This window comes from Panthera pardus, unplaced genomic scaffold (genome assembly GCF_024362965.1).
Source record: "Panthera pardus isolate Hobbes unplaced genomic scaffold, ASM2436296v1 HiC_scaffold_8, whole genome shotgun sequence".
Lineage (NCBI taxonomy): Eukaryota > Metazoa > Chordata > Mammalia > Carnivora > Felidae > Panthera > Panthera pardus.
This window is the reverse complement of record NW_026527013.1, coordinates 13,790,945-14,014,895: the sequence shown is the minus strand read 5'-3', so window position 1 is coordinate 14,014,895 and position 223,951 is coordinate 13,790,945. Positions and strand designations below refer to the sequence as shown.

Below are 223,951 nucleotides of genomic sequence, written 5' to 3'. Positions count from 1 at the left end.
GAGTAGATGCTGGCCCGAAGGTGAAGTTCGGCTTGTCTGGGGCGGGGTCTGTTCCAAAAAGGGGGAGGGGCGGGGCCGAGATGGGGAGGAGCATGGGGAAACTGGTCCAAGAGCTCTGAGAACTTCCCCTCCCTTTCCAGGGTCACTCACTCCCCAAGACCTCCCTCAAACGTGGGAATTCATCCCCTGCCCCGGCCTGAGACTGCCAACCAGGCTTTGGGTCCTAACTCTCCTCTGACCCTCCCAGAGCCTCCACCCTCAAACCCAAGAACATCCACCTTCAGACTCTAGTCACCGGCCCTCATATCCCCAAACCTGCCTCACCCACATTTCTGGTTTTGACATCCCCAAACCCCTGTCCTCTACTCCAATCCTAACTCCCACTCCCCCAAATCCTTGCCCACAGACCCTTCAAAAGCACACTTACACCCCCAAAGTCCACTCCACCAGACCCAATGCCCTTGGACCCCAAAATTCCAACCCCCCCACAAATACCTAATCTTCAGCCAAGGCTTAAAGCTGTGCATCTGTGTCCCTCCTTTTTCTCTTTGTTCTCCTTCCTTCCTTTCCTCCCCTCCCTTCTTCCATCAACCCCCACTGTAGACTCCATGGAGCCCAGGGCCAGCAAAGCCTTTGTAAAGCTTCCAGAGCCTTCAAGGACAGCCCCCAAAGTGTAGCCTAGAAAGCGTAGAATCTCCACCCCTCCAAACCTCTCTTGTGCAGCCCCCAGCAGGGTCCAGGGGTCCAAATGAAGTTCAGAGCTTTCCCTGCAATCAGCGTGAGGAGAAGGGGGTACACATGCAAACGGCAAGGAGGAAGCAAGGGGCCTGCTTGAGCAGCCTCCTGCAGATAGAACCAGACCTGGATCCACCCACAGCAGAGGATCGGGTGGGTACACGGTAGATACTCAGTCATTTGTGTTAAATGCTCAGGAGTTGACATTGTGCAAGTTGACAGATATCAGGTGCTGAGAGGTCCCGCTGACTTCTCTAGCACACAATAAGCGCTCAGTAAATGTTAAATATGTGCACGCATGACCAGCTCAAGTTCTGGCAAGCTCTGCACACGCACACACCCTTGCCCGCCCGAGGTCCGCCTGCCACTTGAGCCTTTGTTCCAGATGAACCACATGCAGGCATCAAACCCTGCTCAGCAGAGACCTACAGCTCGCACGCCCGCCACACATACGGCTGCAGTCAATGGCATCCATATGCACTCACACTTCGTAAACACCAAGATCCGCCCCACATGTCAGACAGACAGACATACAGCTGAAGATAAGCGAGAAGAGGTTCACTGGGCCCCTGGCACACTACAGATGCATGGTACGATGGACATACCAGGCATTCCAAGATCGTGTGGCACCGGACAGCCAGTGCAACAGCCCCGAGGCAGGATCATGCTTGGAGTGTTTTCTGGCAAGGGAAAATTGAAGGAGACGGAGAGGGGAGGAGAAGGCGGGGTGGGAAGCAATGAGTGGTGCTTTAGGTCACAGAGAACCTTGTGGACCGTATCTTGAATTAGGGACATTATTTAGGAGGCAAGTATTTAGTCCAAGTGATGGGACTCATCCCAGGGAGAGGTGGGAAATGGTCCTAGCTGGGATGTACTTTGCAGATGGAGCCAACAGAGAATACAGCAGATAGAATGTGAGAGTGAGGCAGAGCGAGGCCAGGGACCTCCCCCAGGGTTCTTGACCTGAGTCTGATTGGCTGCTGTACCGGGGATGGGACACAGGCAGGTGGAAAACCTGGCAGGTGGGGGAACTGGAGGGCCCACGAAGGCTACCGCACACCCTCATCCAATAATGCTGACCTGTGGTCTGGCAGAGCTTGGAGGCAGGACACGGCAGACAGCGTCCACAGGTCTGGCCGCCATCTGGCCCACAGCTGGCATTGCTCTCCCAGAGGCGGGGGGCCTCACCACCTGCTCCCCTGCTCCGGACCAGCTGTGGGACTCGCGGCCCCAGGTCAGAGCTCTGAGGCCTCCTTGTAACCCCCAGGTGTTGCAGAGGAGGAACAGGAAGCCTGGAAGCCAGCCTCGTTTTCTTACAGCCTCGGGCTGGGGCCAGCGTCCACCCTGTCTGCCCTTCGCCGCTGAGTGGTCTCAGAAACAAGCTGCTGATGCTCCCAATGCCTCCTTTTGCTTCTCTGTAAACTAGACAGTCAACATCGAATAAATGTCACTAACCTTTGTTGTTACCCTTAGTTCTGCACCTACTTCTTATAAGCCTCAAGGCCTTGGGTGGGACGCTCCAGCACTTTATCCCTCAGTTCTCCCGAGTTTAAAGTGTCCCCGTGGGACAGAGCAAGGCCAGGATGAAGTAAGCAACACACAGCACTCAGGGCAGCTCAGGTAGTAGGCTTCAAGCCCAAGGCAGCTCCCAGCATTTTTCCTCCCCTACTCTGGGTCCCCAAGCCCTGCTTGATTTTTTCCCCCTATTTAACAAACTCTGTATGGTATTTCAGTTTTCCCCTGTTTAAAATTGAGACAAAGGGGCATCTGGGTGGCTCACTCTTGTGTCTGACTCTTGATTTCAGCTCAGGTCATGATCTCACAGTTCATGAGTTCGAGCCCTGTGTCGGGCTCTGTGCTGATAGTGTGGAACCTGCTTGGGATTCTCTCTCTGTCTTTCTCTTTCTGCTCCTCCCTTGCTCATTCTCTCTCTCTCAAACTAAATAAATAAACTCTTTTTAATTTTTCTTAATGTTCATTTATTTTTGAGAGAGAGACAGAGTGTGAGTGGGGGAGGGGCAGAGAGAGAGGGAGACACAGAATCTGAAGCAGGCTCCAGGCTCTGGGCTGTCAGCACAGAGCCCGACGCGGGGCTCGAACTCACAAGCTGTGAGATCATGACCTGAGCCGAAGTCGGACGCTAACCGACTGGGCCACCCAGACGCCCCTAAATAAATAAACTTTCAAAAAATATATTAAGAAAATAAAATTGAGATGTATTTCCCATACCATAAAGTTCACCATTTTATAGTGTGCAACTCAATGGCATTTAGTGCATTCACAATGTCATACAACCATGACATTTGCCTAGTTCCAAAACATTTCCATTGTCCCAAAAAGGAAACCCCATCCCCATGAGCGGTCATTCCCCATCCCCTTCTCCCAGCCCCTGGCAACCACCCACCTTCTTTCTGTCTCTACGAATTTGCCTGTTTGGGACGTTTCATATAAATGGATCATACAATATGTGTCCTTCTAGGTCAGGCTTATTTTACTTAGTATAATGCTTTCAAAGTTCCCCCACTTTGTAGCGCATATCAGTGCTTCATTCCTTTGAATGACTGAGTAATATTCCGTAGTACGGATGGGTTACATCGCATTTATTCATTCATCCATTGATGGACATTTGGGTGGTTCCCTTTTTGTGACTGTGACTAGCGCTACCGTGAACATGTGTATACAGATACCCTGTTTTCACTTCTCTTGGGCACGTCTCTAGGCGTGGAATTGCTGGGCCAGAGGGTAGCTCTATGAGGAACTTTCTGGGGAATTGTCATGTATTTCCATCCTCCCCCTAGAATGCCGACTCCCCAAGGGGCGAAGACTCTCTTCTCTTCCTAGCTATGGTAGTTGGATAACATTGTGAATGCCACTGAATTGTCCACTTTATTTTTTTATGTTTATTTATTTTTGAGAAAGAGAGAGAGAGAGAGAGAGACAGCAGGCAAGGGAGGGGCAGAGAGGGAGTGGGGGGCACAGAGGTTCCGAAGCAGGCTCTGCGCTGACAGCAGCAAGCCCGAGGCGGGGCTCGAACTCACAAACCGTAAGCTCACGACCTGATCTGAAGTCGGACGCTCAACCGACTGAGCCACCCCGGTGCCCCTGAATTGTTCGCTTTAAAATGGTGGGTTTTACATCACCTTTTACCCTTGGTCTCGTGATGACCTTGCAAAACAGGGAAGGTGGGGCCCAGACAGTGGAAGCAGCCTGCCAAGGCTCAGGATCAGGAAATGGGAACCCCGCTCTCCAATCTGAGTCTCAAGCCCTTTCCAGAGCCCCATGCTGACTCCCTGTCTCCTTTCTTTTATTCAGGCATTCAGCGAGTACCTATTGACGGTCTGCTGTGCACCAAAGGCCATGGTGGGCATGGGACACACGCGCCAGACAAAACTAAGAGAGCCCTGGCCCTGGGTGAACAGTCTCGCTGAAAAGGCATTGAACAAACTCTCAGTACACTGGTTGAATGGTGTCCTCCCCAAAAGACATACCTAACCTGGAACCTCAAAATGACCTTCCTTTGGAATAAGAGTCTTGGCAGAAACAATTAAAGTGAGGATCTCATGCTGAGATCATCCTGGAGCAGGGTGGGCCCGAAATTCACTAACTGGTGTCCTCATAAAGAGAGGAAAACTCTTGGGGCGCCTGGGTGGCTCAGTCGGTTAAGCGTCCGACTCTCGATCTTGGCTCAGGTCATGATCTCGCGGTCCGTGAGTTCGAGCCCCACGCCGGGCTCTGTGCTGACAGCTCCGAGCCTGGAGCCTGTTTCGGATTCTGTGTCTCCCTCTCTCTGACCCTCCCCCGTTCATGTTCTGTCTCTCTCTGTCTCAAAAATAAATAAACTTTTTAAAAAATTTAAAAAAAATAAGTAAACATTAAATAAATAAACAAACAAACAAACTCAGTCCTTTTGTCAAAAAAATAAATAAATAAATAAATAAATAAATAAATAAACTAAAAAAAAAAAGGGAGGGGAATCAGGGGTGCCTGGCTGGCTCAGTTGGTGGAGTGTACAACCCTTGATCTCAGAGTTGTAAGTTCAAGCCCCACGTTGGGTATAAAGGTTACTTAAAAATAAAATATTTAAAAAAAAAGAAAAGGGAGATTCAAACAGAGAGAAGCCCATGTGAAGACAGAGACAGAAATTGAGGTGAGGCTGTCACAAGCCAAGGAACACCTGCGGCGACCAGAGCTGGAAAGAGGCAAAGAAGCATTCTCCCCTAGAGCCTTCAGAGTTGGTCTGCCTGCCAACACTTTGATTTCAGACTTCCGGCCTCCAGAACGGTGAGGGAATAAATTTCTATCGCTTTAAGCCACCGGTCTGTGGTCGTCTGTTATGGCAGCCACAAGAAACTCTGCACTCAGGCATGACAGAGGGGAAGGTCAGAGGGGTCTCTGCACATCCTTCCACATTTTTCACGTCCGCTGCAGGTCTTCTCCTCCAGGGAGCCTTCCTGGCCGCCCAGCACTTAGGGTGATGGGATGTTCTGCTATCTTAGTGATGGAACAACAGAGAGGTTTACGTTTGTCAAAACTCATTGAACTGGGTATTTAAGAATGGTTGTGTTATTGGATGGCGATTATGCCTCATTAAAGCTGACTTATTAAAAAACAAACAATTGGGGCGCCTGGGTGGCTCGGTTAAGCGTCCGACTTCAGCCAGGTCACGATCTCGCGGTCCGTGAGTTCGAGCCCCGCGTCAGGCTCTGGGCTGATGGCTCGGAGCCTGGAGCCTGTTTCCGATTCTGTGTCTCCCTCTCTCTCTGCCCCTCCCCCGTTCATGCTCTGTCTCTCTCTGTCCCAAAAATAAATAAAAAACGTTGAAAAAAAAAATTTAAAAAAACAAACAAAACGGGAAACTGGTCAGATGGAGCCAAGGTGGTAGAGGTCAAACCTAGGGCTACCTCTAGGGGGTAACCAACTGGAAGGGGGCACGAGGGGGTCCCCCTGGAGCTGGGGGTGTTCTGTATTTCCGTCACAGGAGAGTGTAAACGTTCATGGAGCTGTACAGTGAAAATGGGCTCACCTTGCCGTTTGTAAACTACACCTCAATTAGAAAGGAAGAGGGGCCCCTGGGTGGCTCAGTCATTTGAGTGTCCAACGCTTGATTCAGGCTCAGGTCATGACCCCAGGGTCATGAGATCGAGCCCCACATCGGGCCCCACGCTCAACATGGAGCCTGCTTAGGATTCTCTCTTTCCCTCTGCCCTACTCTCTCTCTCTCTTTCAAATTAAAAAATAAATAAATGGAAGAAAGACCCTGTGGCTCACGGAGATAAGTAACTCTCCCAAGGCTCAGGATCAGAGCTGTCCTACTTTGGAGCTCAGCACCAACCCCTGGTCTCATCCCTGACCCCCTCCATTCAATCAACACACACTTATAATGCACCTCCTGTGTGCCAGGTACTGGGAATTTAACTGTATGCATACCAGACAAGATCCCTGCCCTCATGCTCCAGGATACTCTGCAATAACATATTCTTTTTTTTTTAATGTTTATTTATTTTTGAGAGAGACAGAGATAGAGTGTGAGTGGAGGAGGGGCAGAGAGAGACAGAGACACAGAATCCGAGGTAGGCTCCAGGCTCTGAGCTGTCAGCACAGAGCCGGGTGCAGGGCTTGAACTCACGAACTACGTGATCATGACCTGAGCTGAAGTCGGACCTTCAACTGACTGAGCCAGCCAGGTGCCCCTATAAATGCATAAGACACACCTGAGACACATGAAAGGATCAACGACCAAGGCCTTTCCAGATGATGGTAACTGTCATAAAGGCAATGGGCTGAGGGTGACCAGGTGAGGTAGACTGCTTTAGCCAGAAGGTTAGGGAGAGCCTCTTGGAGAAGGTGATGTGCCAGCTTTAATAAAAGCCGGGGACAAAATGTTCTAAGATGTTCTGGGACATTCCAGAACATTGTAGAAGGGCCCAGGATGTTTCAGAACATTCCAGGTGGAAGTGATGTGTAGGGCCCAAGCCTGGTGCCAGAAAGAGCCTGAGGGACAAAGATGGGACCACATTGTCTGGGGTGATGTGGGCAAGGCTTGGAGTGAGAGGGAGAGTGTCGACAATGATGTATTGAGAGCAGCCTCCTTGGTGTGTGGGACACAGCTGTGACTGAGGCTGCTAGCGCGTCGCATCTGGCAGGGGGAACATTTATTAAACCAATCATCACACAAGCAAAGAAGCAATAACTTAATTGTCAACATGATAGAGGCTTGATTTGGGGCGTAGTGACTTAGAGGGGCCAGGCTGAGCCAGGAGGTCAGAGACGATACTCAGGCTGAAGAGCTGGCCAGGAGGAGAGCAGAAACTTTTAGGCAGAGGGAACAACGGATGTGGGGACCCTGAGGAGGGAGAGTGCCGCGAGCTGCACGGAGCCTGGCAGGACCAGGTGTGAAGGGATAGTGGGCAGTGTTACGTGACATAGGACTCCTCGAGGCCCCTCGGCTTCCCCAATGGGCTGGCGCTTGGCTCTGGGAAGGAACTTGGGCAGCCCCTAACTGGGGCCTGCCCTGAACTCGCACCACTACCCCTACCCCAAAGGGAAAGACACGAGTCCCCATTCTTTCCTCCAAGTGTTTATAAATGTTGCCAGGGACACCTCCCCCCCTTCCTCCCTTCCTCTGCAGATTACCACTTCTGGGCCCAGAACTCAGGCCGTCACCAGGGAAGCAGGACCACCAGTTGCCATGGCAACACTGCACTCCCCAGACACATGGGTGCTCCTGCCTTTTGCCATGATGCCAGCCAGCCACCCACCCTCCATCAGGTCTGTATCAGTGAGGGAGGAAGGCAGAGGAAGGGGCAGGGGGGCAGCTTCCTAGATGACTCACAGACCTGGGGGGGGGTGGGGACAGACAAGGGAACTGAGGCTTAGAGAGCTATAGAGAGTCAGAGCTCTTCCATGAGGTCACTTCTGCAGGCCTGTACTCCTTGGATGAGCCCCGGACAGAGGCAAAGGGCCCTCTCACTCCTGAGACTCCGAGAAGGGGACAGGGGTGACTTGGAAGAGGGGCCCAAAGGCGTTTGTCCGGCACTTGGCGTGTCTCCCCCAGTGATTCCAGGTGGCCCTGCTGGGGCATTCCTCAAGTCAGCCAGTAGGGATGCTGGGGCCACAGCAGACCCAATCATGCATCTGAACAGAGCCTGGACTGTCGCAGCATGTCCAGTTTGGGGTGGGGGAGGAGACAGATCATGAAGCCATAAGCAAGTCAAGGAAGGAGAAAGACTCAGCAGGTGATGAGCTGGATAGGAGGTCTCAGGGCAGAAGTACTATCAGATTAAAAAAAAAAAATGAATCCAGGGATAGGGCCAGATAATCTAGGGAAGAAGAATTCTAGATAGAGGGCACACCAGTGCAAAGGCCCTGAGGTGCATGTTGTAGCAAGGAGAGAGGAAAGTAGAGGGAGAAGCAGGGAGGAGGTGGCAGGGGCCAGGCCATGCAGGCCTTGTGGGTGGTGGACGAAGCCCTCCAAAGGGTAGGTGTACATAAGTGAACATCGCTTTTCTCTGCACGTGCACACACTCACACACCTCCCATATACACGCGCACGCCCCTGGGACACCTCTCACACACCCACATATCCAGGACACCCTCCCTTCTCAGATTCCACCCAGCCCTCAAAGCCCAAGTCAGCTGCCACCTCTTCTGGGCAACCACCGCTCGCCACATATTTGGAAGGGACTTCTCTCCCCACACCACACAGCACAGAACTCATAGTTTCTACCCACACCACCTGGCATTATTCATCCCACATCTCTGAGGCACCCACTCTGGGCCCAGCCCTAGGCTGGTCACCAGAGCTTCGAGAATTGACACACTAGACACATGGCATCGAAACATACCAAGAACCTCGAGCCCTCGGGGCTCAGACTTGAGAGGGGGGAGGGAGGGCAAAGAGACTGGGACCAGTCACAGCTTTGCAGTTCCAACGCAAACCGGCTTAAGGCAAACACGAAGGGACAGGGTGGACTTCAGGCACATTTGATCCAGGACTTCCCGCGATGGCGTGTGAAGACACAGTCTCTCTCCGTCCCTCTGGGCGGCTCTGTTGCTGTGGTAACAAATGGAGGGCTCCAGACTCACATCCTCCTCCCCGCTCAACAACCCCAGCTGACAGCGTGTGTGTGTGTGTGTGTGTGTGTGTGTGTGTGTGTGTGTGTGTGCGTGTATCTCCCAGTAAATCCCACCCGCGCCTGGGAAGGCTTGGGTCATGCTGCTCAGCTTGCCCGAAGCCACATCATCTTTGATGAAACCAAGCCGGCGCTCTGTTCAGAAGCAAGAAGGGGGCGACGTAGGGTGCCAGGTAGATTCCTACCAAATCCACAAAGGTGTTCCAAGCAGAAGGAGCAGGTCTAGCAAAGGCCCGGAGGTTAGACCGTTGACTGATGTTACTGCAGGGAACCGTGAGGGTAGGACCCATTTTGTCTTCAGACCCAAAGGTAGGAAATGGTGGCTGCCAGGCTGGCGAATATTGGAAGCCTTTGAAAGGTTAAGCAGGGGTAAGGGCGCCTGGCTGGCTCAGTCGGTGGAGCACGTGACTCTTAATCTCAGGGTTGCAAGTTCGAGCCCCGCGATGGGTGTAGAGATTACTTAAAAACAAAAATCTCAAAAAGAAGCAGATAAGGGCGCCCGGGTGGCTCAGTCGGTTGAGTGTCCAACTCTTGATTTCAGCTCAGGTCATGAGCCCAGGGTTGAGGGATCGAGCCCTGTGTCGGGCTCCATGCTGAGCACAGAGCCTGCTTGAGATTCTCTCTCTTCCTCTGCCCCTCTGCCCTACCCCTCTCTAAAATTAAAATAAATAAATAAATAAATAGATAGATAGATAAATAAATAAATGATAAACAGAGGAAATCTGGTGATGTCCGAGGGCAATAACAACTCATGATGAGGGGGTGGTGATCAGCAGGGGAGGGAAAAGGTCTAACCCCATGTATGGAAGGGACTTGACCAGATGAGGCTGCTTCTAGGGTCTGAGAAATAGGGAGACATTCCAACAAAAACAATTAATACCTACTGCATGATGCCAGGTCACACATGAGCCCCTCAGGAGCTGCCTTCATTGAGTTTATGAAATTATGTTGAAGAAGGCCAACATTGAAATAAGTAATCATTCATCAACTATAAATGTGGTGAGCGCAGGTGCAGGAACTGAACACAGGTGTAACAGGGGCTTCTGGAGGAGGAGTCTGAGGAGGCCAGGATGTCTTTTGCGGAGGAGGAGCCCTTTTAGATGAGGACTTGGGCAGAGCAGGGCCATGAGGGAGTTCCTGGCATAGGCACATGCAAATGCAAAGGCCCTGGGGCGGGAAGGAACAAGGTAGGCTCCAGGGATCCAGAGAGAAGCAGTGTGACGGAGCAGAGTGAGCGATGGGGAGAGCCTCCATGGAAGTGATTGGAGACGTGATTGGGGCCAGATGGTGGGTTGCCTCAATGGTACATGTGGCCGTTTGGACTCCTCGTGGCAGCAGGAAACCCCAGAAGCGGGTGATAGCTGGGATCAGATCGCTTTATCCTGGCAGCTCCAAGCTGCTGCATGGAGCTGGAGGGGGGCTGGAGGGGAAGCGGGGAGCCCCAAGGGGAAGCAGGTGCAGTGGTTGGTTGAGAAGTGGTAGCAGCTTAGACCTTGCTGGTTGCCATGGAGATAAAGAAAAGCATGTGGGTTGGAGGGGTGGGGGAGATAGGCTCTGCCGATGGATGGGATAAGGTGGAGGGAGGACAGGGAAGACTCAAGATGCCACCCAGGTGTTTGGAGTCAATGAGACGGGAGGCCGTGGGCAAAGCGGAAAGGACCACTAGGGTCCCCTTTGCACTGGACTGAGCAGTTACGGTAGCCTTTTTTTTTTTTTTAAGTTTATTTATTTATTTTGAGAGAGAAAGTGCAAGCAGGGGAAGGGCTGAGAGAGAGAGAGAGAGAGAGAGAGAGAGAATCTTAAGCAGGATCCGCATTGTCAGCGCAGAACCTGATTGATTCAGGGTTTGAACTCATAAAGCTGTGAGATCATGACCTGAGCTGAAATCAAGAGTCAGAAGCTGAACCGACTGAGTCCCCCAGGAGCCCCTACAGTAGCCACTTAAATAGTGGTGACGGTCACACGACATTGTCGATGAACCTAATGCCACAGAATTGTACACTTAAAAACAGATTAAAATATGTGATATATATAGTTTACCACCACACAAAAATAGGGGGAAAGCCTTAAATGTACACTAACTCTAACTAAATGAGAAATGAAGTCTTCAGTCTCACTGGCCACATCGCAAGGGACCCATAATGTTATGTGGGTGGGGATGTTGCAGACAGAATGTTTCCATCATTGCAGAAAGCTCTACTGGGCAGCACGGGCCTGCTGTTGCTTCTTACCTCTGCCCAGGTGTCATTTCTTGGCAACGTTCCAAGGGGCTGCCTTGAAACCCCACCAGGACCCAGAACAATCCCTTGGGGGCTAAATTGTCTATATGTTGAGTCCTGATGTTCATGGTATTAGGGAGGAAGGTGCCGGCAGGAGCCGCTCAGAATGGATGCTTCAGGAGTTGTATAAAGGGGCTATCTGCAGAGGTGTGGGCAGGGTTGGGTAACCGACAGGGGGTGGCGCAGCAGCCTGGGAGAGCAACAGCGAGGAGCTGTGACCACGCACAGGCTGGAGGTTGGGGGATACAGGGACCGACACCAGAAGAGAAACACTCTGACTTCTCGCTCTTCCCTCCTCCCACCTCCCACCTGTGGTGACTCTAGCAAAAGGCAGAGAGCCCAAGTGGATCGCCACCTCCTGGGACACAAGGTAAGGTGAAGCATGGATGGGCTGATAATCAGCCCCACACCTTGTTCCCTCTAAACCCCCTCCCCCAGCCCACTTGTCACCCATAGATGTCCATCAGCCCTGGGAAACCGCCACCGCATTGACCACCACCACACCCCTCGTCCCAAACTCTCCCCAGCAATCTCTGGTTGCCGGCAATAGAAACGACTCCAGTTGGCTGAAAAGAGGATTTATTGGAAGAATCTCAGGGAGTCAGCAGAATGGACAGGAAGGATGGAGAGCCGTGGCTGTGGCCTCGTGGGGGGAGGCTGCTCTTGTCCTGCAAGCCTCCTGAAATGCAAAGTACGGGGTAAGCGTGCCAAGTACGGGGGCGCCTGGGTGGCTCAGTTAAGGGTCCAACTTCAGCTCAGGTCATGATCTCATGGTTCGTGAGTTTGAGCCTGGTGTCGGGCTCTGTGCTGACAGCTCGGAGCCTGGAGCCCGCTTCGGATTCTGTGTCTCCCTCTCGTTCTGTCACTCTGCCCCTCCCCAGCTCGTGCTCTGTCTCTCTCTCTCTCTCTCTCTCTCTCTCTCAGAAATAAATAACATTAAACAAATTTTTTCATGCCAAGTATGGATCTCTTGGATAGGGAAGGGGATAAGACCCAAGGTCAGTGCCCTGAAGCTGCTCCCAGTGGAGCAGAACTCCGTCCCCAAAAGAAAGGGCAATGGAAACCTGATGGCCACAACATTAACAAACATCCCCCCTCAAGACGCTACCTGTGCATCTCACAGAAGGGACCCTAAAAGGGAGGCAAGAAAGGGTACTGACCCATCCAGGCCAAGCAGGTAGCAAAGGCCACTTTTCTCGGGACATCCCTAGTCAGAAGTGTGATGTGGGCTGGGCAGCAGAGGGGCTGTCCTTCCTTAAGCCACGGGGAGTTGCCAGGGCTGTCCCCATCTCCAAGTGGACCGGGGTCCTGGCCATGCCCAGGCTATTCTCCCAAGGACAGATGGAAAGACAGACAGAAGCAGGCTCAGTCCAAAATATCTTTTATATACATGGTTTATTCCTCCCGACCCCCATGCTGCAACCCCAGTCTCAGCCGCCCTCCCAGCATGGAGCTGCCCGCCACCTCCTCTCTCAGGGGCCTCCTCTCTTGGGACTGGATCTCCGGAGGTGAGGTGGGTAAAAGGAGGGGGCCCTAGCACAAGGTGACTCCCCTGTGCCTTCAGCCCCCACCCTCCAAAAGGAGAGGAAAGAGGAAAGAGGAAGGCAGCACAGAACTGGGGCTCAAATACTCAAGAAGCTACAAGATAGAAGACAAAGTAGCACACTCTGGGGAAGGGGGGGCAGGGAGGAACCAAGGCCAGATCCCACCCCCCTATTGGGGGCGTGGCAATCCCAGGGCCCGGAGGGGCAAGGAGTGGGACTGGGGAAAGAAGAAGCATCGGGGGTAGAGGAGCCCAAGGATGGTCCCACCCTGGCCTGGACTCCTGGGCACAGGGCAAGCGAGGCTCGCGGAGCCCCTGCACTTGGCAATGCATGGGTGGATGGACACCTACAGCTTGGTCAGGTCCAGCTTCAGCTTGTAGGGTGGGGGGCTGTCCCCAAAAGCATGCGACGGGGGAGGGTACAGGGGCCAGTCTGGCTCTACCATGAAGCCCTTGTGCTGCTCCAGGGTCAGGGGCTGCAGGGGGAGGAAGAGGGATGGAGGGAGGGCTAATGAGCTCCCACCCTGCCAAGGCTCCTTCCCACCCCTGATCTCAGGTCACGTCAACTATGGGTTGGCATCGTTCCCCCCATCTCATGAGGAAGTGAAGAAACTTGCCCAGTGTCACACAGCAAGTCAGGAGACCCTGCCTCCAGGGGAGAGTGGGTGGCCCAATTCAGGACCAGGCAGCAGTCCTTCTCCCACCCCTCCACTGGGCCCCGCCCACCTGAAACTTGAGGTGTTGGCCAGGTGCGGTCACCAGGGTGGAGCAGCTCAGCCACAGCATCACCAGCACAGAAAGGAAGAGGCAGCAGGCCAGGATCCAGCGAGGGAGCCCTGAGCGCCTGACCCACCCAGAAGGCACGCTCAGCAGTCCTGGTGGGGGTTTGGGAGACCCTCCCTTCCAGCTCCACTCCCATCCCACCCCCGGGGTCCTGTCACCCACCGGGACATGCAACTGAGGAAGTCGTTGTCCTGCAGCTCATCGGACTCCACCTTGGCCTTACTGCTGGTCTTGACTCGGATCTTGGCCTTCCTCACTTTGTCCAAGGGGCCTACAGGGTCTGAGACAGGTCTGCTCTTAGCAATTCCCAGACCTCCCCCAAGAGATCAAAGCAGCCATGGAGAGGAGAAAGGAAGCCAGGACCTCGGGCAATGGGACATACAGTCCTGGAATAGATCAGAACCCGGGAAAATGGACCATGGAACTCTAGGAGATGGATCATGGAATCCTGGGAAACAGACTACAGAACCCTAAGAGACGGACCAAGCAATTCTAAGAGTTGAGAGACAGAAATCCCATTCCTAGAGGTTCATTTTCCAGGAGGATGCCTTATGGCAGTGGAGCTGCCTGTGGAAGGAGCATGGGTCTAGCCTCAGAACTTACCCACGTGTACCTCCAAGGCCTCAGGGTGGGATCCCCGCCAGGTCACCTCTACTCGCTGCAGACGGGCCCCTTCATGCCCCAAGTTCTCTACCACAGGCTGGGTCTGGGTCAAGAACAAGACAGCACAGAAGAGCCACTTAGAAAGTCACCACGTTAGCCCTGGGAAGCACATCTCTGGCCCATGAAGGCTACGTTGTCCCATGCCCAACTGGCACATCGTTCCACTGGGTGCAGAGAGGACACCCTTCTGTGGGGCTCTGGGCTGTGACATCAAGGATGTGGTTCCCTGCTATTGTGGGCATCTCGATTCATCTTGACCCCATCCTTTTTAGCTCCTGACCAAGCCAATAGAATCACAGGGATTGGCCGAGAGATGGTCACATGACCCAGCCAGGGCCAATCAAAGTAAGTCCCAATTTAGTTAAAACTTCAGAGAGGTTATAATCTAGAGCCTTGGGCATCTACCCAGCTATCAGGAGGGAAGAGCTTGCCTGGAAATGAAGCCACCACAGAAAAAAGCAGAGTCAAGGAGGGGAGTGAGACAGTGAACCCCTGAATCTAGCTGTGTCTGAACCTTGACCCCCTGAGGACTTTGCATCCCATGAGCCAAGAACCAACGCATCCCACCTTCTTACCCTGATCACCCACCCACCACGCTGGTGTGGCCCCTGCCAGACCCCTCACCTGGAACACCACCACCTTCCCATTGTCAGTCTGCAGGTAGTATGTCCAGGTGGAGGAGACGAAGCCCTGGGCCGAGTTGACAAGGTCATTGCAGAGGGTGGAAAACAAGTCCAGGAGCGAAAGGGCCCCACTTGGAGCTTCCAGGACCTTTCTCTGCCAAGGGAAGGCCCAAGGCACAGAAATGTCACCAAGGTAGGGCGTTCACCAACGGGAGGGGAGCTGGGAGCATTCACTATGATTGGAATTTGCTAAGTGGTTTGGGGCAACAGGGCTTCGTACAACGAACACAGGCCTTAGGAGCTGCATTTGGCTTCCTGTTGCCCTCGGAGAAGTGGATTGCCCTCTCTGAACCTTCAAATGGGGATGATTCTCTTCCCTCGTGGGGGTGTTATGAGAGTTCAACTAGACAACGGTACAGCACAAGCACCTAATGTGTAGTAGATGCTATTATTAAATTTGTCACCACCATCCTTCCTATTTTGACAGCATCAGCAGAGAATTCAGAATAGGAAGGAATGATAGTTCAGTGTGCTTTTATGAACAGTGAAGGCCTGGAGGGGGTGGAGGAAAATGGGTGAAGGGAGAAGAGCTTTCTGGGGAATCTCGGTCCATGGGTCTCTGGCTGTGATGAATGATGTCCTGTGCCTTAGTTTCCCCAGATATAGGGTTTCCTAGACTCACTTATGGACATGACAGGTGAGCAATTATTATTTCTCCCTGCAGTGGGGGTGGGGGGGTCGCCCCTCCCTGAAACTCAGTTCTGAGCCCCCGCCCCCATGACAGTGGCCACCTGTTCATCACAAGGAAGGTGCTCAGACCAGCACCTGGCATGTAGTAAGTGCTCAATAAAGTCAGCTCTAACAGCACAGAAGACGAGTGAGGGGAGAGGTGTTCATAAGCCTTGGTGGCACTGGCTTTAAATCCCATCTCGTACAGCCCTAACTGTATGAACTCGGGTAGTTGCTTCGCAGGCACGAAATGGGAGTGGCGCTGTCCCAGGTGCCTCTAGGTAGCCTGAGGAATTTGGGACTGATGCTGATTATGGCTGAGCCTGGACCAGGACAAATGACTGACAAACCGTGGCTGTTTTCTTCCTCCTCGTAAGGTGGTGGGAGGAGAGAGTACTTCCCATATCACAGAGGTGATAGTTGAGGCTTGAGACCAGACTTGACTCCATCGCGGGCACCCGGTAAGCCCAGAATGGACTGCAGAGCCTGGGAGACTCTGGATACGAGTGCATATTTGCAGGGAGGGGGTAGAGAAGAGTGGTGACAATCCCAGGGCCACAGGTGGGAGGGTGCCCACCTTCTGCTCTGGCTCAGGCTCGGGTTCAGGTTCCGGCTCCGGGTTCTGGCTCCAGCAACCCTCGCTGCAGGCCTGCTGCTCGGTCTCCTTCACATAGGCCTCCACACAGGCTGGGGGATGGGTTGGAGTGGGGAGGGGGCAGGAGGGGTGACTAAAGGCTGACCCTTCCCCCGCCACCCCTCCCCACCCTGGCCACCCAGCCAGCCCTCACCTGCTTCACACTCAGTCTGGGTGGCATTGGGCTTGGAGCTCCTGGCCACGAATCGGCAGATGGAGAAGAGGCGGCAGCCACGCTCACAAGCACTGATCAGGACAGCCCTGTCATACTCATATGGGGACTCCGTGGGGTCCTCCTCCTCAAGCTCTGCCTGGGAGAGGGGACACTGGGCTCAGGCCAGGGGGAGGGGCAGGAGGAGGTCTGCACTGGAAGCACACGCTCAGAGCAGGAGATAGAAGATTTGTGGTCCTCTCCCTCCTCCTCCCCCCACCCCAAATCCAGAGAGATTGAGGTGGGGAGAGGAAGGCTAAGAATATTAGTGGGGGTTCTTAGCTCTGAGGAAGAGAGAAGGGGAGGGAGCTTGAGAAGGGGGATGGACCGTGGAGGGCACTGGGTTTGGGCGATGGTTGTAAAATGCATAAGAGGGAGAGAAATGCCTTCCCCCCACCAAGGCTCCAGGGAGGAGGGCAGAGATTGAGGGGGATTCTCAGGCCTCAGGAAGGAGGGAGGAGGCTAAGAGGAGGAGGTTTCGTCGTATTTTCTGGCCTGGGAAAATGGAGATCCAGCTGGGGGGGGGGGGGCGCTGAGGATGTGAATGAGGGCTGGTAGCTCTTGGGGGGGAGAGGAGGGAGGAGGATGTGGAAGTCGCTTAGGTGGAGGAGGAGGAGGAGGAGAAGAGGACCGTCAGGCCTGAGGGAGGTGGGGGATGGGCGCCCCGAGGGTCTTTGCGCAGCGGACTAAGACACCTCAGTCCCCCTCCCAGCCCCTCCTTTGGAGGGACCCCCCCCCCAGCTCCGCATTCATCAGAGGGACTTGCATCTCCAAACCCTCCCTCATCAGAGGGACACCCCCCCCCCCAGCCCTTCCTCCGCGGGAGGAGCAACTCCCAAGCCCCATCGGAGGGACACCCGACCCCTGCGCTCGCCTCAACAGAAGAGACTCCAGCCCTTCCCTCACCAGAGGGACCCATCCCCATTGTGGAAGCCCCATTTCCGACTCCTTCCCCCTCCGAAGAACCCCCGTCTCGTTCCCGACGGTGGGAACCGCATCCCCAACCCCTCCCCCACCAGGGAGGTCTCGGGTCCTCCGGCTGGCGCCGCATGCGTTTCACCTGCGAGAGCTGCGGACCGGGATAGCGGTCGCGGCACCGCAGCTGGCAGCTCTGCGTGTCCCCGAGTTGCGGGGCGAAGGGGTCGCGGGCGGAAGGCGCGGGGGTGGCAGGTGGAGGCTGCAGCAGCAGCAGCAGGAGCGGCATCAGCGCCACCGAAGCCATGGCCGTGCCGGGCGCGAGGGGCTCGGGGGACGCCGGCTCCTGGCAGGCACCGAGGATGCGGCGGCGGCGGCGGCGGCGGCGGCGGGGACCGGGTCGCTGACGTCACCCGAGCGAGGCAGCCTGGGAAGGGGGGGCGGGGGATGCGGAGAACGGGCGGGGGAGCTGCGCTGCGGCACCGTCGGGGAGCGGGTGGGGTGGGGCAGGTGGACCCTCTGTCCCATCTCGGGGGTGCCACGACACCTCCCTCGTATGCAGGCTAGAGAATCTCAGCCAGCGCTTTGGGGCCAAAAGGAAACAAACTGGGTGATGGGCTGGGGCGTCTCTGTTGGCCAGGGGATTCAGCGAGGGCCTCCCCAAGGAGGCAAAGTTTGAGCTGACCAAGCGGGGAGGGCAATCCAGGCAAAAGTAACTGAGAACCCTGAGGCGGGTAGGAGGGTGGTGGTGCCGAAGCCAGAGAGTGGAGGTGGAGGGACGTGAGGATCACAAGACTGGGTCAGTGAAGGCCTCCGGAAGGTCTGTGGCATCCAGTCCTTTGCCATCCAAGTGAGAGGGGTGGTAACTTTGTAACTGGTTTGCCTCCTGTAGGAAGCCTTTCCGGGCCCTTCAGGGTTCCCCCAGCCTCGCCCCCTCCTGGCCCAGCCCTGATCCACAGGCTTGGGGGATCTAGCACTCTCTGCCCCAGACTGGGAGCCTCTCCGCCCGGCGCTGAGTGAGAGGGGGCACAGAGGCGCGTGTAGGTGCGGGGTGTGGGTGCTGCGAAAATTCCTAATTCTTGTGGGAAAACTTGGGGCAAACAGGGACACTGCTGCCTTCCATAACTGCCACGCTCCAAGGTGACAGATTGAAACCCCCTGTATCTCGGTTTAAGAGGTCTCCCTAGCTCCCTCTCAGTCAGGCAGGGTAGTGTGGGCGCCCCTCTACGCTTAGGTCCCCTGCAAAGATGACCCCTCCATCCCTCGCTAGCATGCCCGGTTGCAGGTGCCTGCGGAGGTCGCGCAGCCGTCCACTTGGCTTCCATCGACGCTCCACCCCCACAGACGGGGCGGCAGCCACGCGGGGTCGGTGGGTCAAAGGGCGCCGCAGGTTCCGGCCGAGGAGGAAGGGACCCGGGGGGGGGGGCCTGGCGCACCCCCTCCCCGGGCCGGCCGCGGCGCTTTCATCTCCGCGGCCTCGGCCGGCCCCCACGTGGCTTAATCAGGCGCGGCTGTGCCTGGCGGACCCTGAACATCTGGATCCCGGCGCGGCCCCTCCCCCGCCCCGCCCCTCCTGGGCTACGCCGCGGCGACCCTGCGGCAAGGGCCTCCAGCCCGCGGTTTCCGCGAAAGCGAGGGAACCCCCGGGCTAAACCCCCGCGCGTTGGGCCCTGTGCCTTGGGCAACAGCCATTGGCTAAGACTGATACTGTCCCCCACCTCGCAGGTGGGAAACTTGGGCCCCAGGACCCCTCGGCAGAGCTAGGATTCAAGCCCACACATGTCAATTCCAGAGCCCCGCGCGCTGAAACCTTCCACAGTTACTGTACTTCCATTCATTGCAAACAAAGCCCCTCCCAGGTGTGTTCTTGCAACAACCCTATAAGGAAGTGCCGGTAGCGTTGTCTAATTTACAGATGAGGAAACTGAGGCTCAGGGTGGGAAAAGGAGTGGGCCCAGATACAAGCGAGAGGAGCAAAGAGACGCGGGCCGAGGGTGGGGCATCAGGCAGAAGAGGCGTCACTTAAAGAGCAGCAGGAAAGAAGGACTCCCTGCATCCTTTTGGGGAAGGGGAAACTGAGGCTGGCGTGGTTGGGGAGGCTGGCGTCGGTTGCCGGAGAAGAGCGAGAGGGCTTGGTTGCTGCCCACCCACCCCCCTTTCCGCTCCACGAGGCCGCTGGGGGCGGGAGCGGAAGGAGGACTTGACCCTGGCCCCCCAGGTGAGCCCCCGCGCCCCTCCTGCCATTCCCGGGGGAGCAGGTCCAGGTGAGGGGCGGGAGGGCCGGCGGGCGGCCGGGGTCGGGTTTCAGGAAATCCGCCGACATTCCTTCGGGGCTTAAGAGGGAAAGTTGACTCGGCGCCGCCCCTCGCCCCCCCCCCCCACTTCCTACCCCCCGGGGCGGCCCGGCCGGGGGCGGCAGGCGCGGGGCGCTGCGGCGGGCCTGGGCGTGAATCAGCGGCGGGCCGGGCGTCCGGGAAGCGGCGGCCGAGGTCAGGGCGGGCATCGGACAAGCGCCCTTTGTCCCTTGCCGCCCTCACCACGACCCCGCTGACCCCCACCCCCAAGCTGGGTACAGGCTGAGGAGGAGGCACGGCACCGTGGCGCCGGCGCTTGCTGACAGTGGGGGGAGGAGGAGAAAGGGACCCAGCTGTCCGTCCCCCCGCCCCACCCCCACACACACACCGCAACTTTCTCCTCTTGGAACCCAGACATCCGAGGTTCTCCAGGGTGTCCAGGGGCCCTGACCTGGACCCAGGCAGCACTCCTGAGGCCCCACTTCCAATGCCTATGGGGTCTGAATTTTTAAAGTTCAGCGCACAAAGCTTTGAACCTAGGCATCCCAGCTACCCAGGCGCAAGCTCCAGGGTAGCAATGATAAAGCCCCACCTTCTGCCGTCCCAACCTCATATGTCCAGGTCCGGACCCTCACTGCCCCTGCCTCCTGGGAACACAGGCCTGGAACACAGGCTAATCCCATACTGAGGGCCCCTGAGCACTGGGGTCTCAGCGTGGGAGAAGCATCTCTGCTCTGCTCGCTCCCACTGGCTCTGGGTTCCTCCGGGCCAGTGCTGTTACTGCTGCTTCCTCCCCAGTGTCCCCTCAATGCTCTTCAATTACATGGGGGGCTGGGGCTGGAGGGTCTTCCCCGACCTAATCCTTAGGTACAGAGTATGCAGACTAAGGAGGAGTCCTCCCCCAGCCCACGTGGGGCCCTCTCTCCATCTGCCCCCTCAGTACATTCCCAGACACCTTCAAGGACTTGGGTCAATATTTGCTGGAAGTGCCGTCAATGCTGGTTCCTCTTCCTTCGCAAAAGGCGGTGGATTGGGAAGGAAGGGGTTAAACCTCTGGGAGTGCCAGGGCTGGGGAGTGTGCACCCAGGGGTCAAGTCTCTTTCCTTAAAGTCAAAGGTAATGAAGTAAAAGTTACCCAGAGGGTAGAGGGCATGCTCCAGGGCAGGACTGGGCAAATGATCCCTACCCTTCTATTGGTAAGGACCAGAGAGGGATGGTACCAGTTTGGCTCACACAGCAAGTCAGGGTCCCAGCGTGGGACTCACTGAGACCCCAGGCATCATGATTCACTGGGACTGCGTCTTCCAGCTACTTGGAAGGAATGAAACTTCTCCATCCTTTCATTTTGCAAATATTCATTGAGCTCTTCTCCTGTGGCCCTCACTGGGCCCAGCATGAGGTCCTAATGGCTCTCAGGGCGTTCACAGTCTAAAGAAAATACGTCTCAAGAGAAAGACAATGTTCAAAGAGTTGTGTTACAAAGACAACTTGAAAAGGTGAAGGGGTAGAAGGGTGCCTTGTAAGGGGGGGGGGGATGCCCTCTGAGGTGACACTTGACCTGTGACCTGATGGAAGATAAGGTGCTAAGTGTGTGGGGGGGGGAGCTTTGGGAGGAATCGCATCCCTGTAGATGGGAGAGCAAATCTGTAAAGACCTGTGATAGCAACAAGCCTGATGTGTTTGGGGAAACAGGGCTGCAGGGGCTGGAGCGAAGTGAGGGAGAGGAAGGGGAAAAAGAGAGTGGAGGAGAGGAAGGGAGAGGAGGGGGGATAGGGTGGCTGGGCAGAGAAGACCTGCTTTCCTTCTTTTAAAAGCTCCTGCCTGCCGTGCAGACCAGGGCAGGAGGGTCACCGGGGAAGCCCAGGAGGAGGCCGAGCAGTATCCCAGAGGGAGATGGTGGGGCCTGGACCGGGATGGGGTGGGGAGAAGGGGTCAGAATCTCAGAATGGGGATGTGTTTTGGAATCAGAGCCAACAGGATTTGCTGATGGATTGGACGTGGGGGATGAGCGAAGGAGAGAGTTGTCACGCACGCCTCCAGGTCTCTGGCCTGAGCACCTGGGTGGATGGGGGAGCCTTTTCCCAAAACCCAGGAATGACTGGGGGAGGAGCAGAGATAGGGGGAGGGGATATCAAGATCTCACTGGAGAAGTCTTAAGTCCTCCTGAAGGGAGTCAAACTTTGCAGGGCAAAGATTGTGGGGGAGGGGTCGCGCATATCCTGAAAACAATTCCAGTGACGAACTGCCAATGCCTCTTAACCATCTGGACCACCTGGCAGGTGGAACTCTGGCCCCCTTTTTCAGAGGTGACAAACTGAGGCCTGGGGACCATCTTTGCTACAAAAGAACATACCTCCAGTGCCAATGGCCGTGCCAAGGGCTTAGATTGTGGCACCTTCTGTAGCAATGCATTTTCTCACAGAAGACCTTAGGCTGTCTGAGAGCTACCCATTGTACAGAGGATAAAACTGAGGCCTGATTGCATCAGTGAACGGCAGTGTACTACTCCAGGGCTTTACTCTCTCATCAACCCACCCAGAATCCAGAATGTGCGTGTGCAGAGTCCCCAGGATCCTGTCCTCCAATCCTCTTTTCTGACAGTCTGGGGTCTGAGTTGGGGACCCAAGCAACAGGAGTGGAGGGTAGCTTTTGAGCAAACAAGGTGAGGACTCCTGAGCCACGCTCAGAAGCTTTTACCCCTCTGGATGGTTAGGGACATGGAGAGAGAGGGTTCAGGCCTCTAAGGGAACCCCTCTGGAAGGGAAGTTAGAGCCCTTTCTCTCTCTGGGCACACCGCTGGGGGCAGGGCTGAGACTCAAACCTCCGGGCTGGAGGTGTCCCTGGAACTCTCATCTCAAGCACCCCCTAAACCTCCGGAGAGGCCAGGAGCCCTTCTATCTTGGGCACTGCATCGGGTGCTGACCGACAGGAGGGGAGTGAGGCGCCCGGGCCAGGAGGGGTCCCGAAACCCAAGCAGTGGCCAAAAATAATAACACGGAGAAGGCGCAGAAAAAAAGGAAGACAAACTATGCGTCGCTCCGGGCAGCCGGCGTTACCTGGAGTCGGCGGGCGGCGGCCGCCGGAGCTATTACTCACTGCGTGGCGCACCCCACCCGCGGGCCGCTGAACGGATTTTTCCGTGGGGAGGGGTGTCAGTGAGTCGGAGTGGGCCTCCTTACCACTCTCCTCGTGGGTACCCTTCCCGTCCCGCTTGCGGGACCGGGCCAAATCCCCGTCCCCGCTCCCACCAGGTCCCATTTCTCCCCGTCTGTCCGCGCCGGAGCTCCCTCCTAAGGCCTCTAGAGCCCCCTGAGGAACCTCAGCCCTGTCCTGCGTGAAGGGGACAGCTGAGCCAGGGCAGGGCCGGGGACTCCGTTGGCTTCCAGCTTTTTCTCAGTCTTCCCTCCAGCAAAGCCTGGGACCGAGGCTGCGCGCGGAGGACCGAGGAGAGGCGGGATGAAGTGGGAGGCGGGGGGCACTGGGCCGAGAGCGGTGGGATCCGCGCGCCCAGGGCGTGGGGCTGGGGGGTACGACTCTTAGGCCCCTGGGGAAGAAGGAGGGGTGGAAATGGGAGCAGGCGGGGCTCAGGGACCACTCAGTGGGGGGGGCGGGGCTAAAAACCGGGGTGGGGGCCGAGGCAGGATGGGGGGGAGGAGCGGGCCAGGGCTGGGGGCCGCAGGGGACACTTAAGGGGCAAAGGGCTGAGAGCAGGGTGCAGGGAAGTGGGCAGAGGTATGAAAACGGGGTTGGGGGCGCCAGGTCCCAGATTGGGGGTGGGGAGCCTGGAGCTGGCGGGGTTGGAAAGAGTTCTCAGGCTGGTAGGGGCTGAGCGGGGGCTTCCGGGCCGCGGGACAGGGCGCGCGCGGTGTGCGGCGGGGCGGAGGCCGGACGGGTGGGGCGCGCGGTGCCCGCGGGCGGGCGGGCGGCGGGGAGGCCGGTGCGGGGCCCGCCGCCCCCCCGGGGCCGGGCCGGGCCGGGGGCGGGGCCGGGCGGGGCCAGCGGCGCATTAGCGCCTTGTCAATTCGGCTGCTCAGACTTGCTCCGGCCTCCGCGCCCGCGCCCAGCGACGTGCGGGCTGCTTGGCCCGCGCCCTCCCGCGCCGGCCTCGAGCCCCGCGCCCGGCGCCCCGCGCCGCCGCAGCCGCCGCCCGCCGCCTCCTGCCGCGCGCCCCCGGCAGCGCCGGCCCCATGCCCGCCGGCCGCCCGGGCCCCGCCGCCCAATCCGCGCGGCGGCCGCCGCCGCTGCTGCCCCTACTGCTACTCTGCGTCCTCGGGGCGCCGAGAGCCGGATCAGGAGCCCGTGAGTACCCGGCGTCCTGTTCCCTTCTTCCCGCCTGGGCCGAGAGCGTGCGCCCCGGGGGCAGCTGCGGGGGGAGGGGGGCGCGGGCGCCACCTGGACGGCCCGGGAACAAAGGAAGGCGCCCCCGGCGCGGCCCTCGGGGCGCCCTCACCTGCGGGGCGCACGGCGCCGCAGTCCCCCGGCCAGAGGGTCTGGCTTCCACGCCCTAGGCCTTCTTACCTGGGCCGCCCGGCCGGGGACACCCGGCTCTGCCCTGGGGGTCGGGGGTGCCGCGGCCTGGGACTCGCTGAACTCCAGGACGCGGCGGGTGCACGCAACAGCGCCCGTGGACTCGGAGCCGTGGAGACCAAGGGGCACCGCTCCCAGTCAGGGGCGCACGCGGTAGGCGCGTTGGGTGCTGGCTCCGGGCGCCCCCCCTCCCCGAGTGGAGGGATGAGCCCCGCGAGGAAGGCGGGGCGGCGGGAGGGGGGCCGCTCTGGCCGCCTGGCGCGCGGCCCGGGGTCCCCGGGGACGCGCCTCTCCGCGGGCCGGCGCCGGCGCCGCCGCCCTCCCCTAGCGGGACCCCGCGCTCGGGGGTCCGCGGAGTCCCAGCCACCGGCGGGCTCGGAACCATTCCTGGCCAGGCTGCGCGGGGCTGAGAGTCTCCACCGAGAGAAATCTTTGTGAGCGAGTGGGTGAGAGTGAGAGGGAGCAGGAGCCAGAGAGTCGGGGCACCAGTGGCCCAGCCTTGGTGGTGGGGGGGGGGCAACAGGGAACCCACGGCCCGCAGCCCAAGACCCCCGCCCTGTCAGGAGCTCCTGGCCCCCGGCACTCTCTGTCCCCCCCATCAGAAGCACACCCCCTCCAGGACACCGTCTCTACATCCAGACCCTCTCTGGGACACACCCAGAGACACACAAAGACACACTGGCTTGTGGCCCGTCACCCTCGCCCTCAGATGAGCGCACACTGCAGCCCAGATGCACATTCGCACACCATCGGGGCGCGCACACACACATTCCATCCCTGACACACACACATTCGTGGTCACACACATTCCTCCGGGGGAGGCAACACAGGGGTATACACGCAGGCACAGCCTGCCCTAGACGTTCCCAGTCATTCCATGCGCCCCATCCAGGCGCGCGGGTCGCTGGGCCCCCCCCCCCCCCCCCCCCGCACACACTGCTCCCCAGGCCATCCCACGCTACACAGAGCCATTTGCAAGCTTCCTGTGGTGCTCTTCCAGAAAGGACGGGGTCTGGGCACCCCCTGGGGACACTTGCTGAAAGCCCCGCATGCCCCAGGTGCCTGGGCAGGTGAGGGGCTGACCCAGGCCCTCCGGGGTTCCCTGGCAACCCTGCTCTAGGCCGTGAGCAGTGCCTGTAAGTGCCACTGTTAGCGGCTGGCTTTGTTTCCCAGTCCGCAGAGCAGCAGGCAAAGGTGGTGGTGGTTGGGGGGATTGTTGTGCGTGTGTTTTTTCCTTTAAGAGGGAAGAAATTAAATAAAAGATTCTCACACCTCAGCAATATGTTTCTACTTACGGTGTGTCTTAGCACCTGAGCAGCAGGCGGGTGGGTCGTAAAGTGTCTGCAGGTACCAGCGGGACAGGAGATGGGGACCCCTGTCGGGACCCCGGGATGGAGGCCACCCTCCTGCCTTGCTTGCAGAGAATCTCACACTTTTCCCTTTTAAAACACATGGTGTTCCTTTTTAATAACGGCAGTGGCTCCAGATTGGGAAGGGAGAAGGAAAAAAACTTTTAAAGGCCCCAGCTCTGTGTGAAAGGCAGGGAGGCAGGGAGCAAGGGGAGGGGGGTGGTTGTCCAAAAGCTTAGCTCAGGGATATGCTTTGGGGAGCCTTCTAGGAGGCCCCCCAAACCAGGCAAGGGCCGCTACGACCTTCGTGGGCTGTTCCCAGCTGCTTTGCCTGGCCTGAAATGTGTGCGTCCGGGTCCCAAGTGCCTTGGCCCATTGTTTGGGGAGACCTGAAGGGACCTGGGAGCCAGCTGGGACCTCAGAACTGGGACGGGCTGTAATCCCCATAGTTCCTAGGTGCTGCAGTGTGCTGGGCCCTCTGGACATCATGATCTCATCTCATTAATCTCCCCAACAGGTAGAACGTATTTTCCTCCCATTTTATGGAGGAGGAAACTGAGAACAGGAGAGGGGAAGCCAATTGCTCAGGTGCTCCAGCTGGGATTGGCACCGACGTCCCAGGAGAAGTCCTCATTCTGACCTTTTCTGGTGGAACTTGGTGGGGGGGGGGGGGGACTGGCCTGTCCAGGCCCGCCTGGCCTTGCCCTCTCGCCCTGTCCCCCGCCCAGCCCCAGGAGGGCAGCTGCAGCTGCTGGCAGGCAGGCCACGCCAGCCCAGGCCAGGCGGGTGTGGCAGAGGGGCAGTGCCCCCCAGCCAAGACCCCCCAGAGAGCCCCTTCCTGGCTAAGACGATGCTGGTGGGTGGGGGGCAGGAGGGGCGTGACCTACCCCCAAACGGTTGAGAGTGGGCCTGGGGTCCAGGCAGGCCTGGCCGTGCCTCCCACCCTGGTGGGGGGGCCCAGGCAGGAAGCGGTGGGTGGGCCGGGGCAGAGACGCTGGCACGCCCGAGTTCATGCCGAAGGAATTCCGAATTAGCGGGCGGCTGGCTGCCTGGGACCTCCGGGGCGGCCCCCTGGCCCCCGCCCCCGGCCGCCCCCGCCTCCTCGGCTCTGGCCCGCTCAGCCGGCTTCTTCGCACGGACGCTGAGACCTCCGGCGAGCCCTGGGCCAAGCCCCAAACGCAACTGTGATCCCAGGCTCCAGCAAGAAATGGCCCTCAAGCCAAGTTTGCCCCGGAAAACCGTCAGGGCCAGCGGGGAGAACCACGTCCACCCCACCTCGCCCATCTGAGGCAGTGAGGGCCAGCAAAGGGCAGCCGCTGGCATTCAGGGTGCCTCCCAAGGGGCCAGGATCACCCTGTCCTTGGCTGCCATCTTAGGGAAGCTGGGCTACCCCCACCCCGCTGCCCCCCTGCAGTCCCTTTTTACAGCTGCCTGGGAATCCTTTTAAAATGTAAATCTTCCCCTGTTAGGAACCCTGGAATAACCCCTCCCTGCAGGTCTGGCACTGCTGACCTCCCAGACCTCATTCCCCACCACTCCTGCCCCAGGACCTTTGCACTTGCTGCTCCCACTGCCTGGACACTCTCTCCCAGATGTTTTCTTGGTTACTTCAACTTTATTCAGGTCTCAGCTCAAATGCCTCATCAGATAGGTCTCCTGGGGGTGTGCTTCACTTTCTCCCGTATTTATTCTTAGATATTTATTTGTTCTTTTTCCTGTTGCTCCCTTGGATTCAAGGCCCACAAGGGCAGGAATATTGAGTATCTTGGTCACCATTGTGCCCTCAGCTCCTGGCAAACTGTAGATGTTCCATTCATGCATGCATGCATGAATGAACAAATGAGTGAATGAGTCCTCACAACTGCTCTCGGTGGAGGGGGAGGCCCCTTCCCAAGAGGCTCAAAGAAGTAAAGTGAATGGGCCAAGCTTCCACAGTCAGCTGGGGGCATTTGAACCCAGGTCAGCCTGGCTTAAACATCCCACAGGGTTGTCCTTATGACAATATTTTCACTCCTCTCAAACATGTGGTTTATACCACGATGCCCATTTTCCAGATGGGGAGACTGAGGCTCAGAGAGGGGTATCAGGGTCTCGGACTGCACAGCCTCTCACCCTTACCTGGACCTTGGTTTCTCCTTGGATAAAAACAGACTCGTCTTAGGTTCTAACCCCAGCAGTAGACAGGAGGGAGGACATCAACCATGGTATCCCCGAGACCCTTGTGCCCAGCACCCAGTTCCACACAATCCTGTTTAGGAAGTCACTTTCCATCTGATCTTCACAATGGCCCTAGGGATCATGAGCTTTCTTGCTCCCGTCTTGCAGATTAGGAAAAATGAGTTGAAGGAAAGAACAATGAGAGCCAGTCCCTTTGGATGGGGGTTGGGGGCCTAGAGTTTGCCCCGGCCTCCTTCAGTTTCAGCAGCACAGGGCAACAAATCTGGGTTTTGGTAGCGTGCCCTTCTCTCATTCAATGACTTTGGGCAAGAGATGATGACTCAGAGCCTCAGTTTTTTCACCTGTAAGATTACCGGGATTCTAGTAGGAGTCAGTACACTTTTTTAGAAGTGTCTCCCTCCCCCCAACCCCCAAAGACATACCTACTATGTGTGTGCCTGTAGGGATATCAGTCTTTTATTTCTAATTGCCAAAAATGAAATGAAGAAAAGAAAAGAAGTAAAGAAAAGGCAAGAAAAAGAATGTAATAGTTGTCAGAACTATGTGCGAAGCCAGATTTACTTGAGTCTGAATGGGCGTTTATGCCTGAGTTTTGTGGCCGCTCCCAGAGCCTTGGGCACGTCCGTGAAGACGTGGCTTGAAAGGACCTGACTTGTGGAATCACAACAGTCCTGAGGCTAAATCTTGATTTGCCGCCAACCTTGGGCTGGTCACTTGGCCTAATTGAGCCTCAGTTTCCTTATCTGCGAAATGGGAGACAAAAATAAACAGCTCGTTTGTAGGATTGCCATGAGTCCAGAAGTCCTAGCATGGTGGGGGGCTCAGGGCAACTCCATCTCACGCCTGACGGGCACTCCTCTCTGACCCCAGACACGGCTGTCATCAGCCCCCAGGACCCCACGCTCCTCATCGGCTCCTCCCTGCAGGCCACATGCTCAGTGCACGGGGACCCGTCAGGCGCCACAGCCGAGGGCCTCTACTGGACCCTCAACGGACGCCGCCTAGCCCCCGAGCTCTCCCGTGTGCTCAACGCCTCCACCCTGGCCCTCGCCCTGGCCAACCTCAACGGATCCAGGCAGCAGTCAGGCGACAACCTCGTGTGCCACGCTCGTGACGGCAGCATCCTGGCCGGCTCCTGTCTCTATGTTGGCTGTAAGCGGGCCCCCAGGATATCCACGGGCAACTCCTGGGAGAGGGGCATGCATCACGGGCCCTCTGGCCCAGGACGGAACAGTGGGCATGCTGGTGGAGAGGCAGGGACTTCTGGGCGTGGGCATGAGAGCCTGGAACCCCCGAACCTGTCCCCAGGAGGTTCCAGGCAGACAGCCTGGCCAACGGCCACTCTGGTCACCCTCCTTCTACTCCAGGATGGGGGCCCAGCTGGTGGCTAGGAACCTCACCTATCCAGGGCTGGTCCAGACCCTCAGTCCCCTGCACCCCCTTCCCCAGTGCCCCCAGAGAAACCCTTCAACATCAGCTGCTGGTCCAAGAACATGAAGGACCTGACATGCCGCTGGACGCCGGGAGCCCAAGGGGAAACCTTCCTCCACACCAACTACTCTCTCAAGTACAAGCTGAGGTTGGTGGTGGTGGTGGTGGCCCTTGGGTGACGTGTGTTCCAGCCTGGCTGTGAGGTCTCGGCAAAGCCCACCCTCTCCAAGCCGGGTGTCCCTTCTGCCCTCTGGGGCTGCCATGGGGAGGTCTGGGGGTCTGAAGAGACTCTTCTGTGTCCTCACACCCCCTCCTGCCCCGCAGGTGGTACGGGCAGGACAACACGTGTGAGGAGTACCACACGGTAGGGCCTCATTCCTGCCACATCCCCAAGGACCTGGCTCTCTTTACGCCCTATGAGATCTGGGTAGAGGCCACCAACCGGCTGGGCTCGGCCCGCTCCGATGTGCTCACCCTGGACATCCTGGATGTGGGTGAGCCCCCCCACCCCAGCTCCTAGGCCCACGAGGGAGCCTGCACCTCCTCTCTCGGCTCAGCTCATGGCTGAGGCTCCAGCTCCGACCCTGGCTGGGGCCGGGAGGAACTAGGCATCCACCCATCGGTCCCCAGTCCCCTAAAGCAGCCAGGATACCCCCACTCTGTGGAGAACACCTGGCCTGGCTGCCTCCCCCTCGGCAGCCCAGGTGTGCAGGAGGGGGCCCCGGGGGAGCTGGGAGGGGGCGCCCAGGTCGGGAGGCGCCCCAGGAAGCCTCAGCCTGGAGCTGGGGGGGGGGGTGCGCAGGCGGGAGGCAGGAAACGGATGATCTGCGAGCAGAATTGGGCCTAATCTAATTAGGGTGTTTCTCAGCCCCTAGCAGGCCTGTGCCTTAACCCTTTCAGACCCTCACTAAGGCCTCAGGGGGAGAGGCCAGACCTCTCTGCTGCCCACAGGGCTCCCAGAAGGATCCCCAGAAAGCTAGTAGCCATCCCCCACCCCAGTCGGCTTCCTGCCTTGCTTCCTCAAGTCCTGAAGGTGCAGTGGGCAGGTTCTGAGCCTCAGTCTTCCCTCTGCACCAGGAAGGCTGTCATTTGAAAACTTTTGTAAACAAAGAAGGTCCAGAGGTGCAGGTGGGCAGTGGAGGGGGGGTGGGGTGAGGTCAGGAGGAGCTTCCCAGGGGTCTGGCAGCCTCATGGCCCCCTGGCCTCCTGGGCATAATAATAACAATAGCATCAGCCAGGCAGCGTCTGCTTTTACATAGTTCCCTGAAGATAGGATTATGTTTCTCCTGTCACAGATAATAAGGGTGATAACAGCTAACATTAATTGAGTGCTTCTAGGTGCTGAGTGTTTCCCAAATATTATCTAATGTAATCCACCCGTCCTGAAAGGGTGAAGGGGGTGGGGGGGGAGAGGGCAGAGCCCAGGCAGGTGCCACCAAAGCCCTGTGCGCTGAGATTCGAGCCCACACGGGGCCAGCCCGGTTCTAGGACAGCTGAGTGATGAAGCCCCGCCCGCCCCGCAGTGACCACCGACCCCCCACCCGATGTGCACGTGAGCCGAGTTGGGGGCCTGGAGGACCAGCTGAGCGTACGCTGGGTTTCCCCGCCGGCCCTCAAGGACTTCCTCTTCCAAGCCAAGTACCAAATCCGCTACCGAGTGGAGGACAGCGTGGATTGGAAGGTGCCTGACACCCCCCCCCCCCAACCCCTTGCGCCTCCCCCACCCCAGGCCTCTGACCCTGCCACTGCCGCCAGGTGGTGGACGATGTGAGCAACCAGACCTCCTGCCGCCTGGCCGGCCTGAAGCCAGGCACAGTCTACTTCGTGCAAGTGCGCTGCAATCCCTTTGGCATCTACGGCTCCAAGAAGGCAGGGATCTGGAGCGAGTGGAGCCACCCCACGGCCGCCTCCACCCCTCGCAGCGGTGAGCACCCTAGCAGGGCTGGGTGGTCAGGAGACTTCTCCCAAAGCAGCGAGAGCCTCTGTTGCTTTGTTTCCTCCGAGAGAGCAGAGGTCTCAAGTTGGTGGCTCCTGGGGCCAAATGTGGCCCTTGGATCCATTTTCTTTGACCTGTCATTTGGGGGGGGGGGGGGAGTTTGACCTACTTGCAGACATTTAAAGACAGGAAGTTTTAACACCACTATCTCAGGTTTCCTGGAAAAATTAATTGTCTAGAAAATGTTGGGGTGCCTGGCTGGCTCAGCTGGAAAAGCAGGAGACTCTTGATCTCAGGGTTGTGAGTTCAAGCCCCACGTTGGGTTTAGAGAGTACTTAAAGATAAAATCTTGAAAAAAGAAAATGTAACAGGACACAGCCAGAGTTGCCCCACAGCCCCCATCAGCAGAGGTGGCCCCTTCTTCACTCAGGGCCCTCACTCTCTAGTGGCCCCATCCCCACCAGGCCCATTTGGCCCATCTGTACCCCCTCCCTAATCCCTAAAGGCAAGTGAGTTTGAAACCTCTGCTTCTGAGGCTGATCAGCTACCAACTCTCCCTCTAATGGGCCTTGGTTTCCCCTTCTGATCAAGGTAGGGGAATGGGGACCATCAGGGGCCCGAGTCTGACTTCCCTTGCCATCTGGGGCTTCTCTAAGCCCATGAGCCTCCATTCTCTTTGCGAAATGGTACGGAATATGTTACATGAAATGTCTGCCCTCAGCTTTTCCATCTGGAAAGTGGGGACAATAATCATACCCACCTCAGGCTATTGTTAGGGTTAGATGAGGTAATCCAAGAAAGTGCACTCGCCTGGTGGGCGCCATCTAAGTGTTTGCAAGTGGTACTTACTATGGTTCCCATCTCCTGCGCCCCCACAGTTTCACCCCAAGGGAGCCTCCTCTTCTTAGGTGAGGACACAGAGGCCCTAGGAGGTTCAGCCAGCCCCCAAGGTCACACAGGGATCTGAATTCGGTTTCCTTGAAGTCCAGGTCCATCCTCGTGGGATGATGGGAAAACTGAGGCCCAGAGGGTGTTTCAAAGCAGGGGGCGGGGGGGGGGATGGTGGGGGGCAGAGCCAGGCTTCAGCCAGTTCCCCAGCCCCCATCCTGGGCCCCTCCAGGTTCTGGGGGTGGGCGGGAGTGAACACGGCCGGGAGGGGCCTGCGCCTTGGCCCCTGCTCGTGCCCAGCACCTGCGATTCTTGCACGGGAGCCAGCAGGCGGCTGCGTCCGCTGGAGAGGCTAGGGAGGCCGGGGGAGGCCAGCAGGGGCGGTGGGGGCCGTGGCCGTGCCAGGGCCTGTCAGCGGGTTCCCGGCGTTATTTATGACGTGAGGCCGATGTCCTTATCTGCCGGCCTGCTAGGGGCTGGCTGCGGCCGGCAGCTGGACAGACAGGCCGGCCTCCCACCTGGCCCTCCCAGCCCACTCCCCATCCCACTGGTTCCTTCTCTCAGGCCTGTCCTGGGGACCGTCCCTCCTCCTGGCCCCCTTGGGGTCTCATCTCACTGTCTCCCTCCATCCCTCTGTCACTCTCTTCCCCTGTATCTCTCTGCATTTCTGCCTTTTCTGGTTTCTGTATCCCTACATCCCCACATCACTGTCTCTGCCCACTCCAGTCCTCTCTCGACCTTGCCCTTTTCTGTCCCTCTGCATTTGCTGTCCCCTGTTGCTTTGGCCCTCCCGACATCTCCCTGTCTCTCCTTGTCTCCATCTTTCCATCTCTGCCTCTCTTTCTCCAGCTGTCTCTCTCTCTCTCTCTCTCTCTCTCTTTCTCTGTCCCCTGCTAGGTGTCTGAGTCTCATCTCATCTGGCCCTGGCTTCGCTCCTTCTCCCCCTCCCTTCCACTCACACCTGGCTCAGGCCACGGGAATCAGTTTCCTGGAGGAGACATGAAGGAAGACCTTCTCCTTCCCCTGCCTCCTACCTCCTCGGGGGCTCAGCTGGGCTGCTGTGCTGGGTGGTAGACAGGACCCGGTCCCGGAGAAACCGGGAGGGAGGCGCCCAAGGGCAACACGGTCCCACCAAGGCGCGGAACCTCCCTCTGCTGCCCTCGCGCGCCCTCTGGCGGGCGCGTCATGACGCTGCGGCTCCTCCCCCCACATCAGAGCGCCCGGGCCCGGGCGGCGGGGCGTGCGAGCCGCGGGGCGGCGAGCCGAGCTCGGGGCCGGTGCGGCGCGAGCTCAAGCAGTTCCTGGGCTGGCTCAAGAAGCACGCGTACTGCTCGAACCTGAGCTTCCGCCTCTACGACCAGTGGCGAGCCTGGATGCAGAAGTCACACAAGACCCGCAACCAGGTAGGAAGGAGGGACCCGCGGGCGAGGGATGGAGTGGTGGGAGCTGGGAGGGAATCGGGCTGGGGAGGTAGGTCCGCAGCCCCCAGACACTGCCTCCTTCCTTCCAAGCACAGGACGAGGGGATCCTGCCCTCGGGCAGACGGGGCACGACGAGAGGTAAGGGGGGCCCACCCCAGCTGCCTGGGTGGGTGGGCGGTCGGGCAAGGGAGGGAGACAAGGGCCCCTCCTGGTGGCCACAGGCCCGTGGGCCCCCCACCCTCAGCCTTAGAGTTGCTGAGATGGAATCCCTTCCTCCATGTCTTATTCATCAGCATTTACCTAACACCTAGTGATTACCTAGTCCTGTGGCCTTTAGCCTAGTAAAAGCATCTGACCCCGGGAAAACGTCCAAAGTCGAATGTCATCTTCAAGAATGAACATACTCACCCCAGTTAGCATATATGAGCACCTACTGCATGCTCGCCCTGTGCCAAGTGCTTTACCCACAGGACACCCTTTGGGACGAACAGATAGTGTTACTTCTCAAATGGGGAAACCAAGGCCCTGAAAGGGGCAGTACCCTACTCAAGGTCACCAAGCTGAAAGTGGCAGGGCCCCGACCTGAACTGGGGCCTCCTCAACTGCTCTGTAATTGGCAGAGTACCCTTGGAGGGTACTGGCCCCTCCCAGGCTCCCTGCTTAGCTTGGCTTCCCCTCTGCCTGCAGGTCCTGCCAGATAAGCTCTAGGGACTGGGGCCACCCTCCCTGCTGCGTGGAGACCTGGGGGCTGCACCCAGACTGGGGGCTAACTCTGTACCCTCACCTCAGGGCACCGAGCACCCTCAGCTGGAGCTGGGGTGGGTGTTCTGAGGGTCACAACATCCTTGACCTCCATGTGAGGCCACTCTTGGGTGCAACTCCAGTGGGGGTGTGTGTGAGGATTGGCTAAGCTGCCCAGAACCCCTGCCAGGGCTGGGGGTGAAGAGGGGTCATTATTCCCCCGCCCCCACCTCATCCAGGACCCCTGCAAAGAATCTTTTTAAATAAACAAGCTATTTAGGTGCCCTGATTGTGAAGATGTTTGGGGCTCGATTGGCCCAGGGGCCGTGGGGTTTAGGGGAAGCACGAGGAATCCTAATGACCCACCCTATGGGCTTGGAATCTTTGCCTCCCAGAATTTCAGACTCTGTCTCCAGGATGTGAAATATCTGGTTTTAAACTCACTGGAGGGTGTGATCCAAAACACCAGCCCTACTGTCCAGGAGCAGGGGGGAGTCATACCTGCCATCCCTGGCCTTGTGGGGCCTCCTCCCCAGGGACACCCACTCCAGCACCCCAGGACACAGAGACAGTGGAGCAGCTACAGACGAAGGGTTCTTTATTGTGGGAGGTGCAGCAAACTCAAGGGCAGTCGGCGACCTGGTGGAGCGTGACCCCAGCCAGCTGACAGTCAAGGGGTAGGCTTGGGGACATTTCCCACATCCCTTGGTGTGTCACTGGGGAGCCACCATCACTCGGCAGATTCTGCATCAAACCTAAGGTCCTGAAGAACCTCGCTGATCGCTTCCATGGTTTTAATTACCCTACAAGAGTGGATGGGAACTATAAATAAAACCCAGATGGGGCGAATTAGCTGCCACTGCGAAGCTCCTAGGGGGCCGTGGCAAGCCCCGGGCCCTCCTGCCCGCCGCCAGAGTTCCAGGCAGAACTAGTGGCCGAGAGAACCATTTGGGTGCCTGGGAGAAGGGGTGGTCCTGTGGGTGAGAGTGGGCAGAGAGAAAAAGCCGTCTTGAGCAGGTGCCATCAGAAGGTTGTGCTATGTCACATAGCAGATATTGAGTGGGTGTGCACTCGTGGGTGCTTGCGGGGCCTGGAGGTAGGAATGTGCAGGCCCGTGTCTGGTGGGCAACCGTGTCCAAGCTCTTAAGTCCAGCCATGTGAGCAAGATGGGCATGTATGAGGTGCCCAACTGTGTCCCAGAAATGTGCGAGTCTGGTGTGAAATTGTAGGGCGTGTGCACCGGGACAATGTGTGCTGTATGTCTGGGAACCACCAGGTAAGGACTCCAGTGTGCACACCCTAAGGGTTGTGTGCAGGTCCAAAGGGTCAGCCCAGTATGACTGTGCCAGCCTTGGGGCACACCTGGCTGAGAGTGGGTGCCTGAAGGTGCACGTGCAAATCTAACACCTCCAGCCCACTGGGAGTAAGCGCTCACTTCATCTTCAGCTGGTGCGTCTCCAGGGTGTCTTCCTGCCCAGTCAGCTCTGGCGTCCCCATCAGCTGCAGCAGGGCCACCTGATGTGGGCAACCGGAAGGATGTCACAGCTGGCAGGACCCCCCCGCCCTCCCACACAGATCAGGCAGGGAGACACTGAAGCACCCAGAAAGGCAGCACAGGATGGGGACATGGCAGGATTTCGCAACGGGTGGTGCTTCGCACGCACGGAGTCTGCGAGTCAGTTTCAAGGGCCCCCCCGAGAAGGATCGAGTGGGCAGGCCCTAGATTAGTGGGTGGCGCAATGTGGGTGTGGTCGCGTGAAGGCGTGGCATGGGCATAGCGGCACAGGCTCAGCCAGGAATTGGTGACAGGGGTGGAGTAGGTAGGACCTCATAGTCCCAAGGACGCGTGTGGAAGTGGGCCAAACACCTAGACTGGGATTGGGGTCTCCTAAAGCAGCGTGGCCTGGGAATCCCACTTTAGAGAGCGACGTGGGCGTGGCCTCACGTGGGCTCGGCCTGGGAAGTGCGTCTCGGTCGGGATTGGCTGTAGGGGTAGAGTAGGCGGGGTCTTGGAACCCATGGGAGGAGTAGGGCCAGAACCTAGACGGGGATATATATAGCGTTACCCAAGAGGGTGTCTGCTGTGGAAATTCACGCTCCCCAGTATGCACCGGGTTGAGGACCAGACCTGAGGCTATGGGAATAGCCAAAGGGGTAGGAGCGTAGTGGGGGCGGGCACTGGGCACAGCACTGGGGCTTCGGGGAAGTGGGCGTGTCCTGGGACTACGAGGGGCCAGGGCGGGAGAATCCCAAGTGAAACCTTAGTGGAGGATTGAGGTGGGGCACGGAGAAGTGGGGTCAGGGGCGCCGGGGCTGGGGTTTGGGTGGCCGGATTCTGGCTGTCGCCTATGAGGTGCACAGAGGGCCACGACAGACCAGGCGCGGCGAAGGGGGCAGGGGCCGAGGATGGGGCCTCACCGTTGCCAGGCGCGTCTGCTCCAGCTGTTGCAGGCTTCGCACGTGGCTCGCGAGCAGCGGCTGCCCTCTGGGCCCAGACAGCTCGGCCTCCACCGCCAGCACCTCCCGCGAGGCGGCGGCGAAGGCCTGGGTCACCTCGTGCACCGTGCTCCGGTAGCGGGGGAAGTCGTAGGGCGGGCCGCTTCGCAGGTACTGGAGGTGGCCTCTGCGGCAGGTGGGGGTCCTGAGGCTACGCCCCCAGGCTCTCAGGCCCTGCACCCGCACTGACCACCTGAAAGTCCCCCAGGAAGGGTCCTTGGACCCCAGAGTGTGGAGGACACTCTCTGACTCCCGCAGGGTAAACGGAGATGGGCGCACTCCTGCGCTTGGGGAAGGGAGAGACGCCACGCGGAGTGGCCCATCGGGCAGTGGGGACGCGCCCTGGGTCCCAGCGGGGGAAAGCAAAGATCTGGTCCCCCAGCGAACCCCTCCCCACCTCTGACAACACAGCCGCTCAGGGACCCAGCTCCGCCCGCAGGCACGCCCATCCCCGGAGCTGGCTTGGGGCTGAACTCTGCGACCCCTGCCCACCCCTGCGCCCGCACTTACTCCTCCAGCCGGCGGAAGGCCTGCGCGCGCTCAGCCTGCAACTGGTGGATGCGCTGCACCAGCGCCCGGATCGGGGCATCTTTCTACGGGGCGGGGGGCATGGCTGGGGCATGAGGCCGGCGCCCCCAAGGCTGCACCGCCCACCCCGCGCCTGCTCCTGCTCAGGCCCGGGCTCACCCAGGGCCACTCTGGCTCCTCGCGCTCCGGGACACCGGTGGCCACCGCAGTACCATGCACCGAGGGGACGGCGGAGTCCGCCGAGGCCTTGGCAGTGATCATGACTGCGCAGCCCCGGCCCTGCCCAAGATTAGGGCGCTCCGCTGCACCAGGCGCCCCCTGCAGGCCCGGAGGTATCCGCACCCCAACCTGTGGCCGGCCAAACCGGAAACTTGGAGATCCAGAGGAAGAAGGGAGGAAAGACCAGAGTCTTAGGCCCTGTACCCCCCATCCACCTCGTTTGTCTCCGTCGAGCTCCTGCTTCCTATCGTGTTTGTCCTAGAATGTACAGCTCTGTAAACAAGGCCATCCCTCGGTTTGTTCGTACACATTTATCTCAACGTCTTTCACACTCCCATCCCATTTCCCACTCAAATAAAAAGAGCCCAAGAGGTGATCTTTTGCTATGATTGCTGTGACATGAGGATTTGATCAGAGGTTCCAATACCGGAGAGTCCAAAAGGCTGGAATGCAGCTTTTTAAAAAAAATGCTTGAGGGGCACCTGGGTGGCTCTGTCAGTTAATCACCTGACTTCGGCTCAGGTCAGGATCTCACGGTCCGTGAGTTCAAGCCCTGCGTCGGGCTCTGTGCTGACCGCTCAGAGCCTGGAGCCTGTTTCAGATTCTGTGTCTTCCTCTCTCTCTCTGCCCCTCCCCTGTTCATGCTCTCTCTCTGTCTCAAAAATAAATAAACGTTAAAATTAAAAAAAAAAAAAAGCATATTAAAAAATGCTTGAGAGGGAGAGAATCCCAAGTAGGCTCTGCTCTGTCAGCCCAGAGCCCCATGTGGGGCTTCATCTCACCCATGAGATCTTGAGCAGAAACCAAGAGTCGGATGCTTAACCAACGGACTCACCCAGGAGCCCCCAGCTGTTTAACAAATCTGGCAAACTGGCAGGTACTGTGTGCACTCCTCAGAAAGGAGCTAGCTGAAGGGAGCCTGTGCAAAGGCCCAGAGTCTGGGGTAGGGGTGAGGCCAGCAGGGCTTCGTTTTAAGTGCACGGGAGGCATTGGAGCTTTCTGCTGGGGATACACTACCTTGTTTGAGCTTTGGGAAGCTTCTTTCTCCAGGGATAAGTAGATGTTGGTAGCCTAGCCTAGGAAGCAGGGGCCAGCAGTTAACAGGGTTGAAACCCATGAAACAATAGAGACATTAGCCTTTAGCTGGTACTCCAGATCTGAGTCACTGTCCAGGCCTGGGTTGTCACCTGACACAAAGCCCCAGTCATCTCAAGACAAATAAAAGCATGGCCTTACCGGGGCCAGTCCAGGGCACTCCGAAGCTCACCTGATTCTCAGGAGCATCAGCACAAGGTTTATCAACACCAAGGCCTGCCCCTCCAAGACTGAGGTTAGAGGGCTTAGGTGGGCCCAGGTGCTCCTCATATTCAGCCAACGGAGAACACGTTTTACACTAGGTGCAGTTTTTGTCTACCCACCCACACCTGGACACCTCCAGGGCACAGGCATGAAGTCATCCGAGTGTCTGAGTAGGGCCCAGGCGGACAGGCAGGTTCATGAGGGTATGCGGCAGAGGGCCGAGACTGAAACCCGTGTGCACTGTGGCTGTGAAAAACCCTGTTAGATGTGAAGGGCAGGGACCACCGCACATTTTATAGCTGAGACGATCAAAACCCAAAGGACACGGGACTCTCGAGGGCTGTGCAGAATCAAGTGATGGGAGTCCCTCCGGGAGATGCCCACAGCTCAGCCAGCTCCTCCTTGGACACACCAGCCATGCAGACACCAGTTACTGCTCCAGTCAATGAAAGGGAAACTTTATTGAGGCCCCAGGGCCTTGGGGCTCGGGCAGGAGGCCGTCCTGCAGGCAAAGGAAGAGCCGGTGGAGGGGCCTTATTTGACCTTCTTCTTGGGGCGCAGGTTGTTGGTGTGGCCGCACTTCTTCTTGCGGCAGTTGACTGCACGGGGGTGCAGGCGAGCGTAACACCTGCAGAAGGATGAGGGAGACTGGTGAGGACACACCCCAACCCAAGCCCCCCCCCCCGGGGCCAGCCACCCCCTGCCGCCACCTGCGAGTACTCACTTGCGGCAGATCATCTTGTCGCAGTTGTATTTCTGGGCCAGCTGGCGGAGGGAAGGCTCAATGATGCCACCCCGCAGGCGAAGCACCAAGTGCAGGGTGGACTCTAGGAGGGGAAGGTCGGAGAGAGACAGTGACCAAGCCTGGCCCCAGCACCTCAGGCGCAGGGTAGGGCCCTCCAGAACCTCCTCAAATGAGAATCCCTTGGGTACTCTATACGTAGATGGACATACTGGCCCAGACCACCCCACACAACCTCCATCTCACTTCCCACCAGCCCAGGCTTTGGGCAGTCTGAGACTAACATATACTAACCACAATGTGCATTGGGGTTCTCAACAGACAAGGTAATTTGTGAAGGATGTAAAGATGATCTTTCATTTTGCTGAGACATTAAATCTAGTTGCTACAGAAAGTGACAAGGATTCCTTTACGATAGGGACAAAATTTCTCTTATCACATTTTTATACATGTTTTTAAAGATTTTATTTTTGGGGGGGCGCCTGGGTGGCTCAGTCGGTTAAGCGTCCAACTTTGGCCCAGGTCATGATCTCACGGTTCGTGGGTTCAAGCCCCGCAACGGTCTCTGTGCTGACAGCTCGGAGCCTGAAGCCTGCTTCTGATTCTGTGTCTCCCTCTCTCTCTGCCCCTCCCCTGCTCACGCTCTGTCTCTCAAAAATAAAAAATAAAAAAATAAGAAATAAAAAAAAAGATTTTATTTTTAGGGTGCCTGGGTGGCTCAGTTAAGCAACTGACTTTGACTCAGGTCATGATCTCACAGTTCATGAGTTCAAACCCCATGTTGGGCTCTGTGTGGACAGCTCAGAGCCTGGAACCTGCTTCAGATTCTAGGTCTCCCTCTCTGCCCTTTGCCTGCTCACACGGTCTCTCTCTCCAATATAAACGTTAAAAAAAAAAAAAATGTTATCTTTAAGTAATCTCAACACCCAATGTGGGGTTTGAACTCACAACCCAAAGATCAAGAGTTGCGTGCTCTACTGAGCCAGACTGGTGTCCCTCTTAGCACCTTTTTAAACAAAACAGTCTTTTAAAGAAAAAAAGGTGAGCATGATCAAGAGAAACCACTGCCACACCTGGAAACCTATGTGGCGACCAGGAGATGCTTCCCCCAGTGAAAACATTATTTTATAAAAGACTCCTCTAGCCCCATCTGATCACCTCCCCCCACCCTCCCCGATGCTGCCAATGAGATCATCAAAGCCTCATCCTTGCAAAGCCTCTTCCTTGGTTCTAGGCCTCGCGGGCCTCTGTCCAGCCACTCAACTCCCAGTACCTTTCTGGATATTGTAGTCTGACAGAGTGCGGCCGTCTTCCAGCTGTTTGCCCGCGAAAATCAGACGCTGCTGGTCAGGAGGGATGCCTGGGAAGAGGAAAGCTCAGACTAAGACTCTGGCAAGCACATTGCTGGCAGCTTCCCTTCTCCCCGCAGGCGTGTTCTGGCATAGCCTCCAACCTATCAAAGGGGAAACTGAGGTGGAGAGAACAAGCTGTCCTCTTAAGATCACACAAGGGAAGCACTGGCCAAGGCTGAGGTCTATACAAGCCCAGCACCCATCCTGCACATGACGGTGTCTCCTCCGGGCCGAGAGGGATTGCTGCTGAACAGAACCTCTGGACTCCGCTCAACTCACCCTCCTTGTCTTGGATTTTGGCTTTGACATTCTCAATGGTGTCACTGGGCTCAACCTCGAGGGTGATGGTCTTGCCCGTTAGGGTCTTCACAAAGATCTGCATCTCTGCGACTGCTGGAGGGTGGGGAGGAATAGGATGAAGAGGTTAAGAACTGCAGGTCTGAGCAGCTTGAGCTCAGGGGCTGGCCAGCCCCGTGCCAGTATCAACCACAAGTCCTGGCCCATCCCAGCGCCTGTTTCCTTCCACCTCTCTGAGGCTACAGCCCAAATATCCTATAATCAAGGACTGTGCTTTCCGCACCTTACCCCTGGACCCCTGTGGCAAAGTGTGCTTCATGGAAGCAAAGACAGTGGTTATCCTCCTTGGGCCCAGCAAATGAAATTCTGGCAACTTTGAAGATGGAATGAGAAGTACGCAGCCGGGGCACCATTTGGTCAGGCACATTTTCTTCTAGGGTGGCCGGGAGGTCCCATCCTCCCTCCCTTCCCTACCCCTCTGTAAGCCGCATTTGCTCCACAAGCAGCCCTTCCTGCAACCTGAATGGGAATCCCGTTTTGGCAGCCGCTCCTCCCACACATTTTCCTCGGTGGCAGTTCTCTCCAACTCCAAGCTCAGACATCCGACACCCTGGCTTCCCTCGAAGTTATACCCAAACTCGCCCACACTTCTTGCCTTTGCTCCAACCCATAAACAGTGCCTGCCAGGCACGTGTCAGGTACTTATTTACACATATTTCATCTCCCCCCCCCAAAAAAAAACCTTATAAGGAGGATGCTACCACCCTCTCCTTACAGATATATGAGAGAAGGCAAGTAGTGAATCACCGTGTGGGAGGGGGAAAGGACTTAATATTTTCAAAAGGTTTGGCGCATTGTGGGACACCAAAAAAAAAAAAAAAACCCAAAAAAACAAAACTTGCGCTTAGTACCCCCCTCCCCCTTGCCCAGAAAGTTCATCCGCGCCCCCAGGCCTCCTGGGATAGCTTGGGCCGGAGGGGCGCATAGGCTCCTCTCCCAAAGACCCGTTCGCCACCCGGGGCCCAGTCCCGCCTGGGAACCTCGGCTCCACGCGCCCAACTTAGCCGACCCGGCCGCCCTGCCGAACCTGGCCCGCGTGGACGGGTTCCGGGCTGTCCCTTCCGCCACCGGGACGCCCGCGGCCTCCCACAGCCTCCCGCCCGACCCCGGTCTGGAGCGAACCCGCAACGCCGCTGCCACCAAACCGCTCGGGAACCTCGTTGAAGAGAAAGAGGGCGACGGACCGGAAACCGCCGATTTGCCGCCGAGAGCGCCTGCGCACCGAGCACGCTGCGCGCTTGCGTCACAATCCGCGCCGCGCATCGTACCCCACCCCCGGCCCCGCCCCGCCGCCGTATTGGGTGCTGGCTAACGAAGCCGCAGCCCCCGTGGGCGAGTGTCACCCACCCGCTTCCGGGTGCATTCCCCTGTCCTCCAGGGCACGTGAGGGGACGGCCTCACCTTTCCCGGTTGTCTCTCAGTTGGCTAAAAACTGCACCGTAACGGTCACTCGGGGAATGCTTGTTGACAAGAGTAGAGGAGACAATTTGTGCTAAAGCGAAGGAATTAGGCAGAGGGTCAACGGGTCCGGGACTCAGGGCTCAGGACGGGAAGGTGGTAGGCGGCACAGGGGTGGGACGTGCCCGAACCCTCGGGAGCCACCTATCACCAGGGAGTTAGATATTTGAAAACTTTCTAGCCGCTGTGCCTGGAGGAATTTCAAGGAGGCGCCTATCAGAGCAGTGAGGGAAGGTGAAGCTGATGCCCTCACTCAAAATGGGGTGCCACCCAGGGTCAGTTTGGGGCCAAAGAGAACTTCTGATAGGACCAAGGAGTCGTGGATGGCTAAACAGTGCCAGGAACTGGAAGGGTGAGGGCTGAGAAGTTACGTGTAGGTTTGGCAGGGTTCCTCTTTATTTCCTTGAACACTTACCAGCGCCCCCTATTAACAGGCAAAAGCACACACTCTTGGATCTAGGAAGATGTCTTTAATAACGTAATTTTTAAGTGCTTAAAAGAACTCTACAGGGAACTCTACACAGTGTCTAATGGGGAAAGGGACCCGGCCTGCCTCCCTGAGGAGTCCATCCTGAGACCGATCTGGAGAAGTTACTCAGAGATAAGGGAACCGGCACGTTTGAGTACATAGGTAGTGATAGGAACTTGGGTTATTACGGTTGCTACCACTGGAGACGGCCACCAAGAGCAGCCACGTCTCTACCTCAGTGGTGCCTGGCCGTCCATATACCCCTCCTGTCTCACGTCCTGCACTTATCCCCCTTATGGCATCCTGGGCCCAAGGATGGAAGGAAGCCACAGCTAAGTACACCCTTCCCTTTTTAGTAACAGAGTCTTTTTATTGATAACTTCCCAACAGCATCTGTAAACATCGGGTACAAAAATATTCCATTTAACTCTGTTTTCCAAGGTGGCTCAGCTTGCTCCATGGAGGTCCTGGGAGAGGCCTGCTGGGCCCTGAGGGTTCACACCTCTGGCCAGAGAAACACAGACCTCATCAGGCTTGCAGCTGAATGGCCCGCCTCCATCTTGAGCCTTCTACAACTGTCTCAGAAGCCTCCTTGACATACCAACTGGAGACAGCATTCAATACTTTTGTTGGAGGAAAGGGCAGGGAGACCAGAATTAGTAGGTACAGGGATGGGTTGGGGTGAACTCAGACATGACCGTGCCGATCCACTTTGAGGTGGTCTTGACCAGGGCATCGGGGCAGGGGCCTTCTGGCTCTGGTCTCTGGGAGCCTTTAAATGTTTAGAGCAGACCTCAAGCCTGGCTCTGGAAAACCTCCCTTATGCCCAGCCCATAACTCCAGCTGCGCTGGTCATCCCCTGGCCTGGCAGAGGGGTCTGCAGAAGACAGATGTTCTCAGTGAGGAGGAATTGGGAATGACAGACCCCCCCAGGAACTCCACACCCCTGGAGGGAGTCTTGTCCCCCAGGAGCCCTGGGGGACAGAACAGGGTGGCAAAGCTGTTGATCTCCAGGCAGGGTTACCTACTGCCACCTCAGACACCTGGGGAGAGCTGCCACTTCCCTGAGACCCCTCGGGGCGCCAGGGAGTAGGGTTACTCCCCCGGTGTCTCCTCATCGTCCGTCTGGCTGCGGCCATTGATGGCAGGAGAGCTGCACCGGACATGGGAAAGGTCCTCGAAGCCAGGACTGAGGGAGGGTGAGACAGTGTCAGGGCTGGTGTCACATGAGCCCGTGCTCTGTTCTGAGGTGGCAATGGTGGTCGTGGTGCTGGGTGGTATGGGATCTTCATCCTCGTCCTCCAGGAGGGATGCTTCTGGGATGTCTGGGGGAAGGAGGCCAGGAGTTGGCTTAGTCACTGTGGCGGGCACCGTGATGAGGGATTCACTGGGCCTATGACCCCTAAGAGCTCCCCTGCCACCCCGTGGGGCCTAACTTGGCCCATTTTACAGAGGAGGAAACTGAGGCCCAGGCAGAGGAGAGGTTTCCCTTCAGGGTATAAGGACCCAGGTTCTCGGGAGTCAGGCCAACACAGGCCTGAGCCTAGCTCTGCCCTCTTGACTGTGTTGCCAGGGCCAAGCCTCTCACTACCCTTGCCTCAGCATTCTGCTCTATAAACAAAGCAGGCCTGATGATAGCATTGCCTTGTTTGGGTTTTGTTGTTTTTGAAGTAAGCACTACATTCAACAGGGGGCTTGAATTCAAACCCCAAGATCGAGAGCCGCATGCTCTACTGACTAAGGCAATCAAGTACCCGACAGCACTGCCTTTGTGCCTACGGTTGTCAGCAGCCCTGAGGTAGGGAGATGTTGGCCCGTTTGGCAGAGGGGGTAAACTGAGAGTCAGCATAGGGGGTGCTGCACTTCCTCTGAGAGTCACTGCTCCTTAGGGCTACAGTTTCCCCCTGTATGAAATGGGATACTCACAGCCCCCACTCTCATGGGTGGTTGCAGGTAAGAGCCTAGCTCATAGAGCTACACTACATCCACTTGGGCAAGGACTGTCATTGTTCTTACCCACATTCCCCTGCGTAACCTCCCCCAGGGAGGGGATCCTAGTCCCAGCACCTGCTCTACAGATTGCCAAGACCAGCCAAGCACCCATGCCCCTGCCCCCTGCTCCAAGTCTCTCTAGATCTACAGCCCACCAGGACCTGGGCTCAGTGTCAGCCCCTGAGGTGACCTTCCAGAAGCCAGACCTGGGGTGAGGGTGCTGGCATCCGTGGGTGCAGAGGCCAGACGTGGGGCGCAGGAGCCCTGGGTGACACTTACGGCTGAAGGCCTCCGGGTGCTGCCTGGCCAGCTTCCCTTTCAGCGTCCTGCAGGGGAAGGGAAGGCATACAGGGCTGAACCTGCCAAGCGGACAGGCTGGGCCTGGTGCACGCCAGGAACCCTTGCTGCAGTTGCAGATGGGTGGGGGATGGGAACGCCCCCCAACCCTTTCCTGCTTGTCACTCTGCTCCCGGGCTGGAAGGAGGCCCATGTGCTCAGCCCTGCGGACCTCCCAGCCCTAGGATAGATGGCAGCTGCTCAGCTGTCAAGAGCTTGTGCGTGTCCTCCGTGCTGGGTCTGGCTAGGCCCTCTATCTGCAATGCCTTTCTTAGGTCTAATCCTTCCCTGCCCAGATAACCCTCCAGGAGGCTTCCTCACCCCTTCCTCAGCTGTCGCTCCTCTGGGTGACTTGTCCCATCCTGTCCCCCACCACTAGGATGACAGTGTCCGTGTGGGGGCCAGGAGTGATTATGCGCACCCCAGACACTGAGTACTTGCAGACATTGAACTGACGTTCACAGAGAAACGCCTCCTTCATTTTTAATCAGCTGTTTTGCCTTTCTTCCTACAGTAATGAAGTCACCGGGGCGCCTGGGTGGCTCAGTCGGTTGAGAGCCCAGCTTCGGCTCAGGTCATGATCTCACGGTTCGTGGGTTCGAGCCCCGCATGTGGCTCTGTGCTGACAGCTCAGAGCCTGGAGGCTGCTTCGGATTCTGTGCCTCCCTCTCTCTCTCTGCCCCTCCCCCGCTCATGCTCTGTCTGTCAAAAATAAATAAGCATTAAAAAAAAAAAAGTAATGAAGTCACCTTTACAAAGAATAACAAAGGGGTCTTCGGGGGGTGGAGTCTCATCCTTGACTGTGGTGACCCAGTCCCCACCAGAAGCACCACCGTTGCTGGGTCCCCACCCACGAGGCAACTGGGCAGACACAACTATCCCCTTCCTGGGTGATACAGATATGCACAAAAGAGGCCAACACTTGGGGTTCCTGCTCACCCCCAAAACCACGCCTGGGCAACCAGCCTGATGAGACACCTCAGAAAATATGTGTTTTTATACGGGATTTAATTGGCCTGTCTCATGATCTTCTGTTCCTGAGTCTGCCAGTGGGTGGGGCTGCCCCCAGGACAGAGTAAGTGGTGCTGTCAGCTGGAAATACAGCTGCAGCTCTGGCTAGTTCCAGGCCCAGGCATGTGGCCACAGTGATGCAGGCTCCGGGTGCTGCACTGAGCATTCTACGTGCTTAGGGACCTGAACGTCATTCTTCTCTGTCCTCACAGAAAACAGCTCAGAAAAGACCCACCAAAACTGGCAACGTCAGATGCCTTTCGAGAGAAGACCTGGGCCGGGGGCTGGAGGACCAGAGACTTGCCTTTCACTGTCTGCACTTGCCTGCCTTTTGCATCCTGCATCTGGTACTACGTTGCAGTTATTGACAAATAAACAAAATCTAAATCCAGAAACTTCAAGATTTTTTATCCCAAACTTCAGATCTTCTCAGACGCTAAGTGAGCGATGAAGCCTCAGAGAACAAATTAGCAGAATCTCTGTTTTGCAGAGTGGATGATCCTCATTGAAGAGGGGAGAAACCTGAGGGGGAGGCAGAAGCTGGAGAGGCTGGGGACCCACCTGATCCTGCGGAAGATGCTGTCCAGGTCCCGCTTCATCTCCACCAGGGTCCTTGTGTGGTGCAGGAAGCGCTCGCTCATTTGCTGCAGGCGGGCGCTTGACAGGTTGTTGAAATTCAACAGCATCTCATTGGTCTTCTCAAAGCGGTCCAGCCTGGCAGCAAAGAGAAGGCACCAGCCCTGCAAACCATGCCCTATAAACTGATCGTGCTAGGCCCTTTCCTGCTTCATGATCTTTGCATGCGTTGTTTCCTTGCCATGTAGAACTCTACCTGCTGTTTGAGCCATCTAGCGAACTCCTACTCAACCTTCAAAACCCTACCCAAGTACATCCTTCTCATGTATAAACCCTCCCTCAAGCAGACTCTGACTCCCCTGAGTCCCTAGACCCAGGTTATTCCTCTGGCCCAGCCCTGACACCATGGGGCCATGGTGTGTGTCTGGTTTTGTCTCCCCTCATTCTGGGAGTTCACCAGGCCAGGCCTAAATCTGACCCAGACAAACCCAGTACCCCTGTCACAGGTGGAGAGAAATGGAAGGGTATCAGGTCGCTGCTGTGTCATAAATGGAAGGAAGAGCCTTTGGCTTAAATACACAAAAATAAAGCCACAGGAGGCTGTGCTTCCATCCCAAGATTGTGTAAGCCTCTCTTCCCCACAGAGCAGGCTGGAATCGGTCACAGTGGTCACAGTGCCAAGCCCTTAAGGAGGGCAAAGGTGTTGACAGCCCCTCCGAAAGACCACAGGTCCTCTGCAGAGACAGCCTGGGTTGTGAGAGACTAGATTCCCAACAGGAGATTAGCTCACTGGCTTCCTTAAATCCCCTCCCGCAGCCCCTTCCTATTCCCCCAACAGCCCACCCCGGGCCTTGGGATAGGAGCTGCTACAGCCCCTGCCAAGCCATCCACAGCTGCGAAACCATCCCAAAGCCTTGCTTCCTGTGCCAAGGCCTCGCCTCCAGGCCAGGAAGGAATTTACTTTGGAGCCAGTCGGCAGATTTGCTCATTTCCTTCATTTTATCACCAGTGTGGGCCCAGGGTAAGGGCAGACAGGGCAAGAATGCTGGCCAGCGAGTGGATTCCTTCCCACGCCTGGGGCCCACAGCCCTTGGCTACCACTCACATGTTCTTCTGAGCCAGGATGATAGCATTGACGTCGTCTGTATTCACCATGCTTAGGATGCGGCTGCAGAAGACCCTCGAGGCCGAGTCCGGGGGGTCCATCTCTTCCTCCTCCTCCGCTGCCTAAAACAGGCAAGGCGAAAGAGTCTTCAGTCTGCACTAGGCCGTGGGGTTGCTGGGACAGAAAGGAGGGGCTGGGAACGCGGGCCACGAGTTGGTCATGCCACCTGAGCCTCAGCTTTGTCATCCTGAGAATCCAGGGGTGTTGGGAGGACATATTTGTAAATTGCACCCAAGCACATCAGAATCCCATCACCCACCGACCTCTGTGGCCCCCACTCTCCACGTGCCCAAGGCCACGGCCACCTTCCGCCTGCATAGATTTGCCAGCCTCTTCCTACATCCCCCCAACTTTGCTCATCCCACCATAGGGCTTTTGCACCTGCCGTCCTCACATACACGACTGCCCCCTCAAATCATCACCACCTCCAGTATCTTTTCTCCCGTGATGACTGCCCCTCCTCTCGACTCTGATCGCTTTTATAAGCACTTTGCCTTATTTTATTCATCGACTCATCTCCTCCTGAAATTATCTTAGTAATCATTTGACTTTTTTGTCCGTCGCTACCAAAGCAATGTCAGCTTCAAGAGAGCAAAGGCCTCCAGAGCCCAGCCCAGAAACCGGTTCACAGCAAGGGGTCACCAGAACTTAGCTTGGTGGAGGCAACCAGAGGCTTTCAAACTCCGCTCTGACTCTAGGGTTTTATTAGCAAATTCAAGCCAAGAATTTCAGCCAGGCTACGGGCCCCAGCAACCCAGATGGCTGTGTGGCTAGGTAGATGACCATCATGGCAGGTGGGGGGCCTCCTGGACCCTGCCAGGGCAGGAAGGGCCACAGGTTCGGCACTCACCCTCAGGGGCGAGGGTGTCAGGTAAAACCCAGAATCTTGACATAGCTTGGCTCTGGGGTCCACGTATTTAACTGCTGACAGAAAGGCCCATTTGCAATTGGTTGAGATTCACATGCAGAATCACAAAGGGCTTTCAGAGCCCTTAATCCACTCTCCTCTTTATTGAGCACTTACTGTATGCTAACCAATGCACTAACTTTATACACCGGGAACTGTTACCCTTACTTACATATTAGGAAAACGGAGACTCAGAAACTGAGAAACTGGACCATTGTCACATACTCTGTAAACCCGAGTCACAATTCAGATGCCCAGTCTGCAGGACCCACGAGTGTGAATCTGAACGGATGTTCAGTATCCACCTCTGCCAGGACAGCGGCTTCTTACAGTAACTGACTACTACCAGACTTCTGAATTTTTCCAGGAAAAAAAAAAAAAACCCTCAGAAATGTGTATAATGAGGACACTTGGGCCCAAAGGGCAGAATCGTGTGGCAGGAAGCCCACAGCTAGTGCTTGGCAGGGCACAAGATTTGGACCTGTGTAAAATGGTTCTGCTTCAAGGGGCTCTTTCCAGTCTCTGGCTCCCAGACGTGAGGGTTGATTCAAGGCACGCTCCCCTGCCTCGGGAAAACTTCCCTAACAGCTAGTCTGGCCCACAGAGTAGAAATGACCTAGCACGGGCTCTGGTCTCTGCTCCAAATATTACTTATGAGGGAAATACGCAGAAAAGGAGGCTGTGTGACCTTGGGAGGGTCACCGCACCTCCCTGAGTTTTCTCATCCAGACAATGGGAGTGATAAAGAATCAGGCTCTCACAGCGCTGTCTGTGATAATGATAACGAGCTGGGTTCGAAGCAGGCTGCTTCTCCATGGGGAGTATGAAGTCCTAGGGCGGGGCCAGGGAATCAGCATTGTAGTAAGGGGCTCCCTGGTCCTTCCAAGAACAGGAGCCAACACTTGTACAGCACTTCATTTTATCCCCAATCATCCCTACGAAGCAAACACTATCATCTCCAAGGGCAACTAAGGCTCACAGGGGTTGGCTCAGTTACCCAAGGTCACACGGCAAGGCAGAAGAGCCATGAATTCCACCCAGTATTTAACAGAATTTAATTTGGCGGCCCAAGCTTAGCAAAACCCGCGAGAGAGGCGGGACTCGCCTATCCCCTCACGCCCCGCCCCTGCAAAGCGGGGAAACTGAGGCCCAAAGACTGCAAGGCCCGGTTCCGGGTGACACTGCAGGCTGAACACAAGCAGCCCCGGCTCCGGCGCCCTGGCTCCGGAATCGGCCCGTGGCGCCGCCGGCGCACACATTGCGCGGACGGGGAAACTGAGGCCTGTAGGCAGGGGGAGTGCCCAGATGTGGCCAGCGGCGCGCCCCACCCCGCAACAGCCCGGGGGCCGCGCCCGACCCGGCCCGGCTCCCCAGCGGCCCCGGCATTCCCAGCCCCACCCCGAACTCGGCCCCGGCGTCGGTGGCAGCAGCACCTGCACATCTGGCGGCCTTGCTCGCGCTTCCGGGATGGCGCCCGTGCCGCCACGACGTCACCACGCAACACGCGTGCAACCGCGCGTATAGGCGACGTGCCCGGAGCCGATATGCGTGCTAGGAGTCGCGGCAGGAAGGGGTGGGGCTTAGGCGCTGCTACAGTTAGCAAGTGCGTCACAACGAATAGCCAATCAAGCGGTCCCTCTGACGCCTGCGTAGTTTCCAAGGCCCGAGATGCCCAGCAGCCGGAAGGGGTTGGGGGTGTCTAAAAGGCGTCCTACTTTGTAGATGTTGAGATTGAAGTTGAGCGGCAGGGACTCCCTCAAAGTCATGCGATGCTCAAGTGGCCTGTAGTTGACCCAGACCCAGGCATCCTGCTTCCTAGGTGGGAAATCAGATTCATCCAGTTCAAAAATCCCTGCTCTGCTTTTGGTGACCTTTTTCTGGTCCAGGATCCCGCATTATGTTTAAGTGTATCTCCTTAGTCTTCACTCTGGGACACTTCCTCAGTCTTTCCTAATCATGTATGACCTTAGTATTTTTGAAGAGTGCTGGTTTTCTAGACTACTCATCAATATGGGTTTGTCCAATATTTCCTCATAATTAGACTGAAGTTTCTCACTTTGGGCAGGATTCCCGCAGAAGCGATGTTATAGCCGTCTCGATGCGTCATGTCTGGCGTCACAGGATATTGATGTGTCTCACTACTGGTGATGTTGACTTTGCTTACTTGCTTAAGCAATGTCTGTCAGTTTCTCAACTGTTAAGTTACCATTTTTCTCTTTGCAATAAGTATCTTACGGGGAGATACATAGCGCAAATACCCTAGCGCTTTTTTTTTTTTTTTAATATATTTTCACCCACTAGTTTTTGTACCCATCCATGGCTCTTGCCAGCAACAATTACTATTTCTACTTATTTTCTACTTACTAGTTTAATTATTATTTGGAATTCTATTGTAAACAAGAGCTGTCCATTCTTCACTAGTTATGCACTTATTCAAGTATTTATATATTTATTATTTGGGGGGGGGGGCGGCGCCTGGGTGGCTCAGTTGGTTAGGCATCTGACTCTTGACTTCAGCTCGGGTCATGATCTTGCAGTTGGTGAGTTCAATCCCCGCATAGGGCTCTGCCCTGACAGTGCACAGCCTGTTTGGGATTCTCTCTCTCCTCTCTCTGCCTCTCTTTCTCTTTCAAGGTAAATAACTAAACTTAAAAAAAAAAAAAAAAAAAAAAAAAAAAAAAAAAGATTTTAGGGGCGCCTGGGTTGCTCACTAGGTTGTGTCGGACTTCAGCTCAGGTTATGATCTCAGGGCTCATGAGTTCGAGCCTAGCATCAGGCTCTGTGCTGACAGCTCAGAGCCTGGAGCCTGCTTCAAATTCTGTGTCTTCCTCTCTCTGCCCCTCCCCCTGCTCAGACTCTCTCTAAAATGAATAAATGTTTAAAAAAAAATTTTTTTTAAGATTTTATTTTTAAGTAATCTCCACACCCAACACAGGGCTTGAACTTACAACCCCGAGCTCAAGAGTCACATGCTCCACCAACTGAGCCAGCCAGGCACCCCCATTTATTCATGTATTTATATCACCATGAACTCATGACTATTTATTCTATTCTGTGGGTTACAGTTAATTTCTTTTTTCTTTCTTTTTTTTTTTTTAAGTAGGCACACACCCAATGTGGGACTTGAACTCATGACGCTGAGATCAAGAGTCACATGCTCTACTGACTGAGCCAGCCAGATGCCCCTATAATTAATTTCTATTATTTACTTTGCTGCTCCTTCGTAACTTCTATGTCCTTTTAACGTCTCCATCTTTCTAAAGCTGAGCACTTCCTTACTTTAGTACTACAAAATGTTCCATGCCATTTCTCTAGGGATCCTGGTTCCTTTTCTTGAAGAATCGTATTGAGAAACCAAGATCTGGGTGCTAGGTGTGTGCTCACTGCTATTGGAGTATCATTGCTCAAAGACCCCCTCAGCAATAAGAGTTAGGAGATATATATGCTAACCAATGCATACACATTTATATTTCCTTCTGTATCTGTCTCCTTTTGAATATACTGAAAACCATGAATCGCTAATTACTGAAGCCTTATGTGTATTGTTACACATTATAGATCTAATTTTTCTAGGTCTCAGTTTGTTAACTGTGAGTGATCATAGCATCTGCCTCTTAAGGTTGTTGAAACCTTGGAAGATACATACATGCCTTTGGGTACATAAAAGACTCTCTTAGAGCCCTGAATTTGGACATATCTGAGTTCTAATTCCAGCTCTGTCACATCCTAGCTGAGTGGACTTGGGCAAATGGCTTAACCTTGTAAAATCATACAGATTACTTCCTTACAATAAGGCTGGGCCCACCATAAGCCCTCAGTAAACTGACGGCAAACTTTTTACTCCCACATTCTGCTGCCTTCATTCACTGAAAAGTTAATGAGGATCAGGATTCTTATATATTTAGTTCAGCAGTTTTAAAAATTGTTCAGTAAACCCTCTAGGCACTTCCTCTGGGTGTGGCCCATATTCTGGAGATCCAGAGAGTATTCAATCCCTGCCTAGCCCTGGAGGATGAAAGGAGACAGTATCTGACACAGACAATGCCAATACCAAGGAGAATAATGCAGGGCTATAGAGAGGAGAGACTTAAACTTGGAGGAACCTGAAGAGTGCGGTATGAGGACTCATTCGGGGGCAAGGAAGCAGGTACATCTGGGTGGGGTTTTGAGATAAGATTAGGAGTTTTCTAGGTGTTGACAATCGTTCAGGGCTGAGAGGATCACAGAGTGTCGATTTGATTTCTGTAAGAACTGTGGAGTTCTGTGAGCCAGGCAGCAACCAGTACTGAGAGAAAAGCCTGGGTTGGGGATGCTGAGAACCATGGCTCTGTCTGCAGGCTGCAGCAGAAAAGGCCCAGGCTGGAGAAACCAACCTCTTTAATGGGTACCTTGGGCTCTGTTGGAAGCCAGGAAACCTTTATGAGGGTACTGGAAGGGGTAGAAGCTACAAGTCAAGGTTGAAAGGGACTTGGTTGGCCCCAAATGTTTGGTGCACGGTGGATCAGAGACAAGAAAATATTTAACCCCTGTGTGTGTTCAAGGGAGAGGGTGAAAAGTGATGAGAAAAGTCAATCCAGTGATGGGGACATTGTTGAGGGGACGCCACAGTCTAGGGACTGGAAGCGTCTCTCTGCCACTTTTTTAGTTTTATTTCCTACTTAGTGCTTATCACAGCTGCAATTAGATACTTACTTGCATCATTGTGCAATATCCAGCTCCGGAGGTGGAATAGAAACTCAACAGGGGAAGAGACCTGGCCTCTATTGTTTTTCATCCCTGTGACCTTGAACAAGGTAATTACTGTCTCTGTGCCTCAGTTTCCCCATCTGTAAGATGAAGATAGTCTTACCAAAAAACATGCATCCAATCCTAAGAAAGGCCATAAAGGAAAGAGAAAAGGAGCACAGAGCAGGTGGGTCAGAGAAAAAACACACAGGAAGTCAAATTTAAGTCCAAAAAGGTCTATAATGACATTGAATGTAAACAGGCCAAATGCCCCAGTTACAAGACAAAGACAGGCAGACTAGATCAAAAAGCAAAACCCAATTCTGTGCTGCTTATAAGAGACACATGTACAACATAAGGATACAGAAAGGTGAAAGGTAAAGGTTGCAAAAGGATGGAACATTTAAAAAATGAGCCAATGGAGTGCCTGGGTGGCTCAGTTGGTTAAGTGTCTGACTTCAGGCTCAGGTCATGATCTCAGGGTTCGTGGGTTCGAGCCCTGCATTGGGCTCTGTGTCTCCCTCTCTCTCTCTGCCCCTCCCCTGCTTGTGCTCTGTCTCTCTCTCTCAAAAATAAATAAACATTAAAAAAAAATTTTAATGAGCCAATAAAAAAAAAAAAAAAGAGGGGCTCTGGGTGGCTCAATCAGTTAAGCATCTGACTCTTGATCTCTGCTCAGGTCACAACCTCACAGTTCTTGAGATCAAGCCCTGCATTGGTCTCTGTGCTGACAGCATGGAGACTGTTTGGGTTTCTCTCTCTCTGTCTCTCTCTCTCTTCCTCTCTCTCTGTCCCTACCCTCCCACTTCTCTCTTTCTCAAAATAAATAACCTTTTTTTTTTTTTTTTTTAATTTATTTTTGGGACAGAGAGAGACAGAGCACGAACGGGAGAGGGGCAGAGAGAGAGGGAGACACAGAATCGGAAACAGGCTCCAGGCTCCGAGCCATCAGCCCAGAGCCTGACGCGGGGCTCGAACTCACGGACCGCGAGATCGTGACCTGGCTGAAGTCAGATGCCCAACCGACTGCGCCACCCAGGCGCCCCAAAATAAATAACCTTAAAAAAAAAAAAAAAAAAAAAAAAGAGCTGGAGGCACCCAGGTGCCTTAGTCAGTTAAGAGTCCGACTACTGATGTCAGCCTAGGTCTTGATCTCAGGGTCATGAGTTCAAGCCTCGCTTTGAGCTCCACGCTGGGTGTGAAGCCTACTTTAAACAAACAAACAAAAATGAAAAGTGAACCAAAAGAGAACAAGCACGCCATCTTAATATCAGACAAAGCCCACTCTAAGGCAGGAAGCGTTGAGATAAAGAGGGGCACATCATAACAATAAAAAGTCAAGTTCACCAGGAAACTGACATTGCAACGTGATGCAGTACCTGACACGGCCTCCCAATATCAGGGTATGTATTTGTCTCATAAGGCTGATGTGAGGATTAAATACATGTAAAGTGTTTGCCTTCGCCTGTGCTGTCAGCCATTATTATTGTTATTGTATCAGTTGCTGTTCTCAGTTTATATTTAACTTAGCTGTTTATTCATTAGTCTCATTGTGGTTTTTTTTTTTTTTTTATAACGTTTATTTATTTTTCAGACAGGGAGAGACAGAGCATGAACGGGGGAGGGTCAGAGAGAGAGGGAGACAGAGAATCCGAAACAGGCTCCAGGCTCTGAGCTCTCAGCACAGAGTCCAACGCGGGGCTCGAACTCACGGACCGCGAGATCATGACCTGAGCCGGAGTCGGATGCCTAACCGACTGAGCTACCCAGGCGCTCCCGTGTTTTTTAAAATTTGAGACAGAGTGTGTGCTCACAGGAGAGGGGCAGAGAGAGAGAGAGGGAGAGAGAGAATCCCTAGCAGGCTCCACACTGTTAGCGCAGAGCCTGATGTGGGGCTCGATGTCATGAACTGTGAGATTATGACCTGAGTGGAAATCAAGGGTTGGTTGATTAACTCACTGAGCCACCCAGGCACCCCTCGTTGTTTATTTATTTATTTAAAAAAAATTTTTTTTTAATGTTTATTTTTAAGAGAGAAACAGAAACAGAGTGTGAGCGGGGGAGGGGCAGAGAGGGAGACACAGAATCCAAAGCAGGCTCCAGGCTCTGAGCCGTCAACACAGAGCCGGAGGCAGGGCTCGAACTTGTGAACTGTGAGAGATCATGACCTGAGCTAAAGTCAGATGCTCAACGGATTGAACCACCCAGGTGCCCCACCCCTCATTGTTTATTACAGTTCTTCCAGCCTTTATAACAGAGGTGAAGCTGGATGGGTAAGAGACTCCATTGGGCAGATGAAAACACTGAGGTTCAGAGATGGACAGGGAAAAGTCCAAGTCCCTCAAAACCACCACTGGCCCAGAGTTTATTTGATGTTCTTTCCCAGGAAATTTCTTACATATCCTCACTAGCCTAGCACCTCTGAGGCTGGCTAGCCTGCCTTCCTTCCAACCACAATGATTTTCCTGAATTCCCCTCACCCCCTCTCCTTTTGTGCCAGTCACTGTGTAGGCCCCAGCGCTAAAACAATGGCAAACAGTAGACAATTCCAAGGCTTTGAGAGTTTTCTAATATAGTGGGCAAGGCAGAGGTAAGTCAGATAATGGCACAGACATAAAATCAGTTAGGAGGCAGAGGTTCATCATGCTAAGAGGACAGCCAACCAGGCCTTGCCTTGGGGAGGTCAGGGAAAGCTTCCTGTAGGAGGTGACCTGCAAGGAGCTACAATCTGACCTTAGTTACCTCCAAAAGCCAGTTACCTCCTCCAGTGTTAGCTACCTCCAATAGCCAGTGATTCATTCATTCATTCATTCATTCAATTATTCATTCATCAATTGAACTCCCATAGGTGCTAGGTATTCATGGATGCGGTGGGGACAAAACAGGCAAAATTCTTTCCAGAATGGAGCAAAGCAGGATAAGAGGAGGGAAGCAAAAGATGTAAGATCGTTCCGTAAATGAGTAAACCCCGGGAAGGAAATAAAATAGAGTGAAGGAAGAGTAAGCGCCCCCCCCCCCCCAAAAAAAACCAAGATCCATCGAAATCCATCTAATCGACACTGCCACCTTCTCCCAAAGCCATGGGTACCTTATCACCCTCTAGCAGAGGGTGCAGGGAGGAGAAACTCCTTCCAGCGGACCTGGTTGCTCAGTCGCTCACCTAGCCACTAATTGAATTCCTTCTGTATGCAAAAGGCAACCTTCAGGGGATTACACAGACCACGCGAGGGTGGGGCGGGGATTCTGTGTGCTCTTGGGTGATCGCTCCCCTTCAGGACCTTGGGACCACGTCCGTAACTAGGGCTACAGGGTGGGTTATCCAGCAGTCCCAGAGCTGCCCTGATGGTCAAGACTGAGCTTTTTAAGGCAATACCTTTTAAGGCTGTCCTCCCCAAATCCCCCAAGGTGAGAGTGCGCGGATGGGGATGTTTATCCCCATTTTGCAGATGAGCAAGATGAAGCTCAGACGGGAGTAGATTCCCGCTAGGCAGCCCGGCGCGTATTGGCGAACAGACTTGGGTCTGTAGACCCTCCGCCTGCTACCCCCGCCCCTGCCCCCGCCCCGGTCCTCTTCCCCGTCCTGGTTCTCGCCCCCGCCCCCGCCCCCGTCCGGGGTGGCGCGGCAGTCTCTGCCCCTTTAAGAACGCCCCGCGGAAACAAGCAGGAAGAGGGTGGTGCTTTCTCCCAAGACGGATGTGCGCTGGAGCCAATGGGTGCTGCAGTCGCAGCAGCGGCGACCAATGGGCGTGGTGGGGGCGGGGCCGGGCGCCCGAGCCTGGTTCCCGAGGCGCGGCAGCCGCGGCTGGGGGCGGGGAGGGGGGCGCAGGACCCCAGGCGGGGGTCCCGGAGCCGGAGGCACGTGTCCCGGGGCGCCGGCAGGGTTGCCCCGGCTGGGGGCGCTACCCAGGCCTGGGCTGGTCTGGGTGCTGGGGCGGCGGGGGCTGGGGCCGATGGGCGGGGCCAAAGGCCGCGGGGGGAGGCGAACCGGTTGCGGGGGGAGCGGAGGGTCGGAGTGCTAGAGGGGGCGCGGCCGAGCGGGGGCAACCGGGGGTGGGGACCGAATGGGGCTGAAGGGAGTGGGTGGGGGCGCTGCTGCCAGAGAAGTGCAGGGCCTGGGCCCCCGAGGGGTGCGAGGGGTCGGGGGCCCCACACTGGTGGCGTCAAAGAGGCATGAAGCGTTGGGGCCCTGGGTGGGAGGTTGACGAAGAACCAGGCCTGGGCCGGGGGCGTCTAGAGGGCGTAGAGTGTTATGCGATCCGGAGAGGGGCGTCTGGGGACATCAGGGTGTTTACGGGTCGACTGAGTGGCTGCGGGGGTAGCTGGCCCGGGCTGGGGGCGGTGGTTGGGGGAGGGCGGAGGGCGAGTTATGCGGGCGCAGGGGATTGTGGGGGTAGGGGCTGGGAGGGTCTCAGAATATGGGGCCAAAGACCGGAAGGAGCAGGCAGGTGAGGGTTAGGGAGAGGATGCTGTGGGTTAGAATGATGGCTGGGCTCTACCAGCTCCGAGCTTGGGGCCTGGGGGAAGGGGACAGTTGATGGCCCAAGGAAGAGGCTGTAGAATCCCACGGGGGTCTTGATCACTCTTGTAAAGGAGGCTACTTTGAGAATGGTCTGGAGGCTTGAGAAGAGGAGAAAGGGCTCCCAGGGAAGAGTTTGGGCCAGGGTCTTTGGTGTTGGGGGAGTGGTATTAGGTTCAGGTTATGGAAAGAGAAGGCTTGGGATTTCTAGGTGGCTCCCCATAGGAGAAGGGGCAGCTGAAGGTAGGGAGCCCTGGTGAAGACTCAATTCCCTTTGGGCTCTAAAAATAGACTTCCTGAGACTTCAGTCGCCCTAAAAAAATCCCAGCACCCCCTTTGGGCATTTAATCAGATAAGCCCCAGGTTCAAATTCTGCCCCTGCAGTTGCCTTGCTCTGTGACCTTGGGTAAAATGACTTTGCCCCTCTGGGCCTCAATTTCCTTTGCTGCAAAATATGGGGGAGGGGAATGTTTCCTACTTCTCTGGGTATTTATAAAGACTAAAAGATAATTAGCTGTAATAATAGCTAACATTGTTTGGGACTGATTGATGTCCACGGCTTGGTGGTTCTTTCCTCACTACTATAGATGAGGAAATTGAGGCCTGGAGCCCCTGAGTCACACAGCAAGTGTTGGGCAGCGTGGCGAATGGATGCAGAGGAGAATTTGAGGGGCTGGGTGGTGGGATTCTTACCCCATCCATTCCCCCCACCAGGGCCAATTCCCGTCCCCCCAGCAGCATGGCATCCTGTGCTGAGCCCTCTGCCGCGGGCCCTGAGCCCGCTGCCCCACCGCCTGCTGGGGTCCCACCACTTGAGGACTTCGAGGTGCTGGATGGGGTGGAAGACGCAGAGGGCGAGGAGGAGGAGGAGGAGGAGGAGGAGGAAGATCTGAGTGAGCTGCCACCACTTGAAGACGTGGGGCAGCCTCCACTGGAGGAGGCTGAGCAGCCTGGGGCCCTGGCCCGAGAATTCCTGGCCGCCATGGAGCCTGAGCCCGAGCCCGCCCCAGCCCCTGATGAGTGGCTGGACATCCTGGGTAAGGAGCAGGGGTGGCTTGGGTTGACCCACAGGGCTTGGACAGCTCAGGTTCAGAAGTGACCTTGGCCTAGGCCCTCTTCTCCCCTGAGCCTCATTTTTCCTTCTCTGCTATGAAGTAGGTTTGAAATAAAACACGTAACCACGGTGATTGCCAGCCACAGGCAACTGGTTGAGATACTTCATGTTTAAGAATCCTTTTCATTGTCACATGCACACACGCACACGCACCTGGTGTTATGTCCCTGTTTCCCAGAGCTGCTAACAGAGGCTCAGAGGGGCTGAGTCACCTGCCCGGAGCCACACAGCCAGCACACCAGGCGCTGGCAGCTCCCAACCCCCACTGCTGCTTTTTTTGGCATTTGTCTGGCAAGTGCCTGTCTCCTGAAAATGTGTCCATGGGTCAGATGGATCTGCGGAACGTCCCATTTTGTTCATGCTTCTGTCTGGCTCATAGCACGCATGAGCATTGTAGCTGCTCAGAGAAGTCCTGCAAGAAAGAAACTAGGGGAACCCACCCATATGCCCCACCTCATGCTAACAACTCTGGAAACTAGAAAACCTTTTGCTACTGGGACTGATACCTAGCGTATTCGATAATGTCGGTGTCCGCTAATAAATATGTTAGTAAAACATCATTTTTACACTGTTGACACTAATGTTAAAATAAGAGTGTTAAATAACACGGATACCGATAATACAGAATTGTCACTGATATTATCTTTATTGCCGATAAAAGCATTGTTACTTCTAAAAATAACACCAGGTAATATTTACTGAGCACTGGTTCCGTGCCAGGCCTATTTTATCATATTTTATCCTCACGACAACCCTGTGATGTAATTCCTACCATATCCCCATTTTGCAAATGAGGAAACCGAGGCTCAGAGAAGTGGCGGTGCCTGCCCAAGGTCACACAGCCCCCCTGGCTATATTAGAATTTGGGAAGCTCTTTACTGATATTAAGAGCTGCCCTGCTGTCCTTCTGCACGCAAACCTGATTTTGTCCTTTTATATTTGAGCCAGCCACTTTCTGAGATCAGTATTTGGGCTTCTGTACGAGGAAACTGAGACCTTCAGAGGGTACTTGATTTCCCCAGGGTCTACCCCGGTGAGAGGCAGTGCCTGGTTGTAACCCTTCCAGGACACCCACCATTAGTGCCCAGAAACTTCTAGACACAGGGATCCCTAGGGATCCCCTAGGTCATTGGTTCTGAGACTGGATGTAGGGCATGTACAAGTCAAGGAGCAGCACAGAAATTTGGAACATTCTAGAATATTGCAGAATACCAGTCGATACTTTCTTGCCCTTAACTTTTAGTCTAAGGTACATTTCGAGTTGTGGTATATTCCAGACTGGTGGAATATTATGGAACGCAGATAAATGTCAGAATATGGGTGACTGTAGGTAGTATCAGTATGACAAGGCCCCACAGGTGTAAGCCCTCGATTGCCTGTGGTTGTCTTGGGATGTCAGTGGGTGTCTTTATTGTGGTTTGTAAGGGTGCTCGGCCTCGTGCCTGCTTAGTAGCTGTTGGCTGTGACCATTTGGCCATTCCTGTGATTGCTTGGGGCATGGAGAAAAACATGAGCTCTGGGGCCATCACAGGCACTTTTGCATATAGGCCCTCTGGCTCTGTTTAACTTTTAAATTTAGCGATGTGGTGCTTTGGTAGGAACACACGCCTGGCGTCACAGGCACTCTGCTAACCAAGCAAACTGCTCACTGGGTGTCTCCAGGGGTCCCCCTGACTACCTCATTTCATGGTGAGGTAAATTGAGGCCCAAATGTCAAGAGCTGGATTGGAACCAGGGGAGGAAGATGGGGGTGGCTCCAGAGTCTCTTTACTGGATATCCCCGCCAGCCTGACAATGCTGGGCAGGACAACTTTTCTCAGCCCTTTGCCCTGGACGAGTCTTAATTTTCTTAAGATGATGGTCAGACAGGCCATTATCATCACCCCTCAAGTTAATCCTTTAATGCCCAGTGTCCAGCCAGGGACAGTTCCAGAGGCATGGAATCACCTGCCCAGTAAGTGGCAGAGCAGCTGTTTGAGGCTCAGCTGAGTGCTGGGGGAGGGGTGCTCAGGGAGCAGGCACCCATCTAAGCCGCCTAGTGACAGGTTGCTCGTCCCTGGTCCCCGGCAGGCAATGGGCTGTTAAGGAAGAAGACGCTGGTCCCAGGCCCACCCGGCTCAAGTCGCCCAGCTAAAGGCCAGGTAGTCACTGTGCAGCTGCAGACTTCGCTGGAGAACGGCACTCGGGTGCAGGAAGAGCCAGAGCTGGTGTTCACGCTGGGCGACTGCGATGTCATCCAGGTGGGAAGGGGCGAGGGGACTGGCAGCTGCCCTGGGGTTGAGCAGAGGAGGCCAGGCGGGATGGAGGGGAGGTGGTGGTGGCTGGCAGGGGCTGGGCTTGGGGGCCGGGAGATGGGGGGGCCAGAGCAAACGTGGCGTTGCTGCTCTGCACCTGAGCCTGCCTGACCCCTTGCCCTTACACACCCAGGCCCTGGATCTCAGCGTTCCGCTCATGGATGTGGGGGAGACAGCTATGGTCACTGCTGATTCCAAGTACTGCTATGGCCCCCAGGGCAGGTGAGAACCTGTCACCAGCAGGGTCCCCATGGGGGACCCCTTTGCCTGCCAATTTTATATAAAAGAAACAGACTTAGGGAAGGGAAGTTACTCTCCAAGTCAGGTAGCTCATGGGTGGTAAGTTACTTCCCTTTCGGTGTACTGAGGAGGGGGTGACGGTGGGGCCAGCTCCAAGACTTGAACCCTTTCCCCCCCTGCTCCCTAGCTAAACCGGCATGTCTGAGGTTCATTCATAGTGGCCGCTGGGTCTGAGTGCTGCTCTTGCCCCATCCCCCAGCAGGAGCCCATACATCCCCCCCCACGCGGCCCTGTGCCTGGAAGTGACCCTGAAGACTGCCGTGGATGGACCCGACCTGGAAATGCTCACGGGGCAGGAGCGTGTGGCTCTGGCCAACCGGAAGCGGGAGTGTGGCAATGCCCACTACCAGCGGGCCGACTTCGTGTTGGCTGCCAATTCCTACGACCTCGCCATCAAGGCCATCACCTCTAGCGCCAAAGGTGACTGCCAGGTCAAATCTTGCCATTCCCCTGCAGAGGCATCCACTAGTGTGCCAGAAACTTCCCTCTGCCACAGTGGGCCTCAGACTCTGAGTGTTCTAGAATATTCCAGAGTATGGATAGATGTTCAGCTATTCCTAATCTTTAGGTTAGGGTCCACTCCGGAGTTGCAGCGTATCCCTGATCAGTGGAATGTTACAGACGCAGGTGTATGTAGGAATGTGGGTGGCTGTAGACCGTGTCAATCCATGTGCCCTGTGTTAGGCCTTTGCGTTGCTTAGCCTCCATCTTACAGACTCCTTGATAGCGCCCTAAGGTTGGCGCTGGTCTTGGTGTATGTTAGAAATAGGGAAACTGAGACCAGAGGACTCATGGAACAGATGGCAGGGGCTGGGCTTGGGGGATCAGATGATGGAGGCCCCGCCACTGGGAACTCAGAGCCCCCTTTCCCAGTCTCCTGTGACGGGGATACTCCGAGGCCCTCCCCACCCAGGCTCCTCTGCCATGAGGTACAGAAGGAGTGGGCCTTGGCCTGAGTCACACAGCATACGGGGCGCATTTCCCCGAAGTGGAAGGCGGCCGTCGCTCCGCAGATGGGCAGTGGTGGGGGCCTGGCAGTGTGGTAACCACTGCCGTGGTTGAGCACCATCCTCCCACAGTGGACATGACATTCGAGGAGGAGGAGCAGCTCCTGCAGCTGAAGGTGAAATGTCTGAACAACCTGGCAGCCTCCCAGCTGAAGCTGGACCACTATCGTGCAGCGCTGCGCTCCTGCAGCCTCGTGCTTGAGCACCAGCCCGACAACATCAAGGCGCTCTTCCGCAAGGGCAAGGTGAGCTGTGGGCTGCAGATGGATGGACCGCCAGCCACGGGCAGATGGGCATAGGCCGCAGGTGGGCAGGCTAGTTCCCCCACCCAGAACAGTGGTTCCAGACTCTGAATTTGAGATGGGCATAAGCATCAGCCAACCAAGCTCTCTGGGGTACAAGTGGGGAACCTGAGTCCTAGACAGGTGCTTTGGTATGGCCTGAATCCCAGTAATTCATTGACTGAGGCCAGACTTGAATCCTAGGTCCTATTATCCCTGACACCGCGGGGTAGCCTATTGGTGACTGCTCCTTGCATGTAATCCTCCATGGTTCCCATCTTTGTCGGAATAAAAGCCAAGTCCTCACTGCAGCCCTTGGGGCTCTGAGTCATCTGGTCCCCTGCCATCGCCTTCTGCCTCTCCTCTTCATCCTGCTCAGCTTCCTCGCTGTTCCTGCCCAGGCCAGGTCTACTCCCACCCTAGTGACTTTGCACAGTTTATGCCCTCTGCCTGAGACATGCATACCCCAGATCCCCCCCGCCCCCCCCATGGGCCCCTCTCTGATCCCTTCAGGTCTTTGCTTTGATGTCATCTCCTCAGGAAGCTCTCCCGGCCACACACCCCTGCCCCCCTGCCCTGTCTTCATGTTTTCCATGTTGTCGTCAGCATTGACAGGTGTCATCATGGCTGTTACCTCCCTTGAGAGAAGCTGGAGATTTTGTCTGGCTCACTTGGTGTGAAATCTCTAGCCCTGCAAACAGGGCCAGGTACACAGGGGGTACCCAGTAAGTGCTGTGGAATGTAGGGATGAATTTGGCCTGTGAAGATTTGACCGTAATTGCTTTCGCCCCCATTTTTGTTGATCCTTGCCCTTGTGTATATGTGTGTGTGTGTGTGTGTGTGTGTGTGTCTGTGTGTGTGTCTGTGTCTGTGCGTATGTGTGTGTTGACAGGGAGTTCAGCACCTTTTATCAGTGAATGGAGGAAATTGAGATACAAGCAAATGGTGGATCACCCAGCCTGTTGATGAGAGGCATGAACAGGGCCTTTCTCCACCCAGCATTTTTAAAGCACTTGTGTGTAAAGTTCTGTGTAGAAACTTGGGAAGAAAATGCTGCCCCTATTTTTCAAAGGTTTATAATCCTCTTGGGGGCAGTGGGATTGTCTGCTAATGTGGTCTCATGCATGTTTGTATCTGCTGGTTGTAGTGACAGAAACGTTCTCAAACTGATTCAAGCAAGAGGAGGAATTAATAGCTTGTGGAACTGCCAGGGTGTTTGGCTTCAGGGATGGCTGGATCCAGGCATTAGCAATGTTGTGAGGATGCTGTGCCTGTCTGCTATGGGTTTCCCTCTCAACGTGACCAAGATGCTGCTTCTTACCCCCTCAAAAGACCAAGGCTTCCATCCTCCCCACTTAGCATCTGGTCTCTGAGTGACACCAGCATTGTTCAGGCTGGATCTCATTGGCTGGCTCTGAATCATCCACTGTAGCCAAAGCTTTGGAAACATTCACCTGGCTTCTTGAACCAGCCAGGGTGGCGAGGGAGGAGGTGAGGCCACACCCAGGTCTCCTGCAGAGGCTGAGACTGACATGTAGGGGTGGGAGCAGATTGGGATGACACCGCCTAGTGGGGCGCTCATGTAGTCGGAGGGCTCGGGAGTGAAGGTGGCTGGAACCCTGGGGTGGTTGTTGGTGATAGATTTGGGACTAGTCAGGGTGGCCAGGAGCCTGGCAGGGCTGGGTCTTTTGAAGACGACCACGGTCCGTTGTGGTTCTGGAGTGATGCCATCCATTTCCTCCCACAGGTGCTGGCCCAGCAAGGGGAGTACAGTGAGGCCATCCCCATTCTGAGGGCAGCCCTGAAGCTGGAACCTTCCAACAAGGTGAGCAGACAGGAGATGCCCTTGGGACTTGTCCTGCCAGCCTATCTGGGAAGTCATCCTGGAGTCTTGTTGTTCTTGCTGTGGTTTTCCCTATGGTGTTCCAGCCTGGGGAGTGACAGGGGATCGGTGGCTGAAGAGCCACAGCCAGCTGGCTGAGACCGTCACGACTCCTGCATAGGTGGTCTGGGCTCAGCCCTCCCGCACGGGGATCCCAGAGGCCAAGGGTGCCACTAACCGGGGCCGTGTCAATGTCTTCAGCTTTTCTCCTGGAATCTTCCTCTCTCCTGGCCACCTTGTGCTCTGCCTCCTCCACTGGTTACCTAGGGGGATAGAGATGGGGCCCCTACTTTGCTGATGCCCAGAGAGGGGCAGGTGGGACTTCCATGTCCCAGTGGACCCAGTCCAAAGTGACCAGGGGCCACAGAAAGGCAGAGCATCAGAGATGATGGTCCAGTTAGATGGTCAGGTTGCATGTTCTTAGCCCAATTGACACCCACCTCTTGCAGACGATCCACGCAGAGCTCTCGAAACTGGTGAAGAAGCACGCAGCTCAGCGGAGCACAGAGACCGCCCTGTACCGGAAAATGCTGGGCAACCCCAGCCGGCTGCCTGCCAAGTGTCCTGGCAAGGGTGCCTGGGTGAGCTGGGGCTGGCAGGCACAGGGATGCTCCCAGAGGAGGGGTAGGGGCTAAGGGTGGGGCACACCACGCAGAAGGAGTTTCTTCATTTTGCAAGGATTGATGTCCTTGTCAACCGGGCTGGACCATGCTGGAGACACAGAGAAGCCCCAGCCCTGTGTGGCCAGGGCTGGAGCAGGAGATGGAACACAATTTCGAGGGCTCAGGGCAGGGAATGATAGTGCTTCCAGAGGGGAAGGGGAAGTGTTCCAGAACAGGGGAGATTCGATGCTTGAGTAGGAGTTTGCCAGAAGGCAGGAAAGGCATTGTCCAGCAATGGTTTGCTGGGAGGCCTCTTTCGGCCGTGTTGGTAGGTGAAGACCAGGGTATCTGTCTTGACCACCCTCCGGCCTTCTCTTCCCTCCCCTTTATCCACAGTCCATCCCATGGAAGTGGCTGTTTGGGGCGACTGCCGTTGCCCTGGGGGGCGTGGCTCTCTCTGTGGTCATCGCTGCCAGGAACTGACCACCCAGGTGGCCACCACCCCTTCGCACACCGTGGACCCCACCCCGCGCTCCCTGACTTCCCCAGGCTCCCTGTCAACTGCCCTGTCTGATCTAGCCCCCTCCTCTGGGGCGGGAGCAGTGAGGTTTGGGGGCCATGTGGCCCTAGTGAGCCAGGAGGGACTATGGCCCTATAGGAGGAAATTGAGGCAGGGCCCGGGCTCCATATCCAGCCCGGGGGGAGGGGGCCCTCATTCCTCCAGACCCAATTTCCACTCCCACCCCCACCCCCTTGGGTTTGGTCTCAGCAGAGGCCGGCTTCAGTTTCTCCTTCCCAACAGGCCTGGGGGCAGCCCTTTCCTGACCCAGTCCCTCTCCAAGCACCACCACCCACCCACCCCGCCTGCTGCCCTCTGTCCAGGTTCTCCCTCCTACCCATTCTGTGAAATAAAGCCTCCTACCCCGCACTCTGCTGGCTCCAGTACCTTCTTCTGCTGTCACTTGGGGCGGGGCCAGAGACAGCCTGTGTCACATCCAGGGTCATGCAGGACTAGAGTTGGGGGTGTCTCCTCTCAGACCACAGCAGACCTGCTTTACACAGGGGGAAATGGAGGCCTGGAGAAGTGGGGCAAGGTGTTCAGGGTACCCAGCTGGACTCCGCAGGAGTTCACACCCAGCTGTGCCGGTTACCCCACTGCTGTCCTCTCTGTTGCCCCATCTGAAGATGGGGATCCTGGCAGGATCTAACTGGGTGCTGTGCTGAGACTTCAGTGGCCACAGGGGTCTGGCTGTGCTGCACGCTGACAGCCCCGTGTCTGGGTAGCAGCGCGGCCAGTGCAGAGGCCCTGGAGCAGGGGTGAGCCTGATGTGTTCAGGGTTGAGCAGAGTGTGTGGTCAGCAGAACTGGACCCTGCAGGGCCTCAGGGACTATGGAGAGGGGTTGGGGTTGATTCCAGGAGCTCCTCTTGATTTTGTTTAGTTTTTCTCCCAATCTGAGGCTGTAGGATCATCTCCTTTAAATGCTGTGTACCATCACAGCCAGAACAGGTAGAGCCAGTGTTCAGTCCTCTGTCAATGCAGCACCTGAGACCCTTCTCAAGGCTTCATCCTGCCTCCAGGAAAGGAGATCTCTGGGAATAGATCACCGTTAAGGATCTGTCCTGCACCTGTCCCCTTACAGCCCAGGAGGGAAAGCCATTGGCCACAGCCACTCAGCAGAAGGTAGCAATCAGGCCTTGACCTTGCCTGCACCAGGCCCTTGCTCTATAAGCCTGTGGACACAGATCTGTGGACACCGATCTGTTGGTGGCTTGAACCCTCCTTTCCGCCATTCAGCCCCCTTAGGCTTCTACTTTGTACTCAGACAGGAGGGGGGCTCTGTGAGTGGTGCTGGGGTAAGGGCTGTGGGTTGGCCAGGCTCAGGGGACTGGAGTCCCAGGTAGGACACCCCCCCCCCCTTTCCTCAGACTTGCTGACCTCAGGTTGGGAAGCTGGCCTGAGGGGTGGCCAGTGGGATGGTGGGCTGGCTAGGGTGACTTCCTGGCGGAGGTTGTGAGAGTAACCACTGCCATCATTCCCAAGTGGCGATCACGTCTGTCATGGCACTCGTCCACCGGGTACCCACGGCGGCCTCATGCTGTGTCCATTTTTCACACATTCTGGAGGCAAGTTCTTTGTCAGGTAGTATATTATGAATATTTTCCCCATTCTGTAGCTCACTTTTCATTTTCTTAGAGCAGATATTTTTAATGAAGTCCAATTTATCAGCTTTTTCTACCTTTCTGTGTGCTTTTTGTCAATATTTGCTAAATCTAGTTTGTAGGGATATTTTTAGGCTTTTTTTTTTTTTTTCTGTTTAACGTCTATTTATTTATTTTGAGAGAGAGAGAGAATCCCAAGCAGGCTCTGTCCTGTCAGCACAGAGCCCAACGTGGGGCTTGATCCCACAAACTGTGAGATCATGACCTAAGCTGAAATTAAGAGTTGGATGTTTAACCGACTGAGCCACTCAGACGCTCCTAGGCTTTCTTTTAAATGGTTTATGGCTTCAACTTTTCTATGGAGACTACAGTTCACTTTCAGTGAACATTTGTATATAGTGTAAGGTTGGAGTTAAGGTTCATTTTTTCCCCTATAGCTATCCAGTTGTTCCAGAAACATCTGTGGGGAAGACCTTCTCTTCCCTAGTGAGTTACTGTGGCAGCTTTGTAAAAAAATCAGTTGACCACACACGTGAGTCTTCTGGCCCCTACTCCATGCTGAGGGTCTCTGTGTCCTCTTTGTGGGTCCCACACTGGGTCCCATGCTGTCTTGAAGACTAGTTTTTTAGTAACAGTGGAGTCCGGCTGAGTGTGTCTTCTCCCTTTGCTCCAAGGATTTTTTGGTTGTGCCCATTATTAGCTGAGCAGATCGAGGCTCAGAAAAGAGTCAGCTCCTGTCCAGGGTCCCATCACCCAAGAAACAATAGGCGGGATTAGGCCCAGGTCAGCCTGCCTCCAGAGCCCATGCTCTGACCCCCAGCCAATTCTACACCTCTCTGCAAGTTATAGCCAGAAATGAGAGAGGCTTTGAATGCCATCGCCAGAAGTGTGAAGTTTAGAACGTTCATTCCTTTGGTCATTTTAGCCTCAATTGTGTGAATGGGGTGGGTGGGGTAGGGTGTCCAGGATGAGGGGCATTGAAGTGTCCCTGAAGACTCAGGAGTCCTTTAGCAGGCATAAAGAGTGCTCCCAGGACTGGCATGGCATGTCAAAGGTGTGCCGGCTGGGCAGTACGTGATACATTCAGAGGACAGCTAGGATGGATATTCTTTCATATGAAAACAGGTATCAGTGCCTCCTGTGTACTTGGTCCTAGGCAATGACTCAGCCTTGCCTTGCCCTTGAAGGGTACAGCTCACAGTGGGCTGTGAATTGGAAGTGAGCATGATAGAATGAGCTGTGTGTGTGTGTGTGTGTGTGTGTGTGTGTGTGTATGGGGGGCGGGGGGAGAGGGAGGCACTCACATCTCCTGAGCACTTTGATGAAGCATCCTTTGCATGCCTCCATCTCATGTCATCCCTAAAGGACGAGCTCCTGGGGCGTGGGTGAGGGCTGGCTGGAGTCACCCAGCGTGGTACCATTAGGTCCCTGAATGCCTGTCCTCTGTTTTTCCTCCTGGTGGAACTCACCTCCACTCCTTTCCATGCAGATAGGGCTGGTTCCCCACCAGCCTTCAGGGATGGATCTGCAACCCAGGCCTGACCAATCAGAGCGTTCTAGCACCCTGGCCACAGTGATTGGCTCCACACTGTGACCCACAACGAGCCAATCAAAGCCTTCCCTGAAACTTCTGGACCCAGAGGAAGTAGATACCCTTCTACTCTAGAGGATGCTGAGTTGGGGCTGATGGCCTGGTACTGCTGTGGTTATCTTTGTTTCTATGAAGAGGGTCCTGAGAGTGAAGGCCATCCAGAGAGCAGAGCTGAGAGAGAGACTGAGTCACGGTGATCCTATTCAGCTCCTGGAGCTAGCTGTGCCCCGCCCCAGGTCTATCATTTCTTCACTCTTTTGAGCCAATAATTGTTTTTGCCTGAGTCAGCCTGGATTTTCTGTTGCATGTGGGCATTTAGAGGAGGGAAGTCTTCTGGGCTGTTATCAGTTTTGTTCTATGGCCTGGTGTGTCCTCCTCAGGGAGCCTCCCTGACTGGGCAGAGGACAGAAAGGAGTAATCATAAATGCTTGTGGACAGATGGATGGGTGAAAGGAGGAAAATTACCATGGAGGGGATCGGCTGTGGAGCCATCAGAGTCCCCTAAGCATGAAAGTGTTTTAACTGACTTTGAACATTTTCCAGAAGGTATAGCCAGCACACAGGCCACCTTTGAGGAAGAGTCTGCATGGTCATCACTATAAACTCTTTCCAGGTAATGCTAGGCCGTACCTTCTTCATTGCTCACGGTGAGGATAATACAGCTGATCCATGAAGCAAAATGGTGGTTTGGGGACACTTGGAGACCCACCTGATACAGATCAGTAAAGAAGTAAGTCAGCAGACCTAGGCTGTCCAAGCCCTGCACGTTCCCAAGAAAGGACTGGCCCTCGGTCTGCTCCTGGCAGGTCACATCTACGTCTAAGTTCTTGGGATGTCCTGACCGATAAAAGTGTCTGTTTATTTAAGACCTTGGGCCACACCAGAGAGTCTATGCTAATAATATACTTTAGGGTGGGGCTTTTAGCCAAATGGTATCAACTTGACCTATGGAGGGGCTGGAGACTGAGGTCAAGCACATGGGTGGTCAGCCTTCCTCCCCAGTAGAAACTCTGGATAATGAGGCTCGGGTGAGCTTCCCTGGTTGGCAGTACTGTGTGTGTGTGTGTTGTCGCAAAGGTTGTGACAGGTCTGCACCTGGACGCTTGTGCCTGGTTTCTCCAGGGCTCTGCCTCACGCATTCTCCTCCTTTGAGGACTTTAGACTGTCCTTTCACTGTGATCAACCATAGCCATGAACAGAACAGCTTTTCTGAGTTCTGTGGATCCTTCTAGTCAATCATCAAACCTGAGCGTAGTCTTGGGGATCCCCAACAACAGATGTCTTTACTCCCTGTCCCAAGAAGGACTGTTAGCCTCCCCGATGCACAGATGAGGCCTGAGGGCCTACAAGCTAGACTTGCTGGCTCTGAGATGCCCAGCTGAGGGGGCAGTGAAGCAGGCATTGGACCCTGAGGCTGCATGCTGGCTGCCCCACCACGTAGAGGGGCTCTCTCCAAAGTGAGTGCCCTAATGAGTGCTTGCATCCTGTCTGCTGCAAAGTAGTATGTTTCAGAATCCCTGAGGCTCATTTGCTGACTGAACAACTGAGTTTGTAGGAGGCTGTGGGACAGGTGTGCAGAGATGTGGCTCCTAGGGCTAGGGGCTGCAGAAATTTTAAGGTGTTCCCGAGATTTCTTATTCTATATCATCCCAGGACTAGAAGTGGGACAGATCTCATTCCTGTGATTAAGTTATTGGGCCAACTGACTTTAAGACATGGGGATAATCTGAGTGGGCCTGACTCACTGGTTGCAGACGAGGAAATCAGAGGGATTTGAACCATGAGAGGGGTTCAGCATTCAACACTCAGAATTCTCCCTCTCAATAGAGGGAGGCTTTCTCTTACTGAGATGGAGGAGGCCATGTGGCTAGCACCTGAGAGTGGCCCCCAGCTGACAGAAAGGAAATGGGGACTATAGTCCTACAACCACCAGGAAATGAGTTCTGCCAACAGGCTCAAGAAGCTTGGATATGGATCCTTCTCCAGTTGAGCCTCGGGATGAGGATGTAGTCCAGCCAACACCTCCATTGCAGCTTCATGAGACCTTGAGCAGAGGACCAGTTAAAACATATCACTCCCGGGCACTGTGAGATAATTTCTGACTCCCAGGCACTGTGAGATAATAAATGTTTATTGTTTTAAGCCACTAAGTTTGAAGTATTTTGTTATATAGCAGTATATAACTAATACACATATTAGTAATAGCTATTAGCAATAGCTGACTAATGGTGTTCATCCCAGTGTGGTTTAAAATTTTTTTTTTTTAACGTTTATTTTATTTTTGAGACAGAGGGAGACAGAGCATGAACGGCGGAGGGTCAGAGAGAGAGGGAGACACAGAATCTGAAACAGGCTCCAGGCTCCGAGCGGTCAGCACAGAGTCCGACGCGGGGCTTGAACTCACGGACCGCGAGATCATGACCTGAGCCGAAGTCGGCCGCTTAACCGACTGAGCCCCCCAGGCGCCCCCCAGTGTGGTTTAAAAACACATAAACTGCAAACAACATAAAGATGTGACAGAAAGGGATTATATATATAAACTGTTGTAAACTCATTAATAATGATTTCCAGGGGTGCCTGGGGGGCTCAGTCGGTTAAGCGTATGACTTTTGGCTCAGGCCTTAATCTCGCGGTTCATGAGTTCAAGACCCTGCATCGGGCTCTGGGCTGACAGCTCAGAGCCTGGTGCCTGCTTCAGGTTCTGTGTCTCCCTCTGTCTCTCTGCCCCCCCCACTCCCTTTTTCTCTCTCTCTCAAAACTAAACATTAAAAAAAATAATAATAATTACTTCCATGATGATGCTATTTGTCATTGGTCCAGGGCCCAGCTTTTGTGTAAATGCCATTATTATCCCTGTTTTATGATGTGAGCACACTGAGAAGGGTAAGACATGTCCAAAGCCATATAGGGGATGAGGAGCAGACTAGAGTCACTGTTCCCATCATAGAGCTAGACCTTCTGCAATGAGCTGGCCAGGTGGAGTGCACACCCAGGGGCCATCCCATTGGACCAACCAGCTTCAAATTCCTTGGGTCAAGTAGTTTTGCTTTTTTTTAATAAAAAATTTTTAATGTTTATTTATTTTTGAAAGAGAAAGATCGAGTGTGAGTGGGGAAGGGGCAGAGAGAGAGGGAGACACGGAATCTGAAGCAGGCTCCAGGCTCTGAGCTGTCAGCCCAGAGCCTGATGCTGGGCTCAAACTCGTGAACTGTGAGATCATGACCTGAGCCAAAGTCAGATGCTTAACCAACTGAGCCTCCCAGGCACCCCTGGGTGACGTAGTTCTTAGAGACTTTGGAGGGCGTGCCAATGGCTGATGGTTCCTCCATTATCGTTCCTGGGGTTCCATTGGGAGCCACTGGAGCATTAAGGGTAAAGTGGAGAAATGCTTGGTACTAAGCAGCAGAGCCCATGGTTCTGTGCTCTTAATTCTCTTGACTTCTCCAAGTCTTGGTTTCCTCATCTGGCGGATGAGTCCAAACCACTGCATTCACTCCCAAAGGCAGTCGTGGATGCCAAGCACAGAACCTGGTGTATTTTGAGCACTCAATATTCCTACTGTTGTCTATTTCTCAGATAAATCCACAGAGGCTCAGAAAGGGGTCATGCCTTTTCCACTGTCACACAGGGAGCTGGTCAGCCTTCAAAGCTGGCTCCTCCTGCGTTCTCCATTCAGCAGTCCACCTGTCTCTACCCTCCCCATCCTCTACTCTGACCAACCGCTCCTCACCTGCCTTATTCCTGCCCTTCCGTGATCCCTCTAGGCACTGAGCCCTGCCTACTCCAATATTTACCTGGCCCAGCTCCTGGATAAACAGCTGGGCACAGACAGTGGGCAGAGGGGTCAGTGTGCGTGAGCAAGTGCTGGCATCTTCCCTGTAGGATGGACTGACCCCAGGTGAAGGGTAGAGGATTCCAGAGTTTTAACCCTTAAGCCTTAGGCAGGCTGCGGTTGGAATCTCTGTGGCAGCATGTGAAAACTTTCTGAGCCTGATTCTCATCTACAAAACTGGCTGGTAGTTGTGTTGTGAGAATTAAATGAGATCATTTATTCATTCAACACTCATTTCCTGAGCAGCTACTCCATGCTAGGCCCTGGGCTGAGGGTGTTCAATGAAGAAATATAGAGAAAGGGACCCAGGTTTTAGAGGCAGGGTGAAGGGTAATCAAGAGGGCTCTGGGTCAGAAAGATCTTAAGTTCAAGTTCTAGCCAGCCCACTCATTGGCAGGGCCAATACCCTTGAGTGCTTGCCTCATGCCTCTGAGCCTTAGTTTCTCCATTTGTAAATGGAGATGTTAATGGCAGTTACGGGAAAAGGTTTCAAGGAGTCTAGCATGGCCTTGGGGTCAGCAGTTCATGGTCAGATGATAGTGCCAACTTGGCAGCGGTGGGCAGATCTAAGGAGATCACCTGAGTAGAGATAGACAGAAGGCAGGCCCCTGAACTTCACCTTCCTCTCTCACCTTAAAATCTTCATCCTATGACTACTGTCTGTAATTAGATTGAAGGGAAAAAGAAAACAAATTGAGAACTTTCCATAGGTTAGGATACCCAGGAGCCCAGGAGAAGCTTGCCTGGACAAGCCAGACCTGGTCTCCAGCCTCAGTTTCCCCACCTGTAAAATGAGAGATTGATAAAATTGCAGTTCCTGTGAAAAAACAGTCTGGCAGGTCCTTGAAAGGTTAAACAATTACCATAGAACCTAATAATTTCACTCTTAGGTATAGACTCAAGAGAGGGGAAAATATTTGCCCACACAAAAGCTTGTACATTGAGTGTTCACAGCAGCACTGTTTATAATAGTCAAATGGTGGAAACAACCTAAATGTCCATCAGTGGATGAATGAGTAAACAAAATGTGGCCCATCCACACAATGGAATATTAGTCATAAAAGTGAATGAATTATTGATACATGCTACAACGGGACCAGCCTTGAATATATTAACCTTGAAAACGAAACAGCCAGTTATTTTCCCAATGAAATGGGCTTATTCAGGAATAGCAGAGGAATTGCAACTCAGGACATGCAAGCTAGGGTATCGGCAAAACCAAACAAAAGAGATGAAACATTACCTCCTAGAGAAGAGAGAGGAAGTTGGGAGGGGCTGCCTTGAATGAAAGTCCATTGGAGGAAAGTCGAGGTAGTGAGTTTCTCATTGGGTGAGTTGTGGCAGTGTCTTATTGGCTGGGCTATTGCTGGGTGAGGAGAAAATCATCCTTTGTCCTGCTGGGGTATAGTAAAGTAGACTTCTTCCTGTTGGGGTCTGCAATTAACAATGAGTCAGTAGGGCACAGAGCTCCTTCTTCTGACCTCCTGACTCTATTTTAAATGAGGTTGCCTTCATTCACTTTCACAAAAACATCATGCTGAGTCTTTCACTGAGTGCCAGTCACAGAAGGTCACATATGGTATGATTCCATTGATATGAAATGTTCAGAATAAGTAAAACCATAGACACAGAAAGTAGGTTACTGGTTGCAGGGGCTGGGAAGGGGGGATGGGGAGTGACTAGTGGGTAGGGGTTTCCTTTCTTTTTTTCTTTTATAAAGATTTTATTTTGGGGGGTACCTGGGTGGCTCAGTTGGTTAAGCATCTGACTCAATTCTGGCTCAGGTCATGATCTCATGGTTTGTGGGTTCCAGCCCTGTGTCCTGCTTCGCGCTGGATGTGGAACCTGCTTAGGATTCCCTCTCTCCCCCTCTTTCTGCCCCTCCTCCCCTCAAAAAATTAATTGAAATATTTTATTTATTTTTAAATTTTTTTTTTTTTTTTTTTTTTTTTGAGAGAGAGAGATCACGAGCGGGGAAGGTGCAGAGAGAGAGGGGAACAGAGGACCTGAAGCAGTTTCCGTGATGAGCCGCACACTTCATGGGCTGAGCCAGCCAGGTGCCTGGTGTACCGGTTTTCTTTAGAGATGATGAAAATTTCCCCAGATGAGATAATTGTGGCTGCACAGCATTGTGAATGTATTAAACGCCACACTTTAAATAGCACACTTTAAATGGGTTAATCTTATGATATATAAAATGTTTTTTTATGTTAACTTTTTTTTTTTTTTAAACATTTATTCATTTTTGAGAGTGAGACAGACAAAGCATGAGTCGGGGAGGGGCAGAGAAAGAGGGAGACACAGAATCAAAAGCAGGCTCCAGGCTCCGAGCTCTGAGCTGTTAGCCCAGGGCCCCACGCGGGGCTCGAACTCACGGACTGCGAGATCATGACCTGAGCTGAAGTTGGACGCTCAACCGACTGAGCCACCCAGGCGCCCCTATGTTAACCTTTTTTAATGTTTATTTTTGAGAGAGAGAGAGAGAGAGAGCGTGAGCAGGAGAGGGGCAGAGAGAGAAGCAGACTCCAGGCTCTGAGCTGTCAGCACAGAGACCGGTGCGGAGCTGGAACTTACGAACCTTGAGATCATGACGTGAGCCAAAGTCCAAGGCTTAACCTACTGAGCCATCCAGGTGCCCCCATAAAGTGTTTTCTTAAAATGGGAAAGCTGCATAACCACCATATTTCAGGAACCTTGGGGATGTAGAATTTTATTCTAATAAAAGTCTACTCTTATCATGAGCAAAATTTCCTGCTTCCCCATCACCCCCAATTCCCTAACAGCCCGGGCCAGGGAATCCCATCTACTTACCTTAAGGGAAGCCCCACTAGCCCAACCCAGCGTCCAACGCGCGCTCGGTTTGCATAGTCACGCCCATTCACCGGGCCAATAGCCAGCCCCGCCCCCCACGTGTTTTGCACCGGCCCCGCCCCCTTCACGCACAGGCTACCGCTCTCAACAGAAACCAAAGGCGGTAGGTTTGGTGCGACTTCATAAATAATGCATCACGTCAGCGGCCAGTGAGGCGTGGCTTCGGCCAGCCTGGCTGAGTCAGGGTCATGAATAATGTATATTGAGGCGGGGCCTGGAGGGGTGCGCGTGTCGGGGCGGAGTCCGGGCACGGAAGTGACCCTCTCCGGGGCCTTGAGAGGTGGGGCCATCCACACTTCATGAATATACAGCACCTGGGGCGGTGACTGTGAGCTTCGCCAGGCCCACAGGGGGCGCGACCAGCTGCGTTCATGAATAATGCAGCAGTCGGCCGGCCGTGCAGAAGCTACTGTGGGCCTCGCTAGATCCAGAGGGGGTGTGGCCAGCCGCGTCTCATGAATAATGCAGCGCGTCAGCGGGCGGCGGGGCGTGGCGTGGCCGGCGCTCCGGCGCTGGAACCGGGAAGGGGGGGCGGGGGAGCGATGGTCGCAAGATGGCGGCGCTGAAGGAGGATCGGAGCTACGGGCTGTCCTGCGGGCGGGTGAGCGACGGCAGCAAGGTGTCTGTGTTCCACGTGAAGCTTACCGACAGTGCCCTGAGGGCCTTCGAGAGCTACCGCTCCAGCCAGGTGAGCGGCGTGGAGCCCGGCGCGGCCGTCGGAGAAGTCGAAGCGCAGGCCGGCCTCACGCGCCCCTCGCGGAGGCGTCCTGGCCTGGGGGCGCGGGGTCCGGCGTCCGGGGTGCTGTTCTCGGGTCCCTGGGCCGACAGGTCGCGGGGTGGGCACCTGTCCAGCTTGGGGCGCGGGGAACTGCGTTCCTTTACGGCGCTGGGAGGTGACACTGGCGGGCGGCCCGAGGCGGCCGAGGGACCCGGAGCTCGCGCGTCTGGTCCGGGGGTGGGGGTGGGCGACTAAGTCGGCACCCGGAGGCTCCAGAGCCTTTCCCGGCTCACCCAGCACCTGGGCAGGAACTGAGCTGTTCACCTGGCCGGAGGACAGGGTGGAGGGGAAGCTTGGGGCTTCTCCGTCTGGGTGCCAGGCAGGGTGGATCAGTGGGGCACCGCTGTCGGGGCACCTGTGGAGATCCTGTTCCGTTTGTGTGGGGAAGCTGTGTTTTCATTGGGAGGGCCGGCTTTGACACCAATGGAGCCCTTGGAATTGGGCTCATTGTTGGTTCTTGGGAAGGGGCGTTTGGACAGAAACTGACAGCTTGTTTCCAACTCCCCTACTCCTCGCAGGTGACCCTGCCTTACTGGACATTTTTAGAGAGTGGGAATGTTTTGGGGGGAAGAAGGTGTGTATGTGGGGGGTCGCTGGCATGGTGCCTTTCCCAGGCTGGGAGCCCTTTGTGGGCACCTAGCTGCTGACTCTCAAACTTCTCAGGGACTGATTTGGGCCCATCTGGGGAAGTTAGAGGCGTTTCACTTCTGCCACCTGGCTCAGTGTGCGTGGGTTGGGGGGAGGCTGCAGTGCACCTTCTTTCAGGCCCGATTTGGGGGCACATCTGGGACCCTGATCAGAAACTTGCTTCTTCCCATTTCTGTTTGCGTCATGGCGCCCTCCGTCTGTGTTGGGACAGAAGTTGCAGGTGCCCGGAGTGGCCAGGACCTGAGGAGAAGTGGCTTGGGAGCCCTTTTCCTTGTTGCCTGGAAAGTGGGGACTTTGCAGTCATAAAGTGGCTGGGGAGGGGTCTGGTGTCGGGCTCATGGAGGCCCTGCTCCATGTGTGCATGTGTGTGTGTGTGTGTTTGTGTATACTGGGAATGGGGGGGCCGAGGGCGGGTGAGGAGAGAGACTAACTAGGAAGGAATGTGGCTTTCTTCCTGCCCCAGACTTGTTCAGCACCATTAGCTAAGCCGGGAATTTCTTCCCCTGTTAACGTTCCCACCACTTTCCTGGTGCCCACCCTTCCCGTGCTTCTTCCCACTTTTTTTTTTTTTTTTGGGGGGGGGGGGCAGTTTCCTTCCTGTCCTGGTATCACAGTTTCCCATTCACAGAAGAGGTCTCTTTTTTTTAGAAGAGCGAGTTCTCCCCTTGTCAAAAGGATCCCTCAAGATGAGGCTAAGGTGCCCTTGCAGGTGAGGAGGAGGTGGTGGGGACACTGTGTCCAGCTTAAGTCTCCTTTCCTTGTGGCATTCCAGTCTGGAGTCTTTTCCCTAGGCAGTTCTGACTTGTCCTGCAGGAAGGCGGGCTTTCCTAGAAACAGCTGGGGGAGAGAGCTCATGAGTCATGTAAATAAGGTGAACTTGGTACCTGGTCACTTAAGAGCCCCGCCTTCCCTGCCATGCTGCCCTTGCTTGATCTGGTTGTCCGGAAGGTCTGCCTATGTGTCCACCTCATGCTGTCATACTGCTATTTTTAATTTAGGGTGTTGGTTACATCCCCTAACTAAGCTGGATCTTCCTCATGTGAGGGTGAAGGTAACTACAGACTCCAGCTTATCCCCCTCGAAGCACAGCTGTGTATGACAGTGTTGATCAGCCAGGAGGGGCTCCCTCAAAGAACTTCTCCAAGCCAGTAGGGGCATCTAGGCCAGCTGGGCTAAACTTTGAGGGTGACCCAAATTTGAGTTTTTCTCGGAAGCCGACTGATAATTTAAGTTACTTGGCAATTTCATATTTAATATTACTTGTTGGGCGTTGTAGAGGATTGAGCTAAAATCAGGGCGGCTTGGGTGCTTTTGGGTGGTGGGCATGGGGACAGTGACTTGAAGAACTGGTCTGTGCGACCAGAGAAGTGTAGGGGTTACTAACAAAACCTCTTATGTGCAGTTGTCAATAGTGTCTGGAGTTTTCTATTCTGTAGCACTGTGGTTATTATATGGTTTGTCAATAGCAACTTGTGGAGAGGGTTTTTATTTTTACTTTTAATTGCAAAGAGACTTTTACGGACTCAGATGTGGCAGGGGACCGGAGAGGAAGTTACTGCGAAATTTTCTCTGTGGCCAAAGAGAGCCTGTAATCCTAGCTGTTGGAGGAGCCTGGGTAGAAGTCCCCCATGGTTTCTCTCTCCAGAGGGGTGTGGAGTGTGAGCTGCCTTTGTGTAGACCTAGTGGCCAGTCTGGAATGTAGCAGAAGGTAATATACACAGCTGCCACCGTCTAGACTTAGGCTTCGTGAAGCTTCTTCTTGAATATAAAAACTCGAGTGAGTCCCGAGGCAGCTACGCCTGTAGATCTCCCATTTCACTGTGGGCTACTTCTGGGAGAGAAGAGGGCGGAGGTATAGATCCATCCTTGCAAGATAGCATCATGCACCTGCTTAGAGAAGTGTTCCCTGGCCACTCTGAGGAAGTGACCCTCCTTGGGGCACCTGCCTCAACCACCTGGGTATTTCTGTTGCTGGGTGACCTTCTCTCCTGGTTTATAAGCTCCTTGGTGGAGAGGAGCATATTGTCGTTGAGGAAAAATTGAGGACCCAGGGAGGGGCTCAAGATGCCTGAAGATTGTAGTCTGAGTTTGAATCTTGGTTCTACCTGCTTGAGGCCCTGGGCTAGTGAGTGACCCCTCCCAGTCAAGATTCCTCCCCTTTGGGGCTATGAGGATTCCGGTGCCTGATCCTCTCCCAGCTCTGGATCCTTCTTGTCCTCAGGACTGTGCATATTCCAGTATCTGACCCTTCCCAGCTCTGACTCTTTCTTCTTGCAGGGTTGCAAGGTCCTACTGCCCGACCCTTTTTTGAGCTCTGGATTCTTCTTCTCTTAGCTGGGAGGTTCCTAGTGTCTGGCCATGTCTGAGCTCTAGATCTTTCTCCTCAAGACTGTGAGGGTCCCAGTACCCAACCCCTCCCAGTTCCAGATCCTTCTGTCAGGGCTGTGTGGGTCCCAGTGCCCTGCCCTCTCTCAGCTCTGGCTCCTTCTTCTCTTAAGGCTGTGAGGATTCTGTTGACATGTGTGTGGCCATCAGTGCAGCCCTAACACCCCCAACCTCCCTCCTCCCTGTTCTCAGCACTTGGCACTTGTACCCAGAGCTGGTTCCCACCTGGAGGTTTGAATAGACTTTGTGGGAGGCAGGGAGCCTGGGTTCCTGCATCCACCCAAATCTGATCGAGCAGCTGGTTTGCACAGGGCTACTGCTCAGGTGCTGTATGTTCAGAAGTGACCGAGATGGGCCTCTAGTGTCATGAGCTGACATTCTGGAGGCAGGAGGCATATAATAGTGAACAAGACAGCACAGCAATGGGCACAAAGAACTTGACAGCTGCCAGCAGCAGGAAGGAAATAAAATGGGATGATGTGATGCTGTGGGGTGGTGTAAAAGGGTGCTGATTGACAGAGGTGCTTCGAGGAGATGCCAGGGCTGAGGTCTCTGGGTGAGGGATCCTGTGTAGGGAGGGGTGGGGGTTCCAGGCATGCTGCCTTCAAGCCTTGAGACACAAGAGACTGGGGAGGGTGTTGGGGCATGGAGGACAGCTGCCAAGGCTCTGTCCTGGGGAAGGGTGTGTGGGGAGAGGACATGCAGGAGGCCTGCCGCAAATACTCCATGACTGTTCTAGAGCTGTGCTGGGGGCTGCTCGCCTGCTGCTAAGGGGGCGGCTGTGTGGATGTCAGCTCGGGCACTGGTGGCAGGAGGAGCCTTAATTTAGCCTCTGTTCCCCTCCCACAGCCAGGCCCCAGGAAGTAAGCTTGTCTCCCCTTTCTGGGGGTGCCCACCTAGCCCTAAGCAGGACAGCTTCTTGCCAGCTCTGTCTGCTTTTCAGACCAGCCGTCTTCAGAAATAGCTGGTGCTGCCCCTCTTGGCTATGGGCCAGGCCCCTCTAAGTCCTTTGTCCAGGCTCCTGTCATCTTCTTGACAACCTTGGCTGGAAGGCTAGCCGATTGTTCCCACTATGCCTTTGAGGGCAGTTGGCACCCAGAGGGTCATCGGCCACCTGCCCAAGATCACTCGGATTGTCCTCTGGCCCAGGCTGCCTCTTGAGTTGGGAGGGAGTTTGAGCCACTGGGATGCAACTATGAAAGGGGATCCCACCACGGCCTCCAGTTCTAGTTAAATGCCAGCGCTCTGGACTCCTGCAAGCACGGGTGACATGAATGGCCATGCAAATTCCTGAGGCTGTCACTGTGACTGTACTGTGCCCCCTGCCCTGAGAAAGCCTAAAGATGGTGATAACCAACACCTGTGGCTCACCGGCCACACGCCAGCGCTGGCCCAAGCTGCACACGTTACTTTATCTCACCCCCATCTGTCAGGCCTGTGGCGGGGAGTGGTTCCCACTTGTCAGGTGAGGAAATGGGAAGAGACTCTGGGAGGTCAAGTCACCGGAAGGAATTTCCCAACTGGGATGGGGCTGAGAACCAGCTTGGGATGGCTCCAAGCTCTGCCCCCTCTGAAGGGAGGTGGCCTGGCAGGCCGGGCCAGGTGGATCGGCCGGCCTGTTGGTGTCCAGAGCACCGCTTCCTGTCTCCTGCCCTCTGGCTGTAGGGGTTCAGTTTACTTGTGTATTTCAAAGTACGCTCTTGATAGTTGTGGGTGGGGTGAATCCTTCCTAGAAGGCTCTTGTCTCATAGGCGCTGTGACAGGATGTGTGGATGACCCAGGGTGTGGGGGCAAGGGATAGAAGTTTCTGCGGGTGGCCAGTGAGATTGTGGGGAGGGGCCGGGCCCCGCCTCGGCCACTGTGACCCTTGACTAGGCTTCTGGCTTGCACGCTGTTCCTGCCACCACCACCACGGTGACTGTGGTGATTGTGTGTAAACAGCAGGCTGCTTGGCAGAAACCCACCCTCTGTTGACTCATCGCAAGGCCAGAGTTCATCACCCTTGAAGTAGTTTTGACATCATAGCCAGATTGTGACATCTCTGGAGTGTCTTTGACAATAACACTGCTTCCCCTGTTCCGAGTAACTGGTTCTGGAGCAGACACTGGTTTCAGGAAGTCTCCTTCTCATGTGGCAGCAGCCCTGCCTGATGCAGCCTGGCCAGGCCCAGGCTGCCAATCCATGCCCGTGGGGTTTGGCCTCCTTTGAGTCCTTCATTTTTAGGGCCTTGCTCCCCTTCCCCTGTCTTTATGAGTTTCTCTTGGTTCTGTGACGAGCACAACTTGGAGTTGTCTGAGATCTTACCTCCGGTGATATGTGGCCGCTCCACAGTCAACCAAGTGCCCAAAGGGATGCTTTTGAGAACAGTCCCCCCAAGTGACCTCTGACCTGTAGGTGCAGTGAGTGACAGACAACTATAGTACATAGTTGTTTTGTCACTTTACTTTTTAACAAAAAAGCTGGTGTCCAAATTAACCATCCAGCGAGAGACCTCCTGTCCCCACACCAAGTGGCTGCATTGGAGTCTGATGCTAATTATATTCTCTGGTCTAGGTCCCTCCCTGGCCATTGTGATGCAGCTCTTTCTTGGCTGAGTCACCAGGTCAGGGCATGTTGGTGACTCCCTGCAGCCCTTCTGGAGGGGAGGGGGCCTCTCATGTTTGTCAAGTTCATGGGGTCATGGAACTCCTATTTAAAAGTAACACGTGCTGAGGGATGCCTGGATGGCTCAGTTGGTTGAGCGGCCGACTTCGACGCAGGTCATGAACTCGAGGTTTGTGAGTTCAAGCCCCATACTGAGCTCGCTGCTGTCAGGGCAGAGCCCGCTTTGGATCCTCTGACCCCTTCTCTCTCTCGGCCTCCCTTTCTCCCCTGCTCACACATGTGCCCTCTCTTTGTCTCTCTTTCAAAAATAAATACAACATAAAAAAAAAAAGTAACACAAGTTGAAAAGTTCACTATAAAAGGAGCATAGCTCAGCATAGAAAGCTTGCAAAATAGCTGAACGGAGCGACTTCCTGTTCCCATGGGCCAAGGCCATCTCTGTTGTTGACACCTTGGTGCCTTCCTCTGTCTTGTGTCTGGGCACCTCATCATCATAGTGATGTCCTCTTAAGATATTAGATCTTGTTTCTTCCCGACACTATATTAGCTGTGTTATTCAACGTGGCTGTAGGCTTTACTTTTTAGTGACTGCGTCTCCCTTGCTGTGTGCCCCCTAACGGATCAGTATTCCTCGGGTACCGTGTTTGGGGCACCACACCGACCCTGGGGATTCCTGTGTGCTGGGAGCCCTGTCTGCTGTCCCCTGCTGAGGGCTGTGCAGAAGCGCTGAAGTGCAGTGAGGGGCACCCCCGGTGCGCCTGCAGGGCAGAGTGGAGCCCGAGGCTGCGTGTGGCCGAGTGGTACAACTTCTGCATGTTGAAATCGAGGCTCGGGAGAGATGTGGTCTGGGCTGTGGGAGTGGATGGTCAGGGACGGCAGGGCTAGAGGCGAGAGGCCGGGGATGGAATGGGGGTTCTAAGGGCCTGAGCTGGGGTGGCACAGGGGAATGGGCAACAGGACAGTGTTTCTGGGCCGGAGGAAGGATAAGGGTGGCTGATCCGAGGGCTGCTGCAGGTCTGTGGTGGGTGCCTATCATTGTCATTAACGTCGAGGGCTCAGGTGGTAGATGTATATATGCTGCCCTGTTGGTGTTGGCTGCAGAGTCTACATCTTTCTGGGTTGCTTTTAAAGAGAGAACGAGGAGCTATTGTGCTTTGTTTGTTTTTTTAATGTTTATTTATTAGAGAGAGAGAGAGAGAGAGAGAGAGAGAGAATGAGCAGGGGAGGGTCAGAGAGAGAGGGAGACAGAGGATTCAAAGTGGAGTCTGCACTGACAGCAGAGAGCCCAATGCAGGGCTTGAACTCACCAACTGTGAGATTGTGACCTGAGCTGAAGTTGGATGGTTAACCGATTGAGCCACGCAGGTGCCCCCGGGTTGCCGCTTTTGTACCCAGATGTGGATGTCACGTGATTTTTTTTAAATGTCCTGAGTGTGATTGGAAGGTGTGGAAGGTGTTTTGAACTGATGTGGCAGCTCTGGAAGCCAGCAGCCTTTTTTTTTTTTGGTTTTGGTTTTTTTTTTTTGGTCCCAGTTCTTGGATTATGTTCTTTGCTCAGGGGTAGCTGCATGCCAGGTTTCCCTTATTGTGCTGGTGTTGACCAGTTTCTGGAGAGTGGGTGCTCTGGATACTGGGGGAGCCAAGGCTGGATGGAGGACAGGTGATGCTGTCTAAAGCATAGAGAAAGTTGGCTCAGGGGCCTTGTGCCCACTTATCACTTCCCAGCATTCTCAAATGTGCTGTGGAACAGGTAGCCTTGGATTACCCCGTCTTTGTGGAGTTAATGAACTGCCTCTGACTGGGGGCTGTGGTTAATCTACTGCGCCTTTGGGTTGTTTCGAGTGTTCTCACTGTTCCTCAGACGGGGAAAATGAGGCTCGACTCGGGGACACCTTCCTTGAATGTGTGCCCTTCCAGCTAACTCTGCTCCTACCTCGGGCTGTCAGTGGGTGTCAGCGCCTCACTGTTTGCCTTGCTGTCCCCGTGTCCATCTTAGACACGTAGGGAAGGTGTCTTAATAAGAAGGTGCCTCCCTCCAAGGATGCTGAGGAGCGGGAGTTGGGGTCAGGTGGACTGGCTCTAGCTAGTTCCTGTTAACAGCCTGGGAATCCAGGCTTCCTCTTGAGCCTCAGTTTCCCTGGGTTGAAGCGTCACCTGAGATAGTAGTGAGCAGCTGGGTCAGATGGTCCTGTCATTGCATTGTGTCCAGTCCATTCCTCCCCCCTGTGTATATGCATGTGTCAGTGTACCACAAATGACCTGAGAATGTGAGGCCTTTAAGAATTTAAAACATCCACTCGTTTGTCTCTATCGTTAAGGGTTTCTTTTTTAAATAAGGAAATGACTTTCCCCAGATTTTTTAGCAGTTTTCCTGCCACGGAGCCGACCCCACTGTGTTGAGGGAGCTGGGCCCCTCTGCGTGTCCCTCTTCTCCATCCCGCCTTGGGCAGCCTCAGCAGGTGGGGATGGCGGAGCGGGCAGTGGGCAGGGGCCGCACAGCAGAGGAGAGGCATGAGGTGCTGGCTGAGCTTCTGGGGAGACTTCCGACCAGGCCCAAGGGTGCCTGCTGAGCCCACCAGGCTGGCGGCCTCTGCCAACGGAGTATGAGGAGCCGGGCCCAGAGCTCTGGGCGCGGTGGCCCCATCTTCGCCTTCAGGTTGCATGCCGGCTCATGGCTGTTGGGGAGTGACGTGAGGGCAGTCTCAAGGGGCCAAGCCCCCTCTCCCCAGGAGAATGCTGTTCCCCAGGGATGGGAGGTACGGGCCCTGTTTCCTCCATCATCCAGTCTGGGCAAGTGGAGCCCCAGTGTGTAAAGGCCGAATAACAAGGGGCTTCCCCTTACTTTTCCCTGTGCCCCTTGACCTCTTTCTGATGGGGGGACCGGCCCACCACAACCCTCACTTGGACAGGTGCATGTGGCTTTGATGTTCTTTTTATCAGACTGACTTGGGATCTGCGGGTGGGCCGAGGCAGGCCAGGTGCCATTCTGGGCTCGGGGGCTTCGTGGTGGGCAGGCTAGCCAGGCATGCCCCAAGGCCCTCACATCTCTATGGGGGACGCCCACTGAGAGCATGGTGGTGGTGCCCATGGGCGATGACTACTGGGAGGGAGAAACACGGCGGGCTGTGGGCAGGAGGTGCCGTGGGAGTGGAGCAGTTGGAACCATACGGGAAGAGGCTGAGATTGCTGAAGTCTGCGTGAGATCCAAGAGGTTGGCCACAGGAGGGAGGCTGGGGTGACGGGGCAGCCGGAGGGTGTGGGGGTAAGGGATGCCCCGGCAGGAAGTTGGGGTTAATTTCATCATCTAGCCGACTAAGCAGTTGTGACTGCAGTGGCCTGTGTGGGTGTAGACGAGCTCCAGCCCCTGTCTAGGGTCAGTGTGGGGGGACTGACTCCACGCTGATTTCACGCCACTCCGTAGACAAGCGTTTTCTCTGGGGGATTCCATCCTGTGACAGGCCATGGTCAAGGGAGGCCTTGGGAGTGCTCCAACCAATCAGCGAGAGTCTTTATCTGGGACCTCTTGGAGCCTTTTAAAAAGAAATTGTGGTGAGGGGTACCTGGGTGGTTCAGTCAGTTGAGCATCTGATCTTGGCTCAGGTCATCATCTCGTGATTCGTGAGTTCAAGCCCCACATCGGGCTCACTGCTGTCAGTGCAGAGCCAGCTTGGGATCTTCTGTCCCCTTCTCTCTGCCCCTCCCCTGCTTGTGCTGTCTCAAAAATAAGTAAACGTTTTTTAAAAGTTGTGGTGAGATCTCAGCACGTAACATAAAATTACCATCTTAACCATTTTTTCCCCTTTTTAACCATTTTTTGAGTGTACAGATTAGTGATATCAAGTGTGTGTGCAGCCATCATCACCATCCAGCTCCAGAACTTTTCCATCTTCCCCAATTGAAACTCTGTTCCCATTAAAAACTAATTCCCCTCCCTTAGCCCCTGGCACCCACCATTCTAGTTTCTGTCTCTATGGATTTGATAACTTTTGTGATCTCATGTAAGTGAGATCATATGGCATTTGTCCTTTTAGATTTTTTTTAAAGTTTGTTTGTTTATGTAAGTAAGTAATCTTTGCACCCAACATGGGGCTTGAACTCATGACCCCAAGATCAAGAGTTGCATGCTCTTGCAACTGAGCCACCTGGACGCCCTGGTATTTGTCCTTTTATGACTCATTTCTTTCATGGTGTTCAAGGTTCATTCATGTTGTAGCCTGTGCCAGTTTCCTTCCCTTTTAAGGCTGAATAATATTCCATCGTATGGATATACCACATTTTGTTTATCCAGTTGTCTGTTGATGGATACTGGGTTGTTTATACCTCTAGGCTGCTGTGAATAGTGCTGCTGTGAACATTGGTGCACAAACATCTGTTTGAGACTCTGCTCCCCCCCCCCCCTTTTTCCTCCCAGTTTTATTGAGATATAATTGACATCTGGCGCTGTATACGATTAAGGTGTACAGAATAGTAACATGACTGACCCATATCGTGAGATGATGACCACAGCAAATTGAGTTCACATTTCTCATCTCATATGGATACAAAAAAAAAAAAAAAGAGTTGTTTCTTATGATAAGAAATCTTAAGATCTACTCTCCTAGCAACTTCTCTGTATATCATAACAGCACTGTTAGCTGTCGTCCCCATGTCATAGATTACATCTCTAGTGCTTATTTATTTTATAACTGGAAGTTTGCACCTTTTGACCCCCCCACTTCCTCCAGTTTTTCTCCCCCCACTCCCTGCCTCTGGTGACCCCAAGTCTGATCTCTTTTTGTGGGTTTGTCTTTTTTCTTTTCTTTTTTAGGATCCCACATATAAATGAGATCTTCCAGTATTTGTCTTTCTCTGATTTATTTCACTTGAGTTCCTGTTTTTAGTTCTTCTGAGTATATATCCAGAAGTTGAGTTGCTGGATCATATGGTAATTCTATGTTTAACTTTTTGAAAAACCGCCAAGCTGTTTTCCACAGCGACTGCACTATTTCACATCCCCGCTAGCAGTGTATAAGAGTTCCAATTTCTTCAGCCAACAATCCTCACCAACACTTGCTATTTTCTGGATTGTGTGTGTGTGTGTGTGTTTGTTTGTTTTGATAGCAGCTATACTGATGGGTCTCCAACGAGAGTTTGGGTCTATGGGGCTTCTGACACCTGCCGGACCACTGATGGGCTCAGGAGTCCCCTTATCGCAGGTGACAGAGAACCTGACCCCAGGGAATTGGGTCATGTTGGCTCTCACACTTGAGGTGGGCTTGGGCTAGCTTCGGGTCCTGCCTGAGGATCTCGATCAGGGTCACCTGGGTATAGATGGCAACGAGGCCAAGGAAACTGTCACCACCTCCCAGCCCTCCCAGTGGCACGACTTCTGTGTTCGTGTCCCCAAACCAAACAGAGGCCCTGAGGGACATTGGCAAGGTTGGGCTCCACCCTGTGGCACCTGAGGCTGCTGGGCCCTTCCCTGGCCATGAGCTCAGATGGGGCAGAATCTCTCCTTTGGTGAATTTAGTTCTTTCAGTTCCACATTGAATCAAAAAGTGACTTGTGGAAAATGGGCTTTCTTCCAGGTAGGAAATGGCCTGGAGGCCCCTCGGGTTGGGTGTTCCCTGCCCTCTGGGGGGTGGTGGACAGGTAGGGGACTATGCTGCTGCCTTTGCTCCTGCCTTTGGCTTGGCCTCAGGGCTGGGGCCTGTGCCAGTAGTGCTTAAGGAGGAGCGCTGTTTTCTCTGACCCTGTGGGCAGATGCAGTCCACTTGCCTCAGGGCTTCCAACTGTGGAGGCGGGACTCCCTGCCCCTGTCCTGCTGGCGCCTCCCCTTCTGCTTATGGGATGTGCACATGGGCCTAGGGCCCCACACTTGCTTTCAGGCCCCACAGTTAAGCATAGGCTGATCAGAGGTGGGGCGAGGGGCCGGGCTGAGACAGCCACCCTTCATGCTGCTCTTCCTTGTGGGGGGTGGTACCGCTGGGACCCAGAGAGCTTAGACTAGCCTCGCCTCCTGCCATTGGCCTGAGGATAAGTGGGTTGGAAGGTTCCCCCCCCCCCCCCACTTTTTTTCCTGGACAGTGACTTTTTGGAGGAAAATCAGCTTCCTGATATGGACCTTGTGGTTCTCCCCGCATCTGGAGGGGATGATTTAAGGGACCTAGAGCAACACTTACAGCAAGGAGAATGCCCACTGAATGAAGTCAGGACAGCTCAGTGTGCAGTAGCTGGGGGTGGGGCATTAGCTTAGCATGGCCTTCCCCTTGACAGTGGGCACCTCCTGCCTATAACCTCCCCGCTACATTGTTCTCCAGGTCCTGAAAGGGATCGCATGCCTTGTTCCCATCCTGGCTGCTCTGTTTTCTGTACCATTAGTGGTAGAGCTTTCCCTATACCATTAGTGACAGTGGGCCTCTTGTCCTCAAGGAAGCTGAGGTCTGCTGTGCCCAGTGTTGCTGTTGTAGCTGCTAGCTTCCAAAACCAAGGCCTCTGGCATATTTGCTGCCATATGAGGTGAACAGAATTGGATAAGGATGCCAACGAAGTAGACTGTTACGGCATTTTTTTAAAAGTTTATTTGAGAGAGAGAAAGAGAGAGGGCACATGTGTGCAAGTGGGGAGGGGCAAAGAGAGAGGGACAGAGAGAAAATTCCAAGCAGGCGCCACGCCGTCAGCACAGAGCCCGACACAGGGCTCGCTCTCACGAACTGTGAGATCATGACTTGAGTGAGCCGCAATCAAGAGTTGGACGCTTAACCAACTGAGCCTCCTAGGGGCCCCTATGGCATGTTCTTCTTTCAGTACTATCCTTAGAGTCTGAAAGAAGTTAGTAAGCCATGACCCAAGGGGCAAATGCAACCTGCCAGCTGTGTTTCTAAAGTTTTTTTTGGAACAGAGCATCATTTAAGGCTGCTTTTGCCGTATGATAGCAGTTGAGTCTTTGTGATGGAGATTGTCTAGTTCTCAAAACCTAAGAGATTGATTCTCTGGCCCTTTGCAGACAAAGCTTGAGAGCTGCTGGTCTGAAGTGTTGGCATTGGCGTGTGACGTGAGGACTACGTGTGCTCGTAGAATGTGCTGACCGGGCTCGCACCTTGGACCCCTGTGTTGTGGCATTCCGCCCCTGTGGGCTGTGGCTTCCTGTCACGTCTCAGGGCTGGACTGAGATCTTGGAGTGTCCTTTTGGTCTGGCCCCTTCATTTCACTGAAGGGACACCTGGACGATGGTGACTGACCTGAGGATACACGGTCAGCATAGATTAAATTGAACCTCAAACCTGAGGGTGTCTGCCCTAGGACTGTCTGCACCCTCCCTCCCACCCCAGTTTCATGCAGACTTGGAATGCTTCCCATTCCACGTGCAAATCCCTGGGTTGCCCAGGAGCTTTTCTCGGGCACAGCTCCAGACTGGCACAGCCTCTGGTGGGCCTGTCCTTTTTACTTGTGACCTGCTGGTGAACTCTGGAAACACGATTCATGCGCAGCCTGGGCAGGAAGGGCCAAGCACGGGTGTTCCTGGCAGAGGTGGGAGGGCGGGCATCTGCCTCCCGTTGGAGTCTGGCTGTGGCTGCAGCATCCCTCTCCCCTCCCTCTGTGTCCTCAGCCTTAGGTCCCTGGGGATACAGTGGGACTAGTGTCATCTTCCAGGGGAGGATTGTACTCAGGGGTTGGTTGTTCATTGGGGTGTCTTTCGAACGTGTGCTTCGTGGCATGAGGAACAACTAGATGACAGGAGACAGTGAGCAGCAGTCATCTCCTGTCCTCTAGGAGTGAGCTTTCCACAGGCGGGGGGGGGGGGGGGGTGCTCAGTGAATCTTCCAGAGCTTTCTCAGCTCAGAATGAGTATCATCTATAGATGGATTCTGAATTAGGTGCCAGCAGCCCTAACGACCTGGAGAAGGGGGGTGCCCAGGTGGCTCAGTCGGTTGAGCATCCGACTCCGGCTCAGGTCAGGATCTCATGGTTTGTGAGTTCGAGCCCCATGCCAGGCTCTGTACTGACAGCTCGGAGTCTGGAGCCTGCTTCGGATTCTGTGTCTCCCTCTCTCTCTGCCCCTCCCCCATTCATGCTCTGTCTCTCTCTCTCTCTCTCTCTCTCAAAAATAAACATTAAAAAAAAACAAAACGACTTGGAGAAGGGCAGTCAGGCCTCTCTGCCAAGGGCCTGAGGTATCTGGGTTCTTGGCTTCTATCAGTAGAAATGGCATGATCTTGCTCTTATCTTTCAGTGTCGTCTCTCCTTTTTCAGAATCGGTGGGACTGTTGAACTGCTGCAGGGCTGGGCAGAGGTGCTGTGCGGTGGGGAGACCCGAGGGCAGGATCGTGTGGGGAACATCCCAGTGTGGAGAGACTGCAGGGAGATATGTGAGGCAGAGGCAGGTCACAGCTAGAAGAGTGTGTTCCTTCCTCCCCTGGTCACACTATTTTTGGTGTTGGACGCTCACAGATGTCTGCTTGTTCCAGCGAGATGTGCTCAGCTCTCAGTGCATCTGGCAAGTGGGATGAGGACAGCCAGCACTGGTCGCCTGTGTTCAGCGTGTCTCCAGCTTGCTCTGGCGTCGGGACGAGGCCTGGCTGGCTCCCTTACCTGTGCACAGGGTCCTGCTGGTGGGGAGCCTTGTGCACAGAGCCACATGACCCAGTGATCTGTGCCAGTTCCTCCTGACAGGAAGTGGAGCTGTGTTAAGGATTCTTAGACGGGTTTTGGCCTAGAGTGTAGGATTGATGCTATGTGGCCCCCGGTCCTTCCTGCCTTTGGCTCTGCTGGCTAGTATCTCTGTGGGTCCTGTCTCTGAGCAGATGAGGTTAAGACCTTCTCCTTCCCCCCACCGCCCCTGCTCCCCCACCACCATGAACCTGGGCTGTGAGAATGTGGCCAGTGAATGGGTTTCACTGGTGCCCAAGTATGCAGGGCAAGGCTCCCAGGCTGTCAGCAGAAGTTGGGCTGATGCTGGACCGCTTTCTCCTCAGGGATGGAGGGCAACTCACCGGGGTCTGTGCCCCACCCGGAACAGTGGCTCTAATCGCGCTTTGTTCTGGGATCTTCACGTGGCTCCTGTGACCTGCCTCTCCTCTTTCTTGTCTTGGTCTCTTGTGTAAATTCATTGAGTCCAGATGCTTTCGGGTGACAGGAATTGATTGCCAAGTGTGGGATCTGCTAGGCACAGCTCAGCTTCGGTGAGTGGCTGGTCTGAATAGATGTGGTACCACCTCTGTGTTCTCTTCTTGGGGCTCTTGGTGCTATTCCTGGGGCTCAGCTATTTAAGAGCAAGCACACCACGTGTTGCAGGTGTGGGCGTCCCTCTGCTGTTGTGAAGCTCAGGGCGGACGAGCTTGGGGGTGTTGCAGGGAGGTCACTGGAGGATGCGGGATGCAAGGCCCAGGCCTGGGGCGGTGGAACAGGATACCTCATATTGGCCCAATTGGGGCTGAATCAGGCTGCAGACCCAGGATGTTGCCCCTGCCTGGCGTTCATGTGCGTGCCCCGTGGGCCTGGATACAGGTTCTGGCTATCTGAGCTGCTGTCCCTTGAACAGCCGATGGCCAGGGTGGGGGACAGCTTGTATTGCTTCCAAACCTTCACTGATATTGATATGGTTGGGTGGCTGCCAAGTTCAGAGCAGGACACGGGGCTGGGAGGAGCAGGGGAGAAGGGGCTGGCTGTCCATGCCATAGCCCCAGCCATCCAGGAGAATAATTAAGGCCTGAGGTGTCTTGGAAAGTCAGGAGTTTGCCACTCCATTGGAACTCTGGGTGGAGGGTCTCCTGGGTTACAGGCATCATAGACTCCTGGCCAACCGACTCCTTGGCTGCTCAAGGCTACAGGGTCTGTGTGAGTCCCCAGGACCTATTGACAAGTTGGTGGCAGGACTCAGTGGTGACTGTGGAAGGCTTCCCACAGTGGATGGTTTCTGGAGTCAGTAGCGTTTCTCAGAAGAACCCCGCAGGGTGTGTTAGAGAGGGGAGTGGGGACACAGCTCACACGCACTCAAGGCTGGGCCTTAGCCAGGATGCAGCCTGGAAAGCTTTGTTTGTTTAAAGTTGGGGCTAGTGTTTCTCGTTACTTTTTAACCTATCGATTCACCCTGTGGGTGGTGCTGAGCTCACCTTAAGCTTGACAGGTGGCGTCAGGAGGCCCAGAATCCGAGCTCTGCAAGTTGGCCAGTTCTGGGGAGATGAGCATTGCTGTTCTGAAAGCCAGGTTCCAGGCTTGAGGGTTCTGGAGCCTCTAGCTGCTTCCCCTTTCCCTGCCCCAGCCACAGATGAGCACAGCAGAAATCAGATGTGCATAGCAGTTTTACATCGGAGTCCAGGAGGAATCCTGAAGTCTATGGAAAATTTAGGGGAAATTTAGAAAAGTGAGCCTCATGTCATCATTTCCACTCAGGATGTATGCTGAGATTTTGGTAACCCAAAGAGTCAGAAGATTGTGTTTAAAAAAACAGAACACGAGTGGCAACAGTCAGCCCATACAGGCAGGTTGTTTAACAGAGCAGCCAGCCTCCTGTCCTGTGCCCACTTATGGGGCCAGCCTTCCTCAGCCCCTGTGCCAGCCTGCCCTGTCTGCACAGCGGATGAGCACCCATCATGCAGGGCCTGAAATAAAGCAGTCTGTGCATACCTTCCATGAGCTGTGGCCACCTGGCAAGTGCTCCCCAGACTCTCCAGGCCAGGTGAAGCCTGGGCAGTGGGGAGTGAGTGAGTGGGATGTCTACATGTGGGGTCCCAGTCAGACCTAGGCATCTGATGGCCCAGAATGTGTGTCCTTAACTTTGGCGAGACTGCAGCCAGGTCCCAGGTATAACAGCAAGGTAAGCAAATAGTCCTCCAGTGCTTGACCCTGTGCTGGGCATTGATGGTTCCAAGTGAAGAGGGATAGTCCCATGGGCTTTAATCCTACCTATCAGCCAGGAGAGGTCCCTGGAGAAGGGATATTTGGCAGGACCTGAAGGAAAAGTGGCATTCCTGGGCCCCAGGCGGGTGGTGGGGAAGAGCCTATACCCTGGGGAGTCATGGGAGGATGTGCTGAGGGAGCGGCCTGGACCTCTTCCTTGAGCATCACGGTCAGGGTGACGGGTCAGAGAGGATGGGGAGGGTGGCCAGGGCATGCTGCACCACAGGGCACCACACACTTCTGGGCTTCAGGGCACAGTGCCCTGTGCCCACACCTGGAATGCTTTACCTCCATGTCTTCCCGACCCTACACCCTGCCCCTTCCTTTGTCATCTCGGGTCAGAGGGTCCCCGCTCCGTGTGCCCTCCAGCACTCAGCATGTCCCTAGAGGTCTGCCTGCTTCTGTCCCAGCCGTAGCTGGGCTGCTGTAGCACACAGGAGCATAGTGAACCGTTATCAGATGAACGTGTGGTGGGACCATGTCAAGAGGGACGCGGGTCCTGTGCGGTCTCCTGGTCTAACTCTAGCCTTGTGCAGTCTGCTCTGTTGCTCCAAGGGCGGGTGTCTTGCACCGGGTCTGGATACTGGCAGCTCGGCTCCCGTGGTAGATCCCTAGCCTGGTGGCTGTAACTCCTTGGCGGGGCGGGGGAGGGGCTCTCCATGCTTATATATCTGATTTATTCGCTGTTCTCTGGCTCTGCGACTCCTTTTCCATAAAGAAAGCCCTTCCATGTCCTTCTTGCTTGCGTAGCCCCGGATCTTAGCCCAGGATAGTGGTGTTCCCTCACAGAGCGCACCATAAAGGCACCTCTGAAGCTGCCTGGAGCATCAGCATGGGCCCACAGCTGGACAGTCTGGTTGGACACAGTCTGGAATGGCTGGCTCATAGCACCTTCCCTGTGGTAGGCCTAGGCCTGTCGTGCTACCTTTTCCCTTTTTTATCAAATAAAACCAGGTATAAAGTGGCACTTTATTAAGTAGGTGATAGGAGTAGGGGCTAGGGAGTCCTACAGTGTGGCCTGACTCTGCCCAGGAGCTGGTGGCCAGTGGCAAGTTCTTGGCCTCGTGTGGTCACGGGGCAGTCAGTGCCTTCCCCTGCAGGGTGCTCCCCGCCCCTGCAGCCTGCTTGTGATGGGGGTGCCGTGGACAGCAGCCTCAGGGCCATTTGCTTGGGGCCCTGGCCTATCTGTTACCAGTGACCAGACTCATGCCCGGGCATTGGCAAACCTTGCCAGGCTGCCGAGTGCTTTCCCCAGGCAGGGGCTTTTGGATTCTGCATTTGTGGGCCTAAAACTTCTTCCCTAAGTTGGTTCAGAAGCAGAAAGATGAAGGTCATCCGTTTTCCTCACAGAACACTGACCGTGCTGCATGCCCCATGTCCTGGCACTCTGATTTAACAAGTGGCAAATGTCATCACTAAGGTTTGTCTTCCTTCAAAGATGGGGTTTTTGGGAGCTCCTATGTTTAGGCTACTGGAAGGTCCTCGGTGGGGACAATTTAACCTTTCAACTCTAAACATTTGCTCCTAATTTGGCTGGTCACAGATTTTCTGTGGTGGCGGGGGTGGTGGTCCTTGCTTGCAGGATTGACTAAAGCCAGCTCAGTCTGGCTTCTGGCTGCCTGTCTATGGCACTGTCATTGCAGCACACCTCAAGGTGGGTGCCTGCTGCTTGCTGGTCATTCTGCCTGGGTCAAAGGCTGTAGTCAGAGCACCTCTCCCTCCTCAGGGGCCTGTGCCCCTCGCCCCACTCACCTGCGATCCCTCCATCTCCTCATGCCCGTGGCCCATATAGAAAGTGCTCTGTCAGCATAGATAGCTCTGTGGTCATGGCTCCCGGAAGCCTCTCTCTACCCACAGCCACGGGGCCTGTGCTCTGTTCTTGTGGCCCGTCACCCCCGGGTGGCTGTGCCTGTTCCCAGGGTCCCCTGCTGTCCCAGAGCCCTCATTCAGCTCCGGCTGGACTGAGAGTATGCGCTCTTAGTGGAGAATATTGAGCCACAGCGATAGGGGCCACTCCTGGGGCCTTCTTATCCCACAGAGCTCTGGGACATTTGGTGACCTAACACAGGGCTCCTTCTGCCAGTTATGAACCCCTTGTCTCGGCCAGCTGGGCAGCAGTGCGACTCGGTGCCACTGGGGGATGCTTACAGTGGCAGTGAGTGATTGCTGATCATGTGTCTCCCATGCCCAAACCACCCACACAGGGCACCTGGAACTCTGTTGTCCAGACCCCGGTGTGCTCTCCTCCTTGACTGCCAAGGGCCTTCCTTTGGAAGTCTTCTCTCCAGTATCAGGGCCCTCACTGCCTCCCCACTCTCTTACCCATCGAGAGGTACATTCCCAGAGCCCAGGACTCTCCCCAGGACAGAGTGTGTGTGGGAGGGCCGCACGCACCAGGCCTTTGCTGTGAGCCCGTGGATTCGATTGGACCTTCCTTTTCTGGATCAGTGGCTTCCGACTTTATTTTGCTTTTACATGCTGTGACCGCTCTTGGGCACCAGCCAGACCTGCAGGATTGTGCTCGTCATGCACATCCTGTTGAGGCTCGTGGGTCCCACCCCGTGACTCCTGTCCATCCTCGTCTGAACAAGTGGCCCCTGGCGTGAGCCACTGGCCCAGCCTGACCATACAAACCCAGGGGAGGGCCCAGCTCTGAGCTGCTGCCCCGCGGGTTGTGCTTATTCCATCCCCCACCCCCGGCCCCACCATGCCTTTCCCACTTCCTCTTACACACCAGATTATCTGATTCTTCCTAATTTTGTGGTGGTGCTGGGCAAAAATGATTATCTCACTCTCATTTTTGTCTTCCTGATGGTGTCTCGTGTTTTAGCTACTTGCAACTATCTTTTCGGTCTATGCTGTGTTCATTGCCGTTTCCCATTGGCTGGTCTTTTAACTGGGATTTCTCCAGTGTGGCTTGATCCTGGTTTTCTCTCTGGGTGCCAGCTGAGTGCTGTCTGCCAGTCCAGAGGGTGAGGATGGCGTCGTCACATGTTTGTTCCTTCTCCCAGGTGGGACCCACCGTGCTCCTCGTGGAACAAGATCATCTCTCCTGCTGTGACTTTTGGCCTCCGTTGGCGGCTGGAAGTTGTCCTGGCGGGTCCCCATAAGTGATGCTTACTCCAAGGTTCTGCTCTGGTGAATTAAATGTGTGAAGTTGGCACCCAGCCAGCCATTTGTCATTTTCTTGAGCATGACCATGGACCCAGCTGGCTGGTGCCTTTGAAGCACTCAGACTGTGTTCTCAGGCTATCTTCCAGGGTCTTGTGTTTACTTCAGCTTGTCTCAGTGACACATTAGTGAAAAAGCTAAAGCAACATCTGTGAATTGGAAAATACTAACAAATTCTGGATGGCCCCGATGATTCCCAAAGTCCGTTCATACACATGTCACATTCAGACTCACAGCTGGTGACTCTTGGAAGCAGGGATAGCCAGTGAGGGCCACTGTGTGCGGGGCCACATGAAGTGCTTCCTGTCCCTGGGGCAGAGCAAAGGGCTCGTCAAGAGGTAAGGGCACCTGTGCCATGCTGACCTCTGCAGGGACAAGGGTACACTGTCAGCACTGACACACAACTGCTTCCTTGAAGGAAGCCCATGGTTCCTCCTCTGTCCCTCTGTCCCTTCCTCCTGCAAGGGCACTTCCCATTTCTGCCTTTGTCAGGGGAGGTAGTCAAAGGAGGAAGGTACCAACAGGTCCTGCTTGGAGAACACCAGATTCGGTGTGCAGGATTTCAAAGTCATGACTGGAGGGTTGGTGGGGCAGCTGTTAAAGGAATACACGACAGACATCCACACGGTGAGTTCTCAGCATCATCTCAGGGGTTCACTCAAATGTTTAACATGCACCAGAGTCATTGTGGTATACCTACCACATACATGACAGATGTGGGAACGTGAGCATGGCCAGTAGTCCTGTTTTACTTAAATGACCACTTATTAATTGCTTGTTGTTACTTTGCTGAATATTGTTTGAAGTTGTTGATGCAGTTTTGGGAAAGGTTCTGTGTTTTTTTAAATTTGTTTTTATTTATTTATTTAAAAAATTTTTAATGTTTATTTTTGAGAGACAGGGGCAGAGCACGAGGTGGGGGACAGAGAGAGAGGGAGACACAGAATCTAAAGCAGGCTCCAGGCTCTGAGTTGTTAGTACAGAGCCCAATGTGGGGCTCAAACTCACCAACAGTGAGATCATGACCTGAGCCGAAGTTGGATGCTTAACCAACTGAGCCACCCAGGCGCCCCATGGTTTTATTTATTTATTTATTTATTTATTTATTTATTTATTTATTTATTTAAAAGGGGTGGTTTTAAAAAAAAATTTTATTTATTTATTTTTTTAACGTTTATTTATTTTTGAGACAGAGAGAGACAGAGCATGAACGGGGGAGGATCAGAGAGAGGGAGACACAGAATCTGAAACAGGCTCCAGGCTCTGAGCAGTCAGCACAGAGCCCGACGCGGGGCTCGAACTCACGGACCGCGAGATCATGACCTGAGCCGAAGTCGGCCGCTTAACCGACTGAGCCACCCAGGTGCCCCTATTTATTTACTTTTAACGTTTATATTTTTGAGTCAGCAAGTGGAGACGGGGCAGAGAGGGAGACACAGAATCCGAAGCAGGCTCCAGGCTCTAAGCTGTCGGCACAGAACCCGACATGGGGCTCCAACCCACCCACAAGCAGTGAGATTGTGACCTGAGCCAAAGTCAGACACTTAACCCACTGAGCCCCCAGGTGCCACTGTTTTTGTTTGTTTTTGTTTTTGTTTTGTTATTTTTGAGAGAGAGAGAGAGAGAGACAGAGCATGAGTGGAAGAGGAGCAGAGAGAGAGGAGACACAGAATCTGCAGCAGGCTCCAAGCTGTCAGCGTAGAGCCTGATGGTGGGACTTGAACCCACGAGACACGAGATCATGACCGGAGCTGCAGTCAGGTGCTCAACTGACTGAGCCACCCAGACACCCCGGGTTCTGTGGTTCTGATGGCTGTCTGTGTTTGGGGGGAAGGGGCCCTCCCTCTGTCAGGGTCGGTCCCATTGGCCGTCCGTGGTAGCGCCTCCTGGTGCACCCAGAGCATCTGGGTGTCCCTTTGCTCAGCCCTCGTCTCCTCTGACCTGGCAGGAGAACCGATGCAGTGAGGTCACGTGGCCGTTGTTGTGTCTGCATTGCCTCTCAAGGCTGAGGGGGTAAACTTGCCAGGTTCTGACTGCAGCCCATGAAAGTCAAGAATGGGGTCATTCTCATTTCACAGATGAGAAAACTGATTAGCGCAGGCATGATGTCCATCACCACCTGAGGTTACCTGGCCGGTGAAGGGTGGTCTCCCTGACCCTAGTGGCCTTGCCCCCTTCCTTTTGTCAGGGTGGTTTTTTGTTTCTTGGCCTTTTTTTTTTTTTTTTTTTTTTCCCTTCCCCAAAGAATGTTGCAATGCTTTAAACTTGGAAGTGGGAGCTGGAGGCCATGTGTGTGGCAGAGCTGGTTTGTGCTGTTTGATACCTTGTGTCAGCAGCCTCGTGAGTCAGATCACCAGCCCTGTGAGACCAAGCCAGAGAGGTTAAGTACCTTACTCAGGTCACACAGCTTTTAAATGGCAGATCCTGAAGCAGAAGTGAATCTTCTGATCTCAGCTTCTGGGCACTGAGACAGTTTCGCTTTGAATTCCCAGTAGCTGCCGGTGGCCTAGTGATCATTCCTGCTCATGAGCCCTTGGTTCCCTGTCCCTGCTAGGACTGGTTGATCGATGTGGACGCGGGGCAGGTGCGCTGCTCAGATCTCGATCTCCTGTAAGGAAAGGATATGACGCCTTCAGGCACTGCCTCAGCTTTCAAGGGAGGTCGGGCCCTCTCCCTCCAGCCCTGGGTTGGGTTTGAGCGGCCAGGGGTGGTGTGGAAGAGGGAGCTCAGGACCCGGGGGGGCGGGGGGGGGTGGTGGCTAGTGCCTTTTACTTTGTCAGTTCCTGCCTCATCCGTGAGTTCCATCTTGAGTTCTTTGTCACCCAGGCCCCTGGCTGTGTGACATTTGCTCACCAGTACGGTGGGCAGCATGGTGCTGGCCTCAGGCCCTGAGGGGGCTGTTAAAGGGCCTCCGGAGTTAACCAGACCTCTTGTCCGGGTGAGTTGCGGGTCCCTAGCCTAGAAGTCCGGAAAGGGTTTGGGCCGCGCAGTCTCACCGCTGATAACACGCGTCTTGACCAGCAAGACGGTTCCGTTTTCCTTTCCTAAGTAGACCTTCTGGCCCTTCTCCAGTGGAGGCGGTGGCTCTGGAGTCCTGCCAGGTTCTGCTTTCGTGATGGCGCACATCATGAGCTGCTCCCAAAATTTAATTTCAGGCCTGAAATGAAACGATTACCGTGACCTTATTTTGACGAGTAGGAAGGCTTGATCTTTCCTTGTAGCTGTTTCTTGTCACGGATGTGACGTTTGCTCCCTCGGAACACTTGATATTACACCGCAGTGAGAGGCCACTCTGCTCCTCCAGCCACTGGGGCTTGCCTTGCTGTTCCTCCTACCCAAACTACCTTTCTAGTAAGTTGTTTCTTGCGTCTGACTTGCTCTTGTTTCTTTTTGAGTCCAGGAGATGCTCTGGTGTGGCTTGTAGCCAGGTCTGGGCTGGGCTGGCCTGACCCTGTGAACAACTGTGTGGTCACAGTGGCACTTTCCTGGGCACCCCTTGGGGTGTGTGCTGCTGGTTCCTGAGCTCGGTGGTTGCTCAACCTCCGTTGTGCACGGAGATCGCAAAATGCTCTGGGAGGCTCCCTTTGGCCAGCATCGTCTCGGAGTCCACGCGTGAGCCCCTCCTGCAGGCTGAGAAGGTTTCTGGATAAGGCAGGGACCCACTGTGCCCCCAGGGGCTTACACGTAGCTCCCCTCGCCTCAGACACGCCACATGTCACACGCTCACGACGATGAGCTGTCTTGGCTCGTTGATGTCACGTGTTTGGCTTGGGTGGTACCTGTAAGTGTCTGCGTGGGAACCCGGTGGGTCTGAGTTGAGTCCCTCTTCCCTTGTTCTGGGGCACCTCTGTGGCTGTCCTGCCTGCCCTCCCCATCGGGTCACCCAGGTAGGTTAGAGATGGAAAAATAGAATAGCCACGTTGATGTCATTCCATCCTCCTGAGTGGGGCATCTTGCTCCCATTTAATGATCTCTGTTTTCCACCCAAGATGAAGGCCCCATGCTGTGTGTTTAGGGGTGCCCAGCCCTCTCTGGCCAGCAGTCTCTGTCTTGGGAGGGACAAAGTGTCATTATGCTGCCTGGAGCCCAGGGCAGGCTCTGTGGAGCCGTGGTACAGAGAGGGTCTTCTCTGGAAGGTGCATGGCAGAGCTTCCCAGCACGGCCTGGTAGGCAGCTCTGGTGACAGTGGCCCCTTCTGGTCATTCCGGTCTCTCAGCCACTTCTCCCTGTCTCCTGCCTTTTCCCTTTTTAATTTCTCGGAGAAATCCCTGGGCTTGTAGAAATGCTTTGCCTTGATTGGTGTAAGCCCTCACTTTCCTTCTCGGTTATCCTAGTGGTCTGGTCTTGATGCAGTATATGAAGGCAGCCGTGCTTGCCTCTGCTTGTCCCTGTTGGTGTTAGAAACCACACTGGATCAGGGGCAGCAGCGCGGTGAGGTCACCGCATGGCCCGGCCTGCTCTGGGAGGTGCTCAGAGCCACACTTTTCATTTTGGGGGCCAGAAGGGGGTCTTAGCAAGAGGAATCATGAGGTTGGGGGTGGGGCACATACTTGTCCCAGCCTTTCCTGGGTTCCTCTCAGCCTAGCCAGTTGGTCTTCACGGTCCTGTTTTCCAGAAGAGGAGACCAAGGCTCAAGGAAGCTTGCTCATTTGTCCAAGGCCACGAGGATAGGAGAGCAGGGGACTGGGTGTGTGGCCTGACCGCTCCACTCAGAGCCCTGCTCTCTGCTCCAAGCTGCCTTCCCCAGCTTCGGCTTCTGCCTGTTGTCACCTCCCTCCTTTGGTCATTGAAGGGTCTGGGGACACCTTGGGCAGAGAGGGCACGGAGGCACCTGTGTGCTTTAGGCCCAAATGGCCATGCAAAGTAGCACCTCATTTGGTCAAAATGCTCGGGGTTGGCAATCAGAAGCTGTCATGCTCCTTGCTGAATGATTGCTGAGTTTATAAGTAGGTCACTGAGTTTACAAGATACCTGGGCTCCCTCTGGTCAGGACTTGGTGGGACCCAGGGGTGAAGAGAATGATGTGCTTTCACACTGCAGAGTACCTGAGTTTGGGCAGGGCCTCTCACGGCCTGGTGTGCTAATGGAGGTTGAGCTGAGGGCAGTGCGTAGGTGCTCCCTGCCAAGGGCTGCAGGCAGGACAGGAGGGACAGCCACTCCAGGGAGCAGAGTTTGTGCCAACCTAGAAACCTGTGGGAGGTGGCCACATGCTGGGGAAAGGTGCCAGGAGTAAGAAGGGGAGGTTCAAGAAAGGCCAGGTAGGGGGTAGGCAGGAGCTCCCAACAGGGCCTGGGGTTGGGGGGGAGGCATTCACGTCTAGGTGTCCTCTCACTCCTGTGACGTCTTGTGCCCAGGTGCACCTGTGTTCATGATATAATTAATGGCATTTTTAGTAACTTGAACCAAATGCTCTTGAACTTGTCCATGTGTTCCCTGCTGCATGGAGCCCCCCAGCCCCCAGCCCTGTGGCACCAGGAAACACTGGGGGTGTCATTCCCCCATTAGCACTGGTGTAGAGGTTGGGGCACTGATGTTCCTTGCCTGAGCTGGCACTTTACATGGCTTATCTGGTGAGTGCTCACTGACTGACTTTCTGTGGCGAGGAGTATGGTTTAGAAACAGCAGATTAGTGAAGCTGATATATGTATATATATGTATATATATATAATTTTTTTTTTTTCTAAACTCCAGTTGACTTCATAAGTACCTTCCCAGTGAAGCCATCCATGGCTGAACCTCAGTTGGGGCAGGTCCTGTTAAGTCAGCGAATCACGGACAGGGGCCTTAGCCTTTTCTGGACATGGATCCCTTTCAGACAACTAAAATACGTAGAATCATCAAGGCAGCGTTCTACGTGGAGAGTGAGTAAAGCGTTCAAAAGAAATGTGTGACCTAGTAACAAATTTATTGTTAACGTGTTAATGATGAGCTACAGCAGATTCGGTTGCTGTTACGTATCTTGAATTTAGACATCAGAGTTGATGCTGTGCGTGTTGCTGCCCAGTTGACCCTTGACCAGTGTGGGGGTTGGGGCGCAGACACAGCTGACAACCCGTGTATAACTTTTGACTCCCCCAAAACTTAAATAATGCTTTACCGATAACACAGTCAATTAACATATAGCTTGTATGCTGTACATATTATGGACTGTATTCTCACAATAAAGCAAGCTAGAGAGCTAGAGAAAAAAGTATTAGGAAGAAAATCATGAGGAGAAAATATATTTAAAGTACTGTATCAAAAAAAACCTGTGTATAAGGGGACTCCTATAGTTTAAGTCAATGTTGTTCAAGATCAGCTGCAGAGTTTGGTGCTTGTGTTTGTAACTGAAAGAAACGCCAAGGTCCAGGTGGTGGAAATAGATGCGTTTTTGTCTTCCCGCTCAAATTCAAGAACACCCGTGTCCTGTCGACTTCCTCTGTTGCAGTGCTCTCTCTTACGAGCTCTCCCGGTGGGGGCCTCTGTATGAGGAAGCTTCCAGGTCTCCGTCTTGGAACCAGGGCTCCTCACAGAGATAGGTGATGCCTCTGCTGTGCCTGGAGCAAGCCATGTGGAGCCCAGAGCTTCTCGCTGGTGCCAGGACTTTAGAGAGGACTCCGAGGAGGGCAGAGATGGGTCAGGAGCCAACACCAAGGGCTCCAGGGCCAGCCTGGGACAATCTGAGCATCAAGATGATTAATGACTACGATGCGTTTGAGACCACTGCAGATGGCAGTCCATGAATCTGTATTAGGGGAGAAACAGAATCACTAGAGAGTGAGACGGACAGAGACTTTTTTTTTTTTTTTTAACATTTATTTATTTTTGAGAGACAGAGACAGAGTGCGAGTGGGAAGGGGCAGAGAGAGATTGAGACACAGAATCTGAAGCAGGCTCCAGGCTCTGAGCTGTCAGCACGGAGCCCGACGTGGGGCTCAAACTCATGGACCGCGAGATCATGACTTGAGCTGAAGTGAGATGCTTAACCGACTGAGCCACCCAGATGCCCCAAGAGAGACTTATTTTTAAGGAACCAGCTCACGAGATCATGGGGACTGGTAGGTCTAAAATTTGCAGGGCAGACCTGGGAGGCTGGAGACCCAGGGAAGCTGGAGACCCAGGGAAGCTAATGATGTATGTTGAGTCCAAAGGCAAAATTCCTTCTTTCTCCAAGAGGCCTCGTTTTTTTGGGCTCTTAAGGCCTTCAACTGATTAGATGAGGCCCACCCACACCATAGAGGGTAATTTATTCAAAGTCTACTGATTTAAATGTTTTTCTCATCTAAAAGAAGCCTTTGCTGCAATATCTAGACTGGTATTTGACCAAACAACTGGCCTTGTCAAGTTGACACATAAGTTTAACCATTACACTGCTGATGGTAAGCATGTAAATAAATGAATAAGGAGAAGAGAGGGCTCCTGCTTACCATGGGCTGCTGAGGCCAATGAGACAGGAACTTGGTTTTATGGCCACAACTGTGAAGCTGTATGTGGCAGGGTTGGACCTGGACTGTCTGTGGGGAGAAGGTGTCTGCTGTGAGCTGCACGGGGAGAAGGTAGACTGAGCAGGGCTGCCCTGCCTGGGTGATCAGTGTTCACAGCCATGAGGGCAGACAGACTTCATATGCTGAAGGTGGGGTGCCTTGGAGGGCCACTGTCACCTCGAGGCCTGGGGATGGAGCACACAATGAGTTTTATTCTGGGTTGCATCAGGCAGACTTGAAGTGTGGCACACTCTAGTAAGGAAAAGGGGTGGTGTCCTGTATTACCCCAAAATGCCAGTGCCTAAACGTCAAAGAACTGCTGAGAAACTTCCAGATTAAAGCTGGCTTTCGAGGGGCGCCTGGGTGCCTCAGTCGGTTAAGCGTCTGACTCTTGGTTTCGGCTCAGGTCATGATCTCACAGTTCGTGGGTGTGAGCCCCCCATCGGGCTCTGTGCTGGCAGTGCAGAGCCTGCTTGGGATGCTCTCTCTCTCCCTCTCTCTCTGCCCCTCCCCCACTTGGACGGTCTCTGTCACTCTCAAAATAAATAAATAAACTTAAAAAAATTAAAAAAAAAAAAAGCTGACTTTCGAGATGGGGTGGCTCAGCGTGGTATGCCAGTCTCCTTGCCAGAGGGAGAGTAAGTGAGGGCACCACTGAGCCAGGTGGCAATGCGGAAGGTGGACCGTGGTGGGAGATGTCCTGTTAATAACGAGCATGACGAGGCTGGCAGCTGCCATGTGGTTATGGAAGAGAATACCTCTACTTTTAAGAAGCGTGCCAAGTGTTTAGGGGTGAAACGTGGTGATGTGTGAAGCTTGCTCTCAGGTGATTCAAGAAAGCCAGTGTGTGTACCTAAATTGGTATGTGATGGTGTGCCGGGCGGGGTGGGCAGGGAGAAAACCCACGTACTTGTGTGGGCAGGTTGGGAAGCAACAGCAGGTCAGTGCGGGGTTTAAATGTACTTGGGTGTTCTTTGCACTGTTGCAGCTTTTCTGTGAGTTTGGGATTATTTCCAGATCGTGTCTAGGAGAGAGAGCTGAGCGGTGGCGCTTATTCCCTGCTTTTGGAAGCGGCATGTCTCTCCTGCCCCGCAGCCTAGCTGGGGCTGCCCCGAGCCTCTGTCAGCCTGGTGCCAGGCTGTTGGCCCTGGAGATCAGCCATGATGGGACGTACTCTCCCCCTAGGACTCACCTTCTGGCCGGGAGAGACCGCTCTAGCACGTTGGTCAGAGAGATGCCCTCAGCTGGTGGCAGGGGTCAGAGTGAGTGTGCCTGGCGGGAAGTCCGAGGAGCTCTCCATTGAGGAGTCAGTGGGGTGGATCCCAGGAGCAATGCCCTAGACAGTGGCATGGGGTTCACAGCATCATAAGTGCTGGGTTTGAGAACCATAAAGGGGGCAGTGTGGTCCTTTGGGGCTGCAGGGCCAGAATTCATGGATGCTTGTGTAAGATCGGAGGCCCCCTCCCGAGCTGGAGGAGCTGGCTGGGAAGAGGCACAGGCCTGGGTGTCAGCAGGTGAGAAGGTCCACTTAGGAGGGAGCATGGCAGGGGTGAGCATTCATCGATGCAGCAGGGAGGTGGCCAGCCTGGAGTCCACCCGGGCTTGCCCTGCTCTCCCCAGACCTCGCCATGGCAGTGAGATTGTCTGATTTTACATACTTTAAGAAATACTCTTGGGGCACCTAAGTGGCTTAGTCGGTTAAGTGTCTGACTTCACCTCAGGTCATGATTTCATGGTTCATGGGTTTGAGCCCCGCATCGGGCTCTGTGCTGACAACTCAGAGCCTGGAGCCTGCTTCAGATTCTGTGTCTCCCTCTTTCTCTCTGTCCCTCCCCTGCTCATGCTCTGTTTCTCTCTGTCTCTCAAAAATGAATAAACATTAAAAAAAATTTTTTTTTAAATACTTTTGGGGTGCTTGGGGTGGCTCAGTCAGTTAAGCGTCCGACTTCGGCTTAGGTCATGATCTCACGGTCCGTGGGTTCAAGCCCCACGTTGGGCTCTGTGCTGACAGCTCAGAGCCTGGAGCCTGCTTTGGATTCTGTGTCTCCCTCTCTTTCTGCACCCCCCCCCCAAAAAAAAAACCCAAATAAATAAACATTTAAAAATTTTTTTTAAATGAGAGAGAACCAAGAAAGGTTCTTGTGAGTTTAAAAAAAATAAAAAAGGAAAGAAAGAAAGAAAGAAAGGAAGAAAGAAAGAAAGAAAGAAAGAAAGAAAGAAAGAAAGAAAGAAGAAACGGAAAAGAAAGAAAAGCAAAACAAGCTTCAGCTTCTTCTAAGCTCCTAGGATTGTGCTGCAGCTCTTGGAAGGGACTCCTCGCGCACACCTACACTGCTCTTACCTGGGTCTGCAGTTCATCAGCAGAACTTGAGCTGCCTCCTGGTTTCTGGGACGCATCAGCTCTTGGCAAATACATGACGCTCATCTTGTCACTCTGAGCTGAGATCAGTCGCTTTTGTTTTTAGGCAGGTGACAAAACGTTCTGTAAAAAGGCCTATGACAGTTTCAGACTTTGGGCCGAACACGAATGTGTTTTCAGAGCAAGACTCTTCCCCAGCAGGCGGGTTAAGGAAAGCAGACCTGCAGAAATGGGGAGCATTCCGCATAGCTCCAGCTGAGGATGCTGGTCAGCCGGTTTGGGAGGGAAGCAGGCACGTCCAGAGTAGCATGACCCTGCTGATGTGGAAGAAAGGCGACCAGGAGAAAAGACACATCCCACATAGTAGAGGGCCTGCTCCCTCCTTATTTGAGGGAGTCCTGGGTTCGAGTGCTGTGTGCTTTGCTGCTTACTGAGCAGGTGACCTCGAGCGAGTTGCTTGGCTTCCCTGAGCCTCAGTTTCCTCATCTGCCTGAAGTTGGCCCTGGAAAGGCGTGACCGTGTACACAGGAGGTCCCCGCGGTCAAGCTTCGGAGGGTAGGTGGGCACTAGACACCTGGCAGAGCACATGCTGCCCTCTGGCTTTACCCCACGAGAGATGGACGGGCACCGCTGCCCCATCTGCTTTGCAGGATGAGCCCGGTTTGGCACCATTTTTCATGGGCAGTGGGCTCTAAGGGATGGTCATCTCTCTAGGGAGTACTCAGTTGGTGGATCTTGGGGGATGCTTATGCATGACTTAACCCAGCAACAGGGCTGATCCTTTTGTGTCATGGGAGCCAGGTGGCAGCTGACGTGCAGAGAGAAGCAGGGTGGGACAGACTTCACTCACTGCTCATCTGCCAGGTGCCCTCAGGTGGAGGGTAGCTGAGGATGCCTGCTCCTTCAGCCAGACTGTCAGTGCTTAGAGAGGGCCATACTTAGCATCAGGTGGGAGTAGCAGGCAGAGGGCCTTTCTTGGAATAGGTCTGAAGCCAGTGGCTGAGAGTATAGCCGGATGGGTAGATGGGCTCTGTCCCCCTGGGCTCCACAGCTCCTGGGCATCCAGAGTCTGAAAGTGCAGATTATTCCAGGAAGGTCCATTCTGTTTATCTAGGTGATAGAGGATCTTGTTGTCCCAAAGACTAACAATTGGGCCCGTTGGAAGCCAAGCCAGGATCTGAAGGGACTGATCTGTTCTTGGCTCTAATAGTGATGAAACCTGAGTGCCTGGCAACCACAGGGGACCTCATTGAGGAGACTTGGTGACGCTCTGTGGGTGCAGGACACAGGGTGTCGTTTGGTCCTGGAGCCTCCCTGCGGGACCTAGCCTAGCACGACCTTGGCCAGGTCAGATTCTGCTTCTCCAGAGTTAGAAATACATGGATTTCATGCAGCATGCTTTGCGTCAGACCTAGTGAGGGTGAGAGCTTTCCTGAGATGTGCAGCTAGTAACTAAGGGCCTGTATCTGAGCTAGTTGGCTGCTGTGAGCCTGACTCCGGAACCCCAAGCCTGGTTCCCTGCATGGTACCTGCACACTCCTCCAGAAGAAGGAAGACATGGGCTCAAGGCAGCCGGGTCGGCCTTCTGCAGCTTCACTGCCCAGTGTAACCACCTCACACGCGTTGATCACATCCACTCTGCTCTCCTCCTGTCTGCACCTTAGAGAGTAGCCCTGGCCGAGCCCTGGGCCCGGTGCCCTCCCTCTGATGTCAGCAAGAGCGTGTTGCCAATGACTGAGGGACTCAGAACTGCCGTGTGGGTGGGCCCTGAGCCCCAGACAATTTTGACACCTCTTTGAGATGTTGGAATGTTCTGGCTCAAAATATTAGAGCTTCTAGAATGAGAGAGGGTGACTGAGCTCTCTGGAGAGGTTGGCTCGTCCACACGTTTCCCCTAAAGCCTTCAGGCTGTCTCTTGAGCTCTTGGAAGGGGTTTCCCAGGTGAACTTCTCCCTGTGGTCCCAGGTCAAGTGTCTGAACCAGGCTTATGGCAGAGGCAGCCTCCTTGGCCCAGTTGCATACAGGCTGGCTCTGCTCAGAGGCAGCCCCTGTTCCCAGTGCCCCAGGTGGCAGATGGCAGGGTCGGCCTTCTCTGTGTTCCTGAGCAGTTAGGATTTACTCTGGTATCCTGATAAAGGGGGCAGAGGGTGCTGAGCACGGCCTGGAGCTGACACTGAGGCTGGTTGGAGGCCGGCGTCACCCGGAGGCTTACTGGGGATGGAGGGGGTGGAGGGGCTGTGGATTCAGAACGCGTGCCCAGGTGACGAGGCTGGATCCACACTGAGCGCTGAGGCTGGGTAAGGTCCCTGACCTGGTAGCTCCCAGCTGCAGGTCATGTGTGTGTGACAGGGATGTAGGAGGGTGATCTTTCAGTGGGCACTGGCCAGAGGCCGTGGGGTACCATTGCACCCCAAAGGGAAGAGAGGTCTGAGTCTGCAGCCAGGGCTTTAATCTGTCTGTGATTTGGGCCTGCGTCTCCAGAGGCAAGTTGGTGGCACTTCGCGGGGGGCAGTGATGAGACGGGAGACAAGCAAGCCGAGCCCACCGTGAGATGTGGAGCACTGGGCAGCCCGAATCCCAGGCTGTGCCCCAGAGGACCCCGTGACCTAGGTCAGGCCCTCAGCTTCCTCCACTGTCACTTGATCCTCTCTCAGCTGTGTGGGGAGTGGAGCTGTCATGCTCCCCACTCCTGCCCACCGGCTCTGGGCGGAGTGAAGTTCGACACGGAGTTCAGTGCCTGGTATGATGAGTGTTAGTCGAGTTAGAAAAACAGAAGAAGCCCACTCGGCACTCAGGCTCCTCATGAGGCTGTGGCGGAAGAGCCTTGGTGCAAAGTGCTCTGTGTGCTTTCTTGCTCGTTTATCTGCGTTTCCTGTGTTCCTGGGCTGAGGCGCGCGCGCGCGCGCGAGAGAGAGAGAGAGAGAGAGAGAGAGAGAGAAGAGGCCAAGGACGTACCTCCCCGAGGTTGGCTCCTGCCCAGACAGAGGAGTCTCAGGTCCCAGGAGCGATGAGATTGGAGGTTCGCCCCTTGGCCACCGTGGGGACAGAGGGGTCGGGTCTGGTGTGTGGGCCTGGCCCCTGCACAGGCTGTGCTCAGCACTGTGGGCTGTGTGTCCTGGGGGCGTGCAGCAAGGATCGAGGCAGGGCGGCTTCTTTTTCTCGTTGAGGAAAGGCAGACGGGAAAGATGAAATAATAAGGAGACAGAGGTGTTGAAAAGAGGGCCAGGCCCAGGCCCAGGCGCGGGTTGCCCAGCTCAGAGAACCCCAGCCCCACCTGTGACCTCCAGCAGCCGTGTCTTCTCTCTCTGCTTCATTTTCCTCAGTTGTAACAGTGGGAACCTTGATGTCTGGATAGTTGAAGAAGGGGCTTCATGATGGCTGCCAGCCGAGATATCACAAGTTGTTGTGTTCGATTTGGCTGCAGTTTCTGTGCAGAGCCTGTGCCCAGCGAGCCCATGCAGTACACGCTCTGGTCAGGGTTCAGATGCTGCCCACCCTCATCTGAGCGGAGCATGCGCCCGACCATGCCCCATGGGTCCTTCTGCACTTCCTGTGTCCTGAGGTACCCTATGTGCTGATTCACTTAGTGTCCCGTCTGTAGGGCCACCGCTTTGGGCACCTAAGGGTGGTTGTGTTGGCCGATACACGAGGGGACACAGGGAACCCCGCGGGGGAATGATCTTGGTCCCGTGTGGCCCAGGCCCAACTTGGTTGTACCAGTATGGAGGCCTCGAAGTAGTGAGAGCTGTACTTCAGGGCAAAGGGCGGATGTGGTGGGAGGACGGTACCTGGCCCAACCCGCCAGGGTCATAAGGCCGAAACCAGATGGTGTCCAAGTGGTCAGCATCCAGGGAGCATCCAGGGTCGTGATCCAGGGAGTGTGCAGACACGAGCATCTGAGAGAAACACTTTAGCGGGGACTGAGCCGAGGGGGCTGGACCTGGCAGTTCCCTAGAGCTTCTTTTTTGGGAAAGGAAGGTTGGTAAGAATGGCGATTTAGATTTTCATAAAACAGGACTATTTCAGAAAAGCCAAGGGGTAGTTATAACCCCAAAGAACAAGTCCCATAAAAGAAAAAATTGGTAAGTGCCCCTTCATCAGAATTAAGAACTTCTCTTTGAAGGACACTGGTAAGAGAATAAAAAGGCCATGGACTGGGAGAGATTTTGCAAAACTCGCGTGATAAAACTCTTGTATCCAGACATATAAAGAGCTCTCAAAATGCAATACTAAGAAAACGACCCAGTTTTTAAAAATGCATTGCAGCTTTGTACCGCTTCACCACGAAGATGAAAGAATGGCAAATTAGTCCATGAAACATGCTCCACGTCATTAGTCAATAAGGAAATGCGAACGGAAACCACGATGAGCTGCCACTTCCTAAAACAGCCGAGGATGCCAAATACTGGTGTGGGTAGGGAGCCCCTGGACTCCCCTCATTGCTGGTGGGAATGTGGCCACCCTGGGAGACAATTTGGCAATTTCTCATAAGGTTAAACAGACACTTGCCGTAGGACCCCCAGTTGTGCTCCTGGGTGAAACAAAAACTCATGTCCGTACAAAATCCCATATGTGAATGTTTATAGCAGCTTTATGCATTAGTCCTTCAAATAGGAGATGAGCCTTGTGTCCTTCAGTCAGCAAATGGATGAACACACTGGCATAATACAGTAGGTTAACAACGGTAAAAAGGAATGGACTTTGGAGACAGCAGCATGGGTGAATCTCAGAGGCATTCTGCGAAGTGTGTGTGGTCAGCTGGATAAGGGTCTGATCAGCGTCCAAGACTCAACCCCTAGAGCTTGTGAATGTGATTTTAGATGGAAAAAAGGATTTTGCAGATGGGATTAAGGTAGGGATCTTTAGGTGGGGAGATCATCCTGAATCATCTGGGTGGGCTCTAAACGTAATCACGAGTAACCCTGTAAGCAAGAGGCAGAAAGAGATTTGACACAGAGGAAAAGGCAGTGTGACCACAGAGGCAGAGATTGGGGTGATGTGGCCACAAGCTGAGGAATGCCTAGAGACCCAAGAAGCTGGAAGAAGCGAGAAAGGCTCACTGCCTAGAGCCTCTGGACAGAGTGTGGCCCTGCACACCCCTGGATTTCAGCCTGTGGAATACTGATTTCAGACTTCTGGGCTCCAGGACACAGAGGGAATACATTTTTCTTGTTTTCAGCCACCAAGTTTGTGGTCATTTGTTATAGTGGTCACAGGAAACTCATACAGCATGATTCCATATACATAACCTGGAAAAGGAGAAAACAGATTGGCGATCGCCAGGGACCGGGCATGGTGGGGAGTTGGAGTATGGATGGGCACATGGGAATCTCCGTGGAAAGAAGGTGGCCCTTCTGGTCTGCCTTTATTTGCTGACCCAAGAAGATCAAACAAAACACACGGGAGTGGGGGGGTGGGGGGGGTGGGGGTGGGGGTTGTCCAGGTCACAGTTTCAGGTGATTTGCATCTTTTTTTCTAATCCTCGAACCTTCTGTGCACGTCCATGAATTTAGGTAGAAATATTTGCTGTGCTGGCTACTGTGTGGGTCCTGATTTACACCTGGCTCTTGGCTGCTTGGAATCTCTTCTTGCTTTTACGTGTCCCTCCACGCAGTGATGAATGTGCCTCCATTCTCCCTGTTTGTACTTCATGGAAATGGCCCCTCACGGCCACAGACACTGTCTAAACTTTCCACAGCCTCGGCATCCTGCTCAGAATCTGCCGGGAAGTTGCAGGGAGGATTCCTTGAAAAGAGTTTCCCAATTGTTTGTGCTTTACTGGAAAGAGGCAGGGGAAGGGGGGAGGGGGGGCAGGTGGGAACGGTTGCCAGGAGGTCTGCAGCCAGGCCTTTTCTCAGGACTTAACTGCCCCCTTTCTTGGTCACATACTGCTCAGGAGAGGATTGATTGATCACAGCCCCAAAGAAATGCTGGTGCACTTCACTTGTGTTTGCAGAGTCCTACAGACAGAGTCTTTAGGGAAGAACAGATGCCTTCTTTTTGGTCATTTTCCACAGGTGGCTCTGCGTTACGAGGGTCAGGCCGTGTAGATTACAGGGAGCGTGTTTCCCCAGGAAGAGTTGGCACTCCGGAACTGGGAGGGGCGGCGTTGGGTGCTGCTGCTTATGCAAGGCCAGTGGCAGACATCCTGGGGCTGTGTCCAGGTCAGACCAGTCCTCACTTGTCTTACCTCTGCTGGCCCTCCCCCCCTTCCCCAGATGACGTGCAGACTCGGTGCTTGTCCGTTTTGCTGGCCTTGCCCCGTGTCCGTTCTGTGTGGTGTGGGAGGGCTTGTACGTGTGCACTCTTTGTTTTAAATCTTTCACATGGGGGTGCCGGGTGGCTCAGTCAGATACGCGTCCAACTCTTGATTTCAGTTCAGGTCGTGATCTCACGGTTCGCGGTATCGAGACCCGCGTGGGGCTCTGCGCTGACAGCGTGGAGCCTGCTTGGGATTCTCCCCCTCCCCTCTGCCCCTCTCCCACTTGCACTCCCTCTCTCTCTCGAAATAAATAAACTTAAAATTAAAAATAATAGACCTTTCACATGGGAATGTTAACGTGAAGAAATGACAGAGATGAGAACAACGATTGGCCCCATGCCATCTCCCAACCTTGCCCTCTGTGAGTGCCTGACCCTTCTCGTTTCAACTCTTCCCCAAGACACCCCTCCCCCACTTTGTTTAGTTTTGCTGGAGTTTTTGTAAAATAATCCCGGTCACATTTTCATCGCACCCTTGGCTTTTTCAGTGACTGAGTTGAATGTTTACAGAAAGGAACTGGTTTTTTCAGACAGTCTTCATGCAGCTCAGTGAGAGCACCTGAGGCGCAGCCCCAGGCACCCTTGCAGGCTGCCTTCACGTGGCTGGGTCCACGCAGACCCCCACGTGATGTGTGTGTCAAGTCTGGTAATTTATAGCACTCCATCCTTCTTCCTTTTGTGCCATCCATCTGTCGAAGAAACCAGGTCATTTGTCCCGTGGAATAGCCCACGTTATGGCCCACGTTCTGCTCTGGCAATTACTTTCCCCTCTGCTTTCCTCATGACAGCAGTTAGCTCAGGGCTTCTCTGCCTCGGCACCGCTGACGTCTGGGGCCAGATCACTCTGGAGTTAGCCTGTTGTGGGCCTTGTGGGGTGTTGAACAGCATCCCTGGCCTCCATGCTCCAGAGACCAGGAGGGCCCTCCTCCCCAGCCAAGTATGTCTCTGGACGTGCCCCGTGTCCCCCGGGGCAGAATCACTCGGTTAAGAACCCTGAATGTAACTCAGTGCCTACCTAGTGTGCTTCCTGGACCTGGAGGTGGATTTTGTAAACACTTCCTGTTGCTTTACCCAAGAAGTGCTCTTGTCCATGGGGAGAAAAAGGGGGATTCTGGCCATGGTGAAGTTCTGACTCTCCCTGTCCCGGTCCTGGCGTAAAGGGGCCTGCCTTGGGCAGCATCCATGCCTCCTCCTGTGGGGCTGCCTGTTGCCCTGCCCTGCATGCTGCCTGTTTCTTCCTACCTGCGATCGTCTTTATTACACCTGCGGGAGCTGCCTGGGGCCAGAAGACTGCAGGGTGCTCTGTAGTGAGGCCTCCTCGCTGCCCACCCCGACCAGGCCTCCTGATTCACCCTGGGCTCTTGGCCGAAGCACAGCGACACTTGTCCCAACGAACTCCTGGTTTCAAACCCCGCACATGCCTAATAGGAGATGGTGTTCTGCTACGCTGGGTCCTGATAGGGCCACAGCTGGGGTGGGGCTCTCAAGGGCCCCAGACCCCCCTCCATGCCTGCTGCAGTCACTGGGCTGCTCAGCCTTGGGGAAGGGTATGACCTCTGAGCCTGTGGTGGGAATGACATGACCCCTCAGAGGGTCTGCAGAGACTGGAGGTGTTGTGTGTAGCATTGCTGGCCTGAAGTGCAGCCCATACACTTACTGAGCGTGATGCATGCAGACAGGTGTGTCCTAGAGACTGTCACAGGAAGTCGTGTTACCTGATAACTTGCTAATCACAGTCTGGGGAATAACCCAAAAGCTGCCAAGGCAACAGGGAAATGGGCAGCACCCGGGCTAGTCTGTTGGACCTTCCCTGGCATGTCCGCCTTCTGTCCTGCTGAGTAGGCGAGGTAATAGGGTGACAGGGCTCCCCTCACAAATGGCGTGTCCCTGGCCCCATGTTGTCCCCTGCAGGGAGCAGCCAGCCAGAAGGCAGTGACGGGCCATGGTAGCATGGTGAGCCCATGCATTGCCAGGGTGTTCCAGCTGCTGGCGGCCGGGCCAGGTGGGTCCAGAGCGTGACCACTGGTCCTGCTGTGAAGGCATCTCTGACGGGGCTCTGGCTGCTTGCTCCGCACTGTCGGTGCCACACCTTGTCGGGGGTCCACAAGCCCAGGGGGATGCCCTGTGCCCATCACACCGCCGCGGACTTCCCTTTGCGCCACGTCTTCTTACCCAGGGCCGCTCTTGTGCTGCTCAGCATCTCCGCGCTAGCCTCTGCCACCCTGGTTCAGGTCTGCCCTCTTGCCGTGTGCACCGGATCCCCTCACTGGATCCTTCTGTGTGTAATCATGGCCCCATGGTGGGTGGCCTGTGTCCAGTTGTCCTGCCCTGCATGCCATGCTCTGTGAGGCATGGCCTGGGACTCGAGGGACTCGGGAAATGCCCCTCGAGTGCATAAAGGGGTAAGCGGTCAGCCGGGCTGGAGGTGCACGGCCAGCGTGTCCAGCAGGCAAAGGTGCAGAGTCTGGCTACTCCATTCCCCCAAGGCCTGGGCTCAAGGGAGGCCAGGGTTAGCTTGGCACTGAGAGCGCAGCCCTCCAGTTAACCTTGTGCCTCAGGTTTGCTTCCGTCTTCCCCACCCCAGTCCTTGCGCCTCATGGCCACCTTTTTTTTTTTTTAATTTTTTTAATGTTTATTTAGTTTTGAGAGAGAGAGAGAGAGCGAGAGCGTGCGCGCACAATCAGGGGAAGGGCAGAGAGGGAGGCACAGAATCCAAAGCAGGCTCCAGGCTCTGAGCTGTCAGCACAGAGCCCGATGCAGGGCTCGAACTCACAGACGACGAGATCATGACCTGAGCTGAAGTCAGAAGCTTAACCGACCGAGCCATCCAGGCGCCCCTCATTGCCACCCTTTTAAGGCTACACTTCCACATTCTGTGCTTCATTATCATTATTTGTGCCTTGAGCCGTCAATTGTCTTCTTCTTTTTTGTTTAAGCCAGTTTTAAAAAAATGTTTATTTTGAGAGAGAGAGAGAGAGAGCATGTGCGCACACATGCTCTCTCGCGTGGGGGGAGGGTCAGAGAGAGAGAGAGAGAGAATCCCAAGGAGGCTCTGCACTGAGAGTGCACGGCTCCATCTCACGAACCATGAGATCACGACCTGAGCTGAAACCAAGAGTCTGATGCTCAACTGACTGAGCCAGCCAGGTGCCCCACCCCCGCACCCCCCACCGTTGTCTTCTCTGGAAATATCACAATGAGAACAAGTCTTTCATGTTCATACACACATTCCCTGTAACCCGGTGCTTTTTACCCTCTGTGCAGAGCCACGGGCCCATCTGGTGTCATTCTCCTGCCTCCTGAAGGACTTTGAGAATCTTCCTTGCAGTGCGGATCTCCTACAAAGATTCTCTCAGCCTTTGTCTGCACAAGTTTTCGTTTCCCCTTCTCTTTTCACTGGATAAGGAATTCTGGGTTGGCATTATTCTTCCTCAGTATTTTACAGATATCCTTCCCCGGTCTCCAGGCTTGTTTTTTTTTTGATACTGGGCCTTGTGAGTCTTATCTTTGCTTCTTGGTTCATAGCATGTCAATCAGCAGTCATGCTCATTTGCTTATGGTATGCTGTGACATGGTTCTTTGTTTTCCGTCTGGAGCTTCTTGGATCTATTGAATTATTGTGCTCCTCACATCTGGGCCATTATTTCTTCAGATACCATGCTCTTGGGATACCAGTTATGCATATGTTGGAACTCTTGGTACCATTGTCCCGAAGTTCACCAAGGCTGTATTCACTTTTCTATAGACTTTTTTTCCTGGGTGTGATTCATTTTGGATAGTGTTTGTTAGTTTGTCATCAGGTTCATAACTTTTTTCTTCCACATTGCCTAATAGTAATCCTTCCTAGTGAGTTTCTCTTTCCAGATATTGCATTTCTCAGCCCTAGAAGTTCCGTGTGGCTCTCTTCTTATGCCTCATATTTCTCTTCTCACCAGTTCAAGTTTAAGTCCTTAAACATTTTTTTAATTAAAAAATGTTTTTAATGTTTATTCATTTTTGAGAGACAGAGCGTGAGTGGTGGAGGGGCAGAGAGAGAGAGAGGGAGACACGAAATACGAAGCAGGCTCCAGGCTCTGAGCTGTCAGCACAGAGCCCCATGCAGGGCTCGAACCCACAAACTGTGAGATCACGGCCTGAGCCGAAGTCAGACGCTCAACCAACTGGGCCACCCAGGAACCCCAGCCCTTGAACATTTTTAATATATAACGGTTGCTCTAAAGTAAAGCCTTTATCAGTTCCATCGTCTCTGGCCTTTCTGGGTCTGTTCCCATTGGCTGGATTTTCTCCTGTGTTAGGGGGTCACATTCTCCTATAGCCTCAACATGTCTGGAGGCTTTGGTTTTGGATACTGAGTGTTGTGAATTCCATGGGGTTGTGTGCTGGGTTTCGTTGTCTTTCTTGAAGCGTGTTGGTTCTGCTGTGGCCTCTGACAGGCACTTTGGTTAGTGGTGGATCAGCTGATCCCACGGAAGCTTGTTTCTGAGATTTTTTTAGTAAGGGGAATTGAGAGAAGAGGATTAGTTGAGCTCCACTGCCTAGCGGGGTGCAGCGAGGACTCCCCTGGACTGGCCACATATGGCATGTCCCAGGCCACATCCTGGGGGCCCTGCCTTGGGAAGTGCCCCTGAGCCTTTGTGGGCAGCAGCTCAGGGCCCTGTGCAGGCTCCAGGAGAATCCTTCTGCGCTGCCCCCTCCTCCATGGGCCTCTGTCTACACATCCAGCCCCTTCAGCCTCCCCCGCCTGTGATCTGGAAAGTTTCTTGAGGCAGTGAGCTGGACAGTCAGAGACTCCCTTAGCTGTTTCCCTTCTCTTGCACATCTCTGGCTAGTGCTGCCCGTGCCCCTATCCGAAAATTGTTGTTGGATGTTTTTTGTCCACCACCCTTGTTGTTGCCAGTAGGTGGCATGTCTGGACCCAGATAGTCTATCTGCCTCTTATGTAAGTGTCTGCTTGTGAAGGGCTGAGAGGGTTTGATGAGATTGCCGTCTGTTCATTTGCCCTTCTGTTCATCCAGCAAATGTTCCCTGGACTCGGGTGGCCGACCGTGGCCTCCCAAAGAGGAAAGGCCAACCTCCTGTCAGTGGAGTGGAGGGCATGAATCACTGGCCTGAACCCCAGAATCCCTAGACAGAAGGCCAGAGGTGACTGCAGCGGACCTGGCTGGGTCCTTTCGTGGTCAGCCTGCGTGCCCCTAAAGGGCTCGGAAAAAAGGAGATTGCAGCTGTGTATCACCCACCGCGGAGAACGTGGGCCTTAGTGGTGGCAGGCAGGGTTGAATCCTGCCCTTGTGGGTGCGGGCAAGTCATTTGACCCTCCCTGTGACTTGAGGTTTGTCGTGGAGTTTAGTGATGACAAGCCCAAAGTGCAGCTAGCTCTCTGCCTGTGACGTGTGGGACATGTTTTGGTGTGCGTGTGCCCTCGTCCCCTGCTGCTCCACCTCCGGATGGCACTGAGTTCTGTGCCTTCACCAGCCACGGAGGCTGCTAAGTGAGGGGAAGTGCAGGCATGCTGTTCTCAGGTGTTGGATCTTCGGCTTTGGGTGTGTGTTGTTGCCTGTAAGAATTTGGAAGTTGCTAGCCTAGGGCCTTGAGGCTGCCCGGCCCGTGTTTCCCTGGGAGCCCTTGGGAGCAGCCAGCTTCAGACCAGCAGGCCTTTCTGTTGCGCGCGGCATGGGGCACTGCTGGTGCGAACAAAGCTGTGGCTGCTTCTGCTACCACTGGCCGTTGGCCACCCACGGGGGTCAGGCGCAGCAGGCCTTTGCTGGGTCTTGTGTCCCCAGTGTACCCAGCAGACACCCAGTGACCTCCAAGTGGGGGTCCATGTTGGTGTCTCCTGCAGCTTGCTGGTTGGAGTGGGAAGGAGCCCAGATGGTTGCACCTCTTTGTTAGACGGCAGAGGGAGGAAGCTGGGGCGATGCCCCACATGCTGAAAGCCACTTCTGTCAATGTGACTTGACCCAGTGGTTGGGGTTTCCACAGGGGTGCACAGCATTTGGGGTTCCCCTCAGCCTACCTGCCCCACCCTGAACCTGACTCAGAGGGAGGGTTAAGAACTGCTGAATGATGCAGCCAGCTTCATTCTAGTAGGTTCTTGGAGGTGACAGGCTAGATGTGCTTTGAGTCATTCAAATTAAGTGTATTTGCTTTACAGTAAGTAGTTGAGAACTTCCTTTTAGAAGAATAAAACCCATACTTTGATCTAAAAACAGATTTCCATTGCAAGTGTCACCCCCCCTCCCCGGGCAAAATAATGTGTGCCAAAGGCCACACTCGTGTGTGGAGTCACACACGAGGTTTCAGTACAGTTTAGAACCCTTTACAAAATTCCGTAAAATAAGGAGAGCCTGGGTGGCCCAGTCGGTTAGGCATCCGACTTCAGCTCAGGTCATGATCTCGCGGTTTGTGAGTTCGAGTCCAGCATTAGGCTCTGTGCGGACAGCTCGGAGCCTGGAGCCTGCTTTGGATTCTGTGTCCCCCTAGCTCTCTGCCCCTCCCCCACTCGCACTCTGTCTCTTTCATAAATAAATAAATACATAAAATTCCGTAAAATTACAACCTTCTTGCAACAATTTTCTTTTTGTTGTGCTTCATTAAAATGTTGCTGGGTCTCTGAGCTGGGAGTTTGTGGCAGGTGGGATGGTCACATGCCAGTATAGAGGACACTCCAAAACCGAATTCCTGCAGCCCGTGGAGAGGTGGCCCGGCTGGCACCTAGGTGTCTTCCTGGAAATCTTAAGGCGGAGGGGTGGGGTGCACAGTGGCCAGCAGGTGCCCCGTGTGGAAAGTCTGCCCAAAAGGTCAAGGTAGGAGCACCTGGGTGGCTCAGTCGGTTAAATGTCCAACTCTTGATTTCAGCTCCGGTCATGATCTCATGGTTCATGAGATCGAGCCCCACATCGGACTCTGCGCTGACAGCGTGGAGCCTGCTTGGGACTCTCTCTTTCCCTTTCTCTGTCCCTCCCCTGCATGCATGCGGGCTCTCTCCCCCTCTCAAAATAAATAAAAAACAAAACCAAAAACAGTCAAGGTAGTTTGCCCTGGGGTGGAGGAGCTGATGGGTAAGAGCCGCAGTGGCTCAGGGACCCTTATTAACCCAGATTACCAAGGGTGGGCCCTACCAGGCCCTAAGTGTGGCTGTGGCTGTGACTGGCTGTCCAGTGTTGGATGGCGTGGCCTGAGTGCCGTTAGAATACACTTTGTCATCTAGTGAATGTGAGGGCACTGAGATGCTGCTTCTCCCTTTGTTCTAATGTCTTACCAGGTGGGGCCCCTTTCCCCTGCCTGCACGGGGCGGGCGGAACTCTGATGGGTCTTGTCCCGGAGCCTCTTTTTGTTAGTGGCTCTAGACAGGGCCTGTGGGGAGTCACCCAAGTGTGTATGCGATAGCGTGAGTGCATTGCTCTGCTATTGACAAGAAGGGTCTGGTGCTCCTGCTGGAGGGAGACACCATGAGAGCCCGGATAGCCAGGAGTCTGGTTCTGTGGTGACAGCCTCGTCGCATGGGGGCATGCACTTGGCATTGTCAAGAAAGCCTGGGTTTTTAGGCCTCTCTGCCAGCGTCTCCAATGGGTGAAGCCACTGCCCTTGGGAAATGAGTGACTGCAAGAAAGGAGTCTTCCGGATAACTTGCTTGACCGCAACCAAGCCGGTTAAATGCTTCACTAAATGGCCCACGGGGAGCATGTGGTCCAGGGGGAGGGTCGCCCACCACACCGGCTGGCGTGGGTGCTGGTTGTCAGCCAGGAACTTCTGGGGCTGCCCTGGTGGAATTCTTTCCAGGGAGGTGCACTCTTTCTAGTTCCTCCCCACTGTTACTGTATATCCGGACTCCTAGCATCACCGTTGTCATGTCCCCTGTCCCCCAAGCCCCTGGAGGACACAGACCTTGCCCTGTGTTGATAACAGACACACACGGTACTAGAGTTAGTCCCTGGCTGACTCCTGTGTGGGGGTCTGGACTAACAGACCGGGGGGTGCACCGCGGCGTCCCACACCTCTGCTCTGGGCTTTGCATCTGCTGTTCCCTCTGCCAGGAACAGCCTGCTTTCCTGTCTTTGATGATCCGGTGATGGTGGTAGAGAGCTCTGTAGGACTGCTCGGTCTTAACATCGCCTTTGCTGTGGTGCTCTTGTGTTTTCTGCCGTTTACTTCCATCTCCTTTATATCACTCCTGCACTGCAAACGATTACCAGACCAGAATATCTCTGCTGGGTGTTCAGGAATCTTCTGTGTTCGGGCGATGTTGCTCAAAGCCCAGGAGTCTTCCGAGAGAGACCCTCCGTGAGCCTGAGGACAGGTCACAGCTATCATGGAGGTGTGTCGACAGCACACAGAACGTACCCGTTTTAGGTGTGGAGTCCATGAGAGTGACTACACCACCTGAGAAGTGGCCTCCGACGTCTGCAGCCACTGCCGCTCCCACCCCTAGCCCAGGCACTCACTGATCGACTCTGTCTCTTTAGTTTTGCCTTTCCTGGAAATTTATATGAGCAGACTCATACCTGCAGGATGTCATATGTTGAGGTACTCTCACTTAGCCAGTGGCTTTGGGGTTTGTCCACGTTGTGTCCCTCGGGAATTTGTCCACCAGTTGATGGATGTTTGGATTGTTGCTGCCTTTTGGATATTAAGAGTAATTCTGTGCACATTTATAGATAAGATTTTGTGTAGATCTATGTTTTCATTTCTCTTGGGTCTGTGCCTTGGAGTGGAAATTCGGGGTCATGTGGTAACTGTGTTTAACCTTTTGAGAAACTACCAGGCCGTTTTCCACAGTGGCTGTGCTTTGTATGCTCCCACCAGCAAGAGATGAACGTCTGGGGTATCATCCTTTTTGTTTTAGCCACTCTGATAGGTGCACGGTATCTCCCTACAAAGCCTGCGCCTCACTGATGAGTCTTAGCTTCTCACATGCTCATTGGCCGCCTGCAGGTTTTCTTTTTGGTCTCTTTCTTTAACCCAATTCCAAGCAAAGGCTGCTTAAGTGTCGTGTCTTCAAGAGCCCAGCCAGGCCGGGGACCCCACAGGGGCTGTGTTTCTCATTCTCTGAACGTCAGCCCAGGCGGGGGTCAGGTTGTGGTTTGTAGGATGGGGCAGCTGGCCCTGAGCCTGCTTTGGGGGAAGCCTGGCTCCTTTCTCCAAAGCACAGTGGGCCTTGTGCCTGCAGGGGCTAGTTTCTAGTCCTGGAGCGGAACAAGGGGCTGGTGGACGTCCCATATCTGATGGCCTGGCAGTGAGAGGTGATGTGCTTTGGAAGTATAGGGTAGCTTCTAGGGTGTCCGATCCCATGGAGGTAGGTACTGGTGCTCGGTGTGATCTCTCAGGACGTTTGGAAATTCTGCTGCACCACACTCAGTGACAAATTGCTCCCGATGACAGGATCCTTGAGATTTTTGGGTAAAGAAGGGGCTCCTGGTAAACAAAAAGGACAGGGGTACATGTGTGGCTTGCGTGGTCCATGCTGGCTGAGCCATGTCTGCGACACAACCGCAGCCCTCACCCCAGCGGCTAATGGGTCCATGGGCACCGAGAGGCCAGCATGCCCGTTGGTTGTTTTTGTTTTTTTTTAAATTTTGTGTTATTAGTGGGGTTTTTTAAATGTTTATTTTTTGAGAGCGAGAGAGAAAGAGAGCGAGAGAGAGCGTAGACGGGGAGAAGTAAAGAGAGAAGGAGAGAATCCCAAGCAGGCTCCATGCTATCAGTCCAGAGCCCAGTGTGGAGCTCAGTCTCCGGAACCATGATCATGACCTTGAGCCAAACTCAAGATTTGGACGCTTAACTTACTGAGCCACGTAGGTGCCCTGTTGGCTGGTTCTTTCCACAAATCTGGAGAGCTCCTTCACCCCAGGGCCTGCAGTGGCCTGACATGCTGGATGGGGAGCAGACAGGTAGCCACTCCAGACCCCTGGTGTCTGGGAGTGTGGGGGCCAGGTGGGAGGGCCTCGCCTCACTGCAGGTGGGGCTCGACTGGAGGTGGGAGAGCCCAGACCCTGCCTGCCGTCTGAAGAAGGCTGGGGAGGACAGTGGGCACAGAGGCCAGGTGGGTTTGGGGGCTGAGGGAGAGGGTTGTGGTGACAAACCAGGACCACGCGGTGGGGCGGTATCTGCTGTGCAGAAGGTGGGTGCTTGGGGCCCAAGATGGGTGAGAAAGAGAGGTGCGACCCTCCATCTGGACCCATGTTCTTTCTGAAATTCTGACAGAAGGCCGATCTCTGAATAGCTGAAGCTTCAAGTATTTTGAGTTTTTTAAGTATATTTTTTCTTGTGACATTTGGAAATTCCGCCGTCCCAAGCTCGGTGACAAATTGCTCTGAAGCTGTGACGTGGGAACTGAGCAGGCATTGGGCCCTGTCTTGGCAGGGTGTTTGGTGGAGGTGGGGGGTGGGGGGGTGGGGGGCGAGGGCATCACCTCATCAGCCTGCCTTCTGGGCAGTGGTGCTTGTCCATGGTGATTCCCTTCTGAGAGGGTGTCTCCGGGGCAGGACAGCCTGGGCTGACGTTGGTTTGGGGAGGACAGTGAGGGACTGCCCACTGCCTGTGTCTCCACTCTTACTTCTTACATACCTGGCCCCCACAGCATCCGAGAACTCCTGCCGATCCTTTGAAATTCTGTTTCAGTGACCTTTCCTGGCATTTTCAGCGTGTATGTGTTTTCTCTTGCCTCTCCTGACAGCACTGTCCTTACAGTACTCTTTCTACAACTGGGAAGTAAATCCCTGGATTTACAGATATCTTAATGACACTTTCCTGTTTTTCTTTTTTGCAGGATTCTGTTTCACTGAGACCGTCAATCCGATTTCAGGGAAGTCAAGGGGTGAGTCTTTTTTGTCTTAATCATATTTGGAATTGTGACCAGTGTGCTCTCTTGCCTGTCATGGCTTGCTGGGCACAGAGGCAGGCTGGGGGCAGCATTTTGGCCCCATCCGGCTCTGTGTCAGGCCAGGGCCTGTGCCAAGCTGAGGCCTGCCAGGTTGGTCCCACAGCCAGGGCCACACCAAGAGCCTGTCTGGGGCGAATGCAGCTTCTCTGTCCAGTGGCCCCTCAGAGTCTCCGCTTCCTTCCTGTAGCCAATGACTCTTGGGCCCCCCGTACTGATCTGATCTCTGTGCTGATTCAAAACGGAGGTGTCCTAGGGGCGCCTGGGTGGCTCAGTCGGTTGGGCGTCCGACTTCAGCTCAGGTCACGATCTCACGGTTTGTGAGTTCAAGCCCCACGTCGGGCTCTTGTGCTGACACCTCGGAGCCTGGAGCCTGCTTCGGATTCTGTGTCTCATTCTCTCTCTGCCCCTCCCCCACTTGTGCTCTGTCTCTCAAAAATAAATAAATGTAAAAAAAAATTAAAAAAAAAAACCCAAAAAACAAAAAAACTGAGGTGTCCCAGAGGCCAAGTAGGACTGGAGCTGTAGCCTCCCTGGAAGCTGGTCTCTGTTGTTGGACCTGGGACCGTGGGTGTCTGATTTTGGTACTGGGCTGCTGGCCCAGGGGGTAGGTATAGAAACTCAGCACTCCCATTTTTTGTGAAATGTGTTTATTTCATTCCAAATGACCACCTTACAGAAAAAAATTGGAGAATAAAAGAAAGGATTAGTTGTCCACAATCCTTGCCTCCCAAGGCTTAGGACTTACCCCCGCCCCCCTCCCCCCCCAAAATCCCTCACCCACCAAACATACCTTGAAACACTGGTTTTTCTTGTGGTCTTTATTACAAGTCTGTCTGTCTGTCTCTTTTTCTCTTTTTAATCTGAAGGGTTGCCACAAGTGTCTAAATCAGTTAGTTTCCACCTGACAGCTGGCCGGCCGCCTCCTTAAGAAGATCTGTGCACCTGCCAGGGTGCTCCAGAGAGAGAGCCTCTAGAACATCCACGTGTCTGTGTGTACAGATACAAAGATACAAGGAGATGTATTGCAAGGCATTGGCTCACATAGTTGTGGGGTTGGTGAGGCTGAAAGTCATCCATGGGGAAGGCAGGAATGGGCACTGTGGTCCATAGGCGACCTTCTTTCTCCTCAGGGAAACCTCAGTTTCCTCAAGGCCTTCAGCCGATTGGGTGAGGCCCACTCAGACCATTGAGGGTCACTTTCTTAAAGTCAGGTGGTTGTGGATGCCACCACATCTACAGAATACCCCCATCCAGATTAGCATTCGTGATGTCCCCGGGGGCTGTGGCCTGGCCAGGTGCACACGTGAACTGAACTGAACTGAACTGACATCATTGCGAAGACCAGTTAAAGTCAGCAAGACCTCTTGAAAGGCCCCAGACTCCTCGCTCCCCCAGTTCCTCCTCTGGAACTTCTGCATCTCTCTTTGGTCCCATCAGTCCTGTGGCAGCCTTCCCTTTATTGTCCCTGGGACATTTCCCCAGGGGTAGAGGTCAGTGTTGGGGGGCAGGGCTCCCTCGGCTTGCTGCCAGACCGGCCCCATGGTGCCCTCTGGTGGCCAATAGTCATGCTGTACCCTCTGTAGTCGCGAAGATGAGGAAGCAGATGCATGGAAAGGGCCACTAAAAGCCATGGCTTATCCTGTGAGCAGCATTTTCTGGTCAGCAGGACACCACACGGCCGCTCACGGAAGCACTGTGAGGTTCTCCTGGGCCATGCTTTGTGTCACCCAAATTTCTGTGCAAAGCCTGAGAGCCACATCCATTCGAGTCAGGGGTCCTGCCACCTTAGAGTCGGAATCATGCTTTGCCCACTTTCCTTCCTTCTGGATTTTCTCATGTGTAACAGAGTTTCTAGAAGGTTCTGAGGGTACAGAGGCCCTGTGCCGCAGCTTTGGGCCAGTCAGGCCACAGTTCTCCACTCTTCCCTTTGTGAGCCTGGGGAGGGCTGTGCCAGGTAGAGAGGAGGGGTGCTGTTCTTTCCCTGCTTGCTGTGAAGGGTCAGGCACTAGGTCTACCCTCTGTGTCTGGACGTCATCCTTCTCTTCCTGGGCAGTGATGGGATGCATCCCCTACTCCCTGCCAGGTGTGAGGGGCCTGGCCTGGTGCTGGACACACAGCAGACGCTTTCCTGGCCAGGCCACATCTGCATAGTCACCATGCTGCCAGAGGAGGCAGGGTGCCTGGGCTCTCCCCTCCCCCCTCTCCTGGTCGCTGAGCCGCTTGTGTATAGCTGAGGCTGGGGATGGGGCCAGTGAGGTAGGCTGGGTAGAGAGAGGAACGGGAGGCCAGAGGGGTGGGGCTGGGCAGGCCCATTCAGTGTTCGTGGTCCACGGGCTGAGTCCACGTTCCAGGCTCTGCATAGCGTGACAAGGACCGTCTTTCCCAGAGGCCCATGAAGCTGACAGACTGAAGATCTGTAGGCTCTTGGCTCAGGGGCCTTTGCCAGTTCTTTTCACTGTCCCTCAGCCTCCTCGCCCAGGTGATGGGCTCTCCGCCTTGGGGGTTGTGTGTGTGTGGGGGGTAATAAGGACTTAAGAAAACCAGTGTCCTTGCAGCCCACAGCAAGCTCACTCGGCCCCTAGTGCATGTCCCCCTTGGTGTGCACAGCCAGCATAGGACCTCGGTGTTGACCACTGCCTGGGGGCGAGGTGGTGGGAGTCCGATCTGGCCTGGTCGCCTCCCTGCCTATGCTTGTAAGCACCATGGGAGCCAGGCCTGCCCGAGGAGGTTGTGGTGTGTGGCCGGGCCCTGGCATTGGCTAGTTCCTTGGGGTGACTAATGGCATTTGTCTCTCACTTGTAGCGTGTTGGCCTCTAGGGTGTCATGCGCCAGAGCAAAGTGTTCGTCTCTGTTTCATTGCCACGTCCATGTTTGTGTTTGCATTCCCTGCCCTCTCCCAGACACTGAGCTGGGTGACCTGGGCCCCTCTGCTTTCTGGGGCTCACTTTTTTTTTTTTTTCTTTTAAGTTTATTTTATTTATTTTGAGGGAGAGCGGGAGAGAGAGAGAATCCCAAGCAGGCTCCACCAGCACGGAGCCCGATGTAGGGCTTGAACTCACAAACTGTGAGATCATGACCTGAGCCAAAATCAGGAGTCGGACGCTTAACTGACTTAGCCACCCGGGTGCCCCTGGGGTTCACTTCTGAGTTGTGAACGTCTGACAGCTGGTGAAAAGTCAGCCTCCAGAGGGGAAAAGAAACTTCCACCTGGCCAGCCCCACCCCAAAACTCTTCAGTTGATGAAAAAAGAGAAGTAGGGGTGGTATCCAGGGCAGTTTAGCGTTGCGGCATTTGCCTGTGCTGCAGCAGGAGCCTGAACTGCAGTTTCTAGAATGAAGTTTGGCAGGGCAGGGCTGGTCGAAAGCCTTTGACCCATTTCTGTCTGTGTGTCCAGGAGCCAACTCTGAAGGAGCAGTCCGGGATGTGCACATGATTGAGGCACGAGGGTGCTTGTTGCCGTGTTGTCACAGGGACAATTTGAAAACAGTCTAAAAAATTTCTAAAATGGGGTGTTGCAGAGTCAGGAACCATCTGTGTGCCAAGGTTGAACAGAGGGCGGGGGCGTGCACTCCCTCTTCTGAGCATCCTCGGTGAGTGAGGGCATGAGAGCGGTTCTTGGAATGCAGGGAGGTGCTTAGAATGCACCCTGGTGTTGGGGTTGAGGGAGTGCCCTGGGCCGAAGTGGCTGCTTTGCTCTTGGAAGTCAAGTTCAGCTGGACAACCGTAGTTCTCTTTACCCAGAACATGTTTTATTCTGAGGCTTCTTTAGGAAGCGAAAATAACTAAGAAAGCAAGTGTTGCCTGGAACCTCCTCTGGCCAGAGAGAACCTGGTCAGTTGGAGTTTGGGTTCCTGTGCGTACCTGTTTGTCTTGTTCTTACCGGAACGGAGTATCAAGCGCTTCCCCCGCCAGTTTTTGCCACCAGGACTTGGTGTGCCTTTTCACAGCTCCCGCCTGCACCTGCAGATCGGGGAGGGGGGGGGGCGGAGGCAGGCCCCACTTAGGATGGATTTCAAAAGGAGGAGGAGGTGAGGGGCACCTGAGTGGCTCAGTCAGTTAAGTGTCCGACTCTTGATTTCAGGTCAGGTCATGATCTCGCCGTTCGTGAGATTGAGCCCTGCCTCGGGGTCCACACTGACGGTGCGGAGCCTGCTTGGGATTCTCTCCCTCTCTCTCTCCCCCTCCCCTGGTTACATGTGCACATTCTCACTCAATCTCCCCCCCCCCCTCAAAATAAATAAAAAGGAGGAGGTGAAAGGGCTCTGGCAGGGACCTGTGCCCCTCACAGGTCTCAGAGGCACTCTGGGCCGCCCAGGAAGGACAAGCCTGTTTGCTGCTCTGGGTCTGTGTACACAGACACTCGATTAGGTTTAAAGTGACTCCCCCTGCCCCCATCACCTGGAGTCAGGGCTGACCTTAGAAGCACCCAGACCTGCATGCCCAGGCCAGCTGAGGGCCACATGGTGGCCCCCGTGGGGCAGCCGAGACTCGGTCCAGGAGGCACATGCTGCAGCTGAGCAGGGCTGACTGTCGGGCCACATCCTGGTACATGTGCCAAGCTCTTCGCTGGCACAGAGAAAGCCATGCATTCCTGGTCTATTCATGCCCCGATGGGGGATTTCCTCGCTCGGTGCCCACCGACTGGTAACCGATAACCAGCGTCACTGAGGAGCAGCAAAGCAGCCCGTTAACCAAAGGAGTCCTCAGGCCATGGTAGTGCTGGGCGGGGATGGGGCCGAGAGACCTGGCCACACCAGGCTCCCAGCAAACCTCCCCTCTGCCTTCCTCCTTCCCCCGCTCGGGTGTCCCCGCCTTTGTCCTGAAGGATACTGGAGACCTCTGTGTGTGTCTCCCCTGTCCCCAGCAGCATCACGTTCTCCCATGCATCAGTTTCAAGCCCCGGGTTTCCCACCATCCTGTGGCCCCAGTGGCTACACAAACCCACCTCCGGGCTCTGTGCTGGGACCCCCACGTCCAGGACGAATTTTGGAGGTGGGCGCGCACACCCGTGTGGAAAAAGTTTAGATGGCATAAAACGGTCACGGCGAAGAGTCCCCACAGCTCCCACCCAGAGAGAAGCACAATCACTTTGGGACTGAGACCTGACCTCCTGCCCTCCTCTCAGGGGTGACAGCCCAGTGAGGACCATTGCCCTTGAGGCAGCCACTGTCCTCTGAGCAGACTGAGCTGGAAAGTGGCGCCTGGGGAGGCTGTGTCTCCATCAGAGCCAGGATGAGATGAGGAGGAGGTTCAAGGATCGGGTGGAGGAAGAGCCACCCGATGGCAGGGGTGTCAGCTTCCACCGGAAGCTACTGTTGACTTGCTGACTTTGGGGTGCATGAGCTTCCGGCTGCATTCTGGGCAACGGCATCAGTGCGTATCTGGCTCTGGGTGCGTCTCCTGCAGTGACCCTCAGCAGCCTGAGCCTCAACATCTGGGCGGCGTGTTCCGGCTGCTTCTGTGATGGAGAACAAACGTCACATCCAAGAAGGGATGGGCCGGCAGCACAAGATGGCCACAAGCGTGAGACAAGGAGATGTCGCGTACAGGCAGGACAGGGCTGAACTGCCTTATCTGGGAGCCAGTCTGTGCCACGTTGGCTCTCACTGTGCACGTCTGGGGCAGGGACTGACTGCAGGCTGGGCAGGTCACTCAGTATTTTGGGGCCAACTCTAGGCCAGGTGCACGTGCAGGTTCCCTTATGGGTCCACACACCACCCTGCGGAGCGGTGAAGGGGGGGAGGCCGTGAAGAGGGCAGCGGCCCTCCTTGTGACCTGAGCCACCGTGTCCTCAGTCTCAGGCTGAACTGCCCTTTTTTACATATGACAGCTGGGCAAGGCTGGAATTCAGTCGGGGCCGTGTTTGGTCCAATGCTGATGAGGGAGGCATGGTGGTCTCACATCAGTGGAGAAGAAATAGGGCCTGGGCATACTGAGGTGGTTTAGCAGCCCAAGGATAAGGCCTGAATGGGGCCTTCTTCTGCCCCCCCTTGTTTGTGTGCCTAGCTGTGTTGAGCTCCTGCACTCAAAACCCAGGGATTACTTTATGAGGAGTCCCCACTGGTAACAGAGGGTTCTGGAGGCCCATCTTGTGCCCCAAATATGGGCCAGCAACCGGAGCATGGATCTTCCCACCAGCTTCCTCCACAGCCCCCAGGACTTCAACCCAGTGAGGGTTGGCCTGGAATGCAGCCCCGGCCTGTGGGCGCAATGCTATCCCACCTGCACCGAGCCCTGCACCTTGGCCGGGACCTTTGCTGTCTGTCTATCTGCCGGTCAGGCTGTCCCACCCTTCTGCAGAGGCACCGTCCAAAGTCAGGGTTCTGTTAACCAAGACATTCATCCTTTGTCACACGTAACCGTGTCACGGTTTGTTGGGGGAGGGTGCGGCCGATCTGTGAGCCCCTCGGGGCCTGCACCCGCCTTGGTCTTGGCTGCAGGACAGTGAATGGACATCCAGGTGGAGTGTGTATCCCACAGGGGAGCAAGGGTTGGAGCATATCGGCTGCTCAGTGTGCACTGATAGCTACTGCTGCCCATCTTGTCTCACGTCACCTTCACACATGTCCCAGGCCAGATCTGCCCCATTTGCTGGGTGGGAAATTGGCTCATGGCCCAGATCAGGGTGGGCTCCCTGGCTCCGGGCGTGTGCTAAGTGCTCTGTGCTCCTCAGACCAACGTGCCATGCTTAGAAAGCACTGGCACTTCCTCCTTGTGTCAAGCTGTGGGGGACGGTCTGGGGTCCAATGGATGGCCCATCCCACGGTCCCCTCCGTGATGTGGACCTCCCAGTGATGTTTCTCCCTCTCCATGCAGCACATCTCCATCCCCCAGCCTGACTGCCCCACGGAGGCGCGGACCTTCTCCTTCTACCTCTCCAACATTGGCCGTGACAGCCCCCAGGGCAGCTTTGACTGCATCCAGCAATATGTATCCAGGTAAGGCCTCATCTGGGCGCAGTGCCCCCTTCTTCTTCTTCTCTTTTTTTGAGGGGGGGGTATTTATTTAAGTCATCTCTATACCCAGTGTTGGACTTGAACTCACGACCTTAAGATCAAGACCCGCATGCTCTACTGACTGAGCCAGCCAGGCCATTCCAGATCCCCTTTCTCATACCCGAGCCTTGCTGCTGCATTCAGTGTGTCCAGGGCACAGGTGCAGGCCTGCTACCTCTGCCCAGGGGCCTGGGTTCCCTTGTTTTTTCCAGGTTAAGATACGCTGTGTGGAAACGATGCTGCTCAAGTTAGCGCTGGGCCCATTTCCAGCTGGGGGGTAACGGGGGAGCACGGGCGCCCAGACCGTGTCTCCCTGTCATCCCAGGAGGAGTTCACCTTAGCTTCTGGCCCCTTGTTTTGCAGCCACGGGGATGTTCACCTGGACTGCCTGGGCAGCATCCAGGACAAAATCACGGTGTGTGCCACCGATGACTCCTACCAGAAAGCACGACAGAGCATGGCGCAAGCTGAGGAGGAGACACGGAGCCGTGGTGCCATCGTCATCAAGGCTGGAGGCCGCTACCTGGGTGAGGATGAGGCCTGCGATTCCGCCTGTTGGGGGGGGCTCGTGCCTGCTGGGCAGCTGTGGTGGGGAGCAGGAGGGACTGAAGGCTTGTCCTGGCCGGGAGTGGGAATGATGGGTTGACAGAGGTCCAGCCCCAAGCAAGGGGAGCCATCTCTCATTGTCAGGTCAGAAAAGGTCCTGTTGTACTGGCCGAGTCTGTTGGGGGCTGTGGCATCTGCTAATTCCCCAGTTTGAATATGAGCCCCAAGAACTCCAGGAATTCCGAATCCACGAGCCCTTCTCTCAGGTTCTGACCTCGGGAATCCCTACCCATCAGGGAGATAGACACGCTCCTCGATGGCAGGGCTGGGGTCTGTCCTCCTTCAGCTGCCACCCCTGCCCTCACCCGCCTGGCTGGCTCTTCCCCAAGCCTGACACGGCCAGCGGCAAGGTGCCGATTGTGAGATGTGCGCTATGGCAAATAGTCTGCTGCTGGGTTGGGGCCAGCAAGGGCCTGTCAGGTCACAACTGGGAAGGAAATGTGTTGATTTCCTGCTGGACGAGAAGGCTCTGGCAGCTCATCATCTGCTTGGAAACGGTTTTGGTGAAGTTGAGACACCAGCAGCATGAAAAGTGTTTACTTTTAGGAAGCTCCATTCTTGCTTTAGTCTTCCCAGCACCTAGACCCAGACAAGTTCAAGAGTCATCAGGATTCAAGGCCAAGAGGAAGGGCGTTAGGCCCGAGAAAGGCACAAAATGGCTTACAGCAAACAGGACCTTAATGGCTTTTGGGGTTTTTTGTTTTTTGAGAAAAGGTGGGAGGATTTCAAAGGCCCCCAAAGGAGTATGTGATTTCACTGGCGTGGCAGTGGAGTTGGCTCTGACCGAAACCCTAGGCAGGAGGAGTCCATGCTACCAGTGAACGCTGCATCCTGGTGGATGTGGCCGTGCATGCTGAGGGAGCCCATGCCCTGGGCTGTGAGCTGCTGCTGGGGACAAAGCCGCCCGAGAGCAGCAGCCAGAATCCAGAAATACTTCCCCTGCCTGCTCTCGCCTCAGCGTGCAAATGTGGACATTCATATACATCTTAGTAAGTTTCTGGGTCCTTCAGCCAAAAACTTGGTCAAAAGTGTGGCTTGTCGTACCACTTTGGGGACGGCGAGAGTTCTTGGTTTCGGTCCTGGTGGCAGCACTTGTCTCCTGGCCTCTGAAAGCGTAGTCATGTATGTCCCACTGCGTCAGGCCTCTCCTCTACCCTGCTCAGCCCATCAGCTGGGTCCTCTGGGAACAAAGTCTGGCCCTAAGGATTTTGACAGCACTCCTTCCCGTATTAATTTGACAAATGAGATTTAAGGGATGAGAGCAAAACAAAAAGTTCTTGTGGAGAGCTTTCTGGCCCAAGGACGTGAGGCACGCGCTGACCTCACTTGGCCGTGCACGTTCCCTCAGTGGCCGTGCTGCCGTCCAGGGTGGAGTTAACAAATTCTGAGCAGAGGCCCCTCCCTCAAGAGCAGTGCTGGAGTCTGTTCGCACTAGGGGCGTGGGGGATCGGGCCGCTGCCCCCCTCCCCCGGGACTCTGGGTCTGTCCAAGAAGCACTTGACGGGGCTGCAGCCTGGGGAGCTGCTCCTACCCCGGGGTCTCCAGAGAAGCTGCCCAAGCGGCCCCATGCCTTTATCCACTCCTCCTTTATCATAAAAGAGAATGGCGGGTCCTGTGGCTGGAGAGTGCTGTGATGTGCGGGCTCTGGGGGCGCCTGCCTCTGGCCGTTCAGGAACCCCACCCTTTTCATCAGCCGTATAGCGGTCGGGCTGCCCTTGATGAAATCCATTAAAGCTCTGAACATACCTCTGTTTCCTGCAGCTCCCGCTTCTGACACTTGGGGCCCTGCAAGGGCCTGGTAGCTGTGTGTGGTCAGTAGGTGGTGTACTCAGCTCTCCAGGTCCCCACGGAGCAGGCCAGGCTGGATGGGGCTCCAGCTGCCTTCCCCTTGGGCTGTCGGCCGTCAGCAGGCGTCTACGCACTCGCTCAGAGTTCGGCATCAGCCCCAGGCAGAGGGACACAGAGGCCGTACCCCCTCACCCCCTTAAATCCCTAATGCCTTGGCTCTCGTTGCAGGCAAGAAGGTTCAGTTTCGGAAACCAGCCCCGGGGGCCACGGACGCCGTGCCCTCCCGGAAGCGGGCGACGCCAATCAACCTGGCGAGCGCCATCAAGAAGAGCAGTGTCGGTGGCATTAGTGGGGGCAGTGGGGTGTCTCAGAGGCCCTTCCGTGACCGAGTGCTGCACCTCCTGGCGCTGAGGCCCTATCGGAAGGCCGAGCTGTTGCTACGGCTGCAGAAGGACGGCCTGGCCCAGGCGGACAAGGATGCGCTGGACGGCCTCCTCCAGCAGGTTCGTGCTTGCCCGGGGCCAGGTGGAGGGTTCAGTCAACCTTGAGTGGCCTCGGCAGAGGGTCTGGACACAGGGGTGCTGGGAAGAGCCCTTCCTGGGATCTCTTCCAAGATTCGCAGCCTGCCTCAGAGCCTCGGCCTCCCGGGTTAGGACCGGCTTGAGGGTGTCACGGACACGTTGCTGGCCATGGTGCTTCTTGTCCAGTGGCTCCGAGGTTGGCTCGGAGGGAGGTCAGCATGCTCCTCCTTCGCTGTCTGCTACCACACAGGCAGCGGGCACAGCACAGAGGATCCAACAAAGACTTCAGCCGCCTGAGGCTTTTAGAATTTAAAGAAGCCTGGGTGACCGCATATGTGAGTTAACAAGAGCACAGGCTCCACGGTCAGTGGGCGTCCCTACCACACACCAGCCGTGGCTCTGGGCAAGGGGCTTCACGTGGAGACCCTCAGGCTTCCGTGTGTGGCTGCAGCTTGCCCGCAGCACCTCTTGAGGGGTTGAACGTGATGTCAGCAGGTGAAGCCTGCTGTTAGGGCACGGCTCAGGCTTTGGAGCAGGAGGGGGCGGGGCCTGTCTCCCAAAGCCCCCGGAGGGAGTCTGAGGACCCCTGGGAAGGTGAACGGCTCGCTCTGGCTTCGCCACGTCAGCCAGACCACGCAGATGCCTCCTTGCTGTGAAGTGGGGATGGGCCACCGTGGAGCCCTGCTGTGAGGTCCACGTGGCTGGCATGACAGTCGCATCCTGCGGAGGAGGCGTGGCCGAGTGTCCAGGGATTCTGTCCGCCAGCTCACCTGCATCCCACCTCAGACGCTCCTGGCAGCAGTGCGGGACTCACATGCTGTGACAGTTGGTAGCTGTGTCTGAGGATGAGCCACGGGGTTCGCGGCCCCTCACGTCACCGGGACCCTGGCCTCAGGGGCTCTACTTGGCAGGAAACCCTGTGTGGATGTGGCCTCTTGAGCCACTGTCCCCCACTCAGAGGCTGTGCAGGCGAGGACCAAGCTTTAAGGTTTCTCCCTCTGAGCTCACGAGTTGGCTCCTGGCCTATTAGAAGGTAGATATGTAGCTTGATGGCTCAGAAGTTTTCTTTGGCAGAGGGGCTTGCCAAAGCATCCAGAAAGCTCCAGAATAGGAATGATGTTCTTAGGGGGCTTGTTTCCTTGGGAAGTCGCAGGTGTCAGCCTTATCCTTGGGAACTCAAGGGAAGCACAGTGGAGGCCCTTCCCCTGGGCTGGAGCTCAGAATGAGGCAGGGCTGGCAGATTGCCAGGTCTTCAGACGTGAGCCAGGACTGAAGACGCAGGTGGGACCTGTGCCCACCCTGGACATGCCTGTAGTCCACACCGCTGCCCAGTCAGGCCGCCATTGGCCCCTACTGTGGTGTTCTTGGGAACGCCCATGCTCCCACCTTCCTCTCTTGCCCTGTTTGTGCCCAGAGTAAAGAAGAAGCACTTGAACCCCTCAAACCAGAACGTGAAACTTAACTGTGCACAGTTACACCTGAGATGTACCCTCTGAGCAGTCCTCCGATGCAGCAAGAATGCCAGCGGGCTCAGTTTTCCAAAGAGATGGGGATCTGTCGGTGCTGATGTCGTTGTGCCAGGGGTTCCTGCTGCTTTTCTAACCTTTGAGATGCTCTCATTGCTCCCAGGACCAGAGAGGTACCCTGCTGGGCTCTGGCTTCCTAGGTTGATTTGGAGTCAGCAGCCTCCCGTGGTGTCGGTGGCAGAGGGTGCTCCCCATGTCTACTGTGATTTCTTCTAAATGGCCCCATCTGCCTTGTGCTTCTGTATTGACTACCCAGCTTGTTCTCCCTGGTGGTCGTGGGCAGTAGCAGGACCCCGTCAGCTTGAGGAAGGGGAAGGTCTCTGGGAACACTGTGGGCCGGGCCTTGCCCCGGCTGGTCATTTCCAGCCGCCCCCAAGTGATCAGGGATTCCGATGAGCAACACACACGAAAGCACACTCCTCAGAGGCACCTTCCCTCTTCCTTCTGTGAAAACATCCAAAGCAAAGATTTAAAGCATCTGTCTCCGGTGCTGGCGGGGCCTCAGAGAAACCCACAGGCTCGTCCTCCATGGGTGGGAGTGTTGACGGGTGGGTGGCTCTTCTGGAGAGCATTTTAGCAAAATGCATCAAGAGCCATAAAAATGTTCAGAGCCTTTGACCCATTAATCCCACTTCTGGGAAGCTGGCCGAAGGAAAACGTCGCCAGCATGGAAAAACCTGCACACAGCGGTGTCTGTTTATATGCTACAGAGAAACTGGGAATGGCGTCAGCATCCAACAAAGGAGAAACCTTTGAGTAAATCACAGTGCAGATGTTTGGTGGAATATTACTCAACCATTAAAAAATGTTCCCTGTGGAAACCGCTGTGACACAGAGTCCTCTCAGAAGCCCGTGAGAGTGAAAAACAGCCGCCGCGCCAGCTCCCTGCGGCCGTGCACCAGAGGCCAGCGAGATAGTCCCGGAAGTACCCGCTTTGGGGTGGGGCCCGGACTTCTATAAGCATCCTCAGGGTCAACGTTTTGAGTCTGCCTTCACAGTCTTGGAGACCAGCTCAGCCTTTGGTACCCCGCCCGGGCAGGGCTGGCTGGTTGCGGGGAAGGTGGACTTAGCCTGGCCCCTGGAGGCCCCGGCTGCCCCAGCCTCCGCCACGTGTGTCCCGGGAGTGTGTATTCGAGAGCGGGCGTCGGTCTGTTCAGACTGCTGTTGAGAGAATAACATAAACAACAGACGTTTACTTCCCACAGTTCTGGAGGCTGGGAGGTCTAAGATCGAGGCGCCAGCAGATTGGGGGTTTGGTGGGGCCCCCTTCCCAGTTCACAGAGTGGGTCTTCTCCCTGTGTCATCACGTGGCAGGAGTGGCGAGGGCCCCCTGGAGTCTCTTACAGGGGGCACTGCTCCAAACCCTCATGACCTCATCACCTCCCAAAGGCCCCACCTCCTAACACCATCATTTTGGGTGTTAAGATTTAACCTGAATTTGGTGAAGATGAAACGTTCAGTCGGGAGGCTGGTGATGGGGTCCTGTGAGTATAGATGGCAGCACCGCCCCTTTAGGAGCCAACCTGTCTTCCGGCAGCTGTAAGACACCTGTGTCAGGACCTGGTGTTCTGACCCCTTTGCATCCCAGGGCTTGCTGCCCCGGTAGGCAGGGGATTTGGCGGGGGTGGGGGGGGGGGTTCTGTCCTCTTTCCCCTCCTGTGTGTCTGCCCCCCACCTTCCATCAAATGCTCTCAGTAGCTCCTGCTTCCCCTGGGCTTCCCGCAAGGTGATTCTGGTTCTTCTTACAGGTGGCCAACGTGAATGCCAAGGATGGCACATGCACGCTGAAGGACTGTGTGTATAAGGATGTGCAGAAGGACTGGCCCGGCTACTCGGAAGGGGACCAGCAGCTGCTGAAGCGGATGCTGGTCCGGTAATGCCGCCTCCCATCTCTGGGCCTGTCCCCACCCCTTGGTTCTGGGGCAGATCTCGTCCTGAGGATGCTGGGGTGGCCTTGTGTGGTTCTGAAGGCCACAGGGCCCTTGAGCAGGATGGAAGGATCCATGGAGACTCTCTGGCAGTCTTTCCCCGCTGCCTGGGATGCCACAGTGCCCGGGCAGCCCACCGTGGCCCCTTGTCGGGGGAAAGGCCAGCCCCTGCTGGGTGGAGTGGAGGGCACAAGTCACTGTCCCGAACACCAGAATGCCCAGACAGTAGGATTCAGTCCACGCAGCTTGTCCCAGTGCCTCCTTTCCTTTCCCATCAGGCTCCCTTCCCAAACCTGCACACCCCCACAGGCTTCTGCTGTAGGCCACTTCCTTCTTAAGAAGAACCTCTCGAGATCTTGAAGCAGAGAGAAACAAAGCAAAACAAAACTCCCCACAGACATGATTAAGTAGCATTAATTAAACACATTCCCTCTCAGATTAATTGGGACCTGAGGTCAGGAGTGGCCTTGGTGGCCCAGGGGAGGAGTGGTTAAGTAGGCCCCTGCCTGGCTCAGGCAAGCAATTAATGATTTCCTTCTCAGTTGATGCCTGACTTGGGAGCCGGGCTGTGAAGCGGCGTTCAGAGCAGGCTGATACACTAATTAGTCCTTAAGTGATTTCTCAGGGACTTGGAGTTATTTATGAGGGGTGTGTGTGTGTGTGTGTGTGTGTGTTTTGAAGTTCAGTTGTTTAAAGCACTAATTGCGTGTAGAAAGCAGAGCCGATTTGGGGCCACTCTAGGTGAACCCGGAGTTTCTCATCAGCCCTGCAGGGCACTCCTCCCCAAGCCAGTACCTGTTTCTAGGCCAGCCTAGGGTCACGACTCCGGCTGTCCAGAGGTCTTGGGGAGACTGAGAGGAGAGGTTTTCAGCAGAAGACTCCCCCCCCCCCCCGCCCCCATCCCCTCTCTGGGGTCTGCTGTTGCCCCAGCTAAATATGTCTTGAGTTGACCACTGTTGACATGGTCAAGTTTACCTACCCAAGTGCTTGGAGGTGGCAAGGGGCACACGAGGGACACTCACTGCAAGACTGTTCCTGTCCTCCCGTCCTTCAGAGCCTCTCACTAACTGGCTGCTGTTCTCAGACCCTGAGGGCATTGGCCACACTGAGCTCCCCAGAAGGGGAATGGCCAGGAGTGTGTGTGTGTGTGTGTGTGTGTGTGTGTGTGTGTGTGTGTGTGTGTGTGTGTCTGTGTGTCCTGTGTGTGCGTGCGTGCGTGTGTGTGCGTGTGTGTGTTTGTAGGTGGGGTCAGTAGGAATCTCAGCTCTGGAGCTTTGTGCAGTTCTGGGCTCGTATTCCTCCCTGCTCTGCTGAATGAGCTGCCAGGACTCCTGTAAATCCAAGGCACTTGGCTTTCGCCCGGGCCAGCATGGTGCTCTTCTCTCTGCATGGGCCAGCTTAGGGATCAGCCTCGCCAGGAAACACTCGACTTACCAGCAGCACCTACCGTCCTTGGAAGCTTGAACTGGTTGGTGTGCAGAAGTCAGGGTCAGCATCTTCGATGCCCGTGACCACGCTGAAGGTGACCCCAGCCACCTGTCTGCTCAGTTCTTTTTTAGGTTGTTCACGCCCCGAAGAAAACCCCATGCATAGCAGTTCTTGAAGCCATGGCCCCATGGCAGGAAGGAAAACTGGGCCTTGGGGTATTTCTGCTGGTGGGGAGTAGGGACGAGTGTCACCCCAGAAGCTGGGCCATCTCCTTTTCCTACAGCTTGTTCAAAATCCATACCTGAGTTAAGCACGCTTCTGCTTGCAGAGTCTACCTGGGCCCCTGAGGCTTTGCTCTACACGGACACCCACTTCCTGCATCCTTTCGATTCTTTCTCTGTGCTTCTATTCCCCATGTGTGTAGCTGCTGGGGCCCGTCCTGCCCCAGGTGTTCCCAGTGCAGGATGAGACTTTGGCAACGTTGCCTGGCCTTACACTCACTCCCCTCAACCCTGCCACCACCTGCACTTGTCCTGGCCTCGCTTCCCCGAGGGCAGGCATCTGGACCACACGCCAAACCACAGTCACCATCCCATCACATACGCTCTTTGTGGACTTGGTAACCTGCTTGGCTGCCCTGTCACTTACTCTGCTCATTCGCATTGCCCTTCACAACCCAAGCTTCCCCTGGTTGTCCCATGGCCTTTTGTCACTTTCAGCGGATCAGAGGTCCTGCCGGTTCCCCCAGGAGACCGCTCCACTCCTGTTCCCGTCTCACTCTCCTCTCGCTCTCCTCACTCCTCTCCCTCTCCCTCTCCCTGTGCAAGCTCTCCCATTCCTGGGTCTGCGATTCTGCCCTGGTGCTGAAGGGATACAGCTCCTGAGGAAAGGGCTTTGATTGGCCCCTCTGCCGTAGCTCAGTCAGATTGGATTGGCAGTTGCCCAAGTCTGGGCCTTCAGATCCCGAGGACTTTTGCCTCCATGTTGAAGGCCTGGCCCACAAGGGTTGGAGGTTCCCCACCCAGCCATTTACACGTCTGCGTGATCACGGCGTGGCCTGGCAGGTGCTCTGGGGCGAGTGTCTCTGCTCTCACAGCCTGAAAACTCCCTTCATCCTTCTTCCCACCCTGTGTGTGCTCCTGGAAAGGCTTCCTGTGCCCCTCCGGCAACCTCCCTTTATGTGAGGCAGGGGGCGGGGAGGGGGAGGGGGTGGGGGTGTCAGAGGTACGGGGGGAGGGTTGTGCTCCATAAACTGTCCACTTCCGCATCTTCCCCATTGCACGTCGCTCTCTCTTTTCAGCTCCTCCCATCCCTCCCTTTTGCCAATCGTTTCTAGTTCCCACTGGTCTTTGGTCTGGTTTTTTGTAGCATCACATTCTCATTCCGTGGGAGTGATGTTTTTATTTAAAAATTTTTCATTGTTGAAATATGGTTGACATACGGTGTTACATTAGATTGGAGTCTGCAGCATAATGATATGACAGTTCTGTACATTTTTCGGTGCTCCCCAGTAAGTGCAGTGTGGTCACCGCCTGCAACCCTGTGAGACTGTTACAGTGTTACTGACTGTGTTCCCCATGCCGTACTTTTTTGCCTGTTCCGGTGACTTAATTATTTTATAACTGGAAGTTTGTATCTCTTAATTCCCTTCACCTCTTTCTCCCCTCCTCCATGCCCCTCCTCTCTGGCAGCCACCGGTTTGTTCTCTGCATTTATGAGTCTGTTTCTCTTTTTATTTGTGTGTTCATTTTATATATTTATTTATTTATTTATTTATTTATTTATTTATTTAATCTTATGTTTTAGATTCCACATATAAGTGGAAATAATATGCTGTTTGTCTAACTTATTTCACTTAGCATAATACCTTCTCGGTCCATCCACATTGTTGCAGACAGTGAGGTCCCATCCTTTTTTATGGCTGAGTAACATTCCGTTGTTTTTTATCTTCCACATCTTTTTAATCTGTTCATCTGTTCGCGGCCACTTAGGTTGCTTTCATATCTTGGCTATTGTAAATAATGCTTCGGTCAACTTAGGGGAGCTTGTGTATTTTTGATTCGTTTGTTTGTTTCCTTTGTATAAGTACCCAGTAGTGCTATTGCTAATTGCCTGGTAGTTCCATTTTTAAATTTGGGGGGGGGGACCTCCATACTGTTTTCCACGGTGGCTATACCAGTTGGCATTACTCCCAACAGTGCAGGAGGGTTCCCTTTTCTCCCCATCCTCACCAGCACTCTTTTCTTGTCTTTTTGATACTAGCCGTTCCGACAGGTGTGAAGTGATATCTCATGGTTTTGATTTGCATTTCCCTGATGACTAGTGATGTTGAATATCTTTTCCTGTAGCTGTTGGCCATCTGTAGGTCTGTGGGAAAATATCTGTTCAGATTTTCTGCCCTTTTTAAAGTCAGATTATTTGTGGGGTGGTTTTTTTTTTTTTTTTTTTTTTGGTGTTGAGTTGTGTGAGTTCTTTATATGTTTTGGGTATTAATCCCCTAGCAGATATATAATTTGCAAATATCTTTTCCTGTTCGGTAGGTTGTCGTTTTGTTTTGTCGATGTCGCTTTGCCGTGCAAAAGCTTTTTATTTTGATGAAGTCCCAGTTGTTTGTGCTTTTCTTCCCCCTGCCTGAGGAGATGCATCCAACAGATATGTTGCTAAACTCAATGTACAAGAGATTACTGTCTGTGTTTTCTTTTTAGGAGTTTTATGGTTTCAGGTCTCACATTTAGGTCTTTAATCCATTTTGAGTTTATTTTTGTGTATGATGTAAGCAGGTGATCCGGTTTCATCCTTTGGCATATAGGTGTCCAGTTTTCCCAATAGCATTTATTGAAGAGGCTGTCTTTTCCCTGTTGGATATTCTTGCCTCCCTTGTCATGGATTAATTGACCATATAAGCGTGAGTTTACTTACGGGCTCTCTATTCTGTTCCATTGATCTATGTGTCAATTTTTTTTGTGCTAGTATTATGCTATTTTGATTATTATAGCTTTATATTGTGTCTTTTTTTTAATTTTTTAAATGTTTATTTATTTTTGAGAGACATACAAGGTGTGAGTGGGGGAGAGGCAGAGAGAGAGACACAGAATCTGAAGCAGGCTCCAGGCTCCGAGCTGTCAGCACAGAGCCCGACGCGGGGCTCAAACCCACGAGCTGTGGGATCATGACCTGAGCCGAAGTCGGACGTTCAACCGACTGAGCCACCCAGGCACCCCTATACTGTATCTTGAAACACGGGATTGATGCCTCCAGCTTTGTTCTTTCTCACAATTCAGTGGCATTAATTATATCCACAACATTGTACAACTACTACCTCTAGCTGGTTCCAGAACATGTCCCCAGAAATGGAACCCCACATTAGCAGATACTCCCATCGCCCTCCCCCAGCCCCTGGTAACCACTGATCTGCTTTCTGTGTCTTTGGATTTGCCTGTTCTGTCTGGACGTTTCATACAAACGGGATCATACACCACATGGCCTTTTCTGACTGGCTGCTTTTACTCTGTAACGTTTTTTAAGGTTCCTATAGATTGTAACACGTGGCAGAGCCTTGTTCCTTGTTGTGGCTCAGTAATATTCTCTCGTGTGTGGTTATACACCACAGCTGTCTATTCATTCATCTGCTGCTGGACCCTCGGGTCATCTCTTTCTCTTGGTGATCGTGGGTGGCGCTCCTGTGAACATTTGTGTCAGAGGATGTGTATGGACAAAGAGTCTCAGTCCTCTCAGGTGAGGAAGGAGGAGTGGAGTTGAGGTTTCGAAAAACTGCCAGACTTTTCTCCGCAACAGCCGCACCGTTTTACGTTCCCACCAACAATGCACAGAAAGCTTCCAGTTTCTTCACATCCTCACCAGTACTTGCTTTTTTTCCCCCATTTTCTGGTTTTTTGTTCTGTTTGGGTTTTTGTTTTTAATTCTAGCCCTCTTATGGATGTGAGGTAATATCTCCTTGTGGTTTTGATTTGCATTTTCGTGACGACTAATGGTGTTGAGCACTTTTTCATGTGCTTCTTGGCCATTTGTGTATCTTCTTTGGAGAAATGTCTATTCTCGTTTGGAGAATGACCAATGTCTATTCTCGTTTGGAGAAATGTCTATTTGGAGTCCTTTGTCTTTCTGAGGATACTAAGGCTGGTGTTTCTGTTGTGGATTTAAAATTTTCATCTGCTTATAGAGTCTCTCTTCCCTTTGAAATGCATTTTCTTGTCTCTCTCACATTTGTTACCTGGAGGCCCGGGTGCAGGCCTTCAAGACTTTCCTCTGAGCGGCTTCACCTCCTCAGGAGGGCTGCTGAGGTTTCTCTGAAGCCCCACGGGCCCCTCTCTTTCCTCCTCTCCCGAGGCCACACGTCTGTCCATCTTGTTGTCCAGTGTGGCTTGAGCAGCCTCCTGGCCTCCCAGAGAAGGCCTGGGCTCCTTCACTCCTCAGCATACTGTGGGGTCTTTCCCCGCAGTGGACCAGGATCCAGAGCAGAGAGCGCACAGCCCTGCAGGAGCCCCTTCTCTGCGGTCTCTGAGGCTCTGACCCCCAGGCCCGTGGGGTCCTGTGGCCTGGGACCCCGTTTTCTTGGCTCCTATAAGATAGTCACCACCTCTGCTTTCTGCATTAGACCGTGCTGCTGTCTTTCCCCTCTTTCGTGCCTTTTTAACGGAGGCTGGAAAGAGTGCATGTGAATGCCTCCGGTTGCTTCCTTGTGGCCCGGACAGCAGACTGGCAGTACCCCTTGTGGCCACACGGACTGTTTTACCCTGGTGCGTGCTTGCGTGTTGCAGGCCCTTTTCCTGTGGCTCTCCTTGCATTTGGAGCCACCGTGGAGGGGACAGCAGCAGTGGTCTGTAATGTGGCCATCGGTCAAGGAGTTGTGCTCTGCTTGTCAGTGCTCAAGAGCAGTGCAGACGACATGGTCCCCGTGGCAGACATTTGCAGGGCACTTGGAGGGCCCGCGGCACCACGCACAGCGCCGGGCTGGCGGCTGGGCTCCTGTGAGACTCGTAACCTCCGGGAATATGAGAGGCGGATTAGAGAGGGGCCTCAGGCCAGGGTCACTAGTAGGCCTTCTGTTTGCCCGTTGAGTGTCAGAGTTGTTTGGTCCCTGGCTGCACTGTTATGCTCAGGTACCCCTCCTGTGGATCGCTGGCTGCCCCTGTCGCCCTTGAGGAGATATTGTAATGTGGCTCCCAGGAAGGTGAGTCCTGAATCCGGGAGGACTTCCTGTCATGCCAGGTCATCTCAGTCCCCTTCTGCATTTTCTAAAGTTTCTGCAGTAAGCAGCATTATTAGGACGAATGATTTTTTTTTTTAATGTTTATTTTTGAGAGAGAGAGAGAGAGAGACACAGAATTTGAAGTAGGTTCCAGGCTCCGAGCTGTCAGCATAGAGCCCAACGCAGGGCTCGAACTCACAGACGGTGAGATCATGACCTGAGCCGAAGTCAGACGCTCAACTGACTGAGCCACCCAGGCGCCCTGAATGATTGTTTTTAAAAGGAGGGGGCCGGTGCTCCAGTTTACCCAGCTTCCACAGGGATGTGGCACAGACCTTGAATATCCGGTCAATTTTACTTGGGTCCCTGGTCTCCACAGTAACAGGTGTCTAGATGAGGGGGTGTCCACTGACCCTTCTGGGCACAGCAGGACACTGAGCGGGGTGGTCCTCTGGGCTATGGATGAACCCAGGTTGGACGTGCTCAAGCTGCTCTCTGCCTACCATGCCCTGATGTTCCCGGGTACTCGACCCCGTTCTGGTCCGCCAGGGCAGCTGGCCCCTCCCCAAATCACTGGGTGAGGGTGGGACAGCATGGTGTCCGTGGAAAGGCAGGTGGGCCTGGGTGTGCGGGGCCTTTCAACTACCCCACTTCTCCTTCATAGGAAGCTGTGCCAGCCACAGAGTGCAGGTGGCCTCCCCGGAGACCCTGCTGCCTCCAGTCCTCCCAGGGAACATGGAAGCTCGGCCTCGCCCCCTCAGGTAGGAGTGGCAGGCATGGGTGTTACCGCAGGTGGTGGTGGCAGTGGTGAGGGGGGAGGGCGGGGTAGGAGCCAGGGGGCCAGGCCGGACCTCAGTGTTCGGGTAGCCTGTTGGGCCCTTGGCTCAGGGCCGGGTGTGGAGTGAGCAGCTGCCTGGCTTCCCCCAGTCTGGGGACCCAGGCCCGGGCCCTTGGCGCAGTTCCCTCGAGTACTTGTGGGTGGATGGAGAACAGGCCACCGCGTTGCCCTAAGCCAGCAGGCATGGCAGGTGCACTTGCTTCTAAAAGCTGTCGCGAAGATTCTGTAAAATGGAGTGTGCTGGCTGCGGGCACAGGGCCCTGTGAGTGGTGGCTGCTGCTGATTTAATCAGTAGTCAGCAAGGGCACTCACATGTCCCTACCTGCATGCTCTGGCCCGTGAGTCCCTTGTCCCAGGTCCCTTATTTATCTCCCTTCTCTCCTTTGCCTTGGAGGCTCCCAGCCCGTGTCCAAGGCTCTGAAGCCTGCTTGTGGCGAGGTCAGGTCTCTGCGTGCCCTGGCTTTGGGGCCAAAATAGAGGGCTGAGGGCCCCATTGCACTGCTTCCCCCTGATCGCGGGCCTGCTGTCCACCATCTTTCTGTCTAGCTGCTTCCCTGGGTCTGGGCTGTCTGTGGTCCATCCCTGCCTCACGCGCCTCAGCCTTCTCACTTGTGAAATGGGGATGAGGCCTGCACATGTAGCAGGGTTGCCATGGGGATCCAAGGAGTCCTGGGGCTAGGGGGGTGGATATCCCAGCCGGTGGGGCTGCCCTGTATCCTTCGGACTTGATTCTGTCACCATCCGCCTCATCTAGGGAAGATGCTGGAAGCAGGGACGTTTCAGACCAGTCCCTAGAGGTGGCCTTTTTGAGTGCTTCAGCTGGCCAGTTCTGCTGATGCTGCTTCTCTGCTCCTACTCAGGGTGGGCCGAGCCTGCCTCAGCAAGGGCCTGGCTGTTTCTGTGTGCCCCCTTGTGGCCAGAGTGGGCCTTGCAGGTGGGCACCGGGTTTCCTAGGGCCTCGCTGCTGAGCTCAGGGTCAGCCTGTTGCTCCCCAGCCACTTCTCAAGGGACACCAGTGGTTCCAGACACAGTCTCCTTTCTAAAATTGTTTCCCTTCCTTTGTAGAAACGACCACAGCCTCCTGATTTCATCGATCCCCTGGCCAGCAAGAAACCCAGGATATCACATTTCACCCAGAGAGCTCAGCCTGCCATCAATGGGAAGCTGAGTGCACCCCATGGCCGCGAGGCCCTATTGCCTACCCCAGGCCCGCTGGCTGGCACGGATGCCCACCTGCCCCCGCGGTTGGAGCCCCCGAGGGCCCATGACCCCTTGGCTGACGTCAGCAATGACCTGGGCCACAGCGGCCGGGACTGTGATCACGGAGAAGTGGCCGCCCCGGCCCCGACTACGCGCCTCGGTTTGCCCCTGCTGACGGACTGTGCCCAGCCCAGCAGGCCCCATGGCGGCTCATCACGCAGCAAATCCAAGAAGAAGTCCAAGAAGCACAAAGATAAGGAGAGGGCAGCTGAGGACAGGCACCAGGCCCGGTTGCCAGACCACATGCCCAGCCCCCTTGGAGCCCCACCAGATGCCCCGGGTAGGTACCAGGAGACAGGCCTGGTGGTGGGAGACTGCAGGAGGACGTTGCCAGGAGCCTGAGCTCCCCACACCCGCCATTGCTCAGAGGGGGCTGTACCACCCCATGGACCCCCATATTGGCACACCCTGCACATTCAACCCCTTTGCACCCTGTGTTCTTGTACGAGGTCGTGAGTGCCCCAGTGGTCTTGGCCTTGGAGGCTTCTGCAGTCCTGCTGTGTGCCAGGCTGGTGCTGGGTGCACAGAACCCGACCGAGCTGAGGCCCATGGAGGCAAACAACGCACCCGGAGAGGAGCTAGTTCCAGGCTACAGCTCTGGCTGCAGGGAGGTCCCAGACACTGAAAGGGGGGAGCAGGGTGGGGCTGGGGTTCAGGGAAGGCAGTGGGGCGGCACGTGGGCCGCCGCAGGCCTTGTGTAGCCTGCTGACTAGTGAATATTTCAGCCTGTGGAGACTGGGTTTGGGAAGCTGTCCATAGAACAGCAGGCAGTAGGAGTCAGAATGAGGTCATGTAGCAGGTGAGGAAGCCGAAGTCGAGAAAGCTGGGATCACAGCAGCAGGTGCAAGGCTGGCTGGAGAGAGAGCGGGAGAACCTTTGTGGGGCCCAGAGATACTGGGAAGGTGTATGGACAGGCCAGGCTTGGGGTGGGAGTGGGGGTCTTCACCCCCGGAGCTTGGGTCACCTTGAGTTCACGGCCCTAGGCGCCCGAGCTGAGCACCCCACGTGGCTGTTAACAGAATCAGCATGATGTGGCCACAGAGACGCAGCTGCACCTGCCCCCTGCAGGCAGTCTCACGCTGTGTGACTTTCTGCCGCTCTCAGATTATGTGTCCAGAAAGGATCCGAGCAGGAGGCATTCCTGGGACAAGGGTGGAGCTGCATTCTCCTTATTTTTAATGAGTTGTTCAACTGCTCTCTAGAAAGGCCTTTGCCGGCCCCTCCCTTGAGGTGAGACCTAGTTCCCTTGAGCCTGTCCTGCCTGGGGAGATAAACCCTGAGCAGGCCCAGCCAGTCAGCACTTCCTGTCCCAAACGGTGAACGCAAGACCCCATGTGCCCCTGGAAGGGCCCTGGGAAGGAGGAATACCATGGGGTGGGCCCCACACGTGAGACTCAAGTGGCTTCAGGTCCCGCCCAGGACACAGTGGCCTAGGTAGCTTGTCCCCGGATTAAAGTGAGAAAGTGAGGTTTGGAACCGGGCAAACCAGGGAGTAAGATGGCCCGAGGGAAGGCGTAAGGACAGCTGAGGCACTGGGAGCTGTGCCTTAGGCTGGGTGACTATCTTCATCTGCGTCTCGCAGGTGCCTCGAATGGTAACAAAACGGTTGGGCACAGAGACCCCCCCGTCCTGCTCCGAGGCTCCTTCTGGGATAGAGTATGTGCTCTGCCTGTGCAGGCAGCCGTACAAGCAGGAAACAGCCACCTTGGTTCTTTGTGCACCCTGCCTCTGCTTCAGACTCACTGGAGAAGGTTCCAGGTCAGCATGTGAGGAAGCTTTCTCGCTCTCGTGTTCCACACGGGAGGCACAGGCATTGATTTAACCCACTCCTCTGTGCGGTACTGTCCCAGTCCTGCGCCACGATTGCCTCTGACCCCGACAGATGCAGCATCTGCCGGGCAGATGGCTCTTCTTAGCCACCCCTGTCCTGATGCCACCTTGGGCCCATAGCCCCAACTCGTGCCTGTGCTGCAGGTGCACTCCTGGGTCCTACGCCCATCCTTGTGTCTGCCCCCCACTCTTGCTCGGTCCCTGGACCCCTGCTGTTGCTTCAGGGTACCTTCCTGGGCAGGCTGGTGTACTAGGTGTGGGGGTTGGGCACAGCCAGGCCGAGCTCAGGAGGCCCACTGACCTCTGAGGGGTCGGATGGGGAGTCCCTCTCACAGGGGAACCCAGGCATGGGGGAGGCATAGGAGAAGCTGGTAGAAGGGACAATGGTGGGGGCAGCTGTGGGGGGTTCCCTGTAGGCCCGGGGCACACGGTGGGAATCAGCTCGGCTAGTGAAGGGGGGTGGCTGAGTGAGGACGATGCACAGAGAGTGCTCCAGTAGGAGTAGGGCCTCTAAGTTTTGCTCAGGCCAGACCCCAGAGGTGTCTCAGGTGGTAGGTGAATCTGACCCTGAGCCTTGGTTTCTCCATTTGTTCTCTCACCTGAAGATCTCAGGAAGGTTAAATGAGGCAATGCTGACTGGGCCCACACATGGCAGAACACTCTGGAAGGCGTACCTTATGCAAAGCGTGGGTCGCGGAAGCACGGACTAAACTTACATGTGTGTTCATCGGGCCACGGCCCCGAGAGGGGGGAGAGGTGTGCTCCATGGTGGGAATCATTCCCTGGAGCCCAGGGATTCCCAGGTGGGCTGCTTTCCAGTCAGAGGGACACACAGTGGGTACTGCATGGTGACAGATGTCTTCCGTGCTGAGAAAAAAGGCTGCCTGAAAGAAGCCCCCCCCCCCCCCCCCCACCGGGAAATCTGCTAGATGGTAGTTTTGGTCTACTCTGCCCCCAAGAGCCGCGGACAGTCCCGTGTCCTCCAGCTCCTCCTAGTGGATGGCCTGGGATGCGGGCAGGAACAAGGTGGCCATCATTCTTCGTCCTGCAGGGCCAGAGACCTTGGACAAGGGCGTTGCTTCTTTTCAGAGTAGCGGTCTTTTACATGCAGTCAGCAGAGGTAGCAAGGTCTCTGGATCGGTCAAGCTCTGAACAAGTGGCCCGTGCGTTGGCCCTGTCGTTAACGCGTCCTTTCTGCTGCTTGCCGGAAACGTGCACGCGGCACGCCAGGGCCCCCTGCACTTTGCACGACTGTGGTCCAGGGACGCACACTTGGCTCGGCTGCGGCGCTTCTGGGTCCAGTGAGGCCCCCGAGGTGTCGCTTGCCCAGCCCTCACACTCCCTCTGCCCTTCCTGACCCCCCTTCTGCTATCCTTCCACGTCCTCCGGACCACAGAGCTTGGTGCGGGTCTCGGTGTGGACTCAGAAGGTACGCATTTGCTCTTCCTTCGTAGGTTTAAATGGGGCCTGCAACAGCTCGAGCGTTCCCACGTCAACCTCAGAGACCCCCGACTACTTGCTGTGAGTACTTCCCTGGTTGGCCCCCCCCTCCCCGCCCCACGCTCTCCCCCGCACCGCAAGTTAGCGGAGGTAGGATCCGACTGCATGTTGCTGTGTGGGAGTTCTAGGACCAGGCTCCCGCTCGAGCCAGGAAATCACCCACGAGGTGGGGGCTGGTGGGGGGCGGGGCGCGGGCGGCCACGGGCACCCCAGCCTCTCTCCGCAGCAGCCCCCTGGGCCCTGCTGGCCCCTCTCTCCCTCTCCCCAGGAAATATGCCACCATTTCCTCCTCGGAGCAGCGCCAGAGCTACAAGAACGACTTTAACGCGGAGTACAGCGAGTACCGCGACCTGCACGCGCGCATCGAGCAGATCACACGGCGCTTCACGCAGCTGGACGCCCAGCTCCGGCAGTTGTCCCAGGGCTCCGAGGAATACGAGGTGGACACCCCCCTCCCCCGCCACCGTCCACCGCACTCACAGACAGACTCTGGGCTGGGGGCCCGGCCCACCTCCGGCCCACCCCGGGCGCCGCACACCGGCCCCCCGTGCTCTGCACCCGACCTGGTGAGACGGGCCTGTTTCTCATGGGTGCAGCCACACCCGAGGCCTCCAGCCCTAGCCATGGCCCCCGAGCCTGGCCTCTACCCCTCCCAGGGGAGGAGGGCCGCCGCGTCTGCCGGTGTTTCTCCCTGTCGCGCCTGGCGGTCAGCTGCCCCTTGCTGCTCTTGTGATTCAGGCCCATCCCCGGGGCTCGGCCGTGGAAGTCCGCGGGCCGTCGGGCCAAGTTTGGCCTCCTCTGCGATGGGGACGGTGGAGGCTGATTCCGCAGGTGGGAGGTGACCTGTTAGGGCAGGGGTGGCATCTGGAGCCCCGCACAGAGCGGTGGGTCGGATCACTGGGTCCCCCTGCAAGAGCCCCTGGGGTCCTCTCTGCGGCTCACAGCCCACCCGTGCTCTCAGAGCCACAGGGGGAGGGGCTGGAGGGTTCCTGTGGCCCCCTGCCCGTCTTAGGACTCCCTCACCCTCTGATCAAAGGCACGCGGGCTCCCCGAGCTGACCGTGTTGGAGCTCACCGGTGGGGGGTCGGAGGGGGCTCTACCCTTGGTCAGCAGCCCTGGGACTCCAGCCTCCCCTCGTGACACCTCTCGGAGCTAGTTATCTGATTGATCGGGTGTTGAGGTCCGTCTCCCCTCGTGGGAGCCACCTTGGCTTCCGGACAAAACCAGCTCGTAATTGGAGGCACGACCGGGGTTCTGAGGGTCTGGGATACATGAGTCCCTGGGGTCTCTCTCTCTCTCTTCCCTCCTGCAGCCCCCACGTGGACATTCCCCCAGTAGCTCCCTGCACCCTCGGATGGTTGGCCTTGAACAGAGGACAGGCCAACTGGGTGTGAGGGAAGGAGGCCACCCAGCCTGCTCTTTGCCTCCTCCCTCCCACGGTTCTGACCGGCCCCTCCCGCTGTGCTGCCCATCATGCTGGTCCCTGAGGCTGGGCCCCTGCCTCTCTCTCCCCTGGCCCAACATCCTCCCCCCACCTCCTGCCTTGTTCATCTCCCCTCCCCACCCCTCGGCCTGCCTCTCTTTACTTTGGTCAGCTTCCCTCACGCCATGCTGAGGCTATTGTCTCAAGGCAGGTGGTGACTGTGCAGGTCACAGGTTATCAGGGAGAAGGGGTCACTCAGTTGGGGTTTCCTGCAGCCAGGGTCATTGTTCGCTTTCTTTTGTTTTCCAGACTACTCGCGGGCAGATTTTGCAGGAATATCGAAAAATCAAAAAGGTAAGTATCTACCCTTTGTGGGCTTGGGGAGGGGGTCAGACGAAGCTGGCTTAAGGTGAGCAGCACTAGAGTCCGGGAGAGGACGGAAAGGGGATGGGCCTTGGCTAGGCTGGAGTCTTGGGTCCTCAGGGCAGTCCCTGCCCCCATTGACAGCTAAGAAGCTCAGCCCGTCCCTCCCTGGGCACCCCAGCACCCTCCAGCTCTCCCACTGCTTCGTGGGTGCAGCCCCCAGGCTCTTTCCGGCTCCCTCCAAGGTCAAGGGAGGAGCCGAAGCTTCCCGCCCCCAGCTGCTAGTCTGGCAGGAATGCCTAGTCAGGGCTCTGTCGGTTCTTACTCCTCAAGGCCACGAGCTGTGGCTTCACCATGTGTGTGCCCCCGTGTGCCAGGGTGTTTCTCTGCCAGCCAGGTCCCAGCCCAGGAAGGAGACTTTGTGACAGTCTTGCCTCTGACCCTCATCCTGGCAGTGACCGTGTTTCCCAGGATGGGGCTTGGGGGCGGGGGAGGGAGGGACACCAGCCCAGGGCTCTGGCCCAAGGTAGAGCAAGGGTCCCTGTCATTGCTTGGTGGGCACTGGCCTGCAAGTAGGCGGAGTGGGAGCCCGAGGCGACCAGCAGGCTGGCCTGCTTCACACAGGGCACGCTCTGGGGTGGCGGCTGCAGGATGTGGCTCAGCCCTGCCGCTGCTCTCTTGCAGACCAACACCAACTACAGCCAGGAGAAGCACCGCTGCGAGTACCTGCACAGCAAGCTGGCCCACATCAAGAGGCTCATCGCCGAGTACGACCAGCGACAGCTGCAGGCCTGGCCCTAGCCTGAGGCCACGGGGCTGGTGGTCCGGGCCGGCTCCCCACGCCGGGCCAACCCTCCTGGATGGTGGGGGAGCTGGGGGCGGGGGGGGTGGGGGTGGGGAGTTCCAGAGCGGAAAAAAAGAGATTTATTTAAACAAATAAACACGAGGAAGACACGTTCATCTGAGCCAGCAACGCCGGCTTTCGGGGGAGCCCCTGCAGACCTGGTGCCCACAGGTCACAGATCCAGGTGCGGGGGCCGGCGTCTCATCCCACTCCCCCGGCCCCCCCCCCCCACCTCCTGAGGAGCCCCCACCTCTTCTCCGGCCCACAGCCCAAGGGGCTTGAGCTTCCCCCTCCCCGAAAGACTCCAAGGCCAGCCTGCCTGCCTTTTCTAGTTTTATACAAAGACAGCCACTTTTAGCTACTGCTTATGAGACTTCAGTCTATTTTTGTATGAGAGAGAAAGCATCTTTTCTAAACCTGTGCCTCCCCTCCTTGGACACCAGGGTCTAGGTGCCGCCCTGTGTCCTTTCTGCAGTATTACAGATGCCATCTGAAAGTCGAGAGTTGCTCCTGAGGGCTGAGGAGAGAACCAAGGAGGGGGCGGTGGGCAGGGGCGGGGGTGCAGCTGATGCCCACGTTTGGCTGTGCTCCCGCCCCGGGCCCTCCCTACAGCCCCGGGCCTCTCCCGGCCCAGGCCCGGACGGGGTCTCTGCTCTAAGGGGGTAGAGGCCCGCCCAGGTCTATTTCGAGAACTCCAGCTGGCCCCAGAGCAGCTGCTGAGAGCCGGAGGGGCAGAGCGGCTCTCGGCCCACCAGGCCTGCCCTGCTATTTCAGGCCCTCAGCTGTAGGGGGTCACTGGGGGTTTTCTGTGCTACGAGCTCACACTGCAACAACAGTGTCGGATTTTCTTTTATTACGTTCTCGATTTCCCCCTTTGCTGCTGCTTTTCTTTTCGCGCTGAGACCGTGTGGTCTCCATGCTGTTGACCTCACTCCATCCCTCAGTCCACTTGTGGGTCTTGGGGTCATCTTAGCAGAGTCACCGCAGGGTTTATACTCAGGGAGGGGCTGGGGGGGGGGGTTGATGGGGTCCGGGGACCCCCTGAGAGTGAGCTCAGAAAACGTGCCCTGTCCGCCCACTCTGGGCGGGGGGCGTGGGATCCATGGACACCATCATTGCTGCTTAGTAGCTGTGCCTAGTCTAGTGTCCCCCAGTGTTGGGGGACCACATGTATGTGTGTGTACGTGTGTGTGAGGGCCCCGCCGGGGTGCAGTGGGGACGGAGGCGTGTGTTCACATTCAGGGCCGCACTCGGCGAAGCCACAACCAGGGAAGGCAGACGGAGAGGCTGCAACCTGGAGCCTGGGGTCATGCGCTGGGTGGGTGGGGGGTGCTGTCGCCAACAGTGATGAGGCAGGGAGAGCAGAAATGCTCACGCAGAAAAATGTCTATTTTTCCAAGCCACGGGGACGTCTCCTAATGGTTTCCCAAAGAGCAGGCGCCCTCACGGAGGCACCGGCAGCGTGCCTGCCCCACCCAAGGCTCCTTTCTTGGGACCCCTGGGACGCCCCGAGCACCGAGGGAACTGACCCTTCATGTTTCAGTGGTTGTTTTGTTTTTTTTCATTTGGGATGGAGTGGGATAAGGGTTGAGCAGGCTCCAGGGACCCCCCCGAGTTCTGCAGACAGCCGCGTTGTACGCGTAGACTGTCCTCAGCCGGACGCACGGACCCGGGTGAAAAGGGATTATTTAAGGAGGCTGCAGCCCGCGGGGCTGACCCGGCCCTCTGCCCTGGGAACCGGTTCAAGGGACTCTCAGTTGAATTTCCTTTTTGTTGTTGGCTTTTTGTTGTTTTTTGTTGTTGTTGTTGTTTTTCTCCTTTTAAGGAATTATGAAGCTAAGAAAAAGTTTTGTGCTTTGGGGGTTGATGGACAAAAGTTCTAGCTGATTAAATATGGTCTAACTTATTGATACTGTGTTTTGCACCCCCTTTTTAATATTGTACTGTGGAGAAAAACTATTTTGAGCCATGGAGTTGGTGTTTACAAGAACTTTTCACTTTTGCCAAAATGTTACGATTGAAAGGCATCCGCGTCTTCAGTTTCCTAATATTTTCTTAAAAGATCTAGTGTCCTTTTTGTACACTAAACAGGTGAATGCTGATTTTTTTTCAACCTACAATAAATTTCACTGAACCGAACCTAGCAGCCCGGAGTGCCTGGGTGCGTTTGTGTCTGTCACAGCCAGGGGCCTCCTGGGCCCCTGTGGGGGAGGGCTGGGGTCAGGACTAGACTTGGCCGGCCCCGGAGTAGCCATGGTGACGAGCACACGTGGGGGTGAGGCCGGCAGGTGGAGGCTGACCCAGCGAGGTGATGGGCCCTGCAGGTGCCAAGGCACGAGGCCAGACCACTTGGTCACAGGCAGGAGAGGAATGGACACTGGGGATGTGGGGGCAGCGGGGAGCCAGGGTGGGTGTATGAGCAGGGCCATGTCCCCGGGTGTGGAGAGGGTAGACCAGGCCCAGCAGAGGCCTCCCGAAGTGCCAGAGCCCCCAGGAGCAGGGATGGCGTGGGGCCCGGGGAGCACCCACGTTTGGGGAAATGATGAAAACGGCGGTGACGGCACTATTTTATTGTTTCTCCCAACTAGGCCGGCTCGCTGGGGCCGCCCCTGTGCCCATGATGGGGATGGGGACGCTGAGGCCCAGTGGAATCCCACAGGCCCGGGATGCCAGCAGGGATGGCTGTCCTTGTCCCATGTTCCAGGTGAGGAGCTGAAGGCAAGGCAGGGGTCAGGGTCCTGTTCTTGAAGGACGTGGTGCGGGTGGGTGTTTATCTTAGGAAGGAAAAATAGATAAAGAGTAAGACTGGGATTAAAGGGGTCCAGGGGTCAGGGGCTGTGGGCCTTAGCCTCTGGGACAGCCCTGCTGGCCAGCAGCCTTGGTCCGAGTTCTAAGGTGGCCTGGGAATCCAAGGGGCGCAGGAGACAAGGTCAAGCAGGCCCTGTGGGTCAGAGTGTACCCTGCTCCCCGGGCGGCCTGCCCGTACCGTTCTTCTTGGGGATAACATCTCTCTCCCCCACGGTCCGGAGTCCAGGGCCAGCGTCTGCCTCCTTCAACCCCGTCACGCCTCAGCTTCGCCTTGCCCACCCGACTCCCTAGGCCCTCCACCAGACTCCCCTGCAGCCCCCGTGCCTCCCAGGGTGGCCATCACCCCCGGCACCTCAGCGGCAGGCAGTCCCGTGACCATCCTTCCCGAGCCAAGGACGTCACAAGTCCAGCCCCCCAGCCCCAGAAGGGTCTTCCCAAGCTCACAATCTGTACCATGGCCGAGGGGCTAGGGGCCGCCCACCATTCCGGCCACTTGTTGGACGACATCCCCAGGTGTCATCTTGCCGCACTCCGATCCCACAGTCCCTCCTGTGCGCCGGGCTCCACCTGGGCACTGGCACTCGGTGGCTGAGACAGCCCTGCCCCTGCCCTCGAGAGCCCCACCGGGGTCCCCAGGTGGTCCCTGCGAGCACTGTACGGTGCCCATTTGTCTGCCAGGATTAGAAGCAGCCCGAGGCCACGTCCCTCCCAGCCCCCCACCCAGCCACCCCACTGCCCTTCCAGGGAGCCTGTCTGGGTCAGCTCTGCCCCCACCATCTTCCTGGCACCTCCCGCAGGCTGCCCAGTGAATGCTAGGGCTCCCCAGGCCTGGGGCTGGGGACCTCTCTGGTCTCTGCACACATTCCCAGGTCACTTGTCACTTGGAGGCACAAGCTCCCTCCAGTCCTCTGGCACCTACTGGATTTCAATTCTTGGAGCTGGCATCAGACCCCACAGGTTAAGGGCTCAGTCCCACGCAAGACCGCCCCGACCTCAGGCACCTGCCACAAGTCTCGGGCCACCCAAACTTCTGACCCACTGGCTATACATCAGGGGTTCCCTCGGCTCCCCCCCTTGGTTTGCCAGAATGGCTCACAGTGCTCAGGACAACACTCCCAACAGCCGGAGGAGGTAGATGGTGAAGGCAGGGAGCGAAGAATGGCACTGGGCTTCCATGCCTTCTCCAGATGTGCCACCGCCCATCATGTGGGCAGCACCGTCATGTGCTTCCCGAGCCCTCCTTGTTGGGTTTTTGCACAGGCTCCGTTATGTACATATGATGAAATCACTGGCCGTTGGTGACTGAACTCAATCGCCAGCCAGGAACTGGGGACGAAACCCAAATATTATACAATACGCCCTCCCTCCAGCCTCGAGGGTCTGCCCTTGTCCCCAGACCGCTTCTCTTCCCTCCCACCCGGCCACCTTTCCATCTGCCCCCGAACCCACTCCCCCAGGTTTTTGCCTGGGCAGTCCTTCATATCTCCCCATAAGAGATGTCCTCTTGTCTCAAGAACCTTGAAGCAACCACCTCCTCCAGGCAGCCTGCCCTTGCCAGACCCTATCTGTGAGTTGCCTCTGGCTAGGTAGGGGTGCCCCACTGTACTTCCGACGCCCCTACACTGGAGCCCCTTGAGGGCAAAGCCTGGAGCCAGAGTCTTGGAGCCCACAACCCCCAAGGCCAGGCCCTGACCATGTTTCCTGCGAACGTTCCCAACTATCCACCTTTTGGGTCAGCTCCAGTGGTGGAAACTTTCCAGCCGGAGGAGGCCGCTTGTTTTGGAAAGTTCCTGGGGGAGCCGCCCCCGCCCGCCCGCCGGGTTCCCACGCTCCCTTATCACTGGGTGCTAGGGGGGCGCCGTGCTGTGCCTGCCTAGCTCCTCCCCAGCTGACCTCGTTGGTCCTGCCCACCCCCTCCCTTCCGCTGCCCTCTCACCAAACACCGGCCCCCTCCAGCCTGGCCCTGCCAAGCCCTCCTGCCACAGGTAGGGAAATCGAGGCCTCGCAGCGCCCCCTACACGCACCTTGTGAGCCCTGTCGGGAGTGTCTTCTGCTCAGGAAGGGGGAGGCCCAGGCGGCCTAGGCTGAAGCAGTGTTTGGCTCGGGAGTCAAGAGTTCTGGCCTTAGTTTCCACTGCAGTATCTCGGACCCAGGTGCCCAGCCCCCCCTGCCCTGCTCCGGCTCCACCTTTTGCCTTGTGGCTGGGCCTGGCGCGCTCTCGCAACCATTATTGTCCTCTTTTGCAAAATGAGGCAAAGGGGCCGAGCGCCTTAAGCGACTGTGGTGCGAAGTGAATCCACGCGCTCCGTGCTCGGGCCGGGGTCTGTAGCCCACGTGGATGTCCTGCCGCGCCAGGCAGGGCGGGAATCCCAAGGGCGGTGATGGCTAAGGTCTCCCGGGGCCTTGAACCCGAATCTTAGGCAGACGCGCCCCTCCTCCCCGCGCGCCCCTCCTCCCTGGCGCGGGTGGGGTGAGGGGCGGGGCGTGGGCGGGGCCGCGGCTCTTTTCTCTGGAGTTCGCGCGCCCCGAGCCCTCGCCGTCCGCCACTGTCCGAGTTGACTCCGCGCCGGTGAGTGCGTCCCCGGGTTTGGTGCGGGCTCTCCGGGGACCGCAGTCGCCTCGGTCCGCCGGCTCCCGTGTCCCCGCTGACCTGCCCATCCGACGCCCCTAGCTCTCCGCGATGGAGGCCACAGCCGAGTTCGTGGTCGAAAGCCCCGACGTGGTCTACGGCCCTGACGCCATCGAGGCTCAGTACGAGTACCGGACAACGTGCGTCAGCCGCGAGGGCGGTGTCCTCAAGGTAGGCAGGGGACCAGGAGTTGTGGGGTGGGAGTGGGGGAACTAGGGAGCCAGGAGGGGACGGGAATGACCCAACGTCTGTGGGCCTGTCCCTGCAGTAAGAGGGGGGTGTGGCCCCAGACTCACTGCACCGCCCGTCCCCAGGTATACCCCACGTCCACGCGCTTCACCTTCCGGACCGTCCGGCAGGTGCCCCGGCTCGGGGTCATGCTCGTCGGCTGGGGTGGGAACAACGGCTCCACGCTCACCGCTGCCGTGCTGGCCAACCGGCTGCGCCTGTCCTGGCCCACGCGCACCGGCCGCAAGGTGGGGGGTCGGGTGGGGCTTGGCCTTGGCCGGAGTCGGTGCGGGAGGGAGAAGGGCCTCTAGGGGGCGGAGCTCTACGAAGGAGGGGGGGCCCTCAGGGGGAGGAGCCTAAGGTGCCGGCCGGCTCCCGTGGCGGGGGGAACCTCCAAACGGGGAGCCGCTTCTTCGGCTGAGGCGTCCAAAAGTAAGGCGGAGCTTGAGGATGCCGGGCGGGGCCCTGGCCGGCCAGCGGCCCACGCCACGCCCCACCTCACTCCGCCCCGCCTGCCGCCCCCCAGGAGGCCAACTACTACGGCTCGCTGACGCAGGCCGGCACCGTTAGCCTGGGCTTGGACGCCGAGGGCCAGGAGGTGTTCGTGCCCTTCAGCGCACTGCTGCCCATGGTGGCACCCGACGACCTCGTGTTCGACGGTGGGCGGGGCCCTAGGCAGGGGCGGGTGGGAGGCGGGGCCTGGAGGGGCCTAGGTTCCGGGCTGGGCTGAGCTTGGGGGTGTTAGCCTCCCACCCCGCACACCCCGCCGCAGGCTGGGACATATCATCCGTGAACCTGGCTGAGGCCATGCGGCGCGCGCAAGTATTGGATTGGGGACTGCAGGAGCAACTGTGGCCACACATGGAGTCCCTCCGCCCCCGGCCCTCTGTCTACATCCCCGAGTTCATCGCCGCTAACCAGAGTGCGCGTGCGGACAACCTCATACTTGGCACTCGCGCCCAGCAGGTGCAGACCCGCCCCAAGTCCTTTGTCCCTTGCCACTTGTTGCTCCCGCCGTTTGCCCCCACGTTCTCTATCCGTCTTTTGTCTTCACGCTCCCATCCTGAGGGTCCACACCTCACTCCGCACTTGGGCAACCGAGTCGCCCAGACCTCTCCAGATCGAGGGGCCTGTACAACCTCCTTCCCTCCCCGCCCAGTTGGAGCAGATCCGCAGGGACATCCGTGACTTCCGGTCCAGCGCTGGGCTCGACAAAGTCATCGTCCTGTGGACAGCGAACACGGAGCGCTTCTGCGAAGTGGTCCCAGGCCTCAACGACACTGCTGAGAACTTGCTGCGTACCATCCAGGTGGGGGTGCACACGGGGTTGGAGAGGGGCCAGGGCCGGAGCCCCAAAGAACCCCTCGGTGCTGACTGCCCGCCTACGTCCGCAGCTGGGCCTGGAGGTGTCGCCCTCCACTCTCTTCGCTGTGGCCAGCATCCTGGAGGGCTGTGCCTTCCTCAACGGGTCCCCGCAGAACACGCTGGTACCCGGGGCCCTCGAGCTTGCACGTCAGCGACGCGTCTTCGTGGGTGGAGACGACTTCAAGTCAGGACAGACCAAGGTCAAGTCCGTACTGGTGGACTTCCTTATCGGCTCCGGCCTCAAGGTGCGTGGGCCCCGGGGGTGCACGGCGCGGGAGGGGGTGCTTGGACCCTAGGCGCCGGGGTTGTGCGCTGCGGGGCCTGCAGCTGCCGCGGGGCCCCTTTTTCCCCGCAGACCATGTCCATCGTGAGCTACAACCACCTGGGCAACAACGACGGGCAGAACCTGTCGGCGCCGCCACAGTTCCGCTCCAAGGAGGTGTCCAAGAGCAGCGTGGTGGATGACATGGTGCAGAGCAACCCGGTGCTCTACGCACCCGGCGAGGAGCCCGACCACTGCGTGCGTGGGCCGCGGGCCGCTAGGGGGGTGGGGGGGGGGGGTGGGGCTCCCGGCCGAGGAGGGCGGGGACCCCTGTGACCTCGTGCTGCCCTCCAGGTGGTCATCAAGTACGTGCCGTACGTGGGCGACAGCAAGCGTGCGTTGGATGAGTACACGTCCGAGCTGATGCTGGGCGGCACCAACACGCTGGTGCTGCACAACACGTGCGAGGTGCGGGGCCCGCCGGCGCGGGAGGGGGGCTGCCCACCGGCCCCCCCCCCTACCTTCTGACCCCCCCTCCCCCCCGGCCCCACAGGACTCGCTTCTGGCCGCGCCCATCATGCTAGACCTGGTGCTGCTGACCGAACTGTGCCAGCGAGTGAGCTTCTGCACCGACGCCGACCCCGAGCCGCAGAGCTTCCACTCGGTGCTGTCGCTGCTCAGCTTCCTCTTCAAGGCGCCGCTAGTGCCCCCGGGCAGCCCGGTGGTCAACGCGCTCTTCCGCCAGCGCAGCTGCATCGAGAATATCCTCAGGTGCGCCCTGGCCTTGGGGCTCCCCGTCCCAGGCCCAAGTGGCCACAGGGATTCTAGGCATCGGAGGCCGCGGGGTCCACCGGCTGCGGAGTCCGGCCCCCGCTAACCCCCAGCCTTTTCCCCAGGGCCTGTGTGGGGCTCCCGCCACAGAACCACATGCTTCTGGAGCACAAGATGGAACGCCCCGGCCTCACGCGAGGGGGGCCCGTGGTCGCTGCCTGCCCTGTGCCTTGCAAGAAGGGACCGGCGCCAACTGCCCCCAACGGCTGTACGGGTGACGCCAACGGGCACTCGCAGGTTGAGGCACCCCAGATGCCCACCACTTAAGGCCATGGTCCTTCTTCTGCCCCCAAACTCCGGCCTCCATTGCCCCTCAGGACCCAACCTTTCCAAGACCCCTAAAGACAATAAAGCCAGTGCCACTACGGCCACAGCATCACCTGTGGGTTCTTGGCGCCTGCGACCTAATCCTAATCACCCCCACCCCCCCACTCTAGACCCCATTTCCCGTTTCTCACGTGGTAGACTCCAACCTACCCTTCAAAAACTGATGTCCCAAATCTTGAGACTTCCAGAACCCTGAAGCCTCTGCCTAACCCCATGATGGAGGGTGTGGCTGCAAGCCAAAGTGAAGAAATCTGAGACCAGATACCAAAAACCAAAACCAAGTTACATTTATTGATGGGGCCCACCCCCTGCTGTCCAGGGGAAAAGAGATCCCCAGGGAGCCCCCTTGGACAAAATAGAAATGGCAGGAAGGTCCTATACATGAAAGAACGTCTCTGAGGTCCTTGCGTTTTTTCTTTTTTGTTTTGTTTTTTTTTTTTATAAAATGAGAGTCCTTCGTGCGGGGCCTCCCAGCTGTCCAATCCTTGAACTGGAGTACAGTCGCCCGAGGTGTGACCTCAGACCCTCACCCAGCAGACTGCCCGAGCCCCTGGACCTTGGTCCCAGGCAGGGGCACTGGGCAGAAGCCGAGGCCGGCAGTGGGCAAGGGGCTACTGCCCCATCACACGCTCATGGTCATCCCCGGCGAGTACTGCGGAGAGACGAGGGGGTGGCGCGCGGAGGCGGGCTCAGCTCCGGCCTAGGCTGGGACCCGCCCCCCCGGGGAGAAGAGGGGACGGGGCGGGGCGGACGTGGGGGGGGGGGGAGGGGAGACAGGTGGCGAAGCGTGGGGAAGCCGCCCTGGGGTGCGGGTCCCAGGGTGGGGTTGGGACGGGGGCGGGCCGGTGAGATAAGGGCGGGAGTGAGGGAAGGGGGGAGAGGGGAGGGGAAGGATGACGCGGCCGCCCCCCCACCTGGCCCGCCGCGGTCACGGTCTTGCTCTGGCCCCCCGGCCGCCCCGCCGGGGCCTGCCCGCCAGGCCCCTCCGGCCCGACGCCGCCGCGGGGGGGGAGTCGACGCAGTCGCTTACGCTTTCGCTCGGGAACGGGTGCAGGAAGGTCCCGGCGGCCGCCATCTCGCCGTCGTCCCGCGGGGTGCCCGGGGCGTTGCTCAGGCCGGCCACGGCGCCGGGGGAGCTCTGGGGGCGGCCGCGGTCAGCGCGGTACTCCCCGCCCCGCGGGCCAGGCCCTGCCCACCGCTCGTCCCGACCTGGACTAGGCCTCACCGCCCTGGTCAAGCCCGCATCCCCGCGCCCCGGGAGCCCCAGGCCCCACCCCACGCAGGAGCGCGGCCCCTCACCTTCGGCAACCCGTCCATATCGCCCGAGCCTGTGGACCGACAGACGGCGGACCGCGGCTCAGACGCGCCTGCGCCAGGCCCGACTCCCCCGCCCCCCCGGGAGCCCAGGGTCAATCGACCCCCTCCTCGAACTTCCCCCGCCCCCAGGCCCAGCCTGCTGGGGATCTCGGACGGAGGGCCCGGGCAGGGGTCAGTGATGGCACTCATGCTTTAGTTACAGGAATCCTCCCCCCGACGCAACCCCTGCCACTGGGCCGCCTGCGGAAGCTCGGGGCACAACTGGGTCGCCAGAGGAGAAACGGGGTTGGAGGGGCGGGAGCATCCGCCAGGGGGCGCAAAAGGCTTGTGAAGCAGCCTGGTTGGGGAGCGGGGCGGGGGGCGGTCTCCGGACGCCCACTCACCCAGGGATCCGTTCACGTGATGAGGCTCCATCGCACTCATGGCCGCCATGGGACCCTCCGGACCAGGGCCAAGCGGGAACTGCGGGCAGCGGGGCAGCGTGGGACTAGGGCCACCAGACCCCCAGTGGGGCCACTGCTTTCTGCAGCCCCCACCCCGGAGCCCCCTCCACTCACATTAGCCCTGCCGGCGCCCGGCCCAATGGGGTTCATGATAGTGTACATGTTCTCGCTGGAGTTGGTGGAGTCTGGGGGAGATATTGGTGCATGAGGGGAAGAAGCGTGACGACTTCTCCAGGAACACCCTCCCTGTACCCCACCCGGGCTGTACCACCTCCAGGGCTGGGCATGATGGGTGTTCCAGGGGGCCCGCCTCCTCCTGGGGGTCCCTGCGCAAGGAGGGAGACAGAGAAGGTGAGAAAGACCCCCCCCCCCCCCCACACACACATCTGCCACCCACAACCCCTCCCCCCAGGCTTGAGCGGCACAGCCACGGCCCCGCTGGGCCCCACTCACCGTGTAGCTGCCGGGGGAGGAGGAGGAATAGGGGATCTGGGGAGAAGGGCAGCTATGAGCAGTCGGCCCGCTCTACCCCTCACAGACCGCTACCATCTTCCCCCGGCCCTCCGGGCCACCACTCACCGAGTTTCCGCTGGGGCTGGCCCATGGGCCTCGCACTCCAGGGCCCCTAGAAGAGACAGTGGGTGGACCCTGGGGCGAGGCCGGGTGGTACACGGCCCCCCACTACGCACTGTCGCCCCCCACCCTGCTGCCCCGTGTGCCCCCAAACAGGCCCGCAGCGCAGCAGACACTGGCGGGGTCAGCCTTCATCCCTCACCGGCCTTTGGGCCTCAGTTTCCCCACCTGACAGCAGAGTAATCCATATCCAGAGCATTAACAATGGCCAGTGCAGGTTGAGCCTGCCCCGGCCCACCCAGCCGGTGAAGCTGGGTGATGGCCCACGTGGGCACACTCCAGGGGTTCTCCCAGAGCCTTACATGTTCATGGTGGGCAGGCCCGGGCCGGCGAGAGAGTTGGGTGGGGGCCGCATGCCACCTCCATAGCTCTGGGAAAGCAAAAGGGCTGTGAGTGGCCAAGGTGTGGGGGGAAGGCCCCGAGGCGTACCCCCTCTCCCGGACCCTGCCCTCACCTGGGGTCCAACGCCGGCCATGCCCCGTGGAGGTGTCACCCTCTGCATCGGGCCCATGCTCGGATGCCCTGAGGTGGGGACAGAAGGAGGGGGGCTCAGGCCGGTAACACTCCCCGGGGTGGACATGGGCCGGATGGGGGTGGTTCTGCACCGTGAGACAGCAGGGAGGAGGCATTCCGAGCCGGGGTCCCGATGAGTGGAGGGGGAGGCAGCAGCTGGAGCTTCCCTACTCACCCTGAGCACGCGGGGAGGGTTCCATGGCGCCAGGGAGGAGGGGCTGGGAGCCGGGGAGGCCCACCGGAGGCTGCGGAGGGGGCGTGGCAGCAGTGAGCGAGGGCACCGCCACCCTGGCCCAACTCCTGGCCCCCCTCCCCTCATCCCTCTCTCACCTGACTCGGCATCCGCAGGGCGGGCCGGGGGCCCCCTGGGAACCGCGGTGACATGAAGGGCTGGAAGAGGTGGGCCGGGGATCAGCACCTCCCACCGCCCTGTTCGCCCCCCAAAGCTACCCCGTTCCTGCGGCGCCCCGGCCCCCAGCCCGGACAGCCCCCTCTTCCAGGACCAGTCAGCGGACGGCAGCCAGCCAGTGCGGTGGGGCCGGCGGCTCGAGTTGCTGGGACGTGCGTGTGGTGAAGGGGCGGGGCGTCACAGGTCCTTACCTGAACGTGAGGCCCCATCATGGGGGCGTTGGGGTTGTGGGGGGGCTGCTGGGAGTCGGGGGGGCCCTAGGAGGACAGAACCAGGTGGGTTGGGAAGAGCGAGGTCCACCGAAGCTTCACTGCTTTCTGTGGCCTTGCTGGGCGTGGCCAGGGAGGGGGGAGGGGATGCCATGGAGGCGGGAGGGTGGGCCAGTCCTGCACTCCCCCTAGGGCAAGACGGGGTTTGGGGTGAAGGGCTCTACGGAAACAGTCAGGGGCAAGACCCACGGCTCAGAGAGCCATGCTCTAAGGCTCTTAGCAACCTGGCACGCACAGACCAACTGCACAGAGACCCCGCCTTCTCCTGGCCTGGGACCCAGCTGAAGCGGCCCCTCCCCCGCTGGCTACACCAAAACCCAGATGCAAAAACCCACGCACTGACCACCCTCCCATTCCAGCCTGGGAGGGCCGGCAATTCCACCGGCAATTCCAGCCTGCCAGGGCCTCTCCCCACATGAGACCCCCAACCCCATCATTGCCCGCACCTGTCACCCTGACATAACCACTCAAGAGTTGCAGAACAGGGGGCACCAGCCCTGGCTGTACCTGGAAGAAGCCGGGTGCCATGGGGCCCGCTGCCATTGCGTCGTTGGGGGCCATGCTCCCCATCACTGGACTAGGGGCCGCTACAGAGCTCTGCAGGGGTGGGGAATACCATGAAAACCAGGTCAGGTCACTTCCTGCTTGAGTGTCCTCTCCTTTCCAAAAGCAGCCCACTCCACTGCACAAGGAACCTGGACCATCTGACCTTCTACCCATGCAGGTGACGATGCCTGGAGGGTCCTCTAGGTGACGAGCAGCTGCCCCTGTCCCCACCCACGATCAGCAACCCTGACTTGGCCTCCTCCTCAGATGCGCTATGTGGCGTCAGGATGGGCTTTGCCTCTTTGCTGCACCCAAGACGCTGGAGGTGATCAGGGCCCTGCCAGGCTGAACCCACAGCCCAGGAAGGAGGCCAGGATTCCCAGTTCCTAAGGAGTCAGTCCCAAGCCCGAGGATCTGGGGGTCTGAAAATGCCAACAACCCAGGGCTCCAGTGGGCATGTGCCTCATCCATTGGCACAGGCTTGTTCCTTCCGTCTGAATCTAACCTCAGACTAGTGGGGGCACAGACCCTAACTCTAGGCCCATCCCGGTAGGCTGGTGAGGCAGATAAGCTAGACCCCCAGCTCTATCCAAGACACCTAAAAACCAACTGGCAGCTTCAAGATGAGCCTCCCTTCCAGAAGGCTCCTCCCTGAAGCTGCTGCACACACCAATCCCCCTCCTCCTCCAATAGGGAGGGAAATGAAGAGGAGGACTACTGGGGTGGGGTCTTCAGGCTCCTAACTTCAGATGGAGGAGAGGAGATGACAGGGTGCCAGAGAGGGGAGTTCCCATGTCAGCCAAGGGCGGAGATGCTGGTGGCAGGCCAGAGCTGGCAGGGGGGCAGGCTGACAGGCCACTTCCTCTGGTCGGTTCCAAGTCCCAGGCCTGTCTGCCTTTGGGGCCCACAGAGCAGGGAGGAGAAGGGGAAATGGAGGCCTAGTTTACAGGGCAGAGGGGACACATCAAAGGACAGGGAAGGAGGAGGACTCTGCAGGGACTGAGTAGAGAAGAGAGGAGTAGTTCTCTGGGGGCCCCTTGACTCTGGTCTGTCTGGATCATCTGCCCCCACTCCAGGCCTGACAGGACCCAAGAGGAAGGGTCTGGTCTGTGCGGGTCACTGCCGTCCCTGGGGCTAGCACAAGCCATCACACGAGGGATGCTCAGGAATTTGAGGAACTGCAGCCACTTGGGTTCAGAGGAGTTAAGCATTTTGCCCACGGTCACACAGCATTTCCTGCCCTACAGAAGTGGGGAGAGGGCCCCTTGGCTGGGGCAGGGCAGGGCCCCTGAGACATACCCTTCCGCCTGGGGAATGCAAGCTGCCCCCCTTCCTGTCCCTTCTCAAAGGTCAGCCTCTGAAGGACTCCAGGCCCCAAACTGGGGAGGTATGGGTGGGAGTCTCCCCGGGCCTATGGTGACTGAAAGCACTCCCAGGGCCCATTGCAAACCTTTTGAAAGCCCAAGAGACCCTAGGAGTGAGGGGGGATAAAGCTTTCAGCCCCCCTCCAAACTGCCACCCCCCCCCCCCTTCCTCCACCTCATGCCCTCCCACAGATACAGCCGAACAGCCGAACAGCTATTCTCGCAGGCGCCTGCCTCAGTGGCTGAACAGGGGCACCTCTGAACCTTAGGTCTATCCACCCCCGCCCCCCCCCCCCCACCTACCCCACAGGGAGGGTGGGAGAGCAGTCCCCCTCCTTTTGAGCCACAACAGGCGCCAGAGCATTTCCTGGTCGGGAGGGCGGAGGTGGGGGCAGCTGCTTTCTGGGCTGCAGACCACGAGATGCGGGGGCAGGGAAAAGATGGGGCACCCCTCACCCCCTTGTAGCTTCCCAATTCTAGGCCCAGAAGGGTTAATATGGGGCGGTCCACTCTCCCTGGCGGGTGGCCCAGCTAGCCCCCCCCCACCACCACGTCCATCATCCACCCGGAGACGCCCTGGCCCAACCTGCGTTGCTATGACGACGGGTTGGGCGCGCTAGCGTTTCCTGGAGATGCCGAGGTCGGCAGCAGAGCCGGGAGGGGCGAACTGAGTCCCCACTCGGAGGCCCCCCCCCACACACACCGACCACGTAGAGGAGGCAAGCAGGGCGCTAGAGCAGCGGCCGGGCAGGATGTGCGCCCGCAGCCACAGAGAACCCGCCACCCCGGGGCCAGGTCGCTACCCACCGCGGGCGGGGCGGGGGGGGGGGGGTCCCCATCCCCCCACCCACGTCCGTTGTGCCCGTGCCATCTCCCCCCACCCCCCCACGCCACGCGCGCTCCGCTGCCATGGTAACCGGCGCGCTCCCGGGAAGCGCGTTCCCCTCCGTGTGAAGAACCAAGCGCTCCGCCCTCCTTGCCCTCCCTGGAGGCGCCCTGAGAGGCCGCTGGAGTCGCGGGCAGAGGCAAAGCCGGGGCGGAGAGGGAAGGGGCGCTGAGCAGGCCGGGAGGGGCTAGGGCTCGACTGGGAGGGGGCGCCCTCACGGAGTCAGGCAAGCACACAACTCCAGACACCCCTGGAGCCCCAGTTCTGGCAGGAGAGGGACAGGGGGGCAGCACACGAGCAGTGGGACCCAATAGGGACCAACAGTATGACCCCAGCTCCCAAGCACAGCGTAAGGCGCGTGAGGAGCGTCTTCAGGGACAAGACGAAGCCTTACCCCTCTGGGGCCGCACTCCCGCCCTACGAAGGCCTGCACTGGGCAGGGGAGGGGATGCATTATGCGGGGAGGCGGTGCACAACCTTGACCAATTGCAGAGCGAGATGGGGACCGCCACGCCCTGGGAGGCCCGAGGGGGCGCAGCGGGGAGGATTGCTCAGGACGCGAGGACGGCCGTCGGAGTGTGGGCGCATAACGGGGAGGGCGGTGGGAGGGGGGAACTCGCCTAGAGCTGCCCGCCCCTGGACGCCAGCTGAGCTGCCGCTTCCCCCTTGAGTGGGCCCGGAGCCCCCAAGCCTTTCCTGGCCAACCAGAGACCCCTCGGAGAAGCCGGGTGGCCAAGCCCCACACCCAAGGCCAAGAAGATAAAGGCAGGGGCTGCCATCTGCGCGTGACAAAATGCCACCAACCCTTTCATGTCATGCCCTTTCCTCTTCAGACAGGCCTCTGACCCCCACTCAACCCAGAAGGAAACTGAGGCCAAAGAGGTGGAGTCAACAGCCTCAGCCACCAAGCAAAGTTAGGAAGTGTGCCCACTGCTGGGCCTCTACTGCTCAAGGGTGCACCTGCCAGTTAGTCAACCCCCACCGCCACTCCCGCCTGCACTCAGAAAGGCTGGGGCGGGAGGGGACATGCAGTAGTGGCCCCAACCCTGTCCCCCGCCACACATGTAGACACACACACACACAAACTACACATACACAGCTAGGCAGATGGGGAGGCAGGAGCTCCTGGCTCCACGGGGGATTCAGATGATGGAGAAGAGAGGCGGGGCCGGCCTCAGGAAGGTATGGGGGGGGGGCTGTGGGGGCCCTCAGGAGCTGAGCGCAGTGGAAGGACCTCCCCCATCTTGTGAGTATCCCTATACTGAGTAGAGGGAATAGGGACTCCCCAGAAGTGGCCAGATCCCAGATCAATCCCCACAGCCAGACCCACTTGGCCACCCAAGCCAGCCTCAGGCCACACAGGACCCCAAGGCCACAGGCCCAGAAACCTGCCCATGCCCACGAGCCCTGGTCCCAGTCCCCGGGGCAGGGACTCACGTAGTCCTGGAAGGCCTTGGCCTCATTTGAGTGCTCACACGCCTCTCTGCGGTCAGGTGCTGCACAGTACAAGTCCCAGAACACGCTGTGGGCGGCAGGGGGGGGGGGGGGGACGATGGTTTCCCCACACGTCCCCACCCAGCCCCCCTCCGTGGCCCACCCTGGCCAGCCTCACACGCACCACCACCAGGAATGCAGGAACCCTGGGGGCTCCCCCAGCGTAATGTTCTTCTCCCATCGGATCTGCAGGGGGAAGGCAAGACAGTGAGAGGGCCCTGCCTGACCCCTTCCAACCTGGGGCAGCCCTAGCCCAGCCTGGTGCCTGGGGAATGCTGGGGCAGGGGACCAGCGGCCCAGAGCAAGGGAGCTGGGAGGGGGGCAACTATGTGAGGGGCAGATAAGTGGGCACAGATCGTCAGATGGCCAGGCAGATGCCTGGACACCAGTCCACGGGCCCTGATCCACCCCAGCCCTCAGTTCCCAGGGCCAGCAGAGGGGCACCCCAACCGATCTGGAAAGGAGATGGAGAGGACCCCAGGGTATGGGTGGTAAGGAAGGGCCCAGCTCAGGGGGGATCTCTGCCTGGCCAGGCTGGCTTACCTCGGACAGAAAGGTCTGGGCTGACTTCTGGGCACCAACGTGCAACAGGTACTCGTATACATAGAGTGCCAACCTGCAGGCAGGCAGAGGGGAGGCTGGCTCAGGCCTGGGGCGAGCCCCACAGTCCCAAGGATCCCTGAGAGAGGCCCTCAGTGAGCCCCTCATGACGCCACTCCCGGCCTCACTCACTGCCCCCTGCTGGTTCCCCAATCACCCACATCTCCCCCACCCTGACAGGTGATGACCTCAGTTGCTCAGACCAGCCAACTCCTACATATCCATCAATACCCAGCCTGCAGGCCCTTCTTCTAGGCAACGCTCTCAGCAGTCCATAACCCCCCACTTGCAAACCAAACTCTGCTGTTAAACACCAAGTCCTGGCCCCATCCTGCCAACGCTGAGACCCCAGAACAGCCTTGGTCCCGGGGAGGTTTTCTGCCCAGGAGAAAGGGCTCCCGGATGTCGCTCCAGACTATGCCCTGGGTAGGGTCTCCCAGCCAGTACCCTAGGCCATGTGGCCAGGGCCCGGCACCTAATTCCCTCCCAGCCTTGCCTGCTAGGGACCCTCTTCCAGGTGTCCCTGGACCCCCGTTCTCTTTCTCAGGATCAGCGCCCATCCACCAGTGGTGGCCATGACCCATCTATACCAGCCCTCCAGGGAGAGTCTGGAGAAGTGAGGGTAGCAAGGGGCAGTGGGGCCAGCAGTGCCACTTGGCTGCCACGGCACCTTGTCGAAACACAGTGCCGGGTAACCTTAGACACACCAACCTGGCCACTGCCCACCCCAAGAACAGGCCACCTTCCATCCGGCAGTGTCCTCCACGGACCACGTAGGAAGGCCGGCCCTTCCACGCCACCTTCCAAGCCTCTCCATCCTCAGCCTCCACGCCCCCTCATCAGTCCTCCACACCAGCAAGCAGAGAAACAACTTCCTGGCCCCTGGGGTCACCCATTTCCCAACCATCCACTCCACAGTTACTGGCCCCTCCCAGTGCTCCCAGGGACCTTACTGCCCGTCCAGGTCCCATGTGGGCTGGGGGGTATGGGGTCCAGATCCAAGACTGGGGACTCCTCAAGGGCTGGCCTGAGCTGGAAGGCCTTCTAGTACGCCTCCCCACTCGGCTGGCCGCCCTTCCCTGGCTGAGGGCCCCATCCTAAAATAACCCTGCTTTGTCTCATGTTCCTGCTCTCTCCCCACCTTCCCAGCCAGGCTTCTTGATCCTCACATACCCGCCCCCCACCAGATCACTCCCCCTTCCTCAGACCTCACAGAGGCAGTTCTGGCCATTCTGTCCTGGCCCCCAGTCCCTGCCCCACCCCATGGGTTCTGTCCTTGGCCTGGATCCTCTTCCTTCATCCAGCACCTCCCTGTGCAATGAACGCGACAGACACCTGTACCTCTGCAAGCCACCTGCTCGTGGGCAGAGAGGGACACAACAATACATAGGAGAAGCTAAGTTATATGGTGGGCCGGAAGGTTGTGCGTGCTAGGGAAGGGCAAAAGGGGGACGTTAAGGGGTTGGGGTGGGCAGCTGTCCCAGGGTGAGGTGGGCCCCTGGCTCACACCACACCAAATGAGCTGCGACAGCCACCTACAGGGACAGGGCACAGAGGGGTAGAGTCACGGTGCTCACGCAACTCCAAGCGTGGGTTTTCCTCAAGACTGGCTGCGGATTCCCCCACATCATCGCACCCCTCTCAGCCTTCCTGGCCCCATGGCCCCATGGCCAGGTTTACCTGTCCAATTCACTCCTGTGACTCTTCCTTTCTGGAGGCTTCCTGAGCCTTCAAGGGGCCTGCATCTGCCAGCCCTGTGTCCATTAGTGAAGGAACGAATGTGAAAAGCCAATGGCCTGAAGCAGAGCCAACCAGCCCAGGCCTACCAACTACCCCACCTTCCAGGTAAGGAGAGGCTGAGAGAGGCCTGGTCAGTCCCTCAACCATTTCGGGGGTTGCTGCAAGGAGCAGGAAAGTCTGGGGTGAGACGTCCAGAGACAAGGAAGCAAAATGAGGTGGGGGAACCCAGGTAGATGGGGTAAGGGTAGGGGTAGTGGGGGGCTGCGGTCTTGCCCTGGGGGAATTCTAGCTCAGTAAGCCCCCTGAAGAAATACCCTTGGCTCCCACCACAACCACCAAGGGGTCTACACTGCCAGCCATTGGGTCCTCCTATACCTCCCTTTGCCCTTGACTGTTCAGCAGTGACATGTGACCCGGAATGCAGGTTCAGGAGCCCACCTCTGCCTGCCCCCCACGCCCCGGTGATCTGGCTTGGGTGGTCTGGCCTTGACTCACAAAGGTACAAGGGTGCACACACGTGCACGAATAATATCCACCCAACCATAGCCCTGAGATCACCGCACTTACTGAATTTAGGGGGAAAAGACTTAAGGAAAAAGCTCTTCTCTCCTGATTCGGAGCCTTCTTCCTGCCTCCTCTAGCACACGCTTGGCCCAGGCCACTAGCATCTCCTACCTGGATTTCAACAGCCCCCCCCCCCCGCCCCCTTCCAGGGGCTGCGCTCTCCCCAGCCCCTAGTGTCTACACACACACATCCCGGAACACTCCCCCAACACACATACACTGGCCATCCTCCACCTCAGGGCCTTTACCCAGGGTGTTCACCCACCTCCAACGCTTCCACCTAGAGACCGGTGTAGCTCAAATGTCACCCGTCACAGTCTTTCCTATCACACCTAACACCACCTGTCCCATCCGCCACCGCCCCCCCCCCCCATCACCTTATTTATCCCCTTCCGACACATAGGTCTCTGCTCTCTGCCTGCAGCTCCTTCTGGAATGTAGCTTTGGAGGGGGCCGGGGGTGGAGGCAGGGACTTGCTCTCTTTCACTCACTACTGAACTTAAAACAGAGCCCAGCGCATCTTGGGCCCCAGCTACCCCAAAGGAATGAACAAACCAACACCAGGACTCCCTCCTGTGACTTCGGGGGGGATTAACACAAGTAGTCTGGTAAGCACCCATACAAGTTGGCTGAGTATTTCGATGTTAAGGATTTGGGTGGGGTTTTATCCCCAAAGCAGAGAAACCAGGCGGAGTTTTCAGTTTTGCCGATTTCTCTTACATGTTGGTACTTTCATTTTTACTACGATGGAGTCTGAGGGAAGAATTGTGAGCTGTGTTGTTTTGGGTGAAAAGTGTTTTTGTTGTTGTTGCTTGTGTGTGCATCGTAAGTTTATTGCCGATACGGGAGGGAGATTCCTTCCATCCCCAAAACGAAACACATGGGTGCCCTGGAGACATCTAGGAGATTCTTCCCACTCCACGGAAGGAGTGAGAAGGACGGATGCTGGGGACAAGGCAGGCTTTGCCGTTCCCCAGCCTACTTATCCTCCCCTCAACAGAGGAGAGCTGCTCCCCACTATTATTTCCTCTCATCCACTCATCCCTGAAGTAATAATTAAAAAAAAAAAAAAAAAAAAAAGGCTCCACTATTAAAAAAAAAAAAAAAAAAAGACAAAAAACCCTCAAGTATGGGAGCCAGGGGTCCCGGCTGGGACTTGAGGTTAAAGGTCACCAGTAGAAGAGGGACAGGGAGGGGAGGAGGAACCACCACTGTTTCTGCTGCAGGGCCTCCTTCCTTGCTGCGTCCTGTAGCCGCTGCGTCGGCCTCATCTGCCGGCAACCGCACAGAGCGGACCACTGAGCCCCGGATGAAGCAGTCCTTCACTGATAACGTGGGAGGCTATTTCTCAGGGTCTGTGACACTGACGTCAGTCAGTTTGATGTTGAGATACCGATCCACACGCTGGAGGGTTCCTCAGATGCTCAGGTCATTCTTGACTTCCACGACCACATCCTTGCCCACGAGGGACTTGAAAAAGGAGTGGAAGAGCAAGGTGGTGCAGCCACTGCCGGAGGGAAAGCGAGGGCCGGAACCACCAGCTTGGGGCCTGACGGCGCGCATGTTGGGGGCAGGGGGTGGGGGCTGTGAAAATTTTTGAAGCCTGGACATGGGCTATGTTGTTCAAGGCCCTTCAGAGACCCCAAGCAGGGCTTCTAGTTTGACGGTCACTGACCAAGCCCCGGGCTCGGTCATGGGGAAGGGCCTGGGCTCTGGATCCAAATCCTGGCATCCCCACCCCTAACCAGGTTGGCAAATGACCTGCAGAATGACTGCACTCATGGGGGCGCTTCTGCGGTAAGAGGGCAGGCGGATGGAAGGAGCGAGTGACCTAGAGGATCTGGCGTGCCCAGACCCCAAGTATTCATAGGAAGAAATGCACACGGTGACCTAATAGGATGTTAGAGCCCCGCAGGCTACAATGTGGCACCACCCCCGTAATCAAGAATTATGGTAGGTAAACGGATGCTCCCCGCATGGTGTCCTCCTCCCCCTTAAAGCCCCTGGACTTGCTGCTGGGGGCTGGGAGATGCCCTCTACCCAGGGGCTTGTATCACTCAACAAAGGGACCCTCCAAGCCGCACACTTCCTCCCTCCCCACTGCTGCCTTCAAGGCCAGGCCTTCAGGCATCTCTTGCCAGGATGGGGACCACCCTCCTCACCATCCGCCTGGCACAGCCTCCACACTTGCCCCCTCACAGCCCTTCTCCCACACGGTGGCCAGAGTGATGACCCCCACTCACAAATTCCACCTCTGTCTTCCTCCTCCTCCTCCTCCTGTTCCCTCCCAGACACTACCTCTTCTCAAGTCCTTCCTTGGAGGCTCCCCTGTGTCCAGCGGCTCTGCTTAGCCTCCAAGACTCAGTTCAGGGGCTCCTTTCTTAAGAACCTCTTCCTCATCTGCTCTCCAAACAAGGATGCCCACAGCCATACTTGGAAAGCCCAGCAAGAAACAGAGCAAACGCAAGCTGAGTCCCGCACCTGCTGAGCTAAGGAACAAACTTCACCTGTGGTCACGTGCCCGGTCTCAAAACCCACCCCAGGAGAAAAAAAACACAAGGAACCCAGTGACACCAACCATGGTTGTCGTTTCTGGAATGATTTAAACCAACCTAGCAGCACTTCCCAACGGCAGAACCTCTGCAGCCATAGGAGGAGGGATACAAAGGGGACAAAGGGGCCTGCAGCTACCCCTGCTACCTTCGTACTCTTATTTAAAAAGCCCTAAATGCAATGACCAAATGCAAGTGCTAGTTCGTTCTGGGTGGTAGGTGCCCTCCAGGCTGCCCTGTAGGTTGGGAGTGTTTATTATTGGATCCACTATCCTGGCACCCAGCGGGTATTCAGTCCTTTCTGGGGCAGGCTGTCCCAGACCCAGTGTTGAGATGGGGAGCCAGAGGCGGGCGCAGGACAGGGACCTGAGACGGAAGAAGGGCAGGAGGAGGCAGGAGGGTGAGCAGGGAGAAAAACATAGTGCCGGCAGGGGCTGAGGACCTGAGCAGTGTAACCCCCCCCCCCACACACACACACCCCATTTCACAGAGGAGGAAACCGAGGCCCAGACACAGGAAGTGGCTGGGCTGGTGGCTGCCTGCGTGGGGTTCCTTGTAGTCCTCGTGAGAATCCTACAAGGCCGGTCGTCCTTATTTCAGAAAGGAAGGCTCAGCAGCAACCAGCCGGCTTCCCGGGTGCGGTGTCGCCCTCCCCCCCCCCCTTCCGAGAGCTCTCGCTCTCGTGCCCCAGACGCTGAGACCTCAGCAGATCGCTTCCTCCCCAGGGCCCCCGCAGCCCTACGGATGAAAGAGGGGGTGCGACCATCTGGTGTTTTCCAAACTTTCTTTAGCAGCAGAACCCGATCTCCAAACCAACGCTTACATGGGAGCCCCTACAAGAAACGGACGAACGCAGGGCAGCTCTGGTCACCAAGGGGCCTGGAGAATAGGCACGATGGCACCTTTAGCCTCCGCATGAGGGGTTTTTGCAGATCCCAGTGTCCCCCTCCCCAAGGGATCCACCCAGCTGCCCACGCGGGGCTGGGGCCAGCACCCCTCAGGCCCTCTCCTCTCTCAAGCTCTTCCTGAGGTGCAGGGGTTCCCCCCTCCCCGACGGAGGTCAGTCTCGTCGGCCGCGGAAACTTCCCTGCAGAATGTGGGAGAGGGCTCGGCTCGAGACCTCGCGCGCACGCAGGTCTCGACTGTTGGAGGTCTCGCGACCTTCGAGTCCGGCTCGGATCTGTCGCGCCCCTTCGAATCCTGCGCCCTCAAGTCTGGGGCGCGACCCCTCGCGCCACTCGGGTCGCTCAAGCCCTCGGGTTTCACGCGCCCCCTCAAATGTCGCGAACCTCGGGTCTCCAGCACCCCTGCAGCCCTCCCGACCTCTGGGATCTCGCGCACCCCCTCCAGCCACACGACCCCTCGCGTCCCTCGCGCCGCCCGAGTCCCACGCGCCCGTCAAATCTCGCGAACCCTGCAGCTCCTCACGCCCCTCAGATCTAGCGCACTCCCACGAATCCCGCGGCCCCGCGCGCCCCTCGGGTCTCGCGCGCCCCCCTCAAATCTCGCGCCCCTCGGGTCTCGCGCGCCCCCGCAAATCTCGCGACCCCTTCGAGCCGCGCTGGGGCCCCGCACGCCCTGCCCCCGCGCCCACGTGCCCCGCGCGGTGCCCGCCGGCATTGGGGCCCACGGAAGCCTGCGCGGCGGCCGAGTCCCGCCCCCGGCGCCCACGGCCCCGGCCCACCGACTCACTTCTCGCGGGCCTGGCTGTCGGAGGGCACGGCCGAGCCCTTGCCCCCCTTGGCGTACATGCTGCTCCGAGCCGCCGCCGCCGCCGCCGCCGCCTCCGGGGCCCACACCTGTCAGGCGGCACCGCGGGCCGCGCTAGCGGTCGCCATAGCTACCCCGCGCCCTGGGCCTCACAGCCCCGAGCCCCGCGCGGGCACCGCGGGCATCGTCCGCGCGGGGGAGCTCCAGACGGCCAAGGCGGCGGTGGCGGCGGCGGCGGCAGCTCCAGCTTCGGCTCCAGCCACGGGTTTTATTTTCTTCCTCTCTTCCCTCAGCGCGGGCTGTTCCGGGAAGCGCGCGCCCCCTCCTCCCGCCGCGCGCGCCCCCGCCCGCCGCCTCCCTGCCGCCCGCGGGCGCCGCTCTTAAAGGGGCGATGGCGGGCGCGCGGATGGGTCCCGCTGTGGGGACCGTGGGCCGGGCGCGCACGCGCAGTGCCCAACGCAGTGGGGTGGGGTGGGGTGGGGGGGGGGAGCGCGGGGACACACACGGAGGCACGGGTGGGGGCGGCCACCTGGGGACACACAGCAGGATACAGTTGATCACGGCTTCACACACACGGTCTACAAATAGGACCAGCCACCCAAATTGTACACCCAGGAGCACAGCCACACACAGGACCCTACACACACAAATCCACAGAGCTACTGGAACGACGGGTGAGAGTTCCCTAAAGCGACAGGCCGTCACACGGGGTGTCCTCCCCACAGATATGTCCCCCCCACATCCTGAGAGGAACCCGCCACACGTAGGGTTCACCCAGGGACACCCCGTCCCACATACGGTGGTATACACAGTGGCCACCAGGACAGCGCCACAGACGACAGCGTCACACGGTCCCGGGGCCTGTGGCCACTCACAGACACACGACGCAGACACAGGCAACCCGAAGACCACCACACAGCGCCGCCCCGTAGCCACACCCCGTGTCAACAGCAGTTGCTGGGTGATTGTCGCCTGGGTCCTTCCTGCGGCTGCTGCTCAGCCTGGGTATCGGCCAGCTGTAAACGGGGCGCATCCCACTTTTCATTGTCTCTGCAGGAGTCAGGACTGCAGGCGGGGGGTGGGGGGGACCCCATTCCCCCTCCAGGGGCCCTTCTCCTCCCTCCAGAGGGTGTGAGAGGGGGGCAGACACCGCAGTAAGGACAAGGGTGCCTGCGAGGGGTGGAGGCCTGTGCGCGGGACCTGCTTGCGCCCGGTGGCGGGAGGCAGTGCGGTTGTGTCTCCAGGTCTGGATGTTGCTGTGAATGTCCGCCATAGGGGTGCCCCCCCCCGTAGGGGTGCCCCCCCGGGGTGCCCCCCCCCCGCCCCCCCCCCCATGCACGACTGCGAGCGTGTGTGTCTGTGTCTGGGTGTGAACCCGCAGTTCCTGTGTGCGTGCACATGTGCATCATGCCTGCCTGGAGTTTGGTAGGTATCCAGGGAAAGGCTGCTGTCTGGTCAACTGGCCCTGGCTGTGCAGCAGCGGTTGTGTGTCCTTGGCGGTTGTGCGAGGCCGAGGGACGCCCTTAGGCTGTGTGCACAAGTGTGTGTGTTTGCGTGCGCCTCCGCGCGGAGGTTGATTACTGGCTCCCCGGGACCTGTGTTGTGTGGTTGTGTGCTCAGGCTTCCTGCGTCGTGTGTGTGTGTGTGTGTGTGTGTGTGTGCGCGCGCGTCTTGATGGGAGCAACCGCCCCCGCCCCTGCCAGCTGACCCCCTGTTATACCTCCCTCTTAGAGGCCGCGCTCCCCAGTAGGGATCCCCACCCCTCAAGCCTGGCGGTCGGGAAGTCGGGAGCCGCTGGGGTTCCAGACAGGCGGAGAGGAAGGGAAGGGCCAGGCAGGCCCCAGCCCCGCCTCCATCCCGAGGGGCCCCGGCCGGGGTTGGAGGGGGACGCCAGCCCTTCCCACTTCCTGTCCAGCCGGTCGTCCCCTCCCCCAGCTTCCTCTCCCGCGGGGCCCCCGAGGCCCGGGCAGGCGTAGAGGAGGGGCCTGCGTTGCGAGCTAATGGGGGCGCGGCCGGCAAGCTTCTATGGGGCCTCGAGCTGGCGGCTGCCCAGCGCCCCGGAGGCCACCGGCGGACGTGGGAGCCAAGGGCACCCTCGTCGTAATAGCCGCTCCCACCACCGGTCTCCGGCGCCTACTTCCAACGAGGCACAGAGAAAGTGGCTCCCCCACGTCGCACAGCGTACATGTGACAACTGTGACACTCCGGCCCTGAGGACGCTCCTCCTGCCATCCCAGGCACCCCCTATTTATCTCCCAGCGCTCGGTGGCTCCCCGGGATTCTGTGTGTCCTGCGCGGGTCCCTCGGCCTTTCTGAGCCACGGTTCCTTGAGTCGTGATCTCCAACCTCCCCACAAACATTTATTGAGCATCTGCTGTGCGCAGGGCTCTTGTGGGGGGCTCTGGGGACCCAGCCAGCACGCTTTGCTACTGCTCGTGGAACTGAGATTTTGATGGGGAGGGCTGACCGTCAAACGCTGGCGATTTCAAGGAGTACCACATGCTGGGCAGAGGGAGGGGTTCCCAGTGGAGAGGATCCAGCGATGGCCAAAAGGGCCGGGCTCCCAGGCAGGGTGGAGGCGGGCGGGAGGTGGGGGGGTGGTGGTGGGAGGATGGAGAGAAGGAGGGAAACGCAGCGCGAGCTGCGAAGGGGGAGGTGCGGCGGGCTGAAGCGACAAGCGCGGTTCTCATGGCAACCGGGACGGATCTCCAAACACAGCCTCGGTGCCCGCGGAAAAGTCCGAGAAAAGGGAGATCGGCCCCACGCGGCGTCAGGGAAGCGGAGCCGCGCGCACATCCAAGCAGGGCGCACTCCTTACAAGAGCAGAACCCACAGAAGGGCCTTACCCCCATCGCACCCAGAAGAGGGAGGGGCTTGGGGGGGGGGAAGGAAAGTTTTTCGTTTTTGTTTGTTTGTTTGTTTGTTTGTTGTTTTATTAAGGGGAGGGGTGGATCTGAAAGATCTGAAAGCAAAATGTTCAGACTGCAGCACAGAAGTGCAAAGGCCCTGAGGTGGGTACACGGTTAAGGTGCTGGAGGCAGAACGAGGAGGGCAGTGTGGCTGGAACAGGAAGAGGAACCGGATCACTCCCGAGGGGACGGGTTGGGATTCGTTCTAAGCAATAAGGAGCCACGGGAAAGTGTGTAGCCTTGAACGGCAATCCGCAACAGGATTTTAAGAAGCTCCATGGGGCTGCTGGGTACATTGAGATAGCATGGAGGATGCAGAAGGTTGCCCGCGTAAGAAGCCCAGGTAGACAGGGGCCCTGGGCCAATGGCAGACCCGGGAATTGATTGGGGTCCCGGTGGGGACCCGAAGCAGAGAAGACTTTAATATTAAAGTCTGGTCGGAATCCTAGACCCGCCATTCCTTCATCGGCTCCCGACTGCCCCTGTGTGGCTGTGCGGGGACTGCAGCCTTGAGCCAGTTCTCTGCCTCGGGATCACCACCGGGTTGGAGGCGGTGCCTGGGCAAGCCCGTAGCGGACTGTGCTCGTAGGGCTGGGGCGGGGTGGGAGTGGGGGGTTGAATGGAGGAAAGTCTGTCCCAACCCCACTCCCTGCCAGCCCTTCCATTCTTCATACCCGCCCTTCACAGGCCCACCTCCCGGCCTTTGCACGGGCTGTTCCTGCTGCTGCCTGGAGGGCTCTTTGGCTCCTGGCCCTGCCTATTCTAGTTCCTTCTTCCCGCCACCCCCCCTCGTCTCCTTCCTTCCCCTCTTTCTCCTCCCCTCCCTCTTCCTTGCCTTCCCTGGCCATCTCCCCCAGATTACTGGTTCAGCACTCGTCTTGGTTGGATTTGTCACTGTTACGATAAAATGATGCATCAAATAGTCTGTTGACAGCCTCTGCCTCCCCCCCGGATCTGTCCTCCCTGCGGACACAGCCCTGGCGGCCGGTGAATATGTTGCAGAAGTCGCTAGGAAGCCTGGTTTGGGTTTTCCTGATGATGGTTTTTCCTCTCCACTGGAGATGGAAGGAGCACACCCCCCCCCCCCCCCTTCTCATTAAAGGTGGCAGGCCTTGGGAGGGGCCCGGATTCGGGATGGGGGCTCCTCCCCAGCCGTGCGTGGGAGGCGGGCACACAGCTGGGAGCAGGGTCTGGGCCCTGAGATGTTTCCTCTCAGAAGCTGTAATTATGGGTAATTTTCTAACTGCAACACAAAAATTAAAACCCAAACAACATCGGGAGGGGAGGAGCCACAGCAGCTGGCCCGAATGCTAGAGCAGGGGTGGGAGTTCTAGCCTAGACCTGGTGGGAGGAGCAAGGCCCCCAACCTGAGCGCTGGGGGGGGGGGGGGGGGAGTGGGGGGGGAGTGGAGGGGGGGGCAAAGGCTCCCGGAAAAGACAGAAACCCCTCGGAGTCTCAGGTTTCCTGTACTCCAAGACTGATCACCTGGAGGTAGAAGTCCCCGGATGGATGGAGGTTGGGCCTGGGTTTGAATCCTGGCTGCGCAGGTCCACTGAGAGTCTTGGAACTGGAGGCGACTGAACCCCCCCCCCCCCCCAGCTTGCAGAGCTGCTGCCGAACTCTAGGCAACCGAGGGGACCCGGGATGGCTAGGAGGAGGAGCCTCACGCAATTCTACAGCCCCACCCATCAGCACCATCCTCGACAAAGCTCTGCCTGAGCCAGTAGGCCGAGCTACCTCCAGTGCCTTCCGTGGGCTCCAGTGCCCATAAATTAAGTGCCTGTTCCTTCTCGTTGCATTTGAACTCCAGGGCCAAACCAATCGTAAGGAATTGGTGGGCTCAGCCCGGATCAGATCATCCCTGGAAGATTCGCCCAGCAGCCTCGTTCCCATGTTATAGACTAGAATAGGGCTCTCTGAGCCCAGATAGCTACTAAAAAAAGTCACACGGGTGACGCAGAGGCAGCACCTCACCCACTGGCATGCCTGCCCTGCCTGGGTCTGGGATACTCACTCTGAGAAACTGGAGGCATTCTGTGGAAACTTCAGGCCTGGGGGGAGGAGCAGGGAAGAGAGGAATGAAGGAGGGAAGAGCCTGTAGCAGGTACAGAGAAAGTTCCACAGATAAAATTGAGGCTCAGTACAGGGAAGCAACTTACCTGAAGACACACAGCAGAGAGTGGAGAACCAGGTATCTCTTTGGGCAGTAAAGCGGAGGGGTCTCCCCCCCCCCCCCCCCATTTGGGAGTCCATCACTTAATAATAACACTGGGGAATGGATGCTTGCTAAGCACCAGAAGCTGGGTACTTTGTGTCCACGGTCCTGTTGTATGCATCCAGCTCATCCCCACCCCAGGGCCTTTGCATGGCAGTGCTCTCTGCCTGGGATGCCTTGCCCCCAGCCCTTCCCCATGGCCTGCTACTCTTCATCCTTAAGGCCTCAGCTCCCACATGTCTTCTCAGAGAGGCCCTCCAACCTGGGTCACATTGCCCCGTTGGGATTTTCCTGAAAACCTTGTTTTTGCACGTTGATTTCCCACATTTTCAGTAATCCATGAGTTCCACGAGGGCAGGGAGTTTGAATGTTTTGCTCAGTGCTTAGAACGAGTCTTGGCACACAGCAGGAGCTCAATAAATACCTGCTGCCACACACATGAATTAAAAATGATCATTGTCCCCTCTGCGCTGGGATCTGAGGCCTTCAGTGTCCTCAGTGGTCTTAGCCTGATTGTGACACAGACCACCATTACCATCCTCCCTGGCCAGGGTGGAGTCCAGGGTTCAAAAGGGCCAGGGACCAATTTTCTGCCTCTGCCCAGGCCACCGAGGACTTACAATCCCAAGTATGGCCACACGAGGGCAGCAGAGACTCGCAGCACCAGCTCCTAAGGGTCTTCCCCCCCACCCCCACCCCTTCCCTCCCTCAAGCCTCACCTTGGTGCACCTTTGGGACAGCACTTGAGATCTCAAGCTTCAGGCTTGGAACGTAGTCAGCTTCTCTTGACCTTGCCCATGCCCCCAAGTCGGCTTCCAGATATATATTTATATATTTATGTGTTGAATTATTTCACAGCAAAAAAAAGAAGAAGAAAAATACAGAAAAAAATCACCCGGTTCCTCCACCCCACCCCCCAAAACTTCCCATTTTGAACTCTGCCCTGCATATCTTTTTTTTCCCCCTCACTTTATTTTCTCCAGAGGTCTTTCACCAACTTTTCCAAGCCATGAACCAAACCCCTCTACACTCTGTTTAACTTTTTCTCCACTGCACTCCTACTTCCTAATCATTGCACCTTCCCCACTGGAATATCAGCTCCTCGAGGAAGGGCAGGAGTTTTGCTGCATTCAGGAGGCACTCAGTAAATATTTGCGGGATGAATGTAATCTTCGCAAAAAATTAAACAATTAGGGGCGTCTGGCTGGTTCAGTCGGTACAGCATTCCACTCGTGATCTCAGAGTGTGGGTTCGAGCCTCACGTTGGGGGTAGCGGTTACTTAAAAATAAAATCTTTAAAAAGAAAAAGAAAAGAAAACCTAACAAATAAAACGAAATACGCTCCTTAGCCCACAGCCCCAGGCAATCGCTATCATGAACTCAAGTTCAAATCCATGCATCCAGGAGTGACCTGGAGACCTGCAGACCCCGCCAGGTAGACGTACGCGAATGCATCTTGTGTTTGAGCACCGTGCAGCCTCATGGTCAACAACACGGATTCTCGGCTGACCCTCAGTTGCTCTTGAGCCTTGGGCAAGCTACTCAAACACACCATGCCTCAGTTTCCCTGTCTGTAAAATGGAGCAGGGGTCTTTTCAGTTCCTATGAAGCGTAATGACAGTTCCTATCTCGAGGGGCTATCGTGAAGATTGCATCCTTTTTTTTTTTTTTTTTTTTAAGTAATCTCTACACCCAATGTGGGGCTTGAACTCATGACCCCAAGGTCAAGAGTCAACATGCTCTACTGAGTCAGCCAGGTGTCCCAATCACTCCACCTATCTTAATTTGGGGTCCCTAAGAAGCAGGTTCTAAGAACAGAATTCAAGAGCATGGACTGTTTGGGTGGTCATTCCGAGAAGCCCTGGTCGAGGAAGAGACAGAGGTCAAGGTGAGGAGAGAGAAGGAGCCCTTCAGGGGGTACCAACCAGGGGGTTCCCAGGGGCTGGTTTCCCAGGGGGCCCTCGGGGACACAGCCCAGAGCGTGCCTCAGAGATGTCCTAAGTGAGGTAGGAGGAATCTGAGGCATTTATAATCAACGCTCCTCCCTCTGTGGCGGAGGGCTATTCCCAGGGGAGCCCTGTGGCCCAGCAGCTTGGCCTCCCGCAGCCTCCCACAGCCAGACCAAACTTGGCTCTCGCAGGTGGAACGTGCTTGCTGACCGCAGCTGCCTCAGCGATATATTTTTGTTTGCCCCCCACCACCCACCTCACCCCCCCCTTACAACAGCATTCACTGACTTCTAAAATTTCACCGTAACCAACATGGCCACGTGACTTCAGACTCGGTCTTTCTACTCATTCAAAATCAAGCTATACCTTCTGATTCAATCTTTGTCCATTCGATGGACCATCAATGACCCCCTCCCCCTCCCCCGTGGGACACTCAGCCAAGTGTCCCCGGTGCCGTAGGCATGCTCGTGTTCACACCTGCTTCTCAGCCCTTCACAGCCCCCCTCTAGGGTGGTTTTCGCTGTCCTTGTTTTACCCGAGAGGAAGCCGAGGCATAGACAGATTAAGGTACTGGCCTTGGGTCACACAGCGGTGAAGTGGCCAAGGAGACCTCAGTCATCGCTTGCTGGATTAACGCCTGGTCCGCGGCCGCCCACATCTACCCACAGTCCGGGCTTGCCCCTAAGTCAGCTTTGCTGCCCCAGTGCAGCCTCTGCTTATCACACCTGCCTCTCTGGTCCTGACCTGCTGGCTCCAGAGCCCCTCAGACACCTCAAGATCCAGGCCTCTAGATGGCCTCTGCTGCTGGGTTGGGCTGCCTGGCACCCTGCCCTCCACCCTCCCCCAGGTGAGACTGGATCTTCGGAGCAGCCAGACCCGGAGGGAACGGGGGGGAAGTCTGGTGTTCAAAGGCTGCACTTTGAATACATGGAGATTGGAAATGGTAGGACAGGGGTTAGGGCAAGAGATCTGGGGGCCTGGACCCCAGGGGTGGAGAGGGGGGCAGATTCTGGATAAGTGTGAGAACCCAGGAGCAGGACGGGAGGTAGATAATGGGAGAGGGCAAACCCTTGATCCCACTTCAGCTCCCAGTCTCGGAAATATTGGGGGCAGGGCCCAGGCCGAGGCCTTACCCAGCATAGGTGGGTACATGGGGGTCAGAGGATGTCGGGCAAATATGGCTAAATTGTGGGGGCCACACATTGGTGGCCCTGGGTCTGGGTTTACCCCCAGGGAACTCTGTGTATCTATCTTTGTCTTTAGTGGAGGGTCCTTTGAATTTTTCTGACTATTGTTGGGGGTGTCTGAAGGTCTCTAAAGGTCTCTGGGCATCCCTGGGGTCTTGGGGATGTCTGAGTTTCTCTGGGTATCTCTGGAAGTTTCTGTGGGTCTCTAGGTGTCCTTGAGTGTCTCTGGAATCTCTCTGTCTTGGGCTATCTGTGAGGGCCTATAGGTATTTCTGGGGTCTTGGGGATTCTGTGTTGTTTTAGGTATCTCTGGGGGTTTCTGAAGGTCTCTAGGTGTCTCTAAGGATCTCTGGAAGTCTCTGTGCTGAGAGACTGGCCCCGCGTGGGACTCAGACCTGTTTCAGACTCAATCTTGGGACATGTCAGCCTGGAAGGAGAGGGAGTGTGGAGATGTACCCTCTGGAAGCTTCTGGTCCCCCTCAGGCCGTGGAGCCAGAGCTGCCCTGCTCCCCATAGCCTGGCCATGACCTTCTGGGGCTGCAGCAAGCAGGTCCAGACCCCAAGTCCCCCAGGCCCCAGACCTGTCAAACCCCTGCCATGCTCCAGAACCCAGGACCTCCCCAAATGCCAGGAACCTCCAGACTCCTAAGCCCCAGGACCTAGGCCTCCCAAACTCCAGACCCCTCTAAATGTTCCAGACTCCAGGACCCCCAGGTCCCCCTGACCCACCTCCAGAACCCACTATCCCAGGCCCCACGCCTGATCCTCCCCCCCCAACATCCCCAGCCCTTGTGTCTGGCACTTCCTCATTTTCTCATTTCCTCCTATTCTAAGAGGACTTAGCCCTTAGGAGACATCCACCCCCACCCAGGCCCGAAGCTGGCTGGTGCCCCTCTGTCCCTCTTATCCCCAAAGCCAGCGTGTCTTACATGTGTTTGCTGGCTGATTTCTGTGTTTTGCATGAAAAACCTACGTGGTGAATTTCTCCCTCCCATCTGCCCGCTGCTTCGAGGTAACCATGGGTATTTGTTTTCCGTGTTTCATCCTCGGTTTCTTTGGAAGAACGAAACGAAATCTAGAAGTTTACTTTTTTGGCTTTTTTCAGTTAGTGCTTTCTCTTGGAGACATCTGCTCTCACCTAGGTCTGCTCCCACCCCCTCCACCCCTCCCCAGACCTTTGCCACAGTCTGTTCCATCCCCTGGATGCCCTTCTCCCACCTCCTTACTCAATAAGTCCCCCTCATCCTTCTCCCTAAGGCCTCGGCACACAGTAGGAGCTTAATAAAGGTTCGTGGGAAAAATAAATGAGTCTTTGCTTCTCAGTTCATAGAGACCCGTCATTTTGTTTCTATGACTCTGTGGCACCCCCCCCCCTCCAGGATGGATAAATCATTATTCATCTAACCAATCCCTTAGATTGCTTCCTTTTTTTCTCCCCCCCCCCCCATATAAGAACATTGAGATGAATCATCCATAACCGTGTCATTTCTTGGCCCTCCCTCTTTTTTAAAATTGTTCAAAACACACAACATAAAATTGGCCATTTTCACCGTCTTAGCGTGAACAATTGCGTGAGTTTTTTGTACATTGACAAAGTGTTTTGTGAGCACCACCTACCTCTAGCTCCAGAACATTTCCATTGCCCCAAATGGAAACCCCATCCCCCCCCCCGCTTCGCCGCCCCACCCTCACCCCAGCCCCCTGGCGACCACCAATCTGCTTTCTGTCCCTAGGGATTTGCCTGGTCCGGACGTCTGGTATCAATGGAGTCATAGGCTCTGTGGGCTTTTGTGACTGGCTTCTTTCACTCACCCTGATGTTTTCAAGGTTCATCCCTGACCAATGGAGCGTCAGCGCTTCACCGCTTTTTGGGGCTGAGTAACATTCCGCTGTCTGGAGGCACCACGTTTCGTTTATCCACTCATCAGTTAGTTCATGCCTCTGCTGCCCTTGTCACTTTGTCAACATGAAACATTCAGGACAGTCCCAGCAGCGGATGCTGGGGCAGCAGGCACGAGTGTTTGGAACTCCCGTGGCCTCGGCCGGTCAGTGTGCCTTCCACTGGGACAGCACCACATGTGATCCTGAAGCGTGGCACGGGCTTCCCTGTTTTCCCATAGCCCGGCCAGCACAGAACATCGGCACACTTCTGAATCTTTGCCAGTCTCATAGGGGAAAACAAACGACGCCTCAGAGTTGCGATGTGCAATTTTCCTGTTAGGAAAAAGTACCTTTGGGTGCGTTGGAACGACAATTTCCAGCTCTTTCTAAAAGTCTCGGTTCAAAACCTTTTGGCCATCCCTCTGAGTCTGAAGAGGGGAAGGGGCAGAGTTTGAGGAGAGGGGGAAGCATGGGGGAGTGGGGTTCAGCTTCTCACCGTCAAGAAGGCTCTCAGAATTTATCCCATTTTACAGATGTGGAAACTGAGGCACAGGGGGGTTAAGATTGCACAGTGAGTCAGGGTCTGGAAGGGAGTTGAACTGGGTCTGCCTGACGCTAGGACCCCAGGGAGGCGGAAACCCTCTCCTAGCCCACCCTCCTTCATCTACTCTTGTCACTACGCTTTGGGTCTGACTCAGGTACCTGTCTCCTTCTGGAACGCTGGTCTCCTGCCCAGGTTCCCCACCTCCAGACAGCAGGCTCGCTCACTCTGGAGGAATCTTTGGACACAGCACTCCTCCACTGCTCACCACATCTTCCTTGGCTCCCCACGGCCCTGGGAATAACGCCCCACTCCTCAGCCTGGCTTCTGAGGCCGGCACTGCCCACCGCCTGCCCACACCACCACTTCCTCCTCTTAGCCTGTCCATCTAGCCACTCCACTCCTAAATGCACAGTCCCAGCCCACCATGCTTTCTCAAGCTGCAGGGCCTCCACGCTGCATTCGTTTCTGCCAGCTACTGTGACTCAACTCACCCCCAAGTCCTGAAATCAACATCTCCTCTCCCAGGGAGCCCTCCTCACAGCCCCCTCCACGGTGGAGGCATCACTGTACAGGAGCAGGAGCTCTGAGTCTGCCGGGGAGGCTAGCAGCTGGGAGAGTCAAAGGCAGGTTTTAGGAATTCTTGGCAAAACTCTACTCACGTGTTGAAGCCCCAATTCTAATGCTCCCTCCTCTAGGAACCCTTACCGGACTCTGTCCCTCCCTCTGACCCTGACCCGACTCCACTGGACTGGGTGTGTCTGTGGCTAGCTCTGTTCTCTCCAAAGACTGGGTTGCTCCACCAGAACCTGGCCATAGCCGAGGCCTATGGGAAGTCCAGCATGGGTGATTGTTGAATGAATATGTGAATGCGTGGCTTGGGCGGCAACCGAGTTGAGACCAGGAAGCGAGATGATGAGATAGCAGTCATTCGGGGTGTTAATGGGGGACACGTAGTCACTGGGTTCCAGCAAGAGAGAAGCAGATCGCCCCTCCCCCTCCCGTGAGAATCCTGGGCCTGAGGTCTTGCAGGGGGGGGGGGGCGTGTCTCTGTGTCTTCATTCTTCCCCTCAGCCTTGCACCCGGACACCAGTTCCTCTTCCCCTGAGTCTCTGGGTGCGGATCCTGAGGAGCGCCCGGGACCAGAGCGAATCCGCAGAGGGTGCTGACCGCTTGGGCCCTCGCGTGCAGGTCAGCCACCACGCAGCCGTCCCGCGCCAGAGCCTTCCAGCACCGCCGAGGCAAAAGCGTGGCGGTGGGACCACAAAGGTAGGACGGAGGCGCTAGAACTGGGGTCCGAGAAGGGGCCTCAAACCAAATTGTAGGGGGTTCCTTTCAGCAGCCCCACCCCAGATCAGCCCAAGACTCCCAACACTTCGCAGTTCCGGAAGAAACAATTAGTTGGGCCAGGGGCGGGCCGTTTCCGGGGCAACCGCTTATTTTGCATATGGTCCCGTCTTGGCCAATGAGGGCGCCCGAAATATTCGGGGTGGGGAGGGGAGGGACGGGAAACTTAACCCGAAGGGGCTCCACGGGGAGAAGGGGAGGGGCTGATTGGGTCGGGTCTCCTCCTCGCCTTCCAAGACCTTTGGGCCCTGGAATTACGTACCCGTTTCCCAGAGGGGGCGACTGGGGCCAGACAGAGGCTAGAGCCGACCAGAGGGGAGGCACACTAGAGGCTGCGTGTAATCATTTCCGAAGGAGCCTGAGTCACTCTGAAATAAGAATAATATTAATATTAACATTGACATTAATATTAACATTGACATTAATATTAATACACAGGCAGTGAGGGTGAAGTGTCCACAGGCTAAGGTCGGGGATTGGATTCTGGTGTCTCTGCCTAGGTTGCTTGGATGGGGGGCGCCCTGGTGTGGATGCTGTTGTTGCCGCTGCTGCTGCAGGATCCCGGCAGCCAAGGATTGTCATGCAACGTGTCCTCGTGGGACGTGGACTGGACCACAGAGTTCACAGCCACATGCCTGAATTTCAGCGGCCAAGGCCTGAGCCTGCCCCGGAACCAGTCTCTGCAGGCCAGGAACGTGGTCCTTCTTGACCTGTCTGGGAATGGTCTTCAAGAGCTACCACTGCCCTTCTTTGCCCTCCTGGGAAAGCTGGAGGTTCTAGATGTGACAAACAACCCACTGGACCGAGTGGACAGGGCACTGGCCATGCGCTGTAAACTTGACCTGAAGGCTGACTGCAGCTGTGTCCTAGAATCCTGGCACCAGGTCAGACGGGACAACTGCTCTGGCCAGCTGCCTCTGCTGTGCCTGGACACAGCTACTGGTGCCTGGCACAATATCTCTACCTTCCTGGAGGTTGGCTGCCCCCCTGGCCTGTCCTTGATGACCATCGGGGCACTGGTGGCTGGTTGTAGCCTGCTCCTTGGGCTCACCATTGCTGGCCTGGTGCTGGCCTGGAGACTTCGGGGACGCTGGATGGTCAGCAGCCACGACCTGGACAAAACATGGGCTGCTCAGGATGGTTCCAGGTCTGGCTTGGGCAAGCAGCCGAGGTACAGTAGCCGAGGCCTCAGCCCTAAGCCCCCAGAGGCTGTCCTGCCCAGACCCTCCACACCCGACTATGAGAATGTGTTCGTGGGCCAGCCAGCTACCAGGCACCAGTGGCCGAACAGGGGTGAGTGACTCACATCTGCCTGCACACTCTGGAGGCAGACGGCCGATTCAAATCCCGCACTGCCTCTTGTAGGCTGTGTGATCTTGGGCAAGTAGTTTCACCTCAGGGCCTCAGTTTTCTCATCTGTAAAATGGGGATAATAACAGCCCCCACCTCATGGAGATGGGACAAGAATTGAGTTCCTGTATCTGAGGCACGTTTCCCCCTTCGTGACCTGCAAACCCAGTTTCTGGCTATCAAGGATGGGGAGAGAGGAAGCGCGTGCTGAGGCAGAGTAGGGGCTTTGCAGTAGCAGTCAGTGGCCTGGGCTCAGTTCCTGTGTGACCCAAGGGCTGTCTCTGAACCTCTGTTTCAGTCTCTGTAAAATGGGGACAGCTCCCCTTTCCCCATCTGCCTTTGGCACATGAGATGCTAAGAAAGCTGTGTCCCTCTCCCCCCCCCCCCCCCAAAGCCCTGTCACCTTCAGATTTGGCTGGACTTAGATGGGTTCAACTTTTCCAGGTTGGCTGAGGGAATGAGGGAATTTCGGGCGGCAGCACAGCAGGGGCAAAGACCTGGAGGTGGAAGAGAATAGAGAATCTTCCGTGAATCGGTTTTGCGAAAAGCAAGACATCAGAGCGGAGGCTGGAGGGGGCTGGGAGAACCCCAGCAGGAGTGGAACAGGATCATGGATGGGTTTGGGCAAGGGAATCCACAAAGTGGGGAGGCTGCTGGAAGCTGCTGGTGAGAAATGAGAGAACATGCAAAGCAGATGCAAATTTGGCTCAAAAGCAGAAGTGGTCTGTGGTGGGGAGCTGAAAGGCACTGGACTCCATAAGGCAGCTCATGTTCTGATACTCGCTCTGCCTCACTGTCAGCAAAATCTCAGGGCCAGTCTCCGCCAAAAACATTGTGATGCAATCCAAATGATATTGGATGTGTCATTCCACCCTACGTTTTAGTTGTACAGGCGGAGGCTTGGGGAGACAGGGGGATGACTTGCCCAAGGTCACACAGTGAGTCCAAAGCAGGGGCAGGAAACAAATCCTGGCTCTGAGTCCTGTCTATCCCACATAAGCATTTATGTAATTTGAGGGATTCATTCTTTTTTTTTTTTTAAGCTTATTTATTTGTTTTGAAAGAGAGAGAGCAAGCAGGGTAGAGGCAGAGAGAGAGAGAGAGGAGAGAGAGAATGCCAAGCAGGATCAACCCTGACAGCCCAGAGTCCAATGCAGGGCTTGAACCCACGAACCATGAGATCATGATCTGAGCCGAAACTGAGAGTTGGATGCTTAACTGACTAAGCCACCCCAGCGCCCCTGGAGTGATTCATTGTAAAGCATGAATGACTGATAGACACAACTTGCCCAAAATAGCCTTTGTTACAAGACGTAACAAGGAAATATCCCCCAGGGGCATCTGGGCGGCTCAGTAGGTTGAGCTTCAGACTTCGCCTCAGGTCATCATCTCATGGTTTATGAGTTCGAGTCCCGCATCGAGCTCTGTGCTGACAGCTGGGAGCCTGGAGCCTGCTTCGGATTCTATGTCTCCCTCTCTCTCTCTGCACCTCCCCCGCCTGTATGCATGCACACACACTCTCTCTCCCTCTCTCAAAAATAAATAAACGTTAAAAAAAAAAGAGGTGCCCCCCCCCAACCTGGGGAAGGGTTCCAGAAGCATGTTCCAGAGGCAGGAAAGTTCTCTGCGGGTCTTGCCTACCGTAGCTAGACATTGCCAAGAAACTGCCTCCTCCTCTATGGATCTGGGACTCCGAGATTTATTTCTGTACTAAGGCCACAAAGTCAGTTGCTTCAGGAAACCTAGTGAAAACATTTCCCATGTGAAGGGGCACTGGTTTGGCTTTAGCCACTTGTGTCCATGTGGCTGGTGCAGCTGGAACTTCTGACTTTTCAAGAGGAAACTGAAGTCTAGATTTAATGTAAAAAATGAGCAATGATCTCAACTTTAAGGGGGAAGATGATTTGACCACGGGCTCGAGGTCCTTGTGCCACAGCATTACAATGCTAAATCTATGGAATCTTCCCTGAATCTCTGGCCCCCCACCTCCTTTCCTCAGAGAAACTTGAGAGGCTGGGAGAACACTGCCCTGTGCCTCAGTTTCTTCACATGTAAATACTGGGCGGGGGGGAACTCAGCTGCCCAGAACTTTCTTTGCCTCTCAAAGCTGACGTGTCTATACCCTGAGTCCTCCCTCCCCTCACATCTGTTTGTCTCCACAGGGCCCACCCATCAGAGGATAGCGACTTCTACATGAATTATGAGGGCCTCCACCGTGCCTCCCAGCCTGTCTACTGCAATCTGCGGTCGCTGGGCCGAGCCCCACTGGACGAAGAGGAGTATGTGATCCCCGGGCACTGAGTCTTTGATGCCCTGAACTCACACCTGCTGCCTTCCAGCTAACTGGGAGCATTCTGGCTCTTCCCTGGCCTCCGTTTTCCCACCTGAGGAATGGGGACAGAGAAGGACCGTCCCTAAAGCCCCAGGGAGGCTCTGTAGCTCCCTCTCCAGCCCCCGCTCTGCTTCTCACCTCCCGCAGCTGCTGGAAGGGGAGGAGAAGAGGCCCTGGTATGGGGACAGGAGGGTCAATTTGTGAATGCCATTGTCACCCTCCTGGGAGAGTGCTAGACGTGCCCAATAAATACTGTAGGGCTGACAAGGCTGCTGGCTCAGGGCGAGTGGGTTCCCTGAGGTGGGGATTTCCTTAAGCTACCCAAACCAGATCTCTGAGACTCCTGAATTGTTCCCCACCCTTGGTCTCTCCCCTCTGTCCCTCTTAGGCTGCCTTCCCGGGTACCTGATACCCAGGCTTAGCCCCCAGGGCAGCCCATACCAGCCCCAGAGGGATCATTATAACTTATGAATGGTACTGTGTTCCTCCCCTGCTCACATACCCTCCATGGATTCCCCAGGGCCCCCAGGACCTCAGCCTGGGGGTTGAGGCCTGCGTGATCCTGCCCTGTCCAGCTCACTGTCCTCTCCCGTCCCTCTGTCCTTCTGGTATAGGCCTCCTCACCACCAACTCCACCTTGCTCCTGACGTTGTCATTTGCCCATGCCATTCCTTTCGCCCAGGATGCCATCCCCTTTCACTTTGCCCCACTGTTAAATATCTTAGTACAGATGCAGAACTCTGGTCTCTGGGTGTCAGGGGGCACGGGTCCAAGTCCTGACTCTGCCATTAACAGGACCTCAGTTCCCCCATCTGTACAAGGCAATTGGAGTTAGTGTCTCTGCAGCTGTTTTAGCTTTAATATGCTGAGATATCTTAACTCACCCTTCAAGGTCAGGTTCAATGCCACTTCCTCTAAGAAGGCTTCCTTGGTTTCTTGTCAGGAACTGAGTCTCAGTGTCTTTTAAATTTTTTTTTTTAACGTTTATTTATTTTTGAGACAGAGAGAGACAGAGCATGAACGGGGGAGGGTCAGAGAGAGAGGGAGACACAGAATCTGAAACGGGCTCCAGGCTCTGAGCGGTCAGCACAGAGCCCGACGCGGGCCTCGAACTCACGGACCGTGAGATCATGACGCGAGCCGAAGTCGGCCGCTTAACCGACTGAGCCACCCAGGCGCCCCTCAGTGTCTTTTAAGAGTTTGTTCAAATTCTCATGCCTCAGCTGGGTGTCCTGTCAGCTGCTTCCAGCCTGGCTCCTGCCGACCCTCCAATTTAGGGGAGACAGCTGGACACAGGCACCCTCAGTCCTGAGAGGTCAAGCCTGGCCTGGAGAGAGGGATGGGGTCAAGGGCTCCAGAGGGAGATGAACGAAGGAGCTGAGAAAAGGCTGCATATAAGAAGGGAATCCGGAGTGGGTTTTGAAGAATGCATTAAGTGTTTGAGAAGTGGAGAGGACACGCATACTGGGTAGGGGGACCAGCCTGACAAGCAGCAGCCTAGAGGGATAAAAAGGCCCATGGGCAACACAATGTTCAGCAAAGGCAACAGCTGTTATTTGGGGAGAGCCTCAATACGGCATCTGCTAGCTTTGGGTGACCTTGGTATTAATTTTGAGGCTCCCTTGGGTTCCCCAACACTTGGGAATGATCTGGGGCGGGAGAGGGAAACTATGAGGGTCTTTACTACCTTAATTCCCTGCATGCGCACCCTAGACACTGTTCAAGTGGCCACTCCTGTCCCCAGTCATCTTTCTTGCCTCTGGCATAAATCAGATCCCAGTCCTCCCCAGCTCCTATGTCTAATTCATGGCTCTTCAACTAGACCCACACCCTCACCATCACCCATGAGATTTGGTGGCTTCTGCCCCCCGCCCTCACCTCTCTGGCCCCATCTTCAACAGGTTTGCTGTTGAACACTGAGCTTGTTTCTACCCCAGAGCCTTTGCACCTGCTCTTATGCCACAAATGCTTATCCTCCAACTCTCCCGGGTCCTGTTCTTCCAGGTCTCAGTTCATACAACATTTCCTCAGGGAGGCCCCCCCTCCGCTGACCATCTAAATCACCTCTGACTCCATTCATTAATAGATGGCCTGGATTGACTTCTCAGCACAATTCTTACCACCGTCCACTACTTTGTCATTATTTTTCTTTGCACTCACCTATCTTCCTCACTCGACTGAGCTCAACTGGGATGCTTTTTTGCCTGTCTTGGTATTTCTGTGTCCTCAGTGCCCAGTCAAGGCCTGACACAAAGTGGGCATTCACTGAATACATTCAGGGGCACCTACAGTCACTCAGGTCTGCCTCTGGGTGGCAGCATTCACAGGGGACACACCTCACTCACTGCTGGAAGTAGGCACTCTCTTCCCCAGCGCCCCCGTAACATTTCCTATCAGAGATTCTCAGGATGGACAGGCAGTTGGGTGTGGGAGGGGCCTGGATTTGGCACATCTTGGGGATGCCAAGATCCTAAGTAGGAAGACTCATAACATTGGAGATGCAGTGTGCATGAAAATGGTCCTCACAATGTATTTATTTCCCCATTTTTTGTTTTTAACTGGCTGCTCGGAGTAGATTTTCCACTTGGTGCAAGGCACACAATAACAGAGCGTCAGAAAGGCATGCCTGTGGCTTGGATAGTAAAGAGTGGGATTCTCTCAACTTCCTTTTTAGTGTTTTGCTGTTTTGATAGAAAAGAAACCAACTGGTCTGTTTGCTTCAGCCTGCCTAGTCTACGGGGAGGGGAGGGATGGGCTCTGATGAGCCTACCGCCTCCTGAAGGCTGGTGCCTGGTGGTGCCCACTCAGGACCGGGGCCAGGCGTTAGCCTTGTCAGGCTGGCCACCAAGCTGCTTCCTCATATAGCTTCCGGAGCCAGGTCACAGATGATCGTGCCACTGGAGGCCTGGAGAGATTCTGAGGGTTCTGGGGACTCCAACACTGTGGCCGCGAATGGGAGAGTGGACTTCTCCAAAAAGCAGCTTGCCCATCAGTGACCCGGGTTAGTCTTGGGGAACTGGGGTGGAGAGGGATGGCTTCCCCAGGATACTCTGCCCTTCCGCAGGAGGTGTTACTGGAAGTGGAACCCAGGCGGTGCCAGTGATAGTCGAGGGCGGCCACGAGCAAGACGCTGCAGGGGATGGCTGCCATGCTGTTGTTTGTGGGCTGGTGGAAACCAAGTGCAGGCAGAGGCCTGGGACTCCCGGCCGCCTCTGCCATGCAGGGTGCGGTCCTCCCCACCCCCCCCCCCATTCCCCCCCCCCCCGGCCCCCAGCCCAGCTCTTTTTATCTAAAAGAATAGAAGTACCGTTAACATAGAGTGATGTGCCACAAATAGAAGTGATGGGGCTCTTCGAGGTCAGGGGCGACATCACACACAATCTGCCTGATTGCAGACGGATGGCTGCCTGTGTTTGGAAAGGGGACTCCAATGCAAGGAGAGCCAGCAGGACAGTGATAGAGAGAGGACCGTATCACCACAGAAGCAGGAATACTGAGAGATGAGATATGGAGGGAGAGGGACACCCAGAAGGGTCTCAGAAACAGAGGAACGAGAGACAGAGAAGCACAGAGACAGAGAGAAGGGTGTCTTTGAGGGGCACTGGCGTCATGAGCACCATCCAATTGCTTGGCATCCCAGAACGCCCCACCACCCGTTCCCTGAGCAGTTCCACTCACCCTAATACCAGGTCCCCTGTGAGAACTGAGCTCAGGGAGCGGAAGGTCCTTCCCAGGGTCACCAGCTCCATCCTGGACAACCATCGGGGCTCAGGTCAGACAACTTCGTTTTTATTACCACGGTTTTAAATAAATGCACACCGTCAGACCAGCCCCTCCAGTCCCCAGGCAGATCACCCCAATAAGTTAATAATAAATACAAACATAAATACAGCGGTCTCCGCCGGACGGGGTAGATAGCAGTGGTGGGAAATCGGGTATCTCAGGACCCACAAGCCCATTCGACAGGCAAGGACCTCTGAGGTCACTTCCACTGCGCACGAGCCGTAAGCGAAAGACTAGGACCGCTCATAGGCAGTGGCAGTCCTTGGCCACGAGGTCGTCGAAGGGCGTAAGCGACACCCGACCGTCGCTGTCTTGGTGCATGAGCACCACCGGCTCGTAGCGGGCGGGCACGCAGCACGGCGCCGGCGTCGCGTCGGGGTTCAGGCCGTGCAGGCGCGCCTGCATCTGCGCGTGCGTGTTGGCCGACCGGAACTGGCTTGGGCACGCGCCGATACACATGCGCACGTCCAGCTCGCGAGGCGCCACCACCCAGTTGGCCCATCCCAAGTCCTCGAGCGACGCGCGCAAGCTTTGCAGGCGGCAGCAGCGCCCCGCCCCCAGGGGGCAGGCGTCCTTGGAGCGCGCATGCGCGTTGCGGCGCCCTCTGGCCGCGCGTGGCCGCCAGTGCAGCTCAAGCCGGGGACGTGCAGAAGGCAACGGCGCCGGCAAGCGGTCCCTCTGAGGCAACAGTCGCAGGTGGAGGGTGGGCGCCCCGGAACCTCCAAGGCTGAGCTGACGCCGCAGCGGCCGCGTCACGTCCCACGAGCTCAGCTCCGTCGGGGACAGCCTGAGCAGCGCGCGATGCAGGCGGAAGGATGCGGGGAGCCCCTTCGTCAGGTCAGCCCGGGCGATGCGCAGGTGCAGGTGGCCGCCCAGCCCAAGTCGCACTGAGGGAGAGAAGAGAGCCAGTCAGTCAGTGACGGGCCTATGTGCACCAGGCGCAAGTGCCCATTTCCAACCCCCACACCAACCTGGATCCTACCTCAGGGCCTTTGCACTAGCTGCTTCCCCTTCCCGGCACACTAGTCCCCTGAATCTCAGCATGGCAGGCTACATGTTCCTCCAGCCTGCCTAACATAGGCACTGCCCTATTTTCTTTCATTGTGTATCATTTCATCTCCCCTACTAGAATCTTTATAGGAGTTTCAGTCTCCCCGATCACCACCATGCCTGGTATACAGTGGGTGCTTGGTAAGTACTGGCAGGAATTCATGTGTATCTGATTTTGAGAGGCACTAAGAGCCAAACAGTGGCTCTGCCTCCTCTGGAAGTCAAAAACATTTTATTGAAGGGCTACTAAGTGCCTGGGGCTGGGGCTACAACAGCCAGCTGCTGTGTTTTCAACTCTCTGGATCTTGGTTTCCATGTCTGAGAAATGAAGGGTGCCTGGCTCCCCAGGATCCTCAGGTCCCCAGGCTGGTACAGGTGTTGGGGATAGGGAGCAGACTAGGGCTTGAGGGCCCTGGACTCAAGTCACCAGGCTCAGAGAGAGCAAGAGGTGTACCTGGAGTCTCACAGCACACGTAGGGTTAGGGTGAGAAAATAGCGCTCCCTTCTGGTTTGACGCTCTTTCCCTAACCCCTCCCAGTTAGCGCAGCCCGGATCTCCTTCCGCCCTCTCTACCCCCTAGAGCCTCCGTGGAGGGGGAGAAAATACCCGCTCCCTCTCCAAGGCACCTGCTACGTGAGACTTTAGCAGTGGCTTGTCAAGGGATTGCATCAGACTGGGAACCAGTACGGGCAGATTCGGCCTATCCCTGGGCTGCGTTCCTCTCGTCCCCGCCCCTGCATCCCTTCTCCTAGATTGCGTGCCCTCCCCCACCCCTAAACCCGAGGACAGGGACCCCACCCCCCCAGCCCGCGCCCGATTTTGTTTCTGGAAATTCCAGGCTCCGTGAGTTTTCAAGAGACTCGCTGGGCCTCAGTTTCCCCATCTGCAATCTTTAACATCTCACTTTGGCCACACCCCGCCTAGTCTTGGCATAAACCCGGCCACCACCTCCCCCCGCCCACCCCCCGAAGCCCCTAGGGGGGATGTTCTTGTCCGGTTCACAGGTAAGGAAACTGAGGCTCAGTGGCAGGTCTGGGTCCCTGTGTCTCAGAACCACTGGTTAGATGATGGTAGCTGCACAGGGGGCGCCGGTCTCCTAGATTTCACTCACGCTTTGGAGTGAGTATCCGGACTTGAGCTTCAGAGGTGACTCGGTCAGGGTTTGAATCTTCCCAGCTTTGGTTCAACCGCAACCTGGTCTGCAGGTGTGCGTAGAGTTTCCGAAACTCCTCGAATCTGGAGACATCCGTACCGGAGCGAGCTTCTGAGGGTCCCGGGAAGGCCGGGAGGTGCTCCTGGGCCAAAGACAGGGCACCTCCCGAAGGCAGCCAGCAGAACATCAGCAGCAGCATTGGTGGTGTGGGTCCAGGCCCAGGCATGCCTGTGCTAGCTGAGTTCTGAACTGAGACACCGGACGCGGCTGGACTGGCCTTTATAATCCCCGGACTTTGTCCGCCCCCGCCTGCCTGGTCCCTTCCGCTCTGGGTGCAGAGTAAACACTCCAGGGACCACACATGGCTGAGTCTTGGGCTGCTTTTAAGGGGGAGGCCCTTCTGGGGAGTTCTCCTGGGGAAGTGGGGGACGCCCTCCCCCCAGAAGCCTCTTTGAGCCTCAGTGTCCTCTGTGAAATGGGGACTTCCTTCCGGCTTGGTGGACTGGTGAAAAGAATGCTTTTGTCAGAAAAAGACTTATTTCTATGTGCTCAATTCCATAGCGAGCGCTTAAGAGGAGGCCTTCTCCCTCATGGGATTTTCTCTCTCCCTTCCTGGTTAGGGTCAAAGGCTCCACATGTTGAAAACCAAAGGAAGCAGAGGAGAAAGGGCCAGGAGGTACAACCTTAGGCAAGTCATTCCCCTTCATCCCACTTCTGTTTCTTCATCCGGAAAACAAGAACTGAGACTTTCACTGGAGAGAGGTTCACATGGGGCATAAACGACAGGGCCAGACCCATAGGAGGTTGTGTGATTGACTGAGTGTTTTTGCGGTCCCTGATCCTTAGGGGGAACTCCTGCCCGTTCTTCAAAACCCTACCCCAAAAGCTCCTCCTCCAGGAAGCCTTGCCTACCATTACCTTTCCAGGCTCAGCCGCATGCTCCCAACCCCCATCCTTTCCTTCAGCGCAGACTTGACCTCACAGCACTGGGAGTATCTGTGCTTGGCTCTGTCTGTCCCAGACTGGAGGCCCTTTGAAGACTTAGACAGAGATGAAGCTACTCTGGGGCCCAGGCCAGAGTGGAGGGGGCAGGGAATTGGAGGGCCGTTATCAGGCCCAGCCACCAGATGGTAGAAGGTCAAGGGGTGCCCTAGGAAGACCCAGGCCTTCCCCTCAGACCCTTCTCCTCTGGCCCCAGGCACTGGCCCCTGTGCCTGTTTCTTGGCCACAGGGAAGATGGGCAGCAGTTGAGGCAGATCGTGGGGATGTGTAAAGTGTGACAGCGTGTGCAGGCAAGAGGTGACAAGGACTTGCTGTGGGTCACACAGCAAAACCCCACACTGCAGGAACACGGTCGGGCCTCCCCGCCACCCCCAACATGCACCCACTGGCTGTGTGAGCCCAGCCAAGGCTCAGCACCTCCCCCCCACCCCCGAGTCTCAGTCTCAGCCTCTCTGCAGTGGGATTACCGCCCAGCTATGGGTCTCAAGCATCCCTCTGTGATGCCCCGGGGCATTCAGGTGCTTAGTAAACAGACCAGCTCCTGCCGCTGTCAGTACCATCTTGACAGGGGCTGTTGGGAAGATGGGCCTCTTGCCCCACCAGCTTGGCCCACACAGTAAGAGCTCAAAAAGGGTCCTGGACTGACTAGACAAGGAGCCGGGGCCACGGTGCGGCCGCACTGCTGTGCCCCCCGCAGAGGCCAGGCGCCAAAAGTGAGCCAGAGTGCTGAGTAATCCTAACGTGGTAGGGGCAGGTCAGCAAGGGTCACCAGTGCCTAGGCCTGACCTCACCTGGGGTGGGTGGGGCAGAGGGGGCGCTTTCCTAGTAGGCATCCCTGCAAGATCAATAATGGTGAGATGCCAACTTTCACCAGAGTTCACGCTGCAGGCACTGTTCGTACACTTTTCTCTTAAGGGAACCAAACCAGGAGGGGCAAGTGAGATTGTAGGGGGCAACTCCACACTGGAGACCAGCCTTTGGCTGACTGTTTTCCTGGCATTTCTAAGCCTGTGATAGGATTCTGAAGTTCCCTCTGTCTAGGACTGTTTCTTCCTTCCTTCCTTCCTTCCTTCCTTCCTTCCTTCCTTCCTTCCTTCCTCTCTCTCTCTTCCCCGCCCCCCCCCCCAAATTTAAAAGCCTCATAAAGAGTTTTTCCTGATCCAGGTCCCAACAGACTGGACATTTGTCAGCTCCAGAGAAGCTGGCCTGGGTTGACATTCTGGCCCACTTCTCCCTGGCCATGACATGTGGGACAAGGCATCAACTGGCAGGGCCTCGGTTTCCCCGTCTGTAAAAAGTGGTAATGGCATTCTGAGTCAGGGCTGTGGGGAGAACACACAGGGAGTGGGAATTTTTGCACACGCTGTGGGTCAACACGATCGTGATTCAAATCCTAGTGCCACCCACTTTGCTGTGTGACCATAGGCAAGTACTCAAACTCTCTGTGCATAGAACAAAAACAGTGTGGGTCGTGAGGAAGGAGAACATTAAGTACAGAAATCTTACCATTCTTAACTCAGCAAACTCTAAGAGCCAACACAAACTGGGTACCAGGTCACACGCCAAGGACAGAGATCCTTGTGAATCAGGGCCCCCTCTGCCCACTGATGCCCCCAGGCAGAGGACAACCCTGGTGAAGGCTAACCGCTCACGAAGATGTGAGAAATCACCTATTTAAGCTGTTTTTTTTTTTTTTCAACGTTTTTTATTTATTTTTGGGACAGAGAGAGACAGAGCATGAACGGGGGAGGGGCAGAGAGAGAGGGAGACACAGAATCGGAAACAGGCTCCAGGCTCCGAGCCATCAGCCCAGAGCCTGACGCGGGGCTCGAACTCACGGACCGCGAGATCGTGACCTGAGCTGAAGTCGGACGCTTAACCGACTGCGCCACCCAGGCGCCCCTAAGCTGTTTTATTTGCCTTCCAGGGTGTCAAGTTTGGGCAAAGTCCAGCAGACCCTGGGGTCCCAGGCACAGGGGCTTCAGACAAGGCATTCACAGGAACTCTGGGCGTCAGGGAGAAGACGGCCAGAGGATGTAGGGCCCAAACCCTCCTTTGGGGACAGAAGACACAGTCACTTTCAGCAGGAACGGTTTGTCCTAAAGAGAGGTTTCGAGTGGGATGGAAACCTGAGATGTGAAGGGAGCCCCAGAAACATGCCAGGTACCCCCAAGGCAAGCAGAAAGCCAACTCTGCTCCCCCAAAGCCAGATGATGCCTGCTGTATTGTCCGGGGAAACTGCATGCCTTGGGAACAGGGAGCCCAATTCCAAACTGACTTCCTCTGGGATTTCCTCAGGACAGAGTGTGTCACCACAAAAGCCACTTGCCCCAGACCCCACCCCTTTTGAACCCTTGGATGACCCCAACCCAAGCAGTGGGGAGCCAGCCCCCTCTCCGAGCCTGGGGTTGCTTCCCTCTTTCTCATCGTGTCCCCTTTCTCTGTGCCCCATGTGTACTGGGGAGGCAGGCACTTCTGTGGGTCTCTGGGTAGCTGAAGGTAGGTTTGATGAGGAGAGGAAGGAAGAGAAATGAATTTTGGGGAAGGAAGAGCAGCTAAAGGCTGGACTGTTTTCCCTCATGATCTGTGAGTTCTCAACCCCCAGCTTGTGATAAATGAGCTTCAGTTTCCCTGTCCGTAAAAGGTGGTAATGGCACCCCCCATCATCCCCTCCCAGGGATGTAAGGAGGACTCATAGGCAGGGAGGGAGTCAGGGGACAAGGTCTGTTGGAATGTGCACTCAGGATCTCTCAGGAATTAAGTTTCAAGATGTGGACATTAGCTAGTGCCTGCCTCACCCTAAGTGCTGCCATTCTGACCTGTGGGCTTAGAGGCAAAGTGGCAGCATTGTGGTTAAGCTATGAGACATATCCCAAATGGTGTGTGTCCAGTCTTTTTGTGGATCTGGTGTTCCAGGGGCCTGGATGCTACCTCTAGGGTGACAAGGGGCTGACTCCCAGGCCCACGTGGTGCCTCGGGGACCATAAGACTCATAGTGGCCTTGGCAGTGGGAGCAGGATTTCTCATGGGCAGAAGAGATGGTAGGCTGGAGGTTTCCTGTGGAGAGAGAAAGAGAAACTGGTAACTCGTGGGACTCCTATGTGCTAGGCGCAGGGTGCCCATTTCTTCCCACACACCAAGGCGGACCCCACCTCAGGGCCTTTGCACAAGCTGCTTCCTCTTCCTGGCACACTAGTCCCCTGAATCTCAGCATGGCAGGCTACATATCCCTCCAGCCTGCCTAATATAGGCACTGCCCCATTTTATTTCATTATGTATCATTTCATCTCCCCTACTAGAATCTTCGTAGGAGTTTCTGTCTGCCCACTCACCACCATGTCTGGGACACAGTACGTGCTTAGTAAGTACTTGCAGAAATTCATGTATATCTGATATTTAGAGGGACTAAGAGCCAAACAGTGGTTCTGCCTCCTCTGGAAGTCAAAAACATTTTATTGAAGGCCTGCTAAGTCCCTGGGGCTATAACAACCAGCTACTGCGTTTTCAACTCTCTGCATCTTGGTTTCCATGTCTGAGCAATGAAGGGTACCAGGCCACACAGGGTGCCTAACTTCCGGATTCCTTGGACCCTTAGGATCCTCAGACACACAGCCCCCCAAGCTGGTCCAGGTCTTGGGGACAACTGTGGAGGGGGCCTGAGATTCTAGGGCCCTCAACCTAGGTTCAGAGAGGACCCAAGGTTCAGAGAGGACTCAGAGGTTCAGAGAGGACGCAAGTTTACTTGGAAAATATACAGGGAGCCCCCACCAAACTCCTTCCAGAGGATCATAGGTAGCCCAGTTCTTGAGGGCACCTTCTGCTGGCAACTTTAGCAGTGTTTGGCCCTCGATTGCCTCAAATCTGGAACCAACCTAAGCAGGTTCTGGCTACCTTCCCCTCACCCCTGCACATATCTCCCCCCTGGCCCCCACCAACGGTAAGAACGATGCCCTCCTGGCACCTGCCTCTGGGTTCTGCAGGCCCTGTGCACTCTCAGGAGAGTTGCTGACCCCTCTGGGCCTCAGTTTCTCCATCTGTGATCAGGGCGGGGTTATAGTAATCCCATGCTGACCGAGCCCCGCCCTGTGTGGCTGTGCAGATGAGGCTGCTGACTCCTTCTTTGGTCGTGAGGGGAGATGGGCTATTCCTGCCCAGTTCACAGATGGGGAGTAACTGAGGTTCAGCAGTGGGTCTCTAGGACACGGAACCACTGGTTAGATGTGGGGACTGCCCCAAAGGGTCTCTGAGATTTCACTCACACTTTAGGATCTGGTTGGCGTTTGAGTCTTTCAAGTTCTTGTTCAACGGCAGCACGGTCAGGGTGTCTTTGAGAGGTTTCTGCAACTTCTGGAGTCTGGGGACATCCAGACTGGATCGCATCTCAGAGGGCCCGGTCAAAGGCTCCAGCTGTTGAAAACCAAAGGAAGCAGAGGAGAAAGGGCCAGAAGGAGCCAGAAGGTACAGCCTTAGGCAAGTCATTCCCCTTCATCCCACTTCTGTTTCTTCATCCGGAAAACAAGAACTGAGACTTTCACTGGAGAGAGGTTCACATGGGGCATAAACGACAGGGCCAGACCCATAGGAGGTTGTGTGATTGACTGAGTGTTTTTGCGGTCCCTGATCCTTAGGGGGAACTCCTGCCCGTTCTTCAAAACCCTACCCCAAAAGCTCCTCCTCCAGGAAGCCTTGCCTACCATTACCTTTCCAGGCTCAGCCGCATGCTCCCAACCCCCATCCTTTCCTTCAGCGCAGACTTGACCTCACAGCACTGGGAGTATCTGTGCTTGGCTCTGTCTGCCCCAGACTGGAGGCCCTTTGAAGACTTAGACAGAGATGAAGCTACTCTGGGGCCCAGGCCCTTGGCTGGGCCCAGAGTGGAGGGGGCAGGGAATTGGAGTGCTGGGGTTTAGGGCTGGTATCAGGTCCAGCCACCAGATGGCAGAGGGCAAGGGGTGACCCAGGAGGACCCAGGCCTTCCCCTCAGACCTTTCTCCACTGCTTAGGACCCCTGGCCCCAGGCACTGGCCCCTGTGCCTGTTCCTTGGCCACAGAGAAGATGGGCAGCTGTGTGAGGCCGACCGTGGGGATGTGTGAAGTGTGACAGTGTGTGCAGCAAAGGTACAAGGGCTTGCTGGGGATCATCTCCTTGCTGGAGGAGCAGGGCCAGGCTTCCCCCAACGCCCAGCATGCACCCACTGGGGGGACTGGGTTTCCCCTGAGTCTGTCTCAGCTTCTGTGCCTTGGGATTACTGCCCGGCTTTGGGAGGGTCCCAAAGTGTCCTGAGTGATGTCCCCAGCCAGCAGGAGGTGCTTAAACTTGCTCCTTCCACCGTCACTTCCAGCCTGATTGCAGCTGGGCAGGAGGTTGGACCCAGCCTCTTTCCATTCAGACCCATTTGCTTTCTAAGAATAAGGAAACCAGGGTCGGGGCGCCTGGGTGGCTCAGTTGGTTAAGTGTCTGACTCGTGATTTCAGCTCAGGTCATGGTCTCACAGTTGGTGAGTTCAAGCCCCACATCAGGCTTGGTGCTGATGGCAGGGAGCCTGCTTGGGATTCTCTCTCTTCCTCTCTCTCTCTCTGTCCCTCCCCTCCCCTCCCCTTCAAAATAAATAAGTAAACTTAAAAAAAAAAAAGGGGGCTCAGTCGGCTGAGCGTCGGCTGACTTCAGCTCAGGTCATGATCTCATGTTCCGTGAGTTCAAGCCCTGTGTCGGGCTCTGTGCTGACAGCTCAGAGCCTGGAGCCTACTTCGGATTCTGTGTCTCCCTCTCTCTCTGCCCCTCCCCCGCTCATGCTCTGTCTCTCTCTCTCTCTCTGTCAAAAATAAATAAACATTAAAAAAAAAGAAAAGAAAAGAAAAAGAAATCCAGGGCCCCGGGGGCAAGTAAGGTAGATAGAGTAATAGGGAGTCATCCTACCATGGGATTTTGCACATGTCCCCACCGGCCAGGTAAGACTTCCCTGTGTCTTGTTAGAATGCCTGGGTCCCCAGGGGCACAGAAGTTGGAGGCCTGGGAAGATTTCTTTGAAGACATCTCCACTCACCACATAGCTCTCCTGGGAGGCCGTAGGAGGTTCCACGGAAAATTAACAGCTCAACATTTCCAAGCGAACAATCGAATGACGTAGCATTTGTGCCACCATCACCTCGGTCGGTTCCAGAACATTTCCATCACCACAAAAAGAGACCTCGTCCCCACGAGCAGTCGGTCGCTCCCCGTGCCCCACCCCCAGCCCCTGGCAACCACCAATCAGCTTTCCGTCTCCATGGATCTGCCTGTTCTGGACGGTTCATATTAAGTATATACTGCACCCAATGTCCAATGTGATGGGGCGGGGCGGGTAGGGTTCCACACGCGGACAATTCTCCAACGCAGGTGGATGTCCTACAAGTCAACTTAATTCTGACACTACCTACCTGTGGGAGATCCCACAGATTAAGGGCTCAGTCCTCCACTTCAGATGCCCCTAGCAAGGTTGTTAATCGTGGTCCTTCTAGACTGGCTATAAATCACAGGCTCCCAAGACCCCCTCCTTGGGTTCAGCTCCTTGGCTAGAGCAGCTCACAGAACTCAGGAAACCCATTTACTCACTAGATTACTGATTTACTACGGAGGATATAAAAGAATACGAATCAACAGCCAAATGGAGAGATGCATTAGGTGGGAAGGGGTGCCCTCTCCCTAAATCTCTATGTTGATCAACCCGGAAGCCCTCCAGGGAACCCTGCCCTTTGGGTTGTTATGGAGACTTCATGACATAGGCACGGTTGATCAAATCATCGGCAGTTGGGGGCTGACTCAACAACTTCCAGCCCCTCTCCCCTCCCCTGAGGTCAGTGTGGATGGGACTGAAAGTTGAACTCTCTAATCACGCGGTCAGGTGCCTTCTAAAAGGCACGCGTATAGCTCTTGAGGCACCTGGCTGGCTCAGTCAGTAGAGCATGTGACTCTGAATCTCAGGGTCATGAGTTCAAGCCCTACATCGGGCATGGAGCGTTAAAAAAAAAAAAAAAAAAAGACACGTTTATAGCCCTCATCACAGGAATTCCAAGGGTCAAAGACCAAACACATATTTCTTATTATAAGTGACAATGTCACATATATAGGTGAAATCATACAACAGATGGTCTTTGGTGTTTGGCTTCTTTCCTCAGCACGCTGTTTTCCAGGTTTCTCCACGGTGCAGCGTGTGCCCTTCATTCCCTCTTATAGCTGAGTGATATTCTATTGTATGGGTGGACCACGTTTTGTTCATCTACTCACCCATTCATGGTCATTGGGGTTGTTTTCACCTTTCGGCAGCTTTGAATAGGGCTGCTGTGAACAGCCCTACAAGGATATACAAGGATTCAAGGACCTGTTTTCTTTCTTTCTTTCTTTCTTTCTTTCTTTCTTTCTTTCTTTCTTTTTTTTCTTAAGTTTATTTATTTATTTTGGGAGAGAGCACACAAGCAGGGGAGGGGCGGAAAGAGAAGGAGAGAGAGAGGATCCCAAACAGGCTCCTCACTGACAGTGCAGAACCCAACGTGGGGCTCGAACCCACAAACCGTGAGATCATGACCTGAGCTGAAACCAAGAGTTGGATGCTTAACCGACTGAGCCACCCAGGCACCCACCTTGAGGACCTGTTTTCAGTTCTCGTGGGGCTATGCCCAGAAGTGGAACTGCTGGGCCACATCGTTATTCTGTGTGTTAACTTTTTGAGGAGTGCCCGGAATATTTTCCACAGCCTCGGCCGTTTTCTTTTTAAACTTTTATTGAGATACGACTAACATGAAACAGAAAAGAAGTCATCTTAGTGTTCAGCTCAATGACACTTCCCATACAGTAGGCCTGTGGGGCCACTTCCCAGATGAGGTTCCAGAACATTCCCAGCCCCAGGAACACCCTGGATGACCGCGATGCCCACTTCTGTTACGATGGCTGAGTTGGCCTGTTTTCCAACCTGATATAACAGAACCAGCATTCTCTCTTCTGTCTGGCATCTTTCACCCAACATCACTTGTTCTTCATCTGTCAGAAGATAAAGACTTGTTCTTTATCTGGTTCACCCCTTTTCCTGGCTGCTTAGTAGTCCACTCCAGAAGGGAGTGGAGCTGCTGGCTCGTGAGTGGGCATCTTATCACTTTACAAGCAGAACCACTAATTAATTTATTCCTGGAACTTCCCAAGGGGACACAGCACCACCGAGAGCCTGGGGGATGCCCAGGGGCAGCGAAGGGGAACATTAGCTCCATGGTGTTTCCAGTTCACCAAACTCTGGAATGAAGGCATCCAGGCCATTCTGGCTCCCCTTCAGAAAATCGTTAGCTGATGACCTCATGGCCAGCCCCGCGGCCAAGCTGGGAGGGGCGGTGGGGCGGGAGGTAGGCAGGCAGCCATCGATGAGCTCAGTGGGCCAGGGCCCTGCATTCCTCTCTGGCAGCTTCCATGGGTCCCCAGGGGCCAATCCAAGGTAGAAGTAAACAGCGTGAAGGCCAGGGGTCAGGCCGTTCCCGCCACCTGGCTTGGCCCCAAACCTCCCAGAATTTTCCCTCGCCACCACCTACTTTTGGCCATGGCCGCCCTCATCAAACACACGCAACACACAAGAAAACACACACCCACTTTTATTATTTGTTTCTCATGACATGAAACAAACACAGTCACGGCAGGAGGTCCGGAAGAGGCCAAAAAAAAAAAAAAGTTATTTTAAAATTTCCTATGAGTTTGCAGGACAAGGAGAATTGCTATCCTATTACGTGAGCTTCCTTCCAGGCCAGTGAGGCCAGTGGGTGCCTGTGTCATCTAGAGGGTCCTACAGCCAGCCTGGGTTTAAATGCTGGCTCAGCCCTTGAGATGCCCAGCAGATTCTGAAGCATTGCTAATCTCTTCCAAACACTGCTTTCTCAGCGCTACCCCCTTAAAGGGTAGCACTGAGTAGATGGGCCTTAATCTGAGCTATAATCCCAATGTTTTAGATTTAATGACCTCTGTTAGTAGAGGTGGTTGGGCAGCAATCTCTCCACTTCAGCCAGAGTTGGGTTGAAATACGCCCGGGCAAGTTTGCTCGGAAACAGTGTCTCCTTCTGACAAACTCCTTTGTATCTGTTCAACCCCAGCTTTGATGTCCTGCCTCCCATTAAGCACTCCCTATTCTCTCCCCAGTTTCCCTGAGGCTGAGGGGCCTCCCTCTCAGGGTGCCATCCTGCCCCCCGAAGACTAGGGTATCTGGTTCTGGCCCTGTGCCCCCCGCAGACCAGCACCTTTTCAAGGACCAGACCCCACTATTACTATGCTGGTTTCCTAGGCTGCTGTAATCAAGGGCCACAAACGGAGAGGCTTAAAACAACAGAAAATTATTCTCTCGCAGTTCTGCAGGCCAGAAGTTTGAAATCCTGGCCTCTCCCAGTGTTTGTGGCCCCAGATGTTCCTCATGGAGGGGCCAAGGGCAGGCAGCCCCAAGATGAGCCGCTTTAGCATGAACCCTATTTTGAGTTAAAAGCAATCAGAACCCAGCAGATTCGGGAAAAGCTCTGTACCTCCCACTCAGCTACCTGCTTGTGCTAGGAAGAGAGCTAGTCCCCAAAATTGCTCTTTACCTAAGAAATGTATCTACATAACAGGGTGGTGTTTGTTTTATAAACATCTCCTCTTACCCTCCTGCTAACGGGTCTCTCTTCCCTTTTCTCCTCAGACCCCTACCCCTCTCCTGAGCTCATGCAAGCATCGCGTTGCCTCACTGTCTTTGGAATTCCCATATCTGTGTGGATTCCCCAGACATATGCATGCTATTACATTTCATTTTCTCCTGTTAATGTCTCATGTCAATTTGATTCTTAGTCCAGCTATGGGGACCTTGAAGGGCAGAGAGAATTCCTCCTCCCCAATACTTGGCTTGTGGCTGCATCGCTCCAATCTCTGCTTTTGTCTTTACATGGCCTTCTCTTCTCTCCTCCTCCCCGTCTAAGGATACCTGTAAAGTCCCACTATAAATCCAGAATGAGCTCATTCCAGATCTTTAACTTAATCACATCTGCAAAGACCCTTTTTCCAAATCAAGGCACATTCACAGGGACTGAGGGATAGCTATCAGATCAGGCGTGGTCTGGGAAAGTCCCTGAGGGCCACCCACAGCAGTGAATGGGGGTGGCGAGGGGTTGGCATCTTCTGGCACCTTCAGATGGGAAAGATGCACACACATTCTGGGGGTATGTAATGGGCTTGCGGTACTCGGGCCATTGTAGGACAAACCCATGCTCAGGGAAGGGAGACTCAAGTTCAAATCCAGATTTTGCCACTTCCTGGCTGTGTGGTCTTAGGCAGGTGTCTTGGCCTCTCTGTGCCAGGCTCGTCCTCTAATGTCCTCAGCCCTGGACAGGCCACAGCTATGAGGATCCACAGGTCTTTCTCCTTGCTTCTGATAAGGGTATTTTGCATACCTGGACCCACAAAATAGAAGCCACCCCAGTGTGGGCCCTGCCCCCCGTCGGCGGGGGCTCAGTCGGTTAAGCGTCCGACTCTTGATCTCGGCTCAGGTCATGATCTCACAGTTTGGTGAGTCCAAGCCCTACCTCGGGCTCTGTGCTGACAGCACGGAGCCTGCCTGGGATTCTCTCTCTCTTCTCTCTCTGCTCCTCCCCCACTCATGCTCGCTCTCTCGCTCTCTCTCTCTCAAAATAAATAAACATTAAAAAATAAATAAATAAACCTAAATCAGCCTGTCCTTATAGGAAACCTAACATACACCAATCACAATCTTCCCGTTCAGCGTTAGCTAGCTTACCTTACCCTAGAAAATAAGACCTGCTAACCTTGTAAGGAAATCCCTGACCTCCTAGTCAGCCATGTCCTGCTTCTGAGTCACTTCTAAAGCTCTGTAAAATCCTACATTCCTCAGGGGATATGCTACTCTGCCCATGAGACATGTAGTCTCCCATGGATTCACGGATTGTTTTCCCTTGAAGAAGGGACATCAAACTCATTGCTAAATTGTATTGCTTTTGCCATTTGACAGTGCTCACATGAGAGGTGCTTTACGGTTTATTTATTTTTGAGAGAGAGAGACCGAGCATGAGTGGGGGAGGGGCAGAGAGAGAGGGAGACCTAGAATCCAAAGCAGGTTCCAGGCTCCGAGCTGTCAGCACAGAGCTGGATGCAGGACTCGAACCCATGAACTGTGAGATTATGACCTGAGCCAAGGCCGGACGCTTAACCAACTGAGCCACCAGGCACCCCGAGAGGTGCTTTAAAGAAACCCATCTACTCATTCATTCGCTCATTCATCCCACAAATACTGCTTCAGCATCTGTCATGTGCCAGGGCCTCCTTTCAAGTGGAAAAAGAAGACTCTAGGTGTGATGGGAGTAGAGAAAAAAACCGCTAGCAGGGGACACAGCCTATTCAAAAGCCCTGAGGTTAGAGACTCTCACACAGACAACCTGGAGGTGACAGCCGGGCCCTGGAGGTTGTTCTCAGCGCATGAGCCTGTTTGAAATCCTGGTTTGGCTTCTCCTCATCTCTGTAACCTGGGCAAGTGAGCTCTTCACATCCTGGATTCTTTTTCTTTCTTGTCAAGGGCAGTTTTCCTCACCCGGAGAGGTTTATTTGCAGCTTTTCGGGATCAAGATCCGATTACAAATCTGTAAGCATGTAGATTCACCCCCAAAAAGTACCCAATCGATGGCAAGGGCCATTTCTTGAGCGAAGTCAGTTTTATTATTTAAAAAAATTTTTTTTATTGTGTAAAAGACACGTTACATAAACATAACCATTTAAAAATGTGCGATTCAGTGGGTTTCATTCATTCACAGTGTTGTGTAACCATCATCGCTATCTAGTTCTGGAACTTTTTCATCACCCCAAAAGGAAACCCCGTCCCCGTTAGCAGTCACTCCTCACCCCCCTTGCCCCTGCCCCTGACAACCACCAATCTACTTTCTGTCCCTATAATTTTGCCTGTTCTGAACATTTCATATGAGTGGAATCATAATAAAGTATCAATAATAAAGTAACAAACACCGACCTACCCACTACCCAGCTAAAGAAAGAAACATTCCCAAAAGAGTTGAACACCTTTTATAGCCCCCATTGTCCATCTATTATGCTGTCCTTTCCAATCCCAGGGACGTCTCTATCTAAAACTGGGATTTGGTCATCCCAATGCCTATTATTATAATATTACATATATTTTGAAGGGGTAGGCATATTTAAAACTTTTTCAGCATAGGGCACCTGTCTGGCTCAGTCAATGGAACGAGTGACTCTTGATCTTGAGGTTGTAGGTTCAAGCCCCACATTGGGTATAGAGATTCATTTAAAAAAAAAAAAATCTTTAGGGGATGCCTGGGTGGCTCAGTCTGCTGAGGATCCAACTCTAGAATTTTGGCTCCAGTCATGACCTCACGGTTTGTGAGTTGGAGCCCCGCCATTGGGCTCCACATTGGTGGCTCAGAGCCTGTTTGGGATTCTCTGTCTCCCTCTCTCTGCCCCTCCCCCACTTGCTCTCTCTCTATCTCAAAAAAAAAACATTTAAAATAAACAAATAAATACATACACACATACATACAATCTTTAGGGGCACCTGGGTGGCTCAGTCAACTGAGTGTTGGGTTCTTGATTTTGACTCAGGTCATGATCCCTGGGTCATGGAATCAAGTCCCATGTCAGGCTCACACTGGACGTGGAGATTGCTTGGGATTCTTTCCCTCTCTCTCTCTCTCTCTCTCTCTGTCCCTTTCTCTCACTCATGCTCTCGCTCTCTCTCTAAAATAAAACAATAAATAAAATAAAATCTTTTTTCTTTTTTTTTAGTTTTTTTTCTTTTTGAGAGACAGAGAGAGATAGGGCGCGAGCAGGGGAGGGACAGAGAGAGAGGGAGACACAGAATTCAAAGCAGGTTCCAGGCTCTGAGCTGTCAGCACAGAGCCCGATGAGGGGCTCAAACCCACGAACGTGAGATCATGACCTGAGGCCAAGTCCAACACTCAACTGACTGAGCCACCCAGGTGCCCCAATAAAATAAAATCTTAAAAAAAAAAAACTACCAGCAAAATGGAATGGACAGCTCCAACCTCTCCCAACCCCACAAGAACATCAAACAAACAGAAACTATCAGAGTTGATTTTGTCGGAACTCTGGAAAACCATCAAAGGTTTGCAGCAACTAAGCAAATGTTGAAGAAAAGAATTAAAGGGCAATTCGAAAATGGTAGGAAAGCTTGATGGTATTTTTACTTGCCCTTGCCCCATCCCCTCCTCAGCTCAGCAGTGATGGTTTAACAGAGACAACCTGTGTTACCAGTGCTGGACCCTGGTCTCTAATTCTGGAGGAGGCAGAGCAGATCTCGTTCACAAATTACTTTGTAGGTCTGTTCTAACCTACTCGGGGCTTCTTGAAGGACTCACACAAAGTGCTCATCTCTGAATTGCCTAACTCAGAGCTCAGGCCAGAAAAGTGGCAGGCATTGCTCAAAAACACTGCAAGATGAACTAACAAACTGCAAGCACCTAGGGTAAAAGACTGTGGTCAAAACGTATTTATCAATCATCTAAACCCCAAGAGGAAAAGTTGGCGGAGATTCTTTGGGGAATTAGGACATTCAGAGCCTCCTTTTATATGGAGGGAATTTGGAAAACTATGTGTATGGTCCAGGGCTAGTCTTATGCTCAGAAAAGACCTGAGGAGACCCTAAGCTTTCATCTCAGGCTGATTCCCAGACTCAGTACAAACCCAGCTTAATGTTGAAGCAATGCCCTAGCACAGAACCAATCTGAAAATACTAGGAGAGGTGGATTCTTTTGTTGTTTGGTTGGTTGGTTGGGTTTGTTTTTGTTGTTGTTGTTGTTTTTATCTCCTGGCATTAGAAGAAATCTCTGTCAAGATATTAACTGAGCCTTGGGAATGTAAGCTGGTGCAGCCACTCTGGAAACAGTATGGAGGTTCCTCAAAAAACTAAAAATAGAACTACCCTATGACCCAGCAATTGCACTACCAGGCATTTATCCAAGGGATACAGGTATGCCATTTCGAAGGGACACATGCACCCCCATGTTTATAGCAGCACTAGCAACAATAGCCAAAGTATGGAAAGAACCCAACTGTCCATCGATGGATGAATGAATAAAGAAGATGTGGTATATATATACAATGGAGTATTACTCGGCAATCAAAAAGAATGAAATCTTGCCATTTGCAACTACGTGGATGGAACTGGAGGGTATTATGCTGAGTGAAATTAGTCAGAGAAAGACAAAAATCATATGACTTCACTCATACGAGGACTTTAAGAGACAAAACAGATGAACATAAGGGAAGGGAAACAAAAATAATATAAAAACAGGGAGGGGGACAAAACAGAAGAGACTCATGAATATGGAGAACAAACTGAGGGTTACTGGAGGGGTTGTGGGAGGGGGGATGGGCTAAATGGGTAAGAGGCACTAAGGAATCTACTCCTGAAATCATTATTGCACTATATGCTAACTAATTTGGATGTAAATTTAAAAAAATAAAAAATAAAACAAGTTAAAAGAAAAAGAAAAAAGATATTAACTGAGCTTGAGCTAAAAGAACAGAGAACTCAGGACTACACACAACAAAGAATACAGTCCTTGCTTAATATAGTTTGGAAAAGTGCCTAAACAAATGAAATAAGACAACCTTCAACAATTTAAAGACAAAAACAAAAACAGCAAGCCCTCAGGAAGAGGAGAATCTGGTTTCTACAGTTACCACATTATAATGTTCAAATGCCTAGTTTTCAACAAAAAGATCACAAGGCATAAAAGGAAACATAAAACTATGGCCTACTCAAAGGAGAAAAATAAATTAATTTTCAAAATTTTATCTTATTTCATGTTTAAAATTTTTTTAACATTTTATTTTATTTTTTGAGAGACAGAGAAAGAGACAGAGCATGAGCAGGGGAGGGGAAGAGAAAGACGGAGACACAGAAACCAAAGCAGGCTCCAGGCTCTGAGCTGTCAGCACAGAGCCCGACGCGGGACTCAAACCAAACTCACGAACCATGAGATCATGACTTGAGCCAAAACCAAGACTCAGACGCTTAAGCGATTGAGCTGCCCAGGTGCCCCTTTAAATTTTATTTTTAAGTAATCTCTACACCCACTGTGGGGATCGAACTCACAACCCCAAGGCCAAGAGTCACATGCTCCACTATCTGAGCCAGCAAGATGGCCCTCAAAGGGACAGCATAACTTGACAGGAATGAAGTCACCTCTAAGGAAGCCCAGACATCTGACTTACTAGACAATAACTATAAAACAACTATCTTAAACATGCTCAAAGACCTAAGGGAAACATGGAAAGAGAAGTAAAGGAAGTCAGGGAAATAGCATATGAACAAACTAAGATCATCAATAAAGAGATAGACATTATGAAAAGAAACCCAACAGAAGCTCTGAAAAGGAAAATAACCGAAATGCAAAATTCACTAGAGGTCTTAACAGAAGATTTGAACAAGCAGAAGAAAGAATCAACAGACCTGAAGATAGGATAATTGAATTTATTATGTCTGCAGAGCAGAAAGAAAAGAGAACAAAGAGTGAACGGTTTAAAGGATCTGTGGGACACCATCAAGAGAATCAACATAAGCATTATAGGAGGCCCAGAAGGGGGAGAGTGTGTGTGTAGAGAGAGAGTAAAGGGCAGAAAGAATGCCTGAAGAAATGATGGCCAAAAACTTCCCAAATTTGATGGCAGATACAAATCTACACATCTAAGAAGCCCACATTGACACATTGTAATGAAACTGTTGCAAGCCAAAGAGAAAGAGCAAAATCTGAAAGAACCAAGAAAAAGCTACTCATCATGTACATGCTCAGTACATCCTCAGTATGATTGACAGCCTGACCAAGAATTCTGTAGCCAACAGGGCACCTGGGTGATTAAGCATCTGTCTTCGGCTCAGGGTATGATCCTGTGGTTCATGAGTTAGAGCCCTGCATCGGGCTCTCTGCTGTCAGCACAGAGCCTGCTTCGGATCCTCTGTCACCCCCCCTCTGCCCTCACCCACTCGCACACGCACACGCTCTCTCTGTCTCTCTCAAAAATAAACAAGCATTTTAAAAAATGCTAAAGTTGAAATAAAAGGACACTAGACGGTAATTCAAAGCCATATCTAAACATATATACATCAAACAACGGAGCTCCAAATTATAAGAAGCAAACATCGACAGCATCCAAAGGAAAAACAAGTCGTTCTACAAAAGCGATGGGAGACTTCAATACTCCACTTTTAATAACATCTAGAACATCTAGACAGAAGATTAAGGACATAGAGGATTAAACAACCCTGTAAACCAGCTAGACTGAAGAGACATCCATAGAAAATTCCATGAAAGAACAGCAGAGTTACACATTCCTATCAAATGTACATGCAATATCTTCCCATATAGGCCGGATGCTAGGGGGAAAAGTCTTAAAAGATTTTAAAAATCGAAGTCCTACAAAGTGTCTTCTCCAACTACAACGGAATGGAGCTAGAAATTAATAATAGGAGGAACACTGGAATGTTTGCAAATATATAGATATTAAACAACACAATTTTAAAGAAACTGTGGGTCAAAGAAGAAATCATAAAGGAAGTTGGAAAATATCTGGAAACAAATGAAAACAAAGCATACTAAAAGTCATGGGATGCAGCAAAGGCAGGGCACATGTGAAACTGACAGCTATAAATGCCTACATTGAAAAAGAAAAAAAGATCTCAAACGAATAACCTAACTTTACACTTTGAGGCAGTAGAAAAAGAAGAGTAAATTTAAATCAAAGCTAGTGTGAGGAAGGAAGGAAGATTACAGCAAAGATAAAGAGTGAATAGAGAAAATAGCATCACTGGGAATCAATGAAACCGAAAGTTGCATCTTTGAAAATATCAACAAAATCAACATATTTTTAGCTAGATTGACAAAGGAAAAAGAGAGAAGTGCAAATCGTTAAAATCAGAAATAAAAGTGGGGACATTACCACTGACTCATAGAAATAAAAAAGAGGGGCACCTGGGTGGCTCAGTTGGTTAAGTGTCAGACTTTGGCTCAGGTCATGGTCTCATGGTTCATGAGTTCAAGCCCTGCACCAGGCTCTGCACTGACAATGGGGAGCCTGCTTGGGATAGTCTCTCTCCCCCTCTCTCTGCGCCCCTCCCCTACTTGTACTCTCTCTGTCTCTCAAAATAAATAAGCTTTAAAAAAAGAAATAAAAAAGATAAGAGAACGCTATAAAAAATATGCTAACAAATTAAATAACCTAGATGAAACAAATTCCTCGAAACACACAAATTACCTAAACTGACTTAAGAAGAAATGGAAAATCTCAACAGACCTATAAATAAAGAGATAGAATCAGTAATCAAAAAATTTCCAACGAAGAAAGGTGCAGGACTAAAGGGCTTCCCTGGTGAATTCTACCAATCATTCATTAAATATTTACCCTTGATCCACATGGGGGTTAGGGGCATTGACATCCCCCCCCCATGGAGTCCAAATTCAGCATATGACTTGTTTTGAAATTTTTAAAATTTAAAAAATTCTTTTAAGTTTATTCATTTCGAGAAAGACAGAGAGAGTGATTGGGGGAGGGATAGAGAAAGGGAGAGAGAGAGAGACTCCCAAGCAGACTCTGCACTGTCAGCACGGAGCCCGATGAGGGGCTGGAACTCCCAGAAGGCAAGATCAGGACCTGAGCCAAAACTAAGAGTCAGCCGTTTAACCGACTGAGCTACCCAGACGCCCCCAGGTATAACTTTTGAGTCCCCACAAATGCAACCACTAGTAGCCTACTGTGGCCCAGAAGCCTTACCTATAACATAAGCAGTCGACTAAAACTATTTTGTTCGTTATATGTATTATTTTATATTTTGTATATGTATTAAATACTGTATTCTTACAATTAAGTAAACTAGAGAAAAACGCATTAAGAAAATCATAAGGAGGAGAAAATACATTTACAGTCCCACACTGTATTTATCAAAAAAAAATCCATGTATACACCTGTGCAGTTCAAATTCATGTTGTTCAAGGTTCAACCATAACACCAATTCTTATCTAACTCTTCCAAAAAATGGAAGAGGAAGCAACACTTACAATGAAACCAGCATTACCCTGATAATAAAGACTGATAAATACCTTATAAGAAAAAATTACAGACTGCGAGGGAATAGAAAAAATACGTATTGGTCTCTGCCCTGGTTCCTGGCATAGAGCCCCTGAAGCCTTTGTAATTTCCTAAGTGATAAAAACACTAGGAGCATCTTTTGTTATAATATTTGGTCTTTGACCCTAGTTCCTGGCACAGGGCTCCTAAAACCCTTGGAATTTCCTGGGCGATAGGAGTGTCTTTTGTTGTAATGAGGCAACTCTGGGTGGGCTCTTGGATGGGGACTGGTCACCAGAAAGGCCAAGCCATGATTAGAAGTTTGGAATTTTCAGCCACACCCCCTATTCTTCAGAAAGGGGAGAGGGGCTGTAAATGGAGTTAATGATTTATCATGCTTACGTGATGAAGCCTCCATAAAAATCCCAAAAGTACGGGGTTCAGAGAGCTTCCGGGTTGGTGAACATGTGGAAATGCTGGGAAAGTGGTGTACCCAGAGAAGGCATGGAAACTCCTTGCCTCTTCCCACATACTTACCCTACAGATCTCGTCCATCTGAATGTTCACCTGTATCCTTATCATATCCTTTTATAATAAACAGGTAAACAGTAAGTAAACTGTTGTCCTGAGTTGTGTGGGTCATGGGAACCTCTGATTTGTAGCCCGTCTATGAACTTGGACTTGCTATGGGCATCTGAAGTATTGGGCAGTCTTATAGGGCCAAACCCTTAACTGGAAGGATCTGACACTATCTGCAGGTAGATAGTGTCAGAACTGAGTTAAACTGTCAGATACCCAGCTGAAAATTGCTTATTGTGGCATTGCAGAAATTGTGTGAGTATGGTGGTAGTTGTGTGAGAGTGAAAGAGAAACAAAGAAGGAGGACTGAAGTATTTCCTTAAGCACAGATCAATATCCCTTAAGAATATAGTTGTAAAATTCCTAAACCAAAAGCTGGCAAACTAAATCCAAAAGGATATTAAGGAATGCCTGGGTGGCTTAGTCAGTTAAGCATCTGCCTCTTTTTTTTTTTTTTAATTTTTTTTCAACGTTTTTTATTTATTTTTGGGACAGAGAGAGACAGAGCATGAACGGGGGAGGGGCAGAGAGAGAGGGAGACACAGAATCGGAAACAGGCTCCAGGCTCCGAAGGCATCTGCCTCTTGATTTCAGCTCTGGTCACGATCTCACGGTCATGAGATTGAGCCCTGCGTTGAGCTCCAGGCTGGGCACGGAGCCTCCTTGAGATTCTCTCCCTCTCCATCCGCTCTGCTCCTCCCCAACTTACATGTGGGTGCTCTCTCTCTCTTTCTCAAACAAACAAACAAACAAACAAACAAACATATTAAAAGGATTACACACCATAACCAAGTAGGATTGATCTCAAGAATGCAAGGATGGTTCAACATAACAAAATCAATCAACATAACACATCGTATTAATGGAACAACAGAAAAAATCACACAATCCTCTTTTAAAAAAATTTTTAGTGTTTATTTTTGCTTTTTTTAAAGCATAACTTATTGTCAAATTGGCTAACATACAGTGTGTACAATGTGCTCTTGGTTTTGGGGGTAGATTCCCGTGGTTCATCGCTTACATATAACACCCAGTGCTCATCCCAACAAGTGCCCTCCTCAATGCTCATCACTCGTTTTACCCTCCACCCCACACCGCCCCCCCATCTACCCTCAGTTTGTTCTCTGTATTTAAGAGTCTCTTACGGTTTGCCTCCTTCCCTCTTTGTTTGTAACTATTTTTTCCCCATCCCCTTCCCCCATGGTCTTCTGTTAAGTTTCTCAAGTTCCACATATGAGTGAAAACATATGATCTCTATCTTTCTCTGACTGACTTATTTCACTTAGCGTAATACCTTCCAGTTCCATCCATGTTGCTGCAAAAGGAAAGATTTTATTCTTTCTCATTGCCAAGTAGTATTCCATTGTATATATAAACCACATCTTCTTTATCCATTCATCAGTTGGTGGACATAATGTTTGTTTATTTTTGAAGGAGAGAGAGAGAGACAGAGATTGAGTGGCAGAGGGGCAGAGAGAGAGAGAGAGAGGGAGACACAGAATCTGAAGCAGGTTCCAGGCTCTGAGCTGTCAGCACAGAGCCTGATGCGGGGCTCAGACTCACAAACTGTGAGATCATGATGTGAGCCAAAGTCACATGCTTAAACGACAAAGCCACCCAGGCGCCCCCACACAATCATCTTAATTAATGCCAAAAGGCATTTGGAAAAATCTAGTACCTTTTTGTGATAAAAACTCTCAGAAAACTAGGGATAGAACTTCATGCACATCATAAAGGACATTTATGAAAAACCCATAGCTAACTTCCTTCTCAATGGTGAGAGGCAAAAACTTTCCCCCTAAGACAAGGAACAAGACAAGAAAGTCTACCTTCACCATTGCTACTCAATGTCATGCTGAAAGTTCTAACCAGTGCAGTTAGACAAGAAAAATAAATAAAAGGCATCTAAATTTTAAAGGAAGAGATAAAACTACTTCTATTCACCAATGACGTGACCCTTATAAATAGAAAATCCCAAGGAATCCATGAGAGAGGTAGAAAATATTTGCAAATTATATCTCATGAGGGTTTAATATCCAAAATATACCAAGAACTCCTACAACTCACTAACAAAAAGACAATCTAATTTAAAAGTGGGCAAAGGACATGCATAGATATTCCTCCAAGAAAGATATACAAATGGACAATAAATGCCTAAAAAGATGCTCAACATCAACGGTCATGAGGAAAATGCAAATGAAAACTACAGTGAGATACAATTTCCCACTCAGGAGCGTGGCTAATATCAGAATAATGGGTGGCTGTGGAGAAATTGGAACCCTCTTGTGCCACTGGTGGGAATGCGAAATGATGCACCTTCTGTGGAAAACAATTTGGTGGTTCTTCAAAAAGCTAAACATAGGGGCACCTGGGTGGCTCCGTTGATCCAGGGTCTGACTCTTTTTTTTTTTTAATGTTATTTTCTTTTTTTGAGGGGGGGGGGGCGGGGGGCAGAGGGAGATAGACAATTCAAAATGGATTCCTCAGACAGCAGCGAGCCTGATGCAGGGCTCAAAGTCACAAACTGTGAGATCACGACCTGAGCCAAAGTCGGCTGATCAACTGACTGAACCACCCAGGTGCCCCCAAGTGTCTGACTCTTGATCTCAGCTCAGGTCTTGAACTCAGGGTTGTGAGTTGCCCTCCATCTTGGGCATGGAGACTACTTAAACAATAAATAAATAAAAGGCCAAACAGAGAATTACCATATGATCCAGCAATTCCACTTCTGGGTATGTATCCAAAAGAATTGAAAGCAGGGGGGGTGCACCTGGGTGGCTCAGTCCATCAAGCATCCGACTTTGGCTCAAGTCATAATCTCACGGTTCATGAGTTCGGGCCCCACACTGGGTGAGCTTGAGCCCTGCTCCGGGCTCTGCACTCTCCCTCTCTCTCCCTCTCTCTCTCTGCCCCTCGCTCACTCGTGCTCTCTCCGTCTCTCAAAAATGAATTAATTTTTTAAGATGAATTGAAAGCAGGGATTGGAACCAATCACTATTCACAATAGCCAAAAGGCGGAAGCAACTCAGGTATCCTTCACTGGCTGAAAGGATCGATAAAATGTGGTCTAGCTACACAATGGAATATTACTCGGCCATAAAAAAAGAATGGAGTTCTGATCCATGATACAACTTGGATGAACTTTGAAAACATGCTGAGTGAAATAAGTTAGACAGAGACAGACAAGCATTATATGATTACACTCACATGCGATTATCTGTAATATGTGCGTTCGTAGAGACCGAAAGTAGATTAGAGGTTATTACCAGGGGCTAAAGGAAGAGGGACGGGCATGAGGAATTATTGTTACAGAGTTTTCGTCTGGGGCTGATGGAAAAGTTTTGGAATTAAGTAGAGGTCGTGTGTTGTGTGTATGCAACCTTGTAAATGGACACTGACCAGTATACTTAGAAATGGTTAAAATAGCACATTTTACGCTCTCTATATATTTTTTTTAATTTTTATTTTTAACGTTTATTTATTTTTGAGACAGAGAGAGACAGAGCGTGAACAGGGGAGGGGCAGAGAGAGAGGGGGACAGAGAATCCGAAACAGGTTCCAGGCTCTGAGCTGTCAGCACAGAGCCCGACGCGGGGCTCGAACTCACAGACCGCGAGATCATGACCTGAGCCGAAGTCGGACACTTAACCGACCGAGCCACCCAGGCGCCCCTACGCTCTCTATATTTGACCACAATACAAAAATGCAAATAAAAAAAAAAACCCTTTATTAACATTGGTATCACACCATTTATCCCCCTTTGCAACCTGCTCATTTTCACTCCATGTTCAGGAGATTTGGAAGTCTGGCTCATCCTTTTTCGGTGCTTATAGTACTCCACGGTATTATCCCCCAGCGTTTTTCTGGGCTCCCCCTCCTCGTTATTATAAGCCAGGCTGCTGGGAAGACACGCGCTTCAGGTTTTTCTGGGATTCACACCAGCAGCAGAATGGCCACGTCGGAGGGTCCAGCCATCCCCTACTGCACTAGCCAAATTACTCTTTAACATGGCCAGACGGATTCCCATGCCCATCACCAGTGCACTCCCAGCGACCTCTGCCCATTGTCTCTAGAGCCTGCCTGCGAGTCTCCCTGGGGGTGAGGAGAGGTCTCCGAGTGATTTTTGCTCCCAACTAAGGTTGGGCTTCTATTTTGGGTTGTCCTGGTTCACCTTCCCTGAACTGCCTGTTCATGTCTGTACTTCATTGAGTATCGTGTCCCCAAATGCACATCCACCCGAACCTCAGATTGTGACTTGTAGGGTCTTTGCAGATGTAATTATTTACATTAAAATGAGGTCACGGTGGAGTAGGATGGTCCCTAAATCCAATGACTGATGGCCTTATAAGAAGACCATGTAAAGACAGAGGCAGAGATCCGAGTGATGTGGCCACCAGCCAACGGCCATCAGGGAGTGCTGGAAGCTGGCAGAAGCCAGAAGAGGGGGTCTGGGCCCAATTCTCCCTCACGGCCTCCTGCTGACATTTTGAGTTGGGTCTTCTGGCCTCCAGACAATAAAAGAATAAATTTCTGCTGCTTTAAGCCACCCAGTTTGTGGTAACTGTTATGGCCGCCCCATGAAACAATGAATGTCATCCGCCCATCTTAATATCTGGTGGTTTGGGGAGCACCTGGGTGGCTCAGTCGGTTAAGCATCTGACTCTTGGTTTTGGCTCGAGTCATGATCTCACAGTTTGTGAGTTCGAGCCCCATGTCAGGCTCTGTGCTGGAGCCTGCTTGGGATTCTCACTCCCTTTCTCTCTGCCCTTTCCCTGCTCGATCTCTTGCTCTCTCTCTCTTTCAAATTAAATAAACATTTAAAAAATATGTCTTTTTTTTCCCCTTCCATCAGCGTGTCTTTATATGTTCTGGAAGGTATTCTTGGCCAGTGAAATGCATCGCAGATATCTTCTCTCAGTACCTGGTTTGTCTTTTCCATTTCTTTATGGATTTTTTTGATGTCCAAAAGCATGAAATTGTGATTGACTCTAATGTACCCAAAACCCTCCATTTATTCTTTTTTTTTTTTTTCCCCCTTATCAAGGTCAGGTTTTCATTTGTCGGGAAGTTGACTGGTGAATGATTCTCCTCTGTGATGCTTCCAGCCTGACCTCTCTTATTCTGGGTTTGGGCCTCTGCCAGCCCCTCCCCCTTGCCCCCCATTAACTCTCCCTCCGTGGGTTAGGAGTGGTGAGGACAGCTGAGTGTGAGTCAGCCCGGCCAAGCTGCCTGGGGCGGAAGTGGTTAGTTAGCTCAGCCCCCGGGACCGGCTGTGCGGGTTCCTGGCCGAGGGGGGGCTATGGACAGCCTGAGCTGGGCAGGAAGTGGGTCAGCTGAGGCAGCAGGCTTCGGGACCCCACGTGCTCACTGCCCGGAACGTTTGGCCTGGGGAACCCCGAGCCTGCCCTCCCTTCCCCGTGCTCCAGCGCCCAGGTTGGCACGTGCGCTGGCTCCTGTCATGGTTCTGGGAGCTACGATGGGCATTAATGGGGCACCCACTCGGTGCCAGGCCTTGGCTGAGCACAGACACACAATCCTGCCACATGAAGGTGGGTGAATGTTAGCACGGGGGAAACCGAAGCCCAGAGCAGGGCACCCTGTGCCTGGCTGGGACACACAGCACCCAGCCAGGTCACCCAACACCTCAAATCCTTTTCCTTGGCTGGCTCGGGACCCCCTCTGCCCCTTGAATGTCCTCACAGGAGTTTGGAAGAGAAAATGTCTAGGGACTTCCCATATTTTCTCTGCCTGTTTCTGAATCTCTCCCTTGCTCTCTCTGCATTTCTGCTTTTCAGTCTCTCAGAGTCTCTATCTTGGCCTCCCCACCTTCCCCATCAGGACCACAGTGTGTGGGGGTGGGGGTGGGGGTGGGGGTGGGGGTGGGGGTGGGGGTGGTTGTGGTGGGGCAGCCTGAGCCTGCCCCTCCCCCTTTGCAGGGACCTGGACATGTCAGGGCAGGTCTGAGACACTCCTTGTAGAAACTGCTGAATGCGTGATGGCAAGCTGCCAGTGCAGAAAGGAAGGGGTAGGAAAGTTAAAGAGGGTGTGGGGGAAGGACTTTGGGATATCCGGCTCAGCACTTCACCCTCCCCCCTTACCCCTACCCAGGACTTTCACATACAACGTGTCCCAAGATGACCTTGGGTTTTGAGGGATGCATAGGAGTTCTCCAGGTATAAATGGGGGCAGGAGGGCTTCCAGGCAGAGGGGATAGCTTGGGATTGGTGGTAACCAGAGAACAGAGGTTCAAATGCCCAGCAGAGGAGTCAGGCTTTCTCCTGGAAGCACAAGAGAGCCATGGAGGGTATGAGAGATGGGGAGGGGCCCCCATCGGATCCCCAGAATCAGGTGGACAAGAAGGATGAGACTGGTGTCCAATGGTGAGGGAGCATAATGCAAGCCAAGGGCAAAGTACAGGCTAGCAACCCCCCTTGCTCTGGTGGGATATGCATGACATTCCTTGGACACTCCCGGCTACCCAAGAACAAAGGAAAGGGGTTTATGTGCTTGCCGTGGTGATGTGGGAAACTAAGGCAAACTAAGGAAAAATGAAATTCCCTTCCTGCCTACAGCCCATTGACGAGTCCTTGAATCAGGCAGAGCGACCTTCCTCTAGGAGCTCAGCTGCCCCGACGATGACACTTTGCTGGGGGCAAAAGACAATCTTGGCTTAACATTATCCTGACCCCCCAGGATCCTGTGAGTCTCCTTTAACATATAAAAATTCCTTTGGAAACTTCCTTTATCTCAACTCCCCCAAGATATATGCTGGCAATCATACTCCAAGCATACGGCCCTCTGATATACATCTGAAGGGTCTCATGACTGAAGTTTTACTAATCGGTAACAAATGACGTTTTCCAAACAACACCGAGGCCCTCCAGGCCCTGGAGACCTTGCTTCCAAAATACCTTAGAGATTTGCTCTATCCCTAACCCCCTCCCAACCCGAAGGTCTATAATGAGTTACCCATCCCAATCCCAGTACAGCTCTTTCTGCCCACGGGTCCTGTCCCCGTGCTTTAATAAGATCCCCTTTTTTGCACCAAAGATGTCTTCAAGAATTCTTTCTTGGCTGTCAGCTCCGAACTCCCCGTCACCCCAAAACCCCACCATCCAAGACCCTGATCTCCAAGTAAGACTGAGAATGTCCAGGCGAGAGCTGACGGAAACTATTGAATGGGGCCAACAGAGACTTCTCCAAGCCTTACCCTCTAATGAGCCTCTCCTCATATGCCTTGACCGTTCAGCTCCCTGTATGTCCCCCATCACTGCCGGATCCCCTGCACCGTACTCCCGGCCTGGAAGCTGCTGGATCCCTGGTGTGTCCCCAGCCCAGGCACCAATGCACAGTAGGCACTTCATAAGTGACCGATGTAGCCACAGGGAGACAGGGCTCCAGCGGTAAGGAGCAGGTGGTGTGAGGGCCTGGGCTAGAGAAGGAAGCTGGCCTTCCGGGGCTTGTCTTCCGCTCCCTGGAGACTCCGGCGCCTCCTTGCGCCCCCTGCTG

The 223,951-nt window shown here is 55.2% G+C and overlaps 11 protein-coding genes, 4 long non-coding RNA genes, 1 other non-coding gene and 1 pseudogene across 40 annotated transcripts; 8 read left to right on the top strand and 9 right to left on the bottom strand.

Moving 5' to 3' along the window:
• Positions 1 to 12,522: 12,522 nt before the first annotated feature.
• On the bottom strand, positions 12,523 to 17,648 carry TMEM59L (transmembrane protein 59 like). Of its 2 annotated transcripts, XM_053897280.1 has the most exons (8): positions 17,393 to 17,648; positions 16,276 to 16,432; positions 16,065 to 16,174; positions 14,760 to 14,912; positions 14,076 to 14,178; positions 13,635 to 13,752; positions 13,416 to 13,533; positions 12,523 to 13,165 (listed from the first exon to the last, which is right to left on the bottom strand). In XM_053897280.1, exons 1-8 carry the CDS (start codon positions 17,552 to 17,554, stop codon positions 13,037 to 13,039), a joined length of 1,050 nt encoding a protein of 349 aa, XP_053753255.1. In that variant the 5' UTR covers positions 17,555 to 17,648; the 3' UTR covers positions 12,523 to 13,036. The 2 variants fall into 2 exon arrangements, with proteins under 2 accessions (XP_053753255.1, XP_053753256.1); XM_053897281.1 differs by lacking the exon at positions 14,760 to 14,912.
• A 6,080-nt stretch (positions 17,649 to 23,728) lies between these two features.
• CRLF1 (cytokine receptor like factor 1) lies at positions 23,729 to 36,881 on the top strand. Of its 3 annotated transcripts, none has more exons than XM_019416388.2 (9): positions 23,729 to 23,840; positions 28,466 to 28,747; positions 29,045 to 29,174; positions 29,351 to 29,520; positions 30,550 to 30,707; positions 30,782 to 30,950; positions 33,066 to 33,253; positions 33,367 to 33,409; positions 36,767 to 36,881. In XM_019416388.2, exons 1-9 carry the CDS (start codon positions 23,729 to 23,731, stop codon positions 36,769 to 36,771), a joined length of 1,257 nt encoding a protein of 418 aa, XP_019271933.1. In that variant the 3' UTR covers positions 36,772 to 36,881. The 3 variants fall into 3 exon arrangements, with proteins under 3 accessions (XP_019271933.1, XP_019271932.1, XP_019271931.1); XM_019416387.2 differs by lacking the exon at positions 36,767 to 36,881 and adding an exon at positions 33,959 to 34,296; XM_019416386.2 differs by lacking the exon at positions 36,767 to 36,881 and adding an exon at positions 33,959 to 34,296 and having other exon boundaries at positions 33,362 to 33,409.
• REX1BD (required for excision 1-B domain containing) lies at positions 34,594 to 37,624 on the bottom strand. Of its 4 annotated transcripts, XR_008420291.1 has the most exons (6): positions 37,196 to 37,620; positions 37,019 to 37,101; positions 36,431 to 36,659; positions 35,958 to 36,052; positions 35,448 to 35,527; positions 34,594 to 34,815 (listed from the first exon to the last, which is right to left on the bottom strand). XR_008420291.1 is itself a non-coding variant. In XM_053897282.1 (5 exons), exons 1-5 carry the CDS (start codon positions 37,295 to 37,297, stop codon positions 34,743 to 34,745), a joined length of 567 nt encoding a protein of 188 aa, XP_053753257.1. In that variant the 5' UTR covers positions 37,298 to 37,352; the 3' UTR covers positions 34,594 to 34,742. The 4 variants fall into 4 exon arrangements, 2 of the variants coding, with proteins under 2 accessions (XP_053753257.1, XP_053753258.1); XM_053897282.1 differs by lacking the exon at positions 35,958 to 36,052 and having other exon boundaries at positions 37,196 to 37,352; XM_053897283.1 differs by lacking the exon at positions 35,958 to 36,052 and having other exon boundaries at positions 36,431 to 36,635; positions 37,196 to 37,348.
• Positions 37,625 to 38,984: 1,360 nt separating this feature from the next.
• UBA52 (ubiquitin A-52 residue ribosomal protein fusion product 1) lies at positions 38,985 to 42,246 on the bottom strand. Of its 2 annotated transcripts, none has more exons than XM_019416383.2 (5): positions 42,128 to 42,246; positions 40,928 to 41,041; positions 40,570 to 40,656; positions 39,279 to 39,381; positions 38,985 to 39,182 (listed from the first exon to the last, which is right to left on the bottom strand). In XM_019416383.2, exons 2-5 carry the CDS (start codon positions 41,028 to 41,030, stop codon positions 39,089 to 39,091), a joined length of 387 nt encoding a protein of 128 aa, XP_019271928.1. In that variant the 5' UTR covers positions 41,031 to 41,041; positions 42,128 to 42,246; the 3' UTR covers positions 38,985 to 39,088. The 2 variants fall into 2 exon arrangements, with proteins under 2 accessions (XP_019271928.1, XP_019271929.1); XM_019416384.2 differs by having other exon boundaries at positions 42,033 to 42,141.
• A 37-nt stretch (positions 42,247 to 42,283) lies between these two features.
• Positions 42,284 to 43,082, top strand: LOC109247633 (uncharacterized). Its single transcript, XR_002071808.2, has 2 exons — positions 42,284 to 42,414; positions 42,898 to 43,082. It is a non-coding gene; the product is annotated as an uncharacterized LOC109247633 (long non-coding RNA).
• On the bottom strand, positions 42,914 to 50,488 carry KXD1 (KxDL motif containing 1). Its single transcript, XM_019416382.2, has 5 exons — positions 50,353 to 50,488; positions 47,953 to 48,074; positions 46,833 to 46,985; positions 45,204 to 45,250; positions 42,914 to 44,257 (listed from the first exon to the last, which is right to left on the bottom strand). Exons 2-5 carry the CDS (start codon positions 48,051 to 48,053, stop codon positions 44,028 to 44,030), a joined length of 531 nt encoding a protein of 176 aa, XP_019271927.1. The 5' UTR covers positions 48,054 to 48,074; positions 50,353 to 50,488; the 3' UTR covers positions 42,914 to 44,027.
• Positions 50,489 to 57,380: 6,892 nt separating this feature from the next.
• Positions 57,381 to 71,538, top strand: FKBP8 (FKBP prolyl isomerase 8). 4 transcript variants are annotated; one of them, XM_053897279.1, is made up of 9 exons: positions 57,381 to 57,499; positions 58,875 to 59,197; positions 61,345 to 61,514; positions 61,702 to 61,790; positions 62,068 to 62,288; positions 62,948 to 63,120; positions 64,904 to 64,981; positions 65,488 to 65,619; positions 69,291 to 71,538. In XM_053897279.1, the coding sequence occupies exons 2-9, from the start codon at positions 58,900 to 58,902 to the stop codon at positions 69,393 to 69,395; spliced, it is 1,266 nt and encodes a 421-aa protein (XP_053753254.1). In that variant the 5' UTR covers positions 57,381 to 57,499; positions 58,875 to 58,899; the 3' UTR covers positions 69,396 to 71,538. The 4 variants fall into 4 exon arrangements, with proteins under 4 accessions (XP_053753254.1, XP_019271923.1, XP_019271925.1 ...); XM_019416378.2 differs by lacking the exon at positions 57,381 to 57,499 and having other exon boundaries at positions 62,071 to 62,288; XM_019416380.2 differs by lacking the exons at positions 57,381 to 57,499; positions 69,291 to 71,538 and adding an exon at positions 66,037 to 66,568 and having other exon boundaries at positions 62,071 to 62,288.
• A 5,088-nt stretch (positions 71,539 to 76,626) lies between these two features.
• ELL (elongation factor for RNA polymerase II) lies at positions 76,627 to 153,723 on the top strand. The gene is made up of 12 exons (XM_019416376.2): positions 76,627 to 76,783; positions 123,408 to 123,455; positions 130,338 to 130,459; positions 130,880 to 131,043; positions 133,139 to 133,413; positions 136,706 to 136,830; positions 144,187 to 144,283; positions 145,426 to 145,900; positions 148,905 to 148,971; positions 149,219 to 149,390; positions 150,683 to 150,727; positions 151,421 to 153,723. The coding sequence occupies exons 1-12, from the start codon at positions 76,649 to 76,651 to the stop codon at positions 151,535 to 151,537; spliced, it is 1,842 nt and encodes a 613-aa protein (XP_019271921.2). The 5' UTR covers positions 76,627 to 76,648; the 3' UTR covers positions 151,538 to 153,723.
• Positions 94,535 to 96,555, top strand: LOC109247629 (uncharacterized). Its single transcript, XR_002071807.2, has 2 exons — positions 94,535 to 94,808; positions 96,400 to 96,555. It is a non-coding gene; the product is annotated as an uncharacterized LOC109247629 (long non-coding RNA).
• A 259-nt stretch (positions 153,724 to 153,982) lies between the features above and the next one.
• ISYNA1 (inositol-3-phosphate synthase 1) lies at positions 153,983 to 160,079 on the top strand. Of its 2 annotated transcripts, none has more exons than XM_053897968.1 (11): positions 153,983 to 154,284; positions 157,060 to 157,188; positions 157,332 to 157,493; positions 157,772 to 157,904; positions 158,018 to 158,211; positions 158,405 to 158,554; positions 158,640 to 158,855; positions 158,966 to 159,130; positions 159,227 to 159,340; positions 159,426 to 159,643; positions 159,769 to 160,079. In XM_053897968.1, exons 1-11 carry the CDS (start codon positions 154,120 to 154,122, stop codon positions 159,968 to 159,970), a joined length of 1,848 nt encoding a protein of 615 aa, XP_053753943.1. In that variant the 5' UTR covers positions 153,983 to 154,119; the 3' UTR covers positions 159,971 to 160,079. The 2 variants fall into 2 exon arrangements, with proteins under 2 accessions (XP_053753943.1, XP_053753944.1); XM_053897969.1 differs by lacking the exon at positions 153,983 to 154,284 and adding an exon at positions 156,855 to 156,957.
• Positions 154,134 to 156,725, bottom strand: LOC128775645 (uncharacterized). The gene is made up of 2 exons (XR_008420530.1): positions 156,413 to 156,725; positions 154,134 to 155,714 (listed from the first exon to the last, which is right to left on the bottom strand). It is a non-coding gene; the product is annotated as an uncharacterized LOC128775645 (long non-coding RNA).
• A 213-nt stretch (positions 160,080 to 160,292) lies between the features above and the next one.
• On the bottom strand, positions 160,293 to 175,482 carry SSBP4 (single stranded DNA binding protein 4). Of its 11 annotated transcripts, none has more exons than XM_053897973.1 (18): positions 175,053 to 175,474; positions 168,448 to 168,520; positions 168,029 to 168,090; positions 167,848 to 167,932; positions 164,122 to 164,211; positions 163,537 to 163,602; positions 163,267 to 163,326; positions 163,112 to 163,181; positions 162,878 to 162,945; positions 162,726 to 162,793; positions 162,370 to 162,415; positions 162,244 to 162,279; positions 162,062 to 162,116; positions 161,905 to 161,975; positions 161,731 to 161,809; positions 161,330 to 161,358; positions 160,945 to 161,168; positions 160,293 to 160,682 (listed from the first exon to the last, which is right to left on the bottom strand). In XM_053897973.1, exons 1-17 carry the CDS (start codon positions 175,109 to 175,111, stop codon positions 160,959 to 160,961), a joined length of 1,227 nt encoding a protein of 408 aa, XP_053753948.1. In that variant the 5' UTR covers positions 175,112 to 175,474; the 3' UTR covers positions 160,293 to 160,682; positions 160,945 to 160,958. The 11 variants fall into 11 exon arrangements, with proteins under 11 accessions (XP_053753948.1, XP_053753953.1, XP_053753949.1 ...); XM_053897978.1 differs by having other exon boundaries at positions 161,061 to 161,168; positions 175,053 to 175,471; XM_053897974.1 differs by having other exon boundaries at positions 162,726 to 162,945; positions 167,848 to 167,906; positions 175,053 to 175,482.
• On the top strand, positions 165,940 to 173,385 carry LOC109247628 (uncharacterized). 2 transcript variants are annotated; one of them, XR_008420531.1, is made up of 4 exons: positions 165,940 to 166,319; positions 170,222 to 170,349; positions 172,557 to 172,761; positions 173,100 to 173,385. It is a non-coding gene; the product is annotated as an uncharacterized LOC109247628 (long non-coding RNA). The 2 variants fall into 2 exon arrangements; XR_002071806.2 differs by lacking the exon at positions 165,940 to 166,319 and having other exon boundaries at positions 169,990 to 170,349.
• LOC109247625 (U6 snRNA-associated Sm-like protein LSm2) lies at positions 171,918 to 172,564 on the bottom strand (annotated as a pseudogene).
• Positions 175,483 to 186,906: 11,424 nt separating the features above from the next.
• Positions 186,907 to 191,050, top strand: LRRC25 (leucine rich repeat containing 25). Of its 3 annotated transcripts, none has more exons than XM_019416374.2 (3): positions 186,907 to 187,021; positions 187,562 to 188,392; positions 190,612 to 191,050. In XM_019416374.2, exons 2-3 carry the CDS (start codon positions 187,609 to 187,611, stop codon positions 190,644 to 190,646), a joined length of 819 nt encoding a protein of 272 aa, XP_019271919.2. In that variant the 5' UTR covers positions 186,907 to 187,021; positions 187,562 to 187,608; the 3' UTR covers positions 190,647 to 191,050. The 3 variants fall into 3 exon arrangements, with proteins under 3 accessions (XP_019271919.2, XP_019271918.2, XP_053754436.1); XM_019416373.2 differs by having other exon boundaries at positions 186,914 to 187,021; positions 187,600 to 188,392; XM_053898461.1 differs by having other exon boundaries at positions 186,914 to 187,021; positions 187,600 to 188,396.
• On the bottom strand, positions 187,017 to 189,191 carry LOC109247621 (uncharacterized). The gene is made up of 3 exons (XR_008420664.1): positions 188,853 to 189,191; positions 188,151 to 188,515; positions 187,017 to 187,467 (listed from the first exon to the last, which is right to left on the bottom strand). It is a non-coding gene; the product is annotated as an uncharacterized LOC109247621 (transcript).
• Positions 191,051 to 194,549: 3,499 nt separating the features above from the next.
• GDF15 (growth differentiation factor 15) lies at positions 194,550 to 196,993 on the bottom strand. Its single transcript, XM_019416372.2, has 2 exons — positions 196,726 to 196,993; positions 194,550 to 195,451 (listed from the first exon to the last, which is right to left on the bottom strand). The coding sequence occupies exons 1-2, from the start codon at positions 196,991 to 196,993 to the stop codon at positions 194,808 to 194,810; spliced, it is 912 nt and encodes a 303-aa protein (XP_019271917.2). The 3' UTR covers positions 194,550 to 194,807.
• Between the last annotated feature and the right edge of the window lie 26,958 nt (positions 196,994 to 223,951).

Excerpts from the sequence above, each read along its gene's own strand:
- TMEM59L (XM_053897280.1), bottom strand. The coding sequence starts at position 17,554 with ATGGCTTCGGTGGCGCTGATGCCGCTCCTGCTGCTGCTGCTGCAGCCT. Across the intron at positions 16,433-17,392 it reads CCGGTCCGCAGCTCTCGCAG|GCAGAGCTTGAGGAGGAGGA; the intron begins GTGAAACGCATG and ends CCCCTCTCCCAG. Across the intron at positions 14,913-16,064 it reads AGCCTGAGCCAGAGCAGAAG|AGAAAGGTCCTGGAAGCTCC; the intron begins GTGGGCACCCTC and ends TTCCCTTGGCAG.
- CRLF1 (XM_019416386.2), top strand. The coding sequence starts at position 23,729 with ATGCCCGCCGGCCGCCCGGGCCCCGCCGCCCAATCCGCGCGGCGGCCG. Across the intron at positions 29,175-29,350 it reads TCTCTCAAGTACAAGCTGAG|GTGGTACGGGCAGGACAACA; the intron begins GTTGGTGGTGGT and ends CCTGCCCCGCAG. Across the intron at positions 30,708-30,781 it reads AGGACAGCGTGGATTGGAAG|GTGGTGGACGATGTGAGCAA; the intron begins GTGCCTGACACC and ends CACTGCCGCCAG.
- REX1BD (XM_053897282.1), bottom strand. The coding sequence starts at position 37,297 with ATGATCACTGCCAAGGCCTCGGCGGACTCCGCCGTCCCCTCGGTGCAT. Across the intron at positions 37,102-37,195 it reads AGGAGCCAGAGTGGCCCTGG|AAAGATGCCCCGATCCGGGC; the intron begins GTGAGCCCGGGC and ends CCCGCCCCGTAG. Across the intron at positions 36,660-37,018 it reads GCCTTCCGCCGGCTGGAGGA|CCTCAGGACCCCCACCTGCC; the intron begins GTAAGTGCGGGC and ends CTGGGGGCGTAG.
- UBA52 (XM_019416383.2), bottom strand. The coding sequence starts at position 41,030 with ATGCAGATCTTTGTGAAGACCCTAACGGGCAAGACCATCACCCTCGAG. Across the intron at positions 40,657-40,927 it reads CAAAATCCAAGACAAGGAGG|GCATCCCTCCTGACCAGCAG; the intron begins GTGAGTTGAGCG and ends TCCTCTTCCCAG. Across the intron at positions 39,183-39,278 it reads GACAAGATGATCTGCCGCAA|GTGTTACGCTCGCCTGCACC; the intron begins GTGAGTACTCGC and ends ATCCTTCTGCAG.
- KXD1 (XM_019416382.2), bottom strand. The coding sequence starts at position 48,053 with ATGGACCCCCCGGACTCGGCCTCGAGGGTCTTCTGCAGCCGCATCCTA. Across the intron at positions 46,986-47,952 it reads ATCCTGGCTCAGAAGAACAT|GCTGGACCGCTTTGAGAAGA; the intron begins GTGAGTGGTAGC and ends CTTTGCTGCCAG. Across the intron at positions 45,251-46,832 it reads AGCATCTTCCGCAGGATCAG|GACGCTGAAAGGGAAGCTGG; the intron begins GTGGGTCCCCAG and ends CTTCCCCTGCAG.
- FKBP8 (XM_053897279.1), top strand. The coding sequence starts at position 58,900 with ATGGCATCCTGTGCTGAGCCCTCTGCCGCGGGCCCTGAGCCCGCTGCC. Across the intron at positions 61,515-61,701 it reads GCGACTGCGATGTCATCCAG|GCCCTGGATCTCAGCGTTCC; the intron begins GTGGGAAGGGGC and ends TTACACACCCAG. Across the intron at positions 63,121-64,903 it reads CGCTCTTCCGCAAGGGCAAG|GTGCTGGCCCAGCAAGGGGA; the intron begins GTGAGCTGTGGG and ends TTCCTCCCACAG.
- ELL (XM_019416376.2), top strand. The coding sequence starts at position 76,649 with ATGGCGGCGCTGAAGGAGGATCGGAGCTACGGGCTGTCCTGCGGGCGG. Across the intron at positions 149,391-150,682 it reads AGGGCTCCGAGGAATACGAG|ACTACTCGCGGGCAGATTTT; the intron begins GTGGACACCCCC and ends TTTGTTTTCCAG. Across the intron at positions 150,728-151,420 it reads AATATCGAAAAATCAAAAAG|ACCAACACCAACTACAGCCA; the intron begins GTAAGTATCTAC and ends GCTCTCTTGCAG.
- ISYNA1 (XM_053897968.1), top strand. The coding sequence starts at position 154,120 with ATGATGAAAACGGCGGTGACGGCACTATTTTATTGTTTCTCCCAACTA. Across the intron at positions 158,212-158,404 it reads TTGGCACTCGCGCCCAGCAG|TTGGAGCAGATCCGCAGGGA; the intron begins GTGCAGACCCGC and ends CTCCCCGCCCAG. Across the intron at positions 158,856-158,965 it reads TTATCGGCTCCGGCCTCAAG|ACCATGTCCATCGTGAGCTA; the intron begins GTGCGTGGGCCC and ends TTTTCCCCGCAG.
- SSBP4 (XM_053897970.1), bottom strand. The coding sequence starts at position 175,111 with ATGTACGCCAAGGGGGGCAAGGGCTCGGCCGTGCCCTCCGACAGCCAG. Across the intron at positions 168,521-175,052 it reads GACAGCCAGGCCCGCGAGAA|GTTGGCACTCTATGTATACG; the intron begins GTGAGTCGGTGG and ends GCCTGCCTGCAG. Across the intron at positions 164,212-167,847 it reads CCAAGGCCTTCCAGGACTAC|AGCTCTGTAGCGGCCCCTAG; the intron begins GTGAGTCCCTGC and ends CCACCCCTGCAG.
- LRRC25 (XM_053898461.1), top strand. The coding sequence starts at position 187,609 with ATGGGGGGCGCCCTGGTGTGGATGCTGTTGTTGCCGCTGCTGCTGCAG. Across the intron at positions 188,397-190,611 it reads CAGTGGCCGAACAGGGGTGA|GGCCCACCCATCAGAGGATA; the intron begins GTGACTCACATC and ends TTGTCTCCACAG.
- GDF15 (XM_019416372.2), bottom strand. The coding sequence starts at position 196,993 with ATGCCTGGGCCTGGACCCACACCACCAATGCTGCTGCTGATGTTCTGC. Across the intron at positions 195,452-196,725 it reads CCGGATACTCACTCCAAAGC|TGCGACTTGGGCTGGGCGGC; the intron begins GTGAGTGAAATC and ends TCTCTCCCTCAG.